The following is a 244,276-nucleotide window of genomic DNA, read 5'->3' on the forward strand; positions in this document are numbered from 1 at the left end:
TGGAGTCTTTGCCGCTCAAACTATTTTTTATATAACATTTAGAAATGTATTTCATCACTCACAATCTTGCCATATTCTATAGGCGGGGTTAAAATGAATTTCAAATAATTGTGCATAATTTAGATGAATCAGGTCATGAACATATGGACTTTGAAATGAACAAGGGGAGAGGTTAAACGTAGGCTAAGACTGGCATAAGCTTATTCCCACACTTTACAATAACTGTTGCAGGGGTTTTAGGTTGTCTCCATATAGTCTATCCCCTCCATCGAGACACTGCTTCCCAGTTGAAGAGCTTGTGATCTCCATGCAGCACCATGCGCCTTCGGAAAAGCACCTCTCAGCCTCAGAAGGCCTCAGCCATCAAGTTCAGTCAGTCAGTATGTCATCCATTCTGTCATTTGTCTGTTTCAATAGGAACTAAATCAAAGATAATAGAACAGTCTTATCCATTTGTTTATTGAAATCTGTCAGGACCCGGTGCGAGAAACAGTCACTAATAATCAGCAGAACCCAGAAGATGAGGCAGACACAGTAGTTCTAGAGATGGTGGTTTAATTAAAGAACAAAATCTTCAGGCCAAAATCTAAATCCACAATGTCCAAAATAAAGCCAAGAGGCACAAAATGGATATCCTCAAAAATACAAAGAAAACTCCACAAAGTGGTAAAAAACAGCAGGGAAAAACAAACCTCAAAAGACTACTCAAAATTACACAAGAACTAAACCAGAGAACCTCTGGAAAATCCAATCCGAGAAATATATGTTTCACACAAAAAGGCTTGGTCTGGGGCTGGGTGCTAACATACAAACACTGAGCAAAGAACTGAGGAACACACAGGGTTTAAATACAAACAAGGGAACGACCTACAGGTGCAAACAATAAAAGAGCAAGGAAAAAACAAAAGGTTCAAAAAAGGTGCAATGGGGACATCTAGTGACAAAACCAGAACAGTCCTGGCCAAAACCTGACAGAAATCCATGTACAGTAATCCCTCGTTTATCGCGGGGGTTACGTTCCGAAAATGACCCGCGATAAGTGAAATCCGCGAAATAGAAAACTTTTTTTTTTTTACAATTAGCAACTATTACATGTATACAAATACAGTGACTCACGTGTAGGCCGTTTCGTCGACATTATGGGTTTAGGAGATGTTCGAAATTACAAGATAATTTGGCCAACTTAATGTAAATTTGCCAAGCTGTTTTATGTACGTACACATAACTGCACGAGACGACAAAATGATAGCACAATTCGTAGCATGTTTTGATACAAGAAGCGGGAGTGAGTTTTTAGCGAATCAGAATGCAGAGCACAATGCACTAAAAAAAAAAAAAAAATGCATTATGAAAATCCGCGAAATAGCGAATCCGCGATAAGTGAACCGCGAAGTGGCGAGGGATCACTGTATATTCAAAATTCTCGAATGTTCTTTAGCCCAGCATTTTAATAATTCCATGTTTAATTTAGGCTTATCCAAATAAAAAAAAACAGGCCTTCAACTTGTAGGCATTGCAATTTAGGGTATTATTTAGGGTAGTGGTGTCTTGTGCTTTAGCTCACTGCCCCGCATATTGCTTGTATCCACAGCACTAATTTGTGAGTTGGTGATCTCCTGCTCGTTTAGTAAAGTGCAGCCATACAGTGAGTAAGTCCTCTGCCTTCTCTGTTTATCGTACTAGTTAGTGCATGTGTGATCAAGTCTGTGTTGCTTGTGTATTTGCCACTTCACTGGCGGAACATGTTTTCGGGAGGCAGGGTGTGGGTTGTGTTTACAAACTCATTTTAGCTCACAAGCTTGTAGCATGGATAATACTAGACAGAAAAATGCCGGAAACCTCAATGCGGAAGAGGAATACGTATCAAATACTACACTCCATGAACTACTCGATCAACAAAAATAGTTCTATAATGATGTAAGAGATCTACAGGAAAATAACTTTAAGTACTTCCTGCAACTTCTACCAACAAAAAGGTTGATGATCTGTTTAAGGATGTAATGGAATTTAAACACAGTTTGGAGTTTACGCAGTCAGAGGTGGAGGAGTTAAAGGGCGCGAATGTCACCAGCCAGACTACATTCAAAACTATGTCTGAGGATTTCACCATTTTCCAAACACTTAACAAGCACTCTTCCGAAGGAGACTACCTCAAAAACCAATCGAGGCTCAAAAACATTTTAAATCGATGGAATTGAGGACGTAAATATTGAAACTTTTAAAAAAGTTTTTATTTAACCTTTATTTAACTTGGCATGACACAGAAGTCAAACCAGAAACTCCTGGCAGATCAACTCAAACTGAACCCTAAATTCATCGAGATGGAGAGGAGATGGAGAGGGCCCCTGCATAGGAATGGTACTTTCTTCCCCGATGGACGGCCCAGATCTGTAATGGTGAAACTACTCAGGTTCATAGACAAGGAGAAGATTCTCAGGAGGGCCAAGTGCCTGAAGGGAACTAAAATCTTCATCAATAAAGACTTCTCCGGAAAAAGTACGCCTCAAAGAAAGGAACTGCTGCCACGACTAATTTAAGAATGACAAAAAGGCAACTTCGGCAAACCTGAAGTTTGATCAGCTGGTCGTTCACCCCCCCCCTCTCGTAGACCTATGGCAAGTGACTCCGCTATAATGCACTGATTTGACACACACACCCACACACATTTACTCTACTTTGTGTTTTACCTAACCTCATGACCAAAAACACACTTTGCTCTAATTGACCAAAAACACACTGCTATAAATGTCATAACCCTCTGAAGTCTTCAGTGGTGTTATGTGGACTGTGTCAACGTGCATTCTATAGGAAGTGCACCTCTATTGATAAAACTAACACAAATGCATGGTTGTATTGGACATGGGAGGCATGCAGTTCTGTTTCCGTTCTATTCTCTGTATGATTTTGACTGTGTATCGCTCTTAGTTGGGCAGGATATCAACCCTGATAACATGTTCTTTAACCCATTAGATATTAATGAAGTGAATGATAAATATAATGATTGTGTTGATCCAGATTGAAATTTACTGAAACTTACCAGAAATAAGTCTATCACTTGTGATTACTATAATGTTAAGCAATTTAACAACATGTATAGCAGTTGATCTAATTCCAAGACAAGCTTATTTTCTACCTTTCATTTGAACGTTCGCAGTCTTCCTTAAAATCATGACCACCTCGTTCATTATCTGTCTTCTTTCAGTCTTGAATACATGGTTGACTGAAGAGGCAACCATGCTTTATTATAATTCTGTTTACCACTTTTGAACATCATTATTGTTCATGAACCCTTTCAATTCTTTGTAAGAGAGGACCTGCACTTACATCTGATAACATTGATGTTGAATCTCTTTTCATAGAAATTCTATCCTGTTAATTATTTTGGTGGTAAAAAAGTGGTAATGGATGCATCTATTACCACTTACCACCATCTATTACCTATTACCACCAACAAAAAGTTGTTGGTCATTTAAAGATATCAGAAGCAGGTCATGATGAGAGTGGTGCCTTTTTGGGGAAATCATTGTCTTCCTTGATTACTGAGCCTCTAATGTATATCTTTACCAAATTTATGCAAACTGGTATTGTTCCTAAAGATTTGAAAATTGCCAAAGTTATCCCCATCTATAAATCTGGGGATCCAAGATATTTTACAAATTATTGCCCAATATCTGTGCTACCATGTTTTTCAAAAATCTTAGAAAAATTGGTGTATAAGAGAATGTTGAAACATTTCAATGAACACTGTGTTCTATATGAGCACCAATATGGTTTTCGTAAAAACTACTCCACATATATGGTTATTTTGCAACTTGTGGATCAAATCTTTACAGCCCTTAACATCAATGAATACGCTCTTTGCAGCTTTTTAGATTAATTAAAAGCGTTTGACACAGTTGATCATTAATTCCTACTTTCTAAATTAACTGTACGGTTTTCATGATTATACATATAATTGGTTATATAGTTATGTTAATGATTCAGAACAATTTGTTTATGCACACGGCTGTGCATCTACCAGGGCCAAGATATCCTGTGGTGTGCCACAGAGTTCGATAATTAAACCTTTGTTATTCCTAATCTATATCAATAACCTTGATGTATCTTCTACCATACTTCCCATTCTCTTTGCTGGTGATACCAATTTGATTTTATCACACAATAATTTTTATTCACTAATTAATGAAGCCAACTCAGGTATGGCCAAATTTTCTGAATGGTTCCAGATAAACAAATTATCATTAAATGTTAAAAAAAATCACATTTTATTGTATTCGCTAGCAAAGTTCCTTCCAAAGGGTGTGCTCAGTGACTGCCGCGCAGGAATATCAACCCGCAGAGAAAAGCACGAGATTGAAATTCACTCTACTTTCCAGAGCAGTGGCCACCAAACGGTCGATCGACTGGTCGATCTCCAAGGCATTCCTAGTCAATCGCCAAACATTTCTGTAAAAATGATAAAGCCTTGTGTTGCTATTTTTATATCTGTCTAGGGCTGTTGGCTATATGTGCACCCGATTCAACTGTTGCCATTTTGAACCACTTCATGTGTCTGAAGGCAAAACTCTGCCTTCCCGGTGGGTCCGAGAGCAAATCAAGTGCACTATACTCTAGGTCTACCGCTGGCCAATTGTTGGCTTAGATGACCGTGTCTGCAGTAACGTAGCAGGCATAAATTAAAGCTACAGCAAAGTTGACTGAGGTAAAAACAGTTTTAAGTTGGATATTAGACGGATATTCACGCTTTCAAACCTCAATAGCTTTCAAACCACTTTAGCCACAGACTACAAATAAGTGTCATGATGTTGGAAAAATTGCGCACAACATTGCACAGGTCTTATTGGACATTAATTCACTTTCCAAAGCTAATACACCCTCTCCCCCAGTAGGTCACATGACCAAGGAGCTATTGAAATGTGAAAGTTTGTCAAATATATGTAAAAACGTGTGAGATGATGAAAATGGACAAACTAAAGGGTGTGCAATATAGAAGGGTAGTCAGTGGACATTCTGAACCTTGTTTGAGTCCAATAGGTCACATGACCAAGGAGCTATTGAAATTAGAAAGTTTTAAAAAATAATGTAAAAACATGTGAGTTGAAAATTGACAACTAAAGGGTGTGCAATGTGTAGGCCTGCTGTGTGTACATTCTGAATCTTGCTTTAAGTCAGTCGGTCACATGACCAAGGAGCTATTGAAATTCAAACATTGAAATAAATAATTTTAAATAGTGCGAGATGTAAATCGACAAAAATAAAGTGTGTGCAATGTGTGTCTATGCCATCGAGTTAGCAAGAACCCGTTTTGAAAGTTTTAGGAGTAATGGTTAAAGAGCTATTGAAATTAGAAAAATTTGATTTGTCACTGCTGTTGGTGGACGTAAGAAAAACTACAGGCGAATATCCGTCGAATATCCAATCTGAATCTGTCTTTACCTTGGTGCAAAGTTGACACTGTGAAATTTTAAAACGTTTAAAACCATGACTAGAGAGAGACTGTCAACGAATACAGCAGAGATGCTGTTTTTATAAGTGAGTTCACGTTTACGTTCTTACTCTGCACTGTCAACACTTTGTATTCAACACTTTTATAAGCCATAAAATGCGCATTCTTCCTATATCCACCCAGCCTACAACAAGCACTGAAGTAGTAATGAATGAGTAGGAAAGTGTATACATAGGCTTGTGTTGTTATTATTATTGGCTTGGATCTTTGGAGAAACAACATGTAAATGAGGCAGAAATAATGCGGTACGACTGGAGTTTCGCCATTAGCTGGAAGGCGGTGTCCCTTTTTGGTCAGTGTCAGCGGAGGAAAGGGAGAGCAGAGGGATGTTGACAGGCGGACTCAGTCTGCTGCTCTCTCCCTCCGCTGAGACTGACCATCAGATGCAGGCACCATCTATCTACCCAGTAAAATAAAAAGCAGATTATTTAAGTGTATGCTCACTCAGAAACAATGGATCTATTACCGATGTGATCATATAGCCTACCTCAAATTTTGAAATAGAAATAGAAAACATGGCCTGAACAACAATGCATTGGCAGGGCAATTCAAGCAAAGCCAATATGAGGTGGTAATGTATTGGGCTTATTGCTTACTGCACAAACCTCATTGCTACAGTGATGTTTTTAATCGGTTAATGTTGTATAGGCTTACGTTTATTAAGTCATGTGTCACGGATCCCTCTGGAACTTTCATTGCGCACACCTGGCCCCTATTCCCACTGATTGTATTTGTATATATGTGCCCTTTGTTCACCATGGTGGGGTCCATTATTGTTACAATGTCCTTTGGGTCGTGTAAGTACCTGTGCTGTGTGTTTTGGGCTTTCGTGGCCTTGTGGATTGCGCAGATGATTACGGGTCTCGTCCCGTGTGATAATCATTGTGCGCTTGTGTATTTATTTGAGGTACTCCTCGCTCTTTTGTTTGGGTTTCAACCCTGTGTTTGGTGTACGTGTTTGTTTGGTCTTCGTCCCTGTGCCCTTACACGTCACGCCATAATTTGGGTGAAATAAAAACTCATGTTACGCATTCCTGCGCCTGTCTCCCGATCCCTTCATGCCGACGTGACAGAATAATCGACCATTGAGGGACACAGCGGGAAAACAAATCTGAGCAGTAGATCTCTGCTTGCATTTTTTACTCAAAGTGATCTTGACTCAGAGAAGGTTGGTGACCACTGTTCTAGAGTTTTCCCTGTTAACACTATCAACGTTTCCCTTTACTGTGGCATTGTGACACGCAATATTAACCACTTTCAATGCAACATACCGAAACAAAACCATCTATGCAAATGTTGTTGTAGGCAGAACTCATCGGAGTAGAATTCTATTGCATTGACATGCACTACCCAGCCCGTACTCTACACAGACTGGTGTGGCATAAAAAGTCAGAGCTGCAGTAGGCCTATATGCAAATAGACTATTGCCATATGTGGATCTGTGCCATTTACTTTGAACTGGACTGTGTTTACAGCATTAGCGGTTGTGAGTAGATGCACTTGTTTTGAGATCAAAGTGAGAGCTACATGTAGCCACGTGTGCACATTTTGTTCATATCCTTTGGTAGTTAGTGTGTTATTAGCCTAGTTATAGATAATTTGTAGTCAGCAATAGGGGAGTGATTTCTTCCTCCAAGAGCACAAAACGGACACATTTCTAGAAATGTTTTTGTCTTAAAGGGGCATTGTTGTGTTTTGAGACAGGCTTTAATAAGCTAAGTAGCCAATAGGCATAGGGTAGCATAATTCGTCTGATTCTCTGTAGTAATGCTTTGGGAATAATAATGCATTTCATTTTGAAAAGTGGTTTCTTGCATCAAACAACACAACAACCTTTTCAGTCACCTCCTTGTCTGAAGGACAAGTGGATAAGCAGGTTAATGTCAAGCCCTGCATGTTTTTTTGTTTTTTTTAAATCTCATGGAATGTAGGCCACCACACATTGGATGCTACTGTAGGCTGAATGATAGAACATCTATTTCCATGTTAAAATGTCACAAGTCACATCCACTAGATTCCTCTGAGTTCTAATTGATGAAAAGTTATCCTGGAAAGATCATATACAATTTGTCTGTAGCAAAGTGATTAAATCTGTTTATCAGAAAGATTAGTGATTTCGTTTTATAGCTTAATTTATCCATATCTAATTTACTGTAATATTGTCTGGGCCAGTACATATGCCTCCTACCTACACAAATTACGCATCATACAAAATACATTTGCAAGACTAGCCACCATCTCTAATTACCTGGCTCAATCTGCACCTTTGTTTAAGAAACACAATAGCTTGTCTATTTAGGACATTAATGTACACCACTTATGCACTTTCATCTACAAATACTCATACCTCACAGAAGTTTACCTAAACCCTTCAATGGATTCATCCAAGTTAATTCTGAAATCCATCTATACAACACAAGACACTGCAATAACTTGCACCCTCCCCACTGCCGCACCTCACATAGTAAATTCTCTATACTCTGCAATTCTTATCTTCACTTTGCCAAAACCTCATCATCCCTAAACTTCAAGCGAAGACTGGGGGTTAGCCTGATGAACCAAACTACCCAATAATCCCCTCCATGTAGCCTAACTCTCTCTCTCTCACACACACACACACACTTTTTCTTGTATACTGAGTATATCATGTACAATTAATATGCTTTGTTTAAAAATAATATTTCACCTTTATTTAACCAGGTAGGCAAGTTGAGAACAAGTTCTCATTTACAATTGCTGTCACGGCTGTCGTCGGAAGGAAGAGACCAAGGCGCAGCGTTCTTTGAGTTCCACATACTTTAATAACGAAGTAAAACTTTGACAGTACAAAACAATAACGAATACAACGACCGAACAGCTTCGATGTGCAAACTACCTGCACACAAACAAAGAACAAGATCCCACACCGAAGGAGGGAAAGGGCTGCTTAAGTATGATCCCCAATCAGAGACAACGATAGACAGCTGCCTCTGATTGGGAACCACACCCGGCCAGAAACAAAGAAATACAAAACCTAGAAATAAAGAACATAGAATGCCCACCCAAATCACACCCTGACCAAATCAAAATAGAGACATAAAAAGGCTCTCTAAGGTCAGGGAGTGACAATTGCGACCTGGCCAAGATAAAGCAAAGCAGTTCGACACATACAACAACACAGAGTTACACATGGAGTAAAACATACATACAGTCAATAATACAGTAGAAAAATAAGTCTATATACAATGTGAGCAAATGAGGTGAGATAAGGGAGGAAAAGGCAAAAAAAGGCCATGGTGGCGAGGTAAATACAATATAGCAAGTAAAACACTGGAATGGTAGATTTGCAGTGGAAGAATAGTAGAAATAGAAATAATGGGGTGCAAAGGAGCAAAATAAATAAATGCAGTAGGGGAAGAGGTAGTTGTTTGGGATAAATTATAGATGGGCTATGTACAGGTGCAGTAATCTGTGAGCTGCTCTGACAGCTGGTGCTTAAAGCTAGTGAGGGAGATAAGTGTTTCCAGTTTCAGAGATTTTTGTAGTTCGTTCCAGTCATTGGCAGCAGAGAACTGGAAGGAGAGGTGGCCAAAGGAGGAATTGGCTTTGGGTGTGACCAGAGAGATATACCTGCTGGAGCGCGTGCTACAGGTGGGTGCTGCTATGGTGACCAGCGAGCTGTGATAAGGGGGGACTTTACCTAACAGGGTCTTGTAGATGACCTTGTAGAGGCCCTACACCCAAACAAGGGCACTGCGTTCATCCACCTCTGGCCTGCTCGCCTCCCTACCTCTGAGGAAGTACAGTTCCCGCTCAGCCCAGTCAAAACTGTTCGCTGCTCTGGCACCCCAATGGTGGAACAAACTCCCTCACGACGCCAGGTCAGCGGAGTCAATCACCACCTTCCGGAGACACCTGAAACCCCACCTCTTTAAGGAATACCTAGGATAGGATAAAGTAATCCTTCTAACCCCCCCCCCCCCCTTAAAAGAGTTAGATGCACTATTGTAAAGTGGTTGTTCCACTGGATATCATAAGGTGAATGCACCAATTTGTAAGTCGCTCTGGATAAGAGCGTCTGCTAAATGACTTAAATGTAATGTAAATGTAATGACCTGAAGCCAGTGGGTTTGGCGACGAGTATGAAGCGAGGGCCAGCCAACGAGAGCGTACAGGTCGCAGTGGTGGGTAGTATATGGGGCTTTGGTGACAAAACGGATGGCACTGTGATAGACTGCATCCAATTTATTGAGTAGGGTATTGGAGGCTATTTTGTAAATGACATCGCCGAAGTCGAGGATCGGTAGGATGGTCAGTTTTACGAGGGTATGTTTGGCAGCATGAGTGAAGGATGCTTTTTTGCGAAATAGGAAGCCAATTCTAGATTTAACTTTGGATTGGAGATGTTTGATGTGAGTCTGGAAGGAGAGTTTACAGTCTAACCAGACACCTAGGTATTTGTAGTTGTCCACATATTCTAAGTCAGAACCGTCCAGAGTAGTGATGCTGGACAGGCGGGCAGGTGCAGGCAGCGATCGGTTGAAGAGCATGCATTTAGTTTTACTTGTATTTAAGAGCAGTTGGAGGCCACGGAAGGAGAGTTGTATGGCATTGAAGCTCGTCTGGAGGATTGTTAACACAGTGTCCAAAGAAGGGCCAGAAGTATACAGAATGGTGTCGTCTGCGTAGAGGTGGATCAGAGACTCACCAGCAACAAGAGCGACATCATTGATGTATACAGAGAAGAGAGTCGGCCCAAGAATTGAACCCTGTGGCACACCCATAGAGACTGCCAGAGGCCCGGACAACAGGCCCTCCGATTTGACACACTGAACTCTATCAGAGAAGTAGTTGGTGAACCAGGCGAGGCAATCATTTGAAAAACCAAGGCTATTGAGTCTGCCGATGAGGATGTGGTGATTGACAGAGTCGAAAGCCTTGGCCAGGTCAATGAATACGGCTGCACAGTATTGTTTCTTATCGATGGCGGTTAAGATATCGTTTAGTACCTTGAGCGTGGCTGAGGTGCACCCATGACCAGCTCTGAAACCAGATTGCATAGCGGAGAAGGTGCGGTGGGATTCGAAATCTGTTTGTTGACTTGGCTTTTGAAGACCTTAGAAAGGCAGGGTAGGATAGATATAGGTCTGTAGCAGCTTGAGTCAAGAGTGTGGGGGATGACCGCAGCTGCTTTCCAATCTTTGGGAATCTCAGACGACACGAAAGAGAGGTTGAACAGGCTAGAAATAGGGGTTGCAACAATTTCGGCAGATCATTTTAGAAAGAAAGGGTCCAGATTGTCTAGCCCGGCTGATTTGAAGGCGTCCAGATTTTGCAGCTCTTTCAGAACATCAGCTGACTGGATTTGGGAGGAGAAATGGGGAAGGCTTGGGCGAGTTGCTGTGGGGGGTGCAGTGCTGTTGACCGGGGTAGGGGTAGCCAGGTGGAAAGAATGGCCAGCCGTAGAAAAATGCTTATTGAAATTCTCAATTATAGAAATTTACAATTATAGTTTAACTGTTGAACAAACTTTTTTGTACTTACACTACTGTTCAAAAGTTTGGGGTCCCTTGGAAGTGTCCTTGTTTTTGAAAGAAAAGCTATTTTTTTGTCCATTAAAATAACATCAAAGTGATCAGAAATACAGTGTAGACATTAGAGTGTCTAGTTTGAGAAACATATGCCTCACAAGTCCTCAACTGGCAGCTTCATTAAATAGTACCCGTAAAACACCAGTCTGTACGTCAACAGTGAAGAGGCGACTCTGGGATGCTGGCCTTCTAGGCAGAGTTCCTCTGTCCAGTATCTGTGTTCTTTTTATTGGCCATTCTGAGATATGGCTTTTTCTTTGCAACTCTGCCTAGAAGGCCAGCATCCTGGAGTCGCCTCTTCACTGTTGACGTTGAGACTGTTTTGCGGGTACTATTTAATGAAGCTGCTAGTTGAGGACTTATGAGGCGTATGTTTCTCAAACTAGACACTCTAATGTGATTGTCCTCTTGCTCAGTTGTGCACCGGGGCCTCCCACTCCTCGTTCTATTCTGGTTAGAGCCAGTTTGCTCTGTTCTATGAAGGGAGTAGTACACGGCGTTGTATGAGATCTTCAGTTTCTTGGAAATTTCTCGCATGGAATAGCCTTCATTTCTCAGAACAAGAATAGACTGACAAGTTTCAGAAGAAAGGTCTTTGTTTCTGGCCTTTTTGAGCCTGTAATCGAACCCACAAAAGCTGACGCTCCAGATACACAACTAGTCTAAAGAAGGCCAGTTTTATTGCTTCTTTAATCAGCACAACAGTTTTCAGCTGTGCTAACATAATTGCAAAATGGTTTTCTAATGATCAATTAGCCTTTTAAAATGATAAACTTGGATTAGCTAACACAACTTGCCATTGGAACACAGGAGTGATGGTTGCTGATAATGGGCCTATGTACGCCTATGTGGATATTCCATTAAAAATCAGTCGTTTCCAGGTACAGTCATTTACAACATTAACCATGTCTACACTAGAGGTCGACCGATAATGATTTTTCAACGCTGATACCGATTATTGGAGGACCAAAAAAAGCCGATACCGATTAATCGGCCGATTTAACAAATTTTTATATTTATTTAATTGTAATAATGACAATTACAACAATACTGAATGAACACTTTTATTTAACTTAATATAATACATCAATAAAATCTATTTAGCCTCAAATAAATAATGAAACATGTTCAATTTGGTTTAAATAATGCAAAAACAAAGTGTTGGAGAAGAAAGTAAAAGTGCAGTATGTGCCATGTAAAAAAGCTAACGTTTAAGTTCCTTGCTCAGAACATGACATTTAAGAAAGACATTGATGTTTATGGTTAGGTACATTCGTGCAACGATTGTGCTTTTTTCACAAATGCGCTTTTGTTAAATCATCCCCCGTTTGGCAAAGTTGGCTGTCTATGTTAGGAAGAAATAGTCTTCACATAGTTCGCAACGAGCCAGGTGGCCCAAACTGCTGCATATACCCTGACTCTGTTGCACAGAACGCAAGAGAAGTGACACAATTTCCCTAGTTAAAAGAAATTAATGTTAGCAGGCAATATTAACTAAATATGCAGGTTAAAAAATATATTATTGTGTATTGATTTTAAGAAAGGCGTTGATGTTTATGGTTAGGTACACATTGGTGCAACGACAGTGCTTTTTTCGTGAATGCGCTTGTTAAATCACCCGTTTGGCGAAGTAGGCTATGATTCAATGATAAATGAACAGGCACCGCATCGATTATATGAAACGCAAGACAAGCTAGATAAACTAGTAATATCATCAACCATGTGTAGTTAACTAGTGATTATGTTAAGATTTATTGTTTTTTATAAAATACGTTTAATGCTAGCTAGCACCTTACTTTGGCTCCTTGCTGCACTCGCATAACAGGTATTCAGCCTGTCACGCAGTCTCCTCGTGGAGTGCAATGTAATCGGCCATGATCGGTGTCCAAAAATGCCGATTACCGATTGTTATGAAAACTTGAAATCGGCCCTAATTAATCGGCCATTCCGATTAATCGGTCGACCTCTAGTCTACACTGTATTTCTGATACATTTGATGTTATTTTAATGGACAATTTATTTATTTTTCTTTGAAAAACAAGGACATTTCTAAGTGACCCCAAACTTTTGAACGGTAGTGTATATTTGTGGTGTGGTGTTTATATCAGCCCCTTTGTGCTTCCAACCTTAACTGCACACCGTTTTCACCAGTTATTTATCTGTACTGTTTTGTCTTTCACTTATTTTCTTTGGAGTGAATAAATAAAACCAAAAACCTATATTCTATTTAGTGCTGCGGACTAGTGGTGCGCGGGTCAGCAGTTTGTTCACCCGCCCCTGTCCGCAATTGCTAATAACGCATCTGCAACTGTGCCCGAATATAGGCTATGTGATAAAGTGAAACTCTGAGGGCCGCACCCGACCCTAACCCGCTAATATAGAAACTGCGCTGTAGGCTACAGTCAGAGACAACATGATTATTTTTTGACAGGGGGTGCAGGATTCTTTTTGCCTGTCTCATAATAACGTTGCTTTACAGGGAGTAGGCTACTGAGACAGAGAGTGGTGATCAGTGATGAGCCAGTGATGAGCAAGCACAGAGAGAGAGAGCCAGAGAGAGGAAGCAGGCAGAGAGACAGAGAGAGGTTAGAGAGGAAGCAGGCAGAGTGACAGAGAGAGGTTAGAGAGGAAGCAGGCAGAGTGACAGAGAGAGAGGTTAGAGAGGAAGCAGGCAGAGTGACAGAGAGAGAGGTCAGAGAGGACGCAAGAAGAGAGAGAGGTCAGAGAGGAAGCAAACAGAGACAGAGAGAGAGGTCAGAGAGGAAGCAAACAGAGAGACAGAGAGAGAGGTCAGAGAGGAAGCGAACAGAGAGACAGAGAGAAAGGTTAGAGAGGAATCAGGCAGAGAGAAAGAGAGAGAGAGGAAGCAAGCAGAGAGACAGAGAGAGTGCGTAGACATTCCCCAAACAAACAAAAACCGACTCTTTGTGAATTTTGCACAACTGGTAATCTCTTATAGATATACTGTATCAGTCAGTTAGGTGGGTAGTTGCTCAAATGTTGCTGTAGAAGGCCAACATGTTTCTCCTTTGGATGGTGTTTTGTTGCAGGTTTTTGGTTATTTGTTGTCAAGCTTTAAAAACCAAAGCCAGACTGCAACATTTTATTAGCCTAGCTAGGACTGTGGGCAGCGAACCAAAATACTCCACTCTTGGGATTGTGCAGCATGTCAACAACCATTTTAACAGTAACATCTGTTACCCCCAATCGTCTCCACAATAACCTTCAACCTGGCATTTCTGCTTTCTACAACCCGAGTCGTATTGATAACCTCACCAATAAAAGCTATGAAGTCAACTTTATTAATGATCAACGTGTCCTTTGACACTGCACATTCATGAGTGCAAGATTTCTGAACAGGCCTTGAAACCAATCCAATCATTTGGCATTTAAAACACTGCAGTGCATATGGGACAAATTCTCTGACATTGAAACTAAGGAATGCTATCTGTACTTTTCCCAGCAAAACTTTCTCAAACCTCAGCATCATTGATAAGCTTTCACTTTTTTTACCCTCTTTCCTACTGATCAACCTTTCAGCCTCAATCACTCTGCCTCCCTTCACATTTTCTTTAATATCATCTGTGGACATAGATATTGGGACCCCAGTGATGACTTCCCTCAACCTAGCATAAGCATCCGGTACATGGCTTTTAATGTTCTTCCCAATATGCTTTTCCATTTGCAGAATATTCTCTTGCTGAGCCTGGCTACCACAAAATATTAGCAATATACAGGGCCATTTCCAATTAACCAGGCTAGTTTAACTTCACCTATCTCTTTTTCTACGGCATTAGATAGTTGGGTAGCGTGTAAATGAGGCCCTGTGGTCTCATCAAACACCATCACCACTTTCCACTCTACCACATTATTACTCTTGCTTCCTACATTGACACTCTTTTTGCTTTCTTCACTAGACGCTCCACTGCTTTCAGTATCAGGATCTTTCTTCCTCCTGTCTTTCCTCTACAGACCAGTCAGATCCTTGACCCTCATCCTCCCGCTCCATAGCATCAGAACGGTCACCCATATTGAATGCACTCCAGCACAACTGTTGCTTCTCCAACCTTTTCTAGATACAAAAACGAAAGTTATGCTGGTGATGGACTGCGTCTCTCTCTCTCTCCCTCTCTTCCCACTTTCAGTCTGTACAGTTGCATTGTGTCCTGTTACCATGTCCCCCAAGGCAAGAGGTTGATAGTGTTGGATTCGACATTTTGAACATTGAGATATTAAATAAATGATAGGAAAGAAGCGTAGAATTAAAGGAGAAAGAGACTGGGCCTCTGTAAAAAGACAGATAGCTGTGGAATGTGTTGGAATGTGTTGGTGGACGGGAGAAGAGCACCGTGTTGATACAGGGGAGACAGATGGACATTTGTGGATTAGATGAAGGAGGGGTTGAGGTCAGGAGGTGAGGACAGATTCCCTTAAGGGAGTAATAAAGGTTTGGTATCCTGTTACCCTCTTTCTGTTGAACAATAAGATGTAAGGATTGGAGAGAAGGCGTGTCTTAAGTAGGATGTATATAACTGTGATAGAGAGAAATGTTTTGCTGTCTGATTACAGCTGTACAGAACCTTTGGGAAGAATAAACTTGGTTAAAGCTTCTCTAGTGTCCGTGAGTTATTTACTCTGAAAAATAAGAACCTAACAATAGCAATGATGTACTTATGTTTAATGAAGCTGAATTGTTGATTGATATCAGTTGATATGACTTTGTTGTCTCTTATTACTAATATTCCTGGCATGGGTTGTGAATATATGATTCATGAAATATATGTCAATCAGCTGCCCCCTGTGTTTTCCCCTTACAGCTTGCACCATCGTGCGCAAATTGATTTTGTCCCTCCTCACCAAATGCGACCACAACATACAGGTTGAAATATGAAAACAAACTATGAACCAATTATGTGAATTCGGGGACAGGTCGAAAAGCATTAAACATTTATGGCAATTTAGCTATCTAGCTTGTTGTTGCTAGCTAATTTGTCCTGGGATATAAACATTGAGTTGTTATTTTACCTGAAATGCACAAGGTCCTCTACTCCGACAATTAATCCACACATAAAACGGTGAACCAAATCGTTTCTAGTCATCTCTCCTCCTTCCAGGCTGTTTCTTCTTTGGACTTTATATGGCGATTAGCAACTAACTTTCATAATAAGGTGTATTACCGACCTCAGTTCCTCTTTCAATCACCCACGTGGGTATAACCAATGAGGAGATGGCACGGGGGTATATGCTTCTAAAAGCCAATGAGATGGGAGAGGCAGGACTAGCATCGCTTTCTTCGTCACAAATAGAAGCAACTTCTATTTTAGCGCCTGGCAACGCAGACGCTTGTTGGCGCGCGCGAGCAGTGTGGGCGCAATGATTGAATAACATGTATGTGTAAATGTATTTTGCAACACTCGCGCACGTGACGCGAGCAGTGTGGTCAGCATGTTAGAGAGTGCACTTGTTGTCAGACTTGTGTTAGAAGAAACTTATTGGAGCGAGAGGTAGGTGAAGACTGATGAAAATAGTTGCACTAGTTGATTGTATGATTGTCTAGGATTTATGGCCCGTCATGACAATGGACTTGTATATAATGTAAATAAGATATTTATTATTTATTATACATTTTCAAAAATGTCTAAAAACCTGTTTTCGCTTTGTCGTTATGGGGCATTGTGTGTAGATTACTGAGGATTTTTTATTTATTTAATCAATTTTAGAATAAGGCTGTAACATAACAAAATGTGGAAAAAGTCAAGTGGTCTGAATACTTTCCAAAAGCACTGTACTCCTTACAGCTGTTTGTCCACGTGTCCTGTGGCTGCCCTGTCGACTTTCCTCGTGCTTTGTGTTGTTCACAGTAAAAATTAAAGGGTTGTGTATTCTGACTTTTGCAGACATATGACCCATCATTGGGTCCACCTCAGCCTCAACCACTTTCACCTCCACCTCCACCTCAGCCTCAACCACCTTCACCTCCACCTCAGCCTCAGCCTCAACCACCTCCACCTCAGCCTCAACCACCTCCACCTCAGCCTCTGCTCCACGACTCCTTTTGATAGCGTTCTCTTAATCCATAAAAAATATATATTTGTCAAGAAATCCATTCTAAAACAAACGAACAAATACAGCATATCATTTCACTCCTCTACCTTTACCTCCCCCATGTCCTTTATAAACCGCCTCTACCTTTACCTCCCCCATGTCCTTTATAAACGGACTCTACCTTTACCTCCCCCATGTCCTTTATAAACCGCCTCTACCTTTACCTCCCCCATGTCCTTTATAAACGGACTCTACCTTTACCTCCCCCATGTCCTTTATAAACGGACTCTACCTTTACCTCCCCCATGTCCTTTATAAACGGACTCTACCTTTACCTCCCCCATGTCCTTTATAAACGGACTCTACCTTTACCTCCCCCATGTCCTTTATAAACCGCCTCTACCTTTACCTCCCCCATGTCCTTTATAAACGGACTCTACCTTTACCTCCCCCATGTCCTTTATAAACCGCCTCTACCTTTACCTCCCCCATGTCCTTTATAAACCGACTCTACCTTTACCTCCCCCATGTCCTTTATAAACCGCCTCTACCTCCCCCACAATCATATTTTTCTTCAATGTCCAATTTGGGGTTAGTTGGACCCTGGCCTCAACATAATTTTTTTAACGGGCCCCCAAGCACCCTCAGACTTGTCTATCAACCAAAGTTATTGAAATGTTTTACAAAAGTATTCTGCCCCTTTGCTATGAGACTCGAAATTGAGCTCAGGTGCATCCTGTTTCCATTGATCATCATTGAAATGTTTTTATAACTTGATTGGAATCCACCTGTGGTAAATTCAATTGATTGGATATGATTTGAAAAAGACACACACCTGTCTATATAAGGTCCCACAGTTGACAGTGCATGTCAGAGAAAAAAACAAGTCATGAGGTCGAAGGAATTGTCTGTAGAGCTCCGAGACAGGATTGTGTCGAGGCACAGATCTGGGGAAGGGTACCAAATAATGTCTGTAGCATTGAAGGTCCCCAAGAACAAAGTGACCTCCATCATTCATAAATGGAAGAAGTTTGGAACCACCAAGACTTTTCCTAGAGCTGGCATCCCGGCCACACTAAGCAATTGGGGGAGAAGGGCATTGGTCAGGGAGGTGATCGAGAACCCGATGGTCACACTGACAGAGCTCTAGAGTTCCTCTGTGGAGATGGGAGAACCTTCCAGAAGGACAACCATCTCTGCAGCACCTGACAGAGCTTGAGATGATCTGCAGAGAAGAATGGGAGAAATTCCCCAAATACAGGTGTGCATGTAGCGTCATACCGAAGAAGAATCAATGTTGTAATCTCTGCCAAAGGTGCTTCAACAAAGTACTGAGTAAAGAGTCTGAATACTTATGTAAATGTGATATTTCAGTTTTTTATTTTTAAAACATTTGCTAACATTTCTAAAAAAACTGTTTTTGCTTTGTCGTTATGGGGTATTGTGTGTAGATGAGGGAAAAAACAATTTAATACATTTTAGAATAAGGCTGTAACGTAACAAAATGTGTAAAAAGTCAAGGGGTCTGAATACTTTCCGTAGACACTGTATGCGTCCTAAACATGAACGATGGGACCACCTCAAAAGTGTGTATCATCAGAAAGATGCTGGAGCACAAGGGCCATGAGAATTCACACTCAGGGAATGTGACAAACCGCATCCACCCAGACCTGTTTGCATATATTGAGATCTTGGCTCTTCAAGGCAAGGCATGAAATTGCTAACAGTATGAATAGGGCGAAGAGCAGTGGGTGGTGGACAGGTGATTCATCCCATCTCTCAGGGACATCCTGTATCTAAAGAATCAAATGATGACCCTGGACAGGCATCATGAAAACTAATTGAGTGTTGACTCGTTTGTGAAAACAAACCTTAAGAGTGAGATATTGTACTATCAGCCTCTCTGCAGAGCAACAGGTCAACCACTGATACTCATATTTCAAAATGCAGAGCAGAGGCAGAAAATGTTGCAGTGTGGGAAGAGTCTACTTTCCATGGACGCTTCATATTCTGGTTAGTATGGGAATAACTTGAGACCTACATTTTATAATAAATAACAATTTACATTATACAATAAATATACATCAATAATATTACAATTATATATTTCAGGCCTCACAGCTTATGGTTATGCAGTCTAGGCACTAGTTGGCAGGAATGAAAGTGGGCATGGCTCCCCGGTGGCAACATTCATCATCAGTGAAGAGACCCAGAAAAAACGTTGCCTTCTGCCTGAGAAAGATCTGGACAGCTGCTCACGACTAAGACAAGGTATTTGTACTACTTCTCATTGACAACTGTGTTTCAAGTTGTTTTCTATAGTTTCCATGACTCTAAATGTAACATGTTATACCTCTTCTGTCTTATTGTTCCATTTAGGGCCTTTATGATTGACAAGGTTATGAAGGAAGTGGTCTTCTGTGCTGTTACCACGTCCTGCAGGTAAAATAAGATTATGAATAAATGTGTTTGACCAAATGAATGTGTATTGCATTTGTAACCGATGTGAAATGGCTCGCTAGTTAGCGGTGGTGCGCGCTAATAGCATTTCAATCGGTGACGTTACATTGGTGCCGTGTCCCGGATCACTGGTTGCTGCGGAAAAGGAAGAGATCGAAAGGGGGGTGAGTGTAACCGATGTGAAATGGCTTGCTAGTTAGCGGTGGTGCGCGCTAATAGCATTTCAATCGGTGATGTCACTCGCTTTGAGACATTGAAGTAGTAGTTCCCCTTGCTCTGCAAGGGGCGCGGACTTTGTGGAGCGATGGGTAACGATACTTCGTGGGTGACTGTTGTTGATGTGTGCAGAAGGTCCCTGGTTCGTGCCCGGGTCGGGGCGAGGGGACGGACTAAAGTTAAACTGTTACACATTAATGAAGTTTAGGGTAATAAGTTAGACATTTCTTCAGAGGGTTATACACTGCTCAAAAAAATAAAGGGAACACTAAAATAACACATCGTAGATCTGAATGAATGAAATATTCTTATTAAATACTTTTTTCTTTACATAGTTGAATGTGCTGACAACAAAATCACACAAAAATTATCAATGGAAATCAAATTTATCAACCCATGGAGGTCTGGATTTGGAGTCACTCAAAATTAAAGTGGAAAACCTCACTACAGGCTGATCCAACTGTGATGTAATGTCCTTAAAACAAGTCAAAATGAGGCTCAGTAGTGTGTGTGGCCTCCACGTGCCTGTATGACCTCCCTACAACGCCTGGGCATGCTCCTGATGAGGTGGCGGATGGTCTCCTGAGGGATCTCCTCCCAGACCTGGACTAAAGCATCCGCCAACTCCTGGACAGTCTGTGGTGCAACGTGGCGTTGGTGGATGGAGCGAGACATGATGTCCCAGATGTGCTCAATTGGATTCAGGTCTGGGGAACGGGCGGGCCCGTCCATAGCATCAATGCCTTCCTCTTGCAGGAACTGCTGACACACTCCAGCCACATGAGGTCTAGCATTGTCTTGCATTAGGAGGAACCCAGGGCCAACCGCACCAGCATATGGTCTCACAAGGGGTCTGAGGATCTCATCTCGGTACCTAATGGCAGTCAGGCTACCTCTGGCGAGCACATGGAGGGCTGTGCGGCCCCCCAAAGAAATGCCACCCTACACCATGACTGACCCACCGCCAAACCGGTCATGCTGGAGGATGTTGCAGGCAGCAGAACGTTCTCCACGGCGTCTCCAGACTCTGTCACGTCTGTCACGTGCTCAGTGTGAACCTGCTTTCATCTGTGAAGAGCACAGGGCGCCAGTGGCGAATGCCAAACGTCCTGCACGGTGTTGGGCTGTAAGCACAACCCCCACCTGTGGACGTCGGGCCCTCATACCACCCTCATGGAGTCTGTTTCTGACCGTTTGAGCAGACACATGCACATTTGTGGCCTGCTGGAGGTCATTTTGCAGGGCTCTGGCAGTGCTCCTCCTGCTCATCCTTGCACAAAGGCGGAGGTAGCGGTCCTGCTGCTGGGTTGTTGCCCTCCTACGGCCTCCTCCACGTCTCCTGATGTACTGGCCTGTCTCCTGGTAGCGCCTCCATGCTCTGGACACTACGCTGACAGACACAGCAAACCTTCTTGCCACAGCTCACATTGATGTGCCATCCTGGATGAGCTGCACTACCTGAGCCACTTGTGTGGGTTGTAGACTCCGTCTCATGCTACCACTAGAGTGAAAGCACCGCCAGCATTCAAAAGTGACCAAAACATCAGCCAGGAAGCATAGGAACTGAGAAGTGGTCTGTGATCACCACCTGCAGAACCACTCCTTTATTGGGGGTGTCTTGCTAATTGCCTATAATTTCCACCTGTTCCACCTGTTGCACAACAGCATGTGAAATTTATTGTCAATCAGTGTTGCTTCCTAAGTGGACAGTTTGATTTCACAGAAGTGTGATTGACTTGGAGTTACATTGTGTTGTTTAAGTGTTCCCTTTATTTTTTTGAGCAGTGTATATTTTGCAGCCTGTAATGCATTGGATTACCACCTAGGACTCAGGAATAACAGGACAGGATCACATTCATGATCATCAGTGAATAGATGAGTCTTTATTAAAAAAAAACACATGAAGGGATTGTGGCTTAATTTATTCAGATAAGCCAATTTGATCAAACATTATTTTGCCTTTAATTTAATTGATAATTTACACAGGAAATGATTACCTCATAGAAGTAGACTTGTACAGCAACGACAGTACATACTACATACAACCTTCAAGGGGTAAAGCTCTCTCCTGAAAAGGACTAAGTGGTGCTTTTATACCTTTCAAGGGTGCATTCCCTGTCACAGTTACATGTCAATGCCTTTCCTGTCTTTTGATTGGTTTTTACATTCCTTGAAATGGATCCCATTATTTTCTGACATTGTCCTAATTTTGTGAGTACACAAAGATAGGTGCCTTTTTATGTTTTCTGTCAAAACTGTATTTTCACAGGAGAAAGATTAATGAAGATGCTTCAGGATCATTGGAGGAACCACTTCCCTATCCCTTTGGCCTACCTAAAAATAACTGGTTCCCTTGTTCTCCTATGTGGGCTGACCACTGGAGGAAGTTCTTCCACGAGAACAGCAACACCAACAATCTCACCGAGAGGAATTTAATTATCTTAAAATGTTACATAACATTAACAATGCCAATTATTAAATTCAAGAGGGTCAGAATTTGATCTATGGAGTATAGCTTTGTGCACACCATCACAGTCTTGGGATTTTATATTTTAGCACAGATTTTTCCTGCACTTGAAATATCAGTTTCTGAAGGGTACTGCCAATCGGAGACTAGATGATTTTCTGAAACTCCTTGCAAGTCAGGCGAATGGATATTTCAGGTATTTAGATGTTTCCCCCCCAACTAACACACCACTGTAACAACATTGCAATATATTTTCCTGTACAGGCACATGGCACATTGAACATGTTTAATTTAGGAAACAAATAACACCTGCCTATTTCTCGTCGCTTGCCTCTATGGCCTCTAGTACACATTTTTTATAGTTTATGCTGTTACATCTAACCTCGTGGAGTAAAAAGTGTGATCAGCTGTCTTCTTTATAACCTTGTCAGTCACGTTTCTTCGACTCGGCCTGGTCACGCCATACCTTTTATTGCCTTTAAATTACTTTAAATGGCTTACCCCAACATTCATATATGGAAAAAAGAAAATGGCAAACTACATTTTCAAGTTTCAAGTTTTAATGTCACATGCACAAGTACAGCTAAATGCCCTTCTTGCAAACTCAAAACCCAACAATGCAATAATCAATAACAATGTATCAAAACCACCCAAAAAACATGAGAAAAAAGAATAAGACATAAGTGACTGACCAGCTCAAATCGGTCTTATGTAGCAAAAAAATAAATATTTTATTTTTTATTTCTTACATTGGATAAAAGCAGAGACTCAGAGCTACAAAAGGGTATATCAAACACTGCATTTGAGGAACAATGGGAAAGTAATTCTGCTTTGAAAGTGATTAACTTCTAAACTCATTTTTGAGACAAGGGCCTTTGAAAGTTTTGGTACCTACTGGAGAGCTCTCCTTTGTCTACACCCATTCAGCATTGTTCACACCCTCTTAAGCCATCCCCACCCATCTCTTTAATGATTCACATGTGAGGTCATGTTGTAAAGCATCTGTATGTAGCTGGTGAGATGAGTCAGGCGCAGGACAGCAGATATGAGTAAAGAAAGCAAATTTTACTCAAATATATCACAATACACGTCGTATAAATGTAACAGTATAACTTTAAACCGTCCCCTCGCCCCGACACGGGCGCGAACCAGGGACCTTCTGCACACATCAACGGTCACCCACGAAGCGTCGTTACCCATCGCTCCACAAAAGCCACGGCCCTTGCAGAGCAAGGGGCAACACTACATATTGGTTTCAGAGCAAGTGACGTAACTGATTGAAACGCTACTAGCGCGTACCCGCTAACTAGCTAGCCATTTCACATCCGTTACACTCACCCCCCTTTCAACCTCCTCCTTTTCCGCAGCAACCAGTGATCCGGGTCAACAGCATCAATGTAACAGTATAACTTTAAACCGTCCCCTCGCCCCGACCTCGGGCGCGAACCAGGGACCCTCTGCACACATCAACAACTGACACCCACGAAGCGTCGTTACCCATCGCTCCACAAAAGCCGCGGCCCTTGCAGAGCAAGGGGCAACACTACTAATACGTTTCAGAGCAAGTGACGTAACTGATTGAAACGCTACTAGCGCGTACCCGCTAACTAGCTAGCCATTTCACATCCGTTACACTCACCCCCCTTTCAACCTCCTCCTTTTCCGCAGCAACCAGTGATCCGGGTCAACAGCATCAATGTAACAGTATAACTTTAAACCGTCCCCTCGCCCCGACCTCGGGCGCGAACCAGGGACCCTCTGCACACATCAACAACTGACACCCACGAAGCGTCGTTACCCATCGCTCCACAAAAGCCGCGGCCCTTGCAGAGCAAGGGGCAACACTACTAATACGTTTCAGAGCAAGTGACGTAACTGATTGAAACGCTACTAGCGCGTACCCGCTAACTAGCTAGCCATTTCACATCCGTTACATAAATACACGGCCACAAATACGGACCGCAATACAATAAACAATTACTCACAAACAAATATGGGGAACAGAGGGTTAAATAATGAACAAGTAATTGGGGGATTGAAACCAGGTGTGTCGTGACACATGTACTAAACAGTGAGTAGTGTAGTAAAGATTAAGGTTAAAAGTGGTAGTAGCCTACAATAAGGAACAATTCCAGTTAAACAGAAAGAGCCCAGATAAAAAATATGTTATAAATATTAGATGACACTTACCCAGACACACTTGTCTAAATTGATGGGTAATGTGAAATAAATGCTATAACCCCCAGTCACACCCAGTGGTGGAAAAAGTACTAAATTGTCATACTTGAGTAGAAGTATAAATCATTTCAAATGCCTTATATTAAACCAGATGGCACAAATGTAATTTTTATTTTATTGTTTTTTATTGACGGATAGCGAGCGGCACAATGTAGTTAAGTATCAAAATTAAAAGTATAAATCATTTCCAATGCCTTATATTAAACCAGACGGCACAATTGTATTTTTTATTTTTTTGTATCCCATACATAAGTTAAGGCCATGCAACCTGAGTTGAAACCTGCGTGAGGTGAACATGTACAGTACATAAACAGATGCATGCGCCATATATGTATGTGGTGGACACTTGATACGGTCACATGATATTGTTGTGGTATGTCACAAAATCATGTTATGACCACACATCAATATTCATTTTTTATAGCAATATTTTGCTAAGTCTTGCTAAGTGGATGGTATCTACAGAAAGTGTAAACGGTACAGCCAAATGGTTACTTGCATAGTACATATTACATATGTTATGATTATGCTTTGAGCTTTGTCAATTTGCATAGTAATAATAGTAATAATCATTATCTTTATTTTTTGGCACCTTTAATACAAACAATTACATCCCAAATGTGCTATTCTAATTAGCATTTAAAAACAAAACAATGCAGAGATTATGACAAAACAGAAGAAATATTATGATTACAATTTAAGCAACATTTATTTGAAAAATGTCAAACAGAAATACCATGCAAATTTTAGAAAAAGGTGAGTTAGAATTCGCCTACAAATCTGGATTTAATGTTTGTGTCTTATGTATGTTGACTGGGTTGCATTTGTAGTCTACTGCATTCAACCCAACCCCTCTGAATCAGAGGATATGGTAACTGTACCCTGAATGTCAGGTGGTTTCCATGGGGTGGAGGATTTTGTCATGTTTTGTTTCAATTAATTGCTCAATCTCCTGGAAAGCACCTGGCTCCATACTCTGGACATTCCCCTAGCTGTGTCTGTCTCTTCCAGACAGTAAAACAATTTGACAATTGATATAGTAGGCTTACGCTATTGTAGGTGTAAACCTGAATGTCAGGAGCTTTCCTTGGGGTGGGAGATTTTAGTTTCGATAAATTGCTCAATCTCCTGGAAATTAGCAAATTTACTTCATCCTCTAGACCCCTCAAATTATAATGTGGAGTTCGAAGCCAGTTCCACTGCTTTAAAAAAAATTCTTCCCGCTGTTCAGAGACTGATATAGACCCGGGACCCCAGGTGCGTTTATTCACGTAAAAAAACCCAGCAGTAGATACCTCGTAGGATAATAATTAAATACCCATGCTCTTAACATTCGCCTGCGTGCCTCTTCAAAATGTATTTTTTGAACTTGACAATTAATATTAACAGCAACCACATGAAGGCAACGGTGACATGAGATTTCTGTCAACTAAATGTATCCTATTTCGAAATAGGAAGAATATTAGTGAGACTAATTTAGACATTAGCGCAGTCAAGACTCAGAGCACACTCAAAAACTATCGGACTATGCATTATTTTAGGAGGAAAATGTTGGGTATCCTTGAAGAAAAATAGGTGATAATTAAAGATTTCTATGCCTAAACATTACTTTAAAATACATTAATTGATAAGTAATTGGGGTCCGTGGGCAAACAAAGGGCTGGGAATAGCCATGTCTTATAATAATAATAATAATAGGCTTGTCTACGTTTCCACAATCATAATAAGATGTTATTTGTTATAACTAGCCTTGTAGTTCCAATATTAGATCTCACAATTATAAGAAGATGTTATTTGTTGTTCTTAGCCTAGTAGGTCTTATATTAGGTCTAATAGCTATATCTATTGACTAAAATAAAATACGTTTTACAACCAGAATGACTCTTTGTATTACAATGGTCGTCTCTTTCAGTCAATAAATACTGACGTTGTGAAACGTCATCTCTTTTAGTCAATAGATATGGCTAGTCTAATGTAGTCTATCGCACATTCAGTACAGTACAAAATTAATTGTTACAAATTATCTCTATCCATGAATGGCCTACACAAACGCAACCTACCACGAACAACCTCCAAAAGCCTCAAAGCCTAGGCCCTATATTAAATTATGTTCCAAAATATGTGTAGCCATTGAATACCAAGTCTAGCATTCAAATCAATCTCCACTGGAATCCCCAAAAAAGCCAGGTCCTTTGTCGAAGAGCAAACCAACGAACATATATATCCTGTCGTCTGTGAGTTCTGTAGCTTTTATAGAAATGGTATACCCACCCACACATAGCGGAATGAGGGCTTGCGCTAGTCTTAGTCACAGAAACACAATCCTTATCCTTTCTTCAATCATTGCGCGGCTGGTCTGGACTTTCCAAGCAGAATAAACTAGTTCCGCGGATATTTTGGGGACTTTCCAGTTGCAGGCTGGAACTGGAAAGTCCCCGGTAAACAGCACCGTTAAACGTTTCCTGAATGTTGTCACCTTAACAGTAAATCAGTGACAAGTCTCAGCCACTTACAATTTCCCACCGTTCTGAGATGCGACACGCCACCAATCATAGCACCAACGCAGCAGCCACTGTGCTCAGAAAATAAATGTTGCATAAACCCTATTTGCACAGGATTTGTTTTACTTGGGAGATAGTTATATAATTATGTGCATGATAAAAAAAATAAAAATCACCATATCCGTAATTTAAATCCCGTCCAAATCTGCCATGTCGGTCATTTTTACATGGAGACTACAATTTTTCGACTAAATCCAAGGTCCTTTGATAATAGCCTACTAGTCCCGTGCGAATCGACAGGCCTGTGTTTTGAGAGAGATGTCTGTGCTCGCTGTTTGAGCAAGAAAACCATCTGATTCCAAAGAATGTATGGTTAAAACGAAGTGCTGCTCATAGCCTACATATGAAGGGACTACATGTAGGCTATCATTTCACAGTGAATGCTTTTGTTTATACATTTTGTGCCAATTCATTGAACATTGCAAAATGTGTCAGTAAAAAATATTGCGCCTATTTAATGCAACACTTGCGCTTAATATATTGCAAAGTAGCATTAAAACGGAGGTAAACTTTTGTAAATGACAAGTTCTCTTTCTCATCCATAGCCGAAATACTGATATCAAGTGCCAGCGTGCTTTTGTGTTGTTTAGTTCAAGTCTGCAGGGTGGGTGGAATTTAGGTAGCAGGACGTCTAATGCGGATCTCTAAAATAATGATTATGATCACACTTCCTCAATTCAAATATTATGGCGATATTATACCAAAGATGGTTTGGAATGGTTTAGAAACTTTGGAGCAAAGCTCGTGTTATCAGTGTAACCTGTTATCGTTTGGGCATCTTGAAGTGTCTTCACGCCTAGAATAAAAACCTCCAGGCTTTGTCATAACCGTCACTTTATTGAGAAGAAAAAAAAATTACATGGGGCTGTCTGGAAAAACGAATCCCGTCCGAATCGTCCTAATGAATAACGTCCTGGGGTAATTAAGTGATAATGCCCGAGAAGCCGCCGTTTGGAGGATATATTGTTGGTGTATTGGTGTTGTTTCCTCTCGGGCCGCCAAACATGCCAATATATCCTCCAAACACCGGCTTCGAGGGCATCATCATTTTTATACAACTGGTTATCAACATATTCAAATATTGATAGACATATTTTCATTAAAAACGTTATTTTGATGTATTTAATCATACTATTTCATCCTTCCACAAGACACATTCTCGACACAAAAAAGGATTTCAAATCAAATGTTATTTGTCACATACACATGGTTAGCAGATGTTAATGCGAGTATAGCGAAATGCTTGTTGTTCGTTCTATCGGTTTGGTCGCCAGAGACGCTACCCAGTCGTTAAGTATTTTGTTCTGTATCTACTGATGCGACCCAGTCATTCTTTCTAAAAGTTATTTTGCCATACTGGCTGGCAACGTTCTTATCCCTTGCTAGCTAACGTAAACTCACCCCATTCCGTACAAATGTGCGTAACCGCGACATTCAAACGAGGCTACAAAGAAAACTAATGGGACTGTAGCGACTGTGTTGACTTCAAAATCGGGGGTGTGAACTAGGTTTCTATTCAAGCGTTGGTCGACATGGTAATGGCTCTATAGTATTGGAGAAAAGTTGAAAAAACTGACCCTTCGTTGCATCTTGACGTGTCATGTCGTAACGTATAGCACGCATAAAGCAACTCTTTCTGTCTTACAATTTCTCTCCACCAGGTGTAGCACTTCTCTCATCATTTAAAAACAAGAAATGGACAGTGACGGGGGTAAGGGGGGTTACCTAGTAATTTTTTCGTCATCATTGCATGCGATCATCATTCTCAAAGCCGCTGTTAACTTCTAAGATCACTTTAGCACCGCCCTAAAAACCCGATTCAAATTCGACACAAACCTTCAAATAGGTATGCAATGACACATTATATAAACTCTTTATAGTGTTTTATTTACATGTTTAGAGGCGATAAGGTGATAAGTTGGACAGATCAAGTGAAAAAAGCAATTTTCCCACACGACATCTGTCCTTCTCACTATAACGCACTAGTTTCACTTCCCCACCTGTCATTTTTAAAAAGCCCCGAAGGAGCTCATTGCCTTCTTGAATTATGCAGAAACGGGCAGCGTGAAGGTCTCGGCATTAATTCTGTTGGAAAGGGGAGAAATTGTGCTTTACAATGGTATTGATATTACAGTTGATCTGGAAGTATTACGTTTTTGGGGCGCTAAAATAAGGTCAATTGTACGGACCAAGGCGATGTACGAGTTTACGTTAGTCATCTACGGCTAACTTACTGTCACATCAAACAGTGCAGCCAGAATAACAAAAAGTAGCTGCATTTGCATTTGTGAAGCTGTTTTCTAGTGATTTATTTGAATACATCCATAACATAACAATGACCTAATGAAGCACAATTTCACCTGGCATAGAAAATGTGCTCTCTCGTCAGGACACTGTTGTTCAGTGGAGCTAGCCAACAACACAGCTAACACAATTAATTCAAACTGAAGCTGGAAAGACTGCAAACTAGCTGCACTTCCTTTCATTTTACCTGTTTTCTATTGACATTTCTTTGTATATATTCATAAAAATTATGCTGATTCATGATTTCGACTGGCTGAGAAAAAGCTGCCTGCCTGTCTGTCTCATCCCGACTCCCGACCCCAACATGTTCTGTCACGACTTCTGCCGAAGTCGGGTTCTCTCCTTGTTCGTGTGGTGCTCGGCGTCGCCGGTCTTCTAGCCATCATCAAGCCACTTTTCATTTTCCATGTGTTTTGTCTTGTTTTTCCTCACACCTGGTTTCAATTCCCTCAATCATTTGTTGTGTATTTAACCCTCTGTTCCCCCCCATGTCTTTGTGTGGGACTGTTTATTGTAAGTGCTTGTGCACGTGTTGTTTGGTGCGCGAAACAGGTTTTTGTACCCAATCATTCTTGTTATTTTTATGCCATGGGTTTTGCTATTAAACTGCTCCGGCTATTGCCAAATTCTGCTCTCCTGCGTCTGACTTCCCTGCCACCGATTACGCACCCCTTACACGTTCATTACTATGAGACAGCTGGAGATAAAATTTCAATACTGAAACAATGTCGCAAATGTCAGATAGACAGACAGCAAGGTTTATACAAATCTCGCTATTGAAAACCAATTGCTAGTCTCAAAGAAATGGGAGAGAATGTCTAGATGTTTTTTTACAGTGGAGATCAAGTTGCTGTTGAGTGGAGCAAACTACCATAGCAACTCAAAGCCATACTAACCATAACCACTTTTGAAAATCATGTCAAAAGCTGGCTAATGTGTGAACAGTAGAATGTTTTGTTGTTTGTAATCTATGTAATTGTATATGCATTTATGTAAATAATAGGGACCATAATGGAAACTAGTCCTGAATTTATTGTGCAATCACAGACACATTTTAAAAACTTTGTACTGTGTGTTTGAATTTTTTGAACTGACAAATAAAATCAATCAATCCAAACTGTGCAGCGGCCATTTCATGAATGTAAAGAGATATCTCTTACAAAACACCAAAAAGTTTAATGACATTCTGAGATTGCCAAGCCAAGCCTTCGATCCAGGGTAGGCCTACTACAGTGCCTTCAGAAAATATTCATACCCCCTTTTTTTCTAGCACATCTACACACAATACCCCACAATGACAAAGTGAAAACACGTTTTTAGAAATTTTTGCTAATTTATTGAAAATTAAATACAGGAATATAAAATGTACATAAGTATTCACACCCCTCAGTCAATACTTTGTAATACTTTCTTTCTGGGTAAGTCTCTACCTGGATTTTACAATATTTCACATGATTCTTTTTGACATTCTTCAAGCTCTGTCAAGTTGGTTGTTGATCATTGCTAGACAGCCATTTTCAAGTCTTGCCATAGATTGTTACAGTTATGTCAAAACTGTAACAAAGCCACTCAGGAACATTCAATGTCGTCTTAGTAAGCAAATCCAGTGTATATTTGTCCTTATGTTTTAGGTTATTGAATTTATCTCCCAGTGCCTGAAGACTGAACCAGGTTGTCCTCTAGGATTTTGCCTGTGCTTAGCTCTATTCTGTTTTTTTTTTATCAACAAAAAAAACTCCCTAGTCCTTGCCGATGACAAGCATACAGTACCAATAACATGATGCAGCCACCGCCATAATTGAAAATATGAAGAGTGGTACTCAGTGTTTGCGTTTTCCCCGAACATAACGCTTTGTATTCAGGACATTAAGTTAATTTCTTTGCCACATTTTTTGCAGAAAACGCAAACCATGATATTGAAATGCCCGAAGTCCGTATGCTTTGTTTATTGGTTGTGTACAGAAACCTGTTGGCACAAAAACCTGTTGGTGGAAAATCTGTTGCATATATTTTATATAATTAGAAATATTGTCTATAGCCGGCTTGGATCGTAGTGTGGGTTAATGAAACAGGCAGGAAGAGTGAGCTCGTCAGTGGTGGTCTACAAACCCTCAACCATCTAGCCCTTAGCTCTGCATGGCATCGGCTGTGCCACAAAAGCATGCTGAAGTGGCAAAGTCGATATCCACATTTATAAACACTGGGTCGCTACAGTTATTGTTATTTGTGGTTGTAAACATTATTTATAGTTGAATCTATGACGGGGGAGGGGGGGTGCCATTTAAAAAATATATGTTTACAGTACACTGGATGGGTCACGTGAAAACATTTTTTATGTTTTTTCTTTTCTGACACCTTGAGTTGGAACATTTACATGGATTCTCCATTTTCTTACTATAAAATGTAAATACAATTTTATTTGTCACATACACGTGTTTAGCAGATGTTATTGCATGTGTAGCGAAATGCTTGTGTTTCTAGCTCTAACAGTGCAGTAATATCTAACAAGTAATATCTAACAATTTCACAACAATACACACTAATCTAAAGTAAAGGAATTAAGAATATATAAATACTTGGGCGAGCAATGTCAGAGCGGCATAGACTAGGATACAGTAGAATAGGATAGAATACAGTATATGCATATGAGATGAGTAATGCAAAATATGTAAACATTATAATGATCTGACCCTTTTTTTAAATTTTCACCGAAAATTACATTCCCAAATCTAACTACATGTAGCTCAGGACCTGATGCAAGGATATGCATATTCTTGATACCATTTGAAAGGAAACACTTTGAAGTTTGTGGAAGAAACTAGCTCCCTGGTGTACAGAAAATACCCGAGCTCTGAAGCAAGCTTCCAGAAAATTGGAACGGAAATGGCGCCACACCAAACTGGAAGTCGTCCGACTAGCTTGGAAAGACAGTACCGTGCAGTATTGAAGAGCCCTTACTGCTGCTCGATCATCCTATTTTTCCAACTTAATTGAGGAAAATAAGAACAATCCTAAATTTCTTTTTGATACTGTCGCAAAGCTAATTAAAAAGCAGCATTCCCCAAGAGAGGATGGCTTTCACTTCAGCAGTAATAAATTCATGAACTTCTTTGAGGAAAAGATCATGATCATTAGAAAGCAAATTACGGACTCCACTTTAAATCTGCGTATTCCTCCAAAGCTCAGTTGTCCTGAGACTGCACAACTCTGCCAGGACCTAGGATCAAGGGAGACACTCAAGTGTTTCAGTACTATATCTCTTGACACAATGATGAAAATAATCATGGCCTCTAAACCTTCAAGCTGCATACTGGACCCTATTCCAACTAAACTACTGAAAGAGCTGCTTCCTGTGCTTGGCCCTCCTATGTTGAACATAATAAATGGCTCTCTATCCACCGGATGTGTACCAAACTCACTAAAAGTGGCAGTAAATTCTCTCTTGAAAAAGCCAAACCTTGACCCAGAAAATATAAAAAACTATCGACCTATATCGAATCTCCCATTCCTCTCAAAAGATTTTGAAAAAGCTGTTGCGCAGCAACTCACTGCCTTCCTGAAGACAAACAATGTATACAAAATGCTTCAGTCTGGTTTTAGACCCCATCATAGAACTGAAACTGTACTTGGGAAGGTGGTAAATTACCTTTTAATTGCGTCAGACCGAGGCTCTGCATCTGTCCTCGTGCTCCTAGACCTTAGTGCTGCTTTTGATACCATCGATCACCACATTCTTTTGGAGAGATTGGAAACCCAAATTGGTCTACACGGACAAGTTCTGGCCTGGTTTAGATCTTATCTGTCGTAAAGATATCAGTTTGTCTCTGTGAATGGTTAGTCCTCTGACAAATCAACTGTAAATTTCAGTGTTCCTCAAGGTTCCGTTTTAGGACCACTATTGTTTTCACTATATATTTTACCTCTTGGGGATGTCATTCGAAAACATAATGTTAACTTTCACTGCTATGCGGATGACACACAGCTGTACATTTCAATGAAACATAGTGAAGCCACAAAATTGCCCTCGCTAGAAGCCTGTGTTTCAGACATAAGGAAGTGGATGGCTGCAAACGTTTTACTTTTAAACATGGACAAAACAGAGATGCTTGTTCTAGGTCCCAAGAAACAAAGAGATCTTCTGTTGAATCTGACAATTAATCTTGATGGTTGTACAGTCGTCTCAAATAAAACTGTGAAGGACCTCGGCGTTACTCTGGACCCTGATCTCTCTTTTGACGAACATATGAAGACTGTTTCAAGGACAGCTTTTTTCCATCTACGTAACATTGCAAAGATCAGAAACTTTCTGTCCAAAAATGATGCAGAAAAATGTATCCATGCTTTTGTTACTTCTAGGTTATGTCAGGTTTTGGCCAAGACTGTTCGGGTTTTGGTCACTAGATGTCCCCATTGCACCTTTTTTTGTACCTTTTGTTTTTCTTGCTCTAATTATTGTTTGCACCTGTAGGTCATTCCCTTGTTAGTATTTAAACCCTGTGTGTTCCTTAGTTCCTTGCTCAGTGTTTGTAAGTTAGCACCCAGCCCCAGCCCAAGCCTTGTTTTATTCAGAGATTTCTCTTGTTGGATTTTCCAGAGGTTCTCTGGTTTAGTTCTTGTGTATTATTTGAGTAGTCTTTTGAGGTTTGTTTTTCCCTGCTGTTTTTTACCACTTTGTGGAGTTTCTTTTGTATTTTGGAGGGTTTCCATTTTGTGCCTTTTGGCTTTATTTTTGGACATTGTGGATTTAGTTTCTTTGCCTGAAGATTTTGTTCTTTATTAAACCACCATCTCTAGTACTGCTGTGTCTGCCTCATCTTCTGGGTTCTGACGATTATTAGTGACTGTTTCTCGCACCGGGTCCTGACAGAAACACTGAGCCATTATAATGAACCCAGAGGCAGCCAGTACCCAGGATCTTTTTTCCATGCTGTCCCACCACGAGGGGACTGTCCAACGCAACGAAGCTGCTCTGGTTCAGCAAGAGGCCTTAATGGCTAGACATTCTAAACTTCTGTCAGAGATGCTGACTTCCATAAAGCAGATTTCGGATCGACTTTCCCCGGCAACCGCTTCTGCTCCAGTTCATCAGATTCAAGTGCCCCTGGCAGTTAACCCCCTGGCTGAACCTCGTCTACCGCCTCCCCAACGGTTCTCAGGGGATCCGAGTGTTTGTAAGGGGTTTTTCACCCAATGTTCTCTCTCCTTTGAGCTGCAACCATCGTCGTTTCCCACCGACCGGTCCAAGATAGCATATATCATCACCCTGCTGTCGGGAAAAGCCCTAGCCTGGGCTACTGCTGTGTGGGATGCCCAAAGTCCCTGCTGTGCCAGCTACTCTACCTTTGCTGAAGAATTCAAGCGAGTGTTTCAAGGTCCTACCAACGGCCCTGACTCAGCCAAACAGCTCCTGACTCTCCGCCAAGGTCGGCGCAGCGTGACGGACTATGCCATCCAGTTCCGCACTGTGGCAGCAGCAAGTGGCTGGAACGACGAGGCGCTCACAGTGTGTTTTTTGAAGGGTCTTTCTGACACCATCCAAGATGAACTGGCCACTCGGGAACCACCGGACAACCTCGAGTCCCTTATCAAGTTGGCTTCACGCATAGACCAGCGTCTGAGAGAGAGAGAACTCAACCGTAGACCGCTCACCCTAGCTCCTATCGGTTCCAGCTCCGAGTCTCCACCTTTATCCTCGCTGGCTCCACCGGAACCCATGCAGGTTGGACGCATCTCCCAGGCTGAGAGAGACCGCCGGATGAGGGAGCGATGCTGTCTATATTGCGGCAAACCGGGCCATTTCCGCTCCACGTGTCCCGGGCTCCAGGGAAACGCACTCTCCCGTGCAGGCCTGGGAGGACTGTAACGGGAAACATAACCTCCTCCCATCCATCCAACTCCCGCCTGCTCATTCCAGTTACCCTTTCCTGGGACGACCACGAGTTTTCTCTTCAAGCCTTGGTAGACTCTGGAGCCGCAGGTAACTTCATGGATGGGGTCTGGGCGAAAGAGAATGGCGTTCCTTCTGAACCTCTGAGTGACCCCATAAGGGTTACTACGTTGGATAGAAGCCCTTTGGGATCTGGACTTGTTACTCGTGCCACTACCCCCTTGCGACTTTCAGTTTCCCAACACCAGGAAGTGATGAACTTTCATCTGATCTCCTGTTCCGAGTTCCCTCTCGTCCTTGGTTATCCCTGGCTTCACAGCCATAACCCTCACATCGACTGGTCTGTGGGCACTATCAAGCAGTGGGGTCCTACGTGCCAAGCCACTTGTATCTTCCCGAGTTCCCCTTCCGAGTCTCTAGAATCCATCGACCTGTCCCGAGTTCCCGAGTGTTACCATGACCTCAAACTGGTATTTAGCAAACAGAGGGCCACCAAACTACCACCCCATAGACCTTACGATTGCACCATCGACCTGTTTCCGGGGACCTGCCCTCCCAGGGGTCGGATCTTTTCCCTTTCTCCTCCCGAACGAGCTGCTATGGATACCTACATCAAGGACGCTCTGGCAGCAGGCCTCATGCGTCCATCTACCTCGCCGGCGGGAGCAGGGTTTTTCTTTGTGGCCAAGAAAGACGGTGGATTACGACCTTGCATCGACTACCGGGGACTCAATGCCATAACCGTCCGTAACCGCTACCCGCTACCCCTTATGGCCACAGCCTTTGAGCTGCTCCAGGAAGCAGTTGTCTTCACTAAGCTTGACCTGCGGAACGCATACCATCTTGTGCGGATCAAACCCGGGGACGAGTGGAAGACCGCTTTCAACACGCCTACTGGTCACTACGAATACTCGGTGATGCCCTTCGGCTTGACCAACGCTCCGGCTGTGTTCCAAGCGCTCATAAACGATGTGCTTAGGGATATGCTTAACATCTTCGTGTTTGTTTACTTGGATGACATCCTCATCTTTTCGAGCTCCCTTCAAGAACACACTAAGCATGTCAGACAAGTGCTCAAACGCCTCCTAGACAGCCATTTGTACGTTAAGCCGGAAAAGTGTGAATTCCATTCCTCTCGAGTACAGTTCCTGGGATTTGTAGTGGAACCCGGTCGAGTCCAGATGGACCCCAAGAAGGTAGGGGCGGTAGCAGATTGGCCCACCCCCAAGTCCGTTAAGGAAGTTCAGCGTTTCCTGGGCTTCACTAACTTCTACCGCAAGTTCATCAAGAACTTCAGCTCGGTGGCAGCCCCTCTCTCAGCTTTAACCAAGGGTAGCAACACAAGGTTTCTGTGGGGAAGAGAAGCTGAGACGGCCTTCCAAGGACTCAAGCAGCGCATCCTCTCTGCTCCCATCCTGACACTACCGACGGCGGATGAACCTTTTGTGGTGGAGGTAGACGCATCAGAGGTTGGTGTTGGAGCTGTCCTGTCTCAGAGGGGTGAAGACAAGAGGCTTCATCCTTGCGCCTTCTTCTCTCACCGGCTTACCCCGGCCGAGAGGAATTACGATGTGGGGGATCGTGAACTCCTAGCGGTTAAGATGGCATTGAAGGAATGGAGACACTGGCTCGAGGGGGCTTCTCAACCGTTTCAAGTGCTTACGGACCACAAAAATCTGGAGTATATCCAGCAGGCGAAGCGGTTGAACTCCAGACAAGCTCGATGGTCTCTTTTCTTCAGCCGATTCCAGTTTATTCTCACCTATAGACCCGGGTCGAAGAATCTCAAACCGGATGCCTTGTCACGAGTCTACTCTCCTGCCATTCGAGAAGATACTGACATGACTGTTCTTCCTGCCGCTAAGATCGTGGCTCCGATCTCGTGGCAAGTGGAGGATACCGTGAAACAAGCTCAAGCCATCGAACCGGGCCCTGGAGGAGGTCCTGCTAATCGGTTGTTTGTTCCCAAGGCAGCAAGGTCCCAAGTCCTTCTGTGGGGGCACTCCTCTCGCCTCACCTGTCACCCGGGCGTAGGTCGCACCTTGGAGTTCATCCAGCGTAAGTTCTGGTGGCCCACCATAAAAGAAGACGTTGCCACTTTCGTCAAGGCCTGTTCCGTGTGCTGCCAGGGCAAATCTTCTCACCTCCACCCTCAAGGACTCCTTCACCCCTTATCTATTCCCCACCGACCCTGGTCCCATATCTCGCTGGACTTTATTACTGGCCTTCCTCCGTCCCATGGTAATACTACGATCCTAGTCATCATCGACAGGTTTTCTAAGGCGGCCAGGTTTGTTCCCTTGACCAAATTACCTTCTGCCAAGGAAACAGCTGAGTTGGTGATTAACCATGTGTTCCGAGTCTTTGGCATCCCGCAAGATATGGTTTCCGACAGAGGTCCCCAGTTCGCCTCAAGGTTTTGGAAGGCCTTCTGCCAACTCATAGGGGCCACGGCCAGTTTATCTTCAGGGTACCATCCGGAGTCCAACGGCCAAACTGAGAGGATGAATCAGGAGCTGGAAACCACCCTCAGATGTATGGTTTCCAACAACCCATCCACATGGTCATCCTTCATTGTTTGGGCCGAGTACGCGCACAACACCTTGTGCTCCTCCTCCACTGGTATATCCCCGCATGAGTGTCAGTTTGGCTATGCGCCTCTATTGTTCCCGGACCAGGAGGCAGAAGTCAGAGTGCCTTCAGCCTCGAGGTTCATCAGACGCTGTCGGCTTACGTGGAAGAAGGCACGGCTTAATCTTCTGCGTTCCTCTCAGCAGTACCAACGACAAGCCAACAGACGTCGCCGTCCCGGTCCTACCCTGTACCCCGGCCAGAGAGTATGGCTCTCAACTAAGAATTTACCACTACGGGTGGAGTCTCGCAAGCTGTCCCAGAGGTTCATCGGTCCCTTTAAGATTGCCAGGAGAGTCAATCCCGTTACTTTTCGCCTGCACTTACCCAGATCCCTTAAGATCAATCCAACATTTCACATTTCTTTATTAAAACCTGTTGTTTTTTCTCCCCTTATCCCGGCAGGCAGACCTCCCCCTCCGCCCCGTGTCATCGGTGGCCAGTCGGCTTATACCGTCCACCGGATACTGGATTCCCGCCGGGTGCAGCGGTCCTGGCAGTATCTGGTGGACTGGGAAGGCTACGGTCCCGAGGAGCGCTCCTGGGTTCCTGCCAAGGACATACTGGACCCTGACCTCATTCGTCAGTTCAGGACCCTCCACCCTGAGAAGGCTGGTAGGAACGTCAGGAGCCGTTCCTAGGAGGGGGATTCTGTCAGGTTTTGGCCAAGACTGTTCGGGTTTTGGTCACTAGATGTCCCCATTGCACCTTTTTTGTACCTTTTGTTTTTCTTGCTCTAATTATTGTTTGCACCTGTAGGTCATTCCCTTGTTAGTATTTAAACCCTGTGTGTTCCTTAGTTCCTTGCTCAGTGTTTGTAAGTTAGCACCCAGCCCCAGCCCAAGCCTTGTTTTATTCAGAGATTTCTCTTGTTGGATTTTCCAGAGGTTCTCTGGTTTAGTTCTTGTGTATTATTTGAGTAGTCTTTTGAGGTTTGTTTTTCCCTGCTGTTTTTTTCCATTTTGTGGAGTTTCTTTTGTATTTTGGAGGGTTTCCATTGTGTGCCTTTTGGCTTTATTTTTGGACATTGTGGATTTAGTTTCTTTGCCTGAAGATTTTGTTCTTTATTAAACCACCATCTCTAGTACTGCTGTGTCTGCCTCATCTTCTGGGTTCTGACGATTATTAGTGACTGTTTCTCGCACCGGGTCCTGACAGGTTAGACTACTGCAATGCTCTACTTTCCGGCTACCCGGATAAAGCACTAAATAAACTTCAGTTAGTGCTAAATACGGCTGCTAGAATCCTGACTAGAACCAAAAGATTTGATCATATTACTCCAGTGCTAGCCTCCTTACACTGGCTTCCTGTTAAGGCAAGGGCTGATTTCAAGGTTTTACTGCTAACCTACAAAGCATTACGCGGGCTTGCTCCTACCTATCTTTCCGATTTGGTCCTGCCGTACATACCTACACGTACGCTACGGTCACAAGACGCAGGCCTCCTTATTGTCCCTAGAATTTCTAAGCAAACAGCTGGAGGCAGGGCTTTCTCCTATAGAGATAATTTTTTATGGAATGGTCTGCCTATCCATGCAAGAGACGCAGACTCGGTCTCAACCTTTAAGTCTTTACTGAAGACTCCTCTCTTCAGTAGGTCCTATGATTGAGTGTATTCTGGCCCAGGGGTATCGAAGGTGAACGGCAAGGCACTAGAGCGACGAACGGCCCTTGCTGTCTCTGCCTGGCCGGCTCCCCTTTCTCCACTGGGATTCTCTGCCTCTGACCCTATTACAGGGGCTGAGTCACTGGCTTACTAGTGCTCTTCCATGCCGCCCCAAGGAGGGGTGCGTCACTTGAGTGAGTTGAGTCACAGAGGTGATATTCCTGTCCGGTTTTGCGCCCCCTCGGCCTCATGCGGTGGAGATCTTCGTGGGCTATACTCAGCCTTTTCCCAAGGTAGTAAGTTGGTGGTCTGTTGATATCCCTCTAGTGGTGTGGGGGCTGTGCTTTGGCAAAGTGGGTGGGGTTATATCCTGCCCAGTTGGCCTTGTCCGGGGGTATTGTCGGGACGGGGCCACAGTGTCCCCCAACCCACCCCTGTCTCAGTCTCCAGTATCTATGTTGCAATAGTCTACAGTGGGGAGAACAAGTATTTGATACACTGCCGATTTTGCAGGTTTTCCTACTTACAAAGCATGTAGAGGTCTGTAATATTTATCATAGGTACACTTCAACTGTGAGAGACGGAATCTAAAACAAAAATCCAGAAAATCACATTGTATGATTTTTAAGTAATTAATTTGCATTTTATTGCATGACATAAGTATTTGATACATCAGAAAAGCAGAACTTAATATTTGGTACAGAAACCTTTGTTTGCAATTACAGAGATCATACGTTTCCTGGAGTTCTTGACCAGGTTTGCACACACTGCAGCAGGGATTTTGTCCCACTCCTCCATACAGACCTTCTCCAGATCCTTCAGGTTTCGGGGCTGTCGCTGGGCAATACGGACTTTCAGCGCCCTCCAAAGATTTTCTATTGGGTTCAAGTCTGGAGACTGGCTAGGCCACTCCAGGACCTTGAGATGCTTCTTACGGAGCCACTCCTTAGTTTCCCTGGCTGTGTGTTTCGGGTCGTTGTCATGCTGGAAGACCCAGCCACGACCCATCTTCAATGCTCTTACTGAGGGAAGGAGGTTGTTGGCCAAGATCTCGCGATACATGGCCCCATCCATCCTCCCCTCAATACGGTGCAGTCGTCCTGTCCCCTTTGCAGAAAAATCCCCAAAGAATGATGTTTCCACCTCCATGCTTCACGGTTGGGATGGTGTTCTTGGGGTTGTACTCATCCTTCTTCTTCCTCCAAACACGTCGAGTGGAGTTTAGACCAAAAAGCTCAATTTTTGTCTCATCAGACCACATGACCTTCTCCCATTCTTCCTCTGGATCATCCAGATGGTCATTGGCAAACTTCAGACGGGCCTGGACATGCCCTGGCTTGAGCAGGGGGACCTTGCGTGCGCTGCAGTATTTTAATCCATGACGGCATAGTGTGTTACTAATGGTTTTCTTTGAGACTGTGGTCCCAGCTCTCTTCAGGTCATTGACCAGGTCCTGCCGTGTAGTTCTGGGCTGATCCCTCACCTTCCTCATGATCATTGATGCCCCACGAGGTGAGATCTTGCATGGAGCCCCAGACCAAGGATGATTGACAGTCATCTTGAACTTCTTCCATTTTCTAATAATTGCGCCAACAGTTGTTGCCTTCTCACCAAGCTGCTTGCCTATTGTCCTGTAGCCCATCCCAGCCTTGTGCAGGTCTACAATTTTATCCCTGATGTCCTTACACAGCTCTCTGGTCTTGGCCATTGTGGAGAGGTTGGAGTCTGTTTGATTGAGTGTGTGGACAGGTGTCTTTTATACAGGTAACGAGTTCAAACAGGTGCAGTTAATACAGGTAATGAGTGGAGAACAGGAGGGCTTCTTAAAGAAAAACTAACAGGTCTGTGAGAGCCGGAATTCTTACTGGTTGGAAGGTGATCAAATACTTATGTCTTGCAATAAAATGCAAATTAATTACTTAAAAATCATACAATGTGATTTTCTGGATTTTTGTTTTAGATTCCGTCTCTCACAGTTGAAGTGTACCTATGATAAAAATTACAGACCTCTACATGCTTTGTAAGTAGGAAAACCTGCAAAATCGGCAGTGTATCAAATACTTGTTCTCCCCACTGTATGTGCCAGGGGGCTAGGGTCAGTCTGTTATATCTGGTGTAATTCTCCTGTCTTGCTGCTCCTCCAGTTTCAAATGTTCTGCCTGTGGCTAGGGAACCCTGACCTATTCACTGGACAAGGTAGCACCTGCTGTCTCGAACTCTGCCCCACCTGCCCTGAATGACGAGTTGCCACTGCTTTGAGTTCACAATCTGATTGACAAAATTATTTAAATTTACAAATTAGGTCACCCTACCAAACATCCCTGCTAAAACATACTGTAGGTCTGTCTGCTGCTTTTTTGTTGTCACAGCCTAAATGCCAATCACCAAACGAGGGGACTAATGCAAGTGTCGATTAAATCAAACTTTATTTGTCACATGCGCCGAATACAACAAGTGTAGACTTTACTGTGAAATGCTTACTTACAAGCCCTTAACCCATAGTGCAGTTCAAGAAGAGTTAAGAAAATATTTACCAAATAAAATAAAGTAAAAAATAATAAAAAGTAACACAATAACATAACAATAACAAGGCTACATACCAGTACCGGTACAGGTTAGAGGTAATTTGTACATGTAGGTAGGGGTGAAGTGACTATGCATAGATGATAAACAGCGAGTAGCAGCAGTGTTCAAAAACAAATGGGGGGGGGGGGGGGTCAATGTAAATAGTCCGGTGGCCATTTGATTAATTGTTCAGCAGTCTTATGGTATCGGGGTAGAAGCTGTTAAGGAGCCTTTTTGTCTTAGACTTGGCGCTCCGGTACTGCTTGCCGTGTGGTAGCAGAGAGAAGCGGTAGCGGAGCGCCAAGTCTAGGACCAAAAGGCTCCTTAACAACTTCTACCCCCAAGCCATAATACTGCTGAACAATTATATCGACTTTAGTACATGCTGTCAAAAGGCTGCATTCTGCAACAGATGTATGGACGGGAGTAACAGCAACCTAATTTTATTGACATTTTACATAATTCAGGTGTTCCAAGCTTTTATTGTCAAACCCAAGAAGACTCGATGCTGTAATCGCTGCCAAAGGTGCTTCAACAAAGTACTGAGTAAAGGGTCTGAATACTTATGTAAGTGTCATAGTTAAGTTATTTTTTTAATAAAGTAGCTAAAAATTCTAAAAACCTGTTTTTGCTTGGTCATTATGGGGTATTGTGTGTAGATTGATGAGGGGGGAAAAAAACTATTTAAGCAATTTTAGAAAAAGGCTGTAATGTAACAAAATGTGAAAAAAGTCAAGGGGTCTGAATACTTTCCGAAGGCTCTGTCGGTACCATGACTTGAATGGGAATTGTGTCAAAAATGCTAAAACATTGCCAGGGAAACTAAACCAAAGCATGGCTTGCTGTCATAGCTTGTCCTTGTCCATAGACTGTGTACAGGGTAAGGAAATCAATGTTATTTTGCAATTTAGGTGAACAATCCCTTTAAGCAAGCTAACTCAAAGCTAGCTTTAAAATCGAATTGGTTTTGGGGCCTCCCGAGTGGCGCAGTGGTCTACGGCACTGCATTGCAGTGCTTGAGGTGCCACTACAGACCTGGGTTCGATCCCAGGCTATGTCACAACCGGCTGTGACCGGGAGTCCCATAGGTCAGCGCACAATTGTCCCAGAGTCGTATGGGGTAGGAGAGGGTTTGGCCGGCGGGGCTTTACTTGGCTCATCGCGCTCTAGCGACTCCTTGAGGCGGGCCGGGAGCCTGCAAGCTGACCACAGTCATCAGTTGAATAGTGTTTCCTCTGACATTGGTGCAGCTGGCTTCTGGGTTAAGAAGCGTGTTTTGGCGGGTCATGTTTCGGATGACTCAACCTTCGCCTCTCCCGAGCCCATTGTAGCGATGACACAAGATTGTAATCACAAAATTGGGGATAAAAAGGGGGTAAAATATTGCTATTATAAACTGGTTACCAATGTAATTAGAACAGTAAAAACAAATGTTTTGTCATACCAATTAGTTTAAAACCAAGCAGTGGTTGGAGCAGTCCTCCATATGAATGAATGGAATTCTACAGTATTTCAATTAAATGTTACAAGGGAAAAAATGACATATATTTAAGTATTATACTTAAAGGAAAAGTTTTTTGTTTTGTTTAGCTCACATAATATAATTTTTAATTATGCATTAAGATGTATGTAATAGAACAAAGGTGGCAAACACGAATGTAGACATTAATAAATAGATTTCTATAGCTTCCAAAATATGTTTTTCTACAGTGAGGGAGTGCCGAGACGGAGGCGCGTTGGCTTCAACACAGGCCCCCAAAAAATATTCTAGTGTATATATAAATAATTTGTTAAATCTAGATGGTTTCTTGCACAGAAAAATGAAGCCCTTTGGACGGACTGTGATAGCCATAGAGATATATAGAGGACTCATCTTTATATCTGTGATCGCACGGGCAGTGCCATTGAGGCTACAACCCATAGGAATCCCCACCAATAAATGCCTCCATCTTGGCACTCCCTCACCGTTGTAAAAAACATTTTGGAAGCTATAGAAAATGCATTTATTAATGTCTACATTTGTTTTTACCACATTTATTATATTACAGATACATTAATGCATACTTTGAAATTATATTATGTGAGCTAAACATACAAATAAAATAATGATATTTTTAAAATATATATATATTTTAACTAATTTGTTTAGAGATTACTAATGGTACTGTCCCTCATTCATATGGTGGACTGCTCCTACTTGGGAGTGCCAATATGGCCGTCCAGTGGCATCAAAGCCTTTTAATGGCCAATGCATAGCATCAGAAATCTGGAGTTTATATACATAAGTGATCACCACCCAGTTGACTACTTTTACTACTTTAAAATGGCAGAAGTATGGCGGAAGCCCTCAATGTCCATGTTAAAATGGGCTTTATAAACTGGTTGGTTCGAGCCCTGAATGCTGATTGGCTGAAAGCCATGGTATATCAGACTGCATACCACTGGTATGACAAAACCTTTGTTTTACTGTTCTAATTACATTGGTAACCAATTTATAATAGCAATAAGGCACCTCGGAGGTTTGTGGTATATGGCTAATATACCACAGCTAATGGCTGTATCCAGGCACACCATGTTGCGTGCATAAGAACAGCCCTTAGCAGTGGTATACTGGCCATATATCACACCCCTCTGGCGTTATTGCTTAAATATCCATTATGAGTAGTCTATATATCTCTATGGTGACAGCCCTCTTGAATCAAACCCTGGAAACGGAAATATCAGCAAAATGAAGTCGGATTTTGTTGAACAGCTAAAATTGGACTATTTGTGGCCAGGGCTTTGAAGAAGAGTGTTATTTAATATTTTGAAGATTGATACCAGTAAGTGGGATGTTTATGAATACAGCTACTAGACGTTTTGTTCGACAGTGAGTGTATTTTGTTGGTTTCATTTAAATTTGGGTGCACTGACTGGGCGAATATGCAGCACATAACATCTGCTTGGATCAGATTCTCAATCGTATATGTTGCATAAGGCAGGTGAATTGACTATCAAAAAATGAAAGCATAACGTTAAATCGAGAATAATAATGTAGAGGAAATGATACGTAAGTGACATCGAGATCATCATAGCACTGAATTACATTTGTATCGCTTCCTTCTTTAAGCATGCATGAAAGATTATTTATCGATGAAATGTCAATTTGTTGGAATATTGCCTTTGTGCATTATCTATCTGATATCTGGCATTGCACCTCTGACTGACAGACAGGAACATTTCTATCTTCGTCCACCCTACCTCGTTTATTACCAATAGATTGCAGACATCCTTTGGTCTGACCGCAGCCGGTTTCTGCTCCAGATTGCGCATCGTGATTATTGATCAGATTCGATATTTCTACTGGCCATGGTAATAAAGCTATTGTTATTGTATGACATTTCACAATGACAGTTTGATTTAGCTGAAAATGGTATCAATACTATTAGCTGAGAAAGAGTACAGTAGAAGGGTCCAGGTGTGGTCAGGTCTCGTGCAGCTGTTGACACAGAGGCGCGACTTTCCACGCATGCTACGGTCAGGAAGGAAGTCATGTGATAGTCAGCAGCAGTTCATATGAGCCATGGACAGGAGGCTTAGTGGAGTGTGCTGGTAGGCAGGAGGCCCCAAAAGTTGAAAGTTTCAACATCTTTCTCGCCTGTTAGGCCCATAGACTTACAGGCAATACAAACCAGTGATCTGAAGGACACAAGAAGAGTAAGCCACTTCACAATGTTGAGATGCACAATGTGAACATCACAAAGGCTTTACCTGACTGACATCTTTATTCTGCTTTGTCTTCAGGTACACATGGCAGTGGCAGGTAAAAATGACTTTGCAGTTCTCAACACCGGGCGGAAGATGCCTCTCCTTGGGCTGGGAACATGGAAGAGTGAACCTGGCAAGGTAGGTGTTCATCTTTTTGATCAAATATCTATCCTAACTCATCTGCAGTGTAGTATTAATATTAGCTTGCTGTTTGGGTTTTTGTAAGCAGTGGTTGTCTTGTTGGGTTGGCTGTATTCCAGGTTAAACAGGCAGTAATCTGGGCCTTGCAGGCTGGCTACCGCCACTTCGACTGTGCTGCCATCTATGGCAACGAGTTGGAGATCGGAGAAGCTCTGCAGGAGACACTTGGCCCTGACAAAGTAAGTCAACACCAAGGTTGCGTCCCAGATTGCACCCTAGTCCATAATTTAGTGTGCTACTTTGACCAGAGCCCTAGAAACATGGTATCTAAGGCTTAGTACTATAGACTCCATTGGCAGATACTGAGATTATTATTGTGCTTGCCATGTGAATGATTTAAATAAGTTACAAGCTAGCCAGGAGTCAAACCTCAAATCTGTAGTCAAGACGCATTACCCATTGCACTACTAGCCCAATGATGGGTCAAAAGGTTTGTGTGGTCTTCATTTACACCTGTCTCTGTTTACAGGCCTTGAGGCGAGAGGATGTGTTTATCACCTCCAAGCTGTGGAACACACAGCATCACCCGGAGGATGTGGAGCCCGCTCTGCTGAAGACACTGAAGGAGCTGAGTCTGGAATACCTGGATCTATACCTCATCCACTGGCCCTATGCCTTCCAGTGAGTAGCCTCCATGGGATCTGGCCTACTCAACATTGCTTCTGTTATAAAGAGGCATAATAACGTGAACATGTTACAGCAAATAAATGTGTAGAATTGTCAGACAGAATTTCCTTATGATTTCAATCTGATTTGAGTGCACTTGCTATTAGAATTTTTTTGAATGATCGATTCACATTACAGTGGCTGTGTAGTTAAACTAACTCTATGGTCATCCTATTGAATGTTTAAACCATGTACATGGATCATCATGACTGTACAGTGTTAACATTTTGCCTGCTCTTCCCCACAGACAAGGTGACGCTCCTTTCCCCAAATCAGAGGACGGCACCCTGCTGTACGACGACATCGACTACAAGCTGACTTGGGCTGCCATGGAGAAGCTGGTGGGAAAGGGCCTGGTCAGGGCTATCGGCCTGTCCAACTTCAACAGCAAACAGATAGACAACGTTCTCTCCGTAGCCAACATCAAACCGACTGTGCTTCAGGTAAGGAGATATGTGGCTTGTGCTGACTGTGCGTACAGTATTCCTTGCTACCTACCTAAAGATCAGTTGGGCAACGATTGAAAAAGCTTCTGAGCTAGCCATGAGTCTAACCTAGAATCTTCTAATCTGTAGCCAGATGTGTAATACATTGTGCCACTAGCCTACTGAAAGTGGTTGTATTTGTTTGTATGTTTGTCTCTTCATCACTGCCACAACCAGTATTCTCTCAGGCTACTATCTATCTTCCAATATCCTTTGCATATAACCCTCCACCTACTGTTTCTTTGTGTCCCTGTCAGAAATACAGCAAGTGTTTGTTGACTGTTAAATATTACGACATATGAGTGTTTGGTTTATGAGCTATTTTTCTAGGTAGGGAGTTCTTGATATGTGGCATGTGCTGTGTGTACATTATTCCTCCCTACCTTACGATCAGTTGAATAAATATTGAAAAAGTTTACAAGCTAGCCAGGAGTCAAACCTAGGATCTTCGGCTCCGTAGTCATCCATTGCACCACTAGCCCACTGCCCACTGTATGTTTCTCTGTTTTCCAGGTGGAAAGCCATCCGTATCTGGCTCAGGTGGAGTTGCTGGGACACTGCCGGGACAGAGGCCTGGTGATTACAGCGTACAGCCCACTGGGGTCACCGGATCGGGTATGGAAGCATCCTGATGAGCCCGTCCTCCTGGATGAAGCAGCAATCGACACCCTGGCCAAGAAGTACAACAAGTCCCCAGCACAAATCATCCTTAGGTGAGTAATGTTCTATAATGTTCTAACCTAGAACTCTTTACTCAATGATAACCCAGCATCCCCATGTCAAAAACAAATGCCAGGAATAAAGACACCTTAAATACACTGATTAAGTACAGAATATAAGCTGATATTCTGCCATGAGCCTATGCGGGTTCCACAACTGAGAAGTGATGAACACATCCTCTCGCGTCAGGGCCTGTACAGTGAGACGGGTGTAAAATAAACACACAAACAAGAACACACACCTTGCCTTTAGCCAATAAGCGCGTTAGTTACGCAATGGATAACGCGTCTAACTACAGATCAGAAGATTCTAGGTTCTACTCCAGGTTAGCTCGTAACTCTTTTCAATAATTTCCCAATTCCTCTTTAGGTAGGCAGGATAAATGTACCAGTATACACAACACATACCAAATATATTAAGACCTCCCCACCTAGCACAATAATTCATTAAATAAATGACTAAAACAAACAGTCATATGGTCTAGTGGTCAGATCCTGATCTTCATGTAGACAATTTTTCTCTCCATATTAAACCATGTACATCTTGTCTCTTTGCTAGATGGCAGACACAGCGAGGAGTAGTGACGATCCCTAAAAGTGTGACAGAGTCTCGGATCAAAGAGAATATTCAGGTGGGTATTTTGTATTTTTTTGTTATCTAAGCCTATTTCTTCACAAGTATTGTGGTTTTGTAGTATTCTATTGTATGATGACAATCTATAATTGTAAATTGGTGCACAATTCAGTCTACTACTGCGAGAAACCAAAACTCTACCCATCTCATAAAACTGTTTGCAGAAGTCCCATCATGTAGTCATGTAAAAATGATTTATTTGACTACTGAGTGTACGCTTAATCTAAATGTGTGCATCCTCAGGTATTTGACTTTACCCTTGAAGCGGAAGAGATGAAGTGTATAACAGCTTTGAACAGAGGCTGGCGCTACATTGTACCAACCATCACAGTGAGTGGATTTAGAGCTCTTCTAGTGGTATATGTGTACAACAGAAGTGAGACCAGAGAGTATTGTTATTGAATTTCTATGATGGCCAGCTAACAATAGTTAAATGTGGTATAGTGAGCTGATACTATATCTGCGGTATGTAATCAGCTGGTAGAAGAAAGTAAACAAAATGCTGTGTCTCTATTGACATTTCACCATAAAGTTTTCAGTGGGTTAGTGGCGCAATGGACTGTGGATAAGGAAATTCTAGGTTTGACTCCTGGCTAGCTTGTAACTGTTTTCAATTGTTGTTGCAGGTTGATGGGAAGCCCGTCCCCAGGGATGCAGGACATCCACACTACCCCTTCAGTGACCCCTACTGAGCAATTCCCCACTCTACTGCCCTATTTTGTGCCTTGGGAACTCACTCCCCTTCCTGAACCCCCTCCAAGGCTGTGTCCCAATTCCATTAAATGTCTTCCTCCTTCCTGACCACTGATTTGATAAGGGAAAAGGGGGCCATTTAAGGCAGTGCTGCCCAACACTCTTCCTGGAGATCTACAGTCATGTGGGGTTTCAGTCCAACCCTAATTTAACACACCTGATGCTACTAATTAGTTGCTCAACAAGACCTTAACTAGCTGAATCAGAACCGCTAAATTAGGGTTGGACTGAAAACCTACAGGACAGTAGATCTCCAGGAAGAGGGTTGGGCTTAAGGGGAAAGAAGGTTGTGGAAAATCCATCTCCTTTCAGATCATTGGTCATGGTGGTGTGGGGTGACAAGAAAAGGGGTGTTTTTGAGAGTATTGGGACATAGCATGTTCTTCATAATATATTTTTTTTGTTACTGCCCTTTTCAGTGATTTGTTGTTTGCTTTTGTGACGAGGGGTAATTACAATGCTTGTTTACCAGGAGGGAAAACTATGAATGGAGAGTTAACATGCAGAAACAGTCTAACAACACCTCTGTCTGACCTGCTTTTGGACTCGGGCTGCACAAAAGCACTGAAGTGACATGTTTATGGATATGCAGTGTTATGTTTTAAACTGACTTGCCTAGTTAAATAAAATAAAAAAATGTTTTGTATTTTAAATGTATTGAACCCATCTATCACCTTGCTGCCCAGTGCTCACAACCGACAGTGCTTACAACCGACTCAACATAAAGAGATATTTCCTACTTGCAAAAGTCAATGAGTAGCTTGAGCTTCTTATAAAAATAAAGTATATTTGGAGAATAGTACACAGCTGCAGCAGGCATTCCGATGTCCCAGTCATGAAGACATCCCTGCACCTCGTGGATGAAAGCAGGATTCTGACTTGACTTTTAGAACAATTCAATGTTAGCTTATGCTTATTTTATTGTGCTAGGTCTTGCTATATATATGGTATGTGCTGTCTGTACGTTTACCAGTCAATTATTATTTCTAACTATCCAAAGTCAAAGAGCATGTGGGACGTGAAAAAGATACGAGCTAGCCAGGAGTCGAACCTAGAATCTTCTGATCCGTAGTCAGACGCGTTATCCATTGCGCCACTAGCCCGCTGTAGAACGCATAATTTAATAACCGTATATATTCTGCATATAAAATGTATTGACATTTGGTATTTACCAGTAACAAAGTTGGCTACATGCAATGGATTGATGATTAGTTGAATGGCCTTCCTTTCAGATGATCGATCAAGCAATGATTATAAGAATGTTACATTGTATCATGGTAGTTCCCCTTTAAATGTAATCTCCCGCGTTCAGTGAAATTCAAGTTGAAAGTTCAGCGGAAGCATTACACCGTGTCAGTATTTAAAAGCGCCAACAAAGTGAAAGAATGAACAGGCGCTAAACCAGATATATTCCTGGACAAATCTGTGTTAATTTACACGAAATAGTCTCAGTCGCTTCACTAACATGCCTGAGGAAACAACAGCTGCTTCAAACTCTGCAAGGTGAGCCCATTTGTGTGTGCGCCTTCGCCCATCCATCTCTGCTTTGTTATCTAGCCTTTGTTCTGTTTGCTTGCCTACTAGCTACAGCAGCGTCTTTAAGCTATGGTGTATTACCGATAATTAGCTAAACTTGTAGTTAGTCAACGTTAATTAACAGGTAACTATGTATAAATTGATCCCATGCACCATAGCAAGACGTTCCGCTCCACGGCCAGTGGCGGCCAACTAGCTAACGTTGCTAAGTAACGTTACACTTATCCTAAAGGATGGCGCTAGCCGTAGATGAAACGTTAGCGTAGTCTTACGGCTAGCTAGTTTGCATGGATACGAATTGAATTACATTAGCATGGTAGCTACCGTTAACTCGAATTTGACGATGTTTTGTTGCACTTCTAGATAACGTTCATTTTCTTGGCCAACGTCAGCTCTAATTAGTTAACTACCTACTTTAGCCAGCTAACGTTCGTTAGCCCGAACTGGTTAGATAATTGTCTCTTTGCTTGCGTTAGTTGCATAAAAGTAGGTAGCTAGCAAAGCAAGAAGCAATTTCACCTACCAATACTCAAGAAATGCACGTGCTAGCTGCGGTGACATGTGGTAGCTAACTACGAACATTTTAAAAAGCTTTCCTAAACGTAAGCTACGAAGGCCACTTAGCTATTCAGGTGTTTCAACGTTAACGTCATTTTAGTGAAGTCGGTGTCAACTTACAAAACAAAAGTTAGTTTCTTATTCCAACACTCGTTACCTGGATGGCTGCACTCCCGAGAAACACTTGCGTTCGAAGCAGGTTTTAGAGGATCCGATAGAAAAATTGTCATTCCCATGCTGAGATTACGTGTGAGGGCGCGTTAGGTCTATTGACAGACGAACGAGGTTGTTGCTCCAAGGGTACCTTAATAAGCCCTTGCATCGGAAAAGGTTTAACCCAGGCATCTCAGCAAAACTACTTGGTTTTCACAATGGACTTTTGTTTAAGTTATTTAGACAATGTTAGTCTCTAATTGACTGCATTAATGTCACATTGTTTCAGCATGGAAGTAAAGTCCTGCTCTTCAAGTGCTGTTGCAGCAGACAGGTGAGAAAATGCACTTCCTGAAATTATACTGATTTTATGAAGTTTGACTTGTTCTTGAGTTCACTCCACAGGGACTTTAAATTCAATAGGTTTAAGTGAAGTACAAAAATATTATTTTGGTTGTCCGACGTGTACCACAGCTCAGTCGACGTGATGGCTGAGGCAAAGAAATTGATTGGTGCTGGGAACAGGCATCTGGTGATGGGTGACGTAGTTTCTGCAGTCAACGTGTTCCAGGAGGCTTGTGGCATGTTGTGAGTACTGAGACCAATGACTTGGATTAACTGTGAATTTGAAATGTTATGAGGCTCATTTATTGTGGATTTGATGTTGGTAATGGAATTTTCTCTTGACCTGATTTCATTGCTGGACAACTCATCCTAAAGGTAATTCTGCTGTTCTAACGTTTGATGCATAAACTCAACAACAACAAAAAATGTCCTCACTGTCAACTTTATTTTATGCAAACTTAATGTGTAAATATTTGTATGAACATAACCAGATTCAACAACTGAGCATGTTCCACAGAAATGGAATGTGTCCCTGAACAAAAGGGTGGGTCAAAAGTAAGTCAGTATCTGGTGTGACCACCAGCTGCATTAAGTACTGCTGTGCATCTCCTCATGGACTGCACCAGATTTGCCTGTTTTTGCTGTGAGCTGTTACCCCACACTTCCACCAAGGCACCTGCAAGTTCCCAGACATTTCTGGGGGGGATGGCCCTAGCCCTCACCCTCTGATCCAACAGGTCCCAGATGTGCTCAATGGGATTGAGATCTGGGCTCTTCGCTGACATTCCTGTCTTGCAGAAAATCACACAGAGAACGAGCAGTGTGGCATTGTCATGTCAGGATGAGCCTGCAGGAAGGGTACCACATAAGGGCGGAGGATGTCTTCCCTGTAACGGACAGCATTGAGATTGCCTGCAATGACGACAAGCTCAGTCCAATGATGCTGTGACACACCGCCTCAGACCATGACGGACCCTCCACCTCCAAATCGATCCCACTCCAGAGTTCAGGCCTCGGTGTAACGCTCATTCATTCAACGCTAATCTGACCATCACCCCTGGTGAGACAAACCCATGGCTCGTCAGTGAAGAGCACTTTTTGCCAGTCCTGTCTGGTCCAGCGACAGTGGGTTTGTGACCATAGGTGACATTGTTTCTGGTGAGGACCTGTCTTACAACAGGCCTACAAGCCCTCAGTCCAGCCTATTGTGGACAGTCTGAGCACTGATGGAGGGATTGTGCGTTCCTGGTGTAACTCGGGCAGTTGTTGCCATCCTGTACCTGTCCCACAGGTGATGTTCGGATGTACCGATCCTGTGCAGGTGTTGTTACACGTGGTCTGCCACTGCGAGGACGATCAGCTGTCCGTCCTGTCTCCCTGTAGCGCTGTCTTATGTGTCTCTCAGTACGGCCATGGCAATTTATTGCCCTGGCCTCATCTACATGCTTCCTTGCAGCACGTTCACACAGGGACCCTGGGCATCTTTCTTTTGGTGTTTTTCAAGGTCAGTAGAAAGGCCTCTTTAGTGTCCTAAGTTTTCATAACTGACCTTAATTGCCTACCGTCTGTAAGCTGTTAGTGGCTTAACGACCGTTCCATAATTAATGAACATGCACCTGTGGTTCATTGAACAAGCATGGGAAACAGTGTTCAAACCCTTTACAATGAAGATCTGAAGTTATTTGAATTTTTTTAGTTCTTTGAAAGACCGGGTCCTGAAAAAGGGACGTTTCCTTTTTGCTGCGTTTATATTCAGTCTGAATCTGCCTTCCTAGAAGTTGTTTGTGTCAAAATGAGGGGTGTTGTATGAAACTAAATCACGAATGATTGGATTGTCTCTTACCAGCGTATCAAACTTGATCAGGTCATGTATGCTGGCCCAACCATTTGTTGGCATAACAAAATATGCTGGGGAGGGAGGCAAATCCAGACTAATGGTGAAGATGTTTGGCTGGTGTGATGTGGCTGTTTAGCCAATGAGCTGACCTCAGCCAGTAAACGCTGTATCCCCTTCTCCCTCAGGGCTGAGCGGTATGGGGACACTGCAGATGAATGTGGAGAGGCCTTTTTCCTGTGTGGGAAGTCTCTGCTGGAGCTTGCCAGGTAAGTGGAAGTAGGATACTGCATGTGCTGTACATGTGTTCAGTTTGCAGTTAAACAGCTGTTGCCAGCACCATGCTCTGAGTTATGTATAGTCAAATTAAATGGCTGCTTGTGGTGGTGCAGGATGGAGAACACTGTCCTGGGCGATGCTCTGGAGGGAGTCCCTGAGGAGTCATCTGAAGAGGGGGAGAAGCAGGAGAACTCCAAGTTTGAGAGCGCTGACAACTTGGCTGGTGAGCAGTAGCTTCTCAACCTGACCACCATTTTGTTCATGGCTGCTTGTTACATTTCTCTGGTACAATTGACTTGTACAGTGCCAAACTTGCTTGTTTTGTTGATAGGTTGTGTCATTATGATGTGAAATTATAGGCCCCCTGTCACTGGGCAAGGTGGTGCCCTCTAATGGCCGTCTTATATCTGAGAGGGAATGGGCCACATTCATCAGTCGGCTCATTTCACTGAGGGGGTGGGGGGCCTGTTCATGCTCTGGGCACAGAGGGAGATTTATTTTCTACAAACGCGCTCATTAATAGCGTAGTAGTGAACAATGTAATAAGGTTTCATGCATCTGGTTCAGAGGAAACCAGGGACGAGCTTCGAATGCAGGTCTATGACGCAATGGCCGAAAAGGAAACCACTCATGTGGAAGATGGGGCAAATGAGCCAAAGGGGAAGATGGAAACAACGGCAGAGGAAGAGGGTGCTGCCGAGGGTGCTGCCAAGTCTCCTGTCAAGAACGGGAATGAGCATTTCAAACCTCCTGTGAATGGGGTGGAGAAGACTCCTAAAGGGAAAGCGGAAGATGTGAAGACTGAAGAGCAGAATGGAAATGGCAAAGAAGTTGAGGAAAAGATGGAGGAGGGTGAAGGTAGACTTGGTGTAGGACTCTGTTTGGGTGTACCACGTGGATTGGGACGGAAGGACGTTAGATGTGGATTTTGCACAATTGCTGTTTAATCTACAGTAGGGCTGTAAAGGGATTGTAAATGAACTATTCTCTTGCAAATTGAAGTTTTACACTGCACCGTTGAACTACTGCTGTCACATTACGACAAGCTTTTCCTCAGTCTCTGGTTATGTACAGTTAGTCATTGGTTTTCCTGACATGTACAACCATCTTAGGCTTACTGTTCTCTTCGCCTCTACCCGTAGATGATGACGAAGATGAAGGGGAAGGCACTGCTGAAGACGAGGTAAGATATCCCTTTGTCACAATGAATTTCTGAAGACTCACTACATGACCTAAAGTATGTGGACACCTACTTTTTATTCAAATCATGGGTGTTAATATGGAGTTGGTCCCCCCCCCCCCCCTTTGCTGCTATAACAGCCTCTACTCTTCTGGGAAGGCTTGCCACTAGATGTTGGAACATTTCTGTGTGGACTGGCTTCTAGTCAGCCACGAGCGTTAGTGAGGTTGGGCATTTAGGCCTGGCTGCAGTCGGTGTGCCAATTCGACTGGGTTGAGGTCAGGGCTCTGTGCAGGTCAACCAAGTTCTTCCACACCGATCCCTACAATTTATTTTATGGACCTCGCTTTGTGCATGGGGTGTTGTCATGCTGAAACAAAGGGCCTTCCCCAAAATGTTGCAATAAATATGAAGCACAGAATCATCTTGAATGTCAGTGTATGCTGTTACTAAGGGGCCTAGCTCGGACCATAAACGGCTTCAGACCATTCTTCCTCCCCCACTTAACTTTACAGTTGGCACTATGCATTTGGGCAGGTAGTGTTCTCCTGGCATCAGCTAAACTCAGCCTTGTCCATTGGACTGCCAGATGGTGAAGTGTGATTCATCACTAGAGAACAAGTTTCCACTGCTCCATCCAATGGCGGCAAGATTACACTACTCCACCATGCAATGTCAAGCGTCTGCTGATCTTAGGCTTGTGTACGGCTGCTCGACCATGGAAACCCATTTCCTGAAGCTCCCGACGAACAGTTATTGTGCGAACTTTGTTTCCAGGGGTAGTTTGGAACTCGGTGTGCGTTACGACGGCCGATTTCTACTCTTCAGCACTTGGCTTAACACTTCACAGCTCAGCCTTTCTTGCTCCTAGACTTTTCCACTTAACAGCACTTACAGTTGACTAGGGCAGTTCTAGCAGGGCAGAAATTTGGCTTGTTGGAAAGGTGGCTAAAATGGCAGAATCTACTAAATTGAAGGGGTTGTCCACATACTTTTGTGTGTGTATATAGTGTTTCTGTAACGTCTAACCTTGTTTGACTCTTCCATCTCTTGTAGGAGAGTGAAGAGGAAGTAGGTAACCTGCAGCTGGCCTGGGAGATGCTGGAGGTTGCCAAGGTCATCTATAAAAGGTAAACTCAGCCTCCGAGTGCTCCCTGTAAAAGGCTGTCAAACTTCCTAGTGTACATGATTTCCATGGATTAACATTCACCTGCTTCCCCTTACCACCTCATCCAAACAGGAAGGAGAATGAGGCGGACCAATTGATGGCAGCTCAGGCCTATCTGAAGCTGGGAGAAGTTGGTGCTGAATCTGGTATGTTCTTTATGTGCTGGTCTTTGTAGGGTTTTAAAATGTTTTGCTACAGCATGCCCTACTGAACACAGCCATGTAGTTATGTTGACTTCAGACTCCATTTCAGGTCAGCTTGCCCTTCCCTCTACATGTTTCCTGGTCCCTGAGTACCCCCCCCCCAACAGTACATGTTTTTGTTGTAGCCCTGGACAAACACCTCATTGAGAGGTTGGTGATTAGTTGACTCAGGTGTGCTTGTCCAGGTTACAGTAAATGTATACTGTTGTGGTTACTGGAGGAGCAGGGTGAGGAAACCCTGCTCTACCTCATGTCTTAAATCCTTGCACCACACGACAGATGTGTTTCTAGTTGTAATCACTTCATACTCAGCTTGGCACTGCCTCTCCCAGGTAACTACCCTGCAGCGGTGGAGGACTTCCAGGATTGCCTGGCCCTGCAGCTGAAGCACCTGCCCCCCCACAGCCGCCTGCTGGCTGAGACTCACTACCAGCTGGGAATGACTTACTGCTACACAGGCCAGTACAGCCATGCCATCCAGCACTACAGCAGCTCTGTCAAGGTCATTGAGGGCCGCCTGGGTAAGATGGATATATATGACGTGCTTTTTAGCAGACTTATCTATGCATTTTAGTGTTTCAACCCACAGCCTAGGTGTTGCTAGTCCAATGTTACCAATTTGGGGGGGGGGTGTTCTTATAAACTCATCGGCCCTTATCGAATCCGATTCGGCCTACTATCCCAGCTGAGTTGGTTAATGAGCCAAAAGCATATTTTACTGAATGTTGTGGGTTTCTGGTATCTTATCAGCAACAATTTGGTTGAAGACATTAACTTTTTGTACTTGATTCAAAGCTACCTGCGCAGTCATGATACAGCACTAGCTATGACATGTCGATCTCTGACCTGTCACTTGCATACCTTGTTTCTGTGTCTAGCCATGCTCCAGGAGGTGCTTGACAAGGGTGAGAATGGCGCTGAGGAGGGGAAGACTGAGCTGGAGGAGCTGAAGCTGCTGCTGCCTGACATTGCTGAGAAGGTGGAGGACGCCAAGGAGAGTCAGAGGACGGCAGGATCGGCCTCCGTGGCCATACAACAGACCCTGGTGAGACTACCAGTGGGATACTGGCTAGGATCAGTGTTGGTCGTCAAACGGGAAGGGACTTGTCCAATAAATGCTCCTGTTAATCTAAAATGTGTCCTAATGACTATTACTTGGTGTAGCAGTTCTAGTAAATATTTATTGATCAAGGAAGAAGTCCAGTCCACTTGACTTCTAATGAGGAAGTTGAGGATCCAGCTAGTTTCTCCAATTGGTCTGTGGGTTTATGCTCTCTTCCAGGCCGGGGCCTCTACTTCATCAGCATTCCCAGCTTCAGCAGAAACAAGTGGACCATCAGCATTCGAAGCCAGTCAGGTCATTTTGTCTGTTTTTGAAGTCCATCTTAAATGTTTCTTGCACCTGGAATGAAACCTTGTCCCTACTGAAACAAATTACCAATATGTCAGTTACTTTAGTAAGCAGGCTGATGTTCATTACCAATTCCCTTGTCCTGTGTTTCAGATCGCTGTCACGTCAGCAGCTGATGGTGCGTCCTCCAAATCTGCATTAGACATTTCCCACCTGGTCAGGAAAAAGGTTAGGCACTCCTGCCTGACCTCTAACTCTGCTACTTACTACTAGTCTCAGCCTGGGGTGGCAGTGATGTTTAGATGATGCTGATCATGTCCTGGTCTATAGGTTACTGTGCTCTGCCTGTGACTAGTAGATTCCAAGTCCAATCAATTCATGCCCCCTTTACTAGTATGTTCATGTTGCATGAATTTCTTGCTTTCTCTTAGTTCTGAGGGTGACCACCGCCCCAATGGGGGTTTCTTTGCTTTCATGCCACTCTCCTTTTGAGCGTTATTCCTGTCTAGGTTTTTTGGTTGTGGTGCAGTGGCTTTGTGATTGTGTGGCAACGTTAGAGCAGGTTACAGTAGAGGTGAGGGAGGTAATGTTGAGAAGCTGACTTTGGTTTGTGTTCCTGTACAGAGGAAAATGGAGGAGAGCCCCATAAAGGACACAGATGCTAAAAAGAACAAGCAGGAAACTACAGTTAATGGCAGCGGAGACTCCGGCTCTGCCAGCAACGAAGTCCAGGAGAAAGGGGCACAGGAGGCGAGTTGATAGGGTTATAACTCATTCTCAGTGGAGTTGGGTGCAGCGCCGGAAGTTGGTATTGGTGGTATCTTGAGGAAGGGGACCCCACCCTAGGTAGTTTTTTTTTTGTTGAACAGACCGGAGTGCTATGACCGGAGTGCTATGACATGTGACCAAGACTAGTATAGGTTTCATAAATTCTCCAACTGATTATTCTCCACAGTATTAATGGACCCCTGACAGGGATGGTAGGTTATTCTGGATTAAAGTGGTGTTCAGGCATTTAACTTTCTGATCGACTAATGCGGTTTGATTATTTTTCTTCCTTTCCCATAGCCTGCCAAGCCGTCCTCTGACTCTCCTGCGTGATTTGACTTCCTGATCAGCCAGCCAGCAGAGCATGCCTGTCCCCTAACACTTGTTTCTGTAAATATGAACATTCTCTCACTTGCTGACATTTTTTGTATACTTGTAGTAATAAAAGTTCAATATTTGCATATCTGAATCGCTTGTCTTAAGAATTAATTCTACTTTTGGTGACAGTATAAATTATTTTTTAGGTACCAAGTGGTTAGTAATTTGTCTGGGTAGCTGTCGGCATGTTTCCCCAGGGTCTGATGCACAACCTACAGGGAGGTCATTTGACCCTATTTTTATTTTTTAATCACTCATCAGTTTTTAGATTGCTGTACACGATACTCGTCTGTATTGAGGGCGGGGTGGTGGCGTGTCTGGGCTGTCACTGTTCTGGCTTGGGGCTATAATAGTCAAAGGTTAACTAGGATCTGTGTCCAAGTAGGATCAGGGTTAACCAATTATTCTTAACATAGGATATATTAAATGTCTATGGTGTCACAAGAACACATTTAGGCAGTATCCAACAGTCTAATAAAGCAATCCAGGCCGAAAACATCTGCGTTCAGACCCCTTGACTTTATCCTCATTTTTGTTACGTTACAACCTTGTTCTTAAATGAAATCAATCTACACACAATACCCCATGAGAAAGTGACCGTTTGTAGACATTTTTGCAAATGTATTCAGATCCTTTGCTTTGAGACTTGACAGTGCATCCTCTTTCCAGTGAAGATCATTGTTTTGGAAAGGCACACCTCAGGTCCCACAGTTGACAGTGCATGTTAGAGCAAAAACCAAGCTGAGGTCGACGGAATTGTCCGTAGAACTCCAACAGGATTGTCAAGGCACAGATCTGAGGAAGGGTACCAATACATTTCTGCAGAATTGAAGGCCCCCATTCTTACATGGTAGTTTGGAACTACCAAGACTCTTGTGCAGTTATTAAGTGGAAACGTCGAAGAGCAATAGCTAAGCCACAAAGTCATAGGCCGCACAAGCTCACAGAATGGGACTGCTGAGTGCTGAAAAATCATCTGTCCTCAGTTGCAACACTCACAAGTTCCAAACTGCCTATGGAAGTAACATCAGCACAAGGACTGTTCATCGGGAGCTTCATGAAATGGGTTTCCATGGCCGAGAAGCTGCACACAAGCCTAAAATCACCATGTGCAATGCCAAGCGTCAGTTGGAGTGGTGTTAAGCTCGCCGCCATTGGACTCTGGAGCAGTGGAAACATGTTCTCTGGAGTTATGAATCACGCATCACCATATGGCAGTCCGACGGATTAATCTGGGTTTGGCGGATGCCAGAAGAACGCTACCTGCCCGAATGCATAGTGCCAACTGTAAGGTTTGGCGGAGGCATTTTTTAAATTATTTCCCCCTAATCAGGGATTGATTTAGACCTGGGACACCAGGTGTGTGCAATTAATTATCAGGTGGAACAAAAAACCAGCAGGCTCCGGACCTCGCAGGGTAAGAGGTGAGTACCTCTGTTCTAGACGATTCTGTGCTTCCAACTTTGTGGCAACAGTGTGGGGAAGGCCCTTTCCTGTTTCAGCATGACAATGCCCCCGTGTACAAAGCAAGGTCCATACAGAAATGGTTTGTCAAGATCGGTGTGGAAGAACTTGACTGGCCTGCACAGAGCCCTGACCTCAAACCCATCGAACACCTTTGAGATGAATTGGAACGCTGACTGCAAGCCAGGCTTAATTGCATGACCTCACTAATGCGCTTGTGGCTGAATGGATGCATGTCCCCGCATCAATGTTCCAACATCTAGAGGGAAAGCCTTCCCAGAAGAGTGGAGGCTGTTGTAGCAACAAAGGAGGGACCAATTCAATATTAATGCCCATGATTTTGGAATGAGATGTTCTAAAACCAGGTGTCCACATACTTTTGTATGTAGTGTACATAGTGCATTTTCTCATCAATCTACATACAATACCCCATAATCACAAAGCAAGAACTGTTTTTTTTTTTACTTTAAATTTTTAATTAAAAAAAAATGATATCACATTTACATAAGTATTCAGACACTTTACTCAGTACTTTGTTGAAGGACCTTTGGCAGTGATTAAATCCTTGGGTATGACGCTACAAGCTTGACACACATCAAATGTATTTATAAAGCCCTTCTTACATCAGCTGATATCTCAAAGTGCTGTACAGAAACCCAGCCTAAAACCCCAAACGGCAAGCAATGCCGGTGTAGGAGCACGGTGGCTAGGAAAAACTACCTAGGAAGAAACCTAGAGGAACCAGGCTATGAGGGGTGGCCAGTCCTCTTCTGGCTGTACCGGGTGGAGATTATAACAGAACATGGCCAAGATGTTCATAGATGACTAACAGGGTCAAATAATAATAATCACAGTGGTTGTCGAGGGTGCAGCAGGTCAGCACCTCAGGAGTAAATGTCAGTTGGCTTTTCATAGCCATAACACACCTGTATTAAGGGAGTTTCTCCCATTCTTCTCTGCAGATCCTCTCAAGCTCTGTGGTTGGATGGGGGCGTCACTGCACAGCTATTTTCAAGCCTGCAGAGATGTTCGATCGGGTTCAAGTCTGGGCTCTGGCTGGGCCACTCAAGGACATTGAGACTTGTCCCGAAGCCACTCCTGTGTTGTCTTGGCTGTGTGCTTAGGGTTGTTGTCCTGTTGGAAGGTGAACCTTCGCTCCAGTCTGTGGTCCTGAGCACTCTACAGCAGGTTTTCATCAAGGATCTCTCTGTACTTTGCTCCGCTCATCCATCCCTCGATCCTGACTAGTCTCCCAGTCCCTGCCACTGAAAAACATCCCCAAAGCATGATGCTGCCATCCCCATGCTTCACTGTAGGGTGCCTTTTGGCAAACTCCAAGTGGGCTGTCATGTGCCTTTTCCGTCTGGCCACTCTACCATAAAGGCCTGACTGGTGGAGTGCTGCAGAGATGGTTGTCCTTCTGGAAGGTTCTTACACCTCCACAGAGGAGCTCTGTCAGTGACCATCAGGTTCTTGGTCACCTTTCTGACCAAGGCCCTTCTCCCCCGATTACTCAGTTTGGCCGGGCGGCCAGCTCTAGGAAGAGTCTTGGTGGTTCCAATCTTCCATTTAAGAATGACGGAGTCCACTGTGTTCTTGGGGACCTTCAATGCTGCAGACATGTTTTAGTACCCTTCCCCAGATCTGTGCATCGACACAATCCTGTCTCGGAGCTCTACAGACAATTCCTTCGACCTCATGGCCTGGTTTTGCTCTGACATGCACTGTCAACTGTGGGACCTTTATATAGACAGGTGTGTGCCTTTCCAAATCATGTCCAATCAATTGAATTTATCACAGGTGGACTCCAAGTTGTAAAAACATGATCAATGAAAACAGGATTCACCTTAGCTCAATTTCGAATCTCATAGCAAATGGTCTGAATACTTATGTAAATAAGGTATTTCTGTTAAAAAAAATCGTACATTTGCTAAAATGTCTACCTTTTTTATTTAATCCACTTTAGAATAAGGCTATAACGTAACAAAATGTGGAAAAAGTCAAGGGGTCTGAATGCACTGTATAAAGTGGGTAAAACAGCATGTAAACATTTCGTGTTCAAAGACTAGAATACAGTATGTAAACATTAAAGTGACTAGTGTTCAATGATTATGTACATAGGGCAGCAGTCTCTAAGGTGCAGTGTAGAGTACTGCTGACCAGACCGGACACGTCGCAAAATAAATTTAGAAATCCATGTTATTCAATTATTGCACCCACTGCTCGCGCGCGCCAACGACCGTCTGCGTTGCCAAGGGCTAAAATAGAAATCCTATTTCTGACGCAGATCACGCTGAAAGTCCTGCCTCTCCCATCTCCTCATTAGTTTATAGAAGCAGGTACCCCGTGCCATCTCCTCATTGGTTGTACCCACGTGGGTGATTGAAAGACTAAATGTTTTGCCGGTTGTCATAGTAAAAGTGTAGATGCCAATCACCATATAATTTCAAAGATGAAAAAGCCTGGAAGGAGGAGAGATGACTAGAAATGATTCGGTTAGCCGTTTTATGTGTGGATTAATTGTCGGAGTAGAATACCTTGTGCATTTCAGGTTAAATAGCAACTCAATGTTTATATCCCAGGACAAATTAGCTAGCAAGTGCAAGCTAACTAGCTAAATCCAAAATTAATGTCATTGGTTCAAAGTTTGTTTTGATATTTTAACCTGCGTGTCGTGGTCGCGTTTGGTGTAGGGGGACAAAATACATTCATGCACGATAGCGCACGCACGCAGCCGGTTTGGGTTCCGTGTTGAAGTGGTAGCCCTGCAGGTTCATTCATAGGAGCAGATTGAGTGCTGTGGGGGCTTTCAGAATATAGGTTGTCTTTTCTTAGTCTCAGTAAAATTGGTTAGTAGAATTTAATAACTTATGTACTGACAGGGTTGAATTGAGCAAAAGTTGTTAAGTTCTCTAACATATGGACATTAAAAAGTAGCATTGTACCCATCTCACCCAATCCTCAGATGTGATGAGCATTACAAAGTGCATTTCAAGGATGTGACCAGAGCCTAACCCTAGTAGGACTGTGATTAGTAGCCCACCAGAAAGATGAGTCTTGCTACCTTGAATCTGTCTGTCCATTGGGGTGCAGTCAGGCTGCTGCTGGGGTCTAGGTGGAGGATGGGTGTTGGGGGACCTTGGGCCACCCATGGAAGAAGGCTCCAGCGGGGCTGAGGGAGCAGAGATCTAGGGTATAGCCTGACCCTGGCAGGTCCAAGGCTCCATCCATAGACACCTGTCACAGAACAGTAACACATAACTGATACAGAGGCCCAAAGATGGTCTAGCAGACATTATGTAATAATTGATTGATTGATCAATAAAATCAAAGGAACACCAGCTGGAGAAGGCTGACCTGGAAGCAGTCCTTGGAGGGGGCTAAACGTGGGTCAGGGGTAAGAGTGGCGGTGCCTAATCTTCACTGTAGATTTGCAGTCTGACCACCGCATCATACAGCTCAAAGGGATTCCCCAAAGATGACGTCACCATATGTTATGGAGTAACGTGCTGTGGAATCCTGAGTCCTCACACATTAGCACCTGTGAGAGGCAACAAGTAGGGAAAGTAAAGTCTGATGAGGCTCTCTAACCTGCCTCACAGATGGACATATACCCTGTCTAACCAGAAGACTGATAATCCCACATCACTACAAGGTACAACATTTAACACCCCTTCTCACACACACACATAATTCCCCGGGCTTTGGCTCGCCTTTCCAGTCCTCTGGCTGTATCCTGGCAGTCAAAGGCTTCAAATCAAATGTTATTTGTCACATGCGCCAAATACAACCGGTGTAGACCTTACGGTGAAATGCTTACTTACAAGCCCTTAACCAACAATGTAGTTCAAGAAATAAAAAATATATCAAATCAATCAAAAGTAACACAAATGTACATAACAATAACAAGGCAATACAGGGGGTACCGAGTCAATGTGCAGGGGCTTCCTTCCCTGAGGTGCTCCCCTCACCCTGTCCACAATGACACCCAAAACTTATCTACGTCCTCTTACTCGAAGAAGCAAGGGATTGATCTCACTGAAAATGTGTGTTGTGAAAATGTATTAGAGATTACAGCTAAATTAGATACAGTTGAAGTCGGAAGTTTACATACACTTAGGTTGGTGTCATTAAAACTTGTTTTTCAACCACTCCACAAATTTCTTGTCAAGAAACTATAGTTTTGGTAAGTCTGTCTACTTGGTCCATGACACAAGTAATTTTTCCAACAATTGTTTACAGAGAGGTTATTTCACTTATAATTCACTGTACCACAATTCCAGTGGGTCAGAAGTTTACATACACTAAATTGACTGTGCCTTTAAACAGCTTGGAAAATTCCAGAAAATTATGGCATGGCTTTAGAAACTTCTGATAGGCTAATTGACATCATTTGAGTCAATTGGAGGTGTACCTGTGGATGTATTTCAAGGCCTACCTCCAAACTCAGTGCCTCTTTGCTTGACATCATGGGAAAAACAAAAGAAATCAGCAAAGACCTTAGAAAAAAAATTGGAGACCTCCACAAGTCTGGTTAATCCTTGGGAGCAATTTCCAAACACCTGAAAGTACCACGTTCATCTGTACAAACAATAGTACGCAAGTATAAACACCATGGGACAACGCAGCTGTCATACCCCTCAGGAAGGAGATGAATGCACTTTGGTGCGAAAAGTGCAAATCAATCCCAGGACAACAGCAAAGGACCTTGTGAAGATGCTGGAGGAAATAGGTACAAAAGTTTCTATATCAACAGTAAAACGAGTCTTATATTGACATAACCTGAAAGGCCGCTCAGCAAGGAGGAAGCCACTGCTCCAAAACCGCCATAAAAAAGCCAGACTACAGTTTGCAACTGCACATTGGGACAAAGATTGTACTTTTTGGATAAATGTCCTCTGGTCTGATGAAACGAAAATAGAACTGTTTGGCCATAATGACTATCGTTAAGTTTTGAGGAAAAAGGGGGACGCTTGCAAGCTGAAGAACACCATCCCAACCGTGAAGCACGGGGGTGGCAGCATCATGTTGTGGGGGTGCTTTGCTGCAGGAGGGACTGGTGCACTTCACAAAATAGATGGCTACATGAGGAAGGACAATTATGTGGATATATTGAAGCAACATCTCAAGGCATCAGTCAGGAAGTTAAAGCTTGGTCGCAAATGGGTCCAAATGGCCCAAGCATACTTCCAAAGTTGTGGCAAAATGGCTTAAGGACAACAAAGTCAAGTCAAGGTATTAGATTGGCCATCACAAAGCCCTAACCTCAATCATATAGAACATTTGTGGGCAGAACTGAGAAAGCGTGTGCGAGCAATGAGGCCTACAAACCTGACTCAGTTACACCAGCTCTGTCAGGAGGAATGGGCCAAAATTCACCCAATTTATTGTGGAAAGCTTGTGGAAGGCTACACGAAACATTTGACCCAAGTTAAACAATTTAAAGTCAATGCTACCAAATACTAATTGAGTGAATGTAAACTTCTGACCCACTGTGAATGTGATAAAATAAATAAAATCTCAAATAAATCATTTTCTCTACTATTATTCTGACATTTCATATTCTTACAATAAAGTGGTGATCCTAACTGACCTAATTTTAGGGAATTTTTACTAGAATTTTACTAGGAATTGTTCAAAACAGTTTAAATGTATTTGGCTAAGGTGTATGTAAACTTCTGACTTCAATTGTAGTACCTGTACTTGAGCTAAACTCAGCAAAAAAAGAAACGTCCTCTCACTGTCAACTGCGTTTATTTTCAGCAAAATTAACATGTGTAAATATTTGTATGAACATAACAAGATTCAACAACTGAGACATAAACTGAACAAGTTCCACAGACATGTGACTAACAGAAATGAAATAATGTGTCCCTGAACAAAGGGTGAGTCAAAATCAAAAGTAACAGTCAGTATCTGGTGTGGCCACCAGCTGCATTAAGAACTGCAGTGCATCTCCTCCTCATGGACTGCACCAGATTTGCCAGCTCTTCCTGTGAGATGTTACCCCACTCTTCCACCAAGGCACCTGCAAGTTCCCGGACATTTCTGGGGGGAATGGCCCTAGTCCTCACCCTCCGATCCAACAGGTCCCAGACGTGCTCAATGTGATTGAGATCTGGGCTCTTCGCTGGCCATGGCAGAACACTGACATTCCTGTCTTGCAAGAAATCACACACAGAACGAGCAGTATGGCTGGTGGCATTGTCATGCTGGAGGGTCATGTTAGGATGAGCCTGCAGGAAGGGTACCACATGAGGGAGGAGGATGTCTTCCTTGTAACGTACAGCGTTGAGATTTCCTGCAATGACAACAAGCTCAGTCCGATGATGCTGTGACAGCGCCCCAGACCATGACAGATCTTCCACCTCCAAATCGATCCCGCTCCAGAATACAGGCCTCAGTGTAACGCTCATTCCTTTTACGATAAACGCGAATCCGACCATCACCCCTGGTGAGACAAAACCGTGACTCGTCAGTGAAGAGTACTTTTTGCCAGTCCTGTCTGGTCCAGCGATGGTGGGTTTGTGCCCATAGGCAACGTTGTTGTCGGAGATGTCTGGTGAGGACCTGCCTTTACAACAGGCCTACAATCCCTCAGTCCAGCCTCTCTCGGCCTATTGCGGACATTCTGAGCACTGATAGAGGGTTCCTGGTGTAACTCGGGCAGTTGTTGTTGACATCTTGTACCCGTCCCGCATGTGTGATGTTCAGATGTACCGATCCTGTGCAGGTGTTGTTACACGTGGTCTGCCACTGCGAGGGCGATCAGCTGTCCGTCCTGTCTCCCTGTAGCGCTGTCTTAGGTGTCTCACAGTTGCAATTTATTGCCCTAGCCACATCTGCAGTCCTCATGCCTCCTTGCAGCATGCCTAAGGCACGTTCACGCAGATGAGCAGGGACCCTAGGCATCTTTCTTTTGGTGTTTTTCAAAGTCTGTAGAAAGGCCTCTTTAGTGTCCTAAGTTTTCATAACTGTGACCTTAATTGCCCACTGTCTGTAAGCTGTTAGTGTCTTAACGACTGTTCCACAGATGCATGTTCATTAATTGTTTATGGTTCATTGAACAAGCATGGGAAACAGTGTTTAAACCCTTTACAATGAAGATCTGTGAAGTTATTTGGATTTTTACGAATTATCTTTGAAAGACAGGGTCCTGAAAAAGGGACATTTATTTTTTTGCTGAGTTTATGTTAACTGTCTTCATCATTACCATAATAGAAAACAAACAGTTTAAAAAAGTTTTTATTCGTAAAATTAAGAAGACTTCCACATAACTACTGCACTATGTACATAGACATGGAATCACTGGTCACTTTAATAATGTTTACATACGGTTTAACTCATTTCATATGTATGTACTGTATCCTAGTCAATGCCTCTCCGATATTGCTCTTCCTAATCCTATATATTTCTTAATTCCATTCTTTTCCTTTTAGATTTGTGTGTATTGTTGTGAATTGTTAGATATTACTGCACTGTTGGAGCTAGGAACACAAGCATTTCGCTACACCCACAATAACATCTGCTAAATATGTGAATGCGACCAATAATATTTGATTTGACTTACAACAATCAATGGAAGGGATCCAATTAAGTCACACAACTCTCCGGACTGAATTAGTATTCCTTTACTGATTACCAAATGCTTCAATCATCATAGTCATCATCATCATCAGAGGTGAGGAAGAGATTCCATCCCACAACATCTCTCTTTCTCACCTCTGATTTGGTTCCTCCATGGGGAGGGTCCTTGTGATCAGTGAAATTAACTGGCTGCTGACAGCTGTAATGTTGACATGGTAAGGGGTGTGTTTCCTTGAAGAGTTGCAGGGAGATTGGAAACCAAAACTTGTGGAGAAATTTGTGTAGTGGTTGAAAAACAAGTTTTAATGACTCCAACCTAAGTGTAGGTAAACTTCCGATTTCAACTGTAGCCTATGTCATCACCTGTAATGATATTCTTTGTAATTTTAAGCCATCATTACGTAGAATGGATATTCCAATCCAACTTAATTCTAACCACTAGCAGTCAGCCAGACAGGTGTCTACCCTCACCTTGGGAACTGAGTTGAGCTGGCCTGGGCTGAGGAAGGGTCGGACAAGGAGGGCACGTACTGGGACCCTCGAGTACCCGCTCTGGAACTAGTTGTGCTGGTCGAAGAGCTCCAGCCGTGCCCAGCCCTTGGACACCAGCCTCTGGACCTCCTGACCGTAGGCGTCCAGACCCTCAGCAGCCTGGAGCTCAACCATCAAAGACAAGGAGGGAGACGGCTGCATCCTGAAGAGAGAGAGTTTTGTCTTAGACAAATGTAACAAAGTGCATTTTGCTCCACCCCGAGTGGGCACGAACAGCGACCTTCTGAACAACACACACAACTCAAAGGCAAACTGAGCTAACAGAGCAAGAGACAAGTCTGTCTCTCTGTAAGGGAAGGTGTGATGTCACTGATGTACCCCAGCCAACATGCTACGGGTTAGTTTCACAGTTACTTTTTCTTCTCAGGGTGCAGTGCTTACCTGGGCATAGGCTCTTTGACTGCCAGTGGGGCATAGTTCCCGGGGGGCACAGTGTGGGAGTAAGGCAGACCCCCTCCAAGCTGGCACTGCACAGGGAGCAGTGGATTAGGACGTCCCACCTCCTGGCCCCCAGAGTAGAGACCAGGCACTAGACGCAGAACCCTCAGCATGGCATCTAACCCCAGCACCAGGTCATAGAAGACCACAAAACCAGCCCTGCAAAACAACAGGGTTTAGAGTAGTTTAGAGGTATTTCATACCTGAACACCTGTAGAGAGTTAAAAATGTGTTAGAGACAATAAAATAGTATCTAATAATTGTAAGTAAAGGTAGGGTTTAATTTGACTAATATAGACATCTCAAATTGTCTTAAAGACAACATAGATGTCATTATGGACTCACGCAGGGTCGTAGGGAGAGGAATGGGGCCTGGGCTGGGTCTGTAACAGGAACATAGGGTGGATATACTATATGGGTCTTCTTTTGTTCACATAATTTTCAGTGATCATAGAGAACTGGATAGATGAAAGCAATATTTATGTCACAGCTTTACCAGGGCTGGAGGAGCATGCATCTGGGCCAGGGGATGATGCATGGCTGGCGGGGCAGGGAACAGGGGTGGAGGTGGAAGGGGTGGGAGCAGCCTTTGGTTCCTGGGAGCTTCTCTGCCCCTCTACCTCCCTGTGAAGGCTCTTGATCTCAGCCTGGATGCTGGCCATGTGGTGGGTGTGTTCTCTCTGGAACACACCCACTGCTCAGACCCCACTGCTACTGGATCAGGGGAACATAGAATCCCATCGAATTAAAATAATTCTAGAACCGTTGGAGTGAATTCTAATTTTATGTATTCTAATTCTATACATCCCGTGGTGATCACTGTATTCAATGTACAGTGGGGAGAACAAGTATTTGATACACTGCCAATTTTGCAGGTTTTCCTACTTACAAAGCATGTAGAGGTCTGTAATTCTTATCATAGGTACACTTCAACTGTGGAAGACGGAATCTAAAACAAAAATCCAGAAAATCACATTGTATGATTTTTAAGTAATTCATTTGCATTTTATTGCATGACATAAGTATTTAATCACCTACCAACCAGTAAGAATTCCGGCTCTCACAGACCTGTTAGTTTTTCTTTAAGAAGCCCTCCTGTTCTCCACTCATTACCTGTATTAACTGCACCTGTTTGAACTCGTTACCTGTATAAAAGACACCTGTCCACACACTCAATCAAACAGACTCCAACCTCTCCACAATGGCCAAGACCAGAGAGCTGTATAAGGACATCAGAGATAAAATTGTAGACCTGCACAAGGCTGGGATGGGCTACAGGACAATAGGCAAGCAGCTTGGTGAAAAGGCAACAACTGTTGGCGCAATTATTAGAAAATGGAAGAAGTTCAAGATGACGGTCAATCACCCTCGGTCTGGGGCTCCATGCAAGATCTCACCTCGTGGGGCATCAATGTTCATGAGGAAGGTGAGGGATCAGCCCAGAACTACACGGCAGGACCTGGTCAATGACCTGAAGAGAGCTGGGACCACAGTCTCAAAGAAAACCATTAGTAACACACTACGCCGTCATGGATTAAAATCCTGTAGCGCACGCAAGGTCCCCCTGCTCAAGCCAGCGCATGTCCAGGCCCGTCTGAAGTTTGCCAATGACCATCTGGATGATCCAGAGGAGGAATGGGAGAAGGTCATGTGGTCTGATGAGAAGCATGGAGGTGGAAACATCATTCTTTGGGGATGCTTTTCTGCAAAGGGGACAGGACGACTGCACCGTATTGAGGGGAGGATGGATGGGGCCATGTATCGCGAGATCTTGGCCAACAACCTCCTTCCCTCAGTAAGAGCATTGAAGATGGGTCGTGGCTGGGTCTTCCAGCATGACAACGACCCGAAACACACAGCCAGGGCAACTAAGGAGTGGCTCCGTAAGAAGCATCTCAAGGTCCTGGAGTGGCCTAGCCAGTCTCCAGACCTGAACCCAATAGAAAATCTTTGGAGGGAGCTGAAAGTCTGTATTGCCCAGCGACAGCCCCGAAACCTGAAGGATCCGGAGAAGGTCTGTATGGAGGAGTGGGCCAAAATCCCTGCTGCAGTGTGTGCAAACCTGGTCAAGAACTACAGGAAACGTATGATCTCTGTAATTGCAAACAAAGGTTTCTGTACCAAATATTAAGTTCTGCTTTTCTGATGTATCAAATACTTATGTCATGCAATAAAATGCAAATTAATTACTTAAAAATCATACAATGTGATTTTCTGGATTTTTGTTCTAGATTCCGTCTCTCACAGTTGAAGTGTACCTATGATAAAAATGACAGACCTCTACATGCTTTGTAAGTAGGAAAACCTGCAAAATCGTCAGTGTATCAAATACTTGTTCTCCCCACTGTATGTGATAACTCCTTACTGTCATTGTTTATCAGCAATGTTGACTCTCTATGTATAGAATGATGCGTATGTTATATTCATGACAAAGATTAGATGGAGAGGACAACCCACCGTATTCCCCGCAGTGTTTCTCCCTGGCAATTGTATCCTGAAGATCTCTTCCTCCAGTCTCAGGTTCTCCTGCTCCACAGCGAGGACCTCTGAGTTCCCAGCCTGGTGAGGATGCTTCATCTCTGGGCAGAGAGAGAGAGAGAGAGAAGGGGTGGGTAGAAATATCATACCCCCAAGACATGCTACCTCTCACCATTACAATAACATGGGAGTTTAGCATTTTTGAGGGGTATGATATTTGTGTGTCTAACTTTCTCACTAATCATTATTCAAGATTCATTCAGAATTACTCTTAACATGGTAGTACCCACATTACTTAAAAGTGTTTAGAAACAAATTGTATTCTTATTTACAATAAAAGTGACTGTAAAAGGACACAATACACTATTTACCATTCATTTCTATTGGGGAAAAAATTATCTGAAACACAACCAATACAAAGAGCATATGCATCCAACAAATGTGTACAGGCACAAGCTTGATGTAGTCATTGCATGCTATGAATATGGGACCAAATACTTCACTTTGACTACTTTAATACACATGTAAGTGAATTTGTCTCAATACTTTTGGTCCCCTAAAATAAAGGGACTATGTACAAAAAGTGCTGTACTTTCTAAACGGTTTACCAGATATGGATGAAAATACCCTGAAATTAAAGCTGACAGTCTGCACTTTAACCTCATAGTCATTACATCATTACAAACAAAAACAAAACTTTCACTGTCCCAATATTTTTGAAGCTCACTGTATTTCTGTATTTAATTTTCAATAAATTAGCAAAAATGACTGAAAACATGTTTTCACTTCGGCATTATGGGGTATTGTTTGTAGATTGGTGAGCATTTAAAAATATTTGGGGGGGGAATTCGGGCTATAACACAACAAAATGTGTAATAGGTCAAGGGGTATGAATACTTTCGGAAGGCACTGGTACACATGATCAATAGACACAAATCACTGAAGGTGGAAACAAAGCATCAAATGCGACACCCTCCATACCCCAATGAGAGACCATGCAGGACTGACACTCACTCTTCCTCCTGCAGCTGGTTTCAGCCCCAGGTTGGGCCTGCTGCTCCAGAGTGTGGGCCTCAGCCTGCAGGCATGCACCTGGGCCAGAATGGCTGGAACAGATCCACCGGACTGCATGTAGGCCAGCCTCAGAGCTCTGTCATACCAACACACACAGCCACAGTCAAACACAGTCATAGATACAGATAGGGAACAGGATAGTAATACATTGCTCCTACTGCACTGATTACTGGTGTTGCATGCTAACGTCAGACGGCAGGTAGCCTAGCAGTTAGAGCGATGAGCCAGCAACTGAAAGATTGCTGGTTTGAATACCCGAGCCGACAAGGTGAAAAATCTGTTGATGTGCCCTTGAGCAATGCACTTAATCCTAATTTTCTAGAGGCACGCTTTACTACTACAGCTGACCCTGTAAAACACATGTATGTGACAATAAAAACATGTATTTTTATGTCATAAGAGCTACTAATCTGGCACTAATAACAGGTGCATCGATGATCACACTATAGCTGATACTACTGCATAGAGGTGGTACTATCTCTACCATGCAGTAACCTATTCACCTGTTTAATCAGAGCTGTACGCTAAGACATATGTACCTTATTTGGGAGGAGAGGGGGCCATCCACAGAGGATATGAGGTCAAAGTTGACATGTCCCTTTGTGTCCTCAGGCAGGGTAGGGCTGTGTGAGTCAGACCTAACCTCTTTGACCCTATGAAGAGCACAGAATAACATATTTATTTATTTTTCTGACAGACATCTAACTTATCAGGATCATGGTCATTAGCCACCAAACGGAGGTACATGGACTGAAATAGGGAGGGACTACCGTGCGACCTGTTCCACAGGCCTGTTGTGAGTATCCTCTGCTGCCCTCTATTGGCTGATTTGGTCCCTTAGCTCCAGCAGCATAGTCTCCAGGTAGGCCGTGCTGCCCTGCCCTGACAGGGCCCCAAGCTGCCTCACTATCTCTGACAAACACACACAAAGTGAAAGTGTGTTGAATTACTCACACTGTTGCTTGCTTTGCATACCGGTATCTATAGTGTGTGTTGTTTTTTCTCTGTGTTGTATGGTGTCAATCTGTCTCCATATTAGCCCGTGTTCTACATGGGAGAACAGCAGCATCAGATACAATCTACAGTATTTATTTGTGTGTACGTGTATTTTATTGGTGTGTAAACTCTCTATGTCTACAGCAACTTACTTACCCACTCTCTGTTGCTCCAGGAAGTGGTTGTGGGCCTGTATCTCTGAATCTCTCTCAACACAGACTTCAAGTGTCCTCTGCTGCCATGTAGTGGCTACAACTAACTCACCCCGGCTGCAGACTTCTCAAATCAGCGCTATAATCTTTGATGACGCAAATTGATTTTATAGGTGTCACTGGATAAATCTAGTACTAAACATATCACTTGTGGATCATTTAGATTCTTAGATAGAGAAGCAGACAAATGTTTGGCAAACCGATGCAAAATATTTATTACAATTACATTTTTCCAAGATGCAGTAGTTTCTTTCTCATACAGACAGTCTCATACAGGAAACCTTATCTTTAAAAATATGTAAATAATGTTATCAAAATAATCTTACATTTTTCAAAACTCACAATTTGTATTATATTTTTTTTTACAATCCACCCTGAATATCAAGGCTGCAAGAACAATATGCAAAAAAGAGAAATATCTATGTGGGATTGACAGCTGTACCAAATTATAAACAACAACAACAACAACGAGCCTTAAATCTGTGGTAAAGCCAGCTGAACATTCTACCAGCCAGGAAAATTGTTGCAATTTTTAAACCTGGTAAATGCATAATTTTCAAAAGCAGTCCCTCATGTAAGAAAGAAAACCAGGTTGTATCTTAATACTAGAAGCAGGAGAATTTGGGGGGGGGGGGGCTGTACGTTTACAGTCTTTATCAACCACAGAACTTGGAATTTTGAACATCTGAAAATTATGGCAGTTGGTGAACTAAGAACAGACAATCAGCTTGAACAGCTACGACGGAATAATTGAGTTTTTCTCCAGAATAAGTTTGGTAAAGTGACATTTCCATTACTTCGTAACGTTGTTTTATTATTCTTTATGCCCTTACTGGCTACATTAAATCAGTATTGCAATAAAAGTAATGGTGGTCCATAACTGTAAATGACTGTTCTCCTACCGCTTAGGATAAATATAATGATGAGCAAAATCATGCCTTACATTGTTCAAATAAGACAGATACATTACCATTTGTCAGCTTTAAATGGACCAAAACAAAAAACAAACCTAAATCCTTACAGAAGGGTTATTTAGGGGATTGGAAGCAATGTCAATATCAACTGCTCACAATGATTGTTTCATCTCAACACAAAAGCTACAAATTGTTTCAGCAAGAGCAGGTGTCAAAGCCATCTTTCAACAAAAAAAAGTATCAATCGATGAAGTCATTTGCAAGTAAAATCATTATTGGTTTGGTTGTTGTCAACATCATGGGGTTACATTTTTTCATCACAAAATCAAAAGAAAAATGCTGATGTGTTTTACTTTCAATAATCATTTTAGCTTCTAGGAAAAGACCAAATAGGTCAAAAAAAAGAAAAAAGAAAGGAAAGAAAAAGCAGAAGGAAAACCAAGAAGAAAGACCCTCAGGCAGGCATCACCTCTGACCCCTCTCTGTCACACCAGTGTCTGTATGACCAGTCTCTTGTGAACGAGGAAGAAGTGTAAAACAGGCGAGTGCAATGAGCGAGGGAGCGTGACGTGAGGAAGAAGAAGAGGAGGGGTGTAAAGCCATGTTAGGTGTCGGCGTCGTCGTCGTCTGTTTGGCTGCTGCTAGTGCTCTCGGACTCTGAGACCTCTTCTAGTTCAGGCTCTACAGGGCTTCTCCAGGACAGCAGGGGCAGGGGCGCACCCTTGAGAAGAGGCTTCAGGAGAACACCGTTCTGGCCCAGCCTGTTCCTCTTCAGCTAAAACAGACAGATAGATTAATAACAACAGTAACCAGGTTTCCAAACTTTTCATGCAGACCTGATGCATGAGAAGTCACAACAGGGCTATTGGAAACAGGAAATGTTGGTCCAAATTCATAAATGTCGATAGACAATTTGTTTGTTCGAAATGGTGGGATATGGTGAAATGGCGGTGAAAATGTGAAAATATTGATATTAATCACGCAATGATATGTCACATTGTAGGCCTACCACAGTCTATGGCCTTCCACCACGACATGGAAAAGCATTAAAAGTTTATAGGCAGATGAAATAAGTTATGATGAACTTCACATGTTGGAATAATTTATGATGAACTTCACATGGTCACACAGTGATCATGCACATTTCCAATAGGCTAAATACCGAGGGAAAACTATTATTTGAACGGTGCTTGTTGCCAATTATCAAATAAAATGACATTGCTCTTATCCATATCTCATCATATAACCGGTCCACTTTATAAGCAAACTGTTGTCCAGAGAGCATGCACCAGAACCACATTAGGCAAGTTTGCTATTTATTGCAACAGTTTTTGTGACAAAACCATCGGTAGAGTTGAAAATGCGATGGTAACCCATTTGTGTTTTTTATTCGTACATGGGAACTTAACTGCAGAAGTGGTTTTTATGTGCACTACGTCATCACCATGCACAGCACTTGATCTGCAACAAGTCAGTGTGATGAAAACACCCCTCTTGTGGGAAAATGCGCGTATTGTTTTTGTGTACATTTTTGAATATTTGCTTGAAAATCTGTCGCCAATTGGATGGAAACCTAGCTATAGAGAGATATCCACTCACAGGCTCACAGTAACACATGTAAATAGCTATGTATAGCTTTTACCTTCTCAGTTTTAGCTTGAAATTCTTGGAGCTCAGCATCAGTGATGGGCAAAAAGTTGTCATCATTCTCTGGGTACTCCTGCCAGCCCATAGCTTTGAGCAACCTACCAGAAGAGGCAGAGATCACTGGTAAAACAAGCTTTGAAGTGATTGTTCTATATCTAGATGTAAGAAAGCTCAGGAAATATTAACGTTTTTATACATTTAACCCCTTATTTTTTTGCCACAAAACTACCTCCATACTTCCATGTGTTTGTATGGGTGACCTTCAGACTAGTCCCGTGACACTGGTGGGGGTCCTAGAGCAAAACGGAGAACACCATTTTGTTCATGAGTTTCCCCTTCCACAGTGGGGTCATAGTAGCGTTCGAATCTAAACGGTTCGGACGCTACAGACAAAAATCGGCACATCAGCGTTACCGACTTCAGATGTGTCCCGTGACACTTGTGGGGGTCGTAGAGCAAAACGGAAACCGTTCGGACACTACAAACGTTTTCTTGAGAAGACAGAATTTCGGGATGTCTCATGGTCTGACAAACACCCCTGTAGCTCAGCCACCTTCCTCCGCAGATGCGGAAGGCCTGACATGGGAAGATGTGGTGGATGGAGACGCAGCCCATGGGGATTTTGATGGGGATTTTGTATCATGTTACTCAGATTGACGCACAGGTGCATCTATAGACTCTTAAGTATTAAATCCACTTCAATCAGTGTAGATGAAGGGGAGGAAACAGGTTAAAGAAGAATTTTTAAGCCTTGATACAATTGAGACATGGATTGTGTGTGTGCCATTCAGACGGTCAATGGGCAAGACAAAATATTTAAGTGCCTTTGAACGGGGTATGGTAGTAGGTGCCAAGCGACCGGTATGAGTGTGTCAAGAACTGCGACGCTGCTGGGTTTTTCATGCTCAACAGTTTCCTGTGTGTATCAAGAATAGTCCACCACCCAAAGGACATCCAGCCAACTTGACACAACTGTGGGAAGCATTGAAGTCAACATGGGCCAGCATCCGCGTGAACGCTTTTGACACATTGTAGGACATGCTACAACGAACTGAGGCTGTTTTGAGGGCAAAAAGGGGTGCAACTCAATATTAGGAAGGTGTCCTTAATGTTTTTTACACTCAGTGTCCATGCATATACATACAGCAATAGCAAAGCCTCCATATAATTAATTTCATAATAATAATGTAGGGCTCTCGATTAATTTCACACAATTTAGCTTGGTCGCCCCACCCTGACCCCAGGGGTCCACCGCCCTACAGCGCCCCCAACCCAACACACCCCACTCAACTTCAGGATCTTACTGTTTGAGTCACTGAGGGGTGTGAAGGAAGAGAGGGTATGTGCATGTGGGTGCAACTTACCTGTATTCTGCCTCCAACGAGCTGGAAAGGTGATCTGTGTCTGAGTCGCTGAGAGAGTGAAGGATCCCATTCTCTTGTAAGTCTCCTCTGTTCTCCTTAGGGTCTGATGGACTGGTAGAGGTGGGCCCGTCCCAGTTCTTATCATCCTTCAGGCCTCGCAGGAACTCACTCTTCCGGTCGGTGCTGCGACGCATCAGCTTCAGACGAGGAGGGGTGACGTCGATGGGAGGGGTGATGCTGGAGGGAGGCTGAGAGAGGTATTACCAAATAAATTGTATCAAATCAAGTGTAGAGTGGGTCAGTGGTGGAATGCTAGAGCAGTGTTTTCAGACTCCAACTCTTGTTGGATGAAGTACAGCTTTATTACGGGTGACAATTTTAGTACTCATCACTGCATTCTCTACCAGAAAGTTGGTTGGCCCTCTTCGATGTCACCTAGTTTGATACATTGCTATGTTTTCATTTATAAAGCCCTTTTACAAAAAGTCCCACTGTACCTAACATCATAACTAAACTTTAGACATACGAGTTACCAAACCCAGTCTCAGGGATGGTTAACTCTGGAAATTCCCTTGGTCTCTACTGAGTTAGGTAAATCAGCTTTTAGTTTTCTTGCACCTTATTTGTAGAACAATCTTCAACATTTTCTTAGATTTGATCTGCTGGTACCTCTAGGGGAATTTAGAAAGCTGATTGAGGACCTTATTACTGATGAATATGTTTGTTTTTCTTTCTGATTACATTTTGTATTTATATTTTGTGTCTTTTCTGTATTTAGGGCTCATCTCTGAAAGAGACCTTGTCTCAGTAGGACTCCCTGATAAAATAAAGGTTAAATGATTATATATATATATATATATATATATACACTGCTCAATAAAATTAAGGGAACACTTAAACAACACAATGTAACTCCAAGTCAATCACACTTCTGTGAAATCAAACTGTCCACTTAGGAAGCAACACTGATTGACAATAAATTTCACATGCTGTTGTGCAAATGGAATAGACAAAAGGTGGAAATTATAGGCAATTAGCAAGACACCCCCAATAAAGGAGTGGTTCTGCAGGTGGTGACCACAGACCACTTCTCAGTTCCTATGCTTCCTGGCTGATGTTTTGGTCACTTTTGAATGCTGGCGGTGCTTTCACTCTAGTGGTAGCATGAGACGGAGTCTACAACCCACACAAGTGGCTCAGGTAGTGCAGCTCATCCAGGATGGCACATCAATGCGAGCTGTGGCAAGAAGGTTTGCCGTGTCTGTCAGCGTAGTGTCCAGAGCATGGAGGCGCTACCAGGAGACAGGCCAGTATATCAAGAGACGTGGAGGAGGTCTTGGCTGATTTATTTAGATTTTCCCATGACGTCAAGCAAAGAGGCACTGAGTTTGAAAGTAGGCCTTGAAATACATCCACAGGTACACCTCCAATTGACTCAAATTATGTCAATTAGCTTATCAGAAGCTTCTAACGCCATAACATAATTTTCTTGGAATTCTCCAAGCTGTTTAAATGCCCAGTCCACTTAGTATATTCTTCTGACCCACTGGAATTGTAATACAGTGAATTATAAGTGAAATAATCTGTCTGTAAACAATTATTGGAAAAATTACTTGTGTCAATCACAAAGTAGATGTCCTAACCGACTTGCCAAAACTATAGTTTGTTAACAAGAAATTTGTGGATTGGTTGAATAACAAGTTTTAATGACTCCAACCTAAGTGTATGTAAACTTCCGACTTCAACTGTAAGTAAGTTGCCCTCTGGTCCCTGTCAGAGTTCAGACTAACCTCCTTGGGGGTTCCGTAGGTCGGGCCGTAGGTCGGGGGAGTGACAGGAGTAAGAGGTTTGTTCACAGAGGCAGCAGGGCTGGTGAAGGCGGAGTCCCAGCCGGATAAATTAAAACTGCTTTTGGTTTCTCTCCCGCTTGGCTTCCAGGGACCAGCCTGCAGAGGGAAAATATAAAGTAAAGAAGTGATTCATTATTTTGGCTGATGATGCGACTAGTGATTATACCCTGTCCCGTTAAAAAAAAAAATGTTACCTTCATTTTACTAGGCAAGTCAGTTAAGAACAAATTCTTATTTTCAATGACTGCCTTGGAACAGTGCCTTGTTCAGGGGCAGAACGACATATTTTTACCTTGTCAGCTCGGGGATTCGATCTTGCAACCTTTCGGTTACAAGTCCAACGCTCTAACCACTAGGCTACCTGCCGTCCCACAAGGAGATGGCAGTAGTGAGGTCCTACCTTGGCTGAGGATGTGACTAGTGATTATACCCTGTCCTGGTTGAGGAGATGGCAGTAGTGAGGACCTACCTTGTCTGAGGACGTGACAATATTTAGGGCCTACCTTTTTCTTTCTTTACGTACCTTGGTTGGGGTGATAGCTGGCTTGGGCACCAGGTTCTTGTAGACACTGGATGAGGAGATTGGGGTTTTGGTGACGTTGGTTAGGTGGGGTACCGTTGTGTTGGCGAAACCAGCAGAGAAAGCAGCGCTAGGGTCTTCCTTGGAAACCTTCTTGATGACCAACATCTTAGTTATGGTCTGCTTGGCACTAGGGGGGTGCTCTGTGGGGGAAGGATTGACCAATCAATCAATCAGGCTTACTCCCTTTCAAAGCCAGTCACTGGCAGAGCTCCTCACTTACCCCAAACTCCTACAGGAGTCTCTACAGCATGAGGCTGGGCCACCGGCTTCCCACTGCTCTCTGATTGATTGAGTGAGGGCTGTGGAAAAAAGCAAGAACACCCGTAACTTAACAAAAGTTGTCTGAAGTAATTTAAACATAGTAATCACCCAGCAGGTCGCTAACAATAAAAAAATTCTCTGAAACAGCCTGATAAACCAAAGCTTTGGAGTTGTTTTAAATTCAAGCAATGAAAATCTGGAGAAAGATGAGAGGGCACCCACAAAATCCTCCTCCACAAACTTCAGCTTGTCCTCATGGCCTCCCTCAACTGGCAGGAAGCCTCCTTTCCGGGGGTGGAAGGTCCCGTTGCGCTGACGGTGGGGCCCTGGTCGCTCCCTGTCCCCCACAGGGCGCTTGGTGTGGCGCCCATGGTGGGGTCCCTCCTGCCCCCAGAGACCGCTGCCCAGGCCCCCCTGCCCTCCCTTAGCCACGCCTGAGTCCACAGAGTCATGCCGCAGGAGAGAGGGATGGTGCAACCCATCACCTAGCAACCAGGAGTGGAAAAGTAAAATGAAGGTTAAGAACTGATTGGACCACATAATCCATCCAACACACACACACACATACTGGTCAACCCTGCTTTAACATATGTATATCTGTGACTAATACACTTTGATTTGGTAGTCAGGGTCAGGTAGGGTGAGACCATGTATATGTGCGTGTGCTACCTGCAGGTGCTCTGAGAGGGTTGTTGTTGAAGAAGCCGTCGGAGGAGTTATGACGGCGGCGGCTCACAGCGGGCCGAGCATCACCGCGGGCAAGATTCTCTCCGTGCCCCTCAAACGCTGCAAGAGACTGAGAAATACAGAGAGGGAAAGAGAGATGTACAGAGATGGAGAAAGAGATACAGAAAGTGTCAAAGAGAGAGAGACAGAGAAAGAGAGACAGAGGGGCACATTTAAAAGAGCCTCAGTAACCACTCAGAGCAATAGCTCACAAGCCATTACACTATACCAAAATGGGGGTGTGAAAGTAACCGTTTAAACGAGGTTGGGATCCCTAACCGAAAACCTTTTTTTCCTTCCCCCCCACTTAATTAAAACCACAGTTATCACAAAACATTATTTTCCGTGTTATAACCAACAGGCTATAAAGCCTGGGGAAGTTGTGTAATTCACATAAAATCAGAGGAAGAGGCTTTAGGCTACTTGAATTTGCAAGGTAGGCAAGACAAGACATTGCGAGATGCAGATTACCAAAACATATGAGCACGCTTCTGCCTCTCTCTCCCTCGCACTGGCCTACCTGCTCGGTCTCTTCGCTAATGATGCAAGTGTGTGTTCAGTCTTCAGTCTGACGCCTGTAGAATATCCTAGCCTATTCATGGCACCGATGTCTTCGGGCCAGTCTTGCGAGCCTACTTTTCGTTTTTGCCTCACTTGAAATTACAGTAGGCTACCGGTAGCCTGTGTCGATAACGTTTCAGACATAATGGAATGTGGCCCCTTGAAAGCCAAGCCACTCGGCTACGGCATGTTTGTTTGTCTGTATATAGGGTAGACTACACTACGAAACCTTATCTGGTGATATGAACGGGCATTTTTACTTGTGTGTAATTAAGGTTTGCCGCTTCTGAAACGGGACAAAAATCCATCACTAGGCAACCAGAAGTGTCAATCAAATAATCTCGAGCTACTGCAAGCAGGCCACTCTCCCTAGAAAAGTACTTTAAAGTTTGTTAAATATCATGATTTACCAAGAAATTTTGTAGAAATAAAACACATTTAATTCCAAAATCATGGGCATTAATATGGAGTTGGTCCACTCTTCTGGGAAGGCTTTCCACTAGATGTTGGAATATTTCTGTGGACACTGATGTTGGGTAATTAGGCCTGGCTCGCATTCGGTGTGCCAATTAATTCCAAAGGTGTTCGACGGGTTGAGGTCAGGGCTCTGTGCAGGCCAGTCAAGTTTTTCCACATCGATCTCGACAAACTATTTCTATATGGACCTCGCTTTGTGCGGGGGCATTGTCATGCTGAAACAGAAAGGGCCTTCCCCAAACTGTTGCCACAAAGTTGGAAGCACAGAATTATCTAGAATGTCATTGTATGCTGTAGTGTTAACTAAGGGGCCAAGCCCAAACCATTAAAAACAGCCCCAGACCATTATTCCTCCTCCACCAAACTTTACAGTTGGCACTATGCATTCGGGTAGGTAGCGTACTCCTGGCATCCGCCAAACCCAGATTCATCTGTCAAACTGCCAGATGGTGAAGCGTGACTCATCACTCCAGCGTTTCCACTGCTCCAGAGTCCAATGGTGGCGAGCTTTACACCACTCCAGCCGACGCTTAGCATTGCGCATGGTGATCTTAGGCTTATGTGTAAACCCATTTCATGAAGCTCTCGACAAACAGTAATTATAATGATGTTGCTTCCAGAGGCAGTTTGGGACTTGGTAGTGAGTGTTGCAACCGAGGACAGACGATTTTAACGCGCTGCTCGATTCAGCACTCGGCGGTCCCGTTCTGTGATCTTGTGTGGCCTACCACTTCGCGGCTGAGCCCTTGTTGCGCCTAGACGTTTCCACTTCACAATAACAGCACTTACAGTTGACCGGGGCAGCTCTAGCAGGGCAGAAATTTGATTAACTGACTTGGTGGCATCCTATGACAGTGCCACGTTGAAAGTCACTGAGCTCTTCAGTAAGGCCATTCTACTGCCAATGTTTGTCTATGTCAATTGCACGGCTGTGTGCTCGATTTTCTACACTTGTCAGCTACGGGTGTGGCTGAAATAGCTAACTTGAAGGTGTGTCCACATACTTTGGTATATATAGTGTAACTTAATTGCTGGGCCCTAGAGGTCATACATACGTAATACAACCATTATTCTGCATTTTAAAATTGACGTGGAATTTTAATGCACTGGATGGCCCACCCCCGGCTGCACTAAGACACCAAAATCAATAAACTTCTTAAATCTCCCCAAAAATGTATTTATTTATTCATCCATATTACTTTGAACCTTGATTTTAACAGCTACAGAATTCTGACAAGTGCTACTAGAAAGAAGTGATACAACTGGAAAGTAGTGATACAGACTAGAGTGTTATATTGTATTATTGTCCTCTACAAAGACAGGCAGCCATAACTACCTGGGCCATTCAAGGCCACAACATACCTTTGGGGTCAAAGTTCAACCAGGCACCGCAGCGCAAACATTGAACCCTCTGTATATGCATAGTCTGCTAACATTTTACCCAGCCACCTAAAACGCTTTATCCAACAAAGCATGGCATTCCCAGAACCAATTTTTGAAGTAGTAACTTCTGAGAAAACATATTTACAGAACAAAGCAAAGTGTATTTGTCACGTGCACCGAATACAACAGGTGTAGTAGACCTTAGTGGAATGCTTACTTACAGGCTCTAACCAACAGTGCAAAAAAGGTATTAGGTGAACAATAGGTAAGAAATAAAACAGTAAAGAGACAGTGAAAAATAACAGTAGCAAGGCTATATACAGGCACCGGTTAGTCGGGCTGATTGAGGTAGTATGTACATGTAGATATGGTTAAAGTGACTATGCATATATGATAAACAGAGAGTAGCAGCAGCGTAAAAGAGGGGTTGGGGGGGGTTAAAAATCTTATGGCTTGGGGGTAAAAAAGCCTTTTTGTCCTAGACTTGGCACTCCGGTACCTCTTGCCATGCGGTAGTAGAGAGAACAAACAGTCTATGACTGTCGAGGCTGGGGTCTTTGACAATTTTCAGGGCCTTCCTCTGACACCGCCTGGTGTAGAGGTCCTGGATGGCAGGCAGCTTAGCCCCAGTGATGTACTGGGCCGTACGCACTACCCTCTGTAGTGCCTTGCGGTTGGAGGCCGAGCAATTGCCGTACCAGGCAGTGATGGTCTGTAGTAGGAATTATAGGATGCCTGTCCTGTCCTAACCCCCAGCACCTCTCTAGGTCTCACTTACAGGGCCACCCCTTATGCAGTGGCCTAAGGCAGGAGGGCCCTGTAAGAGAGACCCAGAGAGGTGCTGGGACATTTCCTGAGATAAACAGACCAAGATGAACCTCCAACAACATATATACCTTACATAAATGTTAATTGTTTTGGCGTAGAATTATCTCACCCAGTGGCATATGGGCTATTTAGGTGAGAGCTGAGGCCGCCCCGTGTAGTATCCACTTTGTCAAAGGCAGGGGTGCAAAATATTGTTCATGTCCAGCGCGCGTCTCCAGGGTGCAGTTGGAGACGCACCGCTGAGGCGCTCCACCTATGTCCAGTAAAAAATGATTTAACATACAGTGCCTTCAGAAAGTATTCACACATCTTGACTTTTTCCACATTTTGTTGTGTTACAAAGTGTGATTAAAACGGATTTAATTGTATTTTTTTGTCAACAATCGACACAAAATACTCTGTAATGTCAAAGTGGAAGAAAAATTCTAACATTTGTAAAAAATAAAACACTAATGTATCTTGATTAGATAAGTATTCAACCAGTACATGTTAGAATCACCTTTGGCAGCAATTACAGCTGTAAGTCTTTCTGGGTAAGTCTCCAAGAGATATTCATATCTGGATTGTACAATATTTGCACATTCTTTTTTTCAGAATTCTTCGAGCTCTGTCAAGTTGGTTGTTGATTATTGCTAGACAGCCGCTCAGGAACATTTAAATATCATCTTGGTTAGAAACTCCAGTGTATATTTCTTCTTGTGTTTTAAGTTATTGTACTGCTGAAAGGTAATTGTGTCTCTTGGAAAGCAGACTGAACCAGGTTTTCCACTTGGATTTTGCCAGTCCTTAGCTCTATTCAATTTCTTATTATCAAACTCCCTAGTCCTTGCAGGTGACAAGCACACCCATGTTGCAGCCACCACAATGTTTGAAAATATTGATAGTGGTACTCAGTGACGTGTTGTGTTATATTTGCCCCAAATATAACACTTTTTATTCAGGACATGAAGTTCATGTCTTTGCCACATTTTTTATTTTGTCATTTCAAACAGGATGCATGTTCTGGAATATTTTTATTCTGTACAGGCTTCATTTTTTTCACTCTGTCATTTAGGTTAGTATTGTGGAGTAACTACAACGTTGTTGATCCATCCTCAGTCTTCTCCTATCACAGCCATTAAACTCTGTAACTGTTTTAAAGTCACCATTTGCCTTACGGTGAAATCCCTGAGCAGTTTCCTTCCTCTCCTGTAACTGAGTTAGGAAGGACACTTGTATCTTTGTAGTGACTGGGTGTATTGACACACGATCCAAAGTGTAATTAATAACTTCACCATGCTCAAAGGGATATTCAATGTCTGCTTTTCTTTATTTTTTACCCATCTACCAATACGTGCCCTTTGTAAGGCAGTGAAAAACCTCCCTGGTCTTTGAAACTGTGTGAAATTCCCTGCTCGACTGAGAGACCTTACAGATAATTGTATGTGTGGGGTACAGAGATGAAGTAGTGATTCAAAAATCATGTTAAACACTTATTACACACAGAGTGAGTCCATGCAACTTATTACCTGACTTGTCAAGCACATTTCTGAACTTGACATTATGGGGTATTGTGTGTAGGCCAGTGACAAAAAATCACAATTGAATACAATTTTAATTCAGGTTGTAACACAACTAAATGTGGAAAAAGTGAAGTGGTGTGAACACTTTCTGAAGGCACTGTAAATCATGTAGCCTATAGCCTACGTTTTCTGTAGCCTACAGGCTGGAGATGAAATTTATGACAAATGTCATGAGACACTTTTTACATCATGCACGTTTTTCCGATCAAATAGCCTAACAAACAGGTGTATATCCTAAAAACAGGACAGGTCAAAGGAAACTGCTTTCTAGGAGTTTCAAACAGTTGGGTAAATTGTCATGATAATCAGTGATTTCAAGTTTGTATTAGTATATTTTTGACGAGCTGCATCACAGCGAAAAAGAAAAGACTTCTGCATTTCCCGCTGTGTAAATACATGGATTCTCATTGCAAATAGGCTCAAGATTACTCCTGATAAAGGTGGGTAGCTGATATTCAGAGCATAAAGACGTCCTCCAGTGATTTTATTTACTTTTCCTGTTGAAAAGTGATATTCCAAGTATAAATACAGTAAAGTACACACACTAATGCGTACACCACACGACTTTCAAAATCCAAACATCCCCGAGCCGCTCACATTAAACGACTGTCTTTCCTGTTGTTTTTTGTCTTGCCAACTTAGTGGTGCGCACACTAAACAATGTGGCACAGACGGGGGTCACACACTACAAGATTCTTCACTTGGTCGTGAGGATTCTCCATACCACGCTGTCTCGTGAACACAATGATGTGATGAGATTAGATTGTTAAAGCAGCCTCATTCACGCTTGCCATACAGAGTTGAAATATCTAGCCAACATTTTGAATTAAATAACATTGCTTGTAGGGCCTCCCTAGTGGTGCAGTGGTCTAAGGCACCGCATCACAGTGCTAGAGACATCACATCAAACACCAGGTTTGATCCCGGGCTGTATCACAACCGGCAGTGATCGGGAGTCCCATAGGGCGGCACACAAATGGCCCAGTGTCGTCCGGCTTAGGGGAGGTTTTGTCGTTTTACTTAAATCAATGGCTCATCTCGCGCCAGCGACTCGTGGCGTGCCGGGCGCCTGCAGGCTGACCTCGATCGCCAGGTGAACAGTGTTTCTGCCGACACATTGGTGCGTCTGGCTTTCAGGTTAAGCGGGCGGGGGTTAAGAAGCGCCGTTTGGCGGGTCATGTTTCGGAGGACACATGACACGACCTTCGCCTCCCGAGCCCATTGGGGAGTTGCAGCAATGAGACAAGATCGAAAATAAATAAATAACATTGCTTGTGAACTTCAGAGATGACACAATTTGACACTGAATTTGGTTAAAGTGACTTTGGCAAGTACAAATGCAAGTAGTCATCGCTCCGGCTCAAGAGTCTACACATTCTGGGTGATTCGAAACAATGTCTTCTCTGATGAGCTCTCATTGGCTATTGCTGATCACTGTTCTCAAAACTTGTCATTGCACATCTTACACTACAAGAGCATTGTAGATTTTGTGCAGATAAAATCAAACGTTTGAAAATATTGGGACGTCTGGGATTGCTCAAAGACGGGATCGGAAGTACTCAGATTGCGTTTCTGACCTGCTCACATTAAACGCGTCGGTGAAGACTGCGTACCGAGAGGGCAACGACATGAGGATTTTGTCTCCGATCTCAAAAACTTGTCTGGGACAGCTAAATTGTGTAGTGTACACTTGGCTTAAAGGATAAAAAAATATATGTTTTGAGAGGAGCAACAGACTAGGACGGCCAATACCGGCCCTGCTCACTTACCTTGGCGGGCTGAGGCGTGGAGAAGTTAAGCCAGGCTGGAACAAAGTCATGCTGCGCCATTTAGGTCCAGTGTCTCCCGTCAGTAGAGCGTGGCATCAAACCTCATGGCCAGGATCTGGAGAGGCAAGGAAAGAGGGATATCACTGCCAGACCTCTAATAACAGACATCAGACAGAAATTAGTGTGAATAACCATCAGTGTTACTTCAGAGGAGTTGGTGTTTCATGCAAGATAATGTCAGGCTGCTTATGACAGACAACTTATGGTAGTCTTTATTCATCTTTACCCAAATAATGAAAATGAATGATTTTAATGAATTAGGATTTACACCGATCATCATTGCAGCTTTTCGAAGTGTGTGCGAATGTGAACTCTGCCAAATCACTTGGTAGTTAGTATCATTTCACTTCAGTATAAAGAGAGGACACTGATTGTACCCACCGACAGCTTGACCAGAATGACATAACAAATCTTCTTACCCAGAGTAGTCAGCTCTGTAGTCCAGTGGCCCTTCTCTCTGTCAGTGTGGTATGTGTTCCTCTTGGTACAGCTGGCCCAGCCCTGGTGTCTGTTAAGCTAAGGCAGACCAGGAGATAGGACCACTCTTCAGCCTGAGCGAGACAGAGCCCTTGGCAGAGAGAAGCTCCAGTTCCCAGGGTGAGGCGATGAGTGGAGAAGGGGCTTGGTAAGGAGACTGGCAGTTATCTGTACTGCCGGTCTTGGCTGGTGTCGAGATGATTTGATTGAATCAGTCACACAGACATGAATGAAAAGCAAGCATATGTAGTAGGGATCTGTTTGGTTGTTTGATCTAGGCCTGTCTGTGTGAGTCAGTGAGGAAAGTCAACTCAACTGTTCTATGTTCTCAAAAGGTTTATGGAAGCAGCACTTTGTGCCAGCCCTGACACTGATTCCTCCTCACCAACTCATCCTATCTCCAGATGTGGACACTCTCTGAAAAAGAGGGGGGGGGGGAATCTACCTCACAGTGCCGCTTCAAGGGGAAAACAGCGAAAAGCCCGTGTTCACCTCATCCACACAACCGGAGGGCTACGACAAGGAGAAACGGGGAGGGGGGGGGGTCACGGTTTAGTCACATAACAAAACCCAAGGGGGCCTATCGCTATGATGTGACTAACATTGTGTTTGTTAGTAGTATCAATCAACACACCCTAAATCCTGACTCTTCTGAGAAGGGGTGTGAGAAGGAGCCTGACATTCTCATTAACTCACTATTGTAGAGGTTGTATTGCTAGAGAACGTACTGGAGATTTGGTTCTGTGCACCTTTTTGCATTTATCTTACCCTCAGACACGACAAACCTAGGCTGTTGTTGTTGGTCAGATACACCATTCATTCAAAGCAAATACTCATGTAAACTGACTCACTTCTTAGCTATAAAATTATACTCGAGTCATACAGAGGCAACTTTCCTTAAAAGGTCACTCATATAATTTTCAAAAGATATCTAACAACTGTCTGCCTTTTACTAGATTGTACAATCCTGACTTTGCTGTAGCATCCGGCAGAAGAGATTGTTGCTGAAGTTGTTGTAAGGATTGGCATTGAACAAAACAAAACTAAGTGTTCTTCTTTACTTCTCAGCCGTCTCTTCAAATTACTTCTTCAGCAGCAGATCAACACTGTTAAGAAACACAACATTTAGGCAAGAAAATGACAATGGACAGTTGGAGTTATGTAATATGGCTAGCAACTAGCAAACTAGTTAGCAGGCTCTGTTGTAAACAAGCATTACGTACAAGCTAACGTTACTGTTAGCAGGCCATTGAATGAGTGCGACTCGCCAATGAACGATTACGCATGGTGCAACTTTCAATATTATTAAATTAGCTAACATAAATTACTATATATGCATTACTTGACGTGATGACACATGAACATCGAAAAGTGTAACTGTCAACGGCCATGGATGATAAATGGAGCTAGCAGCAGACGAAATCAACGGTGTCAAAATGGCCACCTACCTAGAGATAAATGTCTCGAGCCTCACAGACCACTGTGATTGCTTGTCTCTGTCAATTCAGCTAATATCCGAGATGTACGTGTAAGCTGAACATGCCTGTCTTGCAACTGCAAATATATAATTTGAGCTGTTGTAGTTAGTACATTTGGGTTGTGAGATCCCGTTTTATCAGACTTTCGTTTGAACTAGCTAACAGTAATGTTAGCTATCCTAGCTTGCTACTTGTTCCTGTTTGTCCTAGACATACTAATCAATGGAAGAGCACATGTCCACGCGTTATAAACAGTGATCTCTGCTGTGCCTGTAACGTGTGGTCTTTGACAGTCAGTTTATCTGTTTAATGATGTAGCAAATATATCCACCACATTTAATTGAACAATTAATCGTTACTGGGGGGGTAACTGTTGAGGAACCAGACTTCTCATAGGTCACTGTACGGACGGAAGAAATATACGTTCGCACACAAATCGGCAGGGTCTATGTCTGACATCAGGGACAGCGGATTTTAACTTATTTATAACAACATTTAATTCCGATTTGAAAAACAAGTAAGAATACAATAATCCGAGATAGTATAGAGATGTTCTCTGCGCAGAGGCAGTGATTTTGATGAGACATTAACAGTATATGACTTTCTACACAAGCAACTCCGTGCTAAACAGGCAGGCAGGTTACTGCAGAGATTTCAGACATTCATATAGCACTATGCTATTCAGATTTTGGGATATCTATTAACATTGTCTACCTTTTCAGATAAGATGTTGGCTGGTATATTTAGAAGACCCATCCTTACTGCTCACAAGGTGAGTTTACCTGTGAATGGGAATTGATGGAAATTATGTAAAAATGTACCACTAGCCACTTTAAACAATGCCACTTAATATAATGTTTACATACCCTACATTACCCATCTCATATGTATATACTGTACTCTATATCATCTACTGCATCTTGCCATCTTTATGTAATACATGTACCACTAGCCACTTTAAACTATGCCACTTTATGTTTACATACCCTACAGTACTCATCTCATATGTATATACCGTACTCTATACCATCTACTGCATCTTGCCATGCCGTTCTGTACCACCACTCATTCATATATCTTTATGTACATATTCTTTATCCCTTTACACTTGTGTGTGTGTATAAGGTAGTAGTTGTGGAATTGTTAGGTTAGATTACTTGTTGGTTATTACTGCATTGTCGGAACTAGAAGCACAAGCATTTCGCTACACTCGCATTAACATCTGCTAACCATGTGTATGTGACTAATAAAATTTGATTTGATTTGTAAGAGGAGACTAAACATTGTTTCATGTCATGTCCATCTACTCATCTTATTGAATCTCTATTTTCATGGATGCATTGGGACTCTCCACAGCAGATGTCCTGCCTGTCTGCTGGTGCCTCAGTCAGGGTGTCTGATGCCTCCTATAGTTCCTGTCCCCTGTGGCCCTGCAGGGTCTCTTCGGCCAGGCTGCTCCCTAAAATAAGTGATGCTGTTGGTCTATTGAGGACCCAGTACTTCCACAGCTCTGCTGCGAGGCTGAAGAAACGACAACAACCAGAGCCTCCACCCAGAGAGTTGGACCTGCTCCGTTATGACATGAGAGACCTGGGAAAGAGCCCCAAACCAGCGCTGTACCTGAGCCTCTCCAGCCTTATCCCTTTCATCGCTGCTCCGCTCGTCATGGCTGTGACCGAGACCTACCTGCCAGAAGTGGCCTTCGCCCAGGTGGCCTATGGAGCGTCTATCTTGTCTTTCCTGGGCGGGGTGCGGTGGGGCTTTGCCATCCCGGAGACTAGCCCGGCCAAGCCAGACTGGATCAACCTGGCCAATAGCGTGGTTCCATCCCTGTTGGCCTGGCTGGCCATGCTGTTCAGCGACACGATTACCCCAGCAGCTATGATGGTCATCATGGGGCTAGGCATCTCCCTACACTATGACCTGTCTCTGCTGCCCACCTACCCCAGCTGGTTCAAAGCCCTGCGTACTATACTGTCGGTGGTGGCCTTCCTCTCACTGGTGGCCACACTGGTTCTCAAGGGAGTTTACCTGGAGAAGAAGATATTCTCAGAGCAATGAATTCATGCTACAGAGTAGACACATTTGTAATTGAACATATTTTAAGTGTGAATGGAAAGATCTCTAAAATGGTAAAGAGTGTTTGTGATGGCATATGTTTGATTGTGTTATTTATGGTACTTAAAAATGGCTGACTGATACTAAATGTGTATCCTTTAGGCTCTGGTTCTGGCAATACTGTAACGAGCAGGTGGTACGTTTCAGACATCTGCTGTATATCCATGTGGTGGTGTGTCAGTGTCATGCATTATTATTGCAGATAATAAAACAATGGAATGGCGGCGTGACCAGCCTCAGCCTACAATGAATGAATGTGTGAAAGGCTTGAAAGAACGGACTCGGCACACCTTTGTATTAAAATATTGACTTTTTTTATTGTAAAACAGGAGTATTTAATTTAACAAAACTTTGGGAAAAAGGCAAGACGAATTGGATGGATGGACAGGCCCACAGGTCCCATGCAGAGATCTGAACAAATTACACAATAAGGCACATACTCCTTTTTCATGGAGCCAAGATGTGCAAAACAACATTTGCATGACTCCTCCTTCCAACAAGACAGGAGCCATCTTCTATTTCACCCTGGCACTCAAATTCAGAGCACAACCCTAATTCCGCCAGAATATTTTTAATTTTATTTCTCCAGTAACTTACCTTTTCTAGTGCGTTACGTAAAAATAATAACATTATCTAAGGTTTGTGCATCTCAGGTGAAACATGTAAAAAGACCTCTGTATCTTTGGTAATGGGGTATACTTGGGAAGCTTGGGTAAACTTGAAATACGTAAACCACTATAGTGTTTGACTAATGACCATTCAGACTGCCTTGGAAAGTTTGTGTGCGTGGTTGTAATAAAAAAGGTCCCAGGACAATGGACTAACACCCTAGCAACAACTAGATTAAGTCCAGGCTTTGGTGGAACAGGTAAACAGTATTTTTGCATTTCACATTTCGCAATTTACCCCAACAAATGTCACTGAAAATATGGAGGGAAATGGTATCAAATAATCTAACTGACACACACTAATACAATACCACTCATCACTTAGAGATGCCCAACCCAGTCCTCATGTACTCGTACACCACATAGCTGATACTGACAGCTGGGATGACTTTCATGAAGTTGGGCAGGATTCCACGATACAGTCCAAAGAATCCTTCTTTCTCCAAGATCTTTTTCACCAGAAGGTTCATGGTCACCTGCTCTGAGCCTTCGATGGATGCTGAGAGAAAAGGGAAAGACAGGGAGGAAATTAAGTTGGTATTACCATGGACTAATTTGAATCGATCAACACCATTTCCTCTATAGATTGTAAAGAGTAATTGCTAAAGTTATATATTTTGAAGACTTTGGTTTCGTGGATATAATTCAGTCAGTCATCTTGGCCATGATAATACATTGTGTTTGAGACCGGAGTGGGATTTGGTGTCTCTCTCAACGTGGTCTCAGAGCATTTTGTATTATTCTGTACATAAATCCGAGACACTCAATTTAGTATGATATGTTTCGTTTTGTATGGTATGTATTAATTTGTGGATGTCCAGCAAACATTTCGCATGATATGTTCCGAATTGCAATTTGTATGATATGTTCCGAATTTAAATTCGTACAATATGTTATGAATTCCAATTTCCTGTGGCTAACGCTAACGTTAGCTAGGCTAGAGGTTAGGGTTAAGACGTCCGCACGCTTTCCAGCTGAAACAGTTCGGAAGTTTTTCTGCATATATTATGATGACATTTTTTTGTTTTATACTAAGGTAAGGGTGTTTTCGGGCTGTTCGTGCACACAACAATTTTTCCCCAGGCCAGCCAAAGTTCAGGAGCCGAAGTGTACACCACTTCGTCCGTCAAATGTAGGGATTCTTTGTTGTCATTCAACGAGAGACGACTCGTTTTCATGCACATTTTTTCATTGAGAAATACTGCACCAAACATCTTAGATGTAAAATTGCACAACTAAGATCTCCTCAGCAAAAACGTCAAAATTAATGACAGATTTCTTGAGTTATCTTAGATTAATTCTGACTATCTTGAAGAAGTGTATACTGGCTACGGCGTCTCAAAATGGCCAAACAGTACTATTGCCACTTTGTTCTCGTTTTTTTAAGCGACGGTCTTTTAAGAGAGTATGCGAGCACACTCGTTTGAGTCACCTAGCCGACTTCTGGTAGCTGTCAGCCGAACTGAAGCAGGCGGTCGCCTTTAGGGGTTAAGGTTAGTAGTTAGGGGGAGGTTAAAGGGTTAGGGGAAGGGTTAGCTAACATGCTAAGTAGTTGTAAAGTAGCTACAAGTATTTTTACTTGTAAGTTGCTAAAATGCTAAACATGTCCATGATGAGATTCAAACATTCAACCTATGGGTTGCTAGACGTTTGCCTTATAAACCCATCCATCCATCCACCCCAACCAACCACCCTCCTTTTGTTTTTGTCTTAAGTAACCGTTGTCTTATGTAACCACACCATGGTGTGTCAGTGTCTGGATCGAATCCCAGAGCTGACAATGTAAAAATCAGTTGTTCTGCCCCTGAGCAAGGCAGTTAACCCACTGTTCCCTAGGCGCCGAAGACGTGGATATCGATTAAGGCAGCCCTCCGCACCTCTCTGATTCAGAGGGGTTGGGTTAAATGCGGAAGACACATTTCAGTTGAATGCATTCAGTTGTACAACTGGCTAGGTATCCCCCTTTACCTTACTATGTTACATATAGTCTATGAGACCAGTCTGTTTCAATATGTGACAGTGTTGTAAGACTTTGTACAGTCTCAGGTTTGGGTTTTGAGTGATCTCTGAGATAGGACGGTTACCTGCTGCCTGCATCCTGGTTCGGATCAGAGCCAGGGGATAACTGGCCAGCTGGCCACAGGTGCTGGAGATGGTACCACAGGCCAACAGCACCAGGATCCCAGGGTTGGCTGTGTCTTTGGCATAACGGGCCAGCCACGCATTCTTCAGACTCTGAGGTAAGAAGGGGTAGAGTAGAGCAGAGTCAGGAATCATGATTAGGCCAAGAGATCACAATCACCTACATTTAGTGGTAAAACTGGGTCAACATCATCAAAAGTTTTTGCTGTATAGCCAACAACCAAAGAAGTACAACACAATATAGCACACATAGATCTGGGACCAGGCTACACCAATGACCTGTCCAAAACCTAAAAAACAGTTTTATCCAGTTAGATATGTTTGGACACACCTCATACACTGCCAGGTCTATCCCAGCATATGGAATGATGCCCAGGATGTTTGGAACGTAGCCCTTATAGAAGGCCTTCACGCCCTCCTTCTTCAGGATCTTCTTGGCACAGTCGAACATTCCTGAGTACTGTCCAGTCTTCCTCAGCGTAAGCCTAGTCTTCATTACCTAAAATGACAAAGCAGAGAAACTTTAGCTGGTTATAAAACTACACAGAATATATTCTCTCTCTGCACTCCCCTCCTCTCTCTTTCCTGCCCCATTTATGTATCTCCTCTACCCTTCCCTCTACTCCCCTCCACTTCATTCCCATCCCATTCCCTTGCCCTCGCATCCTCTCACCTCCATGGGATAGATGGCTGTCTGAGCGGTGGCCCCGGCCAGTGATCCAGCAATGAACCTCTCGTGGGTCTGGACCTTCCCTCCCTCTGACGACAGCATCTTCTTATACTGCCAAGAGGAACAGAGCCAACAAAGTGAAACTGTGCTGATGGCCCAGAGACATACATACAGAGTACAATTTCAGTAGACATAATGCCCGGTCTTGTGGCTACATGGTTAACCAGATAAGAAAAAAGTAACTCAAAATAGACCTGATCCACAGGTCTTAAAAACAACAAAGAGAGACGGTTGATTATTTCTCACCTGTTCGTAGGCCATGAACTTGATGGCTGTCTCAGGAGCGATCTTCAGGACATTGGTCCCGTTGCCCCTCCAAAGGGAGCTGACGCCCCCCTCCTTTATCATCTGCTTGAAGCCCCCCACCAGACTGATCTTATTGGTCTTGGAGCCGTGCACCTGAGAAAGAGAAATCACAGATAATCAGGGAACGAATTACACAGCGACTCTTGGGGGTGCCAAACATCACTTGGTGGTGCCTGTTGTCGGTATCATTTGTTGGGGGGACATTGATATTTCAATTATTGTGGGGGCTCCCTGTAATTGGATCCCTGCAGGTAGGATCTCCCCATGTCATCCAAACATCACAACAAAGGTAAATTAATTTGATATGGTCCTGACATTTACTGTATACTGCATCTAACTTTACCAAGAAGGACATACACAATACATTTCTTGAACATATGCTTAATAGAGTTAGGCATGTAGGCCCACAGTACATACCTGCATGAACACCTTCATCCTGTCCAGAGGGGCGGTGCCTGTACGAGAGACCGCCCCAGCCATGGCGCCGGCTGCCAGCTGTTTCCACCACACACCTGTTGTCTTCTCCTCCTCTGTGAACTCATCAGGGATGGTGAGGCTGTCCCCAATATCCAGAACCTATCACAATACACATGCATACTGTTAACGAATATAGCCAACATTTAGAAACACTGAGTTTGCCACAGTCTTAACACGCGTGTTCTTACGCACGAAAACACGCACCCCCAATCAATACAATTGATTTCCAGGTCGAAGAAATAAGTAGTTAATTCGAACAAAAAGTTAAATAAATGACCAGTAGCCTAAACAAAATTGCAATTATACATCGCATAAAATGCATATGAATGCATAAAACTATAGAAGCGCGTGGCGTGGACCAGGTTTAATTCTAGACCGACAACAACAACAGCACCTCCATACTAAACTAGATTCGGTCCATTTTGGTTCAAAGTGTGCTGAAATATTCTAGTAAGGAATTAGAATTAAAATATACTTGGGTCTGGGAGTAGTAAAGCACATTGTTCGGAAAAGCGCGAAAAAAAAGACCACATCGAAAGAGCGTCAAGCAGAACAAATGCTGATAACATTTGATTATGAATATTTTTATGAATGATGAAGCAATGGAGGCTCAATTATGAGCAGCATCATCAAAATCATCAAGGTGACCAACATGTAATGGAGATGGGTCCTATTTGATAATATCTCACCAAGATCTTTAAGTCCCACTCACTAATTACATCTGTCCTTCACCAGAGACCTGAACCCCACAACTGCAGCACTGCACAGCAACAAACCCTTTCACCTCCCAAGACCTGTGACATTACACCAGAGGGGTATACTAGCACGATCAATGAATTAGTCAGCTAACTTTGATGAACAACCAGAAATAACTATAGATTTTTCAGTTCAGTAAAAACCTTAACTTAGATAAGTGATTTTGGTTGTTGAAACAATGAGAACATGCCCATTTCAAGCTTATCTTTAAAAAAAAAAGTAAGTTCAAATTCAGAACATGTAGGAAAGTTAGCTAACTAACCCATTGACCCAGCGTTGTAGTATACCCCTCAGCACTGTCCAAACACCCTGACCAATTATAACCTCATGCCATCCTTGAACCTAATCCTACCGAACCCTTGATGTTTTACCTTGGCCTAATTCTCACTTTATGTAACATGGTGTGTCTATGTGTCTGTCTACATGGACACCACTGATGCCAATTACAGCGTATTAGCTCAAAAATGCTAAACACTCATTTAACAATATGGTACAATGGAAACAAATGTCCCATTTCAACAATTACATACCAGTATATTATTACAGTGGTACAATTGTGTTATCATGACATAGCAGATTGCTCCAATTTTCAAGGACAAAAATGACCACCTTCAATGTAATGCAAATTCAATGCACCATTTTCAATACAACAATGAAAACAAAACTTAGAAGACAACTCTGGATGCAGTAATGAACATAATCAACAGATTCGCCACCAACAATATAAACAAACCAAACAATTTATGTCCATACTGACTTCCAGGTCCAATACGATCACCTCAGTGCTCAGTGTTGGTAAAGAAATATACCTTATCATGGACAAAACAAAGTATAAAATCAGTTTAAGTCCATTGTGACACCTGAGCTGATAGAGAACAGAGGAGTGATCTTATCGTAGAATTTGTAATTTAATAGGATCTCTATGGAACTTATCACCTCAATCTCCACCTCATAGATATTTCCATCATCCTCAAAATCAATATAGAACCACTTTTCTTTGGGATGCTGCAGCAGTGCCATGTCGCCCCAGCCCGAATCTGAGCCGTGATACTGATCCTGGTACTGGTCGGTCTGTCGATTCGGAGCCATGCAATAGCCAGTTGTATGTACTGGGCCAGCCAGTCAACGTCCCAGTGGCACTGTAGCCTACCTCCACCCCAATAACAACAAGATGGTCCTATCCCGCCCAGACTGACATCACATTGACTTCCTTACCCCCCACACCGTCCCAAGCCACTAACGAGCTAATCCCCTCCTAGGACAGCCTTAAATTAGCTTACCGTAGCCTAGTTTAGCTAAGTCATGCAGGTTTATTCAACCTCTATCTCTTGGGTGGATGAATGGGCAGAGGATCCAAAGCTCTCCAGGATCAGGGTTGGAGAGCACTGTTGTAGGACATGAGGATATCAAAATATTCAGCAATAAAAACTGCACCCCCAGGTTGCACTGCCACATGACCTGTCAGTTTGTTGACTGTTCCTTCCTCTACTGTGACTGGCTGGTTCCCTCCACATCACTGCCTGTCTTTCATTCAGGAGACAATCCTCCCCTCTACATGAGTGTATAAACAGAAGACAAAGCCTATTACTTCACCTCTATCTCTCCTCCTCTCCCTCCTGCCCTCCTTTGCCTGTTTCTTGACTGACTCTTGACTCCCTCTGATCCCATTGACATAGAGAGGAACCATGTCATTACACAAGTCCTGGGACATCTCCAGAACCAGCAGGAAAGGAACTCTAATTCACAACTCTCCCCTCTACTGTCTGTCAAACTGTTGTGAAGGGCAGACAGGGTACTGCAGCATTGCACTGTCCTTATGTAACGACAGTTGAAGCATGTTACAAGTTGAGCTTGTATGCAAGGTGCAAAATTGTCCCCACCAATCTTTTGATATCTGATTGTGATATAGTTGAGCTCATTTGTCACGTGCCGACTACAACAGGTGTAGACTTTACCGTGAAATGCTTTCTTACGAGCCCTTTCCCAGCAATGCAGTTAAAAAGTAAGTAAGTTAGCAAATAGAAATAGAAAAATTGTAACACAATAAATAATAATAACAAGGCTTTATACACGGAGTACCGGTACCAAATCAATGTGCCAGGGTATGAGGTAGTTGAGGTAATACGTACATGTAGGTAGGGGTAAAAGTGACTAGGTAATCAGGATACATAATAAACAGAGTAGCAGCAGCGTATTTGAAGAGTTTGAAAGTGTGTGTATGTGTGTGGCGTCAATATGCATGTGTGAGTGTGTTTTGTGTGCATGTGTAGTGTGTGTGTTGGAGTGTCAGTGTAAGCATGTGTGACTGTGTGGGTAGAGTCCAGTGAGTGTCAGTGTAAGAGAGTCAGTGCAAATAGTCAAGGTAGCCATTTGATTAACTGTTCAGCAGTATTTTGGCTTGGGGGTAGAAGCTGTTCAGGTGCCTTTTGGTCCCACACTTGGCGCTCCGGTACCGCTTGCCGTGCGGTAGCAAAGAGAACAGTCTATGGCTTGGGTGGCTGGGGTCTTTGACAGTTTTCCGGCTAGTATAGAGGTCCTGGATGGCAGGGAGCTCGGCCCCAATGATGTACTGGGCCATCCGCACCACCCTCTGTAGCATCTTGCGATCAAGGGCGGTGCAGTTGTCATACCAAGCGGTGATGCAGCCGGGTCAAGATGCCGCTGTAGAACTTTTTAAGGATCTGAGGGGCCATGCCAAATCTTTTCAACCTTCTGAAGGGGAAGAGGCACTGCCACGGCTTCTTCACGACTGAGCTGGTGTGAGAAGACCATGTTAAGTCTTTAGTGATGTGGACACCGTGGAACTTGAAGCTCTCGACCCGCTCCAGTACAGCCCTACCGATGTTTCCTGTAGTCCACGATCAGCTCCTTTGTCTTGCTAACGTTGAGGGAGAGGTTGTTGTCCTGGCACCACACTGCCAGGTCTCTGACCTCCTCCCTGTAGGACTACCACCTTTGTGTCGTCAGCAAACTTAATAATGGTGTTGGAGTTGTGCGTGGCCACACAGTCGTTGGTGAACAGGGAGTACAGGAGGGGACTAAGTACAAACCCCTGAGGGTCCCCCCGTGTTGAGGGTCAGCATGGCAGATGTGTTGTTCCCTACCCTCACCACCTGGTGGCGGCCCATCAGAAAGTTCAGGATCTAGTTGCAGAGGGATGTGTTCAGTCCCAGGGTCCCGAGCTTGGTAATGAGCTTGGAGGGGACTATGGTGTTGAACACTGAGCTGTAGTCAACGATCAGCATTCTCACATAGGTATTCCTCTTGTCCAGGTGGGAGAGAGCAGTGTGGAGTGCAATAGAGATTGCGTCATCTGTGGATCTGTTGGGGCGGCATGCGAATTAGAGTGGGCCCAGGGTGTCTGGGTTGATGGTGTTGATGTGTGCCATGAACAGTCTTTCAAATCATTTCATGGTTACAGTTGTGAGTGCTACGAGACGATAGTGGTTTAGGCAGGTTACCTTTGAGTTCTTGGTGGTCTGCTTGAAACATGTTGGAATTACAGATTGGAACAAGGAGATGTTGAAAATGTCTGTGAAAACACTTGCCAGCTGGTCTGGGCATGCTCTGAGAATGCACCCTGGTATTCTGTCTAGCCCAGCGGCCTTGCGAGTGTTAACTGTTTAAAATTCGTACTCACATCGGCCATGGAGAGCAAGATCAAACAGTTGTCCGGGACAGCAGGGGCTCCCATGCCTGGCTCAGTGTTGTTTGCCTCGATGCGAGCATAGAAGGCATTCAAGCTCATCTGGAAGGTTTTCTTCACTGGGCAACTCACGGCTTCATTTCCCTTCTAATAGTCTGCAAACCCTGACACATCCGAAGAGCATCCGAGCCGGTGAAGTATAATTCTATCTGAATCCTATATATTGACCTTTTCCATGTTTGATGGCTCGTCGGAGGTCGTAGCTGGTTTTCTTGCAAGCGTCCATGTCCCGTTCCTTGAAAGCGGACCTACTGTTAACTCCGATGTATCAGGTTGTAGTGATGTGTAGGATAACTCAGCAAGTACACACTCCCAAACAGAGACAAACAAACTAAGTCACACAAACATGCAATATCTGTCTCTCTTTCTTTCTCTCTCACACACACACACACTCTCTCTCTCTCTCTCTCTCTCACCGTGGAGTGCTTCCAATAGCGGATAATGTCCTGCAGGTTGGTGGCTGTGTTGAAGAGGAAGTGTTCCCTCCATTCATTCCAGTCCACAGTCATGGTTCCATCCACATCAATGCTGCAGCACAGAGAGACAGAAGGGTGACACTGTCATTGAGTCTGTACAATGGGGAAAAATAACAATAATGGTGCAGCAAATAGAGGACATTCAAGTATTGGTGGTGTATTTTGGATTAACTCCAACAAAGTGTAAGGAAAGTGAGTGAACATTTTTGTTTTCTTTTGCAGACTGCAAAACAACTAGTGGATTTAGGATAGAAAATGACACTGATATTTCTCAGCTGCCATCTCAAATCCCAACCTGGTTTAACTCCTGACAAGTTCACGGCTGCACTTCCGCTGAGAGCAGACAGCAGCGACAGTAATCAATAAGTAAATGAGATTACTGATCCATGCTGTACTTTACTGGAGACCTGCTCTCCCTGTCCATTTCTATATCTCTTCTATCTTGCTTCATCCCTCTTTATCCACTTATCTCTCCAGTATTTGTTAGACAAAAAGTGAGTCAGTCTATCTGAGTGCTTTGGTTATGGAAATGAACACTCTGTCGTGCCCTGTCCTGTAGTAACTCTTCCAACTCAACTAGAATCTATTTAAAGAATATAATATTCATGCTATCAACACAGCCTAGAAACTACACATCAATGTAATGGCTATTTCCTGGTTATCATTCTAGGTGTTTATCATCCACCCTCATCCCCAGTCAGGGGCTGTATTAATGTTATCAGCTCCACTGCAGGAGAGCTTAGCTGGTCTAGAATGCAGCCATGCAGAGGTCCCCACCCATCACAAGCAGAGGATAGTGAAAGTGCCAGGCCCAACAAACATTTAATGACTGAGAACAACCACAGAGTGAGCTCAGATAACATGCTGGAGTTGATGTATTGTATCCTCAAAGTAAATATATGCCCAATGTGGGCATACAGCTGATGCCGCCATGACACCAGACAGTGAGATATATGACTGAGGGCTTACGTCTGAAGGATCTTCTCTGCCTCTTCCTTGCTGATGTCCATCCCCAGGTCGGCAAGGGACTGCTTTATCTCAATGTAGTCAATGCGTCCTGTAGGAAAAAACAATGCCATGAGATAAAATATTGAATCATTTACATTGAATCAAATAATTGACTGTATTTTAAGTATTGATATATTGTAGTGGGGTTAGACTACTATACCATCATTGTTTTTATCCAGGCTCTTGAACGTCAGCAGCAGTTTCTTCTCATGTTCCTTCAGGTACTTGGAAAACTCATTGATGTCAAGACCCTCGTCGTTGTCCTGGTCTCCAGATGAAACTATTTTCTGGGAATAATAAAACAAAAACACATTTACAATCCACCACCATTGTACATTTTCTTAGTGTAGACATTCCTAGCTTGAAATAATAATTGTAAAATCTCTCCAAAACCCTTACATGAAACACTTTCACTGGAGAGTGGCAGCTGGCTGTTCAACCTTTAGCTGGACTATTGTGCCACCTACTGTTTTCTTTATAGAGAACACTGAGGATTCATTGAATTTACAGGGATGCTGTACTGTAGACTGTATGACCAAATCAATGTAATGGGGTCAAAGTGCATTGGTGTGTTGCCTCACCCAGGGATGGGCTACCTGACTTTATTATTATGCTTGTAGGCTATACAGGCACTGAGCAGATTATCTAATCTATATGTCAACTCAACTTCCATACAACAGAGGATAGGGCATCCATATCATTATAAGTATCAAGGATGAGCTGATGCTGACCTTCGTGAATGAATGTTTTAGGGTTAGGGTTAAGTTGCCTTTCACTTTCCTGTGCAAACAGATAAATGAAAAGTCATAAGGCTGTGACTGGGAGAAAACTAAGGAATGCAGGAATGACATATTTTACCTTTAAAGGTGTGGTCTTATCCTTAGTCGCACCGCAACAATAAAACCTTGCCTTTCCTGTTTCAACTTTTGAAGTTACAGGCAAAATTATCTCTAATGATGCCCTATCCTTGCAGCTTTCAGATGGCACAGTAAGCTACCCGGTACTATATGACAGATCCAGGTGTTATCTATATGTATATGGAAATAAATATGGAAATGTTAAGATACTGAGTCTTATCAAGAACCAACATCCTCAGTCATATCTAGGGAAATTATGACATGGGATGCCCATGTGCATTGCTCTCTTTATGATATCAGATATGTGTAATATAGTAAATTGATTGTTTAACGGTAATCCGTTAAAGAGAGGTGAAGTACTGCAAGATATGCAGTACTTCACCTAAGCTAGCTGCTGCCCCTAGTGGTTAGAGCATCTGTCGATGTGCCCTTGAGCAAAGCACTTAACACTAATTGCTCCTGTAAGTCGCTCTAGATAAGAGCGTCTGCTAAATGACAAACAAATAATAGACTAGAATACATTTAATTTTGTATAGATTAGTAAGTAAAACCTATCCCTTGTCACTGGTTAAAATGCCACATTTGCTTGGCATCTGTCAACACTATTTGCCCATGGGAGGGGCTACAACCTTCATCTTGTGTAGATCTATAACTTGCTCTACACAATAATGTACTTTTGACACTAAAATAACACGTTTTTTGTCAAATAGACAATCTATCTGTTCACATGTAAAACGCTATTTACTTGCGCGTCTCCTTTCCCGAAAGCAATGCCCAAAGCAGAGAGGCCCTCTTTGAGTTCTGCAACATCCACTTTCCCATCTTTGTTGGCATCTAATTTCTCAAATAATTCTTCATAAGTCTTCGGAGCGTCACTGGCACAATATGAATCTGTAAACACGAGTTTTCTTACGACTTGATACATTATTGCAGTTATCCAAAATTCAAAGGAGATACTCGAAAAACTCGACAGGATAATGAATACAGGAGACCGCGGAGAAAAACTGGAAGATCAATTGCGTGCCACTGCCAACTGTGGTTTGGCCAGAGACGGAAGAGGAAGCGAGACATCTGACTCCCTCATTTTTTCTGGTTGCATTACTGTCAATGAGCTAAGCGGACCAGACCCAGCTGCTATCGCATTGATGTCAGGGGGAGAACCACCCCGTTAAGCAGACCGGAACTGACATTTTCTTTCAATGGTAAACGGCCTGAGTGACCCATCTTTATTCTTTCACCATCTTTGGTTTGAGTGTCAAGAGGACTTCCGCGATTTGCAGCCCAAAATCGCCGTAAAATATGTGTCATAATTCAGTATCATTCACTGATCAACAATAATTTATGTTAACAACTATTTAACTACCTTCAGATAGAATAAATCCTGGTAGGGTAAGCTGTCTGGAAAAAAAGGGTGGGTTTTGAGACCTCCTCTCATTTCATTTTGGATGGACACACCCTGTAAACAAGTAGCCTAGTCTATTCTATCAGTGTGTCTCCCCAGAGCCTATACATCACTCCCTGCTGCTTTGTGCCCCTCTGGAAGCGTGTGGATTCCCCAGTAAAAGCCTATTGATATGCTGTTTTCTCGGCCATAGCCTATCATATCTTTGGTGCAACAGAGATTTCAATAGGAAGGAAAGTTAGACAAATTAGTTTGGTTACAGTCTCTCCACTCCTTATAAGCCCTCCTACTCCCCCATCACCACGTTTCTATTAGTCATCTGAATAGATTCTCTGCCCTGCCCAACTCTGACAGCTGAGTATGCAGTGTATGGTCTGTAAAGTATATGATCTCCCTGTAACTCACTGTCTGCTACATAATGTATTTATAACTTATATAACGAATCATCTCTGTCTCTCTCTGTGTGTGTGTGTGTGTGTGTGTGTGTGTGTGTGTGTGTGTGTGTGTGTGTGTGCGTTCGTGCGTGCGTGCGTGTGTAAGTACGCTCATTTGCCACAAGATGGTGACAAAGTACTGCTGCCTTTTCCATTCAGACTACACCGATACATTGTACTGTTAATGCACTCTTCTTTCCCTCTTTAATGTTACTTATTGGCTGGGGAGTTAATAAAATATGGAAACAGAATAGATCCCAACTTTAAAAACAGTAACAAACAAGTTAACCAAAAGATAGAAAACAGATTGACCGCAGCGCTTATAATGTAGGTGACCTGGAACGCACCATGCAGTCCCCTATAAATATAGGTGACCCGGAACGAGCCCGAAGACTTCCTCTGTGGCTGACTGTAGCAGGAATATTGTCACTCACCAATCATCGCCGCTGCTATGGGGGTGTGTTGAGATTAAAAAGGACTGACATCCATAGAAGAAAGACACATTATCAGGCTCAACTAACGGTTTATGGATTTCATGATGATGAAGAAAAAGAAATTCAAGTTTAAAGTGGATTTCGAGCTGGATGAGCTCTCTTCTGTCCCCTTTGTCAACGGTGTCCTGTTTTGTAAAGTCCGACTCCTTGACGGCGGTTTCTCCGAGGAGTCGTCTCGGTAAGAATGCTAACGTTAACTGCTAGCTAGCGAGAAACTCAATGCTAGATAATGTTTTATTATATTGTACCTATTATCTGTAACGTTCAGAATTTCCAACATTAGGCAATAGCCATACATTGGTAGTTAGCTAGGTATAACATTGTTACCGTAACCTAGATAACGTTAGCTGGCTGCCAGGCTAGCAACCGTCATCTGACTAGCACCATCACATCAGTGCACAGCTTCGGCTGTAAACAATGCCAGGTTGGATCGGCATGTATAGCTAGCAAGGAAGGTACTGCTAAACCCTGTCGTTAGTATGCACAATAGATGTCTGTCTGCGAGGATGATGGAGTGGAGAGAGTCACAAGTAGGAACATGTTCCATTTTACATTTGAGAACATTGTCAGTATCACACTACAATGGTGCATGACATGGTCAAAGTCCAGGCTCAATAAATGGGTAATAGATCAAAAATAAATACAGGCAACACTTTACATTAGTGCCCTTATTACTGTGTAATTACTCCTCGAAGTAGCGTGTGACAACTACTGACAGGACGGGTCATAGGGTGCACAGTGCACTCGATTGGTTTTATGATAAATGGTCTGAGTTCCTCTCACAGAGTGGATTGTTTTTGATTTCATAATGTTTAGCTAATCAAGTAGCTAATCTCCTTGCCTCTGAAAGCCATCTCCTACTGTAGCTTTAACTCCACATTAACCTGATACCTGAGGAGGAGAGAGGAAATGTGGTGTGGAGGCTAAATATGTACAGCAATCCTTTAGCAGAGTCGGTGTGGCTTGCCGTTGTCAGTCCAAGCCTCCAGTATTCACTATGACGTCATACTTTTTCCTAAACTTTTGTTGCTTCCTCTTTCCATTGATTGACACGAATCTTAGATTTCACAGTGCCATCCATTCAGCAGTGATGTGACAGCAGCTTCTTCCTGATTCATGGTCATGATGCTGCATCTCTTTGTGCAAGGCAGGATACAGGGCCTGAGTCTGGGCGTCTGAAACGGGCTGGCTCTGGTCAGGTTAGCCTACCCAACATCTGTACTCTGGAGCCTGTCCGTAGCTCTGCACACGTCCCCAGGCCCGGATAAGCTTGTCAGATTTGCAGACGTGAGATGGAGCTTAGCCTATGCAGGGGTTGTGTGCAAGCTTGATACTTTAATTTCTAAATGATTTGCCTTTGGCAAATCCTTCTCTTAATCTGGTAAAAACTTCCTCTGACTGAGTGGTAGGCCTGTGTATGAATAGAGAGCCTCTGTGTTTCTGTTTGTTTGGGTTCCTTTCACTGTGAATAAGCCAGACCACACCACGCCAGCCCCTCTGATGCCATCGCTGATTCCTTCAGTGTGCGGGTGCTTCTGTAATGGCCTCAGTAATGGATATTTATGAGTCTGTCAGTGCCACAGTGTTTCCTCTAGAATAATTTGTAGCATTTGGAGGGAAAAGGGGTTGATCCCTTTGTTTTCTGCATCCGGGGTCCCCTCCGGAGAATTGTAGAAGGACTGAGAAGCTCAGTTCTGGTGACTTTTTAAAAGGACATTCTACTCCAAAATGAATAGAAAATTATGACACCATCTAAAATGTAATTTCCTCATCCAGAAATGAGCCCAATAACATATTTGTAAAATTATTAGTAAAAAATATTTGAACATATTGGACCATGCATATAGCTTGTGCATGGTCCATATTATCAGGTATGTTATTAGCAATAAGAATTATTACCTGTCGCCCAACTGATGCAGCATAGTGACTATAAATAAATAAGGGCTCCGAATTAAGATGCAAAGATGCCTGCAGAAAGAATGGGCTGTCAGCTATGACATGGCACCTTGAGTTTGAAAAAAATCTCTTTTGGTTATTGAACTACCGTAAGTGTAGTGGTTTTATACCCGGTAATGGAATTACTACACAGAAATGCATAATTATGGCTATAAATGCCATCTTCACGTTTCACAAGTTTGGACATTACATTACAGTACACTGTGATTTTCTTTAATATACTGCATTGTACTATCCGAACTGAAACGTATGCCTATGATGCGTTCGGATTTGGTCCAGTCCGGTCTGTCTGTGGACGTTAACATGAAGGCCAGGGTGGACTGACTGAATTTCAACTACTTTTCAACGTCCATCGACGTCCGGTGTCGGTCGGTGCTCAGTGGTTGCTAGTTACAGTAAATGGGAGGAGAGGGGGGCTCATGGTAGGTGTCAGTAAGAGCTGGGAGAGGTGACATTAACTGGAGAGAGAGGCAGAGCAAGAGAAAGAGAGAGAAGGGAGTGGTTGTCCAGATTCAGACTGTTTTAACACTCTTGGTTTGACCACCAGACAACAGAAAGACAAAGAAACAGTTATGAGCTGAACGTAACATTATGCCAGTGGAAGGGAGCAGGTGACCCAACTGGTTTGTGACTACTGATTTCCCATTGTATATAACTAATTGGTAGGTCTACCATTACTTGTTACTTCTGGAACTATCATTATCCCCTCTCTTCATGAGGGAGAGAAATTAGAAAATATCTTAAAGATACAGTGAGTTCCAAAATTATTATGACAGTGACAATTTTGTTGTTGTTTTGACTCTGTACTCCAGCACTTTGGATTTGAAATGATAAGAGACTTGCTTAGTTAAATCAAATAAATAAAAACCGTTTAGAAATGACTTTTTGTACGTAGTTCCCCCCCACCCCATTTTAGGTGACCAAAGACTGGAACAAGCTGCAACAGTTTTATCTCAATCTCTTCATTCAAAGACTCAATCATGGACTGACAGTTGTGGCTGCTTTGCGTGATGTATTGTTGTCTCTACCTTCTTGCACTTTGTGCTGTTGTCTGTGCCCAATAATGTTTGTACCATGTTTTGTTATGCTATCATCCTGTGTTGTCATGTGTTGCTGCCTTGCTATGTTGTTGTCTTAGGTCTCTCTTTATGTAGTTTTGTCTCTCTTGTCGTGATGTGTGTTTTGTCATATATACACTGCTCAAAAAAATAAAGGGAACACTTAAACAACACAATGTAACTCCAAGTCAATCACACTTCTGTGAAATCAAACTGTCCACTTAGGAAGCAACACTGATTGACAATAAATTTCACATGCTGTTGTGCAAATGGAATAGACAACAGGTGGAAATTATAGGCAATTAGCAAGACACCCCCAATAAAGGAGTGGTTCTGCAGGTGGTGATCACAGACCACTTCTCAGTTCCTATGCTTCCTGGCTGATGTTTTGGTCACTTTTGAATGCTGGCGGTGCTTTCACTCTAGTGGTAGCATGAGACGGAGTCTACAACCCACACAAGTGGCTCAGGTAGTGCAGCTCATCCAGGATGGCACATCAATGTGAGCTGTGGCAAGAAGGTTTGCTGTGTCTGTCAGCGTAGTGTCCAGAGCATGGAGGCGCTACCAGGAGACAGGCCAGTACATCAGGAGACGTGGAGGAGGCCGTAGGAGGGCAACAACCCAGCAGCAGGACCGCTACCTCCGCCTTTGTGCAAGGAGGAGCAGGAGGAGCACTGCCAGAGCCCTGCAAAATGACCTCCAGCAGGCCACAAATGTGCATGTGTCTGCTCAAACGGTCAGAAACAGACTCCATGAGGGTGGTATGAGGGCCCGACGTCCACAGGTGGGGGTTGTGCTTACAGCCCAACACCGTGCAGGACGTTTGGCATTTGCCAGAGTTGTGCACCGGTGTCGCCTCTTCACTGTTGACATTGAGACTGGTGTTTTGTGGGTACTATTTAATGACGCTGCCAGTTGAGGACTTGTGAGGCATCTGTTAATCGAACTAGACACTCTAATGTACTTGTCCTCTTGCTCAGTTGTGCACCGGGGCCTCCCAATATTTATTGAAGCTGATTCAGCAACTAACCATGATTCAGATGACCATCCAATCCATGCTAGATTACGGAGACATAATTTATAGATCGGCAGGTAAGGGTCCTCTCGAGTGGCTAGATGTTCTTTACCATTCGGCCATCAGATTTGCCACCAATGCTCCTTAAAGGACATATCACTGCACTCTATACTCCTCTGTAAACTGGTCATCTCTTTATACCCGTCGCAAGACCCACTGGTTGATGCTTATTTATAAAACCCTCTTAGTCCTCACTCCCCCCTATCTGATATATCTACTGCAACCCTCATCCTCCACATACAACATCTCTTTTGCCAATCACATTCTGTTAAAGTTTTATCTCATTCTCTTTATTCAAAGACTCAATCATGGACACTCTTACTGACAGTTGTTGCTGCTTTGCATAATGTATTGTTGTCTCTACCTTCTTGCACTTTGTGCTGTTGTCTGCCAAATAATGTTTGTACCATGTTTTGTGCTGCTACCATGTTGTCATGTGTTGCTGCCTTGCTATGTTGTTGTCTTACGTCTCTCTTTATGTAGTGTTGTGTTGTCTCTCTTGTCGATGTGTGTTTTGTCCTATATTTACATTACATTAAAAAAAGTCTCAGCCCCTGTCCCCGCAGGAGGCCTTTTGGTAGGCCGTCATTGTAAATAAGAATTTGTTCTAAACTGACTTGCCTAGTTAAATAAAGGTTAAATAAATAAATAAATAAAAAAGAATAGAATTAACACGTTAGCATAAGTATAATACAGGAAGGCACAATTTATAGTCCAATATTTACTGCTCAATCAATTGACATGGATAGGCCTGCTACTAGGCCATAGTTTATACTGGAGGATAAAGGGATACATTATAAGCTAATGCTCTACTGTAATGTATCCTACAGTAAGTGCCAGTGGATATGATTCACTGTGAGATTATTTCTAAGGAAATAAATCATGTGAAAGACAAATGCCTTCTCTGTTAGTTCTGTGAGAGAACAACCACAATGCACCATTTTACAGGCTGGTATTTTTAAACAAAGAGAATAGTTCTCAGTGCTTTTGGTGTTTCTCATTGAAAATAACAAGTTAATGAGTTTAAAAAAAAAATCTAAGCAGAATGTGTGTCGTTCCTGGGAGAAGAACCAGATCTGTGATTCATCCTGTGTCCCTTGTAGGGGAAAGATTTTCTCTCTGCCTTGCTTTCTTTTCTATCTTTCCTTCTCTTGGCGTGTCATTCCTTCTGCATTGTCTGCCAGACAGAAATCCCTGGCGCCCAGTTTTATTAGGTCTCTATGGTTACCAAAGTTCATGAAGTTGCTGAAAAGAAGAATAGAAAATAAACAATGTAGCAAAGTTTTCTCCGGCAATACCCGGACCCCAGATAATGCCACTGACTCAGTGAACAAAAAAAATAATAGCTTATTAGTAAAGACGTGTATTTTAATGGTAAACATGTATTATCTTTTTAATATGGCATCTACACAAACTAATGTTTTTGTCTAATTGCCAAATGAATCACTTCAAAAAGTAGGCTACCTGCACACATTCGACCACTCCAAAAAGAATTCCAGCATCCAAACAGTGCACTGTGCACCTGCCGTTTGAAGGGAAAGAGACATGTGTTACCAACAAGTGTGATGTCATTCGGCGATTGTCATTAGGCCTACACTCTTGTAGCATGAATTAAAATCTCCCTCAGTTTGTCTCCACGTACCCTATAATGACAAAGCAAAAACAGGATTTTAGAAATGTTTGCTAATTTCAACAACAATAAATTGGGGGGGAAATATCACATTTACATAAGTTTTCAGACCCTTTACTCAGTACTTTGTTGAAGCAACTTTGGTAGCTATTACTGCCTCGAATCTTCTTGGGTATGACGCTACAAGCTTGGCACACCTATATTTGGGGAGTTTCTACCATTCTTTTCTGCAGATCCTCTCAAGCTCTCATGTTGGTTGGGGAGCGTTGCTGCACAGCTATTTTCAGGTCTCTCCAGGCCACTCAAGGACATTCAGAGACTTGTCCCGAAGCCACACCTGCGTTGTCTTGGCTGTGTGCTTAGGGTTGTTTTCCTGTTGGAAGGTGAACCTTCGCCCCAGTCTGAGGTCCTGAGCGCTCTGGAGCAGGTTTTCATCAAGGATCTCTCTGTACTTTGCTCTGTTCATCTTACCCTCAATCCTGACTAGTGTCCCAGTCCCTGCCGCTGAAAAACACCCCCACAGCATGATGTTGCCACCACTATGCTTCACCGTAGGGATGGTGCCTGGGCTCCTCCAGAAGGGACGCTTGCCATTTAGGCCAAAGATTTCAATCTTAGTTTCATCAGACCAGAGAATCTTGTTTCTCATGATCTGAGAGTCTTTACGTACCATTTGGAAAACTCCAAGCGGGCTGTCATGTGCCTTTTACTGAGGAGTGGCTTCCATCTGGCCACTCTACCATAAAGGCCTGATTGGTGGAGTGCTGCAGAGATGGTTGTCCTTCTGGAAGGTTCTCCCATTTCTACAGAGGAACTCTAGAGCTCTGTCAGTGTGACCATCAGGTTCTTGATCACCTCCCTGACCAAGGCCCTTCTCCCCCGATTGCTCAGCTTGGCCGGGCGGCCAGCTCTAGGAAGAGGCTTGGTGGTTCCAAACATTTTACATTTAGGAATGATGGAGGCCACTGTGTTCTTAAGGAACTTACATTTTGAAGAAATGTTTTGGTACCCTTCCCCAGATCTGTGCCTCGACACAATCTTGTATCGGAGCTCTACAGACAATTCCTTCTACCTCATGGCTTGGTTTTGGCTCTGACTTGCACTGTCAACTGTGGGACCTTATATAGACAGGTGTGTGCCTTTCCAAATCATGTCCAATCAATTGAATTTACCACAGGTGGACTCCAATCAAGTTGTAGAAACATCTCAAGGATGATCAATGGAAGGATGCACCTGAGCTCAATTTCGAGTCTCATAGCACAGGGTCTGAATACTTATGTAAATAAGGTATTTCAGTGTTTTATTTGTAAAAGTTTTGTAAAAATTTCAGTTTTTGCTTTGTCGTTATGGGGTGTTGTGTGTAGATTGCTGAGGATTTTTTTTTTTTTAATCCTTTTTAGAATAAGGCTAATGTAACAAAATGTGGAAAAAGTCTAGGGGTCTGAGTACTTTCCGAAGTACTCTGTATCTGCCTTCATTAAAACAAATATAGACTCTTAGCTTTCATTTGACACCCAATTTGACATGCTCCTATGAACTTCCCATGTTAGTTCTCAGGGGTCCTTTTACATGGAAATGACCTAAAATGACGGGACATCTGAAAAGGGGCTGAAATACGGAAGCATACGGATACAGCAGTATCTGTCCCGAGCTCATCGCCACAGGAAACTGAGGGCCCAGTTGAAACAATGTTGCAAGTTCGCTCAAGACAGGCAGACAGGCGGCTTAGAGAGATTAATGCGATTGAAAGAACCTGAACCAACTGTCAGAGAGGCGGGGCTGTTTGTTTAATTTGGAATAAGCTTTTATTTTCATAGTACTAATGCAGCTGTACAAAATTGCATTTTAACAAATAGAATTAAAGACCAGCCCCCACCCCTGTAATTTGGACACTGGTCACACCCTGTTATTGGATTAAAGGAGTAGGTTACAGCTAATCGTCTAGTTAGTTAGAACCCTGAGCTCAGCCTGAGGTGTATGGGGAATGGAATACCCAGCAGGATGGGGAGTTCCCTGTTTGAGTATTATGTAAGGAGTTTTTTTTTCATAAGATGATGTCATGTTGTAAGGATTATTAATTTATATTTTTATTTCCAACGACATCATCAGTTGTTCACTATAGAGGAGAGATGTGAGAGTTGTAAGTGTATTGGTCCATTTAGATCAGGGGGATTGGACAGAAGGGAGATGGTGAGAACATTGAGTGGGCGAAGTCAGAGAGGATGCCAGAGGAAGAAGAGCTATCTGGAGAACTGGAATACTACCCCCTACACACTCTCTTTCAATTTCTTTCAATCTCTTCCCCTCCTACCATTCTCTCTCTCAACACTTAGGCCTATGCTGAGCAGGGTTAGTAAAATTACATTATTGAAACAGGACAATAATCCATTTCAATGGACTATCAAGAGTTTCTGTGAACCACATGGTTAAATACTCTACAGTTGGTCTCCATTAACATGCAGGGATGGGTTCTAGTGAGAATCTGTAATCAATAACCTATTAGGCCCATGTTTAATGATCATAATGTTTCCTTTAAGATAAATCTATCCCTCTGGATTGTCAAGCTGACCCATGTCCTTAGTTGGACCGTCCCATGTTTCCAGTTGGCTAGCCTCGCTTTCAGACGGTGTGTGATACTATCACCTATGCCATGCGATTGGTGCTGATGTTGTGTATCAATATGTGACCATTTCTGTATTTCTACTACAGGGAGCCGGTCCATGCTAACTGTGTACGCTGGAAGAAGAGGTTCACCTTCCCCTGTAAGATGAGTGCCACCGCTGGGACGGGCGTGCTCGACCCCTGTGTGTGCCGCGTGTCTGTCAGGAAGGTATGGCCCTCAGACTCCTATTCAACCTGTTCATCCTGTTCCTATTAATGTTGTAAAACCTCATCTGGAACATAGATTGGCATAAGGCATGTCTATAAAGTTGACTGGTTTCTGCTTTGTCACTGTTTACATTCAAATGATTTCACTGTTTTATTTGATAGGAGCTAAAGGGTGGGAAGACGTACGCAAAGGTACTGTTTCAGAGATTGATTCCTTTTTACACTCTTCTTGCTTTCTTTCCCAATACATAGTTACATTGATCTATGCTTAGTGAACAGATTGTTTTCTCTGCCTGCAGGTAGTCTAGAGTTGGTGTCACAGTTAAGCTCTGTCCATGTGGTACACTGCAAATTATTTGTTCTAATGGTAAAATATTATGCACACTTAGGCCTACAGGAAGTGAAAAAACACTAATTGATTACAGTGTTAAACAATTTAAATTGTAATGATTAGCTTTTACCTTAAATGGGAAATTACCTAGATAATAGCCAGTATATCCAATTCAAGTTTATGCTCCAGAGACTAAAAATAGTAAATTAAATCAATAAAGCCAGAGAAAATGGATTAGTCTACGGTTCTTCCTTTGGTTTCTCTATAGAGACACTGAAAGGTTGAGGTACAGAAAAAGATTGATAGGAGAAAAACAACAAAGCCCACAACACCACCCTGCAGCTCTGTCTGCAAGTTAACCTGATCCTCTCTCCTCAGCTTGGCTTTGCAGACCTAAACCTGGCTGAGTTTGCTGGTTCTGGGAACACGACACGTAGATGTCTACTGGAAGGTTACGACACTAAGAACACCCGGCAGGACAACTCCATACTCAAGGTACTGATGGGAGAATGGGTTTCTATCAATTCCACTATATCATATCAGTCTCCGCTGCTTTCTTCTAGCCTGGTCCCAGATCTGTTTGTGATGTCTTGCCAACTCTTATCTTATTGTCATTGTCAAGCGAGTTGGCTAGACAGCACAAACAGATCTGGGACCAGGCTAGGTTTTGTATGCCAGTGTCAAGAGAGCTCAAACCTCCGTTTTCTTTTTGTAACAGGTTATCATCAGCACACAACTCATGTCCGGGGACCCCTGTTTTAAAACGTAAGTGGTGCCTTCACTTTTTTAAATTAAGGCCTATTATGATTTGGTTTTTAGATACGAGAAATGTTTAAAATGCAATTGAAGAAAATACGCTCAGATTTCCCCCTACAGTGAAGCGCATTCAGATTTGCATAGCATTTCCCTTTGTGACCAATGTTTATCCGCCCACCTACACTTCAGCAAGGATTCCTTCCTGCTTCTCTATGATAGGCTACAGTTGTGTGGGGGGGTTTAAGGAAGGAGAATTATTCTATAGTATTTATTTGTAATACGGAGTAGGAACACAGTGGGTGTCATTTAGATTGTAGGTGAGAGAAAGAACATTTCAAACTAAGCTTTCATGGTGAAAGCAATTCATTTCCTCACTGATTTAGTGTCCTACATTTCAGGTTACATAAAACTGTCAACACCACTTTAGAGTAAATACTGTGTTATACTGTAAAGTCTAGCAAAAGAAAAGGTTTGCACATACTCTTTTAAACCAAGGCCGTATTCAGTGGGTTGCAATGTTGTAAATAGAAATGTAGACTAATCTTGCACAGAGAGATGTCCCTCTTGGACATGACAGAGTAATATCTGTTTTTAGAAATGTATCTGTTATTTCTGTGGTGTTGCATCCTTATGAATAAGCTCCAGGTCTTGAGGACTTTGCCTGTTAGACTGTGTGAGGAGTGTGTAGCATGGGGAGTCAGGGATCAGCACAGCATTAGAGAAGGCTTTACATGGGATGAAGTTATGATGGGAGCCAGCGGGACGTGCTCATCTCTCCAACCCTGCAACCCTAACGCAGGGCCATTTTGGCCCGTGTCCATGTTTGTGTGGGAGCGGTTCCAAGAATGTGAGGAGGATTGTACCCAGCAGATGTGTCTGTGTAAACTAAACTAGAGCAGACCAGGGTGGGGCGATGAAACAGTGGTCACAGCTGAGTTGGCTGGCCAAGTACCACACCACAGCATCATCCTGTACAGGGTTAAAACAGCAGACTAACATCCAGGGTAGGTCTATAGTCTCACTGTCTCTAGGAGGTCTAGGTGACTGTGAAGTTGTTTCAGCCATGTATTCTGAGAACACGAGAGGAGTGGGGCGGAGATAAGAGATAAAGTAGAGTGGACAATATGTTATTTCAGCCCCAGTCTGTGTTGGAAAATGACAAGGAACGCCAACTGCCCCTGGAGCAGGAGATGACCCAAAAATGTATTATGTGCTATTGCCTTGGGCAGATAGTGTAGGAAAGCTGTTGATCATTAGACTCACTGTCTTGGAGGGTTTAAGGCAGCCCCCCGCACCTCTCTGATTCAGAGGGGTTGGGTTAAATGCGGAAGACGTATTTCAGTTGCATACATTCAGTTGTACAACTGACTAGGTATCCCTTTCTCCTTCCCTTTCCTTTAATAAAAACACAGAGCAAATCACTGACAGAGCTTTAATTAAAAAACACTTGCATGAATGTTTTAGACATACTTACAACTCTTTTCAAAATCATTTTTTTATTTTATTATTTCACCTTTATTTAACCAGGTAGGCTAGTTGAGCTGCTCAGATAGCTGATGTTTAAAGTTAGTGAGGGAAATATAAGTCTCCAGCTTCAGCGAATTTTGCAATTCGTTCCAGTCATTGGCAGCAGAGAACTGGAAGGAAAGGCGGCCAAAGCAGGTGTTGGCTTTGGGGATGACCAGTGAGATATACCTGCTGGAGCGCGTGCTACGGGTGGGTGTTGTTATCGTGACCAGTGAGCTGAGATAAGGCGGATATTTACCTAGCATACACTTATAGATGACCTGGAGCCAGTGGGTCTGGTGACGAATATGTAGCGAGGGCCAGCCGACTAGAGCATACAGGTCGCAGTGGTGGGTGGTATAAGGGGCTTTGGTGACAAAACGGATGGCACTGTGATAGACTGCATCCAGTTAGCTGAGTAGAGTATTGGAAGCTATTTTGTAAATGACATCGCCGAAGTCGAGGATCGGTAGGATAGTCAGTTTTACGAGGGTATGTTTGTCAGCGTGAGTGAAGGAGGCTTTGTTGCGAATAATTTGTGTTGCTGTGCATGAACCAACCCCCTCTGTTTGTCCTCCACAGGCCTCCTTCCACAGGCACATTCATCGGCGTCCAGGGAGATGCAGAGAGCCTCCTGGAAGAGAGGAAGGGAGGGGACAACCAGAAGGCCTTCATGGGTAAAATGAGACTAGACTAACTACTCCTTACTACACCTCTTCTCCCACAGAACTCACCACAGTGCATTTATATGATTCAGTCAGCGTTCCTCAGTCAGCGTTGGCGTGCATCATGAAATATAGCAGCTTTTAACAAACACGTCCGGTATAATAAATCTCTGGTAAATCAGAGGCAAGAGTGTATATATAGGTGTCGGATCTTAATTTGATCACTCTTTTGTTCGTTGCTGAGAATTTTCCTGCACCGCAGGAAATGCAGATGAGCTTTGTGATTTTCATAAATTCACTGAAAACTAACTAATACACTGTTATATTAATAGTATTCCACTTTTCATGTAGCCTCATTTTGGCCAGATATTAGCCTAACCACCGATCAAGCAACGTTATGGACTTAACATTCAAATCCTGTTGCTGCAAAGATTATTTTGCTGCGACAATTCAGGTCAAATTAAGATCCTACATCTGTAGGTCTATTAATCAAGGCACTTGCTTCTTATTCTGTTTGACAATTAAGTCATTAGCATAAATAAACCCTGCCAGCTGCTGAGCTGTATGCCTCAGAAAATACAGACCTGGAATGAGGAAAACCAGAAGTAGAATGATTGGATATAAATTACTGTATATGGAGCATTAGTTACTGACCATCGTTCCTCTCAGTCTCTGTGATTGATTCTTGTGATTGATCGAAGTCTGCTTTTCTCTCTGGCTGCAGTAACTTTGAGATTTGTTCCTGTACTAATAATAATATTCTTGAATGGCAGACTGACTTACTGTATAACCAGCTGCACCTATAGATTCTCTCAATCTTTAATCCAATCCAAGCCTCACCTGATACAGGAATGTGAATCGGTCTCGGTGTGATTCAGCTGCTGTTAATGTGTCATATCCAACATGTGTAGAAGAGAAGACCACTCCTCTCCCTTCGCTCTCTCTCCCTCTCTGTCTGAAGTGGTGTGTGCTCTACTCCCCAGGAGGCTTCATGTATAATTCAGGCTGTTTTTTTGATGCTCTCCGATCTCTCTGCCGCCGACCCTCACATGGTTATTGGTTAAAAATAGGAACACACTTTTGCGTCTGCGAGGGGAGGTCCACAGTGAAAGTGATTTTGATTGAAATTGTGTTGATAAGGGGATGACAGACTACTATGGACAACCTATTGTTTTCCACTTCATTTCCACTTGTTGTTTGGATGCTTTCACAGCGGTCCACCCTGTGAGCACAGGACTGAGGGAACATAGACATGTTCCCCTTTCACAGCGGTCCACCCTGTGAGCACAGGACTGAGGGAACAGACATGGTCCCCTTTCACAGCGGTCCACCCTGTGAGCACAGGACTGAGGGAACATAGACATGGTCCCCTTTCACAGCGGTCCACCCTGTGAGCACAGGACTGAGGGAACAGACATGGTCCCCTTTCACAGCGGTCCACCCTGTGAGCACAGGACTGAGGGAACAGACATGGTCCCCTTTCACAGCGGTCCACCCTGTGAGCACAGGACTGAGGGAACAGACATGGTCCCCTTTCACAGCGGTCCACCCTGTGAGCACAGGACTGAGGGAACATAGACATGGTCCCCTTTCACAGCGGTCCACCCTGTGAGCACAGGACTGAGGGAACAGACATGGTCCCCTTTCACAGCGGTCCACCCTGTGAGCACAGGACTGAGGGAACATAGACATGGTCCCCTTTCACAGCGGTCCACCCTGTGAGCACAGGACTGAGGGAACATAGACATGGTCCCCTTTCACAGCGGTCCACCCTGTGAGCACAGGACTGAGGGAACAGACATGGTCCCCTTTCACAGCGGTCCACCCTGTGAGCACAGGACTGAGGGAACATAGACATGGTCCCCTTTCACAGCGGTCCACCCTGTGAGCACAGGACTGAGGGACCAGACATGGTCCCCTTTCACAGCGGTCCACCCTGTGAGCACAGGACTGAGGGAACATAGACATGGTCCCCTTTCACAGCGGTCCACCCTGTGAGCACAGGACTGAGGGAACAGACATGGTCCCCTTTCACAGCGGTCCACCCTGTGAGCACAGGACTGAGGGAACATAGACATGGTCCCCTTTCACAGCGGTCCACCCTGTGAGCACAGGACTGAGGGAACAGACATGGTCCCCTTTCACAGCGGTCCACCCTGTGAGCACAGGACTGAGGGAACATAGACATGGTCCCCTTTCACAGCGGTCCACCCTGTGAGCACAGGACTGAGGGAACAGACATGGTCCCCTTTCACAGCGGTCCACCCTGTGAGCACAGGACTGAGGGAACATAGACATGGTCCCCTTTCACAGCGGTCCACCCTGTGAGCACAGGACTGAGGGAACAGACATGGTCCCCTTTCACAGCGGTCCACCCTGTGAGCACAGGACTGAGGGAACATAGACATGGTCCCCTTTCACAGCGGTCCACCCTGTGAGCACAGGACTGAGGGAACATAGACATGGTCCCCTTTCACAGCGGTCCACCCTGTGAGCACAGGACTGAGGGAACAGACATGGTCCCCTTTCACAGCGGTCCACCCTGTGAGCACAGGACTGAGGGAACATAGACATGGTCCCCTTTCACAGCGGTCCACCCTGTGAGCACAGGACTGAGGGAACATAGACATGCTCCCCTTTCACAGCGGTCCACCCTGTGAGCACAGGACTGAGGGAACATAGACATGGTCCCCTTTCACAGCGGTCAACCCTGTGAGCACAGGACTGAGGGAACATAGACATGGTCCCCTTTCACAGTGTGCTGGCCCTAGTTAATCTCTTCACTTTGAATACTGTTATAGGAATATTACTGTAATCCCAGTCCACTCTCAACCCATTACCAACCCCTATGTCCTGTTTTAAAAACCTGACAGAGAGCCGGGAAGGAAAGTGTCCCTCTGTTTCCGATGAACTTGGGGGCTCCTGCCATTCCCGAACATCCAGCTACGCTAGTCAGCAGTCTAAAGTCTCAGGTAGGCCCTCCTAATACTCCCAACACTAGCCATTCTAATGTACAGTGCAACATGTAGCGTGGAGATCTAGCTGGTGTGCCTCATTCTCTACCATGCTAACATACAACATAACTAGTCATCACTCAAAGTCCCAGTATGACTATTGTCACTTCCATACAGGCCATTGTACAACTGTCTGTCTCAGCATTTTATTTTCTCCATCTTTTTCTCCATTTTTACTTTGCTGAATTCCTCTGTCTGCATGCCTGGTGTCTTTTTGATGTGCCTATCTAACCTTGACCTATTTTACTGTGGTAATTAAAAAATAAATATGTTTATTGTGGTAAACTAATACAAGTAAAATCATTTACATCAGTATCCTATAACTAGACACATGGGTGGTCTGGCTAGTGAATGAAGGATCTGTTACAGGCAGATCAGATCGCCTATAATGAAGGGTCTGTAGGAAAGTGAGGAGTTCATTCAACTCCTCTGATAGCCAACTCACTCTGATAAACCTACTCCTACCATTGCTTCCTACATACATTAAATCAAGAGAAAAGTCTATAGACTAGTTGTACAATATTCTATTTTCTTTATAGTTTGGAGGGTTGGTTTTATATCAGTTAGCTTTGAGAGACATTTCAGACACACAGTGGTGGCTTGTAGTGATCCTGTAGGGTGTGTTAGTGTGTGGGCGATTTGCTCCCTTCATCGTAGCCTGACTAGCTAGCGGTACATTGAGACTCTGCAGTGTCTCTGCGTTAACAGTTTCCTGCAAACATGAATGCCATGTGAGTGTGTGGGCGCTAGGCTAGCATCCATCTCTGCTGCTAAATCATTGATCACACCGCAAGGCTTCAATCTGCTCCACTCTGAGTCCTTTTCCATAACACAAAACTGCTCTCTAAAATTGTGAATGATTGACATGTTGTATGCAGACATGTGACTCTTTTTGTGTGTATGAGTGACCATGTACTTAGTGTGTGAGTATGTGCTTTAGTGCATTATGCCTTGATGTTAATACTTATTGATATTAATGATCAATATTTTGAAGTAGCCTGCCTATGTGTCTGAATGCTTGTGTGTGCTCTAACCTCCTTGCTATTACCCCTCTGTCCCTCTCCACCCCAGGCTACAGCACAGGTCACTCCCGCTCCTCCAGCCTGTCAGAGTGTACCCACCGCAGGAACACTTCTGTGGGCAGCGCTTCCACCGGCATCGCCAGCATCCTGGAGCCCTCTGACGACACTAGGGACATCAGGGACCAGAGGGAGAGCAGGGACCGGGAGAGGGGAGACAGGGAAGCCAGGATGGGGATGATGCCCCCTACTGCTGGGGCGTCAGCCTGCACAGCCCTGCCTGAACACCCCACCCCCACCAGTACCATTGGTTCCTGTACAGGCACTCCGGTGAAGAGCGCCTCGTCCTGCGAACGCCTCAACAGGTGAGACTGAGAGACACCCCTGATCAATGATGCTAATGCTGTCTTGAAAAAAAGATTCTGTAATCTCAATGTAGACTTACTAATTGAACAAAGGATAAATAAATAGACAACCTCACACCTGAGCAAGCTGCTATGCTGAGATACAAGAGAGGTAGCCTAAGCAACAGTCTTTACATTACTGTACAGCCCTGTATCTCAATGACATTTCTGACTTATTGGACTAGTCACTCTTGTTACACAACAGCATCATGGATGTCACACACAAAAAAAAAAAGAAGATAACACTTTTTATCTGAAGAGACTGCATGTAACCTATGTGTTGTAACTTGATCCTGTATGTCCCACCACCAGACACCTGGTGAAGCAAGGGTCCATGGAGGGTCAGATGATGAGGGTGGAGGCATCGAGGGTGGATGCTGATGACGTGGTGGAGAAGATCCTTCAGAGTCAAGACTTCACCCCCAGCCTGCTGGACTCCAGCCATGAAGGTACCTAACAACCTAGTCAGAGACCAAGTTCCAGAGCCAGTCAGAGACCAAGTTCCAGAGCCAGTCAGAGACCAAGTTCCAGAGCCAGTCAGAGACCAAGTTCCAGAGCCAGTCCGAGACCAAGTTCCAGAGCCAGTCAGAGACCAAGGCAGGTTATAGTTTGACCTTAGAGGGGTAGTTCTACCTCTACATGCAGTTCTAACTCTAGAATTGTATACTGGGTCTAAAAATAAAGTTGAAAGCATGTTTGAGATGTGGTATTAGAATTCATGAAGTTAAATTACACTCCATTCCAGTAACATTTACACCAGTATTCATAAGTGATTAATTCAAATACTGTATAAAAGTTACCGTGAAAATTGTCAGTACAAATTAGTTGTAATAAAAAATAATATATACAGTTTAAATCGGAAGTTTACATACACTTAGGTTGGAGTCATTAAAACTCGTTTTTCAACCACTCCACAAATTCTTTGTTAACAAACTATAGTTTGGGCAAGTCGCTTAGGACATCTACTTTGTGCATGTCACAAGTAATATACACTGCTCAAAAAAATAAAGGGAACACTAAAATAACACATCCTAGATCTGAATGAATGAAATATTCTTATTAAATACTTTTTTCTTTACATAGTTGAATGTGCTGACAACAAAATCACACAAAAATTATCAATGGAAATCAAATTTATCAACCCATGGAGGTCTGGATTTGGAGTCACACTCAAAATTAAAGTGGAAAACCACACTACAGGCTGATCCAACTTTGATGTAATGTCCTTAAAACAAGTCAAAATGAGGCTCAGTAGTGTGTGTGGCCCCCACGTGCCTGTATGACCTCCCTACAACGCCTGGGCATGCTCCTGATGAGGTGGCGGATGGTCTCCTGAGGGATCTCCTCCCAGACCTGGACTAAAGCATCCGCCAACTCCTGGACAGTCTGTGGTGCAACGTGGCGTTGGTGGATGGAGTGAGACATGATGTCCCAGATGTGCTCAATTGGATTCAGGTCTGGGGAACGGGCGGGCCAGTCCATAGCATCAATGCCTTCCTCTTGCAGGAACTGCTGACACACTCCAGCCACATGAGGTCTAGCATTGTCTTGCATTAGGAGGAACCCAGGGCCAACTGCACCAGCATATGGTCTCACAAGGGGTCTGAGGATCTCATCTCGGGTACCTAATGGCAGTCAGGCTACCTCTGGCGAGCACATGGAGGGCTGTGCGGCCCCCCAAAGAAATGCCATCCCACACCATGACTGACCCACCGCCAAACCGGTCATGCTGGAGGATGTTGCAGGCAGCAGAACGTTCTCCACGGCGTTTCCAGACTCTGTCACGTCTGTCACGTGCTCAGTGTGAACCTGCTTTCATCTGTGAAGAGCACAGGGCGCCAGTGGCGAATTTGCCACTCTTGGTGTTCTCTGGCAAATGCCAAACGTCCTGCACGGTGTTGGGCTGTAAGCACAACCCCCACCTGTGGACGTCGGGCCCTCATACCACCCTCATGGAGTCTGTTTCTGACCGTTTGAGCAGACACATGCACATTTGTGGCCTGCTGGAGGTCATTTTGCAGGGCTCTGGCAGTGCTCCTCCTGCTCATCCTTGCACAAAGGCGGAGGTAGCGGTCCTGCTGCTGGGTTGTTGCCCTCCTACGGCCTCCTCCATGTCTCCTGATGTACTGGCCTGTCTCCTGGTAGCGCCTCCATGCTCTGGACACTACGCTGACAGACACAGCAAACCTTCTTGCCACAGCTCGCATTGATGTGCCATCCTGGATGAGTTGCACTACCTGAGCCACTTGTGTGGGTTGTAGACTCCGTCTCATGCTACCACTAGAGTGAAAGCACCGCCAGCATTCAAAAGTGATCAAAACATCAGCCAGGAAGCATAGGAACTGAGAAGTGGTCTGTGGTCACCACCTGCAGAACCACTCCTTTATTGGGGGTGTCTTGCTAATTGCCTATAATTTCCACCTGTTGTCTATTCCATTTGCACAACAGCATGTGAAATTTATTGTCAATCAGTGTTGCTTCCTAAGTGGACAGTTTGATTTCACAGAAGTGTGATTGACTTGGAGTTACATTGTGTTGTTTAAGTGTTCCCTTTATTTTTTTGAGCAGTGTGTATATATACACCTCATTTAACCTTTATTTTATCAGGGAGTCCTACTGAGACAAGGTCTCTTTCAGAGATGAGCCCTAAATACAGAAAAGACACAAAATATAAATATAAAATGTAATCAGAAAGAAAAACAAACATATTCATCAGTAATAAGGTCCTCAATCAGCTTTCTGAATTCCCCTAGAGGTACCAGCACATCAAATCTAAGAAAATGTTGAAGATTGTTCTACAAATAAGGTGCAAGAAAACTAAAAGCTGATTTACCTAACTCAGTAGAGACCAAAGGAATTTCCAGAGTTAACCATCCCTGAGACTGGGTTTGGTAACTCGTATGTCTAAAGTTTAGTTATGATGTTAGGTACAGTGGGACTTTTTGTAAAAGGGCTTTATAAATGAAAACATAGCAATGTATCAAACTAAGTGACATCGAAGAGGGCCAACCAACTTTCTGGTAGAGAATGCAGTGATGAGTACTAAAATTGTCATCCGTAATAAAGCGCATTGTGCTATGATAAACTGCATCTAACGGCTTTAATGAGGTAGCAGCTGCAATAATAAAGTAATAATATAAATAAATTATTATAATGATAATAAAGTAATAGTAATACATTTGCTTGCTCCCTGGTGACCTCAGTGATATAGAGTAGATTCTTACCGTGGGTGAGTACCCTATGCAGAGGGGGTTGATGGGGTTTTAATGAATTTCTCTACTGAGGAAGGATTGTGTCGCTGATACTCTTCAAGGTCCCGGCCTCCTCTACAGCGAGCAGAATGCTGCTGGAAATAGAATGCTCCTGTCAATACTGGATACATTTTTTGATCGCCTAGCAACCAAGCTCCTGATGAGGAGTGTTGATGTTTCATCTGCTAAATAAATAAAGCAGTTTCACCACAAATGCCACTCAAAGTTTGTGTGTCTGTCTGTTTCTGTTTGTTTCAGAGGAAGGCCTGCGGTTGTTTGTCGGTCCCGGAGGAAGCACTGCCCTTGGAAGCCATCACCTGCCTACCAGGTAGCCTAAGTCTTTAACAGAGTTACACTCACAATAATGCACACTTAAAATAGGATATATCAAATTTATTCATGTATAGATTTGTTTATTAAATGATTACTTAAAATGCTTATTATTTAAATTCAACCCACTTTCACCCCTCTCAGGTACTTACTTGTGATTGCTAATTTGTCCTATTTGTTTTAGGGTTGGCGCTGGTGCATATGAACAGGTGGTGATTAAACGTTAGGCCTAAACCCCACCAGGAGGATGAGTGGCACAGCTGACATCCAAAAGAACCATCAGTGGTTTTTATCTTTCTTTAATTCCAGCAAGCACATTTTATCCAACTGAACTGGCCTGTCAGAAATGGACTGCAACAGCGCCCTCTGGTGTGCTTACAGACTGTGTGCACTGTCTGTAGTCCCCTGTTAGATTAGCTCAGTGAAGTCAAGAAGAACATCACCACGCCTCGATCAGGGAAAGGAGTCAGACTATTAAAAACTGCAGTTTGAGGTCACAGGAAAACCTGACCTTTTCAGCTGAAGATCAAAGTGATTTGGTTCTGTGTTTGTCACCAGAATGAATGAAGCCTTTGCTGAAGAGGATGATGCCATGCTTTTTCAATACATTCCCTAGTTAACGCTAGTCCCCTAGTTTTCAGTCCTTTAGTTTTTCAACAATGTTTTTTATTTGTAACAGCCTTTTAATGTAGGATTTTAACTTTTGTTCACCAATAAGCTGCTAAAAGGTTGTGTGTGTGTGCGTCAGTGGAGGCTGGTGGGAGGAGCTATAGGAGGATGGGCTCATTGTAATGATTGGAATGGAATCAAACATGGTTTCCATGTTTGATACCGTTCAATTTATTCCATTCCAGTCATTACAATGAGCCTGTCCTATATCTCCTCCCACCAGCCTCCAATGGTGTGCATGTGTGTGGTTGCTACGTGTTTGTGTGTATGCATGACTGTGTGCGTGCCTATATGTCTCTGGTAAAGTGTTAAAGCCACTAGTCTGTTGTAATAATAGTAAGCCTACAATAATCCTGCAGTATACAGAGCCAGGGCTGAGGGCTGGGAGTGAGACTGTAGGTTATGTACTCTGTACTGAAGGTGACCCTGCTCCTCTCCTCTGCTGATCTCATTATTGGCAGAAATAGAAACCGCCTTACAATCTAACCGCTCTGCTCTTTTTATATGCTTGTTGGGAGGGAAATAGATGGTGAGGAGAGAAGCTCTGTTTGAGTGAGGTCAAGCTTGTGTTTGCTTCTTCTGAAAGAATCAGACTCTCAGGTTAAGATATCAGGGTTCCAATCTGGATGGCTCTTTTTTTGCAACGACCGATGACAGTGCGATTTAGAAACTGATGCAAGTCAACAGTTGATTCTTGCCAAGCTGACGTAGGTACAGAACGTTGTTCCGTAGGTAAAGATGAAGGCTACAGGACAAATTGTCAACAATTGAACTGCCATTGTACACACTTATTGGTCACCTTCTGTAGTACAACTCCAAAGAAAGAGGCGGTGTGGTCCATGAAGAAAGAGGCGGTGTGGTCCATGAAGAAAGAGGCGGTGTGGTCCATGAAGAAAGAGACGGTGTGGTCCATGAAGAATGAGACGGTGTTGTCCATGAAGAAAGAGACGGTGTGGTCCATGAAGAATGAGACGGTGTTGTCCATGAAGAAAGAGACGGTGTGGTCCATGAAGAATGAGACGGTGTTGTCCATGAAGAAAGAGACGGTGTGGTCCATGAAGAATGAGACGGTGTTGTCCATGAAGAAAGAGACGGTGTGGTCCATGAAGAATGAGACGGTGTTGTCCATGAAGAATGAGACGGTGTGGTCCATAAAGAATGAGACGGTGTTGTCCATGAAGAATGAGACGGTGTGGTCCATGAAGAAAGAGGCGGTGTGGTCCATGAAGAATGAGACGGTGTTGTCCATGAAGAAAGAGACGGTGTGGTCCATGAAGAATGAGACGGTGTGGTCCATGAAGAATGAGACGGTGTGGTCCATGAAGAAAGAGGCGGTGTGGTCCATGAAGAATGAGACGGTGTTGTCCATGAAGAATGAGACGGTGTTGTCCATGAAGAATGAGACGGTGTGGTCCATGAAGAAAGGGACGGTGTGGTCCATGAAGAATGAGACGGTGTGGTCCATGAAGAATGAGACGATGTGGTCCATGAAGAAAGGGACGGTGTGGTCCATGAAGAATGAGACGGTGTGGTCCATGAAGAATGAGGCGGTGTGGTCCATGAAGAATGAGACGGTGTGGTCCATGAAGAAAGGGACGGTGTGGTCCATGAAGAATGAGACGGTGTGGTCCATGAAGAATGAGACGATGTGGTCCATGAAGAAAGGGACGGTGTGGTCCATGAAGAAAAAGACGGTGTTGTCCATGAAGAATGAGACGGTGTTGTCCATGAAGAAAGAGACGGTGTGGTCCATGAAGAATGAGACGGTGTGGTCCATGAAGAATGAGACGGTGTGGTCCATGAAGAAAGGGACGGTGTGGTCCATGAAGAATGAGACGGTGTGGTCCATGAAGAATGAGACGATGTGGTCCATGAAGAAAGGGACGGTGTGGTCCATGAAGAATGAGACGGTGTGGTCCATGAAGAATGAGGCGGTGTGGTCCATGAAGAATGAGACGGTGTTGTCCATGAAGAATGAGACGGTGTTGTCCATGAAGAAAGGGACGGTGTGGTCCATGAAGAATGAGACGGTGTGGTCCATGAAGAATGAGACGGTGTGGTCCATGAAGAAAGGGACGGTGTGGTCCATGAAGAATGAGACGGTGTGGTCCATGAAGAATGAGACGGTGTGGTCCATGAAGAAAGGGACGGTGTGGTCCATGAAGAATGAGACGATGTGGTCCATGAAGAATGAGACGGTGTGGTCCATGAAGAATGAGACGATGTGGTCCATGAAGAAAGGGACGGTGTGGTCCATGAAGAATGAGACGATGTGGTCCATGAAGGTTCTCTCTCTCAGCAGCATATCAGATGGTATGATGATGATATACTTATATGACAAAAAGCCAGGAGTTACATCAGATGAGGCTGATGACTCTGTTATTTGTTGTCTGAACGATGTAATGGAATGGTCCCCCCATGTCTTGAATATAATCTATGTCAAATATGGTTATGAAACTGACATTGGGTGGGGGGGAATTGTATACACTACACGATTTTGTGATGATGAATCTTGTTAATTGGTCTGTCTCATTAAATAGAAATAACAATACATATTCAGAGTAAGTTAAGATATAATGGCAATTACATACATTTAGTGTATGTGATCGTCTCCTGTCTTAAGCCATACTAGAGGTTAACCATATCCTGACCTCTTAAGTTATAATGTACCGTCATTTGCTGATTTCTGCAGTGTCATCAGTGTATGGTATTGTAACTCTGAATTAATCTGTGTTATTTCTCTATGTGTAGATGTTTATTGTTTGCATGATTTTTGTATTTCTTCAGTGAGATAAACCAATGCTTGAAAACCACAATTCCACCATCACATGTTTGAACTAGTGTTGTGGTTCAAGGTTTCTTACATCTGTACGTTTGGTAAGACCACAAATACCTGTGTGATTCATTTATGTTGTGCCATCACTTACCTGGAAGTTCTCTTTACTGCCTCATTTGAGGCAAATTTAAGAACAGAACTGATGTATAGATCCAGAACATGGTAGAAACTAATAATGAGTATTGTAACCTTTAGCAAGGCACTTGGTGCATTGTATTACCATTCACTATTCCTCTTGAATAGAAATAAGCCTGTTAACTACCTTCCTTCAGTAAAATCAGTTCCAGTAGACAGGTGTTAGACAGGCAGCATATGTTCCCGTTTCCCAGCTCAGTCGGTACCTAACATGTAACAAACATGGTTGCCTTTTCTCTTCTGTGAAGCTGTGTGTATTAAGGAGCTGTAACCCGTATCCTCCTGTAAAAGTGACGTTTTCTGTCAGTGTCCAATGTTCCTGTCTTTTTGACCAACATTTGCTTCCTTACAAGGTGTACTGTATGCTTTTCCTGTGTACCATGCACTGTTGATTAAAACGGTTAAAAATGTTGATTGTGTGTGAACCAGGCAATGACTCTATTCTCATGACATTTTATTAGGAACATGTTCCTTCCTCATTTAAGGATATGGTTGAATCTTATCTGATGGCCCCTAGTTCTAGAACTGTATATTGCCAGGGTAAAAGAAAATGAAAATCCGCACCACTAGTACATCAACGAATACACTCTTTATATGACAAAGGTCACCCAAGCTCGATCTCCCAGTCCTTGTTCTCCATGCTACTGACCAAGCTCGATCTCCCAGTCCTTGTTCTCCATGCTACTGACCAAGCTCGATCTCCCAGTCCTTGTTCTCCATGCTACTGACCAAGCTCTGTCTCCCAGTCCTCGTTCTCCATGCTACTGACCAAGAACGAACATGTCCCTGTGTTATCACAGTTCTCATCCCACTCCAAATCTTCATCATCGCTGTCCACCAACACCACGGCAGTGCCATCGTTGGTTAGCTGTACTCTAGAGTTCTCCAGTAGGAACTTTGTGAGACGCTGGACTGTCCCACTCAGAGCTTGCACTCTGGGGCAGGAGCACAACCTGACCAAGGGGACACACACAGACTGACCTTCTCTGTAGAGCTCCTCCTGTCCCATGTCTGTTTTACCCTCTCCCCCCACCTCCTCATTCTCTACCTCAAACCCTCTACCACCCGCCTCCACTCGCTCCCTGTCCGCCTGTTCTTCACCTGTCGGACTCTCCTCTCTGTCCATTCCTTCTCTCGAACAACCCTCTTCTTCATCTGTCTGTTCTGATTCTTCCTCCCCCACTCCACGTATCTCCTCCAGCCACTCTCTCTTCAGGGTCTCAGCCCAGTACAGGACCTCATTCACCAGGGTCCTCTGGAAGATATTGCTGTCACACAGGCTTGGGTACACCACATTGTATAGCTGGAGTATGAGGGATGGAGAGAAAGGGTAAGGGAAAGACAATGTGAGAAATAGGTTAGGACAGAGGGGCCTATTTTATTCTCACTGACCACTTTCTGAAACGCATGCAAAAACTAAGTGACACTGATACTTTGATCTCTGATCACACAGGTAATGAGACAGGATTAAACAAGAGTACACCCCATCTGTGCCTCTCCTTCTCACCACTCTGTAAGGAAGATGCTCCTCTGCGACATTATTTTGCAGACGTGGTGCGCCACCTCCTGACCTGTCTATCTGAAACACTCCGATTTGAGAGCAGAACCCGATGCTCTCCTCCTGGGCCGGTATCTGTCCTACACCTGTAAACGCCACCACATAACCAAACTCTCTGCACACCTTCAGAGCCCTGGGAGAGCAGGAGGGATGGAGGGAGAAGATAGAGATGGAGAGGGTGAGTGCAAACTTTAAGTACAAATAAGAAATAAATGTATACCTTTCTAGAATGATTATAATACAGGCATACTGACTGCATGGTAATGTACACATACCAGGTCTGAAACTCTACTTTAGTCCATTCAAATTTGTGGTCGTAGTGTCTAAACCCTGTCAGCCCGGGGAGCAGGGGGTTGAAGTCAGCGTTTGGAGTACTAATGATCGCTGCTACTGGGGCCATGTAGCCAAATACAACCTCAGTGAACCTATCCACATCCTCAAGCTGTAGGTGCTCAATGCTGTAGAGAGATCAAGTTTGTGGTTAACATAAAATACCATGGCAATATTGAAGGGCACATGATGGGCAAACCCTTACATGTGGCAATCAACATGGAATTGATGTACCCGTATGTTGGTGCTCATACAATACAGTATCTGAAAAAGTAGGAAAACATTGTCTGAGGGCTAATCCCTCCCATAGTCACCCAGACTTCCAGTCACTTACAGCTCAATACTCGTCACCAGATCAAATCCTTTGGTGCGGGGATCCCTCTCTGTGACTGAACCCTGGTATAGCTCAATGGTCAGGGGATGATCACCTGGCTGCAGGTAGTCAGTTGGAATTGGTGCCAGTTCATACCTGCTCAGGATTTAATTGTAAAGGTCCTTAGTTTAGGTTATGATAAATTAAGACAGGTAGGTGTGTGTGTACTACAGTCTCACAAAGGTAGGCCTAGGTCATAGGTTAGGATTTCACAAATCAATGGACAATATATTTTGTTGAAATAACTTAATAAAACACACATTTTATCCCTGATAACTGCACAGTCAATGTCCAGTCCAGCAAGCAGTTCAATTTCTTTGTGAAACTTCAGCTTCCTAAGGAGAGTGCAGTCATTGCATCCCAAGTCTACCACCTGAAGAAGAGAATGGACAAACACACAGAAAATACAGTTGTAATGGGCCTATTACAGATAAGTTGACAAGTTGTGATAAATAGTTTCCCCCATTTATTTTCAATTAGGGGGTCAGACTTTAAACATAACGTCAACATAAGGCAGGCCAAAGACGGTCTGCATCTAAACCGTGTAGTTCTGCGATTAGCTAGCTAGCTAACGTTACATGTGGGTTGTTTAGATGGAAGCCACAACTGAACAACGACGCAAAGTAGTTTTATACAGTACCTTTTTGGGTTTGTTCTTTTTGACGAAGTCAATGACAAATTCGTATCGTTGTATGTACAATGGTGGAGTAAATATCGTGTTCATCATAAACAATTAACTAGTTACTACTTGAAACACTGCTGCTAGAGGTCGAATCGCGCAATTTGAGCCATTATGGCGCTTGCGCAACATCTCTCTGAATCAATGCCAGTTCCAGTGGACTAAATCCGAGTTTGGGAAACCCTGGCCTAAATAACAGGCTGCAGCAGAGTTCGGATTTTTTTAAACGATTTTCCATGGATTAAATGTTAATTCTTCCCAGTTATTGGTGCATGTGTTATATTTGATTGTTTGTTTTTCTATAGCCTTGGTTCGATGACAAGAAAGAAGAATCTGAATCAGGGATGTTCACATGGGTCTCACAGGCTCCTGGGTTGCATCAAGTATGTCCATTTGTTTGAGAGTCTGCTGATGCTCAGATATCAATTGACCTGTCTGCCCGAATGGTCCGAGTTCAACATTCTAACTTGTCTTTCGGGTCCATGCAGAAAAGTTTCCTACACTACATGAAATCAAAAGTATTGACTCCCATCATCCAGACTCCCATATAACTACTGTAGATAATGTAGATGAGGAGTCATCATTGGCTGTTATATATAATGGATACAATGATAGCTGCCAAGTGAAAGACCCAGCAGGACTTTGATATCTTATGCTCTTTATGGAGAATAACTATTTTAATGTTTCACATACTTTTAAATCTGTGCTTGATATAAAAATAGCTATTGTAGCTATAGTTTTGAGACAAGATGTATAGTTCATCAGATAGAACATATACTGTATGGTTAACAACAAATATTGCTTCATAAATTACTACTTGCTTGATAGCATTTATTTGCTCTCTTGATCTACTTTTTCTTTGTTTCAAATCATGTATACAACCAGCAGAAGAATCTAAAATACATTTAGTGGACAGAAAAGTGTTGTTCGTGTAGGTCTCAAAAATATAACAATTTTAAGATAAATAAAAATACATTTTTAGGCATACTTTTTTCAAAGAACTACACATTATAAAGACACATGCTGCTATCTTACCGACTACAAAAAACAAGAAAATGATACCTAGCTCTAAAAAGTATTTTCAATGTATAAAATAACAAAAAATACCACATTTCAGCTTTCAAGTTAATTGAAAATAACATTGCTTTAGTAGGATCATCTATGCGATAAAGACTGCCTTTTGTGATAGTAATTTAAGCTTAACAACAGTAACCCCCTCCCTGTCCCTCAGTCTGTTGAAAAGCCTCTCTTCTGCCTTGGGTGTTTACTTCTAGAGACAGGAAGCAGTCACTGATTCTCTTTACACTACATCGATTGGTGGTTGCCGGGGTAACCGTAATGTCCATTTGGTTGGGGTGAAAGTCAAGCCAATCACATGGGGACTCCAGTAGTGACACACTCCTTGGAGTAGTTGCTCTGGGTGTATTCGTTCTTGGCCGAGACGAAGATGCAATATCTTGTGGAGGGCTCGAGGTCATTCACATTGGTCAGCTCTTCAGAGACGGTCAGCACCTGGCGTCTGGATGGTGTGTCTTCTTGGACGATGATAATGGTGTAGAGGGTGGCGTCCCTCACCGGTGCCCACTCCATGTGCAGGGAAACACCTGTTACCGTAGCAACTAGCACCTTGGGTTCGGTCAGCTCCTCTGTGAAGGGAAGGAGGAAAAGTAATGTTATTATGAACCATTGATTTCACTATTTGTTTGACCTTTAGCATATTTGTAGACTAGACATTAACTATTTTGAGAGTGTGAGGAATATAATTATGCATATATGGTGCAAAGATTAGAGATGGCGTGGCAGTTTGAGAATGTGCTCACCTCTGATGCGGAAGTCAGCAAACATGGCAGGCTTTGCCATCCCCAGATCTCTTCTGTGGCGATTTGATGGCCCTGAGAAAGAGGATCAAAGATAGACTGTGTTATTGAAAGCTTGAATACAAGCACAACACCATGTGCAGTAGATATTTATCATCATCCATATTGGTTTATTCATCACAGTGTGGTTGGATTCACTTGGAATCACTGATAAAAACAGGCAAAACAATGTCCAAATGTAGCCTAATTTGCCTACTATGAATCTTTTCCTTCTGTATCATATTTTCCGATCTCACCGTTGATGTCTTTGGTGGGGACGCTCTCTCCCACAGCGTTGCTAGCGGTAACCTCGATGGCGCCTGGCTGGACGTTGTTAAGCTGACAGGACAGTTCCGTGGTGGAACACACCTGCGTGCGGCCGTCTCCGGTCACGTCGTAGACGGTGTACCGTGTGGCGAACACTGCAGCCTCCCAGGACAGCATGGCAGGCGTGTTGTCACCCGTGTAGTTCACGGCCAGAGGTGCGCAGGGAGCTGGAAGGGAAAGTGTTGGTTTAGTAATGTCAACTCTGGAATAAACATCCCTCAGCCCTACTCTCAGGATAATCCTCCACTTCAGGGCAGAAGTAACTTCCCAGCCAAAACTGTCACTCTCTTTTTATAGACTAAGGTCACATTACCCTCAGAATAGACTGACTGAATTCAGTAGCATTGCAGACCAGTAGCATTGCTGATCATTTGCATTTCCATCATAATATTAAATCAGTGTCCACATTCAAACCCTTATGGCTCCCTGTTTAGTTAACATACCTGTTGTCCCGGTAACAGGGGTGGAGGGCTTGCTGGTTCCGGCAGAGTTCCTGGTACGGACTGTCAGACTGTAGGAGGAGCCACAGGGCAGGGCCAACTCAAAGAAGGTGTACTTAATCCAATAGGACGAGACATCGAACATGGCTTGCGGGTCCTCCAGGATACTGCCGGTCATCTCAACCAGGTACTCTACATTGGGGCAGACGACCGCACTCCAGGAGGTACGGGCAAAGTGGGTCTTGCCGATCAGTTGCATGCGGTTCCGCACGGTGGCAGGGGCACAGGGGGCTAGGAGGAGAGAGGAAGGAGGTTAGAAAGGATAGAGAGAAGAAATCAAGATCATTCAAATCTATACTATTGCATTAATCTCTATATTAGTTAGCCAGTATCTGATTAGACCGTTTGAATACATTGCACTGTATGCAGTGTTCCCTGTCCTCCTGATGTCATTCATTCACTGACTCTACTCCTCAACCATCTCTAGCTGAAAGAACTGGATGGGTTATTACCTGCTCCCTCAAGCAGGGGTTGGCTGTACGAGCTGTTGCAGGCTCCATCAGAGGCCAGCACAGAGAAGTTGTACATGGCTCCACAGTCAAGACCCTGGATTGTGCAGGAGGTGTCCATGCTGTCACAGTACAGCATGTCCCCATCCTCAGACTGGGCAAAGCCGTAGTACCCCACAGAGCCCTGGCTGGGGGACCAGGACAGCACGCCCGAGCTAGTCTCACACTGGACATGAACGGACAAGCCAATGGGGTCACAGGGCGCTGGGAGAAGAGAATAGACGCAATGTTATAACAATGGTGCAGTGCAATGTTACTTGAATACAACAGCAATGTTATGTTACAGATTACCTCTACATTATAGCAGATTGGAGTTTTTAAAGTCAGTATAAAAGGAGGGATGGTGTACTTGATGAGAAGTGCATCAAAGGAACATTGATCAAAAGCAACATTTGGATTGAATAATCGGGTATTTGATGTCAATTGTCTGATCCTTCGGAAACAAAATGTTCCATTTGATCCATGTTCTTATATGCTGTATATACTGAACAAAGAATACTGTACTGCTCTCTGTTGTATCATAATGTCCCTGTACCTGTGCTGAAGGTGACGTTGGGGCTGGCCTGGCTGGTGCAGGTGCTGGCGCTGGCGGTCACGCTGAATGTGTAGGGCTGACCACAGTGGAGCTTATCCAGGGTACATTTGTTCATAGAGCTGTTACAGGTGCGGACGTCACCGCCTCGGCTGGTGGCGGTGAGGAGGTAGGACTGGGCCACCAAGGAGTGAGCCCAGGACACCACTGTACCTTCTGCCTTGCAGGACGCTACCACTGTCACATCCTCAGGAACACAGGGAGCTGGAGGCAGAGGTTAGAGGGAAAGTATCAGGATATTGGGATAGCTAGTAACAACCCCCCCAGTAATACAGTCTCTCTGTATTCAGTATTTCTGGTGTAGAGTACTTAGTGTGTTGATCAGTATTGATTGCAATCATTGTTGATTTTGCTTTATTATGTGCTGTTTCTCGTCAACCATGGGTAATGTATCTTTATGCGTCACAATATAGTGGTGGGGTACTTTACACTTCCTGTGTTGACCATGGGTAATGTATCTTTATGCGTCACAATATAGTGGTGGGGTACTTTACACTTCCTGTGTTGACCATGGGTAATGTATCTTTACATTTACATTTTACATTTAAGTCATTTAGCAGACGCTCTTATCCAGAGCGACTTACAAATTGGTGCATTCACCTTATGATATCCAGTGGAACAACCACTTTACAATAGTGCATCTAACTCTTTTAAGGGGGGGGGGGGTTAGAAGGATTACTTTATCCTATCCTAGGTATTCCTTATTCTTTATGCGTCACAATATAGTGGTGGGGTACTTTTTACTTCCTGTGTTGACCATGACTAATGTATCCTAATATGTCGTGGTGGAGAACTCCATCTTCCTGTGTTGATTCTAGTGTCGTGGTGGAGAACTCTAGATACCTGTGTTGATTCTAGTGTCGTGGTGGAGAACTCTAGATACCGGTGTTGACCAAGAGTAAGGTGTCCTAGTGGTGGAGTGGTCTAGTTACCTGTGTTGATCTTTTTGGGTGGGCTCCTCAAGGTGCTGCACTTGTCGGAGGGGACGGAGACGATGATGGTGTAGTGCATGCCGCAGCGCACTCCCATGAGCTCACAGGAAGTGGACGTGCTGTTACAGGTGAACATGGATTGGTCTTGTCCCTCTGCCGTCGCCACGATGGTAGGAGATAACTCTGTATGCTCCCAGCTAACCACGATACTGCTGCTATTGCATGTGTTCACCGCAGTGATGGTTTTCAGGGAGCAAGGACCTAAAGAGAAGAAAGGTAGTTCAGTTATAGAGTCACATACTGTACACCGCCAGAGAACAGTCAGGTTAGGAGATAGAACAGTTAAGACTACTGTGAGGTCATTTATAAATGAATATTTTATTGCCCATGAACTGAACAGAATTTTATTTGCACCTGAGTCTGAGCACAAAATCATAAAGAACAGCTAGAGTGTAACGTACCTGTCTTGATCTGGAAGGTATTACTGGGTGAGCTCTGACAGTGTGTAACGTACCTGTCTCGATCTGGAAGGTATTACTGGGTGAGCTCTGACAGTGTGTAACGTACCTGTCTCGATCTGGAAGGTATTACTGGGTGAGCTCTGACAGTGTGTAACGTACCTGTCTCGATCTGGAAGGTATTACTGGGTGAGCTCTGACAGTGTGTAACGTACCTGTCTCGATCTGGAAGGTATTACTGGGTGAGCTCTGACAGTGTGTAACGTACCTGTCTCGATCTGGAAGGTATTACTGGGTGAGCTCTGACAGTGTGTGTTGACAGCAGTCACATGGAAGGTGTACTGGGTTCCGCAGGCCAGGTCAGGCACATTACAGGCAGTAGAATAAGAAGTGCAGGTGGAGTTAACACCTCCGCCGCCGTTGGCCAGGACTGTGTATGTCTGAGCCCCGGTGGAGGCATCCCAAGACACCCAGACAGAGTTAGAAATACAGTCCAGACTACCTTTAGCATTCTGGGGGACACATGGAGCTGTGGAAGGGGAGGGAAAAAAGGTTTTTATGGTACTGTTCTACTGTTTGTTCTACTGTTTGTTCTACTGTTTGTTCTACTGTTCTACTTCCATGGAGAAAAGGGAAAACCACACACAGAAAAAGGAGTGTGTCTTTTCGTTCGGTTCTGGTCTGCACAGCAGGTGCGGATGGAATAATCTCGTTCCTCCTGGAGACAGTGTGTGTAACACTCCCCTATGAATGCAATGTGTGTGTGTAACACTCCCCTATGAATGCAATGTGTGTGTAACACTCCCCTATGAATGCAGTGTGTGTGTGTGTAACACTCCCTATGAATGCAGTGTGTGTGTAACACTCCCCTATGAATGCAGTGTGTGTGTGTGTAACACTCCCTATGAATGCAGTGTGTGTGTGTGTAACACTCCCTATGAATGCAGTGTGTGTGTAACACTCCCCTATGAATGCAGTGTGTGTGTAACACTCCCTATGAATGCAGTGTGTGTGTAACACTCCTCTATGAATGCAGTGTGTGTGTGTAACACTCCCTATGAATGCAGTGTGTGTGTAACACTCCCCTATGAATGCAGTGTGTGTGTGTGTAACACTCCCTATGAATGCAGTGTGTGTGTAACACTCCCTATGAATGCAGTGTGTGTGTAACACTCCCTATGAATGCAGTGTGTGTGTGTGTAACACTCCCCTATGAATGCAGTGTGTGTGTGTGTGTAACACTCCCTATGAATGTAGTGTGTGTGTAACACTCCCCTATGAATGCAGTGTGTGTGTAACACTCCCTATGAATGCAGTGTGTGTGTAACACTCCCCTATGAATGCAGTGTGTGTGTGTGTAACACTCCCTATGAATGCAGTGTGTGTGTAACACTCCCCTATGAATGCAGTGTGTGTGTGTGTGTAACACTCCCTATGAATGCAGTGTGTGTGTAACACTCCCTATGAATGCAGTGTGTGTGTGTAACACTCCCCTATGCATGCAGTGTGTGTGTGTGTGTGTGTGTGTAACACTCCCTATGAATGCAGTGTGTGTGTAACACTCCCAATGAATGCAGTGTGGGGTTCACCTGTGTTCTGGTCTTACCTGAGGACACCGCTACGGCACCACTGACTTTGCTCTTACAGCCACCTCTGATGGAGGTAACCGTGACGCTGTAGAGGTGTCCACATGGAAGGTTCTCAATGGAACACCCGGTTTTTATTGGATGACCCCTGGAGTCACATGACAGGTCGGCGGAGCCGCTGGTCACAGCCGTCACATGGAAGGATTCGGCGTTAGGGTTGGCGGACCATGTGACCATCATGGAGCCGGCGGCACACTGTACATCCACAGCCACGTCCTGGGAAGGACAGGGAGCTGCGAGAAGAGACAGAGGAGGCTAGTGATAATCACAGGAGGTTTCTAAGCCTATAGTGGTGTCACATTTGTTTCTGCATCAAGGCAGAGCTGCCCACCGAACAAGATTGAATAATTCGAACTCCAATCTGCTATACTGTAGAAGTCAATTCTCCCTTTACCTGTCCTGACTTGTGCCTTGTCGCTGTCTACGCTGCTGCAGGTGTCGTCTTCGGAGACCACAGTGACGTTGTAGGTCTGTCCACACTGCAGTCCGCTCAGATCACAGTGTGTCTGACTGTTGTTACACATCGCCTGGTGACCTCCATCTGTTGTGCCAACAGCCTGGTACAACACCGCGCCGCTGGCCCGCTCCCATGTCACCGCTGCAGAGTTAGAGAGGCACTGGAGGGATGCCTGCACGTTGGTGGGGTTACAGGGGACTGAAAAGAGACAGAGAGGAGAGAGAGAATGGAAGAACATTTTAATTGTCTCTGCATTCTGATGTACTCTTATGTATTGTGGCATCTTTTGGTTAATGGAGACTGATAGTTCAATCAATAACCTACCAGACTGCAGGGTCAGGTATGCATTGCTGTTGTCACAACTCCCGTCCTGGGCTGTGACGGTTAGGTTGTACTGTTGGCCACAGTGCATGTTGGGTAGTCTGCAGCTGGTGGCGTTGCTGTCACACTGGGTCAGGTGTCCGTTGGGGCTGACCGCACGCACCAGGTAGGAAGACACAAGCTCCCCCTGTTCCCATGACACCAGTCCAGCGTTGCTTCCGCACTCCATCTGAGCACTGACATTCTGGGGCTCACAGAGTACTGCACACAGAGAAACCCTTAGAGGTTAGAAAGGAATCTACTGCAGAAAACATACCCAGTTAGAGGGGAATATAGGGCTCTGGAAATACTGGGGCCAGCTGCAATAATCTGTGGTGTGTGACGACCCAGACGAAACCCTAACAATGGCAGCTTGCTGCCCAAACATTGCCCAAACGTTGCTCAAACATTGAATCAATTGCATTGAAGCTGAGTGTCTGGCTACATGAAGTTACCCACCAGTAGGTGTGTGCAGCTGTTCTCTATTATAATGAATCTACCTGTGTCCAGGTACACTAAATGGTACATGTAGGGTGACGACCTTACATGTGTTGAGTTGTACGGCGCTGCTGTCTGCGCTGTTACACACATCGTCAGAGGCTTGAACGGTGATGCTGTAGGACAGGCCACATAGCAGCTCAGGGAACTGGCAAGAGGTGTCACTGCTGTTGCATGACGATGCGTAGCCACCGTTGCCCTGGGCAACAGCTGTGTAGGAGGTGGCACCGTTGCTAGGCTTCCAAGATACGGACACAGAGCCAGAGTCACAGTCCATATTGGCCTCCAACTGCTCAGGTACACAGGGCACTGAGAGAGAAGGAGAGAGAGTACACAGTTACATACACCGTGACAGTTACATCCACCGTGCACAGGTACATCCACCATACACATACAGTACGTACTGTATACAGTATAAACACACGGTTGGAATGAGAGGGTGACAGGTCACAGGAGAGGGTGTGTTATCGTCAGGGGCAGGACTAACCTGTCTGCATCTGTATGATGGCACTCTCTGATACGTTGCACTCGTTGCTTACGGCGTTGACACTGATGTTGTAGGTGGAGCCGCAGACGAGGTCCGATATGGAACAGACGTTTCCATCGGTCTCGCAGCCGGTCACGTCTCCCTCCATGCTCATAGCCTGGACGGTGTAGGAGTCTACTCCACTGCTGGTCTCCCACTCAACACGGGCTGAGTTAGCTAAACAGTTAAGCTGCGATACAACAGCCTGGGGAGGACAGGGGACTGGGAAGGGAGAGGAGGAGAGAGAGAGACCAATATTCACATTGCTAACATTAACTTTTATGATGCGTTCACTTGAAATGAGAACTGTATGAATGTTAATGCTAACAATAGCATTAATATACTAATCTTTTTCAACTCGATGCTGATGAGTTATTACGGTATGCTGGATCAGTGATATCTCTCGCATAATTGTCTCCTTCTGGCATCTGCATTATATAATGGTAGTTGTTGTGTCTAGCATAGTTAACTCACCTGATGACACTTTCACGCTGGTGCTCTGGAAGCTGTCACACTGGCCATCAGATGCCCTCAAGGTGACAGTGTATGTCTGTCCACAGGCTAGCTCCATAAGTTTACAGTTGGTGTGGTTTGTGTTGCAGGTGGCTGTCTGTCCGTCCCCGGACTGAGCCGTGGCGGTGTAGGACACAGTTCCCCCAGCATAGGCCCACTCCAGCAGAGCTGAGTCTGTGTAGCAGTCCAGGAGAACCCCAGTGATCTCAGGGGTACAGGGGACTGCAGGGGAGAGGAGCGTCGTATGAGTGGGAAAGTGATACAGGGAGAATAGTACATTGGTAGACACTAGAGCGTGGAAGACCCACCGTAAATGAGATAATTATATATAAGGTGTTTGGGTGAGACTAAAGGTGAGATCATCAGCCGGAACTTCTACAGTATCAACCTGGGCTGTTTGACCTGTTGAGTACAGTTAGACCTACTATGTGCTCTGTGTTCTGACTGTGTATGCAGTGTACAGGTACTACCTGGTGTGTACAGTATCTCACCTGTCTGGAACTCTGCCATGTGGCTGGGCAGGCTGGAGCAGCGCTCGTTCACCGCCACCACCTGCACGGTGTAGGGCTCTCCGCAGATCAGGTTGGCCAGGATGCATTGTGGGTCAGTGCTCTCGCAGGAGGAGATGGCGCCGTGGGGGCTCTGAGCCACGGCTCTGTAGGACAGCGCGCCCTGGGTGGGGCTCCAGGTCACTGCGGCTGTGTTGTCAGAACAGTCCATAATGGCCACAACATGGGTAGGGACACAGGGAACTGTGGAGAGGGACCGAGAAGGGTTAATCTTTTGAGAGGGAACATATGCGTTTTGGTAGCCTTTGGATGTGGATTCAGAGACCTCTGTACCCTGCCTGGTCTCTGGTCCATATGTGGCATGTTTATTTCTATCACGGTTTAGCATGGTCTCTTAGTTTGTTAGTGGTGCAAGGACCTCTCTTCTGCTAGTCTGGTCTCTCTCTCTTGTGTTGAAGTGTCCGGTGGTCTGTCTCACCTGTGGTCAGGGTGTTGACGACACTGTGGTCGGAGTGACAATGTTGGTTGGATGCGGTGACGGTAACGGTATAGTTCTGGCCACAGCGCAGGTCGGGCATGCCGCACTGGAAGCTGGACGACATGCAACTCTTTGATTGGCCGTCCTCGTGTTCTACCGTGGCGGTGTAGTACTCGGCTCCGCCGTCGGACACCGCCCACGTTACCATGGCGATGTTGGAGAGACAGTCCATCGTGCTAGAGATGGAGGTGGGATTGCAGGGCTCTGAAGGAGGGAAGATGAAAAGAATATGAGTTATGCACAGATTAAAATTTTTAAGGCATACAGGTGTGCTTGGTGAAAGTGGACATGTTTGTTTAGCAAGTTGACATTTATTGGGATGAATATTGTTCTGGAGGCAGAGCTGAGCAGTTTCCGCTTGATGGGCCAGCCACAAAGTCAAAATTGGCCAAAATGTGCTTTTTGTTCTTAATTTATGGTTAGGCATAAGGTTAGCTGTGTGGTTAGGGCTAAGTTTAGAGTTAGGCATAAGGTTTGCTATGTGGTTATGGTTAAGTTTAGGGTTAGGTTTATGACTTTGTGGCTAGGCCTGCTTGTGACCACCCTGCAAAGCTGCTTCCAGGACAAGATTCATCCCAATAAATGGCAACCTGCGTTTGTTTATGGTTACATTGGTGTGCTTAATAACAGTGTAGCACCTGTCACAGTACCTGTCTGTAACTAATTGTTCTACACAGTGTCTGTGAGTGTATGTATGACATCTGTGTCGTGCAGGTGGGCTGGGTGTGATTGTCTGGACCTGTCCTGAGTGTTGCAGGTGGGCTGGGTGTGATGTTATGTACCTGTCCTGAGTGTTGCAGGTGGGCTGGGTGTGATTGTCTGGACCTGTCCTGAGTGTTGCAGGTGGGCTGGGTGTAATGTTATGTACCTGTCCTGAGTGTTGCAGGTGGGCTGGGTGTGATTGTCTGGACCTGTCCTGAGTGTTGCAGGGGGGGTGGGTGTAATGTTATGTACCTGTCCTGAGTGTTGCAGGGGGGCTGAGTGTGATGTTATGTACCTGTCCTGAGTGTTGCTGGGTGTGATGTTATGTACCTGTCCTGAGTGTTGCAGGGGGGGAGGGTGTGATGTTATGTAACTGTCCTGAGTGTTGCAGGTGGGCTGGGTGTGATGTTATGTACCTGTCCTGAGTGTTGCAGGGGGGCTGGGTGTGATGTTATGTACCTGTCCTGAGTGTTGCAGGGGGAGAGGGTGCACTCCTGCACTCTGAATCCACTGCCTGGACAGACAGGTAGTACTCCTGACCACACTGGAACTCTGAGATGTAAGCGTTGGTGTCATTGGTGCTCAGCTCCACCTTGTGGCCGGCGTTGGTCTCTGCAGTCACCATGTAGAAGTCTGCACCGTGGCTCAGGTCCCAGGTCAGGGAGCCAACCCTCCTGCCACAGTCCAGAGTGGGCACCAGGTTCTGGGGCACGCAGGGAGCTGTGGAAGATAACAAAACAAGTCAGTTAAACACCAACAGGAGGAATATTTGGGCAATGGGGGAGACGTGGGTAACTGTGGTGGCTAAAATTGTGCCACAGAGAAGAGGTAACTGGTACAATGGTATGACTGAGTAGGTGTGTGTCGTGCCTACCTGTGCGTACGGTGGTGCTGTTGCTAGGGGAGCTGCTGCACAGGTAGTCGTTGGAGATGACGTGGACGGTGTAGAGATCTCCACAGTGCAGGTCCTCCCAGGTGCAGCTGGTAGAGTTGGTGGTGCACATATGGGTATGGCCGTCTGTTCCGACAGCGACAGCGGTGTAGGACTCCGCCCCTTCGCTCTCGGCCCAGCTCACTGAGCCCAGGCTGTTCTCACACACAGTGTAGCTCTCCACATGCTGGGGCACACAGGGGGCTGGGGACAGAAACACAACGCTACACTCATATAGATTTGTGTGAGTGTAATATTTACTGTTCACTTTTTATTGTTTATTTCACTTTTGTTTATCCATTCCACTTCACTTGCTTTGGCAATGTAAACATATGTTTACCATGCCAATAAAGTCCCTTGACTTTATTGGCCCTAGACAACATACTGTCATAGCTGGAGGAGGAGACAGGGTATGTAAACAGATGCAAAGTCTTTGTTTGGATTTGTTTTGGCATGAATGTGCTTCCATAATCAAGACCCACACATGGAGACACAGAATTGAGCTGTGCACCTGCACGGACATAGGCTAGATCTAGATCATGAGATACATAGCATGATAGTAGATTATACGTAGCCTGCTTTACTTAACACTAAACATAAGGAGTGTATTTCTGTGAAGTAATTTAATATCTCCACGTACCAGTCCTGAACTTTGCAGCATCACTGATTGGACTATCACAACTTTCGTCCTGGCCAATCACAGTGAAGCTGTAGGTCTGTCCGCAGGGCAGCTCCGCCTCCAGGCTGCTTTCATTGGTCTGGAACGCTGTCATGTATCCCAGGTCTCCCATGGCCGTCACCATGTAGACCACCGCCCCCTCGGCCTCGGCCCACGCCACAACCACCATTGTCTCACTGTCACATGACCCTGTAGCTGTCACCTGGTCTGGCTGGCAAGGTTCTATGCAGGTAAAAGGGAAAGGTTGGGTTGGTGACTTTATTGAATTTAATTTTGAATTGTTGATAGCATGAAGAATATTGCTACATAAATGTATGTACATTTTGTTGTTTGATCATAGAATTGTCAGTGCTGGGAGGGGCGTAATTGATCAAACGTACACAGAATTGTGCAACATAAGGCACATGCAAGAGGTACATGACAACAGTGAGAGATTGTAGGGGATTGACAGGTAGATTGACATGGAAGGACCAGGAGAAAAAGTCTTACCTGTCTTGATCTCGACAGTGTTGCTGAGTTCACTCTGACACAGGCTGCTGTGGGCGGTCACAGTGAAGCTGTAGGTCTCCCCACAGTCCAGAGCAGGGAACTGGCAGCTAGAGCTGCCAGTGTTGCAGGACCCAGTAGATCCTCCAGCCCTGGAGGTGGCGCTAGCAACATAGAACTGCAGCCCTTCTCTCTGCTCCCAGGACAAGGTGGCAGTGTGGGTCCCACACTGCAGGTCCACTCCCACATGCAGGGGGACACAGGGACCTAAGGGTCAGAGGTCAAATTGAGTCAGTATACAGACCATGTGAGAGTTTGTACAGTAGGGTACCTTATTGTACATTACCTTACAGGGCACTAAAGACCTGCACCGCAGTACAGGTTTCTATGACACACTAGCGCTAGTAGATACTAGAGCACTGTGTTGCACATGCATCCAACAATAGTTATGACAATTCTGTGACACAGCCAAACTATTTAGTGCCCACAGCTCTATTTCTTTAATTAACATTTTGGTCTTTTAGCAGACGCTCTTATCCAGAGTGATTTACAGTCAGTGCATTCAACCAAGGTAGATAAACTACAACATATCAGTCATTGCAAGTAAAAAACTAACTTTCCTCAATAATCCGCTATTTATAAATAGTGTTTGAGGCTCCTGTGTCCGTGCTCTCTACTCACGTGTGCTGAAGCTGACCCCAGTCAGGGTCTCCACCTGGCAGTTGTGGTTGATGGCGGTCAGTGTGAGGTCGTAGTCCTCACCACAGGCCAGCTCGGGCATGTTGCAGTAGTTCTCCTCTGTGTGGCAGGAGGCCTGGTGCCCGTCGCTGCCCATAGCAGTGAGGATGTAGGACTGGGCTCCATTGCTCCAGCCCCAGGTCACCAGGGCCGTGGCGTTATCACAGTCAACCTCTGCCTCTATGCTGGCGGGGACACAGGGAGCTGGGGACGGAACGGAGGAACTCGTTAGTACTTTATCTTTTTTCTATTGTCTACTATATCCAGTGAATTTTCTTAATGGCAATTATACTGGGGCTTTATGTATCAAGTGTTTCAGAGTACTGATTTAAGATCAGTTTAGCGTTTTAGATCATAATATTGATTATATGGACATGAGGGACCTGATCCTAAATCAGCTCTCCTACTCTGAGATGCTTGAGACATAAAGTCCCTGAGCTCAGATTTGTTTCTGTACTCACTACTAAAGGAATGTTTCCTTGCTATGTTACTGACCTGAGGCCAGCAGAACAGTGGTAGAGTCGGTGCTATTAAGAGTGTCTCCCAGGGCTCTGACGCGTGCGTAGTAAACTGTGCCACAGTTCAGTCCCTCTACCCTACAGGAAGTGTGGTGTGCCAAGGTGTGGCAGGACAGAGAGTCTCCATTGCGTCCGTTGAAGAATGCTATGTATCCCAATGCCCCAACGCTCATCTCCCAGGAAATCGCGCCTGTTCCAGTCTCGCAGTCAATACTTGTCTCCACGTTGTTGGGAGGACAGGGCTCTGAAACGCACGCAACAAGGGACACCATGGATAACGATGCAGATGGTATGGCTGCTTCGAAAAACTTCTAACTACTGTTTCAAATGAAAATATAATATGAAGATATGAGTGTATCCAGAGTGTATCCAGTAGCCACAGTAGCCATGTGTTGTTATAGCTGGGTAGGGTATTGTGGGAGGGCAATGATACATTATTATGTGCCGTGCATTGCTAGGTGAGAGGGACTCACCTGTCTTGAGGTTGATAGACTTGGACGTAGCCATGCCTTGGCAGATGTTGTTGTGTGCGGTGACGGTGACGTTGTACACCTGGCTACAGGCCATGTTGTAGAGGGCACAGTAGGTGTCACTGGTGTTGCAGCTAATAAGGTGACCCTCCTCCGTCACTGCCTCAGCGCTGTACAGGGTAGCACCCTGACTCACGTCCCACAACACCTGGCCTATGGTCAGGCTGTACTTAGCACTCAGGTGGAAAGGTACACAGGGCTCTGAGAACAGACAGGATAAGGTAGACTGGGAAGTGGGTAGGTCCCATCGCATGGATCTAATTGTAATATTATACCACATGTAGAAGGTTTAGTGTATCGGTAACTGCCCAAATAATGGAAACACTTGAGTAAATGAGGGATACAAAGTGTATTGAAAGCAGTTGCTTCCACACAGGTGTGGTTACTGAGTTAATTAAGGAATTAACATCCCATCATGCTTAGGGTCATGTCTAAAAATGCTGGCCAGCCCATTATTTTGGGCTGGCCATGGCTATTCCCCCACAGGATGGCAATGCCCCCATCCACAGGGCACGAGTGGTCACTGAACGGTTTAATGAGCTTGAAAATGATGTGAACCATATGCCATGGCTGTCTCAGTCACCACATCTCAACCCAATTGAATACTTATGGGAGATTCTGGAGCGGTGCCTGAGACAGCGTTTTAGTGCTGAGCGGTTAGTGCTTTTTGAAGTAGTTTCGGTTTGATAATAAAAAAATGATCACGGATTTCGGTTTCAATGTTGTTTTTTAACATTAAATGCACTATGTATTATGTGGGTTGAATTCTGTAACAACACTGAATAAAACAATAAAAGTGGCAGTAACTGCCCATTACTGCTTATCACTTAATAACCATCATTTATTGTTCTTTGGACACTGTGTTAACTAACCTCTCACATGAGCTTCAATGTCATGCAACTCTCCTTCCGTGGCCTCCAACTGCTCTTAAATGCAAGTCAAACTAAATGCATGCTCTTCAACCGATCGCTGCCCACACCTGCCCGCCCGTCCAACATCACCATTCTGGACGGTTCTGACTTAGAATATGTGGACAACTACAAATACCTAGGTGTCTGGTTAGACTGTAAACTCTCCTTCTAGACTCACATTAAGCATCTCCAATACAAAATTAAATCTAGAATCAGCTTTCTATTTCACAACAAAGCATCCTTCACTCATGCTGCTAAACATACTCTTGTAAAACTGACTATCCTACCGATTTTTGACTTTGGCAATGTAATTTACAAAATAGTCTCCAACACTACTCAGCAAATTGGTGCTCCTTTGCACCCCAGTATCTCTACTTGCACACTCATCTTCTGCACATCTATCACTCCAGTGTTTAATTGCTATATTGTAATTATTTCGCCACTATGGCCTATTTATTGCCTTACCTCCCTTATCCTACCTCATTTGCACACACTGTATATAGACTTTTTCTATTGTATTATTGACTGCATGTTATTCCATGTGTAACTCTGTGTTGTTGTTTGTGTCGCACTGCTTTACTTTATCTTGGCCAGGTCGCAGTTGTAAATGAGAACTTGTTCTCAACTAGCCTACCTGGTTAAATAAAGGTGAAATTTAAAAAAATCACATTACTTTAATAAAATATTTCAATTTTTGTGTATATTTGTTTTATTTGATGACTTTATTATTTAATTCCAAGTCATCTCATCTCTATAGAGCTGCTGCCTATGCTGTCTGACAAAATCACAATTTTAGTAGTTCTTCAAAGTAAATAAGGCATACTTTTATGACTTCTGAATACCAACGATCAATCCCTTGTGAAGCAACTGCTTTCTATCCCTCTCGATCATGTGTTCTTTCTTCTATCAGTCTCCGTATTTGCTCCGCATAGACCGAACAAGTGTAAGCAGACATGCAATGGATTATGGTCATTGAGTTAATACCACATTTTCTAAGCTAAACTATGTAGAATATTAGCCTGTTGAAAACTACAACTCTCTACTACATCGCACAGTTCAGGTTTGATCTGCACATTGAGCTCACAGAAAAAAACAGAGCAAAGTGGAATTCAAATAATTGAACCGACATCGGTCAATTAGTTGTTTAAAAAACAAAAAATAACTAAAATGTCAGTTAATCACTCAGCACTACAGCGTTGTCCAGCACCATCAACAAAACATAAAATTATGGAATTTATTGTGGAATAATGGTGATGCATCCCTCTAATAGAGTTCCAGACACATATAGAATCTATGCCATGGTGCATTGAAGTTGTTCTGGCTCGTGGTGGTCCAACGCCCTACTAAGACGCTTTATGTTGGTATTTCCTTTATTTTGTCAGTTACCGGTAAATATCATTACATTCTAAAGTATTTTTTTGTCAGGGTGATATACAATAACATGGAGGAAGCATCAACTGACCAGTGACCAGTTGTCCTGTCATGGTAGCCATGCTACTGCAGCTCTCTCCCTGGGCCTGTACAGACACAGAGTAGCTCTCTCCGCAGGCCAGGCCTCCCAGCTCACAGAAGGTGTCGCTGGTCTCACAGGTGACGGCGTGGCCGGACAGGGTGGTGGCTGTAGCCACGTAGGACACAGTCCCGGCACTCATAGACCAGGACACCATGGCAACACGGGCCTCGCAGTCCATCACTGTCTCTATGTTACGAGGCGCACAGGGTGCTGGTGGAAGAGAGAGAAGGATAGAGGAAGAGAGTAGACTCGGAAATACAAGTTAGGTCAAATATAAGTCATATAGGTTAAGTTTTTTAGTTTTTCAATGCTTTGCCTATAACATTGATGTAAATGGTGAACAAAACAGGCCCTGAAATGGATATTCAGGAAAATGGATGTTTGACTGCAGACTGACAGACTGACCTAAGTATGGTTCCCTCTAGATAGAGGGAATGTGTGTGAGACTTCCTTATCCCTTCCTACCTGTGTGGGTGTCGGTGACATCAGTAGATGGGCTGCTGCATGATCCGTTGGAGGCAGCTACAGTGACATGGTAGATCTGACCACAGCTGAGTGTGGTGACGTTACAGGAGGCTGCTCCACTCAGGGCTTGACAGGTGGTAGAGCTTCCGTCGCTGTCCTGCAGGGTGGCTAGGTAGGAGTCAGCCCCCGAGCTCTTAGACCACGACACGTACATGGCGTTGGCAGCACAGTCCATCACAGTGGACACAGTGGCAGGAATGCAGGGTGCTGAAGGGGTAGAGGGATAGACAGGGACATGGTTAGGTTTGGGTTTAGGGTGATACGTCAGGGCTTAGTGTGCGGTGTACTTTGCAGTGTGTGCGTGTTAAATGAGTGTTCACCATTGGGCAGGATTTTTTTACATTGCTGTGAGTGTTTATGAATATCTACAGTTGAAGTCGGAAGTTTACATACACCTTAGCAAAATACATTTAAACTCAGTTTTTCACAATTCCTGACATTTAATCCTAGTAAAAATTCCCTGTCTTAGGTCAGTTAGGATCACCACTTTATTTTAAGAATGTGAAATGTCAGAATAATAGTAGAGCGAATTATTTATTTCAGCTTTTATTTCTTTCATCACATTCCCAGTGGGTCAGAAGTTTACATACACTCAATTAGTATTTGGTGGCATTGCCTTTAAATTGTTTAACTTGGGTCAAACATTTCGGGTAGCCTTTCACAAGCTTCCCACAATAAAGTTGGGTGAATTTTGGCCCATTCCTCCTGACAGAGCTGGTGTAATTGAGTCAGGTTTGTAGGCCTCCCTGCTCGCACACGCTTTTTAAGTTCTGCCCACAAATTTTCTATAGTATTGAGGTAAGGGCTTAATGATGGCCACTACAATACCTTGACTTTGTTGTCCTTAAGCCATTTTGCCACAACTTTGGAAGAATGCTTGGGGTCATTGTCCATTTGGAAGACCCATTTGCGACCAAGCACCCCCACAACATGATGCTGCCACCCCCGTGCTTCACGGTTGGGATGGTGTTCTTCGTCTTGCAAGCGTCCCCGTTTTCCCTCCAAACATAACGATGGTCATTATGGCCAAAAAGTTATATTTTGTTTCATCGGACCAGAGGACATTTCTCCAAAAAGTACGATCTTTGTCCCCAGACGCAGACGCAAACCGTACTGTGGCGGTTTTGGAGCAGTGGCTCCTTACTTGCTGAGCGGCCTTTCAGGTTATGTCGATATAGGATTAGTTTTACTGTGGATATAGATACTTTTGTACCTGTTTCCTCCAGCATCTTCACAAGGTTCTTTGCTGTTGTTCTGGGATTGATTTGTACTTTTCGCACCAAAGTACATTTATCTCAAGGAGACCAAACGCGTCTCCTTCCTGAGCGGTATGACGGCTGCGTGGTCCCATGATGTTTATACTTGGGTACTATTGTTTGTACAGATGAACGTGGTACCTTCAGGCGTTTGGAAATTGCTCCCAAGGATGAACCAGACTTGTGGAAGTCTACAATTTTTTTTCTGAGGTCTTGGCTGATTTATTTTGATTTTCCCATGATGTCAAGCAAAAAGGCACTGAGTTTGAAGGTAGGCCTTGAAATACATCCACAGGTACACCTCCAATTGACTCAAATGATGTCAATTAGCCTATCAGAAGCTTCTAAAGCCATGATGGAATTTTCTGGAATTTTCCAAACTGTTTATAGGCACAGTGAACTTAGTGTATGTAAACTTCTGACCGACTGGAATTGTAATACAGTGAATTATAAATATAATAATGTGTCTGTAAACAATTGTTGGAAAAATGACTTGTGTCATGCATAAAGTAGATGTCCTAACCGACTTGCCAAAACTATAGTTTGTTAACAAGAAATTTGTGGAGTGGTTGAAAAACTAGTTTTAATGACCCCAACCTAAGTGTATGTAAACTTCTGACTTCAACTGTCTGCTTATAAAGTGTCTCTACATTTTCCCATATGTGTGTTGTGAGCTCACCTGTCTTGAGCTCCACAGTGTCACTCACAGGGCTGGTGCAGTCACTGTCTTGTGCCACCATGGTGGCGGTGTAGTGCTGGCCGCAGTGCAGGCCGGTGAGATCACAGCGGGTCTCATGCGACATGCATCCTGCAACGTGTCCGTCAGTTCCGGTAGCCTCTACAGAGTAGAGCTGACCCCCACGGCGGGTGTTCCACATCATATTGGCCACATTACTGCTGCAGCTCACACTGGCCTGCAGACGCTGGGGTGTGCAGGGTACTGTGGGGAAGAATAGAACTAAAGTCACTTTCATTCAGCAACACTGTAAAGCCATGACTGAGAGATGTTTATAATGGGATCTGATCTATGGCTTTTGGTGAAGTGTTGAGTACCCATACTACTTCTTAATATGTACTCTGTCTGTGTCAGATATGTAACTGTTGTGACTACAAAATTATGTTCTAATAGCTCTGACAGTGGAGTGGCTAAATATTTTACGAGGTGTGGTGTCTGTGTTTAATATGTGTGAGATAGATGGACTGGTCCTCAGTTAGTAGGTGTTTTGTCAAGGTCCTCACAAGGATAGAAACGTGTGCGTGTGCGTACCTGTTCTGACAATAGTCCCCATGCTCTCGGAGGTGTTACAGGTGCGTCCCTCAGCGGTTACCGCCAGGACGTACATCTCTCCGCAGGGCAGCTGTGTGATGTCACATCCTGTGCCATCGGTGGTGCAGAAGGTGGTCTCTCCGTCTGTGCGCTCCAGGGTGGCCGTGTACATCAGCGCTCCCACGCTGGGGGTCCAGGACACACTCACCGTATGGTTCTCACAACCCACCTTGGTCTGCGTGTCTTGGGGAGGGCAAGGGGCTGGGGGGGATGGGGGACAGAGGTTCAGTGAGGTGCACATACAGTTCATAGGTGGTACAACCAAACACTGTGAAAAATGACTAAATGCCAACCAAATATAAATGTCACTAGGACAATATACTGCTAAATATACATTTCAGCTACTTCAATATAAATGTTAACAACCCTCATGCATTAAGTACGTCAGTCTCTCACCTGTCTCGGACACCACAGCGTTGCTAGGTGCGCTGGAGCACTGTTGGTCTAAGGCGGTGAGGGTAAAGTTAAAGTGAAGTCCACAGTGCAGGTCTGGCACAGCGCACGTGTTACTGTCGGTTGAGTTACACTCAAACGTCTGCCCCTGGCTGTCCGTCGCCACGGCAACGTAAAGCTCGGCACCCGCTGACTCCTCCCATACCACCCAGGCGGAATCTGATAGACAGTCCATCTCTACCTCGGTGAGGCGGGGTACGCAGGGCGCTAGAAGGAGAGAGAGAGCAGTGTGTCTGTGTGTGTGTCGGGTTCATGAGTATTTATGCAGATTTTCAGAAATGTCACTGACATGTAATTACAGACATCTAACTGATTGACTAATTGATTGATTGATCCCTACCTGTCTTGACCAGCTGAGACGGTGTGTTGACACCGACACAGCCGCCATGTGACGGGGTGACAGTCACATTGTACTCTGTGCCACATGACAGGGTGCTGAGGTCACAGGCCATTCCCGTGACGTTGCAGGTATAGTGCTGACCACTGGGACATTCAGCAGTAACTGTGTACAGCACCTCGGCAACGCTGTTGTCCCAGGTTACCGTGACAACGTTGGTGGCACAATCCACGACGGCACTGACTGCATCTGGAGGGCAGGGAGCTGAGAGGGGGTAGAATAGAACAGGAGAGAAGAGAAGAGGAGAAGAGAAGATAAAAAAAGAGAAGAGAGGCAGATACACCATATATACAAAGGTATGCGGACACCGCTTCAAATTAGTGGATTCGGCTATTTCAGCCACACCCTTGCTGACAGGTGTCTAAATCAAGCACACAGTCATGCAATCTCCATAGACAAACATTGGCAGTAGAATCGCCTTACTGAAGAGCTCAGTGACTTTCAACATGGTACCGTCATAGGATGCCACCTTTCCAACAAGTCAGTTCGTCAAATTTCTGCCCTCCTAGAGCTGCCCCGGTCAACTGTAAGTGCTGTTATTGTGAAGTGGAAACGTCTAGGAGCAACAACGGCTCAGCCGCAAAATGGTAGGCCACACAAGCTCACAGAACGGGACCGCCGAGTGCTGAAGCACATAGCGCGTAAAAATTGTCTGTTCTCGGTTGCAACACTCACTACCGAGTTCCAAACTGCCTCCGGAAGCAACATCAGTACAATAACTGTTCGTCGGGAGCTTAGTGAAATGGGTTTCCATGGCCGAGCAGCCACACACAAGCCTAAGATCACCTTGCGCAATGCCAAGCGTCAGCTGGAGGGGTGTTAAGCTCGCCACAATTGGACTCTGGAGCAGTGGAAACGAATTCTCTGGAGTGATGAGTCACGCTTCACCATCTGGCAGTCCGACGGACAAATCTGTGTTTGGAGGATGCCAGGAGAACGCTACCTGCCCGAATGCATAGTGCCAACTGCAAAGTTTGGTGGAGGAGAAATAATGGTCTGGGGCTATTTTTCATGGTTTGGGCTAGGCCCCTTAGTTCCAGTGAAGGGAAATCTTAACGCTGCAATGCATACAATGACATTCTAGACGATTCTGTGCTTCCAACTAAGTGGCAACAGTTTGGGGCCCTATCCTGTTTCAGCATGACAATGCCACCGTGCACAAAGCGAGGTCCATACAGAAATGGTTTGTTGAGATCGGTATGGAAGAACTTGACTGGACTGCACAAAGCCCCGAACCCCATCGAACACCTTCGGGATGAATTGGAACGCTGACTGCGAGCCTAGCCTAATCGTCCAACATCAGTGCCCGACTTTACTAATGCTCTTGTGGCTGAATGGAAGCAAATCCCTGCAGCAATGTTCCAACATCTAGTGGAAAGCCTTCCCAGAAGAGTAGAGACTGTTATAGCAGCAAAGGGGGGACCAACTCCATATTAATGCCCATGATTTTGGAATGAGATGTTCGACGAGCAGGTGTCCACATACTTTTAGTCATAGTGAAGAAGGATTATTTTAAGTACTTTATAATGTATCTCAAGGAAATACCAATTTCTCTAGTAGTCATCAATATATCCCTGAATGCCACTATTTCTATGTATGGCCAATAAGTATTGACCATGGTGTGTTTCAGTAGATGTGAGTCCTACCTGCTGTGACCTGCTGTGCGGGGCTGTAGGAGCTGTTGCACACATCGTCGTGAGCCAACACCACAACACTGTAGGTCAGACCGCACTGCATTCTGGAAACCATGCAGGTGGTCACATTCGTGTCGCACACGGTCAGCAAACTCTCGCTGCTCGTCAGTTCGGCGTGGTAGTGGTTGGGGGTGTAGCCGCTCTGTTGCCAGGTGATAGTGAGGACACCTGATAAGCAGTCCAGGGCATTCTGCACGTCCGTGGGAGCACAGGGAGCTGGGAGGAGAGAGAGGAGGGTCAGAGGTCAGAGAGGGGGATCACCAAAGAGTTTGTCTAATGAATTGTATGTTGAATCCAAAGTTTATTTTAAAGAGCTCTCTCTGTTTCAATAGTATAGCTATGTTATGATGTGTTCTTAACAGTAAATAGGACAGTAACAAGTGGTGGGGTTTTTCTATCCCAAGATCTAGTCCCAGTCTTCAGAAAAACACATACCAGTATTGACAATGTAGATGTTGCTTTTGGCTCCTACACAGCTGTTATCCACTCCGGCAGCGTAGACCTTGTACTCCTGTCCACACAACAGTCCTGAGATATCACATGCTGTTGTGCTGGTGTTACATGACAACCAGTGGCCCTCGTTGCTCACGGCGATAGCCGTGTAGGAGACGGAACCCTGGGATGCCGCCCAGGAGACAGAGATGTTGTCAGAGCTGCAAGAGGACTGAACGCTGAGGGCCGTAGGGGGGCAGGGAGCTGAGAAGAGCGGGGAGACGAGGATTAGTCAGTATGGTGTGTGTGAAGGATTTCACGGTCTGAGTTTAGGGGTGTAGTTTGCCAGGCCTTTGTGTGCGATTGAGTTGGTCTTTGGATGTACAGTATTGGGTTTTGCATGTACACTACCGTTCAAAAGTTTGGGGTCAGTTAGAAATTAAAATAACATAACATTTATCAGAAATATAGTGTAGACATTGTTACTGTTGTAAATTACTATTGTAGCTGGAAACGGCAGATTTTTTATGAAATATCTATACATAGGCGTAGAGGCCCATTATCAGCATCCATCACTCCTTTGTTCCAGTGGCACGTTTTGTTAGCTAATCAAAGTTTATCATTTTAAAAAGCTAATTGATCATTAGAAAACCCTTTTGCAATTATGTTAGCACAGCTGAAAAGTGTTGTGCTGATTAAAGAAGCAATAAAACTGGCCTTCTTTAGACTAGTTGAGTATCTGGAGCATCATCATGTGTGGGTTCGATTACAGGCTCAAACTGTTTTTTGATATACTCACAGGACCATTATTAGCATGTTTTAACTACTTCTATATAAATGGTAGATTATCAGACACGCAACAAGAAGGTCTGATATCATTATTACTGAAACAGGACCCAAGTGGTATATATAAAGATCCAGTCCATTAAAAAAAATTGGAGACCTCTTACACTTCAGTGTTGTGATGCAAAAATCCTAGCTAAATGCTTGGCGCATAGAATTAAAAAGGTATTGTCAGATATTTTTCATCCTAATCAGACAGGTGTTTTACATGGATGATACATTGAAGATAATATAAGACAAGTTGTAACGGCAGCCTTCCCTCTCTTCACGAGAAGAGAGAGTGTAGCAAGGATCGGACCAACACGCAGCGTAGCCAGTGCTCAACATGTTTAATACGAACGATAAACGTGAACACTTAACAAATACAAAATAATAAATGAGGCAAACCAAAACAGCCCTATCTGGTGCAGAGAAAACACAGAGACAGGAAACAACCACCCACAAATCCCCAACACAAAACAAGCCACCTATATATGATTCTCAATCAGGGACAACGATTGACAGCTGCCTCTGATTGAGAACCATATTAGGCCGAACACAGAAACAGACAAACTAGACACACAACATAGAATGCCCACCCAGCTCACGTCCTGACCAACACTAAAACAAGCAAAACACATAAGAACTATGGTCAGGACGTGACAGTACCCCCCTCCTGAGGTGCGGACTCCGAACGCACCCCTAAAACTCAAGGGGAGGGTCTGGGTGGGCATCTGTCCGCGGTGGCGGCTCCGGCGCAGGACGAGGCCACCACTCCACCATTGTCTTTGTCCCCCTCCTTAGCGTCCTTTGAGTGGCAACCCTTGCCCCCGACCTTGGCCTAGGAATCCTCACCAAGGTCCCCACTACATTGAGGAGACAGCTCAGGACAGAGAGGTAGCTCAGGACAGAGAGGTAGCTCAGGACAGAGAGGTAGCTCAGGACAGAGAGGTAGCTCAGGACAGAGAGGCAGCTCCGGACTGGAGGGCAGCTCCGGACTGGAGGGCAGCTCCGGACTGGAGGGCAGCTCATGACTGGAGGGCAGCTCATGACTGGCGGGCAGCTCATGACTGGCGGGCGGCTCTGGCGGCTCCTGACTGGCGGCCGGCTCTGGCGGCTCCTGACTGGCGGGCGGCTCTGGCGGCTCCTGACTGGCGGGCGGCTCTGGCGGCTCCTGACTGGCGGGCGGCTCTGACGGCTCGGGACAGACGGGCGGCTCTGACGGCTCGGGACAGACGGGCGGCTCTGACGGCGCTGGGCAGAAGGACGGCTCAGACGGCGCTGGGCAGACGGACGGCTCAGACGGCGCTGGGCAGACGGACGGCTCAGACGGCGCTGTGCAGACGGACGGCTCAGACGGCGCTGGGCAGACGGACGGCTCAGACGGCGCTGGGCAGGCGGGCGGCTCAGACGGCGCTGGGCAGGCGGGCGGCTCAGACGGCGCTGGGCAGGCTGGCGGCTCAGACGGCGCTGGGCAGGCAGGCAGCTCAGACGGCGCTGGTCAGGCAGGCAGCTCAGACGGCGCTGGGCAGGCGGGCGGCTCAGACGGCGCTGGGCAGACGGACGGCTCAGACGGCGCTGGGCAGACGGACGGCTCAGACGGCGCTGTGCAGACGGACGGCTCAGACGGCGCTGGGCAGACGGACGGCTCAGACGGCGCTGGGCAGGCGGGCGGCTCAGACGGCGCTGGGCAGGCGGGCGGCTCAGACGGCGCTGGGCAGGCTGGCGGCTCAGACGGCGCTGGGCAGGCAGGCGGCTCAGACGGCGCTGGTCAGGCAGGCAGCTCAGACGGCGCTGGGCAGGCAGGCAGCTCAGACGGCGCTGGTCAGGCGGCCGACTCTGACCTGCTGAGGCGCACAGTAGGCCTGGTGCGTGAACTGGTGGTACCGGACTGGAGACACGCACCTCAAAGCTAGTGCGGGGAGCAGGAACAGGGCACACTGGACTCTCGAGGCGCACTATAGGCCTGGTGCGTGGTACCGGCACTGGTGGTACCGAGCTGAGGGCACGCACCTCAGGGCGAGTGCGGGGAGAAGGAACAGTGCGTACAGGGCTTTGGAGACGCACAGGAGGCTTGGTGCGTGGTGCCGGAACTGGAGGTACTGGGCTGGAGACACGCACCACAGGGAGAGTGCGTGGAGGAGGAACAGGGCTCTGGAGACGCACTGGAAGCCTGGTGCGTGGTGTAGGCACTGGTGGTACTGGGCTGGGGCGGGAAGGTGGCGCCGAATATACCGGACCGTGCAGGCGTACTGGCTCCCTTGAGCACCGAGCCTGCCCAACCTTACCTGGTTGAATGATCCCCGTAGCCCGACCCATGCGGGGAGGTGGAATAACCCGCACTGGGCTGTGTTGGCGAACCGGGGACACCATACGCAAGGCTGGTGCCATGCACACCGGCCCGAGGAGACGCACTGGAGACCAGACGCGTTGAGCGGGCTTCATGGCACCTGGCTCAATGCTCAATCTAGCCCGGCCAGTGCGGGGAGGTGGAATAACCCGCACCGGGCTAAGCACACGTACAGGAGACACCGTGCGCTCTTCCGCATAACACGGTGTCTGCCCGTACTCCCGCTCTCCACGGTAAGCATGGGAAGTGGGCGCAGGTTTCCTACCTGACTTCGCCACAACCCTTTAGCCCCCCCCCAAGAAATTTTTGGGGTTTCTTCTCAGGCTTCCAGCCACGCTTCCGTGCTGCCTCCTCATACCACCGCTCCTGGGCTTTAGCTGCCTCCATCTCTTCACGAGAGCGGCGATATTCTCCAATGTGAGCCCAGTGTCCTTTTCCCTCCAAAATTTCCTCCCATGTCCAGGAGTCCTGTGTAGTGGGCCGCTGCTGCTGCTGCTGCCCATAGCCACGCTGCTTGGTCCGAGTTTGGTGGGTGGTTCTGTAACGGCAGCCTTCCCTCTCTTCACGAGAAGAGAGAGTGTAGCAAGGATCGGACCAACACGCAGCGTAGCCAGTGCTCAACATGTTTAATACGAACGATAAACGTGAACACTTAACAAATACAAAATAATAAATGTGGCAAACCGAAACAGCCCTATCTGGTGCAGAGAAAACACAGAGACAGGAAACAACCACCCACAAATCCCCAACACAAAACAAGCCACCTATATATGATTCTCAATCTGGGACAACGATTGACAGCTGCCTCTGATTGAGAACCATATTAGGCCGAACACAGAAACAGACAAACTAGACACACAACATAGAATGCCCACCCAGCTCACGTCCTGACCAATACTAAAACAAGCAAAACACATAAGAACTATGATCAGGACGTGACACAAGTACTGGAAACAATAGAATACTATGAAATATCGGGGACACCAGGCCTGGTTTTCATAGCTGATTTTGAAAAGGTTTTGATAAAATACGACTGGAGTTTATATATAAATGCCTAGAATATTTACATTTTGGGTTATCTCTTATAAAATGGGTTAAAGTTTTACACCTAGGTGTAAAATAGTAAATAATGGCTACATCTCAGAAAGTTTTAAACTGTCTAGAGGAGTAAAACAAGGTTGTCCACTATCGGCATATCTATTTATTATTGCCATCGAAATGTTAGCTGTTAAAATTAGATCCAACAATAATATTAAGGGATTAGAACTCTGTGGCTTAAAAACAGGTGTCATTGTAGGTGTGTGTATATGTTTGACTGGTACTGTAGGTGTGTGTAGATGTTTGACTGGTTATGTAGGTGTGTGTAGATGTTTGACTGGTACTGTAGGTGTGTGTAGATGTTTGACTTGTACTGTAGGTGTGTGTAGATGTTTGACTTGGTACTGTAGGTGTGTGTAGATGTTTGACTGGTTATGTAGGTGTGTGTAGATGTTTGACTTGGTACTGTAGGTGTGTGTAGATGTTTGACTGGTACTGTAGGTGTGTGTAGATGTTTGACTTGGTACTGTAGGTGTGTGTAGATGTTTGACTGGTACTGTAGGTGTGTGTAGATGTTTGACTGGTACTGTAGGTGTGTGTAGATGTTTGACTTGGTACTGTAGGTGTGTGTAGATGTTTGACTGGTACTGTAGGTGTGTGTAGATGTTTGACTGGTACTGTAGGTGTGTGTAGATGTTTGACTGGTACTGTAGGTGTGTGTAGATGTTTGACTTGGTACTGTAGGTGTGTGTAGATGTTTGACTTGGTACTGTAGGTGTGTGTAGATGTTTGACTGGTACTGTAGGTGTGTGTAGATGTTTGACTGGTACTGTAGGTGTGTGTAGATGTTTGACTGGTACTGTAGGTGTGTGTAGATGTTTGACTGGTACTGTAGGTGTGTGTAGATGTTTGACTTGGTACTGTAGGTGTGTGTAGATGTTTGACTGGTACTGTAGGTGTGTGTAGATGTTTGACTGGTACTGTAGGTGTGTGTAGATGTTTGACTTGGTATTGTAGGTGTGTGTAGATGTTTGACTGGTACTGTAGGTGTGTGTAGATGTTTGACTTGGTACTGTAGGTGTGTGTAGATGTTTAACTTGGTACTGTAGGTGTGTGTAGATGTTTGACTGGTACTGTAGGTGTGTGTAGATGTTTGACTGGTACTGTAGGTGTGTGTAGATGTTTAACTTGGTACTGTAGGTGTGTGTAGATGTTTGACTGGTACTGTAGGTGTGTGTAGATGTTTGACTGGTACTGTAGGTGTGTGTAGATGTTTAACTTGGTACTGTAGGTGTGTGTAGATGTTTGACTGGTACTGTAGGTGTGTGTAGATGTTTAACTTGGTACTGTAGGTGTGTGTAGATGTTTGACTTGGTACTGTAGGTGTGTGTAGATGTTTAACTTGGTACTGTAGGTGTGTGTAGATGTTTGACTGGTACTGTAGGTGTGTGTAGATGTTTGACTGGTACTGTAGGTGTGTGTAGATGTTTAACTTGGTACTGTAGGTGTGTGTAGATGTTTGACTGGTACTGTAGGTGTGTGTAGATGTTTGACTTGGTACTGTAGGTGTGTGTAGATGTTTGACTTGGTACTGTAGGTGTGTGTAGATGTTTGACTTGGTATTGTAGGTGTGTGTAGATGTTTGACTTGGTACTGTAGGTGTGTGTAGATGTTTGACTTGGTACTGTAGGTGTGTGTAGATGTTTGACTGGTACTGTAGGTGTGTGTAGATGTTTGACTTGGTACTGTAGGTGTGTGTAGATGTTTGACTTGGTACTGTAGGTGTGTGTAGATGTTTGACTTGGTACTGTAGGTGTGTGTAGATGTTTGACTGGTACTGTAGGTGTGTGTAGATGTTTGACTTGGTACTGTAGGTGTGTGTAGATGTTTGACTGGTACTGTAGGTGTGTGTAGATGTTTGACTTGGTACTGTAGGGTGTGTGTAGATGTTTGACTGGTACTGTAGGTGTGTGTAGATGTTTGACTGGTTACTGTAGGTGTGTGTAGATGTTTGACTTGGTACTGTAGGTGTGTGTAGATGTTTGACTGGTTATGTAGGTGTGTGTAGATGTTTGACTGGTTATGTAGGTGTGTGTGTAGATATTTGACTGGTTATGTAGGTGTGTGTAGATGTTTAACTTGGTACTGTAGGTGTGTGTAGATGTTTGACTTGGTACTGTAGGTGTGTGTAGATGTTTGACTTGGTATTGTAGGTGTGTGTAGATGTTTGACTTGGTATTGTAGGTGTGTGTAGATGTTTGACTTGGTACTGTAGGTGTGTGTAGATGTTTGACTTGGTATTGTAGGTGTGTGTGTAGATGTTTGACTTGGTATTGTAGGTGTGTGTAGATGTTTGACTGGTACTGTAGGTGTGTGTAGATGTTTGACTGGTACTGTAGGTGTGTGTAGATGTTTGACTTGGTACTGTAGGTGTGTGTAGATGTTTGACTTGGTACTGTAGGTGTGTGTAGATGTTTGACTGGTATTGTAGGTGTGTGTAGATGTTTGACTGGTACTGTAGGTGTGTGTAGATGTTTGACTGGTACTGTAGGTGTGTGTAGATGTTTGACTTGGTACTGTAGGTGTGTGTAGATGTTTGACTTGGTACTGTAGGTGTGTGTAGATGTTTGACTTGGTATTGTAGGTGTGTGTAGATGTTTGACTTGGTATTGTAGGTGTGTGTAGATGTTTGACTTGGTACTGTAGGTGTGTGTAGATGTTTGACTGGTACTGTAGGTGTGTGTAGATGTTTGACTTGGTACTGTAGGTGTGTGTAGATGTTTGACTTGGTATTGTAGGTGTGTGTAGATGTTTGACTGGTACTGTAGGTGTGTGTAGATGTTTGACTTGGTACTGTAGGTGTGTGTAGATGTTTGACTGGTACTGTAGGTGTGTGTAGATGTTTGACTGGTACTGTAGGTGTGTGTAGATGTTTGACTGGTACTGTAGGTGTGTGTAGATGTTTGACTGGTACTGTAGGTGTGTGTAGATGTTTGACTGGTACTGTAGGTGTGTGTAGATGTTTGACTGGTACTGTAGGTGTGTGTAGATGTTTGACTGGTACTGTAGGTGTGTGTAGATGTTTGACTGGTACTGTAGGTGTGTGTAGATGTTTGACTTGGTACTGTAGGTGTGTGTAGATGTTTGACTGGTACTGTAGGTGTGTGTAGATGTTTGACTTGGTATTGTAGGTGTGTGTAGATGTTTGACTTGGTACTGTAGGTGTGTGTAGATGTTTGACTTGGTATTGTAGGTGTGTGTAGATGTTTGACTGGTACTGTAGGTGTGTGTAGATGTTTGACTTGGTACTGTAGGTGTGTGTAGATGTTTGACTTGGTATTGTAGGTGTGTGTAGATGTTTGACTTGGTACTGTAGGTGTGTGTAGATGTTTGACTTGGTATTGTAGGTGTGTGTAGATGTTTGACTGGTACTGTAGGTGTGTGTAGATGTTTGACTTGGTACTGTAGGTGTGTGTAGATGTTTGACTTGGTACTGTAGGTGTGTGTAGATGTTTGACTGGTACTGTAGGTGTGTGTAGATGTTTGACTTGGTACTGTAGGTGTGTGTAGATGTTTGACTGGTACTGTAGGTGTGTGTAGATGTTTGACTTGGTACTGTAGGTGTGTGTAGATGTTTGACTGGTACTGTAGGTGTGTGTAGATGTTTGACTGGTACTGTAGGTGTGTGTAGATGTTTGACTGGTACTGTAGGTGTGTGTAGATGTTTGACTTGGTACTGTAGGTGTGTGTAGATGTTTGACTGGTACTGTAGGTGTGTGTAGATGTTTGACTGGTACTGTAGGTGTGTGTAGATGTTTGACTTGGTATTGTAGGTGTGTGTAGATGTTTGACTTGGTATTGTAGGTGTGTGTAGATGTTTGACTTGGTATTGTAGGTGTGTGTAGATGTTTGACTTGGTACTGTAGGTGTGTGTAGATGTTTGACTTGGTATTGTAGGTGTGTGTAGATGTTTGACTTGGTATTGTAGGTGTGTGTAGATGTTTGACTTGGTACTGTAGGTGTGTGTAGATGTTTGACTTGGTACTGTAGGTGTGTGTAGATGTTTGACTTGGTATTGTAGGTGTGTGTAGATGTTTGACTTGGTATTGTAGGTGTGTGTAGATGTTTGACTTGGTACTGTAGGTGTGTGTAGATGTTTGACTGGTACTGTAGGTGTGTGTAGATGTTTGACTTGGTACTGTAGGTGTGTGTAGATGTTTGACTTGGTATTGTAGGTGTGTGTAGATGTTTGACTGGTACTGTAGGTGTGTGTAGATGTTTGACTGGTACTGTAGGTGTGTGTAGATGTTTGACTGGTACTGTAGGTGTGTGTAGATGTTTGACTGGTACTGTAGGTGTGTGTAGATGTTTGACTGGTACTGTAGGTGTGTGTAGATGTTTGACTTGGTACTGTAGGTGTGTGTAGATGTTTGACTGGTACTGTAGGTGTGTGTAGATGTTTGACTTGGTATTGTAGGTGTGTGTAGATGTTTGACTTGGTATTGTAGGTGTGTGTAGATGTTTGACTTGGTATTGTAGGTGTGTGTAGATGTTTGACTGGTACTGTAGGTGTGTGTAGATGTTTGACTTGGTACTGTAGGTGTGTGTAGATGTTTGACTTGGTATTGTAGGTGTGTGTAGATGTTTGACTTGGTACTGTAGGTGTGTGTAGATGTTTGACTTGGTATTGTAGGTGTGTGTAGATGTTTGACTGGTACTGTAGGTGTGTGTAGATGTTTGACTTGGTACTGTAGGTGTGTGTAGATGTTTGACTTGGTACTGTAGGTGTGTGTAGATGTTTGACTGGTACTGTAGGTGTGTGTAGATGTTTGACTTGGTACTGTAGGTGTGTGTAGATGTTTGACTTGGTATTGTAGGTGTGTGTAGATGTTTGACTTGGTACTGTAGGTGTGTGTAGATGTTTGACTGGTACTGTAGGTGTGTGTAGATGTTTGACTTGGTACTGTAGGTGTGTGTAGATGTTTGACTGGTACTGTAGGTGTGTGTAGATGTTTGACTTGGTACTGTAGGTGTGTGTAGATGTTTGACTGGTACTGTAGGTGTGTGTAGATGTTTGACTTGGTACTGTAGGTGTGTGTAGATGTTTGACTGGTACTGTAGGTGTGTGTAGATGTTTGACTTGGTACTGTAGGTGTGTGTAGATGTTTGACTGGTACTGTAGGTGTGTGTAGATGTTTGACTTGGTACTGTAGGTGTGTGTAGATGTTTGACTGGTACTGTAGGTGTGTGTAGATGTTTGACTTGGTACTGTAGGTGTGTGTAGATGTTTGACTTGGTATTGTAGGTGTGTGTAGATGTTTGACTGGTACTGTAGGTGTGTGTAGATGTTTGACTTGGTACTGTAGGTGTGTGTAGATGTTTGACTTGGTATTGTAGGTGTGTGTAGATGTTTGACTGGTACTGTAGGTGTGTGTAGATGTTTGACTTGGTACTGTAGGTGTGTGTAGATGTTTGACTGGTACTGTAGGTGTGTGTAGATGTTTGACTTGGTACTGTAGGTGTGTGTAGATGTTTGACTGGTACTGTAGGTGTGTGTAGATGTTTGACTTGGTACTGTAGGTGTGTGTAGATGTTTGACTGGTACTGTAGGTGTGTGTAGATGTTTGACTGGTACTGTAGGTGTGTGTAGATGTTTGACTTGGTACTGTAGGTGTGTGTAGATGTTTGACTGGTACTGTAGGTGTGTGTAGATGTTTGACTGGTACTGTAGGTGTGTGTAGATGTTTGACTTGGTACTGTAGGTGTGTGTAGATGTTTGACTGGTACTGTAGGTGTGTGTAGATGTTTGACTTGGTATTGTAGGTGTGTGTAGATGTTTGACTGGTTATGTAGGTGTGTGTAGATGTTTGACTTGGTACTGTAGGTGTGTGTAGATGTTTGACTGGTTATGTAGGTGTGTGTAGATGTTTGACTGGTTATGTAGGTGTGTGTGTAGATATTTGACTGGTTATGTAGGTGTGTGTAGATGTTTAACTTGGTACTGTAGGTGTGTGTAGATGTTTGACTTGGTACTGTAGGTGTGTGTAGATGTTTGACTTGGTATTGTAGGTGTGTGTAGATGTTTGACTTGGTATTGTAGGTGTGTGTAGATGTTTGACTTGGTACTGTAGGTGTGTGTAGATGTTTGACTTGGTATTGTAGGTGTGTGTAGATGTTTGACTTGGTATTGTAGGTGTGTGTAGATGTTTGACTTGGTACTGTAGGTGTGTGTAGATGTTTGACTTGGTACTGTAGGTGTGTGTAGATGTTTGACTTGGTATTGTAGGTGTGTGTAGATGTTTGACTTGGTATTGTAGGTGTGTGTAGATGTTTGACTTGGTACTGTAGGTGTGTGTAGATGTTTGACTGGTACTGTAGGTGTGTGTAGATGTTTGACTTGGTACTGTAGGTGTGTGTAGATGTTTGACTTGGTATTGTAGGTGTGTGTAGATGTTTGACTGGTACTGTAGGTGTGTGTAGATGTTTGACTGGTACTGTAGGTGTGTGTAGATGTTTGACTGGTACTGTAGGTGTGTGTAGATGTTTGACTGGTACTGTAGGTGTGTGTAGATGTTTGACTGGTACTGTAGGTGTGTGTAGATGTTTGACTTGGTACTGTAGGTGTGTGTAGATGTTTGACTGGTACTGTAGGTGTGTGTAGATGTTTGACTTGGTATTGTAGGTGTGTGTAGATGTTTGACTTGGTATTGTAGGTGTGTGTAGATGTTTGACTTGGTATTGTAGGTGTGTGTAGATGTTTGACTGGTACTGTAGGTGTGTGTAGATGTTTGACTTGGTACTGTAGGTGTGTGTAGATGTTTGACTTGGTATTGTAGGTGTGTGTAGATGTTTGACTTGGTACTGTAGGTGTGTGTAGATGTTTGACTTGGTATTGTAGGTGTGTGTAGATGTTTGACTGGTACTGTAGGTGTGTGTAGATGTTTGACTTGGTACTGTAGGTGTGTGTAGATGTTTGACTTGGTACTGTAGGTGTGTGTAGATGTTTGACTGGTACTGTAGGTGTGTGTAGATGTTTGACTTGGTACTGTAGGTGTGTGTAGATGTTTGACTTGGTATTGTAGGTGTGTGTAGATGTTTGACTTGGTACTGTAGGTGTGTGTAGATGTTTGACTGGTACTGTAGGTGTGTGTAGATGTTTGACTTGGTACTGTAGGTGTGTGTAGATGTTTGACTGGTACTGTAGGTGTGTGTAGATGTTTGACTTGGTACTGTAGGTGTGTGTAGATGTTTGACTGGTACTGTAGGTGTGTGTAGATGTTTGACTTGGTACTGTAGGTGTGTGTAGATGTTTGACTGGTACTGTAGGTGTGTGTAGATGTTTGACTTGGTACTGTAGGTGTGTGTAGATGTTTGACTGGTACTGTAGGTGTGTGTAGATGTTTGACTTGGTACTGTAGGTGTGTGTAGATGTTTGACTTGGTATTGTAGGTGTGTGTAGATGTTTGACTGGTACTGTAGGTGTGTGTAGATGTTTGACTTGGTACTGTAGGTGTGTGTAGATGTTTGACTTGGTATTGTAGGTGTGTGTAGATGTTTGACTGGTACTGTAGGTGTGTGTAGATGTTTGACTTGGTACTGTAGGTGTGTGTAGATGTTTGACTGGTACTGTAGGTGTGTGTAGATGTTTGACTTGGTACTGTAGGTGTGTGTAGATGTTTGACTGGTACTGTAGGTGTGTGTAGATGTTTGACTGGTACTGTAGGTGTGTGTAGATGTTTGACTTGGTACTGTAGGTGTGTGTAGATGTTTGACTGGTACTGTAGGTGTGTGTAGATGTTTGACTGGTACTGTAGGTGTGTGTAGATGTTTGACTTGGTACTGTAGGTGTGTGTAGATGTTTGACTGGTACTGTAGGTGTGTGTAGATGTTTGACTGGTACTGTAGGTGTGTGTAGATGTTTGACTGGTACTGTAGGTGTGTGTAGATGTTTGACTGGTACTGTAGGTGTGTGTAGATGTTTGACTGGTACTGTAGGTGTGTGTAGATGTTTGACTTGGTACTGTAGGTGTGTGTAGATGTTTGACTGGTACTGTAGGTGTGTGTAGATGTTTGACTGGTACTGTAGGTGTGTGTAGATGTTTGACTTGGTATTGTAGGTGTGTGTAGATGTTTGACTGGTACTGTAGGTGTGTGTAGATGTTTGACTGGTACTGTAGGTGTGTGTAGATGTTTGACTGGTACTGTAGGTGTGTGTAGATGTTTGACTGGTACTGTAGGTGTGTGTAGATGTTTGACTGGTACTGTAGGTGTGTGTAGATGTTTGACTTGGTACTGTAGGTGTGTGTAGATGTTTGACTGGTACTGTAGGTGTGTGTAGATGTTTGACTGGTACTGTAGGTGTGTGTAGATGTTTGACTGGTACTGTAGGTGTGTGTAGATGTTTGACTTGGTACTGTAGGTGTGTGTAGATGTTTGACTGGTACTGTAGGTGTGTGTAGATGTTTGACTTGGTACTGTAGGTGTGTGTGTAGATGTTTGACTGGTACTGTAGGTGTGTGTAGATGTTTGACTGGTTATGTAGGTGTGTGTAGATGTTTGACTTGGTACTGTAGGTGTGTGTAGATGTTTGACTGGTTATGTAGGTGTGTGTAGATGTTTGACTGGTTATGTAGGTGTGTGTGTAGATATTTGACTGGTTATGTAGGTGTGTGTAGATGTTTAACTTGGTACTGTAGGTGTGTGTAGATGTTTGACTTGGTACTGTAGGTGTGTGTAGATGTTTGACTTGGTATTGTAGGTGTGTGTAGATGTTTGACTTGGTATTGTAGGTGTGTGTAGATGTTTGACTTGGTACTGTAGGTGTGTGTAGATGTTTGACTTGGTATTGTAGGTGTGTGTAGATGTTTGACTTGGTATTGTAGGTGTGTGTAGATGTTTGACTTGGTATTGTAGGTGTGTGTAGATGTTTGACTGGTACTGTAGGTGTGTGTAGATGTTTGACTGGTACTGTAGGTGTGTGTAGATGTTTGACTGGTACTGTAGGTGTGTGTAGATGTTTGACTGGTACTGTAGGTGTGTGTAGATGTTTGACTGGTACTGTAGGTGTGTGTAGATGTTTGACTTGGTACTGTAGGTGTGTGTAGATGTTTGACTGGTACTGTAGGTGTGTGTAGATGTTTGACTTGGTATTGTAGGTGTGTGTAGATGTTTGACTTGGTATTGTAGGTGTGTGTAGATGTTTGACTTGGTATTGTAGGTGTGTGTAGATGTTTGACTGGTACTGTAGGTGTGTGTAGATGTTTGACTTGGTACTGTAGGTGTGTGTAGATGTTTGACTTGGTATTGTAGGTGTGTGTAGATGTTTGACTTGGTACTGTAGGTGTGTGTAGATGTTTGACTTGGTATTGTAGGTGTGTGTAGATGTTTGACTGGTACTGTAGGTGTGTGTAGATGTTTGACTTGGTACTGTAGGTGTGTGTAGATGTTTGACTTGGTACTGTAGGTGTGTGTAGATGTTTGACTGGTACTGTAGGTGTGTGTAGATGTTTGACTTGGTACTGTAGGTGTGTGTAGATGTTTGACTTGGTATTGTAGGTGTGTGTAGATGTTTGACTTGGTACTGTAGGTGTGTGTAGATGTTTGACTGGTACTGTAGGTGTGTGTAGATGTTTGACTTGGTACTGTAGGTGTGTGTAGATGTTTGACTGGTACTGTAGGTGTGTGTAGATGTTTGACTTGGTACTGTAGGTGTGTGTAGATGTTTGACTGGTACTGTAGGTGTGTGTAGATGTTTGACTTGGTACTGTAGGTGTGTGTAGATGTTTGACTGTTACTGTAGGTGTGTGTAGATGTTTGACTTGGTACTGTAGGTGTGTGTAGATGTTTGACTGGTACTGTAGGTGTGTGTAGATGTTTGACTTGGTACTGTAGGTGTGTGTAGATGTTTGACTTGGTATTGTAGGTGTGTGTAGATGTTTGACTGGTACTGTAGGTGTGTGTAGATGTTTGACTTGGTACTGTAGGTGTGTGTAGATGTTTGACTTGGTATTGTAGGTGTGTGTAGATGTTTGACTGGTACTGTAGGTGTGTGTAGATGTTTGACTTGGTACTGTAGGTGTGTGTGTAGATGTTTGACTGGTACTGTAGGTGTGTGTAGATGTTTGACTGGTACTGTAGGTGTGTGTAGATGTTTGACTTGGTATTGTAGGTGTGTGTAGATGTTTGACTGGTTATGTAGGTGTGTGTAGATGTTTGACTTGGTACTGTAGGTGTGTGTGTAGATGTTTGACTGGTACTGTAGGTGTGTGTAGATGTTTGACTGGTACTGTAGGTGTGTGTAGATGTTTGACTGGTTATGTAGGTGTGTGTAGATGTTTGACTTGGTACTGTAGGTGTGTGTAGATGTTTGACTTGGTATTGTAGGTGTGTGTAGATGTTTGACTGGTTATGTAGGTGTGTGTGTAGATGTTTGACTGGTACTGTAGGTGTGTGTAGATGTTTGACTTGGTACTGTAGGTGTGTGTAGATGTTTGACTGGTACTGTAGGTGTGTGTAGATGTTTGACTGGTACTGTAGGTGTGTGTAGATGTTTAACTTGGTACTGTAGGTGTGTGTAGATGTTTGACTTGGTACTGTAGGTGTGTGTAGATGTTTGACTTGGTATTGTAGGTGTGTGTAGATGTTTGACTTGGTATTGTAGGTGTGTGTAGATGTTTGACTTGGTATTGTAGGTGTGTGTAGATGTTTGACTTGGTACTGTAGGTGTGTGTAGATGTTTGACTGGTTATGTAGGTGTGTGTAGATGTTTGACTGGTTATGTAGGTGTGTGTAGATGTTTGACTGGTTATGTAGGTGTGTGTATATGTTTGACTGGTTATGTAGGTGTGTGTGTAGATGTTTGACTTGGTACTGTAGGTGTGTGTGTGTAGATGTTTGACTGGTTATGTAGGTGTGTGTAGATGTTTGACTTGGTACTGTAGGTGTGTGTGTAGATGTTTGACTGGTTATGTAGGTGTGTGTAGATGTTTGACTGGTTGTGTAGGTGTGTGTAGATGTTTGACTGGTTATGTAGGTGTGTGTAGATGTTTGACTTGGTACTGTAGGTGTGTGTGTAGATGTTTGACTGGTACTGTAGGTGTGTGTAGATGTTTGACTGGTACTGTAGGTGTGTGTAGATGTTTGACTGGTTATGTAGGTGTGTGTAGATGTTTGACTGGTACTGTAGGTGTGTGTGTAGATGTTTGACTTGGTACTGTAGGTGTGTGTAGATGTTTGACTTGGTACTGTAGGTGTGTGTGTGTAGATGTTTGACTGGTACTGCAGGTGTGTGTAGATGTTTGACTGGTACTGTAGGTGTGTGTAGATGTTTGACTTGGTATTGTAGGTGTGTGTAGATGTTTGACTTGGTACTGTAGGTGTGTGTAGATGTTTGACTTGGTACTGTAGGTGTGTGTAGATGTTTGACTGGTACTGTAGGTGTGTGTAGATGTTTGACTGGTACTGTAGGTGTGTGTAGATGTTTGACTGGTACTGTAGGTGTGTGTAGATGTTTGACTGGTACTGTAGGTGTGTGTAGATGTTTGACTGGTACTGTAGGTGTGTGTAGATGTTTGACTGGTACTGTAGGTGTGTGTAGATGTTTGACATGGTACTGTAGGTGTGTGTGTGTAGATGTTTGACTGGTACTGTAGGTGTGTGTAGATGTTTGACTGGTACTGTAGGTGTGTGTAGATGTTTGACTGGTTATGTAGGTGTGTGTAGATGTTTGACTTGGTACTGTAGGTGTGTGTAGATGTTTGACTGGTACTGTAGGTGTGTGTAGATGTTTGACTGGTACTGTAGGTGTGTGTAGATGTTTGACTTGGTACTGTAGGTGTGTGTAGATGTTTGACTGGTACTGTAGGTGTGTGTAGATGTTTGACTGGTTATGTAGGTGTGTGTGTAGATGTTTAACTTGGTACTGTAGGTGTGTGTAGATGTTTGACTGGTTATGTAGGTGTGTGTGTAGATGTTTGACTGGTTATGTAGGTGTGTGTAGATGTTTGACTGGTACTGTAGGTGTGTGTAGATGTTTGACTGGTTATGTAGGTGTGTGTGTAGATGTTTAACTTGGTACTGTAGGTGTGTGTAGATGTTTGACTGGTACTGTAGGTGTGTGTAGATGTTTGACTGGTACTGTAGGTGTGTGTAGATGTTTGACTGGTACTGTAGGTGTGTGTGTAGATGTTTGACTGGTTGTGTAGGTGTGTGTAGATGTTTGACTGGTACTGTAGGTGTGTGTAGATGTTTGACTGGTACTGTAGGTGTGTGTAGATGTTTGACTTGGTACTGTAGGTGTGTGTAGATGTTTGACTGGTACTGTAGGTGTGTGTGTAGATGTTTAACTTGGTACTGTAGGTGTGTGTAGATGTTTGACTGGTACTGTAGGTGTGTGTAGATGTTTGACTGGTACTGTAGGTGTGTGTGTAGATGTTTAACTTGGTACTGTAGGTGTGTGTAGATGTTTGACTTGGTATTGTAGGTGTGTGTAGATGTTTGACTGGTTATGTAGGTGTGTGTGTAGATGTTTAACTTGGTACTGTAGGTGTGTGTAGATGTTTGACTGGTACTGTAGGTGTGTGTAGATGTTTGACTGGTACTGTAGGTGTGTGTAGATGTTTGACTGGTTATGTAGGTGTGTGTGTAGATGTTTGACTTGGTACTGTAGGTGTGTGTAGATGTTTGACTGGTACTGTAGGTGTGTGTAGATGTTTGACTTGGTACTGTAGGTGTGTGTAGATGTTTGACTTGGTATTGTAGGTGTGTGTAGATGTTTGACTGGTACTGTAGGTGTGTGTAGATGTTTGACTTGGTACTGTAGGTGTGTGTAGATGTTTGACTTGGTATTGTAGGTGTGTGTAGATGTTTGACTGGTACTGTAGGTGTGTGTAGATGTTTGACTTGGTACTGTAGGTGTGTGTAGATGTTTGACTTGGTATTGTAGGTGTGTGTAGATGTTTGACTGGTTATGTAGGTGTGTGTGTAGATGTTTGACTGGTACTGTAGGTGTGTGTAGATGTTTGACTTGGTACTGTAGGTGTGTGTAGATGTTTGACTTGGTACTGTAGGTGTGTGTGTGTAGATGTTTGACTGGTACTGTAGGTGTGTGTAGATGTTTGACTGGTACTGTAGGTGTGTGTAGATGTTTGACTGGTACTGTAGGTGTGTGTAGATGTTTGACATGGTACTGTAGGTGTGTGTGTGTAGATGTTTGACTGGTACTGTAGGTGTGTGTAGATGTTTGACTGGTACTGTAGGTGTGTGTAGATGTTTGACTGGTTATGTAGGTGTGTGTAGATGTTTGACTTGGTACTGTAGGTGTGTGTAGATGTTTGACTGGTACTGTAGGTGTGTGTAGATGTTTGACTGGTACTGTAGGTGTGTGTAGATGTTTGACTTGGTACTGTAGGTGTGTGTAGATGTTTGACTGGTACTGTAGGTGTGTGTAGATGTTTGACTGGTTATGTAGGTGTGTGTGTAGATGTTTAACTTGGTACTGTAGGTGTGTGTAGATGTTTGACTGGTACTGTAGGTGTGTGTAGATGTTTGACTGGTACTGTAGGTGTGTGTAGATGTTTGACTGGTTATGTAGGTGTGTGTAGATGTTTGACTGGTACTGTAGGTGTGTGTAGATGTTTGACTGGTTATGTAGGTGTGTGTAGATGTTTAACTTGGTACTGTAGGTGTGTGTAGATGTTTGACTGGTACTGTAGGTGTGTGTAGATGTTTGACTGGTACTGTAGGTGTGTGTAGATGTTTGACTGGTTATGTAGGTGTGTGTGTAGATATTTGACTGGTTGTGTAGGTGTGTGTAGATGTTTGACTGGTACTGTAGGTGTGTGTAGATGTTTGACTGGTACTGTAGGTGTGTGTAGATGTTTGACTTGGTACTGTAGGTGTGTGTAGATGTTTGACTGGTACTGTAGGTGTGTGTTTAGATGTTTAACTTGGTACTGTAGGTGTGTGTAGATGTTTGACTGGTACTGTAGGTGTGTGTAGATGTTTGACTGGTACTGTAGGTGTGTGTAGATGTTTGACTGGTACTGTAGGTGTATGTAGATGTTTGACTGGTTATGTAGGTGTGTGTGTAGATGTTTAACTTGGTACTGTAGGTGTGTGTAGATGTTTGACTGGTACTGTAGGTGTGTGTAGATGTTTGACTGGTTATGTAGGTGTGTGTAGATGTTTGACTGGTACTGTAGGTGTGTGTAGATGTTTGACTGGTTATGTAGGTGTGTGTGTAGATGTTTAACTTGGTACTGTAGGTGTGTGTAGATGTTTGACTGGTACTGTAGATGTGTGTAGATGTTTGACTGGTACTGTAGGTGTGTGTAGATGTTTGACTGGTACTGTAGGTGTGTGTAGATGTTTGACTTGGTACTGTAGGTGTGTGTAGATGTTTGACTGGTACTGTAGGTGTGTGTAGATGTTTGACTTGGTATATGTAGGTGTGTGTGTAGATGTTTGACTGGTTATGTAGGTGTGTGTAGATGTTTGACTGGTACTGTAGGTGTGTGTAGATGTTTGACTGGTACTGTAGGTGTGTGTAGATGTTTGACTGGTTATGTAGGTGTGTGTGTAGATGTTTGACTGGTTATGTAGGTGTGTGTAGATGTTTGACTGGTACTGTAGGTGTGTGTAGATGTTTGACTGGTACTGTAGGTGTGTGTAGATGTTTGACTTGGTATTGTAGGTGTGTGTGTAGATGTTTGACTGGTACTGTAGGTGTGTGTAGATGTTTGACTGGTTATGTAGGTGTGTGTGTAGATGTTTGACTGGTACTGTAGGTGTGTGTAGATGTTTGACTGGTACTGTAGGTGTGTGTGTAGATGTTTAACTTGGTACTGTAGGTGTGTGTAGATGTTTGACTGGTACTGTAGGTGTGTGTAGATGTTTGACTGGTACTGTAGGTGTATGTAGATGTTTGACTGGTTATGTAGGTGTGTGTGTAGATGTTTAACTTGGTACTGTAGGTGTGTGTAGATGTTTGACTGGTACTGTAGGTGTGTGTAGATGTTTGACTGGTACTGTAGGTGTGTGTAGATGTTTGACTGGTTATGTAGGTGTGTGTGTAGATGTTTAACTTGGTACTGTAGGTGTGTGTAGATGTTTGACTGGTACTGTAGATGTGTGTAGATGTTTGACTGGTACTGTAGGTGTGTGTAGATGTTTGACTGGTACTGTAGGTGTGTGTAGATGTTTGACTGGTTATGTAGGTGTGTGTGTAGATGTTTGACTGGTTATGTAGGTGTGTGTAGATGTTTGACTGGTACTGTAGGTGTGTGTAGATGTTTGACTGGTACTGTAGGTGTGTGTAGATGTTTGACTGGTTATGTAGGTGTGTGTGTAGATGTTTGACTGGTTGTGTAGGTGTGTGTAGATGTTTGACTGGTACTGTAGGTGTGTGTAGATGTTTGACTGGTATTGTAGGTGTGTGTAGATGTTTGACTGGTTATGTAGGTGTGTGTGTAGATGTTTGACTGGTTATGTAGGTGTGTGTAGATGTTTGACTGGTACTGTAGGTGTGTGTAGATGTTTGACTGGTACTGTAGGTGTGTGTAGATGTTTGACTGGTACTGTAGGTGTGTGTAGATGTTTGACTTGGTACTGTAGGTGTGTGTAGATGTTTGACTGGTACTGTAGGTGTGTGTAGATGTTTGACTGGTACTGTAGGTGTGTGTAGATGTTTGACTGGTACTGTAGGTGTGTGTAGATGTTTGACTTGGTATTGTAGGTGTGTGTAGATGTTTGACTGGTATTGTAGGTGTGTGTAGATGTTTGACTTGGTACTGTAGGTGTGTGTAGATGTTTGACTGGTACTGTAGGTGTGTGTAGATGTTTGACTTGGTACTGTAGGTGTGTGTAGATGTTTGACTGGTACTGTAGGTGTGTGTAGATGTTTGACTTGGTACTGTAGGTGTGTGTAGATGTTTGACTTGGTATTGTAGGTGTGTGTAGATGTTTGACTTGGTACTGTAGGTGTGTGTAGATGTTTGACTGGTACTGTAGGTGTGTGTAGATGTTTGACTTGGTACTGTAGGTGTGTGTAGATGTTTGACTGGTATTGTAGGTGTGTGTAGATGTTTGACTTGGTACTGTAGGTGTGTGTAGATGTTTGACTTGGTATTGTAGGTGTGTGTAGATGTTTGACTGGTACTGTAGGTGTGTGTAGATGTTTGACTGGTACTGTAGGTGTGTGTAGATGTTTGACTTGGTACTGTAGGTGTGTGTAGATGTTTGACTTGGTACTGTAGGTGTGTGTAGATGTTTGACTGGTACTGTAGGTGTGTGTTGATGTTTGACTGGTACTGTAGGTGTGTGTAGATTTTTGACTTGGTACTGTAGGTGTGTGTAGATGTTTGACTTGGTACTGTAGGTGTGTGTAGATGTTTGACTGGTACTGTAGGTGTGTGTAGATGTTTGACTTGGTACTGTAGGTGTGTGTAGATGTTTGACTGGTACTGTAGGTGTGTGTAGATGTTTCACTGGTACTGTAGGTGTGTGTAGATGTTTGACTTGGTACTGTAGGTGTGTGTAGATGTTTGACTTGGTACTGTAGGTGTGTGTAGATGTTTGACTGGTACTGTAGGTGTGTGTAGATGTTTGACTGGTTATGTAGGTGTGTGTAGATGTTTGACTTGGTACTGTAGGTGTGTGTAGATGTTTGACTTGGTACTGTAGGTGTGTGTAGATGTTTGACTGGTACTGTAGGTGTGTGTAGATGTTTGACTTGGTACTGTAGGTGTGTGTAGATGTTTGACTTGGTACTGTAGGTGTGTGTAGATGTTTGACTGGTACTGTAGGTGTGTGTAGATGTTTGACTTGGTATTGTAGGTGTGTGTAGATGTTTGACTTGGTACTGTAGGTGTGTGTAGATGTTTGACTTGGTACTGTAGGTGTGTGTAGATGTTTGACTGGTACTGTAGGTGTGTGTAGATGTTTGACTGGTACTGTAGGTGTGTGTAGATGTTTGACTGGTACTGTAGGTGTGTGTAGATGTTTGACTGGTTATGTAGGTGTGTGTGTAGATGTTTAACTTGGTACTGTAGGTGTGTGTAGATGTTTGACTGGTACTGTAGGTGTGTGTAGATGTTTGACTGGTACTGTAGGTGTGTGTAGATGTTTGACTGGTTATGTAGGTGTGTGTGTAGATGTTTGACTGGTTATGTAGGTGTGTGTAGATGTTTGACTGGTACTGTAGGTGTGTGTAGATGTTTGACTGGTACTGTAGGTGTGTGTAGATGTTTGACTGGTTATGTAGGTGTGTGTGTAGATGTTTGACTGGTTGTGTAGGTGTGTGTAGATGTTTGACTGGTACTGTAGGTGTGTGTAGATGTTTGACTGGTTATGTAGGTGTGTGTGTAGATGTTTGACTGGTTATGTAGGTGTGTGTAGATGTTTGACTGGTACTGTAGGTGTGTGTAGATGTTTGACTGGTACTGTAGGTGTGTGTAGATGTTTGACTTGGTACTGTAGGTGTGTGTAGATGTTTGACTTGGTACTGTAGGTGTGTGTAGATGTTTGACTTGGTACTGTAGGTGTGTGTAGATGTTTGACTGGTACTGTAGGTGTGTGTAGATGTTTGACTGGTTATGTAGGTGTGTGTAGATGTTTGACTGGTTATGTAGGTGTGTGTAGATGTTTGACTTGGTACTGTAGGTGTGTGTAGATGTTTGACTGGTACTGTAGGTGTGTGTAGATGTTTGACTGGTTATGTAGGTGTGTGTAGATGTTTGACTTGGTACTGTAGGTGTGTGTAGATGTTTGACTTGGTACTGTAGGTGTGTGTAGATGTTTGACTGGTTATGTAGGTGTGTGTAGATGTTTGACTGGTACTGTAGGTGTGTGTAGATGTTTGACTGGTACTGTAGGTGTGTGTAGATGTTTGACTTGGTATTGTAGGTGTGTGTAGATGTTTGACTGGTTATGTAGGTGTGTGTAGATGTTTGACTTGGTATTGTAGGTGTGTGTAGATGTTTGACTGGTACTGTAGGTGTGTGTAGATGTTTGACTTGGTATTGTAGGTGTGTGTAGATGTTTGACTGGTTATGTAGGTGTGTGTAGATGTTTGACTGGTACTGTAGGTGTGTGTAGATGTTTGACTTGGTACTGTAGGTGTGTGTAGATGTTTGACTTGGTACTGTAGGTGTGTGTAGATGTTTGACTGGTACTGTAGGTGTGTGTAGATGTTTGACTGGTACTGTAGGTGTGTGTAGATGTTTGACTTGGTACTGTAGGTGTGTGTAGATGTTTGACTTGGTACTGTAGGTGTGTGTAGATGTTTGACTGGTATTGTAGGTGTGTGTAGATGTTTGACTTGGTACTGTAGGTGTGTGTAGATGTTTGACTTGGTACTGTAGGTGTGTGTAGATGTTTGACTGGTACTGTAGGTGTGTGTAGATGTTTGACTGGTACTGTAGGTGTGTGTAGATGTTTGACTTGGTACTGTAGGTGTGTGTAGATGTTTGACTTGGTACTGTAGGTGTGTGTAGATGTTTGACTTGGTACTGTAGGTGTGTGTAGATGTTTGACTTGGTATTGTAGGTGTGTGTAGATGTTTGACTGGTACTGTAGGTGTGTGTAGATGTTTGACTTGGTACTGTAGGTGTGTGTAGATGTTTGACTTGGTACTGTAGGTGTGTGTAGATGTTTGACTGGTACTGTAGGTGTGTGTAGATGTTTGACTGGTTATGTAGGTGTGTGTAGATGTTTGATGGTAGGAATGTTGGTATGATGGTAGGACTGTATTTTACCTGTGTTGACTACGACCCAGTCGCGGGCGGGGCTGGGGCAGGTGCGCCCCTCTCCCCTGACGCTGACCCTGTACCTCTCTCCACACTGCAGCTTGCTGATATTGCAGCCGGAGCCGGGGCTGGAGCAGGTGAGCTGGTGTTTGATGTCAAAGCCCTCGGCCAAGGCTTTGTAGATCAGAGTGCCATTACCAGACGTCCAGGAGATCTGAGCTGTGTTGGTACTGCAGTCCAGGTAGGCCTGCAGGCCAGTGTGGCGGCAGGGTACTGGAGGGAGAGAAGAGAGAGAAACATGTTGGTGTGTATATGTTTTGGAGAGAGGTGAGAGGGGGAAGAGAGAGAGAAGTTGACTAGATGGGCTTAGTTAAGCATTGGGTTAACGTTCACAAAATATATTAGTGAATTACAGTGAATGAGGCTTCATAACTGTCTGATAAAAGATTCTTGGTTGGTTGATCTGAGAGATCGAGATCGTTTTTCAAGGTTACCGGTGTGCTGGCGTACTTACAAGTGGTAGTGGTGATGGACTCACTGGCCAGGCTGACACAGCTGTCGTGGTTAGCCAGCACCACCATAGTGTAGTCCTGTCCACACACCAGATCAAGGAAAGCACAGTTGGTGTCTGAGCTGGTACAGGTGGCATTGTGCCCACCGCTGCCTTCTGCATGTACTGTGTAGCCGGTGGCACCGCGGGCTGAGTCCCAGGTTACAGACGTGATGCCGGCTTCACAGTCCACATCGGCTGTCAAGTGAGTGGGGACGCAGGGGGCTGGAAGGGGACACAGGGATGTGTTGGATCAGGAGGGTGCATGTGTGTTGGGGTTTAAAGATTCTAACACTATTATATTTAATTAACATCTGTTAATATAAACACTTACGGGGACAGAGAGGTGAGTGTTGGATCAGGGTGTGTGTTGGATTTTAATACTGATACAGTGAGATAGAATTCTACCCATCCACCCATCACAGACCTATTGACTTGAATGTAGAAACCCATTCTATAAATTATATTTTTCTGAGCACACTTCCATTATGTGGCCATTGAGTCCATGGCTATGAGGATTAAAGAGGTGTGACAAATGACTGGGAAACCAGAGATGGCTCCATACCCTACTTACCTAAGATTACACTGTGACATCCAAGGAGAGTAGCCTACATGCTGCTTACACAAGATGCTATACAAAATGAAGCATGTTTTCTTATACAAAGCTAGAGTTCACTACACCTGGAGTCACTACACTACTGTTAAGTATTTGACACATTTATTTATAGACATGGTAGGACCCCAATAAATGGCGTTCCATAGTAAAGTTTCTCTCTACCATATCTGTCTGTGTGTCACCTGTGAGCAGGTTCATGCTGGTGCTGAGTTTGCTCTTGCAGGTGTCAGTGAGGCCCTGTACAGTGACTGTATAGGCCTGTCCACAGCTCAGAGAGCTGAAGGTGCAGTTGGAGCCAGTGCTGTTACAGGAGCTCTTCACTCCCTGCCAGTCCACCGCTGACACCATGTGGATTTGGTCAGGTCCAGCGTTGTCCCACGTCACCTCGGCTACGTTAGTACTGCACTCCAGGCTCACCGCAGGGCTTTCTGGTTTACAGGGAGCTGAGGGGAGAGGAGAGAGGGATGGAAGGATAGAGAGAGGGATGGAAGGATGGAGAAAAGAATGGAAGGATGGTGAGAGGGATGGAAGAATGGTGAGAGGGATGGAAGGATGGAGAGAGGGATGGAAGGATGGTGAGAGGACAGGAAGGATGGAGAGAGGGATGGAAGGATGGTGAGAGGACAGGAAGGATGGAGAGAGGAATGTAAAGATGGAGAGGACAGGAGGGGAGAAAAAATAGTATACATACAGGAACTAAAAGACATTAACTTTATGAGGGTTTAGGGAAAATTTATGAATCCCAGAACTCCATGAGAATTTGGATTGATTGATCGACTGATCTTGGGTCCAGGCAGTTGAGGTGTACAGTAAGACGGGTGGTTGTCTGACTCTGAACCAGAGCCTTACCTGACTGGATACGGTAGTCTGATCCCTCGATAGTGGCACAGTTGACGTTGGCGGTGCTGACAGCGATGCTGTATGTGATGCCACAGGCCAGGCTGTTGATGGTGCAGGTTGTAGAGCTGGTGCCACAGCTGAGATTTGACCCGTCACTGCCGATGGCCAGGGCTGTGTAGGAGTTGCGGTGCCCCTCCCTCTCTGACCACTGCACTGCAAATGTGTTGGCACTGCAGTCCAGGGCTGCTGCTACGTTGCCAGGTAGACAGGGGGCTGTGGAGGGGGACAGAGAGAGATGAGGGAGAGACATAACTGTGAGACTGACGCTACTGTAACATGGTGCATTATCTATAGTGAATCAAAACAAGGTCGAGTAACAGTATGGTCATCTAATGGGCGACACTGAAGGATAGAAATAGCTTTATCACATTTCATCTGCTCACTAATTGAACATATCACCTGTAGTTTATAATTATAATAAAAGTTAGATTCCATTCGATTCTCTTCAATTCCAGTCAGTCAGTCAGTCAGTCAGTCAGTCAACTACCTGAGTCGAACTGGATGGTGTCCATGGTACTGTTGCAGGTCCCAGTGGAGGCAACCACGGAGGCTGAGTAAGGATGTCCGCAGTCCAGCTTCACAGAACAGGAAGTGGCGTTGGAAGTACAGAAGGCTGTGAGGCTGTGGGTGGTACCGGTTACCGTGGCGGTGTAGGTGACGCCTCCTGCACTCAAGTCCCAGGTGATGGTGCCACCATTGGTGCTACAGTTTGCTTGGGCAGTTAGGTTGGTGGGCGGGCAAGGAGCTGTGGGCGGGAACCAGATAGGGCATTGGAAATCAGTTTCAGAACAAGGTAGGACGTTGTGAATCAGTACAAGACAAGTTCTTTATAGATTATACAATGGTGGAACTGTTGTCAATGGCCTATGCTCCAGGAGAAAATGGTAAAAGGTCTAAGTAAGTAGCAACTGTATGCCTGTTATACACATTCACAGTATTAAGTGGCTTTGAGTGACACACTGTATAAAAAAAGTAGATGAAGAGTCTCATTGTTTTAATGTGATAATCTGAGAATAGGTAGGAAAGAGACCCTGCCTGTGGTTGGTACCTGTGTCCATCTCCATGGTTGAGCTTAGGCTGCTGGTGCAGACAGAGTCCTTTGCCGTGACCCTGAAGCTGTAGTGTTCTCCACACTGCAGCCCTGAGATTACATAGGACGTGTCTACAGTGGAGTAGCTGGTGTTGGCTCCGCCCTCTTTCTGGGAATACAGGAAATAGGTGACACCGGTCTCTGAGTTTTGGTCCCAGGTGATAGTCAGGTCGTTGGTGCCACAGGCCGTCACTCCAGCCAGGCTGGTAGGAGGACAGATGGCTGAGAGAGGGAGGGAAAGAGAGAAACAGGAAGAGGGAAAGAGTGTTAGCTTTTTGGTTTTGAAATTGCACACATATCCAACCCACCCAATAATTAGCATTACTTTGCAAAATGCATTCAATGTCAAGATTTGTTGAAAACTTCAACTGAGATATACAGTTATCAGATCGTTATTGTTAAGTTAATGTTAATGAATACAATCATTAGTATGGGGATTTGTTATCTCCTCTCACATGCTTTGAGGGTGACTGGTGCGCTGGGCTCGCTCTGGCATCCCCTCTCCATGGTTACCACTGAGACGTTGTAGGTCTCGCCGCATTTCAGGTCGCTGAAGGAGCAGCCCGCCGTCCCATTGGTGATGCAGGTGTGGGCGTGGCCGTTCTGGTCGGTCGCTGTTGCAATGTACATCTTGGAGGTGGGGGCGGCTACCCAGGACACGGAACCCACATTACTCTCGCACTGCAGAGAGGTCTGGACCTCGGTGGGGGGACAGGGACCTAGGTGGGGGAGAGAGAGAGAGGGGGGGGGGGGGGGGGGGGTAGAGTGAGAGAGAAGGGGGGAGGGATTTGTTGTTAAGGACAGTTGTTGAGACAGGGGTTTTAAGAGTTAAAGCAGCCAATGGAGCACTCTTAAGAATGTAAATGTCTTTAAGTAGTGTCGTGGAAAATTGCAAGATAATGTTATAATGCTTGTAAGATGATGTTATAATGCTTGTATTACATTATAATAGTTGTTACATTCAACAGAATAGAGTATTGTGTGTGTTCCACTGAGGATGGGCCTCTATGAGATAGCACTGACAGAGGAGATTTACGATGTCTTTGGGTAATGAAGCCTAAATAGCATTCCAGATAGTAAAGGTAATGTTTTCGTGCTATACCGTACCAGGGTGAGACGGGTTCCAGTTTGGAGTAGGAGGGGGCCAGACACTGGTCTTTACAATGAGAACTGTTGACACAGCAGTAACTGTCTGCTATGTTTTATAGATATCTTTCATACAAATCTTAACCTTCGTGAACTGTTCCTAAGATCTGTGGTTCGTCATGTAAGTTGAGAGGGGTGTATCTTGGCTATAAAAGATCTTTGTATTTTTCTGTAGTCACTCTCAATGGTTCATTATAGATAGTGAATTCTTGAAAGTCAAAGGCTAAAGCTTAAAGCTTATTAAAGATGTAGTTTAAGTAGAACTCTGACTGTTGTGTAGTTTGTAACTCTCCTCATTTGGTAAAGCAGAAAGATGCCACCACAGTAGCTTCCCTGATCTGTATTTGTTTTCCATACCTGCAATGAAGGTGAAGGCAGTGCTCTGAAAGCCTTTACACGTCTCAGAGAAGGGGGTGATAGTGATTTCATAGGTCTGAGCGCAGTGCATGTTCGGCAGATCACAGCTGGTGTCGTCTGTGGTGCAGGTTTTGGCGTCGCCATCGCGACCAAGGGCGGTCACATTGTAGCCCACGGCACCAGAGCTGGCCAGCCAGGTCACAGCCACGGTGTTGTTTCTACACAGCAGACTGGCACTGACATTCTGCGGGGCACAGCGAGCTGAAGGGAGGGTAGGACAGGGAGACAATGTTAAAGTAATAAACTGTTACTGTACATATATCATGTATATGTAAATATAACAGAGTATGTATCTGATATTGACTACACTGAGGAACATTATCCCCTTACCTGTCTGTATCTGTGTGGCAGCTGACTGGCTGCTGTTGCAGTGTCCGGCCAGAGCATCCACGGTCACATTGTAGAGATGACCACACATGAGCGTGGTCAAAGAGCATTGGGTCTCAGTCGTACTGCAGGAGTCACTGTGGTCACCAGACTCTACACGGGCGATGAAGCTATCACGCCCCAGAGTCTCGTCCCAGCTCAGCAGAGCTATACTCGTACCACACTCGTACTGGGACCGGACATTGGCTGGGGTGCAAGGGGCTGTGGAAACACACACAAATACACTTGATCAGTCAAAAAGAGATAGATGGTCACAACAACATGAGTGGGGCCAGTGGGCCTCCATCTTTTTCAGCAGTGGGCCGTTAGTGGACCAGCTAGGTCTTATAATAATAACAACAGCAAATGAATCCCACGTCAATCACACACAGCTCTAGTCTAAAAACACACCTGTGACGATCTCAAACGACTCGCTGGGCTCACTGTTGCACTGGTCTCCCTGGGCGATGGCATGCACAGTATAGGTCTGTCCGCAGAGCAGGTCGTCAAGGAGACAGGAAGTGTTGGTGGAGCTGCAGAAGGGGGTGTGACCCAGGGCAGAGCTGGCGTTGATAAGGAAGCCCACAGCATCGTCATCTTCAACCCAGGAGATGTAGGCCTGGTTTGAGGCACAATCCAGGGAGTGGTCCTTGATGGTGGGTGGACAGGGGACTGGAGCAGGCGGAGAAGAGCAGAGGACAGGTCAGGGACTGGAGATGGACTAGTGTCTCTGTCTATTATATCAAACGCCTCTCTCTGTGTTAGATCAAATTATATATCACAGAGATACATACTGTTATCTTATCTATCTCTCTTTGGTTCTATTGTCATCTCAATATTTATGTCTGTCACACTCTCTCCATCGCACATACTATCTTTCTCCCTCCTTTACCTGTCTCAATGGTGGTTGTTGCCAGCAACGTGCTGTTGCAGATTCCGTCCCTGGCCACAACTGTCATGGTGTAAACCTCTCCACACTCCAGCTGGGTGAGGTCACAGGAAGTGCCTGTGGTGCTGCAGGAAGTAAAGTGTGTCTCTCCGTCCTCCTGTGCCGAGGCAGTGTATCCGGTGGCTCCAGCACTGGCCTCCCAGGACACCGTCACCACGCCTGAGCTGCACTGCAGCAGGGAAGCCACGTTTTCTGGGTCACATGGGGCTTGGGAGGGGGTCACAGACAGGGTCAGAGAACATAATAACATTTGACATTTTAGTCATTTAGCAGACACTCTTATCCAGAGCGACTTACAGTAGTGAATTCATACATTTTCATAGTTTTTTCTTACTGGTCACATGACCTTGGTCACATGACCTGATAATGTGCTCACAGTATGTTTACACATGTTTTGGGGAATAAGCCTAGTCAAAGCCTATAGCAGGGTACCCCAACTGGCAGGCCGTGGACCAAATGTGTTTTTATTAGCAATTTTTTGTTGTTGTTGGACATAAAAACACCAGGAAATCAACTCCAAGTGATTTTAATTTAAGAAATCTGTTCCCAAGTATTCCCACACATAATAGAGAGAAACATGATTGTATACAAATGTCAGCAAGTTTTGAAATTATTATGTTTTAGTCAGACATATCTGTTTGGGCTTCTTGCAATCAATTTGCTGTCTAATTATTTGCAATTATGTTCCAGCCCCCCGACCATCCGCTCAACAAAACATCAGGCCGTGGCTGAATCTAGTTGATGATCCCTGGCCTATAGGTTGCTTGTTCATATCCAACTCGAAGGACCAATTTGTAGGATACTGTGCAACAGGGTCAGAGAGGGTTTTTGTACATCAATGTAACATTAATACAATGTAATACATGGATTATTATATTATCTTCTCTGAGCTTACCTGTTGCCACTGAGACGTCAACGCTGACAGAGCTGTTGCACTGGTCGTCTTTGGCAACCACGCTGACGCTGTACTCCTTGGCACACTCCAGGCCGGTGAAGAAACAGGTCAGGTTGGCGGTAGAGCACGTCGAGGTGTAACTGTCTGGCCCAGTCACTGTGGAAATGTAAGCGTGAGCCCCATCCGTGGCATCCCAAGAGGCCTGCAGGGTGTTAGAGGCACAGTCCACAACCCCATGCACACTGGAGGGAACACATGGCACTGAGAGGGCGAAGAGTAGGGAGAAGAGAGGGAGGAGAGAGAGAGAGAGAGAGAGAGAGAGAGAGAGAGAGAGAGAGAGAGAGAGAGAGAGAGAGAGAGAGAGAGAGAGAGAGAGAGAGAGAGAGAGAGAGAGAGAGAGAGAGAGAGAGAGAGAGAGAGAGAGAGAGAGAGAGAGAGAGAGAGAGAGAGAGAGAGAGAGAGAGAGAGCAGAAAGTGTGAGTTCTGTGTAATAACAGTATGCAGTACAGTACAACTGCTCTATCTTTAAATACCTATGATAAGACTCTCCATTTGCAATGATAGACAGATAACACACCTGTCTGGACTGTCTGTGGTGCGCTGGTAGTTCCGGTACAGTTGCTGCTGGTGGCTGTCACGGCAAGAGTGTATTGTTGTCCACACTGTAGCCCGTCTAGCTCGCAGGTTCGGCCCTCTGTTGTGCAGGAGAGTGCAGTACCATCACCAGCCATGGCGGTGACGCTGTTGTTCAGGGCGATAGCTGCAGGGGCCCAGCTGACGCTCAGAGTGTTTGTCCTGCAGAACAGACTGTTCACTACACTCTGGGGGGCACAGGGGGCTGACAGGGAGAGGAAGAATACTCATTTAGATCAAATGGAATAGAAAATCACTTTTGAATGTTTAGTACTGTAGCAAAGGGGAATGTGAGAGGAAGTTGAAAGATTAGCAGTAGTAATAGTAGTTATAGTAGTAAGTAGTAGTAGTACCAGTAGTAGTAGCAGTAATAGCGGTAGTAGTTGTAGTAGTAAGTAGTAGTATTAGATAGTAGAGGAAGAAAAGATGGTCTGTAATATCATCTCTAACTGAACAGAAGAAGACGCTGTCTCTGTCTCTCACCTGTCTCCTGTGTGAATGTGTTACTCTCGGGACTCTCACAGCTACCATCAGAGGCAGACACAGTGAAGACATACTCCTGACCACAGTGCAGCCCAACCATCTGGCACCCTGGGGTGGCAGCGCCACAGCTCACTCTGTGCCCATCTGTGCCCACCGCACTGCCAGAGTAGGAGATGGCGTTGGGGCTGGCATCCCAGGAGAGGGAGGCTGTGTTACTGCCACAGTCCACCCAGCTGGAGACGTGGGTGGGAGGACAAGGCACTGCAGGAGGGGAGGAGGAGAAAAAGAGGTTATGGTCTGACTTGGATTGTGGCTCTGTGTAATGTAGTTAGCCTTATGCGTTGAAATACACCACTCTGAATGCCTATAAATATATATGTGGACACCTCGTCGATCATCTCATTCCAAAATCATGGGCATTAGTATAGAGTTTGTACACCCTTTGCAGCTATAACAGCCTCCACTCGTCGGGGAAGGCTTTCCACTATATGTTGGAACATTGCTGCGGGGACTTGCTTCCTTCCATTCAGCCACAAGAGCATTAGTGAGGTCGGGCACTGATGTTGGGGTGTCCACATACTAGTGCAGTCAGCGTTCCAATTCATCCCAAAGGTGTTCGGTGGGGTTGAGGTCAGGGCTCTGTGCAGGCCAAAATGTCATTGTATGCTGTAGCGTTAAGGTTTCCCTTCCCTGGAGCTAAGGGGTCTAGCCTGAACCATGAAAAACAGCCCCACACCATTATTCCTCCTCCACCAAACTTTACAGTTGGCACTATGTATTTGGGCAGGTAGCGTTCTCCTGGCATCCACCAAACTCAGATTCGTCCGTTGGACTGCCAGATGGTGAAGCTTGATTCATCACGACAGAGAACGCGCTTCCACTGCTCCAGAGTCCAATGGTGGCGAGTTTATCACCACTCCAGCCGACGCTTGGCATTGAGCATGGTGATCTTAGGCTTGTGTGCGGCTGCACGGCCATGGAAACCGAACAGTTCTTGTGCTGACGTTGCTTTCAGAGGCAGTTTGGAACTCTGTCGTGAGTGTTGCAACCGTGGACAGACAATCTTTACATGCTACGCGCTTCAGCACTCGGCGGTACCGTTCTGTGAGCTTGTGTGGCCTACCACGTCGTGGCTGAGTCATTGTTGCTCCTAGACGTTTCCACTTCACAACAACAGCACTTACAGTTGACCGGGGCAGCTCTAGCAGGGCAGAAATTTGATGAACTGACTTGTTGTAAAGGTGTTATCCTATGACGGTGCCACGTTGAACGTCACTGAGCTCTTCAGTAAGGCCATTCTACTGCCAATGTTTGTCTATGGTGATTGCATAGCTGTGTGCTCGATTTTATACACCTGTCAGCAAGGGTGTTGCTGAAATAGCCGAATCCACTAATTTGAAGTCATGTCCACTTACTTTTGGGCATGTGTTTATCTGGGGTGTCCACATACTAGGGTATCTGTCAACATGGTTTTGTTGAGAATATGACTCCAAACGCACATTACTGCAGCTTACACAAATAATAATGTTCATGGCTTTTCCTGACTTAACCAATCAAGCAGGTTGCTTGATTGATTGATTGCTTAACCCAGAAACATATCACATCAACCCCACTGTTTATTACTCCGTCTTTACCTGTCTCTAGGGTGACCATGCTGCTCTCTGTGCTGGAGCAGGCGTCGTCCACAGCCAATACACTGAGGCTGTACGTCTGACCACACAGCAGATCCTCCAGACTACAGGTGGTGTCGTTGGACGTGCATTCCGTACGGTGGCCGCTGTTGCCCATGGCGATGGCAGTGTAGATCTTGGCCCCACGGCTGGCGTCCCAGGTGACAGCTACAGGGCTCTCTCCACAGGTACGGTGCGCTGTCACGTTAGTGGGCACACAGGGCACTGAGAGGGGAGGAAGATGAGGAAAATAGATTCTTACAGTTTATATAGAGTAACTGATCAGTTATACAAGTTCTGACATCCTTGAATTTGAGTTGAGAAATATTGGAAAGTGACTTTATATAACGCCTTTTTCTTCCATTGTTGCGTCTACCTGATTGAAATTTGAGTAGTATTTTGATAGAGATCGTTCAAACGGCTGGAACTCAATGGAATGAAACTTAATTTATTTCACAAACTAGTTATATCCTGTCTCACCTTCCCTGATGACCATGGCCTGACTGGGCATAGAGAGGCAGGATCTGTTAACAGACATAACCTCCACAACATACTCCTCTCCACAGTCCAGTGTGTCCACGCTACAGCTGGTTGCCGTGGAGTTACAGGTCACCTGCTCTCTGTTGCCGTGGGAGATGATGGTGGTGTAACCTAACGCACGCAGCGACGTGTCCCAGCTCACCGTCAGCGTTCCAGACCCACAGTCCATCTCAGTTTGTACGTTGGCAGGCCCGCATGGGGCTGGAGAGAGAGAGCGAGAGAGAGAGAGTGATGGAGAAGAGAGGTATGCAGTATGTACAGTAGTATACTAAAATAGAAGTGTATCAGAGTTATGGTTAAATCTAGGGGTCATATAACTGTGGAGAGGTTTCGGGACTAAAGTCAAAACTGAGTAGGATTGAATCAATAAGTGTTAGGTTGAGTAAGTTACATATAAGTCATAGAGATGCCCTACCTGACTCTAGTTGTTGGATTAAGGATTCGGCAGATGCCAAATTCTTCAATTAGGGCTAGTATTGTGTGTACTGTTAATGGTGGAGGTTCCTACCTGACTCCATGGTGATGGCCTGAGAGGGTATGCTGGGGCAGATGCCGTCGTGGTGCATGACGGAGACAGAGTAGAGCTGGCCACACTTCAGGCTGGGGACAGTGCAGTTGTTTCCTGTGGTGCTGCAGCTGAGAAGGCCTCCCTCCGTGTCCTCAATGGTGGCTGTGTAGGAGAGTATACTGTGATGGCCCTGCCACACAATCAGAGCGTTGTTCGCCGCACAGTTGAGGAAGGCCTCGATGTGGTCCGGAAGGCAGGGGGCTGGAGGGGGAGGGAGAGGGGATCATGTGATGTGAGAGACACTCAACACTCATATAAACATGGCAAATAACAGTTTGGAAATCATGTATTTATTGAGCTGTATAGTAGGCCTTGCTCAAAAGGCACGGAATAACAAGACTACTACTACTTCCTGTGTAATAAAACTATAATTATTATTACCATTATTATTATAAAACTATTTAGAACTCATCACCAGCCTGCCTGTCCACAAACTGGAGAGAGCAGAACAGTAAAAGCACTTTGTGACAACTGCTGATGTAAAAAGGGCTTAATAAATATATCTGATTGACTGATTGACAGTAACATGCCTGTCTCTACGGTGACTATCTCGCTGTCGGAGCTGTTGCACTTGAGGTTGGTTGCGGTGACGAAGGCGTTGTAGGTGGAGCTGCAGCGGAGGCCCTTGATCTGACACTTGGTATCCATGGAGTTACAGGTATGAACCACGCCAGCGTCATCCATTGCTGTGGCGATGTAGAACAGAGAGCCATAGGAAACCTGCCAGTTCAGAGTGATGGAGTCGGATCCACAGTACATTGCTGCTGAAACGTTCTGAGGAGCGCAGGGAACTGCAGCGGGGAGAGAACATTCAGTTGAGTGTGTGTGTGTGTTGGTTTCAGAGCGTCTGTGTGTGGTTTGGTACTAGTTAGTTACAAGGGTAGTGAATTTCCCGGTTGAACAATATACACTGCTTAATGGCTTTTCCCTTCAAGATAAGCTTATTGAGCCAGGTGTGAAAACCGTGCATGAAAGTCACATCAATATGGCTAATGAATTCAGTGGAGGCTAACGGCTAGAAAAATCATGTGGATGTAATGTATGTAATTTACTGGCAGTGAAGAGTTGACCATGTCTCACCTGTCTCAGCCACCCGTCCCAGAGTCCTGTAGCTGGGGCAGTTGTCATCGAAAGCTGTGATGTACATGGTTAAACTCTCCCCACAATGCACCGAGGGTATGGCACAGCTGTTGGTGAAGGAGCTGCAGTTGTAGCGGTTGCCTTCATCCTTGTTTCCCCATGCCTCAACCGTGTAGGCCAGAGCCCCCTCAGCACGGTCCCATGTGCTGGTCAGGACTTCAGACCGACAGTTGGCTGAGGATAACAAGTTCTGAGGCATACAGGGGGCTGGAGATGGATGATAAAGAGTTGCTGTTAGTTGCTGTGTGAATTTAAGCATGCTCTCTCTAATTCTTTCTTTCTCTCTCTCGGAGGACCTGAGCCCTAGGACCATGCCTCAGGACTACCTGGCCTGATGACTCCTTGCTGTCCCCAGTCCACCTGGCCGTGCTGCTGCTCCAGTTTCAACTGTTCTGCCTGCGGCTATGGAACCCTGACCTGTTCACCAGACGTGCTACCTGTCCCAGACCTGCTGTTTTCAACTCTCTAGAGACAGCAGGAGCGGTAGAGATACTCTGAATGATCGGCTATGAAAAGCCAAATGACATTTACTCCTGAGGTGCTGACCTGTTGCACCTTTGACAACCACTGTGATTATTATTATTTGACCCTGCTGGTCATCTATGAACATTTGAACATCTTGGCCATGTTCTGTTATAATCTCCACCCGGCACAGCCAGAAGAGGACTGGCCACCCCTTATAGCCTGGTTCCTCTCCAGATTTCTTCCTAGGTTTTGGCCTTTCTAGGGAGTTTTTCTTAGCCACCGTGCTTCTACACCTGCATTGCTTGCTGTTTGGGGTTTTAGGCTGGGTTTCTGTACAGGTGGGTTTCTGTACAGCTGATGTAAGAAGGGCTTTATAAATCAATTTGATTTGATTCCCACTCAAGTTATTATTATTTCACAAGCATTGTAGTTTTGTATATTACAATCTAAAAGGGTTCTTTGGCTGTCCCCATAGGAGACAGCCAAATGTCTCCTATTACCGATGTCAACCCTTTGAATAACCCTTGTTGGTTCCAGGTAGAACCCTTTTGGGTTCCATGTGGAATGCTTTCGGAACCCTTTTTTCTAAGCGTGTACATTAAATTGTTGTCAAAAACCATGTTTCTTTATTTTGCTAATTATATGATCCTTATAGATCAGTAGGAGGGGCGTTTTTAGCTTTTTGAAGTGCAGTCCAATCAAGTCATGGATAGTCAAGGTGCTAAGACTGGAGCTAAAGCCTGACACCTACTGGTCCTCTCACTTTAGAATGTCAAGATCAGACGCTGGGCTAGAGGGTCCCACACAGCGCCAGTTGTCATCCTAATCGTACAGAATATGAGTGTAGTCAACTAGTGATGCGTGGGTTGATTTATAACTCGCAGTACCCGCTGTTATATCCGCGGAGCGGGCGGGTTTAGGGTCATGAAATATTATGTGGATGAAGGAAGGGTGGGTTGAATAAAGAGAAAACAATAACTGAAAAAAATCCATAAATGTATAATTTTTGTGCAATTTATATCAATAGGCTACATCGAGGTTTATCTTTCATTATTTTATGCAATCTAGCATTAGTGCATAAGCCTACGCTTTAGGGCCTAACTGTACGTGCACCAAATATCCAACACGCCAATCGCCAAATGCTTTTGGGAAGGATTAGAAAAAGTTAACATCGATTCACGGAGTCAAAAAGGACAATGTCGAAGTTTAATTCAATATGAGAAAAGCTGCGAAATGGAGAGTTGAAAATAGGGGGAGGGACAGAAAAGTAATGTTTGGGAAAGATTTGTTGAAGTGGTAAAAGAGGATGATATGTTATGTGTGATTATTGTGAGAGGCTATACAAATTCGACAGTCACAAGACGTGGACTTCAAATAGGCCTATGGAACGTCAAGGGAACTGTAGCCTACTGTTCAGATGGGTTAAATGGAAACTGAAATCTGGACACTGACTGTAGGTCTATAACCTCTCACATAGCCTTACTATTAACTCCTGCAGAACTAAGAATTTCTTGCAGTAAAATTATACAGCAAATGTAGGCAATTTATTTAATGGAGAAATATGATTTCTTTCTTTCATCATCTTGAGAGTGTGAATGTGCAGTTAGATAGCGTCTGTAGAGGTGCTATCTTTATCAGCCTCATAAAAGCTGATAGTATTTCAAACACATAAAATATGCATCCAAGTCGAACTGAAATCTTATCAGAAACATGTTGGGTTGTTTTCACAGCGTTCTATATCCTTAGAACGGGTCAAACATTTGGACATTTTGCACAGAAAATCTTTCCAGTTTTTTGTGGTTGGATTATTGCATTTTGTCCCCCGTCCCTAAACGTCTTTACTCCGGCGAAAGAATCAGAGATGACAGAGAGAACTTTACCGATGTCAACTTGTTTGAATCATTCATTCTATCGATTTATGACATTATTCTGGTGAGCAGGGCTTTATTTAGTCTTCTAGGGCAACATATAATGACAGGAGAGAAGCTGTATGTATCTAATTATAGACCAGTTGACTAACAAATAGCCTACCAAAATGTTGAAAGGCAAAAGAAAATCCTGCACCCCCTGTCAAAAAAACATTCCTCTGTCTCTGACTGTAGTTTACAGTGAATTTTCTATATTAGTGGTTTAGGGTTGGGTGCGGTCTCAGATTTTCACTTTATCACATATAGTCGGGCGGTTGCGGATGGGTTGTTAGCAATTGCGGTCGGGTGTGGGTGAGCAAACAGCTGACCACTATAGTCTACTATATTCTCATAATGAAAAAACTGTGGGCCCTTGTCAAAAGTTCTACTCATGGTTGTCTCACCTAGCTATGGTATCTTAAGATGAATGCATTACCTGTAAGTCGCTCTGGATAAGAGGGTCTGCTAAATGTCTAAAATGTAAAACGTACTATATAGGGACTAAGTTGCCATTTCAGAAGCAGCCTGTGAGTGTGTCTGTGGTCGTACCGGTGCGGACTGCTACTGGTGGGCTGGCCTGGCTGTTGCACTCGCTACTGACAGAGTAGACAGTGAAGGTGTAGCGACGGCCACACACAGTGTTGGTGAAGAAACAGGAAGTGTCTAAGGTCATACAGTCCATGTTTTCTCCCTCTGAGTCCACGGCTGTGGCCCTGTAGTGAGCCGTGTTGTTGGTGGCAGCCCAGGAGAAGATGATCACGTTGCTGGAACACTCACGGTACAGGTTGAGATTCTTTGGAGGACAGGGGACTGCGAGAGGGAGAGAGAGGGAGGAGGGAGGGAGGGAGAGAGAGCGGTAGAGGGAGAAAGAGAGAGAAATATGAGAGGGTGAGAGTGAGTGAAGAATGGGAGAAGAGAGAAAAAAGGGCAAAACATCAAAACCCTGATGTTTAAGATTACAGCAAACCACTGGGGTATAGAGTTCTACAAACCACTGGGGTATAGAGTTCTACAAAGGGACTGCTTTTCTCTAAAATAGGTTACAGAATATAATATAACATGACTTTGCAGCTCAATAGAGGACCTAGTTCTCAAGGATGATGCCTATGCAGTAATGTGTGGGTGTGGTCTGTGTCTATGTGAATAAGAAATAAACAGACATAGAGGACCATGGAAAAGCAGGAAGGTAAAAAACTATTCCCATATGACCTCCGATATTATCCTAACAAAAACAGCAAAAGAAAGGCTGTTTACAGCTTTGCATTATACACTATGTTGTATTGTCATCATATGTGAACTGTAATATGTGTCAAATCTAATGTAAGAAGTGAATTCAGGTAAAGCACTTTGTTGGACACATCACTTGTACAGTTGGTGTACTGTACATCCTGTGAGAAACAACACTTGTTTGTTGCCCTTGATCTGCAGCAACTAAGCCCTGGTACACAATACAGCCTCAGGAGGCTGTGTGAGAGATAGGATGTTGGTTAAGCTGTAGCCTACAGTAGGGGAGAGCATGGCTGTGTGTTCGGTTGGAGGGATTAAAGGGTCAGAAGTGTAAGAGTGCCATTCGTTCAGCCTTCTAGAACGTTTGCATTCCATTCTGTCCTCCTCTGTCTTATTGTGGGTCCACTTTATTGTGGGTCCACTTTATTGTGGGTCCTGGTGTTTCCCTTTTCTCAATCAGTGTCCCACCTGTGTCACTGTGTCTCACCTGTCTCCAGGTGTCCTACATATGTCAAAAGTGTCTCACTGTCTCACCTGTCCAAAAGTATACCTCCTTGGTCTCAGTGTCCTTACCTGTGACAAAGTGTGAGGTGGCGTTTACTTTGCTCTCACAGCTCTTGGACACAGCGGTGACCTGCACCATGTAGTCCTCTCCGCAGCCCACCCCTGTGATCTGGCACTCTGTGCCCTGAGAGGTGCAGGATAGGACGGTCCTGCCGCTGCCGGTAGCAACTGCTCTGTACGAGTCTGCTCCGAACACTCGGGCCCAGGACACCATGGCTGTGCCACTGGTACAGCTGTACTCCACTGATATGGACATCACAGCACTTAATGCTGAAAATGACATATAATACTTGCATAAGTACTGGATTTGGTTAATGTGAATGTGAGGATCATTCGGTGCTTGCCTATTTGAAAATTACATATTTACTTATTGGCTTATCAGTTCAGTGCAAAGGAGAAACCTTTTTGAGGAAATGTTTGCTATTACATTAAAAAAAATATATATATATATATATATACACAGTAGGTCTGAAAATACCTAGTTTATCGAACAGTAATGACTAATTGTAAAACTGATTATAAAAGCTTACTCACTGTTTGTAGTATATGTGTATTCAGTAGGCTCTCCTGGCTCCAGTAAGGTGTTGACAGAAGCCACTGATATCTGATAAGAGGAACATGGCAGGATATCCCTTATGTCCAGTTGGTTGTGTGACACTTTTGTCTTGAACAGTGCGTTGTCTGGTTCATCCAGGTCAGTAACCGTCACCTGGTAAAGAATAACCTTTTCCACTGGCTGCCAGAACAGGCGCACTGAACTATTTCCAATCTGGTTGGCTGTAACTCCCTTTGGCGGTTGGATCACTATGGAGGCACAAATGAACGGTCATGTAGGCCTATAATGGACCGCTGACTAGAGTTCACCTGTGGTAGGCTAGTTGAAGGCTGAATGCCTTAAGTATAAAGCTAAAAGTGAAACGTTAAACATTTAAGCTAGAATACGCTGATTTTAAAATTCTTTAGACCTCGCATCAGTTTACCCATAACCAGAATGTAGTCTAATGTTAATCGAGGTAAAATAGTTCACTCACAGGTAGAAATGGTCCTCACTCTGCTTCTCGCTCCAAGACCAGCTTGGTTTGCGGTGTAGATGTAACAGTCATAGACGGTTGATGGCTGCAGGTTTTGGACCACAGCGCTCACGTTGGTGAAGGTCAAATTAAGCCTCTCTACCATGGTCTTTGATTCCATTAACAGGTGATAATGGTCCGCGGTGTACACGCGCGCCCATTCTATTTGGATTGAAGTACTTGATAATGCCCTTGAGGAGGTTATCTGAGAGGTGTCGGGAACTAAAATAGTAACAAAAAGGGGCAATGTAAGCTATTATTAGCATTTCTAGAATATTGTTCAGTAGACCAGTCCATGCGCAAAAGTCCATGCGTAAATCTGCAAAAAGACTAGGCTTGATAAATAGCACACGTTTTTTAAATGAAATATTTGAATTTACTGGTTAAAATTAATGTTTATCACAACTTTGCTTTCCGGTGGAGAATGAAACTTACCTGTTTTGGCCACTTGTGTTTTCAAGCACATAACATAGTAGAACTGGAACACTTTGACCGTAACACTATACAAGGTTCCAGGTCTCAGGCCCTGGACCAGTTTCTCCGTACTGGTAGCTGGTAGCGTTACCACGACAGGTGCTATATCTGTCGCATTTATTACCCGAAGGTCCAAAAAGTAATTTGTTGCTCCAATGTATTTGTTCCATTTCACCAGAAGTGCTGACGCAGCTGGAGATGTTATTGATGTGATATTGCATACTGAAAGAGAGAGAGAGAAGTTTGAGTACAATTCAATAGAAAAAAGGTATCTAGGAGAGAATAGCCTAGTAGAATTGATTGATGAGTAAATCAGTAGACATCTCAATACTCTATCAAGCATCATTGCCTGAGGGGATGACAATACGTTTTCAAGTCCATCTCCCCCAAATTGTGTCAAATCTTTCAGTTACACTTTTTCTGTAGTTTGAACATTTGAACACAGAATCATATTTAAAAAATATTATGAATAAATAAACATTACTGACTGCTTGACATCCACATCTTCCCTTTATTCAAAGTCCATCAACTAATGATATAGCTGGAGACTTACCTTGTGCTTTTGTGTATGATATCTGAAAAACAGCCAAAATAAGTGAATTATACTCCAACATTCATTTGACAAAACAATATAATATAAATATACATATAGTTTGCACACAAAAAAGTATATTCTAAGAAAATATATATTTACCTGTGTTAGAGATACCAATACTAAAGAAAAACCTATTGCTCCTACCAATCCCATTTTTCACAATGACTGCAGGATCCCGATTAGTTTAGTATACAAGGGAGTCAAATACAAAAGGTGTTCTGGATTCTTTTGAGCTAAAGCGCACATACTGGGTGGGAACCAATCAGTAGGCCCCAAATGGGGCCAGCTTTCCTCCTGATCGCCCTGGGCACCGAGGTGTCATGAGAAGATAGCGGCGCAGGCAGGGAACGAGGGAGGGATGAGAAGAAAGACTGGGTGGCTCAGCTCTATTGGAAGGATACAGCAGGCTGGTATCTCTCTCCGTGCTACTGTATCAGTTTGGTTGCATAATAATCAATGCATCCCCTCCATGATTTGTCACACACCTATATTATGTTCAGTATTTACATTTGATTTGTTATCACCACACTGTGCCTTTTTCTATTCCACTTAGGCTACGTTTAGACTGTTATGATATTGTTTCCAGTAATTGGTCTTTTGAACAATCACATCAGATCTTTTTCAGGGCTGATTTGATTGGTCAAAAGACCAGTTAGTGAAACAAAGATCGGTATTGGGCTGCCTGTCTAAACGCATCCATAGATGCCACAATGCCTGCGTTTACACAGGCAGCCCAATTCTGATATTTATTTTCCCCCTAATTGGTCTTTTGACCAATCACATCATATCTTTTCACAGCAAACCTTTTTCAGAGTTATCTGATTGGTCAAAGATCAATTAGTGAAAAAAAAGATCAGAATTGGTCTGCCTGTGTAATTGCAGCCTATGTGCTACTATGTGGCATATTTCAATGTGTTATGTTGAATGATTTCAATATTTCTAAAATAGATAGTTTTTTCTCACAATCATCATGTATTCATTTAGCACAGTGGTTCCCAAACTTTTTATAGTCCCGTACCCCTTCAAACATTCAACCTCCAGCTGCGTACCCCCTTTCAGCGCACTCTCAAATATTGTTTTTTTGACATCATTGTAAGCCTGCCACACACACACTATACGATACATTTATTAAACATAAGAATGAGTGTGAGTTTTTGTCACAACCCAGCTCGTGGAAAGTGACAAATAGCTCTTATTGGACCAGGGCACAAATAACAATATAATAATAATCAATAATTTTGCTCTTTATTTAACCATCTTACATATAAAAGCTTATTTGTTCATTGAAAATTGTGAGTAACTCACCACAAGTTAACGAGAAGGGTGTGCTTGAAAGGATGCACATAACTCTGCAATTTTGGGTTGTATTGGAGAGAGTCTCAGTCTTAAATCATTTTCCACACACAGTCTGTGCCTGTATTTAGTTTTCATGCTAGTGAGGGCCGAGAATCCACTCTCACATAGGTACGTGGTTGCAAAGGGCATCAGTGTCTTAACAGTGCGATTTACCAAGGCAGGATACTCTGAGCGCAGCCCTATCCAGAAATCTGCCAGTAGTTTCTGATTAAATGAAATTTTCACATAACCGCTTGTTGCAATTTTGATGAGGCTCTCTTGTTCAGATATTGGTAAGTGGATTGGAGGCATGGCATGAAAGGGATAACGAATCCAGTTGTTTGTCATCCGTTTCGGGAAAGTACCTGCGTAATTGCACACCCAACTCACTCAGGTGCTTCGGAATATCAGATTTGACATTGTCTGTAAGCTTGAGTTAATTTGCACACAAAAATCATACAATGATGGAAAGACCTGTGTGTTGTCCTTGTTAATGCAGGCAGAGAAGAGCTCCAACTTCTTAATCATAACCTCAATTTTGTCCCGCACATTGAATATAGTTGCGGAGAGTCCCTGTAATCCTAGATACAGATCATTCAGGCGAGAAAAAACATCACCCAGATAGGCCAGTCGTGTGAGAAACTCGTCATCATGCAAGCGGTCAGACAAGTGAAAATTATGGTCAGTAAAGAAAACTTTATGCTCGTCTCTCAATTTAAAAAAATGTGTGAATACTTTGCCCCTTGATAACCAGTATGTTGTAAAAGCGTTACATGGTCGCTGCCCATATCTCATTGCATAATGCAGAAAATACACAAGAGTTCAGGGGCCTTGCTTTAAAAGTGAACCATTTTCACTGTAGTGTCCAAAACGTCTTTCAAGCTGTCAGGCATTCCCTTGGTAGCAAGAGCCTTTCGGTGGATGCTGCAGTGTACCCAAGCAGTGTCGGGAGCAACTGCTTGCATGCGCGTTACCACTCCACAATGTCTCCCTGTCATGGCTTTTGCGCCATCAGTACAGATACCAACACATCTTGACCACCAAAGTCCATTTGATGTCACAAAACTGTCCAGTTCTTAAAAAAGATCCTCTCCGGTTGTCCTGGTTTCCAATGGTTTGCAGAAGAGGATGTCTTCTTTAATTGACCCCCCATAAACGTAACGGACATATACCAGGAGCTGTGCCAAGCCCGCCACGTCTGTTGACTCATCCAGCTGTAACACATAGAATTTACTGGCTTGTATGCAAAGTAGTAATTGTTTCAAAACATCTCCTGCCATGTCAGTGATGCGTCATGAAACGGTGTTGTTTGATGAAGAGATTGTCTGTATAGTTTTTTGGGCCTTTTCCCCCAGCATTGTCCCAGCCATATCCGCGGAAGCAGGAAGAATTAAGTCCTCCACAATAGTACGGGGCTTGCCTGTCCTAGCCACTTGGTAGCTCACCATATAAGACGCTTCTAGCCCCTTCTTATTAATGGTATCTGTTGCTTTTATACGTGTCTTACTATTCGAAAGTCGTCTTAATTCTCACTCAAAAAACTCCTGTGGCTTATTTTTCAAATTGGCATGTTTTGTTTCTAAATGTCTGCCCAATAGGGAAGGTTGTGAGATAGTACTTTTGCACATAAAGCACACTGTGGCTGAGGAAAGGCACTACTCCCAATATAAGTGAACACCAAATCAATGTAGTTCTCATCATATTTCCGCCTCTTCGATGGTCCAACGTCGCTGTCTGTTGTTCGGTGCTTTCCCGGGTAAGGGGGCAGTAGCTCTTCGGCTGCATCAGATTCACAATTGTCAGTGTCCATGCTAGCTGGGCTAACAACAAATGTAGAATTACTGATGCTAGCATTGGATGTGCTCGTGGAAGCAGAACAACTTGTGTCGTCGACAGGTGCAGGTGTAGTACTGCTGGAAGTAGCAGTACTACCAGTAGAGCTGGTATGTGTCTCTATGGACACGGGCCTTACTTTTTTAACCATGAATACATTTTCGAGCAAACGGAATGAGCAGCTGCTACGTTTGGCAACATATGTTTTTTAATGTGAATCACATTTCTATTTGGCGTACCCCTGACGGCATTGCGGGTACGCTTACCCCAGTTTGGGAATACCTGATTTAGCACAATGGATTACAATGTTGAGCCCATAGATTTTAGTTTCTGGGCACCTCACTTATGGAACAATCTTCAGAATACTCAGTTGGATGCATTGCTGCCTTTTGGGCAATTCAGATTGTTGTTAGAGGATCTCTTCGATGAGGAACTGGGTTGTTTTTTATGATTATAGTTTTTTGTGTTTTTCTTTGTGTGTATCCTATGATCCTGCCTTGATTGTGTAGTTTCTTGGTTTTGTCATGCAGGTCTCCCTTGGAATATAGACCATGGTCACAATAGGTCGCCTAAATAATTCAATAATAATAAAGAAATAAGTAATATGATCTTTCATTTAGGGGCAGGAAATAGGCAGGAAATGATCATGGGCTCTTCATGATTCCAAATAAGAGTTTGTCCTATTACATGGATGTGTAAAGTATCTTATATTGTATAAAATGTAGTCAACTGCTAGTCAGAGCACTTGCTATAGTGTTGGCCACTATCAATACCTCAGTCCCACTATGGTTTAATAATGAAGCCTTCATAAACCCTTTATAATTCCTATATAAGATGCTTAGTAAAGCATTAGTAATTAAGAATATATTAAGTGTAGCAAAAGGGTTATGCCAAATTTGGCTAACTATCAGTTGTAAGGACCCTTCATGTAGTTATCATTTATTTTGTGAATCATATACAGTGTGTAGTTGTAATAAAACATTCATCATTTGTTGTTCATTTTGAGTGGGACCAATAACTCAGTGCCTTAGTTATACATGGTTTCATTATTTTTGTAATAACATTTATTCATGACCATCATTTAGCTTTTTCAAACAGAAATTTGCATCCTGTAGCACTAATTCCAAAAAGTTTTGGGACACTATAAAGTCCATGGAGAATAAGAGCACCTCCTCCCGTCTGCCCACCGCACTGAGGCTAGGAAACACTGTCACCACCGATAAATCTATGATAATTGATAATTTCAATAAGCATTTCTCTACGGCTGGCCAAGCTTTCCACCTGGCTACCCCTACCCCGGCCAACAGCTCTGCACCCCCTGCAGCAACTTGCCAAAGCCCCCCCCCCCCCACGCTTCTCCCTCACCCAGATCTAGACAGCTGATGTTCTGAAAGAGCTGCAAAATCTGGATCCCTACAAATCAGCTGGGCTAGACAATCTGGACCCTCTCTTTCTAAAATAATCAGCAAAAATTGTTGCAACCCCTATTACTAGCCTATTCAACCTCTCTTTCGTATCGTCTTGAGATCCCCAAAGATTGGAAACCTTCATCCCCCTCTTTAAAGGGGGAGACACTCTAGACCCAAACTGTTATAGACCTATATCCATCCTGCCCTGCCTTTCTAAAATCTTCGAAAGCCAAGTTAACAAACAGATCACCGACCATTTTGAAACCCACCGCACCTTCTCCACTATGGAATCTGGTTTCCGAGCTGGTCATGGGTGCACCTCAGCCACGCTCAAGGTCCTAAACGATATCATAACCGCCATCGATAAAAGACAGTACTGTGCAGCCGTCTTCATCGACCTTGCCAAGGCTTTCGACTCTGTCAATCACCGCATTCTTATCGGCAGACTCAATAGCCTTGGTTTCTCAAATGACTGCCTCGCCTGGTTCACCAACCTCTTCTCTGACAGAGTTCAGTGTGTCAAATCGGAGGGCCTGTTGTCCGGACCTCTGGCAGTCTCTATGGGGGTGCCACAGGGTTAAATTCTCGGGCCGACTCTTTTCTCTGTATATATCAATGATGTCGCCCTTGCTGCTGGTGATTCTCTGATCCACCTCTACGCAGACAACACCATTCTGTATACATCTGGCCCTTCTTTGGACACTGTGTTATTAACAAACCTCCAAACGAGCTTCAAAGCCATACACCACTCCTTCCGTGGCCTCCAACTGCTTTTAAATGCTAGTAAAACTAAATGCATGCTCTTCAACCGATTGCTGCACGCACCTGCCCGCCCGACTAGCATCACTACTCTGGACGGTTCTGACTTAGAATATGTGGACAACTACAAATACCTAGGTGTCTGGTTAGACTCTCCTTCCAGACTCACATTAAGCATCTCCAATCCAAAATTAGATCTTGAATCTGCTTCCTATTTCGCAACAAAGCATCCTTCACTCATGCTACCAAACATACCTTCGTAAAACTGACTATCCTACCGATCCTTGACTTCCGCGATGTCATTTACAAAATAGCCTCCAACACTCTACTCAGCAAATTGGATGCAGTCTATCACAGTGCCATCCGTTTTGTTACCAAAGCCACATATACTACCCACCACTGCGACCTGTATGCTCTCGTTGGCTGGCCCTCGCTTCATATTCGTCGCCAAACCCACTGGCTCCAGGTCATCTATAAGTTGTTGCTAGGTAAAGCCCCGCCTTATCTCAGCTCACTGGTCACCATAACAGCACCCACCCATAGCACGCGCTCCAGCAGGTATATTTGACTGGTCACCCCCAAAGCCAATTCCTCCTTTGGCCGCCTTTCCTTCCACTTCTCTGCTGCCAATGACTGGAACTAATTGCAAAAATCACTGAAGCTGGAGACTCATATCTCCCTCTCTAACTTTAAGCACCAGCTGTCAGAGCAGCTCACAGATCACCGCACCTGTACATAGTCCATCTGTAAATAGCTCCTTTGCACCCCAGTATCCCTACTTGCACATTTATCTTCTGCACATCTATCACTGCAATGTTAATTTACTAAATTGTAATTATTTCGCCACTATGGCCTATTTATTGCCTTACCTCCCTTATCTTACCTCATTTGCACACACTGTATATAGACTTTTCTATTGTGTTATTGACTGTATGTCACACCCTGACCTTAGAGAGCATTTTTATGTCTCTATTTGGTTTGGTCAGGGTGTGATTTGGGGTGGGCATTCTATGTTTTTGTTTTCTATGATTTTGTATTTCTATGTTTTGGCCGGGTATGGTTCTCAATCAGGGACAGCTGTCTATCGTTGTCTCTGATTGGGAACCATACTTAGGTAGCCCTTTCCCCCTCCTTTCGTGGTGGAAAGTTAACTTTGTTTGTGGCACATAGCCTTAAGCTTCACGGTCGTTTTTGTATTGTTTATTGTTTTTGTCGACGTCATCACCTAATAAAAAGGAATATGTACGCTCACCACGCTGCGCTTTGGTCTCCTCCTTTTGACGGCCGTGACAGAACTTCCCACCACCAATGGACCAAGCAGCGTAGCCAGGAGTATGAGACAACCTGGGAGGAGGTAGAGAGGTGGTCGGTCGACCCAGGGAGAGTGCCAGAGCCCGCCTGGGATTCAATTGGGCAGTGCGAAGAGGGATACCGGAGAATGGAGTCGGAGAGACGTACACGGTTAGCGAAGAAGCCCGAGAGGCAGCCCCCCAATTTTCTTTTTGGGGGGTGGCACACGAGGAGATTGGCTGAGTCAAGTTGGAGACCTGAGCCAACTCCTCGTGCTTACCATGGCGAGCGTCGTACTAGTCAGGCACCGTGTTATGCGGTGGAGCGCACGGTGTCTCCAGTGCTCGTTCACAGCCCGGTGCGCTACATCCCAGCTCCCCGCATCTGCCGGGCTGGGGTGAGCATCCAACCAGGACGTATTGTGCCAGCCCTGCTCTCCAGACCTCCAGTGCGCCTCCTCGGCCCAGTATATCCTGCGCCGGCTCTACGCACAGTGTCTCCGGTGCGTCTGCACAGCCCAGTGCGTCCTGTGCCAGCACCCCGCATGTGCAGGGCGAAGATAACCATCCAGCCAGGACGGGTTGTGCAGGCTCTAAGCTTGAGACCTCCAGTGCGCCTCCACGGCCCAGTGTATCCGGTGCCTCTGCCAAGGACAAAGCCTCCTGTATGTCTCTCCAGCCTGGTGAGTCCTGTGCCTGCGCCCAGAACTAAGCCTCCTGTATGTCTCCCCAGCCTGGTGAGTCCTGTGCCTGCTGCTAGAACCAGGCCTCCTGTATGTCTCCCCAGCCTGGTGAGCCCTGTGGCAGCTCCACGTACCAGACTGCCCATACGTCTCCTTACTCCAGTGATGATCCATGGCAAGAAGCCTCCAGTGATGATCCATGGCACGAAGCCTCCAGTGATGATCCATGGCAAGAAGCCTCCAGTGATGATCCATGGCAAGAAGCCTCCAGTGATGATCCATGGCAAGAAGCCTCCAGTGATGATCCATGGCAAGAAGCCTCCAGTGATGATCCATGGCACGAAGCCTCCAGTGATGATCCATGGCAAGAAGCCTCCAGTGATGATCCATGGCAAGAAGCCTCCAGTGATGATCCATGGCAAGAAGCCTCCAGTGATGATCCATGGCAAGAATCCTCCAGTGATGATCCATGGCAAGAATCCTCCAGTGATGATCCATGGCACGAAGCCTCCAGTGATGATCCATGGCACGAAGCCTCCAGTGATGATCCATGGCAAGAAGCCTCCAGTGATGATTCATGGCACGAAGCCTCCAGTGATGATCCATGGCAAGAAGCCTCCTGTGATGATCCATGGCACGAAGCCTCCAGTGATGATCCATGGCAAGAAGCCTCCAGTGATGATCCATGGCACGAAGCGTCCAGTGATGATCCATGGCAAGAATCCTCCAGTGATGATCCATGGCAAGAAGCCTCCAGTGATGATCCATGGCACGAAGCCTCCAGTGATGATCCATGGCACGAAGCCTCCAGTGATGATCCATGGCAAGAAGCCTCCAGTGATGATTCATGGCACGAAGCCTCCAGTGATGATCCATGGCAAGAAGCCTCCTGTGATGATCCATGGCACGAAGCCTCCAGTGATGATCCATGGCAAGAAGCCTCCAGTGATGATCCATGGCACGAAGCGTCCAGTGATGATCCATGGCAAGAAGCCTCCAGTGATGATCCATGGCACGAAGCGTCCAGTGATGATCCATGGCAAGAAGCCTCCAGTGATGATCCATGGCAAGAAGCCTCCAGAAATGATCCATGGCACGAAGCCTCCAGTGAGGAGTCATGGCACAAAGCCTCCCACGACGGCCTCCAGTCCGGAGCCTCCAGCGGCGGTCTCAAGTCCGGAGCCTCCAGCGAGGTGCCACCAAAGTGGGGTGAGCCAGTGGTGGAGCGGGATCTGCGTCCCGCACCTGAGCCGCCACAGCGGATAGATGCCCACCCAGACCCTCCACTATAGGTTCAGGTTTTGCGGCCGGAGTCCGCACCTTTGGGGGGGGTACTGTCACACCCTGACCTTAGAGAGCCTTTTTATGTCTCTATTTCGTTTGGTCAGGGTGTGATTTGGGGTGGGCATTCTATGTTTTTGTTTTCTATGGTTTTGTATTTCTATGTTTTGGCCGGGTATGGTTCTCAATCAGGGACAGCTGTCTATCGTTGTCTCTGATTGGGAACCATACTTAGGTAGCCCTTTTCCCTCCTTTCGTGGTGGGAAGTTAACTTTGTTTGTGGCACATAGCCTTAAGCTTCATGGTCGTTTTTGTATATTGTTTATTGTTTTTGTCGGCGTCATCACCTAATAAAAAGGAATATGTACACTCACCACGCTGCGCTTTGGTCTCCTCCTTTTGACGGCCGTGACACTGTATGTTTGTTTATTCCATGTGTAACTCTGTGCTGTTGTTTGTGTCGCACTGCTTTACTTTATCTTGGCCAGGTCGCAGTTGTAAATGAGAACTTGTTCTCAACTACATGATTCAATATGTGTTATTTCATAGTTTTGATGTCTTCACTATTATTTTACAATGTAGAAAATAGTAAAAATAAAGAAAAACCCTGGAATGAGTAGGTGTTTCCAAACTTTTGACTGGTACTGTATATATATTTACAAAAAAATAGATGGGGGATTGGAAATGATGCAGACAATTACATTGATGGAAGCTACAATCTATCTGCAGTATTAAAGCTGATCTACCCCTTAAAATAAAACGATCTTGGTTCTATAGGCTCTAACACCTCAAGCGAGAATGTATGGCTCTAAATTCACATTGGCCCTGTTTTCTATCCTGTGTTGTTTCTTTCGTCCAGGAAACAATACATGGGAACAGAGAGGCTGATCTGCAACACAGAGATAAAGCAGAGGGAGGGGCCAGGTTTAGAAAGGAGACAGGTGCCGGTGAAACCCAAGGAAAGTAGGCAAACTTGGGAATTGGGATTCCTTGCAAACTTGACAATGTATGTCACCTTGCCAGGATTTAACAAGTCAGGAAAGGGGATTGCCAGTCAATCCTTGCCTTTATGGCAAGTCATTTTTGATTTTGTATGACTAAAATGTAATCCCCCAGGGTGTTTTTTGTTGTGTTGAAAGGGATATTTTATCACCAGAAAATAAAGGGCTATCACCTCTTAGTTCCTGACTGTGCATAAGAAATAAGGATGTCAACATGAAAGGGGATATGTCCCACAAACCCAGCAAGGAAACTCAAACCCAGGCTTATACAATGGGCAATTTCCAAGAATCGTGAATAAGGACAAGTGATGCTAACACCTTGCTTTTTCCCCACTGTATTATTTTATGAGCTTGCGTTGCAATACGGTCCCGTCCTGCTATAGACACCAGTACGGATCACAGTGTAGGGTCCCATAGTGAATGTCTCTGATGCAACAATATTGTTTTCATTATTAATGGTTGTCATAATAAAACTCCACAAAAGTCCTATATTTTATTACCATACGTCCCCTTATACACTGAGTTATATTGATGTCACTTGTTAAATCCACTTCAGTCAGTGTAGATGAAGAGGAGGAGACAGGTTAAAGAAGGATTTTTAAGCCTTGAGACAATTGAGAGATGGATTGTGTATGTGTGTCATTAAGCGTGAATGGGCGACACAAAACATTTGTCTTTGCATGGGGTATTGTATTAGGTGCCAGGCACACCGGTTTGTGTCAAGAACTGCTACGCTGCTGGGGTTTTCATGCTCAACAGTTTCCCGTGTGTGTCAAGAATGGTCCATCAACCAAAGGACATCCAGCCAACTTGACACAATTGTGGGTAGCATTGGAGTTTACATGGGCCAGCATCCCTGCGGAACGCTTTCAACACCTTGTAGAGTCCATGCCCAGATGAATTGAGGCTGTTCTGAGGGCAAAACTCAATATTAGGAAGGTGTTCCTAATCTTTCGTATACTCAGTGTAAAATAGTATCTGGGATTGAAATAACTGGAAAAGTCCTAAAAAGGGCATAACTTTAGAGGGTAACTATTGTTTTATGGTGATTTTATCATAAATCTTACGGCTGAAAGATGAGTGAAATAAACAAAAGGCTCACTAGATGGCAGGGTGGTGGTGGTGGACGGAGGGCGTAACATGGAGGCTGTTTCAAATCCCATCCCAATAAAAATGACTTGCCTGAACATAACCAGTCGCATTAATTTCTGCCTTAGAGGCAGAGCTGCCCTTTGAACAATATAAGTAAGTTATCCTTGTCCGAGCCAGAATGTCCCATAGGGAAGGAGCCTATCTCCTGTTTCTGTAGCATGAGACAGCTTGATGTACAAGTACACAAGCTTACTCTTTAGAATAGAGAGAACTCCAATCTGCTCTCTGATAGGGCGTTATATACTGTTCCAGTGGATCTCCAGATATGGGTGTGGACGTGGTACTGTAGCTTCGATGATGATCATAAAGAGATACCACTCTGTTGCTACTGCCTAGTGTTCCTGTATTCTCTCTGAATGGCCTCTGTTGGTATCAACATGAAAGTCTATACCAGGGGTACTCAACTCTGACCCTACGAGGTCCGGAGCCTGCCGGTTTTCTGTTCTACCCGATAATTCATTGCACACACCTGGTGACCTGGTGTCCCAGGTCTAAATCAGTCCCTGATTAAAGGGAAAGAAGTAAAAAATGCAGTGGAACTGGCTTTGAGGTCCAGAGTTTAGTTTGAGGGGTCTATACCTTGTGCATAGTTTCTTACTGTGCATTAGGGATCCAAATCAGTACTGTTTCCCATTGTACATCGTGGGAACCACGTCAATCGAAGCTTAATTCCTAAAACGACTGTAGGCAGCAGATGTTCCTCCTGGGATGGTAGATAAAAGGACTGGTCCTCTGTGCCCAGCATACTTCAGTGTTTGATGTATGCTTCTTTAATGGGTTGGCATTGTATTAGATCCAAGAATACACCTTTATTGTCCAATGTGAGTTATTTCCAACCCATGGGTACCACGCCAGGCTAAAGGTAGCATAAAATAAGCAGCATGACAGCGTCCCTGTAGCAGGTTAGGGGTTAAGTGCCTTGCTCAAGGGCATAATGGCAGCAGGTGGCACATGAGATTCTGATGTCAGAAACCCTCTGGTTGCCAGCTCACTCCTGACAAATTCCCCCGTCAGCCATGGGATTTGAACTGACAACCCTCTGGTTACTGGCCCCGAGAGATGCTGAATTCATCTGATTGAAGTTTAAGTCAGAAGAATAGTCTTTCTTAGGAGTTATTGCATTAATGTGTGTACAAAATGCTCATTGGCATTTGATGAGGCTAATATGTAAAAGCGATAGAGTCCGAGCTGTATGAAGAACAACACAGTAGGAACATATTGGAATTGGTTGCAGCCAGGTTGTGGTGTGGAGAGCTTCACAGTGGAGTACCCATAGGACCTTCTGAAATGTGTCAATTTATTGCAGATAGTGTCAGAGGAAGTCCTGCCTCTGTTGATTGGGAGTGTAAGGGAAGTGAGTGGTGATTGAATTGTTGTCAAGGAATGTGGCGCTGGAAGTAAAGCGGGATGGTTTTGGAAGGGAATTTTCTATAACAGTCCCTGAGTCTGACCTCTTATCAATCTCTCAAATGATATTAGAAATATACAAAAATAAGAATTAATGCAAGGCATGTGTTTTAGTGAAGGGAAATTGCAACAGTTTTACACAACCAAACAAATACATATTCCAAACCATTTTATTCTTACCGTTTACTCTGGGAAAAAATGACAGAACACAGAGGGCTTACAATGACAGATGCAATATGCAATACTATACAGCCACCACACAACTTTGAGGCAATGTTGTGGCAACATTCTGTGGTTGCTCTGTGTCTGCTGGGCTGCTCCTCTTGACTAACAAGGTCCCAATCTACTTCAATTATTAACTGTTGTTCATCTTTGTTTGTTATATTTACAATGAATAATCAACAGTGGGTATTTCAGTTTCAGTAACTGTGCATGATGTACAATCATTATATAGATTTAAATATGGAACGTTTCACCTCATATCTAACTACATGTCATGATTGTACTTTTTATTGCATTTTGCTGACAGATATATCCCAATAAATGTCCTTAATTTGTCACTCATTAAGAACAACGGTGAAAACAGTTCATATAATAATGGGGGTGTTCAAAAAAAACTTATTCCAGACAACAAAAATTCAACTCAGTATATTTGGTCAGATCAGTAGCTTTAGATATTTTTACACATCCCAACAACAGGTCTTACTAAAAACTATAATTTAGGCAGGGATATTTTGTAGATGTCAGGTGTGTGCGTACTGGTAGCGAAGTCAGGTGCAGGAGAGCAGAGAGTTGTGAACAGGCGCCCACTTTATTGAGGCAGGAGAAACCAACAGTCGGACGCAACTGCGTCAAAACCTCCAGCCCATAGGCAAAAGTGCAAAACGCGCAAAACAGTCACAATAATAAGTCGCTCTGGATAAGAGCGTCTGCTAAATGACTTAAATGTAAAATGTAAATGTAATAATTTATGTTTAACAATAAACATCTTCGTGAACATAACGGTATAAGCAAACCAGTCTGGCGCGTCAACAATTAACACGTAACACAAACAATTCCCACAAAGACATGAGGGGGAACAGAGGAATAAATACATGCAGTGTGATTGCGGAATGAAAACCAGGTGTGCAGGGAACAAGACAAAACAAATGGATCAATAAAAAATGGAGCAGCGATAGCTAGAAAGCCGGTGACGTCGACCGCCGAACGCCGCCCGAACAAGGAGAGGAGCCGACTTCGGCGGAAGTCGTGACAGTAGACAAGTTCACTTCCTATCGGCAATCAGGGAAGACATGTTGGGGGAGTAAGGATGAAAAGCTTGTCTCTGCTGCTCCTGAAATCTACAGGACTGGAAACTGTGAAAGCAGAGAAGAATAACATACAAAACATCTCATAAATGATGCATGTTTAAGTATAGACATTAAAACTAGGTTTGAAGACACAAGTGAAGATTCCACTGTGATTTAACTCGAATATGTGGCCTTGTTTGCAATGTCCGTTCTTGGCCAGAAGAGAGAAACTGCTACTGTTCATTCAGAGAGCCATTGCAGCCATACACTCCATTGGACTCACATCTACACCCTCAGATGTGCATGCAGTCTTGAAGTCTCCTTAGCCAGAGCGAGACATTCTTTTAGGAACCTGTTCTCCTCTAGTAGTTCAATGATCCGGTCTTTTGAGGCAACGAGTTGTTTACACTTTTGACAGGTGTATATGTCAGTAAATTCATCCTCTTTCACTATGTCACTATGTCTCATACAATAGCCACAAGAGGTAGGGGTGCTGAGAGTGCTGCCCTCTTATTTTTTTGTTGAATGTTTTTTCTCTTAAAAGTAGTGCACTGGGCCTTTACTAGTCCTGTATTAGCGGACCCATAGCTGTCTTTTATTTGATTTAACTTAGCAAGTCAATTAAGAACAAATTCTTATTTACAATGACATCTAACTACCTTGTTCAGGGGCAGAACGACATATTTTTATCTTGTCAGCTCGAGGATTCGAACGAGCAACCTTTCGGTTACTGGCCCAACGCTCTAACCACTAGGCTACCTGCCGCACCTGTCTAACGTGTGACATCATTTCTTTTGGGGGGGGGGGGGTATTTTTTCACAAGTAGCGCACAAGGCCTTTACTAGCGGACCAATATAGCCGTCTATAGTGCCGGCAACACATTTTCAACCCCCCCCCGCCTTGTATTTTCGCAGATGTCAGTTTGGGTTTGAAACTCACACCCTTCTTTCTGCCTCGCGTTCTCGCCGTCCGCCATCTTACATCTCCCTAGCTTGAGTCAGTATTTTAATCTGAAATTGTGTTTTATATCAACCATCTATTTTACAGAAAGTGTCATTTCCCCTGTGACGTTACGGTTACTTCAAGTGTAAAGGTCTATGGCTGAAAACCTATTCAGCCTATCAGGGTTGGAAGAGTTTTTAATTGACCCCCAAATTCCCAGAATAATGTTTCCTGTTGTGCTCTGTTCTAATTCGATCCACTGCCACTCAATGGCTATTTATTCAGCTTCTGACTTTGTTCATCTTGGATGGCTCAGGTAGCTACTTTGGGACATAACAGTAAATGCATGTATAGTATAGTATGTTTGGATTGTGTACTTGAGTTTCAATTGCTGTGATTTTAAACGGATGAGAGGTTGTATGATACGTACCATCTGCTAGTCCAGACCGCACAGTGAGGCAGAGCGGGCCCAGTACACCGGCTAATCACTGGTGGCGAGTCCACCTGACAGGGGTATCCTGGGCTAGGAAGCCTAGCGCATCTAGACATTGTCACAGCGTAGATACCAACCTCCGGCTTCCACCACACAGCGTGGCAGAAGAGGAGTCAGAAGACTCCGGTAGAATGGCGAAACACTGATAAAAACCTGACGGTTGAGGAGTATCCAAAGCTAGTCGGCCCAACGTGTCGAGGCCGTCAGTCACAGCACAGATGTATTCTCTCTCGGCTTTCAGGGAGGGCACCACACCGGCTTTATCTCATCGTGTAGAAAGCAGCAGATGCCAATTTAAAGCTTTGATCCTGTAGGATTTTAGATTTTGTCTGTTGTTTAATGACAACTCTCGCAGCCTATAACGGTTTTGCTAAGTAATAAAAACTTGTAACACTTGAAACAAACAAACAGTGTGACACAACACGCTCAGCAAAACTGCCCTGCCGCCATCTTATGTTTCATTGCACAATGCATTGCAAGAATAATCAGTACAGATTGGAAGTACTCAAACACTTCCATTCCAATATTGCTTCCCGAGCAGGAAACTGAAAAAAGACAAGAATATGAATTTAACCAAAAACACTTCTGTTCATTTTTTGCCTTTACGCTATCTATTATATTTTCAATCTCTATTATAATGGTGCAATACAAAGCTGGATAAAGTTCATTGATATACATTTCCTTTGCTTTTAGATGATCTATGTAGAACTCCTGAATGGTATTCTATTCAGTACCTGAGTACATCCTCTGTGGGCAGAACTGGACTATGGCTCCGTCCCAGGTGAGAGGGGCCAGCACTACTTTGTAGATGTCTTCACACATGATCTCCAGCACGTAACAGGTGTTGCCCCCGAGGGGAGGGGTGCAGGTGTTGTTGGACTGATTAATACAGACACCTAAATGTGTTTACAAATATACTGTTGAAGTTGCTGCTATTTCTTTCCATCCACCCTATCACCAGGTCTCATTTTCAACCTCAAGGGACTTGCCTGATTAAATTAATGTTAAATAAAACTAGATAAGATGCATTTCCTGAAAAAAAATTGTGTGCTTGCTAACCCCCCCCCCCCCCCCCCTCCCTACGTGTGATCTGGCAGACAGTGAAGTTGTCTCCCTGTCTGTTCTCAGGGTCCCGGGAGTTGCCCTTGATGCAGTAGGTGGTCCTGGCCTCCAGACCAGGGAAGGTGACGCTGGTGTCGGTGGTGTTGAGCTTCACCTTGCTTTCTGAGCCCTCCATGGTGATGCTGATTGTGTACAGGACAGCGTGGACCACTGGCTCCCACCCCACCACGATGGTGTCATTGCTGGGTGAGGTGGAGTTGAGCTCTGGCGCTGCGACCGCTGTAGGAGAGAGACAGCAAAGAGACATCTTATTTGAGGTGTGTATTTGTTTGTCTGTGTTGGGGTGTTTATGGTTTCAATTTTAATTGTGTGATAGCCTACATAACTTTCAATTAAAAAAGTGTACTATTTTCTGTTCTTTGGGAACACTTTCATATAACAAAACTGTAAAGTGCATAATTTATTTTGGGTGGGATGGTACTGTGCGAGTGTAATTACAATGTACTATATGACTGAGATCTGAGACTGACTCTCTCCATCTCTTCTGCCTCTAAAGAACATCAAACCACTAAACCACAATGGATGAAACTGCTGCTGTATTGTTTTGGTACATGAAGAAACCCGATAGGCTGAATAACTCAGTTCTCAACCCAGTTAAGTTTATTATTTGTGTTCATGGAGAGGGGTCAGATATAATTACCCCGGATACAGGATAGATAACTCTCACCCTTAGGGCTTTAAGATCAGGTATGCAGCTACTCTCCTTTCTTAGCTTTCGTTTGTTCTTTCTTTCCCCAACAGTCAGTTAATGTGAAGTCCAAGGGACAATACCTGTCTTTGCTACTGAAGGGAGGGAAGGCTGGCTCCTGCCTCCGTGGATGACGGATATGACACTGAGAGTGTAGTCGGTGTACGCCTGGAGGTTGAGCACAGTCCCGGGGGAAGAGGACACCTCGGTCTCGGAGAAGGACAGGTCGGTGTTCTCAGCCCGCAGGATGTAGTAGGAGGCTCCGGTCACCTGAGTGAACTCCACAGCTCTCACTCTGCTTTCATGTTGCCATGTTTGTAGTGGGCACCTCAGAAGCTACAGAAAAAAAGGGTGGGATTATTAAGACTCAATTCAGGAGCTACACACATGCAAATGTAATGAGTGTAACCAGTTACACCACAATAATGTTTTCATACAGGAAAATCATTAATGATTTTATGTTTCACTGTATGCCTACTGTCAAGATATACTGTACACTGAATGTACAAAAAATGATGAACACCTGCTCTCTCCATGACATTGACCAGGTGAATCAAGGTGAAAGCAATGATTCCTGATGTCACTTGTTAAATCCACTTCAGTCAGTGTAGATGAAGAGGAGGAGACAGGTTAAAGAAGGATTTTTAAGCCTTGAGACAATGGAGACATGGATTGTGTATGTGTGTCATTCAGAGGGTGAAGATTTAAGTGCCTTTGAACGGGGTATGGTAGTAGGTGCCAGGCGCACCAGTTTGTGTCAAGAACTGCAACGCTGCTGGGTTTTTCACGCTCAACATTTTCCCGTGTGTATCAAGAATAGTCCACCACCCAAAGGACATCCAGCCAACTTGACACAACTGTGGGAAGCATTGGAGTCAACATGGGCCAGCATCCCTGTGGAACGCTTTTGACATCTTGTAGAGTCCATGCCCGACAAATTCAGGCTGTTCTGAGGGCAAGTCAATATTAGGAAGGTGTTCTTAATGTTTTGTACACTCAGTGTGTATTTCTCATGAGAGTCGCTCTAAGGACAGGTTTTCTATCTTCCCTTATACTGTAGCTCAGATGAGAAAGAAAAACAGAACTGGCCCTGGATCAGAGATTAGTAACAGTATGTAATGAGATCACAACATAATGTATAGCCTATTGTTTCACCAACTTCACCTAAAGGTCTCGTAGGAGACACTGACTCATCAATGGTCTCTCCAACCTCAGCCTGGCTCTGAACAGTCAGGCCGTTTTCCATAGCCTCAGCCTTAGTAATGTACACAATGTTGGGGGTCAGAGAGTTGATGCAGCCCATCACAGAGTTGGCACCGAACTGGGTAAAGGCATCCAGGGAGTTCTTGGGGATCGCTGTGATCTTGTAGGAACTGGTTCCTGAGTATCTACTCCATCACACTGTCGTACTCTTAGATGTAACCCTGATAATCAACACTGTGATTTATATATGAGGAGAGAGAAAGAATCAGAGTTACTGTATTCATATCTGGATCAAATGACAAAATATTATAAACCTCGGGGGTTTGTGGTATATAGCCAATATACCATGGCTAAGGGCTGTATCTAGGCACTCTGCATTGCGTCGTGTGTAAGAACAGCCCTTAGCCGTGGTATATTGGCCATATATCACACCCCTCGTGCCTTATTGCTTAATTATAGCACTACTAGTGCATACATGTACTACAATATATTATAATTTATTTTAATAATCCAGATTTTTTTATAAATCCACTTTCATCCAACCATCATTATATTCTGTAGTTGAAAAATATAGACAGTTTAGTAATGTACATGTAATGTTGCAAAAAGATACAGTGCATTCGGAAAGTATTCAGACCCCTTGACTTTTTCCACATTTTGTTACAGTACAACCTTATTCTAAAATTGATTAAATTAAATGTTTTCCTCATCAATCTACCCACAATACTACCCATAATGACAAAGTGAAAACAGATTTTTAGAAAAAATTTTACATTATAAAAAATACAAAACAGAAATACCTTATCCCACAGTTGACAGAGCATGTGAGCAATCGGGGGAGAAGGGCCTTGATCGAGGAGGTGACCAAGAACCCGATGGTCACTCTGACATGGCTCCAGAGTTCCTCTGTGGAGATGGGAGAATCTTCCAGAAGGACAACCATCTCTGCAGCACTCCACCAATCAGGCCTTTATGATAGAGTAGCCAGACAGAAGCCACTCCTCAGTAAAAGGCACATGACAGGCCACTTGGAGTTTGCCAAAAGGCACCTAAAGACTCTCAGACCATGAGAAACAAGGTTCTCTGGTCTGATGAAACCAAGATTGAACTCTTTGGCCTGAATGCCAAGCGTCACGTCTGGAGGAAACCTGGCACCATCCCTACGGTGAAGCATGGTGGTGGCAGCATCATGCTGTGGGGGTGTTTTTCAGCGGGAGGGACTGGGAGACTACTCAGGATAGAGGGGAAGATGAACAGAGCAAAGTACAGAGAGATCCTTCATGAAAACCTGCTCTAGAACGCTCAGGACCTGTCAGGGAAAAATTACATACTTACCTGATTTGTTTGATATTAATAGTAAACGGTTATATATTTAACTAAGAGTAAAACTGGCCTGCTAATGCTAAGTTTTTATGGTGTCCACTCTAGCACCCTGCAGCTAGTCTGGGTGTTGAGGACATGGGTTTTTACTAGCGATAGCTTGAAGCTGACGATTGATGTCTTGGTGATAAAAAAACAAACAGACACATTCCAGTCTATCATTATTCGTGCATGTGAGACATATGTGTCATGACGTGGCCCTCTTTGGGTATAGCGAGTGCCTTCCCTCTCTCCCTTTTACACCCAGGTTCTGTTATCTCAGTTCGTGAATTCCTGGAGGAGACTCTCTCCCTCACGCAGTAAAGAGAGAGAAAGCTTCACAGTAGAACAAAGGAATTTTTTTCTACATCACAGAACTTGAGAACTGAACAATATCCATGTTTTGGAGAATTTGTAAACGGTCGGGGGAGAAACCAGCTATGACCGGTCCATTTTGTTTTATGATTGTGACCTCAGGAAAGACAACACAGCCACATTACCATGACTCTGTTTATACAGAAGCCTCCGTTATGAGGCTTGCATCTAATTATTGTATAAAATTAATGAGTAAAGATGAAACTATTTGTGAAATTGTGTCATGTGATTTTAAACCGTTAATGTGAGAGAATTGTATTCCCTTTGAAGTTTAACTAAGTCATTGGCCCGCCCCATGAGCACAGACATTGATCTGGCATCATGGGACCGCCCTTTTCTACTGTTACGAATATAACCCCCACCTGAAGGAATTCCCTTTAGACCATGCGTACCTCGATCACAGAGGGGGCGAAGGTTTGAGTAGAGACCATAAAAACCTCAGTATAAGCTAAGGTTGTAATAGTTGTTGAAACTCTGAGACTATCGATTCCGACAGAATAAGAGCAAATCTTCAATACTAATTACTAGTCTGCAGCTAGAAGTTATGTCGACCTGAAATGCGAAGACCGACAACCGCCGAAACAGCTGTTCTATAAGAACATTTCTGAATGGGACTCTGAAGTATCCATTCTAACCACGAGAGACTTCATGGGAGCAGAGTCGATCAGATGAACTTTCCAACAGAAAGACGGACGATTCCAACAGAGATCACGACGACACACTGAGCATAAAGATATATTAAATGCAATTATTCCCGATTGAGTGAGCATTCATGTGCAAAGACTTTTGTCTTTCGCGCCCTTCTCAGTCCACACCCACTTCCCTTTGTCTACCAAGTCGCCATATCGGCTTAGCTCACTAGGGAACATCCCCTATCATTTCCTTGTAGCCATACCTACCTTCCTTGTAGCCATACATACCATACCTAAAATCACCATCCACTTGATATCAAATCAAATCAAATGTATTTATATAGCCCTTCTTACATCAGCTGATATCTCAAAGTGCTGTACAGAAACCCAGCCTAAAACCCCAAACAGCAAGCAATGCAGGTGTAGAACCACGGTGGCTAGGAAAAACTCCCTAGAAAGGCCAAAACCTAGGAAGAAACCTAGAGAGGAACCAGGCTATGAGGGGTGGCCAGTCCTCTTCTGGCTGTGCCGGGTGGAGATTATAACAGAACATGGCCAAGATGTTCAAATGTTCATAGATGACCAGCATGGTCAAATAATAATAATCACAGTAGTTGTCGAGGGTGCAGCAAGTCAGCACCTCAGGAGTAAATGTCAGTTGGCTTTTCATAGCCGATCATTAAGAGTATCTCTACCGCTCCTGCTGTCTCTAGAGAGTTGAAAACAGCAGGTCTGGGACACGTAGCACGTCCTGTGAACAGGTCAGGATTCCATAGCCGCAGGCAGAACAGTTGAAACTGGAGCAGCAGCACGGCCAGGTGGACTGGGGACAGCAAGGAGTCATCATGCAAGGTAGTCCTGAGGCATGGTCCTAGGGCTCAGGTCCTCCGAGAGAGAGAAAGAAAGAGAGAAAGAGAGAATTAGAGAGAGCATACTTAAATTCACACAGGACACCGGATAAGACAGGAGAAGTACTCCAGATATAACAAACTGACCCTAGCCCCCCGACACATAAACTACTGCAGCATAAATACTGGAGGCTGAGACAGCAAGGGTCAGGAGACACTGTGGCCCCATTCGATGATACCCCCGGACAGGTTCAAACAGGAAGGATATAACCCCACCCACTTTGCCAAAGCACAGCCCCCACACTACTAGAGGGATATCTTCAACCACCAACTTACCATCCTGAGACAAAGCCGAGTATAGCCCACAAAGATCTCCGCCACGGCCCAACCCAAGGGGGGGCTCCAACCTCCCATTCTGTCTTTCTCTTCTTGATGTTATCCTTTTCTGTTGTAGTAGTGCTGGTGTTTCTCTTGAATAGTTGAGAGAAGTTATTTGGGAACTGCTTCACGTTATACTTTTTTCTTTAACATATTTCTGATCTGTGTTGGTTGGAAAGAGGTAGAGGGTGCTCAAACAACGTGAGTAGGGGTGCAACCTAAAAATGTGTAGACATCATTGGACAGGAAAAGGTGCAATGCTCGCTCACCATAAGAAAATTCTTAGTTTGAGTAGACACGTTTAAATGGTTGACAGTTCAGCGTTCAATGGCCTTCTTCAGATTCTGTGTTGGTTGAAATACTGTACCTATGTGTCACCGACCGCTGCAGCGAAGCACCCAATCATTGGTGTGGCCAGAACAGTTACCTGCAGGCAGCTGTACCTGTTAGTAGACTAGATCTGTTATAGAGGTTGCTTTGGTGACAATGCCACATAAGCTGATGGTTAAAACTGGCACAACTTGATTATAATAAACAACATCAACAAAAAAGTATTTTTTATGGTGCAGTCAACATATTGGTATTAAATTATTCAAAATGGGTTTTAATCATATGCTACATTCCAGTGGTGGAAAGGGTACCCAGTTGTCATATTAAAAGATACCTTAATAGAAAATGACTCAAGTAAAAGTGAGTCACCCAGTAAAATACTACTTGGGTAAAAGTCCAAAAGCATTTGTTTTTAAATATACTTAAGCATCAAAAGTAAATGTAATTACTCAAATATACTTAAGTATCAAAAGTAAAATTACAAATAATTAAAAATTCCTTATGTTAAGCAAACCAGATGCCGCCATATTATTGTTTTTTTAATTTACAGAAAGCCAGGGGCACACTCCAACACACATAATTTACAAACGAAGCATGTGTGTTTAGTGAGTCCGCCAGATCAGGGGCAGTATGGATGACCAGGGATGTTGCCTTGATAAACGTGTGAGTTGGACCCTTTTCGAGGCTTACTAAATTTGAACCCTCTTATTAAAAAACCTCAGAAGAAGCTAAATCAATGGCTACAGAGGGACTTATCTTTAAAAGGTAGAGTCCTAATAACGAAGGCTGAAGGTATCTCTAGACTAACATATGGCGCTCTATCTTTATATCTTGACAGTAAAATAAGCAAGGAGATAGACCAGATGCTTTTCAACTTTCTGTGGAGAAACCGTACCCATTACATTAGGAAAACTGTTGTAATGAACACTTATGAGAATGATGGGCTAAATTTTCTGGACTTTACTACCTTAAATAATATTTTTAAGATCAATTGGATAAAACAATTCCGAAGAAGACTCACTTCTATCTGGAATTTTATTCCTCATCATGTCTTCTCTACTTTTGGTGGCCTTAACTTCATGTTGTTTTGCAATTATAATATTGACAAAGTTCCAGTGAAACTTTCTGCTTTTCATCGGCAGGTTTTCTTGTCATGGTCCTTAATTTATAAACATAACATAAATTTCTCCACACAGAAATTATATATGGAATAATCGGGATATATTGTATAAAAATACTTCTTTGTTTCTAGAATATTGGTTCCGAAATAATATCCTATTGGTGAGCCAACTGGTAAATGCAGAGGGTTTTTTACTCAGTTATAAGGAATTCCTATCACTTTACAAGGTCCCTGTAACACCTAAAGATTTTGCAATTGTTTTAGATGCCATTCCCTCAGGTGTTGCTCTATTATTCAGGAACGTTGTATCTATCTATACCTTATGTCATGTCTTATGTCATGCCTTATTGGAATGGATTTATTGATAATATATGTTGGAAAAAAGTTTAGATGTTGCCACACACATACCTACTTGTTAACAAAATTAAGAAAGTTTCCTTTAAAATTATTCATAAATATTATCCTGCCAACTACTATATGAAGAAGTTTAAGGAAAACATCAACTCAAATTGCTCATTTTGTAATGACCACCCAGAAACAGTGTTGCACCTTTTTTGGCATTGTATTCATGTAAGAAAACTGTGGCAAGACATCAGTAGATTTATAATTGAACACTTTTATGAAGGTCTTACACTATTGTGGAGAGATGTACTGCTTGGATTCTTTACCTACAATAGGAATAAGCTGAAACATTTTTATGTAATTAATTTCATTATGCTTTTGGCCAAATTTCATATTCACTAATGTAAATTTACAAACAAAAAAACACATTTTCTTACCCTACAAAAAGAAATTGAACTGTATTTTAAGACAATTAAATACTCTACTAACAGAAAAGCTGTTAGAATTCTTATCACTTTACAAGGTCCCTGTAACACCTAAAGATTGTAGGTGTTAGGACATACATACATAGTGTATGAATGTCCCTTAAGGTCTTTGTGTAATGTGATATTGTACCCCCTAGCTCAATTGTCCATTGTATATATAATCTATATATACTTGTGTTCCCTCATGTACTCACAGTATTGATTTGTTGTTAATAAAATAAAATAAAATAAAAAAGAGTTGGACCCTTTTCCTGTCCTGCTAAGCATTCAAAATGTAAGGGGTTTTTGGGTGTCAGGGAAAATGTATGGAGTAAAAAGTAAATGATTTAGGAATGTAGAAGTAAACGTCAAAAATATAAATAGTAAGGTAGAGTACAGATACCCCCAAAAACGACTTAAGTAGTACTTGATAGTATTGTTACTGAAGTAATTTACACCACTGCTACGTTCACTATTCTGAACACAGAAAACTACAATTTCTCATAATTCGGACTACAACAAACTACCCACGCGCAGTTGTCGACACTGATGACGCACAAAGTACGGGACAGGGCAAGCGCCAGTGGAAATTGGAAAAAAGAAACAAGATGGCAACTGTTTCAGAGCACGGGCTAAAAAGAGTAGTTTGGCAAAGTAAGTGAAACTGATTATGGCAACGTTTAGCTACTCAAAGTATCGGGCTTATTTCGAACTAATAGCTACTTAAATTATGCTATTCAGTTGAACTTTTGCAAAGTTTTGTTGTTCTCCTCTGACTTGTGACAATGGAATGTCAACTAGCCATAACTTCTGATACGGAAGTTTGCAAACTAGCTAACGTTATGTGTCCGTGGCCAAAGAGTTCCGAGATTAACTTTAGTGTGTTCAGTTTTGGGTGTTAATCTACTTGGTGATTACAACTGCGATTCTTAGTTATACCATATAACTTGTTTGCACATGAATAGCAATGGGGAACCCCATCCAATTTGGTTCGTTTGCTAGCCATGTTAGCCAGATAGCTAACTCTAACTAGCTAGTTAGTAGCCGCAGCTGTTCTGGGCAGACGGCTAGGTCATTGTATACACATCATCATTGGTCAGTGCACTGTCAACAAATATGAAAATACAATGTCTGTGTGGGTTGTTTGGCTTTAGATAAGAGAAATAAGATATGTAATTGTTTTGCCGGTTAGATCATTTGTGGGAGGGGGCAGCTTTCAGACAGTCTATAATAATGTAGCCTAGGGGCTGTCAACTATAACAGTACAGTATTTGCGAACTGCCATTCTTCTTTCAACTAGGAATAAAGGAAACGATCATCGAGGATTGCAAGAAGTCTGAAATATGGAAGGTAGGAGGACTGGATCTGTTTATTGCAGACATTGACTGCATTCCATAGCATTACATAAAGCCCATGTAATGGGTTAAGTGCTGTATTCCCGACAGCATACTATCCAGTCATTGTTTTGATACAATACGTTCTCAAGCAGCAGTGTATGCTATGCTGATGACTACATCTCTCTTGTCTCATGTGCCACGTACAACACTGACTGAATCAAAAGGTGTCTTCATATCAAGGTCATAACAGCTTTTCTTTCTCAGATATTGATATTGGACCACTTCACCACCAAGCTTCTGTCTTCATGCTGCAAAATGTCCGACTTGATGCAGGAGGGAATTACCAGTATGTCGCACTAATTGAAATGATAATTTCCATAGATGTCTACTGCTTAGCCTTGTCTCTGGTCATTAGGGATTGTAACTATGTTTTCAAACCATAAATATTACTTTGGTTGTAATTGCAGAACTACATTGCAAGTGGTGGAAGTTTTCACACATCAAAGTGACACTTCTGTTTCATGGAGTGGGGGTATAGAAAATATTAGATCCCTGTAAGGCTGTGTTTCGTTTGTGTAAGATGAATATAAGAATGTGTCCCCACCACAGCATAAGAATGACTAACATATCGTTAGCTTAGAACTGCTTATGCACAAATTGACCAAGGCTACTTTGATTATGTTTTAAAGGCCCAGTTCAGTCAAAAACGTAATTTAATCCACACTTATTTTTTTATAATACTGTAAAATTGTGAAAATTATGTTAATGCCCTTTTAGTGTAAGAGAAATTGCCCTTGGCTAAGAAGCTATTTGTGTCCTTTTGACCATTTTATTTGAAAACAATCACAGTGAGGTACTTCATTGTTACCCAGAAATGATTTCATATTGAGATTAAAACAGGACCTTTAAAACAGTTAAGTGGTATTATTGATATCTGCACCATGACCTGAAATGAAACTGAATTTTCTCTTAGTTGTGGAGGACCTCTACAAAAGCAGAGAGCCTGTACTAGAAATGAAGGCTATCTACTTCATGACCCCGACAGCAAAGGTTCGACATTAGATATCTGTACACCATACCACACTTCAATATTGAAATGTCTACATTGATCATCATTACAAACAAAACAATACAACTGTTATTCCTGTGTACTAGGTTTGACAGTGCTGTGAATGTGTTTTTAATGAAATATTTCCATACTGTGCTTAGTGTGTGGATGCCTTCATTGGTGACTTCAAGTTGAAACCCAAGTACAAAGCAGCATACGTTTATTTCACTGACTGTAAGTATATACTGTAGAAAGGAGAATTTAGTCTTGATGCAAATCATTAGAAAAAGGTAGACCAATTTCATGAGTTGATTGTAAATTCTGGTACTCCATTTTTTTCCCTCCAGATTGTTCGGATGAGTTGTTCAACAAAATGAAACTGTACTGTGGAAAGTATATACGTGTCTGTAAGGAATTAAACATTTCCTTCTTGCCCCAGGAGTCACAGGTAAGTGGTTGTTCTTCTCAGGCTTTCTATAATTATCTGGTTTTATTCCTGACACTGACTCTTACAAAATCACTTTTACCATGTTGGTTAGATTATTCATGGTTGTTGGTCTGTGAGTGTCTGCTGGTGCTGGACTTCAGTAGGGGAAGAAAGGGATCACAAAACCCTGCAAGGGCATTGCTTTAAAACCTTTATGATGTAATACGCTGAGGCAATCTGTCAACGCTATGATTCTCTAACGGAAAATCTGAATTGTGTAACACTTGTAGGTTTCATTATATTCAAAATTGCTGTTTTATTGGGTGAGAGAGTTAGATGTTTATCAGTTAAGAATGGAGGACTATGGGAAGATTTAGTCAGTTATTGTGTGTTATTGGCACCTAGTATTTGAGAGTGAAACTGAACACAATGAACTCAGTCAAAAAATCTTGGCATTCATAAATAGCACACACACAATGACATTTCTGGATGCTCCTCTCATCCATGTGTAACATCATAATAATCCTATTATTAAATGAATCTGAGTAGAAACAAATCACCACAATACAAAGTTAATTTACAAAGAATCATTGCTACTCAAAATGTTGGTTCAAATTGAGAATTTTCTTGTTGGAATATCTGATCAGAATATGTAGATAAAGCTGCATTACACATGATCGGTGTATAGCAATCCTTTATGTTTCAGGTGTTCACTTGTGATAACCCTGGGGCCTTCCGCAGTATCTACAGCCCTCACTGTAGTCAGGACAAAGAGGAGACATTGGAGACTCTGGCAGCCCAGATCGTCACTCTCTGTGCCACGCTGGACGAGAACCCAGGGGTCAGATACAAGAAGTGAGTCAGGGAGAGGAGATAAGAGCTTCTGCTTTCTCAGTTTACACCACTCCTGACACAACTCCTTCTCAGCCCCCAAGCACAATCGGAGTTTTTGATTCTTTGTGGGAATATGTATTACAAAGACCGAAAGGAATTGCATTATATAACTGTCGGATATAATATTTTTACTATAAACGTCTAAAGTGTTCTGTGGCCACACCTTGATTGTTTACTCATAGGAAAGAGTCAGTCACTGACTTCCACAACATTTGAATGAATAATCATCATACACTTTGTCCCCCACAATTAAATCGGGGAGGGGACTGTGGATCTGCCTCCGTACGTTTGTTTGCATGTTAGTCATACACGACATCTCAGACAGCACTGGGCCGATTTGTACGAAACTTGGGTGAATGATGCGTCTTGCCATAGAGATCCAGCCTTTACAAAATTACACTGATTGGCCTGAGGTGGGAGCTATAATGATGAACTGAAATCTCTTAGTCACGCGATTTCTCAATTGGCCAATCATTTGTGGGTGGTAACATGTTTAATGTTGCCTTGTTTATATATATATATTTGACTCTGCTGTTCTGTTAGTAAGAATTTTTTTGTAAGGTGTATCAGAAACAATTGTATCAGAAACAAACAAAAAATGGCGGTCATAAAGTATATAACTCGTGCATAACCATGTATTTTGTCAGGGAGACCGTGTTGGAGAACACCATTCTGGATAACGCCAAACGGCTAGCAGCACTGGTGGATTACAAACTGACTAAGCACTACGATATGGATGACAATGGCAAGAAAAAGGTGAGGCGGACACCTTGCCTGTTGTCAGCAGGGAGTTGACACAATAAATAAGGACTTAACTGAGAGCATTAGAAAATATGATATGGAAATAGCTAGAGATGACAGACACCAGCCAATAGGCTACATAAAGACTATGATGGTATTGCCCTAGATGTTGTGTTGAAGTATTTAGTTGGAAGGTCAGCATGGTAATTTGTGTTAGTTTGTGAGACTAGTGAGGCCAGCCACATACTGTAATAGTACAACACTACAAAGTAATTGACACCTCTTTCTGTGTGTGTTGTGTTTTCCCCTCAGGGAAAGACCCAGGCCCAGCTGTTAATCGTAGAGAGGGGCTTTGACCCTGTGACCCCCATCCTACATGAGCTGACCTATCAGGCCATGGCCTACGACCTTGTCCCAATCAAGAACGACACCTACAAGTGAGAACCCAGCTCAGTCCCAGTACCATTTTTTTTATTCAGATCCCCATTAGCTGATGTCTTGGCGACCATTAGTCCTGTATGGCTCAGGTAGAGCATGGCACTTGCACTGCCAGAGTTGTGGGTTGGACTCCCAGGGCTCCCAATATATAAAATGGATGCACGCAATGACTATAAATCGCTTTGGATTAAAGTGTCTGTTGAATGGAATATATTTATTATTATTAAAAAAAATATATAATATATATTATTAGTCTTCCTCTGGTCCACTCTCCCTTACCGATCATTAGTCTTGCTGTAGTCCACTCTCCCTTAGCGACCGTGGTCTACTCTTCCTTGAACCCCTGCCTTGTTTTCTTGTTCTCACTTGTTCTGGAATGTCTGAATGGGTCAAAAGAAATATGACAGACTTTCTGTATTCATTTAGAGGATAGCTGCACAGTAGCTGCTCCTAAGACATTTATACAGTAGGAACAAAGTAATGTCTCTTTTGGCTAGCTATGTACTTTTCTATGTGCTGTATACTGTAAACATAGACATACATATAATCCACCGCCATGATGATGTAAGACAAACGTTGTTCGTTCACTTGTTTCTCTGTTCAGATACAAGTCTAAAGATGGTTCTGAGAAGGAGGCCCTGCTGAATGAGGATGACCAGCTGTGGGCCAGACTCAGACACATGCACATTGCTGAGGTGTCAGAGTAAGTATCCATTTTAATTTGACATTTTTTTAAACCTCTGAAATAGTTATACTGAAGATAATTTGTTAACTATGTGCTTTATATTCTAGACAAATACCTAAACTGGTGAAAGAAATTTCTGCCAACAAAAAACAGCCAGATGGAAAGGTAGGTGGCCATTTTAGCTTCTCCCTCCACCTCTGTTCTACATGAAACTAGAAAGATTTCTGTATCTGGTTTTGTCCTCTCCCTCCCTTGAGTTCCCATCATTATTTTCTTCTCATCAATATTTTTAATATTTTCTAGATCACAATAAGCGGTTTATCCCAGCTTATGAAGAAGATGCCCCACTTCCGCAAGCAGGTTGCTCAGGTACGTAGCGCCAGGTGATCTGGTCTGCTCTGGTTAGCTCATTCTGATTGGTCTGATGGGGTTGGGTGTGATGCCTTCGAGGCCCAGTGTCATGTAGTGCTTTCTTCGCCTGGTCTCTATGGAAACGATACTGTGGAAAAACTGATCATTCCCCTATTATGTGACTGGGTTTATATGGAAATTAAAGCTGTTCACTTATACTGCCATGTGATTTTTAGAATAAAAAACATCAGCCATGTTTCAATGTCAACCACAGAAAACGGTCCATCTGAATTTGACTGAAGACTGTATGAACCACTTCCAGAAGAACGTGGAGAAACTCTGCAAAGCTGAGCAGGTATGTTTTATGCTGTCTCATATTATGGCCAAAATGCTACTGTTGTACTGTACATTTCCCTTATGTATGACCTTGTGCTTTCTGAGTGATGTTATGTCTTCGCTGTTCTATAGGACCTGGCAGTAGGGTCTGATGTGGAGGGTGTGAAGGTGAAGGACCCCATGAGGACACTGCTTCCTGTCCTGCTGCACCCCCATGGTACCTACGACAAGATCAGAGCTGTTCTCCTCTACATCTTCAGCCTCAACGGTGGGTCTGCTGCTCTGACTCACCCTCCGCCTTCACAGTCTGTCTTTATATTTACATGTGATCATTTAATCGCTGTTATATGGCATCTATTACATTGAAAATGTAATGAGTCTACGGTTTGAAAATGGAAAGTCATTCATTCCTTATTTGCCCCTTAACTAAGGTACCGTTGGAGCTTCAGCTATAGGAATATTCTTTCAATAGAATCTCTTTTCATTTTAACTTTAGTCAAATACTCTTTTTAAAAATATTTTATTTTTGGTTCTGAACAGGAACAACAGAGGAGAACCTGAACAAACTCATCCAGCACGTTAAGATCGAGGAGGATCCAGAGTTCATTCTCAACTGGAGAGAACTGGGAGTCCCAATCATATCATCGGTAAGTGAGACTTATAGGGCATACTGTACATAATCTGCTAGATCTTAGCTGGCTCATAGCCCAGGTGGATTCTATAGTACTATCAGTGTGTATTGTATAGTAGTGTGGCACTTCACTAGTTGTATGTGGTTGTGTACTTTCTTTCAATTCTCCTTTTGTATCTTCTTACCTTTAAACAGGGCTTTTATTTATTGTTATGTTCCTCTTTCTCACACTCTCCGCCTCCACCCAGCCGGGCTTCTTCCCAATGCGCAGGTCTTCTCGAAGGGACCGCACTCAGGAGGAGACATACAGCCTGTCCCGATGGACACCTCTCATCAAAGACGTGATGGAGGTCAGTGTTAATGATAACAATGATAAACCGTTTCCTTATCTCACAGAACAGAACTGTGTCACTTAGCTTTTCTCGGGGACAGGGGGAGGAAGGGAGGGAGTCACAGGGGGAGGGAGGGAGTCACAGGAAGGGATGGGAACCAGGGCTCATATTCACAAAGTAGGAGTGCTGATCTAGATTTAGTTTAGCCTTTTAGATGTAGATTACATGGACAGGGTGGACCAGACCCTAGATCAGCAGTCCTACTCTGAGAAATGTTGTGGTGTTCTGGGTGACAGAAATTCCCTGAATGTTAAGGATGGGTGAGGTGAGTCAATGCAGTCTGTTTTGGATGTAGAGAACAGAGGGGGAGGGGGATAAAGGTTTTAGGGGTGGCCTTAGGGTCACAAGAGGGTGGTGGGATTAGGAAGGGGATGGGTGAGGGGAGGGGGAGGCCTATGATATGTCAATCGGCACTCAGTGCTCAGTACACAGTCCCTTTCTGGGTCACTGTGCTACTTAACTCTGTCAATGGCGTCTGTGTGAAACAGTGGATCGAGGCTCTACAAGCGCGACCCATAACAATACAACTGATTCGGGATCAATTCTCCCACTGGCTGATACCAGCCTAAGTATAACTATTATGAACTAAAGCTAAGCAACACAACCAGCCTTGGACCTGCAATAAGTGACCAAACGTCCTGGGCCCATTGTCCAGTGACTGCCTTCCCACCATCATGATGACTGAATGAGTTAGTGTAAGAATACTTTTTGTGTGGTGTTCCAGGATGCTGTGGAGAACAAGCTGGAGACCAAGGAATGGCCACACCAGTCAGAGTGCCCAGCAGCCTGGAATGGCTCTGGGGCTGTCAGGTAAGATTCAACATTCTTTGTCACACAACTGCAGTTGGTGGTATTTGCTTTTGGTAAAGGGTGGTAACAAAAAAGTGCACATGATTTACATTCATAGACTAATTGCAACCCAAAGGATGGATTGGGTTTGAGGAAAGGGGTTATGGCTGTTACAGAAGGAGCGTTGGCACTCACACCTAACTCCATTCAGAGGCTTCTCCCATCCCTGGGGTGTGTTATGACTGGATGTCACAATGACTGGTCCAAATCGTTACTGCGTGTCAGTTACACAAGCTGATCTCTTTATAGTCTAGGTCTAGGATATGGTTCTGTTATAAATTACAACACTTACAAATACAGATCTGATTAAGTAATGGAAAAAATATGATAACGGAACTATTATTAATGATGGCTCTGAGTGAATTCCAATCTCTGACTCACACTGACACACACCATCCATCCTTCTCTCCTTTCCCAGTGCCCGTCAGAAACACAAGGCCAGTTCTCAGGACGAGCGGAGGAGTGGCTCCAGGCTCATCATCTTCGTCATCGGAGGGATTAGCTACTCAGAGATGCGCAGTGCCTACCAGGTCACACAGTCCGTCAAGTCCTGTGAGGTCATCATAGGTGTGTAACAACAGCAGCAACTCTACGTGCTGTGCTGCAGGGCAGCGTGGGTGAATCTCAATCTCTTGTTAGTTGCATCCTCTCTCATCGCCTCCAATGTGATCTTCTCCAATGCAAGGAGAGAGGACACAAAGAATTGAAGACTTTTGTAGATTCAACCAACCATTCTCATTGTCCTTAACTACAGCCCCAGTAACTGGACTATTGCTTGACACCCCCTGCTGTACATAAATGGTAGTACAAAAACAGGAAGTATTGAATGGAAAAATAAATGCTGTACAGTATGGTTCAGTCTTGAGCAGGGGTACATATTTCACTGAGGACAGGGGCCACATTTTGAAATTGCATTTGTCTCACCCAGTTTCATAATTGGAATGTGATTCAAAATGGGGCCACTGTGTGCTTTAGGACCATGCGGATGCCTCTGAGCGGTTGGGTAGGCTGTTTGAGTGTTTATCCGACTGGATAACAAAAAAATTGTTTCTCCCTAAAACCAAAGTTGCGCCCCTGGTCTTGAGTGTCAGGCAAAGTAACACTACAGAATGTTCTTCATCTGTGTGTCCTTTAATTTAGATATTTAACAAACATGTCTTTTTTTTTTTCAGGATCGTCCCACATTGTGACCCCCATGGAGCTCCTAGACGATATTCAGGCCCTGAGTAAACCAACCACCACCAAGGAGACCTTTACAATAGTGAAGGAGTGACCAACCCCGTACCGCTTCCCCAAACATAACACCCTCCCCCAAACCTGAGCACAGAGCACTCAACTTCATCAATGGAAGACTGAAGGGAATTCATATTCTAGAGTTTAGTCATTAGCTATGTGTATTATTAATACTTAACTTTGGAACCTGGTGCATATTTGTAACATAACCGTTGTGCCCTACCCTAAAGTGCATTTATTACCTTTTTATCAAATCTGTGTGTGAGTGCGTCTCAAATGGCACCCTTTATTCCATAAAAAGTGCACTACTTTTGATCAGGGCCCATAGGGCTATGGTCAAATGTAGTGCACTGCTGGAGAATAGGGTGCCATTTGAGATGCACTCTGTGTTGTTTTTTTCTCGCTTTAAAACACTCAATGTTCCATGTTGGAAAGCTGAGAAATGCTTAGAGATGTAATTTGGATGAAAAGATATGGAGCAAAGCTAATGTACATATGATGTAAGCACTGTCTGTCTGCTGCTAGCTAAATCCTCTCTCCCCTCCATTACTGTTTATTTTGTCATAGATTATTTACATTTTCTTGTATTGAACGGCTGATGAATAAATGGCCGACATGGTTCAATGGTGTCTGATTATTATTTGGAGTGATACTCACTTTGCACATACACCCCCTCACTTATTCTAAATACAATGTGCACCTCTTTGGGTCCCCGGGAACAGGATTGAGAACCACTGCTCTAGAGTCATCTACTGAAACACTCATATTTATCAATGTTTTTTTTTTACGTATGATTCATCACCAATAGCATCAATAATAGAAAGTCGATCTATATCTATGAAGCATCTGAATAACAAAGACAAAGAAACAGATCAGAATGCCTCATCAGAACAACAGTAATGTGATCCTCTGTAGCACATGTACTCAAAGCCAATCCTCTCCCGTGGGCTGCTACAAAAAGGAAGCAGAGGTTCTATAGAGAAGGCAATAAGCGCAGCAGGGTTTTTTGTCTGAGGTACCTGGCGGAGCTGGGACATGGGTATTGAGTGAACAAAGTGTTCTCATACCTGAAAAAGAGACAATGCTGCTGCTGCTGCTGCCCCCCCCCCCCCCCCCAGAGGATATGAGGCTTATATATCAAATCTGCCCTACTTTTAGCCAGTCTCTCCGAACAAATACAGTATCACAGCCATGTTTTGTTGATTGTTGGAGGTGAATCATTGCATTGGCTTGTTTCGGCTATATATTTTCAGCACTTGTATTATACAAAAGGATATATATGATGAAAGGGTATAGTCTGATCTTTAAGTGAGGAAAAAGTGAATGTAGGTAAGGGGACACTTGGCCACACAGACTTCTATAAGGGTTGGCCTGCTTTTGGCCTGTCTCCTGTGGTATGCAGTGCTAGTGCGCCCCCTATTGACCTTTGGTTAGAGGAGGTGTGATAGTGTGAGGTGCTTTGCTGGTGACACTGTCAGTGATTTATTTAGAATCACTACCTTGTCACAACACAACTGATTGGCATATGCATTAAGAAGGAAAGAAATGCCACAAATTAACTTTTAACAAGGCACACCTGTTAATTGAAATGCATTCCAGGTGACTACCTCATGAAGCTGGTTGAGAGAATTTCCAAGAGTGCAAAGCTGTCATCAAGACAAAGGGTGGCTACTTTGAAGAATCTAAAATCTAAAATCTATTTTGGTTTAACACTTTTTTGGTTACTACATTATTCCATATGTGTTATTTCATAGTTTTGATGTCTTCACTATTATTCTACAATGTTGAAAATAGTAAAAATAAAGAAAACCCCTTGAATTAGTAGGTGGGTACAAACTTTTGACTGGTACTGTATATAATAATCATCTTATCGAAGTAACTTGGAGTCACGCGATGTTGTGTGGTCCTCCCAATAGTCAGGGAAGCATGCAGTTTAGGCTACGGAACCCAAACCGGCTGCGAGCGTGAAACATCGTGCATACATTTATTTTGTCCCCCTACACCAAACGCTATCACGACACGCAAGTTAAAATATCAAAACAAACTCTGAACCAATGACATTAATTTGGGGACAGGTCGAAAAGCACTAAACATTTATGGCAATTTAGCTAGTTAGCTTGCACTTGCTAGCTAATTTGTCCTATTTAGCTAGCTTGCTGTTGCTAGCTAATATGTCCTGGGATATAAACATTAGGTTATTTTACCTGAAATGCACAAGGTCCTCTACTCCGACAATTAATCCACACATAAAAACGGTCAACCGAATCATTTCTAGTCATCTCTCCTCCTTCCAGGCTTTTTCATTATTTAATTTATATGGTGATTGACATCTAAACTTTCATAGTATTACCACGACAACCGGGAACAGTTAGTCTTGCAATCACCCACGTGGGTATAACCAATGAGGAGATGGCACATGGGTACCTGCTTCTATAAACCAATGAGGAGATGGGAGAGGCAGGACTTGCAGCACGATTTGCAGCACGAGCTGCATCAGAAATAGGAATGATTTCTATTTTAGCTTTTGGCAATGCAGACGCTCCTCGTTGACGCGCGCGAGCAGTGTGGGTGCAATAATTGAATAACATAAATTCCTACATTTATTTTGCAACGCTCGCGTTGTAGTCAGGGTGTAGGCTACAGATTATATAAGTCATGAACTTCACATGATGGTTGAAGTGCAAAGTGATGAGCGTGATGCTCCCTTCCAATAAATATCGATGGTCTTACTCTGGTGACATGACCATCGACGCTTGGCTGACGTTTGACAAATAAAAATAATCTTGCTCTTTTATCCATAATAGTCTATATGTAATACATTGTAACTTTATAGCTCTAGCCAACAGCGCGATCGCACATGCAGATACTAGAGTGGGCACACACACTCGCTATATTATGCAAACATTTTTTTGAGAAAACCATCAGTAGAGTTGAAAATGCGATGGAAACCCATTTAACTTGTATTTTTTATTCGGTACATGGGAATTTAACTGCACATGGTATTTTTTAAGTACATTATGTCATCACCTTTAATCTGCAACAAGTCAATTCGATGAAAAAACGTCACTGGGAAAATGCGCATTGGCTATTGATTTTGTGCGGATTTTAGAATATTCGCATGAAAATATGTCGCTAATTGGATGGAAACCTTGCTTGTGGAGAGGAAACTTCCAAAGTCCGCGACCATATATGTTATGGTAACACGTGGGCCAGCAGGTAGCACTTCCCTAGGCCAGCATTTATTTTTTAATAAATAGATCAGAAGAGATTGAACAACATGAATTGAGATATAAAGCAATGCATTAAGTGGTCTTGCATGTTATTACTTCCATTCACCTAATACAGAGGCATCTGAATCAGATTGAATTTCTTACTCAAATAGCCTACTGAACACACCCGACTAGAGTGGGCTACAGACCTCCAAGTCTACTGTTAGTAGTAGTAGTCTAATGCCACCTTTGTTTCAAAGTAACCTTGAAAACAGCAACTGTAGAATAAAAGTTACAATGTATCATGTTGAAATGTATGAGGTATATTGAAATGTAATTGGTCATGGATGCAGTAGCTAGGTTTCCATCCAATTTGAAACGGAATTTCATGCGAGTTTCCATCAAACTGATGTTGTGGATAAAATGCTGTGCGTGATGACATAGTGCACACAAAAATAACATTTGCTGTTAAATTCCCCTGTACCGAATGGAAAATGCAAGTTAAAAGGTGCCCATTGCATTTTCAACTCTATTGATGGTTTTGTCACAAAAACTGTTGCATTATGTAGCAAATGTGTCCACTCTGGTCTTGGCACGTGCGCACTACCCAACAGCTCGCAGACTACCTCCATTGTGATAATATTATGGATAAGAGCAATATTAGGCCTATTTGTATTTTGTCAAACGGCTGCCAAGCATCGACAATTATGTCACCAGAATAAGACACTCGATATTATCATAACTAATTTCATCTGTAGCATAATAATCTGCATGCTTTCACGAGTCGTAGAGGGAGGACCACACAACATATCATCGCGTGACTCAAAGTTTACTGATGGTTATTATCTTTGCACATAAAGGCGTTTCGACCGCCATTTGTCGCATAATGAACTTTACCGACACGAAAAGATCGCACCATGTCGAACGAACAAATTGTCTGTCGACATTTCTAAAAGTGTCCCGGTTACTTAACGTTTCCATCATCCCAGTCGTTACTTTTAATGTGTCAGGTAATTCATCCGCATGAAAAGGTATGACGGAAACATGGTTAGTGTAAAAATTAGGCGTGGTTTAGCTTCAAAATCCCTATAACGCCATTGGCCAATGTATTTTGGGGGGGAGGGGGAGATAAATAAGGAGGGAGGATTTTTTTTTACTATAGCAAGGTCTTTGCTAAAAATCTACTTGAAAACAATATATAGCATTCTGCTGTTAGGTTTCTAAAGTCTAAACCTCTTTGAACGGTGAATCTGAATACACTTAAGGTAAGTTTGTTTAGTCTACTATGTGCCAGATGACTCCACGTATGACAACTTCTGCCTGTTAAATTTGGGGCACATAAATATATATGCACGGAAACGTAGACGAAATACATGAATATGTAGACTACTAACAATTTTTTTTTGTATTGTCTTTCGAATGTTATAGTCTACTGCCCTGGGCCCGTTTTCCGATAGCGATGGAACTTACGAGTGTTTTAATAGTCCATGAGCCAGGGGGATCGGTCGACGATGTCTCATCATTATTTTTTTGAAGGTGTATGTCCCTAAAGTTGGGAGATGTGTGATAGCAGTGCAGAAATGAGAACTTTCTCTGTGTTATCACTCTTTCTTTAATCCCCCCATCCCATACATTTTCCCCTATGTCAAACAATGTCAGTATACAAGATATTGCTCAATTATACCCTTTAATCAGGTGTCATTGGAAAACTTACATTCAAAGCTATCCATTTTCAGAATGTTCAGGTAAACAGAGCTTTGACTTCTAGGGTACATATCCGAATTACCTGTATAAATGACTTTAAAAAGAAAACCCTGATATGTTTTAAGTGTTGTTTGACAAGTTCTGAAATGTTGTGTATTCTAAATCACTATGAACATTTTCAGATATTTTTGGGCATACTACAATTATATTTCATACAGGTATGGTAATGCGAAATTCTCCAATAAGACCCCATTGAGTTGTTTGGGTGAATTCTGTGAAAGCCCTGCATCTACAAATATTTCTAAAAACCAGTTCTAGCAGTGTGTGCGCAATTTGGTGCCTCTATTACCAAATGTACAATCCCAAAACATAGCTGCCCCATTACATGGCATTCTATGCCTAAGCTTCCAACATTCTAATGTCCATCATCCATTTTGTATGATATGTTACGAATTACAATTTGTATGATATATTACGAATTCCACTAGCGTTAGCTAGCTGTTCCCATAGACTTCCAGTCATTGAGCCAAAAAAAGTCAGCCTCAGCAGAAATATATACAGTGCCTTCAGAAAGTATTCATACATACCCCTTGACTTATTCCACATTTGTCTATGTCATAGCCTGAATTCAAAATGTATTATATTGTAAAAAGTTTCTCACCCATCTACACACAATACCCCATAATGACAAAGTGAAAACATGTTCTTAGAAATTGTTGCAAATTATTGAAAATGGAATGCAGAAATATATCATTTACATAAATTCACACCCCTGAGTTAATGCCTTGTAGAAGCACCTTTGGCAGCGCTTACAGCTGTGAGTCTGTTTTGTGTAAGTCTCTAAGACTTATTATTCTTTTCAAAATTCTACAAGCTCTGTCAAATTGGTTGTTGATCATTGCTAGACAACCACTTTCAGGTCTTGCCATAGACTTAAGTAGATTTAAAGCTGCAACATGTAGTGGCTTCGGAAAGTATTCAGACCCCTTTACCTTTTCCACATTGTTAAGTTACAGCCTTATTCTAAAATGGATTAAATCGTTTCCCCCCTCATTCATCTACACACAATACCCCATAATGACAAAGCAAAAACATGTTTAGAAATCTTAGCAAAAATAAATATACTGAAATATGACATTTACATAAGTATTCAGACCCTTTACTCAGTACTTTATTGAAGCACCTTTGACAGCGATTACAGCCTTGAGTCTTCTTGAGTATGACACTACAAGTTTGGCACACCTGTATTTGGGGATTTTCTCCCATTGTTCTCTGCAGATCCCCTCAAGAGCTGTTAGGTTGGATGGGGAGTGTTGCTGCACAGCTATTATCAGGTCTCTCCAGAGATGTTCGATCGGGTTCAAGTCCGGGCTCTGGCTGGGGCACTCAAGGACATTCAGAGACTTGTCCCAAAGCCACTCCTGCATTGTCTTGGCTGTGTGCTTCGGTTCGTTGTCTTGTTGGAAGGTGAACCTTCGCCTCAGTCTGAGGTCCTGAGCTCTCTGGGGCAGGTTTTCATCAAGGATCTCTGTACTTTGCTTCGTTCATCTTTGCCTTGATCCTGACTAGTCTCCCAGTCCCTGTCACTGAAAAGCATCCCCACAGCATGATGCGGCCACCACCATGCTTCACCGTACACTCTAAAAAGAAAAGGTCCCTGGAGTATCATTTAAGGGTTCTTCAAATTGAATATGTGGGGGAACCCCTATAAGTTCTTTGAATAACCATTTAATAGATCCTCGAAGAACCTTTTGGTATTCATTTTTGAACTACCCCCCTCCCCTATTATTAATAATAATCATAACAAATACACAATATTTTAGTTCAGTGTTTTATTATGATTTTAGTCGCAAAGCAGAATAAAAAAGTCTTAAATGAGGTAAACTCCCAGCAGAGCCCCAAGTCCAATGGATATATCTTCTGGCGGGTTGATATTCTCCTTATCCATAGCCAGAATGATTTTGCAGTGTATGGTGAGCGAACAGGTTTCCTGTTATATTCAGAGGTGTAGAGAGTGTGAGTCTGAATCTAAAAATAGTAAATACATATGATTAACAAAACATGCCCACAACAGAATTAATACCTTGGTTTTTGTGTTGAATGTTTCGATAATGGTTTTCATACACGTACCTTGTCCATAATGTAGAGGCCTATGGGATTTTCATTGAAGAGGTAAGGGAGGATGGTACATGTGATCTGCGTAACATACCAATACCAATTGACATACCTGTGTATGTCTCCTCGTCTGTATACCTACAGACACAAAAGTGAGTAGTTCAGTCATCTGCACCCAATACAGCTATCCTTCAACATATTCTCATAGCCTACATATTCTTACCTCTTTGTTGATTTGATATCCATTGAATTGTGTCCATTTTCTGTTTTAGAAAGATTGGCAGAATTATGAAAAGCAATGGTATCATCATAAAACAATATCAATTTAGATCATACAAGGGACAAATCTTACATGAAATTGAGGAGATCTTTACATTTTTCATTTAAGTGCTTGCACCTTCTGTCCTTTCAAATCCAAATGTTTCAGTTGGGCAGTTCAGTTCCTGCAAGAACCCCCACAAACTAATGAAGTTCCTCGATGAACCCCACCTCCTATGGGGTTCTTGGTTGAACCTTTTGGGGGCCATTTTAATGCCAAGAACCCTAAGGTTATTCGAAGAACTTTGAGGATCTTAGAAGAACCCTTGTTGAACCCCAAATTTTTGGAGTATCGGGATGGTGCCAGGTTTCCTCCAGAGGCGACGTATGGCATTCAGGCCAAAGAGTTAAATCTTGTTTCTCACTGTCTGAGAGTCTTTAGGTGCCTTTTGGCAAACTCCAAGCGGGCTGTCATGTGCCTTTTACTGAGGAGTGACTTCCGTCTGGTCACTCTACCATAAAGGTCTGATTGGTGTAGTGCTGCAAAGATGGTTGTCCTTCTAGAAGGTTCTCCCATCTTCACAGAGTAACTCCAGAGCTCTGTCAAAGTGACCACCCGGTTCTTGGTTACCTCCCTGACAAAGACCCTTTCCCCCCCGATTGCTCAGTTTGGCCATGCGGCCAGCTCTAGGAAGAGTCTTGGTAGATCCAAATTTCTGCCATTTAAGAATGATGGAGGCCACTGAATTATTGTGGACCTTCAATGCGGCAGACATTTTTTTGTACCCTTCCCCAGATCTGTGCCTCTACACAATCCTGTCTCGGCGCTCTACGGACAATTCCTTCAACCTCATGGCTTGGTTTTGGCTCTGACATGCACTGTCAGCTGTAGGACCTTAAATAGACCGGTGTGTGCCTTTCCAAATCATGTCCAATAATTTGAATTTACCACAGGTGGACTCCAATCAAGTTGTAGAAACATCTCAAGGATGATCGATGGAAACAGGATGCACCTGAGCTCAATTTTGAGTCCCATAGCAAAGGGTCTGAATACTTACAGTACCAGTCAAAAGTTTGGATACACCTACTCATTCCAGGATTTTCCTTTATTTTTACATTGTAGAATAACGAACAAATCAAAATATATTTGAGATTATTCAAAGTAGCCACCTTTTGCCTTGATGACAGCTTTGCACACTCTTGGCATTCCCTCAACCAGCTTCACCTGGAATGCTTTTCCAACAGTCATGCAGGAGTTCCCACACATGCTGAGCAATTGTTGGCTGCTTTTCCTTCACTCTGCAGTCCAACTCATCCCAAACCTTCTCAATTGGGTTGTGTTCGGGTGATTGTGGAGGGCAGGTCATCTGATGCAGCACTCCATCACTCTCCTTCTTGGTCAAATAGCCCTTACACAGCCTGGAGGTGTGTTTGGTCATTGTCCTGTTGAAAAACAAATGGTAGTCCCACTAAGCGCAAACCAGATGGGATGGTGTTACGCTGCAGAATGCTGTGGTTGCCATGCTGGTTAAGTGTGCCTTGAATTCTAAATAAATCACAGACAGTGTCACCAGCAAAGCATCCCCACACCATCACACCTCCTCCTCCATGCTACACATGCAGAGATCATCTGTTCACCTGCTCTGCGTCTCACAAAGACACTGCGATTTGAACCAAAAATCTAAAATCTGGACTCATCAGACCAAAGGACAGATTTCCACCTGTCTAATGTTAATTGCTCGTGTTTCTTGGCCTGAGCAAGTCTCTTCTTATTATTGGTGTCCTTTAGTGGTGGTTTCTTTGCAGCAAATCGACCATGAAGGCCTGATTCACGCAGTCTCCTCTGAACAGTTGATGTTGAGATGTATCTGTTACTTGAACTCTGTGAAGCATTTATTTGGGCTGCACTTTCTGAGGCTAACTCTAATGTAACTCTAATGAACTTATTCTCTGAGGCAGAGGTAACCCTGCATCTTTCTTTCCAGTGGCGGTCCTAATGAGAGCCAGTTTCATCATAACGCTTGATGGTTTTGCTACTGCACGTGAAGAAACTTTCAAAGTTTTGAAATATTCTGTATTGACTGACCTTCATGTCTTAAAGTAATGAGGGAGTGTAATTTCTCTTTGCTTATTTGAGCTGTTCTTGCTATAATATGGACTTGGTCTTTTACCAAATAGGGTTATCTTCTGTATACCACCCCTACCTTGTCACAACACAACTGATTGGCTTAAACACATTAAGAAGGAAAGAAATTCCACAAATTAACTTTCAACAAGGCACACCTGTTAATTGAAATGCATTCCAGGTGACTACCTCATGAAGCTGGTTGAGAGAATGCCAAGAGGTTGCAAAGCTGTCATCAAGGCAAAGGTTGGCTACTTTGAGGAATCTCAAATCTCACTTTTTTGGTTACTACGTGATTCCATATGTGTTATTTCATATTATTGTACAATATAGAAAATAGTAAAAATAAAGAAAAACCCTTGAATGAGTAGATGTGTCCAAACATGTGACCGGTATTGTGTGTATATATATATATAATAAGGCTATAACTTAATAAAATGTGGAAAAGGCGAAGGGGTCTGAATACTTTCTGAATTTACTTTGTGTGTGTGTATTTATACACACACACACACACACACACACACACAGTTCATTCAGAAATAATTCATACCCCTTCCCCTTTTCTACATTATATTACGTTATAGCCTTATTCTGAAATGTATTACATTATACATTTTTCATCAATCTACACACAATACCACATAATGACAAAGCGAAAACATTTTTTTAAATGTTTGAAAATGTATTAAAAATGAAAAACTAAAAAGTATTCAGACCCTTTGCTAAGAGACTCGAAATTGAGCTCTAAGAACACAGTGGCCTCCATCATTCTTAAATGGAAGAAATTTGGAACCACCAAGACTCTTCCTAAAGCTGGCCACCTGGCCCAACTGAGCAATCGGGGGAGAAGGGCCTTAGTCAGGGAGGTGACGGAGAATCCGATGGTCACTCTGACAGTGCACCAGAGTTCCTCTGTGGAGATTCCTTTATGGTAGAGTGGCCAGACGGAAGCCACTCCTCAGTAAAAGGCACATGACAGCCCACTTGGAGTTTGCCAAAAGGCACCTAAAGACTCTCAGACCATCAGCAACAAGATTCTCTGGTCTGATGAAACCAAGATTGAACTCTGGCCTGGATGCCAAGCGTCACGTCTGGAGGAAACCTGGCACCATCACTACGGTGAAGGATGGTGGTGGCAGCATCATGCTGTGGGGATGTTTTTCGGCGGCAGAGACTGTGAGATTAGTCAGGATCGAGGCAAGGATGAGAGTAGTACAGAGAGATCCTTGATGAAAACCTGATCCAGAGCGCTCAGGAACTCAACGGAGCGAAGTTTCACCTTCTCAACGACCCGAAGCACACAGCAAGACAACGCAGGAGTGGCTTCGGGACAAGTCTCTGAATGTCCTTGAGTGGCCCAGACAGAGCCCGGACTTGAACCCGATCGAACATCTCTGGAGAGACGTGAAAATAGCTGTGCAGCAACGCTCCCCATCCAACCTGACAGCGCTTGAGATGATCTGCAGAGAAGAATGGGAGAAACTCCCCAAATGCAGGTGTGCCAAACTTGTAGCGTCATACCCAAGAAGACTTGAGGCTGTAATCGCTGCCAAAGATGCTTCAACACTTCACTGAGTAAAGAGTCTGAATATTTATGTAAATGTATTATCAGTTTTTTATTTTAAATACATTTGCAAAAATGTATAAAAACCAGTTTTTTGTTCGTCATTATGGGGTATTGTGTGTAAATTGATGAGGGGGAAAAAAATATTTAATACATTTTAGAATAAGGCTGTAATGTTACAAAATGTGGAAAAGTCAAATGTCTGAATACTTTCCGAAGGCACTGTATACATATTTTTTTGCAGCACTGCTAAATGAATATAGGGGAAACACTGAATACTAACACTAACAAAAATAGCATACTACCAAGTGGACCAAACAGCAAAATGTAAACAAGGGAGCAAATGTATCCCGTAATAGATCCTAAGAATATGATAAAGGTTAAAACCGTTGTACTAATCTCTAAGGTAGGTCATATTCTTCTAAATCAAGGGGTTTATTTCATTAGGTTGAAATACTGTGTTAGTCTCACCTCTTGGTGTTTTAGAAAAATAAAGTCTGAATAATAGGACAGGATATTTGGCAATAAATAGGTGAATAAGAACTTCGGTGAGATCTTCTTCATTCATCATCATTTGGGTGAGTCTCTTTTTACTCATCTCAATTAAAGTGTGTTAGCTCTCTTACCTTCTGTTCCACTTCCTGACTCCAGCATGGTGAGCTTGTTGCAGCATGTTCATGATGTTATTGTATTTCAAAGCCTCAAAAGTGAAACCACATTTTCTCTCAGGTCCTGACATATTGCTGGCTGGCTCTGAGATCACCTATTCTAGCGCTTTTCTCCGCTGTGCTTCTCTTTTTTCCCATCCATCCAGAAATGTCCTTAACTTTCTCTGGGCCTGGGGCAGAATCCCCGTCTCTCATCAGTCTTGAAAGTAGGTAAAAGAGGCTAAAACCACGGTTGAGAAGGAGAAGCCTTCCAATTGGCCAAACTAACATCGAGGCTGAATTGCAGGCAGGCAGCTCTACTGCGAAGACCTCTGTGAATGTTGTCCTGTTACACACGCTGCCTGGTCTGCAGTCTCCTCCTGGGTTGTGATTACTTTGAACCCTCCACAGGATATTGGCCCTAATCTTACTGTATGTTGTTACTGCATTAGATTACTGAGAGAGCACATTCAAATTGGAACTGGAACGCTTTAGTCCACCATAACATTGGATTTAGTGTGCTTTTCAATAGGCTTGGGCGGTGTACCGTATACTGGGGTATTTGGAAAAAAACACAGGATGGTTTTTCAATATCATCAATACATCAACTATTTACTTGAAGTTTTTCAATACATTTGAATATTTGTAGCTACTTTTAAATGAATACCTGCAGTCAACTTGTGCAATACGTTAGGAGATCAAGCAGATTGCATTCTTCATTTCACCTGACATATTCTTTGACATTATGAAGTTTACCGTAGTTCCCCAGAACAGTTGAGCCAGTCAGGTGTTTTGCTTCTGATAGGCTAATTGACATAATTTGAGTCAATTGGAGGTGTACCTGTGGATGTATTTCAAGGCCTTCCTTCAAACTCAGTGCCTCTTTGCTTGACATCATGGGAAAATCAAAAGAAATCAGCCAAGACCTCTGAAAAAACAGTCGGGTTCATCCTTGGGAGCAATTTCCAAACGCCTGAAGGTACCACGTTCATCTGTACAAACAATAGTACCCAAGTATAAACAACATGGGACCATGCAACCGTCATACCGCTCAGGAAGGAGACGCGTTCTGTCTCCTAGAGATGAACGTACTTTGGTGTGAGAAGTGCAAATCAATCCCAGAACAACAGCAAAGGACCGTGTGAAGATGCTGGAGGAAACAAGTACAAAAGTATCTATATCCACAGTAAAACGAGTCCTATATCGACATAACCTGAAAGGCCACTCAGCAAGGAAGAAGCCACTGCTCCAAAACCGCCATAAAAAAGCCACACTACAGTTTGCAACTGCACATGGGGACAAATATTGTACTTTTTGGAGAAATGTCCTCTGGTCTGATGAAACAGAAATAGAACTGTACAGCCATAATGACCATTATGTTTGGAGGAAAAAGGGGGAGGCTTGCAAGCTGAAGAACACCATCCCAACCGTGAAGCACGGGGGGTGGCAGCATCATGTTGTGGGGGTGCTTTGTTGCAGGAGGGACTGGTGCACTTCACAAAATAGATGGCTCCATGAGGATGGAAAATGATGTAGATATATTGAAGCAACATCTCAAGACATCAGTCAGGAAGTTAACGCTTGGTCGCAAATGGGTCTTCCAAATGGACAATGACCCCAAACATACTTCCAAAGTTGTGGCAAAATGGCTTAAGGACAATAAAGTCAAGGTATTGGAGTGGCCATCACAAAGCCCTGACCTCAATCCAAAATTTGTGGGCAGAACTGAAAAAGCATGTGCGAGCAAGGAGGCCTATAAACCTGACTCCGTTACACCAGCTCTGTCAGGAGGAATGGGCCAAAATTCACCCAACTTATTGTGGGAAGCTTGTGGAAGGCTACCTGAAACGTTTGACCCAAGTTAAGCAATTTAAAGGCAATGCTACCAAATACTAATTGAGTGTATGTAAACTTCTGACCCACTGGGAATGTGATGAAAGAAACAAAAGCTGAAATAAATAATTCTCTCTACTATTATGACATTTCACATTCTTAAAATAAAGTGGTGATCCTAACTGACTGTAACGACTTTCCTCTTTTTCTGGCGAGGAGTAAGAGATATCAGACCAATGTGCAGCGTGGTAAGTGTCCATTTTAATATATAAAACTGAACAATACAAAAAAATAACACCGTGAATGACCAAACAAAAACCGAAATAGTCCCGTATGGTACAGACACAGAAAACAACCACCCACAAAACAAAGGAAAACAGGCTACCTAAATATGGCTCCCAATCAGAGACAACGACTGACACCTGCCTCTGATTGAGAACCATACTAGGCCAAACACAGAAATAGAACAACAGAACAAAACATAGAAAAACAACATAGAATGCCCACCCCAACTCACGCTCTGACCAAACTAAAATAAAGACATAAAAAAGGAACTAAGGTCAGAACGTGACACTGACCTAGGACAGGGAATTTTTACTAGGAATAAATGTCAGGAATTGTGAAAAACTGAGTTTAAATGTATTTGGCTAAGGTGAATTTAAACTTCCAACTTCAACTGTATATGCCTATAGGTGTAGTTGGCTTGATATTTGAAACTTGAACTCTTTTAACATATTTTTATTGGATTTACTTTCCAGTTCTATAGTTAACAAATGCAATAAATATGTCAATTCACAAAACAAAAGCAGTTCATACATTCTCATAAATAGTGTTACCTTCCTAGAATATGGGAAGGCTGGGAAGAAGGTGTGCATTTCCTAAGATTGACATAAATGCTCAAGTACAAACACATACAGTTCCAGTCAAAGTTTGGACACACCTACTCATTCAAGGATTTTTCTTTATTTTTACTATTTTCTACATTGTAGAACAATAGTGAAGACATCAAAACTATGAAATAACACATATGGAATCACGTAGTAACCAAAAAAGTGTTAAACAAATCAAAATGTATATTTGAGATTCTTCAAGGTAACCACCCTTTGCCTTGATGACAGCTTTGCACACTCTTGGCATTCTCTCAACCAGGTTCATTAGGTAGTCACCTGGAATGCATTTCAATTAACAGGTGTGCCTTCTTAAAAGTTCATTTGTGGAATTTCTTTCCTTAATGTGTTTAAGCCAGTCAGTTGTGTTGTGACAAGGTAGGGGTGGTATACAGAAGATAGCCCTATTTGGTAAAATACCAAGTCCATATTATGGCAAGAACAGCTCAAATAAGCAAAGAGAAACGACAGTCCATCATTACTTTAAGACATGAAGCTCAGTCAATACGGAAAATTTCAAGAACTTTGAAGGTTTCTTCACGTGCAGACGCAAAAACCATCAAGCGCTATGATGA

General features: G+C 43.7%; 10 protein-coding genes, 2 long non-coding RNA genes and 2 other non-coding genes across 33 annotated transcripts; 7 read left to right on the forward strand and 7 right to left on the reverse strand.

Annotated features, from left to right (window-relative positions):
* The first annotated feature begins 16,978 nt into the window (after positions 1-16,978).
* LOC139541479 (uncharacterized) lies at positions 16,979-23,022 on the forward strand. Its single transcript, XR_011668355.1, has 4 exons — positions 16,979-19,134; positions 19,234-19,392; positions 19,501-19,563; positions 22,067-23,022. It is a non-coding gene; the product is annotated as an uncharacterized lncRNA (long non-coding RNA).
* A 21,700-nt stretch (positions 23,023-44,722) lies between these two features.
* LOC139541481 (aldo-keto reductase family 1 member A1-B-like) lies at positions 44,723-49,913 on the forward strand. Of its 3 annotated transcripts, none has more exons than XM_071346160.1 (9): positions 44,723-44,877; positions 45,839-45,940; positions 46,063-46,182; positions 46,473-46,624; positions 46,917-47,112; positions 47,668-47,867; positions 48,433-48,505; positions 48,751-48,837; positions 49,134-49,913. In XM_071346160.1, the coding sequence occupies exons 2-9, from the start codon at positions 45,845-45,847 to the stop codon at positions 49,197-49,199; spliced, it is 990 nt and encodes a 329-aa protein (XP_071202261.1). In that variant the 5' UTR covers positions 44,723-44,877; positions 45,839-45,844; the 3' UTR covers positions 49,200-49,913. The 3 variants fall into 3 exon arrangements, with proteins under 3 accessions (XP_071202261.1, XP_071202263.1, XP_071202262.1); XM_071346162.1 differs by having other exon boundaries at positions 46,093-46,182; XM_071346161.1 differs by lacking the exon at positions 44,723-44,877 and adding an exon at positions 45,610-45,751.
* A 377-nt stretch (positions 49,914-50,290) lies between these two features.
* Positions 50,291-50,363, reverse strand: trnar-acg (transfer RNA arginine (anticodon ACG)). The gene has a single exon. It is a non-coding gene; the product is annotated as a tRNA-Arg (tRNA).
* A 182-nt stretch (positions 50,364-50,545) lies between these two features.
* On the forward strand, positions 50,546-59,106 carry LOC139541480 (histone-binding protein N1/N2-like). 9 transcript variants are annotated; one of them, XM_071346152.1, is made up of 15 exons: positions 50,549-50,763; positions 51,797-51,841; positions 51,982-52,095; positions 53,875-53,955; positions 54,079-54,188; positions 54,533-54,823; positions 55,108-55,148; positions 56,202-56,275; positions 56,386-56,459; positions 56,849-57,037; positions 57,395-57,561; positions 57,799-57,873; positions 58,021-58,095; positions 58,492-58,617; positions 58,936-59,106. In XM_071346152.1, exons 1-15 carry the CDS (start codon positions 50,726-50,728, stop codon positions 58,966-58,968), a joined length of 1,533 nt encoding a protein of 510 aa, XP_071202253.1. In that variant the 5' UTR covers positions 50,549-50,725; the 3' UTR covers positions 58,969-59,106. The 9 variants fall into 9 exon arrangements, 7 of the variants coding, with proteins under 7 accessions (XP_071202260.1, XP_071202253.1, XP_071202257.1 ...); XR_011668356.1 differs by having other exon boundaries at positions 50,572-50,763; positions 57,799-57,868; XM_071346153.1 differs by lacking the exon at positions 50,549-50,763 and adding an exon at positions 50,831-50,920.
* Positions 57,163-57,289, forward strand: LOC139541803 (small nucleolar RNA SNORA16B/SNORA16A family). Its single transcript, XR_011668420.1, has one exon. It is a non-coding gene; the product is annotated as a small nucleolar RNA SNORA16B/SNORA16A family (small nucleolar RNA).
* A 1,857-nt stretch (positions 59,107-60,963) lies between the features above and the next one.
* On the reverse strand, positions 60,964-73,537 carry LOC139541482 (coiled-coil domain-containing protein 17-like). 3 transcript variants are annotated; one of them, XR_011668358.1, is made up of 10 exons: positions 73,377-73,537; positions 73,146-73,259; positions 72,547-72,682; positions 71,512-71,633; positions 69,551-69,765; positions 69,400-69,437; positions 68,998-69,213; positions 68,536-68,758; positions 63,835-64,018; positions 60,964-63,714 (listed from the first exon to the last, which is right to left on the reverse strand). XR_011668358.1 is itself a non-coding variant. In XM_071346164.1 (8 exons), exons 5-8 carry the CDS (start codon positions 69,590-69,592, stop codon positions 68,623-68,625), a joined length of 432 nt encoding a protein of 143 aa, XP_071202265.1. In that variant the 5' UTR covers positions 69,593-69,765; positions 71,512-71,633; positions 72,547-72,682; positions 73,146-73,259; positions 73,377-73,537; the 3' UTR covers positions 65,997-68,622. The 3 variants fall into 3 exon arrangements, 1 of the variants encoding a protein (XP_071202265.1); XR_011668359.1 differs by having other exon boundaries at positions 72,514-72,682; XM_071346164.1 differs by lacking the exons at positions 60,964-63,714; positions 63,835-64,018 and having other exon boundaries at positions 65,997-68,758.
* Positions 73,538-74,004: 467 nt separating this feature from the next.
* Positions 74,005-89,912, reverse strand: LOC139541485 (vasculin-like protein 1). Of its 2 annotated transcripts, none has more exons than XM_071346166.1 (11): positions 89,725-89,912; positions 88,219-89,382; positions 87,740-87,854; positions 81,103-81,229; positions 80,656-80,918; positions 80,393-80,471; positions 80,113-80,312; positions 79,530-79,685; positions 77,740-77,987; positions 76,371-76,473; positions 74,005-75,503 (listed from the first exon to the last, which is right to left on the reverse strand). In XM_071346166.1, the coding sequence occupies exons 3-11, from the start codon at positions 87,797-87,799 to the stop codon at positions 75,333-75,335; spliced, it is 1,407 nt and encodes a 468-aa protein (XP_071202267.1). In that variant the 5' UTR covers positions 87,800-87,854; positions 88,219-89,382; positions 89,725-89,912; the 3' UTR covers positions 74,005-75,332. The 2 variants fall into 2 exon arrangements, with proteins under 2 accessions (XP_071202267.1, XP_071202268.1); XM_071346167.1 differs by lacking the exon at positions 89,725-89,912 and adding an exon at positions 89,619-89,717.
* On the forward strand, positions 89,641-92,102 carry tmem69 (transmembrane protein 69). Of its 6 annotated transcripts, none has more exons than XM_071346171.1 (3): positions 89,641-89,798; positions 90,477-90,526; positions 91,111-92,102. In XM_071346171.1, the coding sequence occupies exons 2-3, from the start codon at positions 90,482-90,484 to the stop codon at positions 91,813-91,815; spliced, it is 750 nt and encodes a 249-aa protein (XP_071202272.1). In that variant the 5' UTR covers positions 89,641-89,798; positions 90,477-90,481; the 3' UTR covers positions 91,816-92,102. The 6 variants fall into 6 exon arrangements, with proteins under 6 accessions (XP_071202272.1, XP_071202275.1, XP_071202270.1 ...); XM_071346174.1 differs by having other exon boundaries at positions 89,671-89,798; positions 91,114-92,102; XM_071346169.1 differs by lacking the exon at positions 89,641-89,798 and adding an exon at positions 90,140-90,271.
* Positions 92,103-92,163: 61 nt separating this feature from the next.
* Positions 92,164-104,194, reverse strand: slc25a24 (solute carrier family 25 member 24). The gene is made up of 10 exons (XM_071346165.1): positions 103,744-104,194; positions 102,302-102,428; positions 102,103-102,190; positions 101,074-101,185; positions 96,136-96,294; positions 95,659-95,811; positions 95,356-95,463; positions 95,014-95,181; positions 94,625-94,775; positions 92,164-93,039 (listed from the first exon to the last, which is right to left on the reverse strand). The coding sequence occupies exons 1-10, from the start codon at positions 103,921-103,923 to the stop codon at positions 92,858-92,860; spliced, it is 1,428 nt and encodes a 475-aa protein (XP_071202266.1). The 5' UTR covers positions 103,924-104,194; the 3' UTR covers positions 92,164-92,857.
* A 1,049-nt stretch (positions 104,195-105,243) lies between these two features.
* Positions 105,244-126,662, forward strand: LOC139541488 (EEIG family member 2-like). 2 transcript variants are annotated; one of them, XM_071346176.1, is made up of 11 exons: positions 105,244-105,506; positions 113,757-113,877; positions 114,039-114,068; positions 114,586-114,702; positions 114,926-114,972; positions 117,052-117,146; positions 120,008-120,106; positions 121,220-121,532; positions 121,884-122,020; positions 125,081-125,150; positions 125,337-126,660. In XM_071346176.1, exons 1-11 carry the CDS (start codon positions 105,361-105,363, stop codon positions 125,377-125,379), a joined length of 1,218 nt encoding a protein of 405 aa, XP_071202277.1. In that variant the 5' UTR covers positions 105,244-105,360; the 3' UTR covers positions 125,380-126,660. The 2 variants fall into 2 exon arrangements, with proteins under 2 accessions (XP_071202277.1, XP_071202278.1); XM_071346177.1 differs by lacking the exon at positions 120,008-120,106 and having other exon boundaries at positions 125,337-126,662.
* A 2,567-nt stretch (positions 126,663-129,229) lies between these two features.
* henmt1 (HEN methyltransferase 1) lies at positions 129,230-132,171 on the reverse strand. Its single transcript, XM_071346175.1, has 6 exons — positions 131,694-132,171; positions 131,314-131,426; positions 131,015-131,149; positions 130,626-130,808; positions 130,300-130,483; positions 129,230-130,095 (listed from the first exon to the last, which is right to left on the reverse strand). Exons 1-6 carry the CDS (start codon positions 131,778-131,780, stop codon positions 129,514-129,516), a joined length of 1,284 nt encoding a protein of 427 aa, XP_071202276.1. The 5' UTR covers positions 131,781-132,171; the 3' UTR covers positions 129,230-129,513.
* Positions 132,172-132,538: 367 nt separating this feature from the next.
* LOC139540623 (mucin-3B) lies at positions 132,539-190,160 on the reverse strand. The gene is made up of 50 exons (XM_071344434.1): positions 189,902-190,160; positions 189,352-189,612; positions 188,762-189,022; positions 188,194-188,454; positions 187,678-187,938; positions 186,044-186,304; positions 185,505-185,765; positions 184,928-185,188; positions 183,976-184,239; positions 183,495-183,755; positions 183,048-183,305; positions 182,658-182,918; positions 181,610-181,873; positions 181,113-181,376; positions 180,552-180,809; positions 180,014-180,277; positions 179,347-179,607; positions 178,513-178,773; positions 178,008-178,271; positions 155,049-155,309; positions 154,566-154,829; positions 152,863-153,123; positions 152,466-152,729; positions 152,010-152,270; positions 151,422-151,682; positions 149,427-149,693; positions 148,911-149,171; positions 146,481-146,738; positions 145,985-146,251; positions 145,433-145,693; positions 144,755-145,018; positions 144,227-144,487; positions 143,530-143,790; positions 143,115-143,375; positions 141,894-142,157; positions 141,398-141,658; positions 140,868-141,128; positions 140,355-140,615; positions 139,916-140,176; positions 139,334-139,591; positions 138,947-139,207; positions 138,513-138,785; positions 137,175-137,435; positions 136,449-136,709; positions 135,460-135,720; positions 134,868-135,128; positions 134,359-134,646; positions 133,846-134,082; positions 133,553-133,624; positions 132,539-133,378 (listed from the first exon to the last, which is right to left on the reverse strand). The coding sequence occupies exons 1-50, from the start codon at positions 190,158-190,160 to the stop codon at positions 133,104-133,106; spliced, it is 12,915 nt and encodes a 4,304-aa protein (XP_071200535.1). The 3' UTR covers positions 132,539-133,103.
* An 18,406-nt stretch (positions 190,161-208,566) lies between these two features.
* Positions 208,567-211,652, reverse strand: LOC139541788 (uncharacterized). Its single transcript, XR_011668411.1, has 2 exons — positions 211,074-211,652; positions 208,567-209,767 (listed from the first exon to the last, which is right to left on the reverse strand). It is a non-coding gene; the product is annotated as an uncharacterized lncRNA (long non-coding RNA).
* An 8,879-nt stretch (positions 211,653-220,531) lies between these two features.
* LOC139541490 (syntaxin-binding protein 3-like) lies at positions 220,532-229,983 on the forward strand. Its single transcript, XM_071346178.1, has 19 exons — positions 220,532-220,651; positions 221,298-221,347; positions 221,599-221,680; positions 222,308-222,384; positions 222,544-222,616; positions 222,730-222,830; positions 223,516-223,664; positions 224,351-224,459; positions 224,757-224,881; positions 225,487-225,585; positions 225,675-225,732; positions 225,871-225,936; positions 226,193-226,273; positions 226,387-226,522; positions 226,795-226,901; positions 227,134-227,235; positions 228,002-228,087; positions 228,545-228,693; positions 229,299-229,983. Exons 1-19 carry the CDS (start codon positions 220,606-220,608, stop codon positions 229,397-229,399), a joined length of 1,797 nt encoding a protein of 598 aa, XP_071202279.1. The 5' UTR covers positions 220,532-220,605; the 3' UTR covers positions 229,400-229,983.
* The last annotated feature ends 14,293 nt before the right edge of the window (positions 229,984-244,276 follow it).

The sequence above is a fragment of the Salvelinus alpinus genome, chromosome 16 (assembly GCF_045679555.1).
Source record: "Salvelinus alpinus chromosome 16, SLU_Salpinus.1, whole genome shotgun sequence".
Classification (NCBI taxonomy): domain Eukaryota; kingdom Metazoa; phylum Chordata; class Actinopteri; order Salmoniformes; family Salmonidae; genus Salvelinus; species Salvelinus alpinus.

Coding starts and splice junctions, on each gene's coding strand:
- LOC139541482 (XM_071346164.1), bottom strand. CDS start 69,592: ATGCATCATCCCCTGGCCCAGATGCATGCTCCTCCAGCCCTG. Junction 69,214..69,399: donor TCCTCTCCCTACGACCCTGC/GTGAGTCCATAA, acceptor GTTGTTTTGCAG/GGCTGGTTTTGTGGTCTTCT. Junction 68,759..68,997: donor GTCAAAGAGCCTATGCCCAG/GTAAGCACTGCA, acceptor CTCTCTCTTCAG/GATGCAGCCGTCTCCCTCCT.
- henmt1 (XM_071346175.1), bottom strand. CDS start 131,780: ATGATGAACACGATATTTACTCCACCATTGTACATACAACGATACGAA. Junction 130,809..131,014: donor CTGGTGACGAGTATTGAGCT/GTAAGTGACTGG, acceptor ATCTCTCTACAG/CATTGAGCACCTACAGCTTG. Junction 130,484..130,625: donor AAAGTAGAGTTTCAGACCTG/GTATGTGTACAT, acceptor CTGCTCTCCCAG/GGCTCTGAAGGTGTGCAGAG.
- LOC139541490 (XM_071346178.1), top strand. CDS start 220,606: ATGGCAACTGTTTCAGAGCACGGGCTAAAAAGAGTAGTTTGGCAAA. Junction 225,937..226,192: donor TCCGCAAGCAGGTTGCTCAG/GTACGTAGCGCC, acceptor TGTCAACCACAG/AAAACGGTCCATCTGAATTT. Junction 228,694..229,298: donor GTCCTGTGAGGTCATCATAG/GTGTGTAACAAC, acceptor TTTTTTTTTCAG/GATCGTCCCACATTGTGACC.
- LOC139541485 (XM_071346166.1), bottom strand. CDS start 87,799: ATGGCGCAGCATGACTTTGTTCCAGCCTGGCTTAACTTCTCCACGCCT. Junction 80,919..81,102: donor CCCTCTCAGAGCACCTGCAG/GTAGCACACGCA, acceptor CCTGGTTGCTAG/GTGATGGGTTGCACCATCCC. Junction 76,474..77,739: donor TCGTTGGAGGCAGAATACAG/GTAAGTTGCACC, acceptor CTCTTCTGGTAG/GTTGCTCAAAGCTATGGGCT.
- LOC139541488 (XM_071346176.1), top strand. CDS start 105,361: ATGGATTTCATGATGATGAAGAAAAAGAAATTCAAGTTTAAAGTGGAT. Junction 114,703..114,925: donor AGGACAACTCCATACTCAAG/GTACTGATGGGA, acceptor TTTTTGTAACAG/GTTATCATCAGCACACAACT. Junction 114,973..117,051: donor GGGGACCCCTGTTTTAAAAC/GTAAGTGGTGCC, acceptor TGTCCTCCACAG/GCCTCCTTCCACAGGCACAT.
- tmem69 (XM_071346171.1), top strand. CDS start 90,482: ATGTTGGCTGGTATATTTAGAAGACCCATCCTTACTGCTCACAAG. Junction 90,527..91,110: donor CCATCCTTACTGCTCACAAG/GTGAGTTTACCT, acceptor GACTCTCCACAG/CAGATGTCCTGCCTGTCTGC.
- LOC139540623 (XM_071344434.1), bottom strand. CDS start 190,160: ATGCCTCAGAACTTGTTATCCTCAGCCAACTGTCGGTCTGAAGTCCTG. Junction 141,129..141,397: donor CATGGCAGAGTTCCAGACAG/GTGAGATACTGT, acceptor TCTCCCCTGCAG/TCCCCTGTACCCCTGAGATC. Junction 135,129..135,459: donor CAACGTCACCTTCAGCACAG/GTACAGGGACAT, acceptor CTCTTCTCCCAG/CGCCCTGTGACCCCATTGGC.
- slc25a24 (XM_071346165.1), bottom strand. CDS start 103,923: ATGTATCAAGTCGTAAGAAAACTCGTGTTTACAGATTCATATTGTGCC. Junction 101,186..102,102: donor GCAGAGAAGATCCTTCAGAC/GTAAGCCCTCAG, acceptor TCTGTGCTGCAG/CATTGATGTGGATGGAACCA. Junction 95,812..96,135: donor GGATGAAGGTGTTCATGCAG/GTATGTACTGTG, acceptor TCTCTTTCTCAG/GTGCACGGCTCCAAGACCAA.
- LOC139541480 (XM_071346152.1), top strand. CDS start 50,726: ATGCCTGAGGAAACAACAGCTGCTTCAAACTCTGCAAG. Junction 56,276..56,385: donor GCCAAGGTCATCTATAAAAG/GTAAACTCAGCC, acceptor TCATCCAAACAG/GAAGGAGAATGAGGCGGACC. Junction 58,618..58,935: donor AGGAGAAAGGGGCACAGGAG/GCGAGTTGATAG, acceptor CCTTTCCCATAG/CCTGCCAAGCCGTCCTCTGA.
- LOC139541481 (XM_071346160.1), top strand. CDS start 45,845: ATGGCAGTGGCAGGTAAAAATGACTTTGCAGTTCTCAACACCGGGCGG. Junction 45,941..46,062: donor GGAAGAGTGAACCTGGCAAG/GTAGGTGTTCAT, acceptor GCTGTATTCCAG/GTTAAACAGGCAGTAATCTG. Junction 48,506..48,750: donor GGATCAAAGAGAATATTCAG/GTGGGTATTTTG, acceptor GTGCATCCTCAG/GTATTTGACTTTACCCTTGA.